The following is a 288358-nucleotide window of genomic DNA, read 5'->3' on the forward strand; positions in this document are numbered from 1 at the left end:
AATACGCTGCATCAGTACACTTATACAAGATTCATTGGAAACATTCCAACCAATGTTTACCATAGAAACACTCACCATACTCCACTTAAATCCTTTAGCTTCTTCACTACTACTCTCCACTTATTTTCCATGTGATTGTGAGTAGAGGATCAGGGGGCATAGGGGCACGAATTTCGCTGACATTAGCATCAACATTCCTTAAATTGCTGAAATCAGCATCAGCTTCTTCCTAGACTTGCTGATTCCAGCATCCAGACCTCGGGCAATGACATTATTCCCAGAATTCCCCCTTCCCCTCTCGCCCTACAAACCAATAATGCTATGCATTTTTGTGAAAACATAGGATGGCCAATGGCATGCAAGTTCGGACCATCACCCTTTGAGCGACTGTCACTGAATCCTTTGTGCCTTGCTACATACATTGGAATACCATTTGTGAACTTAAGCCCTATGGACTTGATGGGTTCCGCACTTTGTGTACACTTTGGTAATGGGGGGAGGGGGATACAGGTACTGATGCATTGCTCCAGTTGGACCATATTTACGTTGTTGTTCTGCAAATACTCAACAAAGTCATAGTGCTCCAAACTCACGTATGACTGAAAATGGCACAATCTAACCATTGCAGTTGACAATGAACAACACAGGTCTTTAAGTTTAACAAAAGTTGAATTTTTTAGTTATATCTCATGTCCAATGAATTTAATTCCAGCATTGCCTCACCATACACTTCTTTTGTAGACACCTTACAATCAAGCATGTGAATGTCAATCAGAGTAAGAGATGCATTGTACTTGTCGCCATATTCCTCTCTGTGTATTCCATTGTACCACAAATATAGTTACACTTGTACCATGAATACTGAACTACAGCATGCAACTGCACAATTTAATGGTTCAAGTGATTCATTAGTGTGGGGGACACCTGTATGTGGCGACAGAATTATATAATGAAACTTTATTTTGTTATTGTTCAGTTAAACAGTGATGTAACTTGTATCATATAAATTTATTTTATCATTGTTGAATTGAACTAAGATTAAATTGTGATATTGCTCATAGGTGTGTACCTTGCTAACATGAAGACTTCTTGACTCGTGTACAAAGTTCGCTGTGTGCCTGCCCGTGTTATAAAAATCAGTGCATCTGCTCAAGATATAGTGGAATCTGTGCCCCTAATAACGTTACTTAACATTAGGGGACTAGCTACTCTGACATATGGGTCTTTGCAGTTACTATGGCTGGCAAAAAGTACTACCAGTTCAGTAGTTTTCTTTGCTCAAATTACAAAGTATATCATTTTGCCTTGCAAACTACCTCTTTTATGGCTTTAATAATTAGTTCCATTTCTTCTTGCAAATCTGGTCGAGAGCATTCGAAGAGTTTAATTTTACCTCTTATTTCCAAGCATAATACTTGTTGTAACACTCCACATCTGTCTGGGAGTATGCTGCCAGCCCTTCTGCTGCAAATTCTTGTGGAATTTCCATAAAAAATACCGATGATTAATCGTCATGCTAGATCCAATCTATAATGATAGAGGACATGCATTCGCATGTAGACTGCTTGTTTTGTGTGCTTAGCAGTGGGTGATGTGTGTGTGCACTTACAGAAATCATGAGTTCTTTATTTGATAGTAATTCAATTTCGTATTCCACTTGCAAAGGGAGCTGAGGAAAATACAGCTGTCTGTGCACTCAGTGATACGAACATGTCCGTGCTAGATGCTGAGTAGTATGGAATATCACTGCAAATCGACTTGGCTGCATGCTGAATTTGTATTAGGCAACACAGTTCCCTCCCCCCCCCCCCCCTGTCTCTCTCTCTCTTACCTTACAAACAAATTACGATCACGTAGAGTTAGTATCACAACATACACACATATAGGAGTAGCTATAGCAGAATAGAATATGCTAATTCAGGTGAGATAGCCTCGAAGTGTTTACTGAATCCCTCCCACTTGAAATAGCTACTTAAAGGGACCTTTTTCCTATCTAAATCTTTCATTTGGTTTATCATTATCTTCTTAAGAATACAGTAATATTTTTTCGCAATTGTACTTTATAACTTTTGTTTTTTGTTTTGTTTTTCTTTTTTAATTAACGATTTAACTATACAAAAACCAGGAAAAGTACTGTAATTCTGAAAATTGCCTAGTCTGTAGCAGCTAAGCCCCACTATAGTAACCATGGTCGTGGATCAGTCTTTAATGTTAATAGATAAATAACGTCGACTATTTTTAAGCAGTCGCACACAATTCGCCTAGAGGAGTGGGCGAACTAACTGTGGTAAATTATACTTGCAGGGGTGTGAGGTTAGGAGCGTAATGGCGCCGGTATACACGCTGCAGTAGACGGAATGCTCGACCTGACAAGCTGGGACTTGAATTGAAATACAAGCTGCCTGCCTAATCCTAACCCATATTCTCAGCATCCGAATACTTAATGTAAATGCATTACATGGTCTCGATATTTGTGAAGTGCTTACAGAAAATCTCCAGTGCTTTGCTGCTTGACACAAAAGGCGTTATTTGTGCTAATATTAGCTACATTTTTAGTTTCAGTCACACACACAATTCGCCTAGAGGATTAACGTGTCTTGTAGAATTCACGCACACTATAATGTTAATGTATCTTACGTTAATATTTGCCATCATTTTGCGGAATATGCTATGACGTCAAAAACACAACAGCGTCAAAGCATCTCACCACACAATTTTTTTAAACTCTTTAAGCATCGACTCTTTGGTGGGTTGTAAACATTCGTCTTTCTTTCTAGTGGAGTCAGTGCCCCTAATCGCTTTACCTTTATATCAGGCACCTAATTCTAACAATTTACTTCTATTCCGTCCCTTTTTTACTGCTGGTTACATTTAACAAGAATGGCTTGTGGTCATGCTAACGTCATTTTATTATTAACTATATTCTTTCTGCATACAGCCTTAGAAACTACACAGACTCCAACAAATACGGCACAGAAGTGCTATATTAACCCTTAACTCACGATGTGTGGTCTCTCAGACCGCGCCAGAATTTTCCAAGTCGCACGCGTAGGTCAATTATGGCGGCACGTTTTTATACACCACCTACCCTCTTCTAATCACCAACCCTACAAATTATTACTGTCAGTTGCGTTATCGCCTTATCTGATTTTTGTTGTCATACGTTGTTCACATGTGATGGGGTCTCCTAGACCGCACCTCGTTAACTACGCACCTGCTTTCGTCAGTTCATTACAAAATGTGTTAGCAGGAATATGACAATTTTACACACTATAAGTTCGATGAAATTTAGTCAGTGGATGGAGAATGATGTCAATGATATAGAACAAGAAGTAGACGAAGTAGATAATGATTTTTCAATAGCCAGTGGTCACAATTCTGCTAGCGAGCAAGATGACCATTCATAGGAGGTACTTCAGGACAATGGTGATAAGAACCTTTCTGTTTCTCCAACAAAATACTTAGTGTTAGTTAAAGTTAAATGTGTTCTGAGTGGTGGAAAGAAAGATGGAGATCTCAGTATGGAATATTACTTTTGCAGCCTTTCTTGTTCTGGCTATCAAGTTCAGTTTTTATATGCAAGTATAAACCCCGGAAATTAGTTTTATGAGAAAATTTGCTTTCTACAGAGATACTATAATTTTTCAGAACGTAAAATTCAGTTGTGTAACAGTTCGTTTTGTGTAGTATTGAAAAAGCTTCACCAAAGTATGTGATCTTGGTTTCATTTAGTGCAATAAAATCAACAAAGAATATTTAAACAACACTTATATAGCTGTAACCATAAATGTTGTATAACATAGATTAAATTTTCAAATGATGTACAGCTTAAATCTTGGTTTAAAGATAGGGGTCCCGGAGACCACACCCCTTAATATACGTTACAGAAAAGTCACCTCGTGAGTTAAGGGTTGAAGCAGGAGTAACATATTCTTTTTACCACAATCATCTCGACACAACACTTTTTTAGCAATCACCGACTCAGTAGAAAAATTTATGTATTTAAGTACAGGCTGAGACCTGTAGAAACACGAGTTAAGTCGAATATTTAATGTGCACAGAGGGCACTGCAAGACGTGTTCCCTCGATACCTACACTCTAATCCTCTTACCACAGAACACAGACGTAGAATGAAGCGCAAATTGCTATAGAGCAATGGAGCAACAGCACGTGATTGACAATTCAGATATTTTTGAGTACATGCTATTTTATGACACTGTGATTACCTCTTGATCGAGTGTTGTTTTGGGTGAAGACCTAACACTTAACGTCAAGCAGCTAATTATTTACATTGTACACTTCTTTTTCTATATTTACACAGTAGGTAGATCGGTACAGCTGCATTTAGGCGAATCACGCCAATTTCGGGATTTGCACCACTTGACTATCATTTTGCAGACTATGCTAGGACGTCATTATTATTTTATATTGTAAAGTAGGTATCGCTTTATTGAGGTGTATGTGCCAGCATTGTATGTGGACTGTTAATGGTTGATAGGGTTGAAAAAATAAAAAGAAATTGTAGGGAATTTTTACGTACGAGAAGTCAAATAAAAACCTTGAAGTATAATTAAAAATCGATATTTCGCGTCATTCTTCTGTAAGTTGGCAATTCTTTTACCAGTGAACTAGTGAATACCCTACAGGCAGCAGCATATTACACACAAGGGAAACGCGGCCACAGTATCAGCTCAAAATGGCTGCCCCACTTGCGGCACACACTAATGAAGAACAGCGTTCTGTCGTACATTTTTTGAGCATTGAAGGTTCGAAACCTGCTGAAATCCATCGGCGAATGAAGTTCCAGAATGATGATGCATCTCTATCACTGCAGGAAGTGTATGAACTGCGTAGAAAGTAAGGAAATTGCGTGTCCTCTGTGACAGACGCTCAGCATCCGGGTCAGGCACACTGCATTGTGACACCAGAGTCTACTGGTCTTGAAGGAGAGTGACGAAATTCTTTTCAAGAGGCATTGGTTATCGAAGGAGTATTGATTTTTGACTAGAAAATTTTTCATTGTGTATGTAGAGAGAGATACACTCGAACACAGAAAAGTCGAAATGACTAGAGGAAAGATATTCAGAGAGTGAAGAATAACAGAACAAGGGAGAGTCTTTTTTTTAAATGTTTTAGTAGGAGTTATGTGCGCAGATCCAGTAGAATTAGTTGGTGTTCGGTGGCAAGAGATAGAGAAGGATCCTTTGATTGATCTTTAGGAACTACCGACACTGAGAAGTTGTGCACTTGAGAATACTTGATGAGTAGTTTAAAGAGAAGTCTGTTGAACTGTTGAAGGAATTTATGATTTAACTGCGCCATTGGAGCACAGTGATGTTTTACATGGTTTTCTTCACTTACAGTTATACCCATGGAAGAATGATGTCCATAGAGATCGTTTTGTTGTGCAGTGGGAGCGTTGGATGGAGAATGAGTCGGTTCAAGAGAACCATGAGAGCAGAGGATGCTTTAGCGTGTTATGTTTCGGAAATGGTAGTGTGTATCACAGCCATTGTTGACAAAAGGAATGAATGATAACGAAATGTAGAAAAGATGACGATTAAACAGCGTTTTAGTGAAGCTAGAAAGTAGTGTGAAGACCAAACAGTGAATGGAAGGAAACATAAATATGTGACGTCACCTGAAGTATGATAGTTACTAAGGACGTCCTAAGGTTGCATTTAATTTTAGATCTGGAGATAGTGAATATTTTATCTTGTTGTGGTGAAAGGACGTGCTGCAATTAATGATGTGTGTGTCTGTTCTCAGTCGGCAGTCCAATTCAGGTGCTACGTATGAGATATTAAGTTGGAATAAATGTTACACAGCTGCACATGCGAGGTGTGAGCCACTAGTAAATTTTTAAAAAGGAGGATGTATAAATTGAGAGCTCCAATGCTCACCCTTGCCGGCCTTGGTGGCCGAGCGGTTCTAGGCACTTCAGTCCGGAACCGCGTGACTGCTAAGTCGCAGGTTCGAATCCTGCCTCGGGCATGGGTGTGTGTGATATCCTAAGGTTAGTTAGGTTTAAGTAGTTCTAAGTTCTAGGGGACTGATGACCTTAGATGTTAAGTCCCATAGTGCTCAGAGCCATTTGAACCATTTTTTGCTCACCCTTAAGCACACAATGGCCATAATCGCTGACAGCATCGGTATTCCTGGGATTGCTGTCGTCAGCTTCAGCTTTTCCTGGCATCACTGACACCAGCATCCGGTTTTTGGGCAAAGAAATTATTTCTGGAAACGCCCCTCAACCTCTCCCCCTGTAGCCAACGGCGTTATGCGTTCTTGCAAAAACCTGGGGTGGCCAATGGCACACAAGCTCAGTCCTCCATCCTTTGAGCAAATTTAATTTTTATAGTTCAACTGCGTGAGCACTGTCATTTACCATCGGTACATTCACCCAGCATAAAGCACCGCCAGCAGCAGCAGCGGTAAGCTGGGGAGAAGAATACAATCAGTAAGTATTTGTGAATTTTCTTTCTTGCTCTAATAATGTGGTTACTTTGTGTGCGCTCATGACAGCACTTCAACATTATATTGCTTCCATGCACAGACGTCTTGACCTATTGTAATAAATTAATAACGTTATGGTTTTTGTTGTTATTATTAAAAATGAAGACACACAGAAGATCCTGTCTAATCCAAAAGTACTTGAACTATCTGATCGAACCACGGTGACGTCATGTTGACTTAACGATGGTGTCACACTGGCGTTGCATCGGCGTCTGGCGTCTCGTTGGCGTCGTGATGGCGTCGCAAAGGATCACGCCAGTGTCACACTGACACTGTATCGGAGTCTGGTGTTATGTGGACGTTGCAGTCGCATCACCTTGGCGTTACACTGATGCAACATTGCATCAATGCCCATAATTAATTTAGTGCTCAGAAGGACATGGATTATTTATCAGTCACGCACTGTTCCTCGCCATTCGAGACCTGTGCTCTGTGTTGAGGGGATCGGGTGCTGAGAAATGTGCTTACAGCTTTCTGCATCAAGAATGGGAAAGGCATGATAATGGAGGAGCATATGGCTGTAGGCAAGAGGAATATTGTTCCCACAGCCAGTCTTCTGTGGTGGTGGTAAGTGTCAACATGGATTCCTCCAAAGTGCTAAACATCCCTCAGCTATTAGAGAGGAAGATGAGGCCAACCAAAAGTTTTAGATAGGTATTTTTGCAAGTCCCCAGCTTGTCAGAATAAACATTCTGTCTGCTTGTCGAATTGGATGTCGTGTATGAAACATCTACGTATATGTCGATGTTCCGCCACTGTATACACCGCATTCACACTACATACTGCTATACTTCACGATGTCGGGTCATTGCTCCCTACTTTGTCTTTGAGACGTCCTGCTAAGTGACGAACTTCTCCACTGCTGTGCTTCTTACAGATAAGAGCATGGATGTCTCTGTCTTCACCTGCTGTCGTTCGACTGTGCCATAGCACAGCCACAGCCGCAACCGCCTGCAACCTAAAGAGCTGGACCGGCACTTAGAGGTGTTCCACGGGCCACAGTAGCAGCCTCCTACATCGAGTTTGTTTGGACTGACAAGTAACCGGGAGGAATATATCATAACAATGAGTGACTGTGACTGTCAGTTGTAAATTGATAATGTATGAGAGGGAGCCAAATGAAATCCTTAAACATTATTTAAACTTTTTTAAATTAAACAAAAGTGAAACACAAGTGTATCATTTTTTGACACAGTTCCCCTATAGATCGACACACTACCTGCAGCGCAAAGCAATGCACAAAAAAAAAAGTTCTGGTCGTGTGCACAACCACTCGTGCACCCCCCTGCTTCACCTCTTCATTGGAACGAAATTTCTTTCCTCCCACTGCCTCTTTGAGTCATCCAAACATGTAGTAATCAATCACTCGGTGCGACATCTGGTGAGTATGACAGATGTGGCGCAGTATTAAAGTGCATGTCATCGATGGTTGCAAGTGTTGCACAGGCAATACGAGTATGACATCGGGCAGCGTCATGTTGCAAAATGACACATGTGGTCTTATTGCAGGTCGAAGCATACCTTTCCTGCAGTCAGCTGTGTCCGGAACTTCTAGGGTTTTGGTGATGAGGAATGCTTTCTCTCTTTGTTTGCGGTTGGTGACCAGGTTTCGTCTTCTGTAACGATTCTCATGAAAAAGCCATCACCTTCTGCATCAAAGAGCCGCAAAAGTTCTTCACAAACGGCAATGCGTCGCTCCTTCAGTTCTGGAGTGAACTGCCGTGGCACCCACCTTGCAGACACTTTGCGAAACTTAGGCATTTCATAAACGATGTAAGGTGCTGGGTCATGATTAATGTTCATATTTACTGCTATTTTATCCAGCATCACATGGCGGTTTTCCTTCAAAATGGGTTCAGCTGCGGCAGTAGACTCTGGAGTCACAATGCGGTGTGCGTGACCCGGATGCTGAGCGTCTGTCACAGTGGACACGCAATTTCCTTACTTTCTACGCAATTCATACACTTCCTGCAGTGATAGAGATGCATCATCATTCTGGAACTTCATTAAGTAACGTTATTAGGGGCACAGATTCCACTATATCTTGAGCAGAATGCACTGATTTTTATAACACGGGCAGGCACACAGCGAACTTTGTACACGAGTCAAGAAGTCTTCATGTTAGCAAGGTACACACCTATGAGCAATATCACAATTTAATCTTAGTTTAATTCAACAATGATAAAATAAATTTATATGACACAAGTTACATCACTGTTTAACTGAACAATAACAAAATAATGTTTCATTATATAATTCTGTCGCCACATACAGGTGTCCCCCACACTAATGAATCACTTGAACCATTAAATTGTGCAGTTGCATGCTGAAGTACAGTATTCATGGTACAAGTGTAACTATATTTGTGGTACAATGGAATACACAGAGAGGAATATGGCGACAAGTACGATGCATCTCTTACTCTGATTGACATTCATGTGCTTGATTGTAAGGTGTCTACAAAAGAAGTGTATGGTGAGGCAATGCTGGAATTAAATTCATTGGACATGAGATATAACTAAAAAATTCAACTTTTGTTAAACTTAAAGACCTGTGTTGTTCATTGTCAACTGCAATGGTTAGATTGTGCCATTTGCAGTCATACGTGAGTTGGGAGCACTATGAATTTGTTGAGTATTTGCACAACAACAACGTAAATATGGTCCAACTGGAGCAATGCATCAGTACCTGTATCCCCCTCCCCCTGGTACCAAAGTGTACACAAAGTGCGGAACCCATCAAGTCCATAGGGCTTAAGTTCACAAATGGTATTCCAATGTATGTAGCAAGGCACAAAGGATTCAGTGACATTCGCTCAAAGGGTGATGGTCCGAACTTGCATGCCATTGGCCATCCTATGTTTTCACAAAAATGCATAGCATTATTGGCTGTAGGGCGAGAAGGGAAGGGGGAATTCTGGGAATAATGTCATTGCCCGAGGTCTGGATGCTGGAATCAACAAGTCTAGGAAGAAGCTGATGCTGATTTCAGCAGTTTAAGGAATGCTGATGCTAATGTCAGCGAAATTCGTGCCCCTATGCCCCCTGATCCTCTACTCACAATCACATGGAAAATAAGTGGAGAGTAGTAGTGAAGAAGCTAAAGGATTTAAGTGGAGTATGGTGAGTGTTTCTATGGTAAACATTGGTTGGAATGTTTCCAATGAATCTTGTATAAGTGTACTGATGCAGCGTATTTTGTCTTGCTGATCTGTCAATGGCCCTCATGTGGAATCCAAAGTGGATATACCCACATGGGTCAGTCGGCCTAGTTCATTCACACTTGTGGATTATTTTTTCATTTGTTTGGTTCAAATGGCTCTGGGCACTATGCGACTTAACTTCTGAGGTCATCAGTTGCCTAGAACTTAGAATTAATTAAACATAACTAACCTAAGGACATCACACACATCCATGCCCGAGGCAGGATTCGAACCTGCGAACGTAGTGGTCTCTCGGTTCCAGACCGTAGCGCCTAGAACGGCACAGCCACTCCAGCCGGCCTTTCATTTGTTTATTAGGCTTCATGGCACTTGTGGTGATGATTTGGTAACTTGTCATAGTGAGAACTGTTTGCAAGTTGTCTGCCTGATTTTTGCATGCTATTCCGATGCAAAAGAAAAGTAAAAGATAATTGCTAATGTTTGAGCCATACTAACTAAGGGATAAGTAGGTTGATTGGAAGAGGAGATTTGGTAGAAGGAAAACAGTAACTCCAACATAAACCATTACTAGCGAGTTAGTGTTGGGTAATCCCTTTGATAGTGACTGAGTAGTCATAGTTCTTATATCCAAAGAAAAAAGAAATGGTGACCTGTAGTTGTCTGCCTGATTTTTGCATGCTATTCCGATGCAAAAGAAAAGTAAAAGATAATTGCTAATGTTTGAGCCATACTAACTAAGGGATAAGTAGGTTGATTGGAAGAGGAGGTTTGGTAGAAGGAAAACAGTAACTCCAACATAAGCCATTACTAGCGAGTTAGTGTTGGGTAATCCTTTTGATAGTGACTGAGTATTCCCAATTCTTATATCCAAAGAAAAAAGAAATGGTGACCTGTAGTGATTCAGTCCTTTTTATCTACTGCACATAATCAAGCTGAAATATGTGTCATAATCATGATACGTTTGTAAATAAGTCTATTTCAAACAAGACAGGCAGTGCATACTTGCTGCAGGTGTCACTCTCAGGCTTAAGCAGATTATGAGCGGTTGAGCAATGGACCTACTTTTGCAAATGTTTTGATTTTTGGATGATGTATATGTTTGTGCCAATATGGTGCTTTTAGGATACTCATTATGCTCACTGTATGTAATTAAAGGGACCCCCATTTGTAAAGTTAACTATGAGGGAGACTTAATAGATATTTTGCGCTAAGTTTAATGTCATTTTATTTGTTGAAATGAGGAACACCAAGTGTAAATAAATATGGATAAGAGATTGTTAGTTATTGCCATTAAAGATTTCACTTTACATGTTGTTGAAGTCTTTTAACACTGATCCAACTTGTCTGAAATGATGTATGACTAAATAACAATTTGTAAATCATTGTCCACAATGTAGGACATATTAGAAGCATTAAAGACAGAGAGTGTAACATTAAATTCCCTGTATATGGATGCTGCAAGTATATTTGAAAAAGTAATGTATTCATGAGTAGCCTACACTTAAGTGAAAACAATTTAAATTTGGATTACAGAAAGGTTGCTCAACTGTGAACGTTATTTATACATTCACTTCACATAGTAAAAACCTTAAATAATAATATATCGCCAGTTGGTAAGTTTTGTGATCTCTTCAACGCCTACTGTCTTAGAAAAACTCATGTTTTATGTAATTGATAGGTTTACATATAGCTGATTTGGATCATATTTAACAAACAGAATACAAAAGGTTGTGCTGAATAATTCAGACAATGGCAGAAAGGTAGAAAATTTTAGTGACTATGGTACAATCACCAAGGGAGTCCAACAGTGGTCAATTTTGGGTCCATTTCTATTCCTTACATGTGTGGATGTGTGGGGCAGCAGGAAACAATCAAATGGTTGTTACTTTGTTATGTAGTTATGAAAAGACTCTTAAATGGTCTATGTGTGCTTTTCACCTGTCTTCACCATCTACAAGAACGTGAAAACTATATTTGTGGGTAGCCAGAAAGCGATGGAGAACATACTGACCTTAATTTCCAGTCTGCAGCTCCACATAACTCTTTGTGCTCACTGACAGAAAATGTTCCTACTTGTTGTTTACTCAGTTGGATAGGAACTATGACTGTAAATAAAAGTTTTGAGTTTTAAGTAAGTGATGTATTCTGTAAAAGTTCACACACACAAAATATATGTCTTAGTATTATAATTAATATCCCTATCGGAAACAGCACTATCACTAGTTTAGAGGTGGCCTCTATGGTGAGTTCCAAGTAAAATGGTCTATCGCCCTTAATTCTAATCACCAAAACTTGATTAGTCGCCTTAAAAGTGGAAAATAATCCCGCTACTTGACACATGGCTTTGTCGTCATTACAGGTAGCACATAAACAGTTACTTCCATGAAATATAAGGAGCATTCAAAAAGAAACGAGCTGGAGGCATAATTACAGAAACAAGTACCTGTATGTTAGAGGTATTGACTCTGGCTGTTGAGACATTTGTCCCACTGTGACACAAGGCAGTGAATGGCTGTATCATAAAATTCCCAGGGCTGTGATGTTAACCAGCACCGCATGTACAGCTGGACGTCATCATCCGAGATGAATCATTTACCCCTCAGACTCTTTTTAAGGGGACCGAAAATGGGGTAATCACATGGAGAAAGGTCTTTACTGTATGGAGGGTGGCCAAGAACCTCCCATTTGAATTTCTGCAGGAGTGCCATGACTGTGTTGGCTGTATGAGGCTTTGCCTTGTCATGGAGCAGAATGCCCCCCCTGGTGAGATTGCCTGGTCGTTTTGATTTGATCGCTTGGTGAATGGTGGTCAAGGTTTGCGATTAATGCTGGGCATCCACTGTTGTCCCGTACTGCAGGAAGTGAATCAGAAGGGGACCATCTTGGCCAAAGAAGAACGTCAGCATAACCTTTCCTGCACTCGTGTGGATGATTGATGCATGCTGTGAACTTCCATGCTCTGGTCGGAACCACACCTCGTTACACACACCACAATATTACCCCCCCTGTCACCGGTTTGTGCATTCCAGACTCTAGCTTGTTTCTTTTTGAACACGCCTTATATAAGCGATCCAAGATGGTGTACAGTCATCTTGAGTTTACTTCCTACCTTTACCGAAAACACATTCAAGTCTGCCCAGATCTGGCGTGAATTGAGGCACAACACATGAGTGAGTTTTACTGATGTGGACCGTTTGACATTTCAGTGAGGAGTGTGTGCTCCCTGTTTTTTTTTCTTTATTGTAATTTCATTCCCCTGCCCCTAAGGGACAGGGGAGGGCTGGCAGCGGCACAGTCCACTGCTCTTCAGCCTTAAGGCTTTAACAAAACTACAAGAGAAACTCTTACATAAAAGTGGGGATAAAAAGTGGGGGGGGGGGGGGGGGCATAAAAATACAGTAAATGGAGATGATGGGAGTTAAAATATACACTAAAACGGGGATATGGAGGGACAATTAAAAAGTCAACATAAAGTTAAAAGAACACAGCTGGCAATTCATTGCGTACTTAAAATCACTGGAGTCAAACCCAAGTTAAAAGTCGACCACAGTATAAAGATCACACAGAGCGATACACTTACAAAACAAAACCACTGGAAATGATAGAACACTCACAAAGAATAAAAACCGTTGATAGGGACCTGCTGAAGGACTGTAGGTCGAAGAGGAGGAAAAAAGAGGGGAGGAGGAATGGGGGGCGGGAGGAAGAGGAAAAGGGGAGACAGGGGGCGCACCAAGAGGTAGGAGATGGCAGGGCAGGAGATGAAGAGGGAAGACAAGGCAGGAGGGAGTGCAGAGACACTGAAGGGCAGCACAAGAGAGGGAGGGGCCGTAGGAGGGGGAAAGCTGCTCAGGAGGAGGGAGGGGGAGGAGAGGGAGGCCTGAGGAGGAGGCAGGAGGAAGGTGAGGTTAGAGTTGGTAGGAAGGGTAGACGTCAGGGCGAAGCTCATCGTCCGGGAGAGGTAGGTGCTGGAAGTTGCGTTGGGAAAGGAGGTGGAGGGTGTGGAGATGGAGAGAGGGTGGGACACAATGGTAAAGGCACAGCAACTGGCTGGGGTGCTCCCTGCCTCTCTGGCTGTATTTATATAGGGGCGCAACGGACTGCCAAACAGAACGTCTGCTATCAGCCGCCCTAGGCACAAGTAGCAGTATGTAAATGGCCCCTTTCTCGCACACATATTAATTAATACCTTTGTCGTTTAACAGTTTAAAATCTTCTTAATTTTTATTTAAATAGACGTAAGTTTGCTTTAGTTACTGAAAAAGTTTTTGCTCGATTGCATTTACATTTTGTCAACTAGAATTTTTAGAACGGAACTGACAGAAGAACATGACCTCTGAACTGCCTCTTTAAGATTCCTTGTAACCATTGTAATTTAAAACATAGTCTTGAAATCTGGTGTAGTCGTATTATTTTATGACCGTAATCGAGTACTGCAATTAAGACTTTCTATTACAAATACTACTTGATCTACCATGAAGAAGGTCGTTTTCATTCCAAATTTGGTTTTTAGTAAATAACATGAAAACTAATAGAGGTAGCATACCGGTGTCACATATTTAATGTTTTTACATGAAACAAGGCTACATATGAATTTTCAGCCTTCTTAGTCTGATATTTAGCGGCTTCAACTTTTCGTAAAAACGTCGATTTTAACCAGAATATTGCTCTTATGAAACTGACACTTGTATCTTCTAATTGAGACTGTTCTTTGCATATGCTGACCACTTTTCAGCTTTCTAATTTTATTATTCAGCACCAGTTATTTTTTTCTTACTATCGTATATTTTGCCTAACAAATTCATTTGATTATACTGAGATTTAACAGTGTTAACATTAATATACTTAAGCTTACACTAATGAAGTTTGGAAAAGTTATTTTAATTTTTAATTTCAGTCTTAAATTACGGTGCAATCCTTTGCATGTTACGCACAGGGGCGTTATGATGATGTAGCGCGGTAAGCTCCGCCACACTCGATCGTCTCAGTACCTCGTACAGTGATACAGCATTTGTTTCGTCCGTGGTCTATGGTCTAGCATTTATTTCGTCTCACAACCCACTCCTTATTTTCTCGAAAAAATTTATTTTTGAACAAAATTAAATATTACAAACAAGTGATGTTACTATAGCTGATCTCCTTTAAATGTAATTGATTTTAGCTAAATACCTACAAAATTAACCATATGTAGCAAAACATTATAAAGGGCGTGTCACGTAAGACGTAACACCCCTTTTATTTCGTGAGCAGTTACACATATCGAAACGCGGTTTCCGGAAAATGTTAAAGCGTCGAGGGGCAGGTATTTTCATGTTTGGTTAATGTTTTTAGCGCTGGTATCAACGGAGATACTGAAGCAAGTACATACTTTTTTTAATTGCATTCGACAGCTCTTGAAAAGACAATTACAGTTAAACAGCGTTTGTTAATGTTGACGTTGAGACCCTTAAACAGAAAAAATTTGAGAAATGTCCTACAGTGTACAGTCCTCTCGAGTTCACTTCCTACTTTTACCGAAAACGTGAGCACGGTGGCCAGAATCGGCATTAGCGGTGCAAACACCGCCAAGCAAAGCTCTCCTGTCATGCTGTACCAGAATGTCAACATATTTGCCTGTTTACTTGTCCGCAATGCAGGCCGCTCATTTTTACTTCAACACTCGTTGCGTGCACACATGTAAACCAATGAGGAGAAGTTGGATACACTACTTTTATATGATGAATATAAAAGAAACGCCGTAGAAACAGTGCATCGGATCGCCAGTGCCCGATGCGCCAGGCAATTGCACGAATTATTAAGACGCTAGTTCGGACAGGCAGCCTGAACGTAAAAAAGAGAACAAGAAGCAAGACTACAACTAACAGAGAACACGAGGAAGCTGTTCTGGTTACGACGCTAATGAATCCACACAGTGGAACGAGACACATGGTTAAGAATGTGGAATCAGCTAAACGAGTGTTATTCGCATCCTGCAGCGACAGAATTTCCATCCCTATCATCTGTCACTACTGCAGGCACTCGATGACCGTGATTTCTAACGTCGTACAGAATTTTGTAGGTTTGCCCTTCAGCAACTGAGAGACGACCCTACGTTTTTCCAAAGTGTGCTGTTCACCGATGAGGCAACGTTTACTAAACACGCTAATGCAAATTTGCATAACTTTCACTGCTGGGCAGCCGAAAATCCACACTGGCTTCGTCAGGTGCGACATCAACGACCGTGGAGCGTAAACGTATGGTGCGGCATAATAGGAAATTACATTGTGGGATCTTACTTCATCTCATGCGCTCTAAATGGACATTCGTACTTAACACTTTCTGGCGAAGATTCCGCCGGTTCTTCTAGAAGAGGTATTCCACGTGCAAACAAAGTTGACACTCGGCGCGGCGGCTGATGGGAGCGACCGTAAAGGCATTTCCCATTTACAGTCGCTCCCATCAGCCACCGCGCTGAATGTCAACTGTGTTTGTGCGAGTAATACCTCTTTGATATTCCACATTGGATGTGGCTGCAACACGACGATTGTCCAGCTCACTCGTTCCGTGTTGCAACGAAAATGCTGAATAATAACTTTCCTGGACGATGAACAGTACGAAATTCTGTTGTCAAATGGCCTGCAAGATCCCCCAGTTTGACTCCTCTTGATTTTTTTTTTCGTTGGGGAACACTCAAAGATGCAGTCTATAACGAAGCCCCAACTACGCCAGACGATATGTGTCGTCGAATCGCTCTACCATATCATCCCCTGTACTTACATATATTCATCTTTCTTTCGAATGCGATTGCGACTACAATTTGAACACTTGCTTAGATAAAGGAAGAGGTTAGTTTTTTTGGAAGACGAAATTTATGTTATGTGATTTTGGTGGTTACCAGATCATTGTAATAAATTGTTTATTTCAGTTACGTGTGCACAAGATTGCATTTCTGTGTCAAATAACTCGACAGCGTGTATTGCACGTAGTTGGTAACACTGTTATTACTCACTTACGTTCAGCATGAAATCTTCAAATGTGAGTGAATTCCTTAGGGACCAAACTGCTGAGTTCATCGATCCCTAGTAGACATATACATAAATTTGATGTAGGTATAATTGCAATAAATCTGTCTGACATATCACTTAAAGTGTAATGGTGAACGGGAAGTGCTGGGGAGCATGGTGAATTTATAGTAACGGTTCGAAACACCTTGAAAGACAAAATTTTTTTCTGTTGTATACCTATTATCCACAATGATTCCCTTTGTGTGCATGGAAATTATCAGGATGGGTATATTACCCATACTAACGGAATGTGGGAATCCCAGTAGAATATCCGTAGTTTCTGCAGTTTGTTCCCACCTCCAGTTCCGTTCGTGGTGGTTCTTCTGTCTTCAGCTATGGCTGTCCTCAGCCAATTGAAAAGTATGAAAGTCACACGACACGAAAGCAGTGCATTTGCTGCAGGAAATACGAAACTGCCGATACGCCCAAGTGATAGTTTCATACTTTCTGCGATATGATTAGCGCTCTCGCACCTCATTTGTGTTTATATGGACATACTTATACAGTAGACGTTCAAGATGATAAAATGTGTAGGTTTATTAGATTACAAAACACAAACTGTTTCACTGTTTCGAAACAGCGTATCGAAACATTTCATTGTACTGTTTCATTTGTTTCGAAACGGTTAAGTGTTTCAGTTTGCCCATCTCTACCGTGCATGGCGCCTCTAATCGCGCGGCCACTCCGCGCGGCTTCAGCATGAAACGACGATTCGTTACGAAGAATGTTTATTTTGCGGTGTATGGATGGTCACCAAAGTATTTTTAATAAAATTTTTAGTCCAACGAATGTACTCCATATGATATAATTTAGAGCAGTGTAGGTAGAGACGGTTGTCCAACAGCATGTATTTTACCTCAAAGAATCACACAGCCACGTACAGGAAAAGAAAGGTCAAATTTTGCGTCTAACATTTAGATATTTAATACAGTAGTTGCTTTTAGCAGCGTATAAGACCTTTTTATTTTTGAAGAATGAACAGTTGCTTTCTCTGTTTCTGCTCACGTAAATCTGGGAGGACACACACATGCAGAATAGTCCTTTTTGATACGCTATATTCTAACCTATGTCGTACTTCCGTATGCAAGATTCGTAGATGAGCCTGCATCTAAATCATAAGTTGGTTAAAGGGAATTGCACCGCAAATGTCATTTCCGGCCGTCATGCTCTCACATTCTAGGACATTTCTCGAACTTTTTACGACAGTTTCAACGCGAATATTAATAAACGCTATATCACAGTAATTGTCTTCTCAAGAGCTATCGAATGCAGTTACAAAAGGTGTAAGATTCCATTTAAAAAACGTACTTCCTTCAATATCTCAGTACATGCTAGTCCCAAAAACATTAACCGAACAAAAACATATGTGCCTCTTGACGCTCTAACATTTGCAGAAACCGGCGTTTCGATATATGTAACCGTTCAGAAAATAAAAAGAGTGTTACGACTTACGTGACTCATCTTGTATAGTGGATTCTTACAAAACATGTACATAAAAAACATAGAAACAAGAAATAAAATTTTCGATTATAAGAAAATCAATCACAAAAAACATTTCACTCATTTATAGTTTTTTAGTACTCACACATTTAATCACAACTGTAGGCACTGTGGTGTGTGCCCTTAAAACACTTTCACTAAAACATTTAGGTTAGGGGTGGGAAGTCATTATGGTTGGTGTCCTTCTCAACACTAGTACAAAAATGGAAAGGTGTGGTGGCCCTGTGGTTGCTGTCCTTCTCACTTCATTGTCTGTGCGGCTTGTAGGCTGCCTTTCATAAAGCCTCCATATCCCTGAGGAACAGGTAACATAACCTAAGCTTCTGCTCTCAACTTAAATTTAAGGGACGACAAAACACATTCTTTAATTTTCCTTTATAATTTAAGTACTTAATTGAGAAGTTATCAGAAAGAATTTTTCTTTTTAAAATGTACTATTTAGAAAACTGTTATTAACCTTCTCAAAGTGATTACTGGAAATACCCCACTTTATAAAATCGTGATGTTACTCTAGCTAACTTTTACCACTTACTTCGTTATTAAGCCTGAATCACGAATTTTGCAGTTCATTTTATAAACCATAGCTATTATGTTCTGAGAGTTAACATAGGTTTTTAAAATAGCCACATTTTGGGCTAGTCTGCAATTTACTTCATTACCTTAGATGTTGCTTTACGTAGAAAATCGCCTCAACTTTGTAAGTTCTATCTTCATATGGCTCAAATGTCATGTGGATTAGTATACTAAGGAAGTTATTTGTCTGACACCAGTTACTTTGCTTTGTTACACACATAATTAAAACGCTGTTTTTATTATGACATATCAGTACTCTGCTATCTGCAGTTCTTGACATATTCGTTTATCTGTATTGTTGTCTGCATGTGTCAATATCTATCTGTTAACTGACCATCTGCCGTAAGGAAGATTACGCGTTTCTCAACCCTTTTTACTAGACATGAGGGAATTACACACCAATTGTCCACCATTTTACCTTATATGTCAGTCTACTGAATTTCTTCTTCTTCTTCTTCGTTTCACCCAACTTTGGGGTACGTTGAATCAATCACTTCTGTGTGTTCTGTGCCTTTCTTTTCGCCCAGTACTGTTTCATTCTTTCTGATCTTGCTTTTCTTTCCTCATCAGAGATGACAATCGTTCTTTTCTTTCTATTTTGGAGCTGGAATCCCTCTTTTCTGTCTTTGCTTATCATTTTTGCGGTCCTGTCTGTGAGCATTTTTTCTGTGATGTGTAGTTCTCTTAAGTCTTTCTCTGTTTGGATAAACCAATTTGGTTTGGATTTTTTATTCCTGAAGTAGTCAAACATTCTTTTTGTAAGTCTATTTGGGTTCATTCTGAGAATGTGCCCATAAAACTCAATTCTTCTTTTCCTCATTGTATCCGAAAGTTTTTCTGTGGTTTTGTAGAGTGTTTCATTTTTGGTATGAATTAGTTTGTCGTTATGAAATTTGGGGCCTAAAATTTTTCTCAATATTTTTCTTTCTTTGATCTCTAGCCTTTCAATTGGGCCATGGTTAGTGATAGATAATGTCTCAGCTGCATATAGTGCTTCTGGTTTAATGACAGTGTTGTAATGTTTTATTTTTGAATTCCATGAGAGGGACTTTTTATTATAAGTATTTTTAGTAAGCTGAAAGGCTAGTTCAACTTTGTTTCTTCTTAATTCTATTGCTTTTTTCTCAAGGGCGTTCCAGCTAATCCATTCACCAAGATATTTGAATTCTTTAACAATTTCGATCTTTTGGTCTCTTACTTTAAGATATTTCATTGGTTTTTTTATATTTGTGATTATTTTGGTTTTTTCAAAAGAAATTTTAAGGCCTATTTTCTCTGCTTGTTTCTGTAATTCGAGGATCTGTTCTTTGGCTTCTTCCCATGTTTCAGCTAGTAGGGCCATATCATCTGCAAATGCTAGGCAATTAACCTTGATGCCTTTGTTTTTTGTTCCTAGTCGGATTCCACTATTGATTTTCTTGTTCCATTCTCTTACTATTTTTTCTAGGGCACAGTTAAATAACAATGGAGAGAGTCCATCACCTTGTCGTACTCCAGTTTTTATCTCAAATAGGTCTGAGAGTTCTCCCATAAATTTAATTTTGGAGTATGTGTTGGTGATGGTTTCTCTAATTAGGTTTGTAGTTTTATTGTCTAGGTTCAATTCTTTTAATATGGAGATTAGAGATTCCCTGTCTGTGGAGTCGTACGCCTTTTGAAAGTCAATGAATGTGATGACATACGCTTTTGCTCTCGATTTTTGGTAGGCCATAAGATTTTTGAGGTTTAGAATTTGTTCTGGGCAGGATCTTCCCTTTCTGAAGCCTGCCTAGTATTCTCCAAGTTGACAGTCTAGCTGGGGTTCTGCTCTGTTCAAAAGGACTTTAGACAGTATTTTGTATGTTACGTCAAGGAGCGAAATCCCTCTGTAATTGTTGGGGTCTGTTCTGGATCCCCTCTTATGAATTGGGTGAATGAGGGCCATCTTCCATTCATCCGGAATTCTTTCTGTTTTCCATATTTCTTCAAATATGTTTTGTAGAGATTCTATGGCATTTCTATTGACATTTTTCCACAGTTCAGTTGTAATTTGGTTCTCTCCCAAAGCCTTATAGTTTTTGAGATTCAAAATGATTGATTGTAGTTCCTCGACGGTGGGTGGTTCTGAGTTAGGACTTGTTGAAGTTGAGTTGCTGAAATCCATTTTTTCAATTGGTTCTTTACAGTTGAGAAGGTTTCTGAAATATTCCCTCAAAATTTTGCAATTATCCCTGTTGTTGTGTGCAATATTACCATTTTTATCTTGTAATTGGAGTGTCGGTGGGCTGTACTTGGTTATTTTTTGTTTAAAAGTTCTGTAAAAGCTCCTAGTCTTGTTTTTGTTGAAGTCTTCGTTGATCTGCAAAAGGAGTTGATCTTCTTGTGCTTTTTTAATTCTTTTGAGGTTTTTACTCACTAGTTTTCTTACACTCAGGAAATTTTGCCTATTATATTCATTTTTCTGAGATTGCATCTGTTGCCATGCTTTCTTTCTTTGCTCAATAAGTTTGTCACATTCCTCTGTCCACCATGCGTGTTTTTTGATTTTGGTTATAGGTGCTATTTGTTCAGCTTTGGTTAGTAGGCTTTCCTTCATTTGATCCCAATTTTGGTTCCTTATATCTTGAGTCACGAGGGGAAACTCCTTCGAATTCATTATCTTTTCTGGATCGTATCTTCTGCTTTTGGGTTTACTGTTTCTATCTTTCCTTTTGGGGATAATTTTGAGTTTTATTTTAGAAAGATAGTGATCAGAATCCAAGTTTGCTCCTCTGAGTACTTTGACATTTTGTATTTCTGTATGGTGTTTCCATTTTATCGCCACATGATCAAGTTGAAATTCACCCAAGTGTGGGTTTGGTGAGGTCCATGTCTTCTGTTTTCTGGGTAGTCTCTTAAAGGCTGTGGATTTCAGGATCAAGCCATGCGCTTGGCAGAGTTCTACTAATCTGACTCCATTTTGGTTAGTTCTATTGTGCGCTGGGTAGTTTCCAACAATATTTTTGTATTTCTTCTCTTTTCCTACTTGAGCATTGAAGTCCCCCGTAAGTATGATGTTGTGTTTGTCTGGGATCTTTTGCACCGCGTCATCTAGTTGTTCCCAAAAACGTTCCACCTTTTCCTTATTTTTCCTATTGTCTTCATTTATGGGGGCATGTGCATTCACAATTGTGTATACTCTATTAGCAGATTTAAAAGTGAGTGTGGAGAGTCTTTCCGATTGTGATTGAAAGCTGATAATGGAGTCTAAAATACTTTTATCTATTATAAAGCCCGTTCCGAGGTGGGGTGTGTTTTTCATTATTCTTTTGCCTACCTTTCCTTTGTATATTCTGAAACCTCCGGAATCGAAATTGTTTTCATCTATGTATCGAGTTTCTTGTAGTGATGTTATGAGTATTCTATGATGTTTGAGGGTATCTGTAAGATGTTTTAATTTTCCTGTTTTTAAAAGAGAGTTTACATTGAAAGTAGCTATGTAACTTGTTTTCTTACATTTCAATTTGCTTGATGTCTTATCATGTCCCGATTCATCTCTGTGCAATGCTGCAGACTCCCCAGAATCCGATAGTCTGCTTGCGCACCTTGGTGCGGTGGATTGTTTTTCCCAGCCGCCCCTAACCTGGGGAACAGACGCTGACCAAAGACCGCCCAATGTGAGACAGTCACCTTTGGATTTCTGGTCCTGTGTTGGTCCACGGGTGGTATTTTATTTCCCCCCTACCCTACATATCTGTAGAGCTTTCCCCTATCCGCCACCTGGGGACGCGCCCGGTAGGGGAACAGGGGGAACTGACTTTATTACTCCAATTTCTCCCCATTTTCATTTAGCCACATATTTCAGTTTTGTACTTATTTCGATGCTTCTTTCTACGTTTATCTTCGTCAGGCTACTGACCTCATTATTTACACATATTTTTGGTGTGATCCTCACACTACTTTCACACATCTCCCTTAATTAAAAGCAAAACGCTTTGGCTTTTCTCTATTAGCATCATATTATTACTCTCTCTTATCTACAGACAAACTTACTTCCAACAAGAAAATTATTAATCTATGCAGAGTTTATTTTTCAAAATTTCAGGAATTTTCAGCTTCAGATACTTCTCCTAACGCAAAGTATCTGTATTTTGTTGTTACTAATCGTTTTTCTGGATGTTATTTATTATTTGTTTACTTTAGCCATTAATTTTTTTAATCATTGGTGCTCCTGAGTCAGCCATTGTGATTTTAAATATTTGGAATTTACTACTGTAAACTACCTCTCATATTCTCTTGTAAGTGACCATTTGGGTATAGTCATTTTCAGGAATCATTCTTAGTTGCTAAGGAGAGATAACAAACTAACAGCATATGTACAACATGAAGGCTCACTATAGAGAGAACAGAAGAAGAGAATGAAACTTCTAAAAAAAAAATGGAGACAAAGTTACATGTAGCTGTAACTGCACAGTGCGTCAAACTGAGTAGGCACAAAATAGTGGCAGACTCCCTACATAATACGATTACTGTCAATTTTGAAAGGCTTCAGATCTACCATATTTTGTAGACCAAGTTCTCTTTTACTTTTGGGGTATTCCAATAGGCACGTGTTTTCGTAAGGCTTACTTATTATCCTGAATGGTAATTGATAAACATGCATAAACTTCTGCGTTTTCACTGAAGTTTTCTTGGATTTTTCTTTTAACTAACACTAGAACACCAATGTTAAAACTAGTGCGGGCAGATTTTGCATCATGCCGCCTTTTTCTGTCCAAGGCTTATTTACGTATGTTTCTCCTAGCCTGTACTTCCTTTTCACCTATTGCGCTCTGCGATAGGACTAGAAAATCCACCATGTTTTTAACGGATGTTGTGGAGTTCCTCGTTGAACGTTATCTCACCAAGAGCAAAACTTCTTGTACCATGTTTAAGGTTGTTGATGATCTCTCAAAGTTTTCAATATGATCGGTCAAAGTTGAATGCTTCCTGGCACGATAAGTTCTACACGATCTATTTAACTCACGCAAAACCCTCTCGTTCATATTTGCCTGAGGAAAATACCCCGAGATCCTTATATGGCTACTTCCGATATCCGATAAAAGACTCTTAGATTGCCAATATTAACAAGATAGTCCTCTTCCAGCTTGTCTACCAGCATTTTGGCATTAGCTCTATTGGATATAGTTTGACATACTTGCTAAAACCGTCAGTCACCACAAAACATGGATACATCCTCCTCTAGATGTCGGGAGGGGGGTGAAAAGATCGGTTGCACATAATTCCAGGGATTCACTTGATTCTATATTGTGCACATTTCCCTTCACTATACTATTTACTGCATGTACCTTCTGACATACAGCAGAGGATGCTAATCTGTAACTTCACCAGGCACATTTGAGAATATATTGTGATTGGTGCAAAGTTGTTTTAATCCCACTAAAATGTGATTACTATTTTTCACGTTATATTCAAAGATTCCACATTTAGAAGGCAGAGTGCGGATTGCATGCAACTAAATAGGTGCAAATATGGATGAGATATCCAAAGAAGTACGCCACAAGGCGCATTTATTAAAATATTTTTGTACTTAAATTTACTTTGTAATTTTAGGAAACAAAGACCCAGATTCAAATCAAACATTTACTTGTTTTTGCATAGCCATTCACATATGAAAGTTACAGGAGAATAAGGTGCTCCTCACCGTTTTGTCGCTTCCACTTGTAACTGCTTGGGCCGTATTGCCTTGTGAGCTAAGGGCGAGCACTATTTTCTGCTGAGCTCCATCCATTACTGACCGTTGCCGCACTGCCGGATTTAAATTCAGCCTCTCTCGTTGTTCATTTTTTCCTTCGTTTTTTTCTGCTTTCATTTAAAATAAAATTCATTCATCCGTTATGAAACGTACTTCATAAATTTTTTAATGTATCTAAGACAATGTTAAAATATATGTGAATTGTTAAGGTCCTGTAGTTTTGCTGTTTTCGTTTCTTTCGTTAACTCTTCATCTGAAGTATCTACTTCGAATCTTGAAGTCCAAATGCTAGCTTTATCCATTGTATAATTGATACTCAGAACCTGTTACTATTTTTATTAACAATTAAATAGCTTGTAGGGCATCTTTTCCAATTTTTCGGACAACAGAAGAGCTCTTAACGTTACAAGAGTTATCTCACTGACACGACCTGAGTTCGAATCCCCACCACAAAAGTTCGTTAATGTTACAAGTACATCTAGGGAGAAGCGCTCAACGGAAACGCCAAGCTCGGGGGCGCACCTCCCAACGGACTGCTCTGCCGCCACCTGTGCTTTGTCATGTCAGTCGCGCACTGTGTTTTGGTGCGCATTGGCGTTCTTCAGTTGCAAGTGTATTTTTACTCGCACGTGGTGTGATTATCTTTATTGGAATTAATAATGTCTGGTGTGCGATCAAAGATAATGACTAAGAGGTAGATAAGTGAAGAGAACAGAAATTACTGATAAATATGGGGAGGTGAATGTAAATGGACGAAAAGAAAGTGCTGCTATTCGCGTAATATGCCGGGAAATCGGTTGAGGAATGAAGAGATACATTTTATTTCACCTAGTCTAGGTGCTAAGTACAAACAGCAGCTATGTGGTCACTGTTAAAAAACAATAAATAATAAAAATAAATATGTAAGTGGCACATTGGAACCATTAGATGTTAATTAAATCATAAACACCCTTTGACACAGGCGTTTCCCTTAATAGTACAGAGACCGCTTACACTATGCTTGTCCGCTCTCTTCTCAAGTAATACTATGTGAAATGGGATTCACATCAGATAGAACTGGTGGAGGACATCGAAAAAGTTCAAAGAAGGGCAGCTCGTTTTATGTTATCGCGAAGTAGGGGAGAGTGTGCTACGTATATGATACGCGAATTGAGGTGGCAGCCATTAAAACGAAGGCGTTTTTCGTAGTGGCAGGATCCTCTCATGAAATTTCAGTCACCACCTTCCTCCTCATTGTGTGAAAATATCATATTGGTGCCTACCTACATACAACGGTTTCTAATTTGTGAAGAATGAAACCACTTTTAACAACTTCCTACATACCTTGTGTCTGTGTGCTTACCATGTCAAATTGAGATCTAGGTAATGACTAGCCATCTGACTGAGCATATTTACTAACCCCGTGACTGCGTTTTCAATGTAAAGCGTAAATAGCATAAACTTCAATGTTATTTAAAATATGGATTTCACGTGAAAAAACAATTAAGAGTGCCTGTTATGGCTACGTTCTCACTCACCTTAAATATGGGGTCATATTCTGCGGTAATTTGGCAACAGCGAAGCGAGTCTTTAGATTACAAAAAAGGAAATTAGAATCATAAAATCATCATAAATTAGAATCATAAAACCTAGAAACTCCTGTAAGGCCCAGTTTAAGAGTTAGGTATTCTACCTTTACCATATATTTCGTTACGGAGACTCTCATTTCTTAAAAGTAATGTAATGGACAATGAGTAGCAGACTATTCAAACAGTGACAATCATCACCATAACAACGTTGTTGTTGTGATCTTCAGTCCAAAGACTGGTCTGATGCAGCTCTCCACGCTACTCTATCCTGTGAAAGCCTCATCATCTCCGAATAGTTACTGCAAGCTAAATCCTTTTGAATGTGGTTATTGTTTTCATCTTTTAACAGCATAAACTATACAAGAAATAAGAAAATTCCAGCAACAAATACGAAACAACAGGAACAAAAACAAAAATAACAAAGAAAGCAAGTGAAATGAGAATAAGCAACTGAAGCACACATCTTAACGGTTAGCCAGTCACCTTCAGAATGATAGAACATACAGAATCATGTATTCTGCGAAGCCAGATGTGTATGGTCACGTGATGTCAATTTCTGGTCCGAAATATCTGTGCAGCCGGGCATTTTACTGGCACGAGACACTACCCTACCCCAGTCTATTAATGTATGTCTGTGTATCAGACACATGGTTCAAAATGGCTCTGAGCACTATGGGACTTAACATCTGAGGTCATCAGTCCCCTAGAACTAAGAACTACTTAAACCTGACTAACCTAAGGACTCACAACATCCATGTCCGAGGCAGGATTTGAACCTGCTACCGTAGCAGTCCCGCGGTTCCGGACTGAAGCGGCTAGAACCGCTCGGCCACCGCGGCCGGCACTCCATCAGACACATGACTGCAGCGCTTTCGATGAGACAAGTGGAAACAAACGTGATTGCAAGAGAGAGGCATCTACAAACAAGGACAGATAGATTTTGCCCTGCAGTACGAAATATTCTCCACCTTTGGTGAACAACACTGGCGACCCGTCTGCAGTACGTCGGCAACTACGTGCATAACCTGCAACATCAGCAATACTGTCCATCCATACCGCAAAATTACCACCTATTGCAGTCACAGTGCAGCAATGTTGATGGAAATGCTATTGTGGTTAAACATCGGCATAAGATATGGCCCATCTAAACGCACCTTTATTGTTTACTCCGAGGAAGCAGATACTGAAATTCCGTTGAATTAAGCGATTGTGTGATAACATTACAGACGATTTTGTGCCTCGTACTTTTAAAGGCCGGTTCACAGTAGATGTCAATGGAACATCACGTCACGTGACCATCCCCTCAGCGGTGGGGCGTCATGTCACGTCACATCTATTTGCTTAAGCCCAGTACCAAACTGTGTATCTGCGATTAAAAAAGTCGGAGTGTGGTACTGGAATTAAGAAACTAACAGCGATAGACTTTATTAATGGTCAAATCAGACTTCATAGCGTATGTTCTCGGTCGGTTTGGTGTGGTAAAGTGCTGAAAAGGGAACCAACATTTCAAAACCCCATCATTTATTTGCTAGTGAAAATATATACACATCAAATAATATTTATGAAGGAATAAATATCACGCAAAACATTCCACAAAGCATTTCAAATGATGGCATCCACACAGGCCGTCAATGTCGCATCATTTCACGTCAGTTCAAGGTTTCTGGAGAAGAAAGATACTAAAATTAGTATCGCTTATCGAAGGTTATAATTCCCAGACAGTACTGCGAACAGGAAGTTGGTTGAAACCAGAAGTGAATAACAACGAAATCTTAGTTCAGATTGGAATATTTATCGTAAAGGTAGGTTAGCCCCGAATAGTGGTGACATATTTATTGCAGTAAGAAACTCGTCAGTACCAAGCCAGGTTATCACTGATTAATCTGGGTAAAGTTAAGCACGAAAGCTCGGTGAAAAATGATAATCGGATGTTTTTATAGACCTCCAGGGTTAGAAACTGTTTTGGCAGACCGCTTCAGAGATAACTCTCAGAATATCATTACTAATTTTCCTCCTAACCATGTTGTTGTAATGGGGGATGACTTCAACTTATTAGCTATATATATTGGGAGAGTTATGCTATCAAAACTGGTTCCATAGACAGGAATTCGTGTGACCTTGTTCTGAATGTATTGTCTGAAAATTACTTCGAGCAGTGGCCCTTAATGGAACATAATTAACAGATGTAAAGGTCTTTCCGGAGTACCCCAAGGAAATTTGATGGGACCATTACTGTTTATGATGTATATAAATGATCTAGTAGAAAGCGTCAGAAGCCCTTTAAGACTGTTCACAGACGATGCGGTTTTCTATAGAAAAGTAGCAACGCCAGAAGACAGTATCGATTTGCAGAGTGACCTGCAAAAGATTGATGAGTAATGCAAGCCCCGGCAGTTGACGCTGAACGTGAAGAAGTGTAAAACCGCGACGCAGAGACCGCCGCGCCGTGCCGCTGACGCCGTTTCCATGGCAGCCACGCCGCTGACGCGCGGTTTCGACGCGCGGCAGCCCTAGTGGGAACCGGCCTTAACATATTGCGCGTACATACGAAAAGAAATCCACTACTGTACAACTACGCTATTCATGAAAGACTACTGCAAACAGTATCTACCATAAAACATCTAGGAGTAACTATCCAGAGCGACCTTAAGCGGAATGACCACATAAACAATATTATGAGAAGCAGATGCCAGACTGAGATTCATAGGATGAAGCTTAAGGAATGTAGCTCATTCTCGAAGGAAGTGGCTTATATGACACTTATTCGACCATTCTTGAATACTGTTCATCAGTCCTAGATTCTTACCACTTAGGTCTGATAGAAGAGATAGAGAAAACACAATGAAGAGTGGCCCATTTTGTCACCGATTTGTTCAGTTGGCACTAGAGATGCTCAACAAATTTTAATGGCAGACGTTACAAGAGCGGCAGTGTGTGTCACAAAGAGGTTTACTATTGAAATTTCAAGACAACACTTTCCGGTAAGAGTCGGAAAACATATTACTTTGCCCCACATACATTTCGCAAAATGATTACGAAGAGAAAATTTTAGAAATTAGAGCTGATACAAGGGCTTGCTGGCAATAATTCTTCCGACACACTACTTGCGAGTGGAACAGGGAAGGGGAGATCAGTTAGTGGTTCTGGAAGCACCCTCCACAACACATCATTATGTGGCTTGCGGAGTATGATGCAGATGCAGATTAAATTTTGACACTATCGTCCTCTGCGAACACTGGAAGTTAACCTATTTTCGCCACATTCGATTAATTGTGGTGGATTTCTTTCTTTGGTGTTTCCTTAATCTTTATTTTATTAGTATACTTTGCTTTCGTGGAAAATTGCAAATGTTCCATGATGACTTGGATATTTTTCCCATTAAGTGTTCTTTCACAAGTGATGTCAGGTATCTGAAAGGGAAAAATTATTTAGTTTTTGCACTAACACAACATAACTAACACACTGTGTATAAATGAGAACATAAGTTGATGAAGAAATGTTCATTAAATAACATTTTGTCGTCGGCGTCTCACTGTTGGCAACAGCAACGCACCTTTCCGTGGCAGTCCCCAGATTTTTTTTTTTTTTTCCTTTATTGTATTTCAATGCCCCATATGGGGCGGACTGGCAGCTGCATAGGCGCCGCTCTAAAGTTTTGTTGACTTCTTACTTTATTGTCGTCTTTTTGGTTGCTTTTATAGGTTGTGGGCACGTATTGTACGTACGATATGTTTGATTTGCTTGTGCTGTTTATTTTCTTGGTTCTGAGGTTGCTACTTTCGCATCCCCTTTCTTTCTGTGCTTTTGTGTGTTGCTGTTGGTGTGTTTGTGCATTGCTTAGTTCAAACTGACAGTTCACAAACAGCGCGCCCGGGCGGCAACAGCCACAACACTCCACAAACACGTGTCGCGTCCGGCACAAGGTGTGAGGTCATGCCCGAACTGTAATACGGCACATGCTGCGCCACCTGTCGTTGATCTAACTCAGGATATTCAGTTTCAGAGTCAAAAAATGGCGCAACTGCTTGCAAGTGATGAATCGCTTCATGACGGCGCAGATGATTTCGAAAACGACGCCGGAACCATTGGCCGTGCCAACGCCAACACGCGAGTATGACGAGGCGAAGGAAGACGAATGAATACCTCGTATAGTTCAACGCGGACATCGCAGCGCATCATATATGTGGTACTGCCAAACATTTTTGTCCCTCTCCCCTCCTTCCATACTGTTTTTTCTCCACCTACCCACTCCTTGACTCCATTCTCTCTCCCCCCCCCCCCCCCGAGTCCTTTTTTCTGTCGCCTCCACTGTCTTCCCCAATCCTTTCTCGCGTCCGCCCTGCTCTCCCCCCCCCCCCCCCTTTCTGTGCTCTCTCCATCCATCGGTTCCCACCCTTTTTCCCCCACCCTTATCTGTCCGGGTCCTCCCCCCCCCCCCCCGCCCCCGGCCATACTCATATGCCTTCGTACTCTATGGTGCAGTTTTTTCCGTGTGTATTCAGTGTTGTGCGTCCCCTTTTTAAAGTGCTGCGAACAGAAACCAGACTGTCGCCGTGTTTTTCTTAATTGTGCCTGTCTATTTTTTTATGTTTTCTTCACAACTTTTTTGCCATGTCCCAGTTTTAAATAGTCACCGTTTTATCACTTCTTTTTATTGTTATGATTCCTCATTATGTTTTTTTTTATCTGTAGGCTGCAGAGCGACATATTACACTGCTGCCAGCCCGCCGCCCCCGAAATACAATAAAGAAAAAAAACTTATTTTTGTTTCTTGGCCAGGCAGGTATGACTGTTTATAGATTGTGCGCCAAACTTCTTCACTTTTCTCGCCCAGAACATTTGATACATGAGGAAGTGTTACAGGCACTTACAAAGTATTATGATGATGACTGCTGTTTACAAATCCTTAGGTTTGCGTAAGCAACAAAGCCAGACATACTGTCAGTACATTACTGATTTGCAAGGCCTTACTAGACTGTAGATTCAAATGTGACTGTAAGAGATACTAGAGTGATGAAATGATTCGTGATGCCATCATGCACAGTGTCGCTGATTCTCGAATTCGGAAACAGATTCTTAAATACCCAGGCCTTTACTTGCAACAGGTTCTGCATATCCTTAACTACTGAGATTTTTGTGAACGTGCAAAAGACAGTTTTTGGGTAATGCCTGCTTATGCTCTAGATAGCCGTGACAAACAGGCCCCACAGCCGGCTCACAAACAGCGCGCCCGGGCGGCAATAGCCACAACGCTCCACAAACACGTGTCGCGTCCGGCACAAGGTGTGAGGTCATGCCCGAACTGTAATACGGCACATGCTAGCCGATCTTGCTCCTCGAGTGAAGCGACATGCTTTTTTGCAGCAAACGGGGACATGTACAATCTGCGGGCTCGCGGAAGTCAGGACTAAAAACTTTTTATGTATCTTTGACACTGCCCCTGCAATGACTGCTCAACCATAGCCCATACAAATCGCTTGGCAAACCTAAGTTGTGCACTGCGCGCCATATGCTGACGGTGTATAGCGGCCAAGACATTCCTGTCATAGGCACTTGTAGCCTTCCTGGAACTTTCCACAATTTGACAAAGACAGTGATATTTACCGTGCCTACCTTCCGTGACAGTGATAACACTTTTGGTCTAGACTCTTTTGATTTGTTTGGGTGAAGCTTTCAGGAGAATGCACTTTCTGTTCCTTCCTTTGATTCTAGGGACAGTGTTACTATATTATGAGCAGAATTTCGGGATTTGTTTTCTGAGCCAATAATTTTGTTGCCTGACTACCAAATCCACCGTTAGGGGTAAAACTCAATGGGACTCGGGGCAAGTAAGACTAGCAACCTGCTTCCCTGGTACTATAAATATGATGCAGGCAACAATCAGAGCAAAATGCCTTGGACTTTTGGAGGTGACGGAGTCCCACCTCTAACTGACAAACCAGGGACTCCTAAGATATGACTCAGCAAAAGAATGGTAACGAGAGGGGGGGGGCAATTAATATCAATGGGGGCTACTCTGGGGAGAAGGTAGAGCTGGCAGAGGTTGCAAGTAAGATGGGGCTGGACGTTTTAGCTGTTAGTGACATTCCGGTAAGGGGTGAGAAAGAAAAGGAAGTGTGAGAATACAACGTCTACCTGTCAGGAGTCAAAGCAGGAATAGCACAATGGGGTGTAGGGCTTTTCATCAGGAAAGAAATGGAACCCAGCGTAGTTGCAATAAGGTATGTAAACGAACGACTGATGTGGATAGATTTGACAGTGTCTAGCAAGAAAATTAGGATTGTGTCAGTATATTCGCATTGTGAACGGACAGATCAAGATAAGATGGATAGTTTTTATCATGCACTCAGTGATGTAGTTGTTAGAGTAAAGGACAAGGACAGTGTTCTGCTCATGGGTGATTTTAATGCCAGGATTGGAAATCGAACAGAAGGGTATGAAAAGGTTATGGGTAAATTTGAAGAGGATATGGAGGCCAACAGGAACGGGAAACAACTCTTGGATTTCTGTGCCAGTATGGGCTTAGTAATCACAAACTCCTTTTTTAAACATAAGAACATTCACCGGTATACTTGGGATGGCAGGGGAACCAGATCTGTCATTGATTATATAATAACAGATCAGGAATTCAGGAAGGCTGTGAGGGACACGCGCGTATTCAGGGGATTCTTTGATGACACTGATCACTATTTAATCTGCAGTGAAATTGGTATTGTGAGGCGGAAAGTGCAGGAGGTCAGGTCCATGTGTAGGAGGATAAGAGTGGAGAAACTTCAGGATAAGGAAATCAGACACAAGTACATAACAGTGATCAATAAAGGTACCAGTTAGTTGAATGTAGTCAACTGCAGTCACTGGAAAAGGAATGGACAAGGTACAGGGACACAGTACTAGAAGTGGCCAAAGAATGTCTTGGAACAGTAGTGTGTAAAGGTAGGATAAAGCAAACAGCTTGGTGGAATGACACAGTCAAGGCAGCCTGTAAAAGGAAAAAGAAGGCATACCAAAAATGGCTACATACTAGAACTCAGGCAGACAGAAAAAGTTATGTTGAAGAAAGAAACAAAGCCAAACAGATAATTATAGCATCCAAGAAGAAATCTTGGGAAGACTTTGGAAACAGGTTGTAGACCTTGGGTCAAGCTGCTGGAAAACCATTCTGGAGTGTAATTAGCAGTCTTCGAAAGGGAGGTAAGAAGGAAATGACAAGTATTTTGGACAGGTCAGGAAAACTGCTGGTGAATCCTGTTGATGCCTTGGGCAGATGGAGGGAATATTTTGAAGAGTTGCTCAATGTAGGTGAAAATACAATCAGTAATGTTTCAGATTTCGATGTACAATGGGACAGGAATGATGTTGGAAATAGGATCACATTTGAGGAAATGGAGAATATGGTCAATAGATTGCAGTGCAATAAAGTGGCTGGGGTGGATGAAATTAAGTCGGAACTCATCAAATACAGTGGAATGTCAGATCTTAAATGGCTATACAGGATAATTGAAATGGCGTGGGAGTCGGGACAGGTTCCATCAGACTCGACGAAAGTAGTAATCACACCAATCTTTAAACATGGAAACAGAAAAGATTGTAACAACTACAGAGGTATCTCTTTGATCAGCGTTGTGGGTAAAATCTTCTCAGGTATTGTTGAAAGGAAAGCGCGAGTATTAGTTGAGGACAAATTGGATGAAAATCAGTGTGGGTTTAGGCCTCTTAGAGGTTGTCAGGGCCAGATCTTTAGCTTACGGCAAATAATGGAGAAGTGTTACGAGTGGAATAGAGAATTGTATCTATGTTTTATAGATCTAGAAAAGGCATATGACCGGGTTCCTAGGAGGAAGTTATTGTCTGTTCTACGTGATTATGGAATAGGAGGCAAACGTTTGCAAGCAATTAAAGGTCTTTACATGGATAGTCAGGCAGCAGTTAGAATTGACAGTAAATTGAGTCCATGGTTCAGAGTAGTTTCAGGGGTAAGACAAGGCTGCAACCTGTCTCCACTGTTGTTCATATTATTTATGGATCATGTGTTGAAAACAATAGACTGGTTGGGTGAGATTAAGATAGGTGAACACAAAATAAGCAGTCTCGCATATGCGGATGACTTAATTGTGATGGCAGATTCTATTGAAAGTTTGCAAAGTAATATTTCAGAGCTAGATCAGAAATGTAAGGACTATGGTATGAAGATTAGCATCTCCAAAACAAAAGTAATGTCAGTGGGAAAGAGATATAAACGTATTGAGTGCCAAATAGGAGGAACAAAGTTAGAACAGGTGGACGGTTTCAAGTACTTAGGATGCATATTCTCACAGGATGGCAACATAGTGAAAGAACTGGAAGCGAGGTGTAGCAAAGCTAATGCAGTGAGCGCTCAGCTACGATCTACTCTCTTCTGCAAGAAGGAAGTCAGTACCAAGACTAAGTTATCTGTGCACCGTTCAATCTTTCGACCAACTTTGTTGTATGGGAGCGAAAGCTGGGTGGATTCAGGTTACCTTATCAACAAGGTTGAGGTTACGGATATGAAAGTAGCTAGGATGATTGCAGGTACTAGTAGATGGGAACAATGGCAGGAGGGTGTGCACAATGTGGAAATCAAAGAAAAACTGGGAATGAACTCTATAAATGTAGCAGTCAGGGCGAACAGACTTACATGGTGGGGTCATGTTACACGCATGGGAGAAGCAAGGTTACCCAAGAGACTCATGGGTTCAGTAGTAGAGGGTAGGAGGAGTCGGGGTAGACCAAGGAGAAGGTACCTGGATTCGGTTAAGAATGATTTTGAAGGAGGAGGAGGAGGAGGATATTAGTGTTTAACGTCCCGTCGACAACGAGGTCATTAGAGACGGAGCGCAAGCTCGGGTGCGGGAAGGAAATCGGCCGTGCCCTTTCAAAGGAACCATCCCGGCATTTGCCTGAAGCGATTTAGGGAAATCACGGAAAACCTAAATCAGGATGGCCGGAGACGGGATTGAACCGTCGTCCTCCCGAATGCGAGTCCAGTGTGATGATTTTGAAGTAATAGGCTTAACATCAGAAGAGGCACCAATGTTAGCACTGAATAGGGGAACATGGAGGAATTTTATAAGGGGCACTATGCTCCAGACTGAACGCTGAAAGGCATAATCAGTCTTAAATGATGATGATGATGATGTCACAATGAAGGACAATGCACAGCCACTTTTTGTTAGAACTCGTCCTGTTCCTCGCGCTCTTCGAGAACAAGTTGCTCAGGAAATTACTGCTATGTGGGACACTGAGCCATAGCACGCGTTACAGCCAGTCATTGGGCGTCCCCTCTTACTATTCTAAAAAACCGTCCGGCACACTCTGGTTGTGCGCTGATTTTAAGAAAACTGTGAATCCTCAAATGGGCAAATGCCGCGCCCGGAAGAATTGATGGACAAATCGGATGCCAGGCGTTAGTTTTCTGAAATTGACTTGAGCGGCGCTTGCTAGATAATACCTCTGGATAAGCAGTCTCAATAGGTCTTTGCCATTAATGCTCATCTGGGACTCTTTAGATTTTTGAGACTGCCGTTTGGCAGTGCCCCTGCACCAGCCATATTGCAGCGCTTTCTGGAGCAGGTGACTGCAAAAGTTCCTTTTTGCTCGAATTATTTAAATGACATTGTCGTCTCAGGTCATCTTCGCAAAATTTGACAAACATTTCCAAATTACACATATTTAAAAAGGCAGCTAAAAATTATCTGTTATGCAATACATTTTATACATTGAAGGATTCCTTAGCTAAAACAGGGTAAGGGGTTTGATAAAAAATGTTATACAAATAAATAATAATAATAATGATTATAAAATATCCAACATTCCGCATAACACCCTCACTTTATGTTTTTTCTTTCTTTCTTTCCTTTCTAGAAATACTTACCCCCAAGCTATGCATAGCACAATACTAACACCCTAACACCTCTTCCTCTTTCTGAGCTCAACATCTCACTCATTATGGAGGGATGCTGACTCAGTTTTTCAGGATAGCAAATGGGAAGTTGCGGTATAGAAAATGGCCCAGAGATCACCAGTGTGTGTGTGTGTGTGTGTGTGTGTGTGTGTGTGTGTGTGTGCAGTGAGTGGTTATGAAACAATGTGTGTATAGTGTGTACAGTGACTGATAGTGAGATATGAGTGAACACTGTGGCATTATATTATTTAATAAGTTATTTGTAAAAAAAGTTTTGTATACCAGGAGTAAATCTAATGATTGTCTCTTACTAGAAGTCTGTAAATATATGTGTATACGAATTAGCTTATTTTAATTTGATCTAAATTTGTAAGTGCTTTGACATGTCCTATATCCTTGTAAAAAGAGATCTACAGATGAATAAACCTAGCTACTACTACTACTAGTACTACTACTACTACTACTACTACTCTGTTCCATGTGTTATTTGCATGTGTTCTCAACCGTAACGGAGACAAATGTGTGTTTTTCCAAACCGAACTTGAGTACTTAGAACATGTCATTTATAGCCAGGGTGTTCACACATTGCACTTTCATTTGCTTGCTATCTGTGATCTTCCACCCCCATGTAATGTGCGGGAATTGCATTCTGTGTTAGGGAAGCTCAGGTACTGCATGAGAGTTTATTCCGAACACCACACAGATCGCGGATCCCTTGCACAGCTTACACAGGAATAGTGTGCATTTTGTTTGGTTGCAAGAGTGCCAATTTTTTTACAGAAGTTAAAAGATGTTTAGCTGAGTGGTCGGTGACTTGTTCATTTTGATCCACCCAAATCTGTGGTGTTCGCTGTGAATGTTTCCTCTTACAGCATTGGTGCAGTATCGTTACGTAAACTTGGTTTTGCTGACAGGTCGATTATCTTTGCTTCGAAGTTGTTGAACGAAGCTCAATGTAATTATTCGCAAATTGAAAAGGAAGCTCTCGCCATTGTCTATGGAGTCACTAAATTTTCACCAGTACCTTTCCAGCAGAAAATTTTACTTGGTGACTGACCATAAACCTCTGCAATTTTTGTTTAGCCCTTCAGTCCCAACTCCCACAGCACAGAAGCTGCAACGGTGGTCCCTTCTTTTGTCAGCTTACCACTATGAGATTCTGTATCGGCCCATTTCAAAGTGTGTGAAGGCAGATGCTCTTCTTCACCTCCCTGTTCGTCCAGGTCCTGCATTCGACGAGTCCTCTGCTTCTTGTACCTACAATGATGCACCAGACATTATATGATTTGTGCAGCTTTCCTCTTAATCACCGGAAAGTTGCCAAGGCCACAGCAGTGGATCCTGATTTGCAGATTCCGTTGCACTACATCCGCACCTGCTGGCTATGTTCAGCGAAACGGATTCATAGCTCTATGGTTCGCTGATATTTTGTCCATTGGCGCGCCCTTGTAGTTCACTAAGGTGGAGGCACTGATAATGACTAGTCACATGTAGTGGTTACCCAGGCCCTTTAGGCTGGGGTGCTTTGTGCTCTACACAAAGGTCACTGGGACATCATTTGCACCAAGCAGTTGCCGTGAAGTCATTGCACTTGGGACGGTGTGGATGTGCAAATTGCACAGTTGACTTCTTAGTGCCCAGCCTATTCTGAACATCAGTCAGCCAAACCTCGGCAGTTCTTTGAATGGCCCAAACCTCAAGCAACTTGGCTATGTTTACACTTGGATTTTGCGATCCTTACTGGAGTACATGTTGGCTCAACATCATTGACGCTTTCAGCAAATTCCCCGTCATGGTTCCTGGGCACTCTACTACGGCCTGTTCCACAATCCATGTACTGTCGTAGATCTTTTTCCTCGAGTGTTTGCCTGAAGTGATTGTCAATGACAACAGATCTCAGTTTGTGGCCGTCGAGTTTGAAGTTTTGCACTGTCTCCAGCATCAAGCACACCGTGAGTGCACCATTCCACCTGCAATCCAATGGCGAAGCTGAACACTTAGTATGAACATTTAAGCAGCAGATGGACAAAGTTCCTGCACACGGGATCGAGCTCTGTTGCTCTTCTTGTATTCCTACCACTGCTAGCGACACAACGGACCATCGCCGGCGGAGTTGTTACATGGATGGCACCATTGGACGTTGCTTCAGTTGCTGCACCTGCCACAGTGGGCAGCGCCCAGTCCAGCCACACAGGCAAAATGTCGCACTAACGTTTCTGTCTTTTACAGACTATTTGGCGGACAGGGGCACTGGGAGCAAGGCGCCATTGTACGTTGTGTTGGATTTTCTACGTTTCTCCTACAGGGACCAAAAGGGTTGCTGAGATGCCACCAGTTTCAAAATTGTCCATACGAATTGCGTGATCCTGCTACAGGCTCTGTGCTTTCAGATTCTATGCGTCTCTGACAGCAGGAGCCCTCACTGCATCTGGCTCCCACAGGCCCCGCGCCATCGCTTCTGGTCCCGCAGCCGATGGTACTTCATGCACTATCATGGTCGTCGCTGTCTCGACAGCCACTGTCATCTGGGGTTGGACCCCACCTCCTGGCAGCTGTCCCACATCCCGCCACAGGTACATTGTCGTATGCTGCTCCATCTCTGGATGTGGGAGTGCGCCCACAGCCCCAGTTTTTCGGCTAGTGGAGCCATGCGGCCTCATGGTGTATGCTGAGGCGTGGGCGGGAACTTGGCACTGATCTCAGTTCCAGCTTCTGTCTCCTCTTTACCACCTGCATCTAGCCTTCCTCCCTTTCATCTTTTGCTCGTCTACACTCCATGAATCTGGTGAGAAGGTTTGAGGGGGAGGAATGTGGTATAACATACCGATACTGCCCCACTGGCATGTCACATTTCGTAATAAAATGGCAAGTTCCCTTTTGACACCGATAGCAGTCGGGGATGATAATGGCGTACCCAATGGTGCGTGCCTGCTGAGCTACGCCCCCCAGTGGCTCTGTGCTACGAGCGCCCTCTGCTGCTGCAATATAGGATGGCCAGTGGCAGCCTCTCAATCAACCTGTGCTCAGAGCCACTTCACCACATGACGCTACGTAGATGCCATCTAGCTGTGGCTACAACACTATAGTTCGTGCTTAGTACAACAAGACCCTTCCCTGTTGACTCTGATGAGCAGCCCTGTAATTCTTGCTGCATTTTGTAATGTGTCTTCTTTTGCTTGGAGAAATACAACTTAAGTGAATCTTCTCTGTGTCAACCTGTTCGCTGATCATTCCTGCTCCTGTCCAGTTTTACTACGACGACAGTTGCTGCACCACTTTGTAGCTAATGTTTCCTTTATCACTGTGTACGAAGCCTTACACAACAATTTCAGTTCGAGACAGGTAAGGGACGACGATCTACCACGGATTGTACTGGTCTAGCGCGACGGTCATCTGGCGCCAGGGCAGGTGGCACTAGAGAATTAACGCATTATCCTCCTATATCTACATTTATACTCCGCAAGTCACCCAACGGTGTGTGGCGGAGGGCACTTTACGTGCCACTGGTACGCAGCTCGTGGTCGTGCGGTAGCGTTCTCACTTCCCGCACCCGGGTTCCCGGGTTCGATTCCCGGCGGGGTCAGGGATTTTCTCTGCCTCGTGATGACTGGGTGTTGTGTGCTGTCCTTAGGTTAGTTAGGTTTAAGTAGTTCTAAGTTCTAGGGGACTGATGACCATAGATGTTAAGTCCCATAGTGCTCAGAGCCATTTGAACCATGTTTTGAACGTGCCACTGTCATTACCTCCCTTTCCTGTTCCAGTCGCGTCTGGTTCGCATTTCCTAGCGCGGAAATACACCAATTCTAAACTCCTGTGCATCCATGCATGCGCACTAGATGTCAATAATGCACGCAGGTGCAGAAGGGATATTCTGCGTATGCTTTCTGTTTGTTATTGTTTATGGTGTACTGTTAAGACTCCCATAAATGAGCAAACTTTTTTATCAAATGCACCCTTGTCTAGCAGCGGATTTGTCAGTCAAGCCTCTACACGTACAAAGTTTGTCTGTTTAACCTCACTTCTTCTAAGCAGACGCTGTTCGTGTTTGGTTTGGTTTGGTTGTTTGGGGAAGGAGACCAGACAGCAAGGTCATCGGTCTCATAGGATTAGGGAAGGACGGGGAAGGAAGTTGGCCGTGCCCTTTGAAAGGAACCATCCCGGCATTTGCCTGGAGCGATTTAGGGAAATCACGGAAAACCTAAATCAGGATGGCCGCACGCGGGATTGAACCGTCGTCCTCCCGAATGCGAGTCCAGTGTTTAACCACTGCGCCACCTTGCTCGGTTGTTCGTGTTCGTGAGTGTTTTGACTGTAGTGGGAATGACCACAAATTCAGACAAAGCAGCCCTGGCATTGATTTTGGCGATGTGTTTAAAGAAGAAGAAGAAGAAAACAAGGCACTAGTGCAAGCAAGGATTAAAATGAGAGCTTTACCCATGAAAATCTTCTAAAGGAAATATTACTCTCAGAATCCGATGATTAAATCAATTTTCTGCGGATGGACAGTGAAGTGTTTAATAATTTGTTTAGAGTTATTCCTCCTCACATTGAGAAAGAAGACAAGTATACGAAAATTTACTACCTTCTACTTGGCCATTTAACGACAGTTCATTAAAATATAGCGCACATCGTCCATGGAAGAACCGGGGAACTTCGATTTCTGAGAAATGTCATACCGCCACCATTTTGGTATTGATCAGTGCTGTTTTGTTTCTGTTTTTCTCCTTGATTGTAATTTCCATAGTTAAGGAAACTCACGATAAAGTGAGATAAATTGTGTAAAAATGATTTTCGCGAAACATTTGTGGCGAAACGTCGATAGAAACAAGGTCCGCCATCTTGTCAAATTTTCGGTGAATCAAAATTTTTCGCAAACACGATCTATGCTTGACAAACACGTCAAACAGCACCGTACACAGTCAAATGCTTGGTCAGCATAGTACACTTTGATCGTTTAGTGGTGCCTTTATAGCTGACATCTGTGACTAGCTGCGAACTTCAGCTTTTTCAGTGAGCGAATTTTAATAAATACATTAATTAAACAAAACCAATATTTTTGTCAGCAGACTTTCTTATTAATACAAGTTAATTGCGCAAAGCGTTCATTGTCCTGACTGGAATGGACCAAGCAATCATTAAGAGCCCTAATTCAGGTGTGTAGTGAGTAAAGCTGTCCTGTATGATCCTCTCGAACCACTGTATCATATTAAGGTATCTTAGCAATCGTTTATTTCTCACTAAATATGCATATAGTTTCGCGTGTGTGATTTTCGATTTGTATACGTAACTCCCTAATTGGCGATAGTTCCCATTTGATTTTATTGCATTCTTGGCTATATTTCAGCACGCTAGGAAGGAGAAACTGTTGATAGTCGGCGAAATTCCGCTTATGCAGGATGACAATTATTGAAATATATGAAATAAAATCGTAATAACTTCTGAACGGTTTGCGTTAGGACGTTCAAAATGCACGGTTGACCGCGGAGCATCATAGGAATTAGTAGGCGCATTATGGTTTGGTTTAGCAACGAAGCCCACTTTCATTTGGATGGGTTCGTCAATAAGCAAAATTGGCGCATTTGGGGGAGTGAGAATTCGCATTTCGTGATCGAGAAGTCTCTCCATCCTCGACAGATGACTGACTGTGTGGTGTGCAATGTCCAGTCACGAAATAATCGGTGCGATATTCCTTGATGGCACATTGACTACCGAACGATCTTGAAGGTTTTGGAAGATGACCACATCCCCATTGTCCAAAGTGACACTGATTTCGACCAGATGTGGTTCATGCAAGACGAAGGTCGACCCTGTCGAAGCAGAAGAGTGTCTGATGACCTGGAGGAGCACTTGAGGATCGCATTTTGACTCTTGGGTACCCAGAGACCACTGGCATGGGCCTCGATTGGCCGCCATATTCTCCGGATCTGAACACATGCGACTCCTTTTTGTGGTGCATTATTAAAGACAAGGCATACGGCAATAACCCCAAACCATTGCTTAGCTCAAAACAGCCATTCAGGAGGTCATCGACAGCGTCGATGTTCCGACACTTCAGCGGGTCAAGCAGAATTTCGCTATTCGTCTGCGCCACATCGTCCAAACAACGATGGAATATTTATGGATGACCCTGCGTCATGTCACTGGGCCACAGCTGTTTGCAATTGGTTTAAAGAACAATGCGGACAATTCGAGCGAATGGTTTGGCCACCCAGATCGCCCAACATGAATCCCATCGAACATTTATAGGACATTATCCAGAGGTCAGTTCCTACACAAATCCTGCACCAGCAACACTTCCGCAGTTGTGAACAGCTAGACATGCAGCATGGCTCAATATCTCTGCAGGGGACTTCCATCGACTTGATGAGTCCATGCCATGTCGAGTTGCTGCACTACGCTGGGCAAAAGGAGGTCTGACACAATAGAGGTATCCGGTGACTTTTGTTCAAATGGTTCAAATGGTTCTAAGCACTATGAGACTTAACATCTGAGGACATCAGTCCCCTAGAACTTGGAACTACTTAAACCTAACTAACCTAAGGACTTCACACACATTCATGCCCGAGGCAGGATTCAAACCTGCGACTGTAGCAGCAGCGCGGTTCCGGACTGAAGCGCTTAGAACTGCTAGACCACAGCGGCCGGCTGATGACTTTTGTCACCTCAGTGTACATCTCCCTGCCACTGTCGCTTCTTCCTAGCCAGGATCGGAACCAACAATGTCTGGCTTTTCGTTGTCATCGGTCTGTCAATTGTTGGTTGGTTTGGGGAAGGAGACCAGACAGCGTGGTCATCGGTCTCATCGGATTAGGGAAGGATTGGGAAGGAAGTCGGCCATGCCCTTTCAGAGGAACCATCCCGGCATTTGCCTGGAGCGATTTAGGGAAATCACGGAAAACCTAAATCAGGATGGCCGGACGCGGGATTGAACCGTCGTCCTCCCGAATGCGAGTCCAGTGTCTAACCACTGCGCCACCCCGCTCGGTTCGGTCTGTCAAAATCTCAGGGATTACAGATACTGCCAGACCAATAGCTCCAAAGACAACTGCTTTCTCCATATGCAAAACGATGAACAAAACCCAAATTTAGATAAAATTTCCATGCTGAAACAAATGTCATAATACAAAACGAACAGTTGAGCCTGTAATTCAGACCAGTAATAATATAATTCTATGATAACTACGTAAGACAATAATTACTTGATAAATAGGAACCTAGAGCTCTCAAAAGGTTTAATTCTAATGAAGGGGTTTACAAGAAATCAAATTTTCTGCTTCCAGTTGCTCGCATTATTGCCGTCTATTGCGCAAGCGCGGATCCAGGCAGTGAAACCAGTTTGAAAACGGTTCCATCGGTTGTGATACCTTTGTTCGAACGAACCTAATAACCCGTGTGTATCGCGTAATCGGTCGACCTGAATGTTGCAGTTCCAACGTGTACATTTGGGCACTGCTGCAGAGGTGTACAACTCAGGTGCATCGTGTATTTTTTTATTGATAGAAACTTACTTATAGGGCAGGAAATTCTACTGTGGTCTGTGTTCGGAACTATATAGTGTTAAAAAATATTAACACAGCTCTAATAAAATAAATGTCGTGTGACTAGGGCCCCACATCGGGTAGACTGTTCGCCGGGTGCAAGTCTTTCGATTTGACGCCACTTCGGCGACTTGCGCGTCGATGAGGAGGAGATGATGATGATTAGGGCAACACAACACGCAGTCCCTGAGCGGAGAAAATCTCCGACCCCGGGCCCTTAGGAATTACATTCTGTCGCGCTGACCACTCAGCTACTGGGGGCGGACACAGAGCTAAGGGTGGTAGGAACGCTCCAAATGGCTTAAGGCCTGGCCAGACAGAATGCGGCCTGGCCGTCCGGCCTGTGGCCTTGAACCGCAGCCAGCAGGCTGCACTGTTGAATCACTCGTTACTGTATGGCGGCGGTCACACAGAGTGCGGCTCTGACGCACCGGCACGCGGCCTGCCGCACTGGCCGCCGTCGGGTTGTCACAGATTACAGATTCGCCGCAAGCCGTAGTGGCGCTTGCCTCCGTTGGCGCACTCAACTGCTCTGCTGTCACACTAGACGCAGCGGCGTGAGGCGGTTTTTGTCTTGCAGCTCGTAGTGAATGCATCATGGACACAGAAAGACTTATAGAGGAGCTGAGAGAATACAACTTTTTGTATGATACACGCGATCCTGATTTGGAGGTAGAATACTTTTGTCCTCGACATACTCTTGATAGAAAGCTGAATAGTGTTGTCACTGTGACGTCCATAACTTCCAATATCAACTACTGTAAGCTCGGTAGTATGGATCAACGATTGCCAGGAGAACTAGCGAAAAGAACTGGGATTCACTATCCTTCGCGCATTTTAACCTGATAGCCTTTCCGTCTACGCTTCCAAGGCAGTTCGGAAACCCCCAGTTCTATAAACACTTCTTCAGATTTCTTCCACATCTCTGTTGTAGGAGTAGGTAAATACTTTGGCTGTAGAACAGTACATATTGCCTGGCACACTTGTTTCACAATATCTGAGACTGTTGAACGTCCTAACCGAAATGAAAAGGCTATGGTCTGGTGACTGTTGCCTGTAGTCAAGTATCTGGAAAAGAGTAAAATCAATTATGCCGATAGAACGAATAGATAAGTTAACGACCAAAGATATGTTTGTTTAAATTCAATGACAATGTTATGAATACAATGAAACAAAGCAATATATTAAGTAGAAAGTTCTCTCTAGCGGGACATACGGAACTAGATGTTACTATCGTTAACTGTATTCGTAAACACTGCAGATAAATTTATCACTCCACTCGTAACTACGTCGTGGGATACCACTTTCTCCCGCCGAACCTTTCATATGATACAGCAAAACTGAAATGGAATAATTTATATGACTTCTATTTCAAGCACAAAGAGGCCACAAACGGTAAAACTTATCTCAAACAAACGGCTTGTCTGTGCCTTGTATCAACTGGCTTTCTCCGGTTCGTTGTGCACTTCTCGGTGCTACCTTTTTATCAGCCGATGCATTTCCTCGAAACATTCTCGTGACATACGAAAAGATTTGAAGAACCTATCTTCGTCAGACTTTAGATCAATACACAGACGATGGTATTCTCCTAAGCTTTCTTTCATGCTATCAATGTCGTGCACCCAACATCTTTTCTTGGTGCCATTTCGTATCGCTAGTGCAAGCTTCTCAATTCTGCAATTCAAAAGAGAGAGAGAGAGAGAGAGGGAGAACTCGCACAAAGATAACGTGTCCCGCGTGAAGATTCCAAATCGTCTAACGCAAGACAATCGCGCTATGCAAGCAAGCTTAATAATGTATTTCGGCCCCTTCCACAGTGTAACAGCTGACGCATCAAGAGGCGCTGTGGCCGGCCGCAGCGACTCTTGATGCGTCAACTGTGTTACACTGTGGAAGGGGCCGAACCCCATTATTAAGCTTGCATGCGTAGCGCGATTGTCTTGGCGTTAGACGATTTGGAATCCTCACACGGGACGCGTTATCTTTGTGCGAGTTTATTTTATTTATTTTATTATTGCAGAAATGAGTAGCTCGCACTAGTGATACGAAATGGCACTAAGAAGAGGAGATGTTGGGTGCACGACGTTAATAGCAAGAGAGAAAGCTTAGGAAAATACCATCGTCTGTGTATTGATCTTAGAGTCTGACGAAGATAGGTTCTTCAAATATTTTCGTTTGTCGCGAGAATGTTTCGAGGAAAGGCATCGCCTGATAAAAAGGTAGCACCGAGAAGTGCACAACGAACTGGAGAATGCCAATTGATACAAGGCACAGGCTAACCATTTGTTTGAGGTAAGGTTTACCGTTTGTGGTCTCTTTGTGCTTCAAACAGAAGTCACATAAATTATTCCATTTCAGTTTTGCTGTATCATATGAAAGGTTCGGCGGAAGAAAGTGCTATCCCACAACGTAGTTACGTGTGGAGTGATAAATTTATTTGCAGTGTTTACGAATACAGCAAATGATAGTAACATCTAGCTCCGTATGTCCCGCTAGAGAGAACTTTCTACTTAATAGATTGTTTTGTTTCATTGTATTCATACCATTCTCATTGAATTTAAACAAACATATCTTTGGTCGTTAACTTATCCATTCGTTCTATCGGCATAACAGATTTTAATCTTTTCCAGATACTTGACTACAGGTGACAGTCACCAGACCATAGCTTTCTCTTTTCGGTTAGGACGTTCAACAGTCTCAGATATTGTGAAATAAGTGTGCCAGGCAATATGGACTGTTCTACAGCCCAAGTATTTACATACTCCTACAACAGAGATGTGGAAGAAATTTGAAGGAGGATTTCTAGAGTTTTGGGGGTTTCTGGAGTGCCTTGGAAGCATAGGCGGTAGGCCTATCAGGTTAAAATGCCCGAAGGATAGTGGATCCCAGTTCTTCTGTTACAAACAGTTCTTTTAGCTATTTCTCCTGGCGATCGTTGATCCATACTACGGTGTTTGCAGTAGTTGATATTGGAAGTTATGGACGTCACAGTGACAACACTATTTCTGAGAATTCAGCTTTCTATCAAGAGTATATCGAGGGCAAAAGTATTCTACCTCCAAATCGGGATCGCATGTATCAGACAAAAAGTTGTATTCTCTCACCTCCTCTGTAAGTCTTTCTGTGTCCATGATGCATGCACTACGAGCTGCAAGACAAAAACCGCCTCAAGCCGCTGCTTCCAGTGTGACAGCAGAGCGGTTGAGTGCCCCAACAGAGGCAAGCAGCCGCTCCGGCCTGCGGCGAATCTGTAATCTGTGACAACCCGGCGGTGGTCGGTGCGGCAGGCCGTATGCCGGTGCGTCAAAGCCGCACTCTGTGTGACCGCCGCCATACAATAACAAGCGATTCAACAGTGCGGCCTGCCGGCTGCAGCTCAAGGCCACAGGCCGGACGGCCAGGACACATTCTGTCTGGCCAGGCCTTAAGGCAATGGCCGGCCGGCCGGACGCAGTGACTCTTGATGCGTCAGCTGTGTTACACTGTGGAAGGGGCCGAACCCCATTGTTAAGCTTGCATGCGTAGCGCGATTGTCTTGGCGTTAGACGATTTGGAATCCTCACACGGGACGTGTTATCTTTGTGCGAGTTTATTATTATTATTTTTTTTTAATTGCAGAAATGAGTAGCTCGCACTAGCGATACGAAATGGCACCAAGAAGAGGAGATGTTGGGTGCACGACATTAATAGCAAGAGAGAAAACTTAGGAGAATACCATCGTCTGTGTACTGATCTAAGAGTCTGACGAAGATAGGTTCTTCAAATATTTTCGTATGTCGCGAGAATGTTTCGAGGAAATGTATCGCCTGATAAAAAGGTAGCACCGAGAAGTGCACAACGAACTGGAGAAAGCCAATTGATACAAGGCGTAGGCTAAACATTTGTTTGTGGTAAGTTTTACCGTTTGTGGCCTCTTTGTGCTTCAAACAGAAGTCATATAAATTATTCCATTTCAGTTTCGCTATATCATATGAAACGTTCGGCGGAAGAAAGTGCTATCCCACAATGTAGTTACGTGTGGAGTGATAAATTTATTTGCAGTGTTTACGAATACAGCAAATGATAGTAACATCTAGCTCCATATGTCCCGCTAGAGAGAACTTTCTACTTAATATATTGCTTTGTTTCATTGTATTCATACCATTCTCATTGAATATAAACAAACATATCTTTGGTCGTTAACTTATCCATTCGTTCTATCGGCATAACAGATTTTAATCTTTTCCAGATACTTGACTACAGGCGACAGTCACCAGACCATAGCTTTCTCTTTTCGGTTAGGACGTTCAACAGTCTCAGATATTGTGAAATAAGTGTGCCAGGCAATGTGGACTGTTCTACAGCCCAAGTATTTACATACTTCTACAACAGAGATGTGGAAGAAATCCGGAGGAGGATTTCTAGAAATTTGGGGGTTTCCGAACTGCCTTGGAAGCATAGACGGAAAGCGTATCAGGTTAAAATGCCCGAAGGATAGTGGATCCCAGTTCTTCTGTTACGAACAGTTCTTTTAGCTTGTTCTCCTGGCGATCGTTGATCCATACAGTTTTGCTGTATTATATGAAAGGTTAGGCAGAAGAAAGTGCTATCCCACAATGTAATTACGAGTGTTGTGATAAATTTATCTGCAGTGTTTACGAAAACAGCAAACGATAGTAACATCTAGTTCCGTATGTCCCACTAGAGAGAACTTTGTACTAAAGAGATTGTTTTGTTTCATTGTATTCATAACATCGTCATTGAATTTAAACAAACATATCTTTGGTCATTAACTTATCTATTCGTTCTGTCGGCATAATTTATTATAATCTTTTCCAGATACTTGGCTACAGGCAACAGTCACCAAACCATAGCTTTTTCTTTTCGCTTAGGACGTTCAACTCTCTCAGAAATTGTGAAAGAAGTGTGCCAGGCAATATGGACTGTTCTACAGCTCAAGTATTTACCTACTACTACAACAGAGATGTGGAAAAAATCTGAAGAAGGATTTCTAGAACTTTGGGGGTTTCCGAACTGCCTTGGAAGCATAGACGGAAAGCATATCAGGTTAAAGTGCCCGAAGGATAGTGGATTCCAGTTCTTCTTTCATAAACAATTTTTTTTGCTAGTTCTCCTGGCGGTCGTTGATCCTCACTACAAGTTTACAGTAGTTGATATTGGAAGTGACAACACTACTTTTGAGAATTCAGCTTTCTATCAAGAGTATATCGAGGGCAAAAGTATTCTAACTCCAAATCAGGATCGCGTGCATCATACAAAAAGTTGTATTGTCTCACCTCCTCTATAATTCTTCCTGTGTCCATGATGCATGCACTACGAGCTGCAAGACAAAAACCGCCTCACGCAGAGCAGTTGAGTGCGCCAACAGAGGGAAGCAGCCGCTCCGGTCTGCGGCGAATCTGTAATCTGTGACAACCCGGCGGCAGCCGGTGCGGCAGGCTGGCTGCCGGTGCGTCAAAGCCGCACTGTGTGTGACCGCCGCCATACAGTAACGAGCGATTCAACAGTGCGGCCTGCTGGCTGCGGTTCAAGGCCACAGGCCGGACGGCCAGGCCGCATTCTGTCTGGCCAGGCCTTATTAGACTGCAGCTCCTTAAGCGACGGCAGTTTCCTCATATTAACTTCACACGTTACACGACAAATCTGACGACTGACGAAATTATTTCGGAATTCACATGGAGACGTAAAAATATCCATATACGCTCGCAGCTCCTTATGTAACACTGCAAAATAATGGCACGAGAAGGGTAAGTTCACCACAAGAACGACTGACAGCGACATTGCGATTCCTGGTAACAGGTAGAAATTAAAAAGACATGGTTTTCTACAGGAATGTCCAAACAAGCATTGAGCGAAATAACACCTGACGCATGCGAAGTTATACATGCTGTTATGAAGAAGAATTTAATGACAATAAGTGAAGTAGCTCAGTTATTTAAACCCCCCTCCCTGCCGCCGTTGGATAAGCAGCTGCAGTAGCAAGTCGTATACTCCTAGCTCATTCATTTGTTACATAGTTTAATTCTTAATTTCTTTGCGTGTTTTTGATACTTGCATTGTTTAATTCATAAATTTCGGGCGTATTATAGTATTTGAGAGTTGTAGCATCGCGTTTTAGTACCTGAATAGTGTAAATTCGCGTAGTCGTCTGTCATCTGTTTTTGTTTTGAACGGCCAGTGTCGGTTGGTCACAGTCAGTGTGCTCCCTGCCGCCGTTGGATAAGCAGCTGCAGCAGCAAGTCGTATACTCCTAGCTCACTCATTTGTTACATAGTTTAATTTTTAATTTCTTTGCGTGTTTTTGGTACTTGCGTTGTTTAATTCATAAATTTCGGGCGTATTATAGTATTTGAGAGTTGTAGCATCGCGTTTTAGTACCTAAATAGTGTAAATTCGCGTAGTCGTCTGTCATCTGTTTTTGTTTTGAACGGCCAGTGTCAGTTGGTCAGTCAGTGTGCTCCCTGCCGCCGTTGGATAAGCAGCTGCAGTAGCAAGTCGTATACTCCTAGCTCATTCATTTGTTACATAGTTTAATTCTTAATTTCTTTGCGTGTTTTTGATACTTGCATTGTTTAATTCATAAATTTCGGGCGTATTATAGTATTTGAGAGTTGTAGCGTCGCGTTTTAGTACCTGAATAGTGTAAATTCGCGTAGTCGTCTGTCATCTGTTTTTGTTTTGAACGGCCAGTGTCGGTTGGTCACAGTCAGTGTGCTCCCTGCCGCCGTTGGATAAGCAGCTGCAGCAGCAAGTCGTATACTCCTAGCTCACTCATTTGTTACATAGTTTAATTCTTAATTTCTTTGCGTGTTTTTGGTACTTGCATTGTTTAATTCATAAATTTCGGGCGTATTATAGTATTTGAGAGTTGTAGCATCGCGTTTTAGTACTCGAATAGTGTTAAATCGCGTAGTCTCCTTCCGCCGCCGAGCAGTGTGTCGGCAGTGCACAAGTGGCAGCATTACTGCATTTACTAGGCAATCTTGTATTTTAATAACCGTTTCAATTTTGTGTCGTTTTGTTTGCACTCTCTGTAGATTAATTCAGACGTTCTTTGCACAACAGTTTTTAGCATGGATAGGGACTACAACTGCTGTGCTCGGATGCAGGCTGAGTTGGCATCCCTTCGCTCCCAGCTTCAGGCAGTGTTGGCTTCGGTCACACAGCTTGATGCTGTTGCCAATGGGCATCACTGTGGGGGTCCGGATGGGGGTTTGTCGGGGACGGCCAGCTTGTCCCACGCATCCCCCGATTGGACTACGACTGTGGTTGCCCAGGATACTGCCCGCATTGAGGCTGATCCCTCACCTGTGGTAGAGTGGGAGGTCGTCTCAAGGTGTGGCAGGGGGCGAAAGACATTCCGGAGGGCTGAACGGAAGGCCTCTCCAGTTTGTCTGACGAACCGGTTTCAGGCTCTGTCTCAGGCTGATACTGATCTTTGGCCTGACATGGCTGCTTGTCCTGTTCCAGAGGTTGCCCCTCAGTCTGCAAGATCCGGGCAGTCGCAGGGGGTGGGCTTACTGGTAGTTGGGAGCTCCAACGTCAGGCGCGTAATGGGGCCCCTTAGGGATATGGCAGCAAGGGAGGGGAAGAAAACCAAAGTGCACTCCGTGTGCATACCGGGGGGAGTCATTCCAGATGTGGAAAGGGTCCTTCCGGATGCCATGAAGGGTACAGGGTGCACCCATCTGCAGGTGGTCGCTCATGTCGGCACCAATGATGTGTGTCGCTATGGATCGGAGGAAATCCTCTCTGGCTTCCGGCGGCTATCTGATTTGGTGAAGACTGCCAGTCTCGCTAGCGGGATGAAAGCAGAGCTCACCATCTGCAGCATCGTCGACAGGACTGACTGCGGACCTTTGGTACAGAGCCGAGTGGAGGGTCTGAATCAGAGGCTGAGACGGTTCTGCGACCGTGTGGGCTGCAGATTCCTCGACTTGCGCCATAGGGTGGTGGGGTTTCGGGTTCCGCTGGATAGGTCAGGAGTCCACTACACGCAACAAGCGGCTACACGGGTAGCAGGGGTTGTGTGGCGTGGGCTGGGCGGTTTTTTAGGTTAGATGGCCTCGGGCAAGTGCAGAAAGGGCAACAGCCTCAACGGGTGCGGGGCAAAGTCAGGACATGCGGGGACCAAGCAGCAATCGGTATTGTAATTGTAAACTGTCGAAGCTGCGTTGGTAAAGTACCGGAACTTCAAGCGCTGATAGAAAGCACCGAAGCTGAAATCGTTATAGGTACAGAAAGCTGGCTGAAGCCAGAGATAAATTCTGCCGAAATTTTTACAAAGGCACAGACGGTGTTTAGAAAGGATAGATTGCATGCAACCGGTGGTGGAGTGTTCGTCGCTGTTAGTAGTAGTTTATCCTGTAGTGAAGTAGAAGTGGATAGTTCCTGTGAATTATTATGGGTGGAGGTTACACTCAACAACCGAGCTAGGTTAATAATTGGCTCCTTTTACCGACCCCCCGACTCAGCAGCATTAGTGGCAGAACAACTGAGAGAAAATTTGGAATACATTTCACATAAATTTTCTCAGCATGTTATGGTCTTAGGTGGAGATTTCAATTTACCAGATATAGACTGGGACACTCAGATGTTTAGGACGGGTGGTAGGGACAGAGCGTCGAGTGACATTATACTGAGTGCACTATCCGAAAATTACCTCGAGCAATTAAACAGAGAACCGACTCGTGGAGATAACATCTTGGACCTACTGATAACAAACAGACCCGAACTTTTCGACTCTGTAAGTGCAGAACAGGGAATCAGTGATCATAAGGGCGTTGCAGCATCCCTGAATATGGAAGTTAATAGGAATATAAAAAAAGGGAGGAAGGTTTATCTGTTTAGCAAGAGTAATAGAAGGCAGATTTCAGACTACCTAACAGATCAAAACGAAAATTTCTGTTCCGACACTGAGAATGTTGAGTGTTTATGGAAAAAGTTCAAGGCAATCGTAAAATGCGTTTTAGACAGGTACGTGCCGAGTAAAACTGTGAGGGACGGGAAAAACCCACCGTGGTACAACAACAAAGTTAGGAAACTACTGCGAAAGCAAAGAGAGCTTCACTCCAAGTTTAAACTCAGCCAAAACCTCTCAGACAAACAGAAGCTAAACGATGTCAAAGTTAGCGTAAGGAGGGCTATGCGTGAAGCGTTCAGTGAATTCGAAAGTAAAATACTAGGTACCGACTTGACAGAAAATCCTAGGAAGTTCTGGTCTTACGTTAAATCAGTAAGTGGCTCGAAACATCATGTCCAGACACTCCGGGATGATGATGGCATTGAAACAGAGGATGACAAGCGTAAAGCTGAAATACTAAACACCTTTTTCCAAAGCTGTTTCACAGAGGAAGACCGCACTGCAGTTCCTTCTCTAAATCCTCGCACCAACGAAAAAATGGCTGACATCGAAATAAGTGTCCAAGGAATAGAAAAGCAACTGGAATCACTCAACAGAGGAAAGTCCACTGGACCTGACGGGATACCAATTCGATTCTACACAGAGTACGCGAAAGAACTTGCCCCCCTTCTAACAGCCGTGTACCGCAAGTCTCTAGAGGAACAGAAGGTTCCAAATGATTGGAAAAGAGCACAGGTAGTCCCAGTCTTCAAGAAGGGTCGTCGAGCAGATGCGCAAAACTGTAGACCTATATCTCTGACGTCGATCTGTTGTAGAATTTTAGAACATGTGTTTTGCTCGAGTATCATGTCGTTTTTGGAAACTCAGAATCTACTATGTAGGAATCAACATGGATTCCGGAAACAGCGATCGTGTGAAACCCAACTCGCTTTATTTGTTCATGAGACCCAGAAAATATTAGATACAGGCTCCCAGGTAGATGCTATTTTTCTTGACTTCCGGAAGGCGTTCGATACAGTTCCGCACTGTCGCCTGATAAACAAAGTAAGAGCCTACGGAATATCAGACCAGCTGTGTGACTGGATTGAAGAGTTTTTAGCAAACAGAACACAGCATGTTGTTATCAACGGAGAGACGTCTACAGACATTAAAGTAACCTCTGGCGTGCCACAGGGGAGTGTTATGGGACCATTGCTTTTCACAATATATATAAATGACCTAGTAGATAGTGTCGGAAGTTCCATGCGGCTTTTCGCGGATGATGCTGTAGTATACAGAGAAGTTGCAGCATTAGAAAATTGTAGCGAAATGCAGGAAGATCTGCAGCGGATAGGCACTTGGTGCAGGGAGTGGCAACTGACCCTTAACATAGACAAATGTAATGTATTGCGAATACATAGAAAGAAGGATCCTTTATTGTATGATTATATGATAGCGGAACAATCACTGGTAGCAGTTACTTCTGTAAAATATCTGGGAGTATGCGTGCGGAACGATTTGAAGTGGAGTGATCATATAAAATTAATTGTTGGTAAGGCGGGTACCAGGTTGAGATTCATTGGGAGAGTCCTTAGAAAATGTAGTCCATCAACAAAGGAGGTGGCTTACAAAACACTCGTTCGACCTATACTTGAGTATTGCTCATCAGTGTGGGATCCGTACCAGATCGGGTTGACGGAGGAGATAGAGAAGATCCAAAGGAGAGCGGCGCGTTTCGTCACAGGGTTATTTGGTAACCGTGATAGCGTTACGGAGATGTTTAACAAACTCAAGTGGCAGACTCTGCAAGAGAGGCGCTCTGCATCGCGGTGTAGCTTGCTCGCCAGGTTTCGAGAGGGTGCGTTTCTGGATGAGGTATCGAATATATTGCTTCCCCCTACTTATACCTCCCGAGGAGATCACGAATGTAAAATTAGAGAGATTAGAGCGCGCACAGAGGCTTTCAGACAGTCGTTCTTCCCGCGAACCATACGCGACTGGAACAGGAAAGGGAGATAATGACAGTGGCACGTAAAGTGCCCTCCGCCACACACCGTTGGGTGGCTTGCGGAGTATAAATGTAGATGTAGATGTAGATGTAGATCAATTGCGATAAGTTACAGCTATTTTCTAAATTTTTATACGTCCATACAGGATGTTAGGAAATTCCCGTTAAAAACTTCTAGGCCTTGTAGGCGGCAGTGAGTACATAATATTTTGAATAACAACCTATGTCCGGAAAAGTACCATTTAGTTCTACGACAGTTTCAATTCAGATATTTAACCCATCCAATTCTGCTTGAAGAATTGAATTAGACGTGGTGCAGTACAATTATTAGGTAACAATTCGAAAACAAACATAACAAAACATCCATTTATCACTTAAGCACACTTTGTTGTATTAACACTTAAACATTACGTGTTTACATAATTCCAAAAAAAAAAGAACCCATCATACAGTACGTACATAACGTATAATGTTTAAGTGTTACTACAAACAAATATGCTTAAGTGATAAATGGATTTCACGTTGTATTTCCTTTCGAATTGTTACCTAATAACTGTACGGCGTCGCGCCCAATTCACTTCCTCACGCAGAAGTGGATGAGTTAAACATCTGAATCGAAACCGTCGTAGAAATGAAGCGGTACGTCTCCGGACATGTTATTCAAAAATATTGTGTCTGCGCTCCCCTCTACAAGTCCTAAAACTTTGTAACGGGAATTTCCGAACATCCTGTATATTCTAATAAATCATAGGATTGACCAATGAAGTATCTTTACTTTGTTTTGGAGTATATAGGATTTTCAGTTCCCTACAAGAAGTCTACAAGCAACCTGTTATGGGTTTTGCACCAAAATATAAAATTCCATTCTGAATTCGTAGTCTACCGTACTGAAATGTTTGACTTACGATATTGTGGTAGTGAACTGTACAATATATCTTTAATTCATAGTTGTTATCAACCACATAGTCCATTAGGGACTAAATGTATGACACACGAGTATAAGAACCCCGATGTCTCTGAAGAGACAGCTGCAAGATGTTCCTTTATAAACTTAACACAATATTCTGATTTCACACCTCTGCAAATTTCTTTTTTTTAAATTATGTTATCTACGCTGCACGATAGATTATGGACCAGGCAGGTTTGAATGAATAATAATTTTGGTTGTGTTTCCAACGACTTAAAAAAAAATACCAATTTTAGGTTTGCGAAAGGGTTAATTGCTCTTTTCTCTGTTAAAGAACAATAAGCAGCTGCTTTCTTGATCGATGTAATCCGTGATCTTACCTATCTACAGACTTGTGTGACTCTAATGTATTCCAATAAATGCACCAATGAACTCCCTAGGACTGATCCATAGCAACGAATTTAGTTTTTACTGTGTATGCAAAGAAGAGAAACACTAGACTGAACAAACAGATGCCTGAAACATGTTTCGCACCCCTATACACACGCTACGATTTGTCTGGACTGATGTGATTTGGGCGCACAAATATGAGCAGTTCTGCTCAAACCTTCATCGTCCAGGCTTGCGCACATATCATACCTGTAAAAATCTCCTGTCGACCCCCTACGATCTGTCTGCGCAGATAGAGCGTTGTGTGTAGGTCCACCGACTTTTATGCCAGCAGGTCAGTTGACTGGCGGTGTGTTGGTTTGCGACTGCATGCGCAAGTTTTCGTTGCCTGTGAAAACACGGCGTTCTGAAGAAGCTTGATGCATGTTTCCTATGGTAATGGTTGGTGATGATGTAGGCAGCAGTAAAGGTTAAGTAACGGGTGCACAGTGTTTACTGTATTTGATGTGCCACGGCTGTCCTTTTTTATAACAGTACTTAGTGTGAAATTAAGTATGGATCGAATAGAAGACACAATTTCGGCTATATTAAACGGCCTCGCGGCGGATGAAACGCAAGATTATTGCGATTTTACATTGGAGGAACAAAACGAAGCAAGTGGTAGGTGTGCCTGTCATGTTTTGTGATTTTACAGATTTCATGAGTTAGCGTAATAAAATGCCAGGAAATGTTAAGAATGGGAGACAACCGAATAGTCATTACTTCCTTGATGTGAAACAGGTGTAGGATTATTATGTTTAGATGGCTGTGTTTATTAGCCGAATGTTTTTGTGGTTCAAGTGAGGTGAATGGTGACGATATTAATATTGTCTGGGAAAAAAGTCACATTCACTGTGCAGTTGTGGTCTGATTTTCGAGCAATAGTGTAATGCCTCTAAGCTTCGGAGAACTTAGTTCGTATGGCTTTGCAGTACGAAATATGTAGCATCACTCAGTCTGAACCAGGAAAGCCAATTCTAGACACCCCCCTCCACACACACACACACACACACACACACACACACACACACACACACACACACACACTCTCTCTCTCTCTCTTTCTCTTTCTCTTTCTCTAAAGTAGAGCCCTTGTTTAGCTTAATCTTGTTTGTGGATGGAGACCATGGTTTCCATTAGGCTACATTGTTTCAAGCAACACCCTGTCAACCATTTTCAATGTTTTCACTGTTATCTGCCGTTTTTTTAAGACTATGAAAAAGAATCTTTTTAAGAATAAGAATCTTTATTAGCCGTTCTTTATTTTCTTATACAATGGGCTTCGTCAGTAAGTTCAATTACAGTATAAAGATGGTTATATTCTCATAACAATGTATATATAAATCATAAGAAATTTAGTGTAGTACAATAGCACACACTTGGAATTTTATATATTATTAATTTTACAATAAAAAGGAAGACATTATACAGATTTATATTAAGCAGGGAGTATTCATGTTGATGACACTATGTCATTATCATATACATGTTGATAACACTATGTCATTATCCTAAGCTATTGATACAAATTTAGGTCCTACTACAGGCAGAGGTACCTTTCTCTATGTTAAAACAGCAAATCTGCCATATTACAATCTTTAAATTCATCAACTGAGTAAAATGTTTTCCCTTTGAGCCATTGACCGAATGTTGTCTTAAATTTACTTTTAGATACTGTTTGTACAATTTTAGGGAGCATATTAAACAGTTCGAGGCCTACATATTTATAACTGTTATGTATCTTAGTCTAGAGTATGGCAGATCAATTGTGTGTTTTCGTCTTGTATTGTGGGTGTGGACAGATGACCTAAGGGGATATTGAGCTATGTTTTCTTTTACGTGTAGTAAGCAATAATAGATGTACAAACAAGGAACTGTCATGATGTTAAGTTTTTTGAAATGTTCCCTGCATGTATCCCTAGGAGATAAACCCACTATACATCGAAGAGCTTTTTTTTTGCCATCTGAAAATTGATATTGAATTGGGAGAATTTCCCCAGAGCATTTGGTATTTATATTTAGGCTTAGTTAGTAAGACTAACAGTGTTTTTAAATTTACCATAAATTCATATTCACTAGAAGAAGGTGTGCGATATACAGATGCAACAATAATATTATGTTTAGGTATATGTACAACTGTAGCCTCAAAGATGGTGTCTATACACAGGTCTGTGACATCAGTAATAAAGTATTGTAGATTTTGTCCATTCTTAATATATATTGCAACACCCCCATGTCCAATTGTTGATCTGCAGTAACTACTAGCTAAGGAGTAACCAAATGGAATATTGAGGTCAATTTCTGATGAATATAGCCAGTGCTCATTTACACTAAGTATACCACAGTTGGAAGTTTCTAACCAGTACTGCAATTCTTCCAACTTCTTTCTTAAAGACTGTATATTAATATGTAAGAACAGAAGACTATTTTTGCTAACCCTGGGCATTAAAGATGAGGGTTCAGATTGTCTTCTTAAGGGCACTTCTAAACAGCTGATATCTCATTTACAACTTTTCTCCACAATACCGCAATGAATAGTGTAGGAGTGATATATCACAAATTTTAAAATGCGCAGAACCATAGACACTAAGTTCTTTGTATGTTACCGAGCGGGGTGGCGCAGTGGTTAGCACACTGGACTCGCATTCGGGAGGATGACGGTTCAATCCCGTCTCCGGCCATCCTGATTTAGGTTTTCCGTGATTTCCCTAAATCCTTTCAGGCAAATGCCGGGATGGTTCCTTTGAAAGGGCACGGCCGATTTCCTTCCCCGTCCTTCCCTAACCCGAGCTTCCGCTCCGTCTCTAATGACCTCGTTGTCGACGGGACGTTAAACACTAAGCTCCTCCTCCTTTGTATGTTCATCATTGTATCTGTCGCTGTTACAATATTATCTGGTCATTAGAGGACAATATGAAAGCAAATCTGGTGTTAGAACTACATGCTAAAGCATTTAATACTATTTCTTTTTATTTTATTTAAAACCTAGCCTCTTAGATGTTTAAGCTGTGTAGATTACGACTACTCGGAGATCTACTGTGAAAATGTAGTGTGTTGTCTTACCTCCCCCCCCCCCCCCCCCCCCCCCACATGTCTATATGGAATCATATTCTGGGATAACCCATCAGTGAAGAAGACAGTGTTTGTTGTACAGAAGCGTGTAATAATCAGAATAAATGGTGTCACCTTTAGAATCACTGGGTAAATGACTCTGTAAATAATTGGAAACACTGAAAATAAGTCTTGAAGTGTATTTATGGTATTGCAAAGTTTATTTTCAATCAGTCACAGTTGCAAAATGACAGCAACAAGAAATACCTTGCCCTTCACTCAGCATTAGTATCTGACACAAAGGAGTAAGGTGTTGAGCCATGCATATCTCCACCTAGTGATGATAAAAAATAATGGAAACACAAACTGAAATCGTCTGATTGACAGTTCCTAGCCCATAGAGGAATTGCTGAATGTATAATAATAATGGTGGTGGTGGTGGTGGTGTGTGTGTGTGTTTGTGTGTGTGTGTGTGTGTGTGTGTGTGTGTGTGTGTGTGTGTGTTTGTTTGTTTGAGAGAGAGAGAGAGAGAGAGAGAGAGAGAGAGAGATTGGGGGGGGGGGGGGGCACATGTGTTTGTAGATGATCTGGACCTCTTAATGTTTTGTCTCAGATCAGTGCCAACCTTGTCATTCATATAGTTAAGCAGTAGTACTTTAGTAGACTAGCTGTTGACCAATTCTGTTTTGTTATGCTGTGCTGTATTTGGATTGCTTCTGCTAAAGTATGCAAAATAGTTCCTGGTTCATTGTGGATTCTACCTACAACAATTAGAAAATAAAGCTCATTGCTCACATAGAGGTTCATTGCCCAATATGGAGCACAAAGCATAGGTATGATGACTGCGTTGTTTCAGAAAGTTGCACAATATCCCCCTACAACAGTCTACACAGAGCAGGAATTGTTCCTCTGCTGCCCCCATGCATTGCAAAAATTTGAAAAAAAAAAAAAAATAAAGTTCATACATAGTTTGCAACTCAGAAGTGTCTCACCCAATTGAAACAAAAGAGAAAATTTGCATTTTGAGTTAAGAATTGGAAAAGAGATACAAGGTACAGAAAGGCAGATTTATCACATATTGTTGTTGCTGTTGTCATCATTGTTGGTTGTGGGAGGGGGAGGGATTTGACATTTAGTATCTCGATCAGAAGCTGGCAGTAACTTATGTTGTTTGTTGCTTATTGTAGCTCCATCAGTATTATGAATTTTTAGTCTTCCAGCTTTTTTTCCATTTCAGAGGTCAAACAGTTATTGGAATTATTATACAATTATCCTCTGTTTATAATTTTACATGCACACTAAAAATTAAACACCACTTCCTATGAATATATTGTAAACTGATCTGTGTATTTAGTATAAAAATTTCATTTAATGTTACGGTACATGGAATTATATTTAGACAGTTACAATGTGAAAGTTGAGATTTTCATTGCAGTAAGCTCATTTACTTCTATAGTGTTCCAATTTCAACATCCAAAGTTCTCTTTAAACTTAAACATATTAGAGCGTTACCTGCACTACTACACTTTTCGTATTCAAATTAAGAGAATTTTGTATCAAACAAAAATATAAAACATTATATCTTAGTAGCAACAAAAGAGAGGAGAGACGTAACATAGATTGGCAAATGACAGTAACTGATGATGTGTAGGACACAATTGTGGGCTTTTTAATTCTCAGTCTTGAATTGTACCATTACTCTCCAGGCGGCAAATGATGTCTAACACAGTGACAACAAAGTTTGCCTTATAACTAATGTATAGTAGAAATGATTATGTTGGAGTTAAGTAACGATTGTCCTATGTTGCAGTACTACCTATTGGTTTTGACCTGTGACGCCATCAAGATGGTTGACACTTGTGTTTAAAGTTCTTGATTTACTTGTTGTGGCAAATTCTGATATAATACCAAGCTTCAATGGTTGCCTCCATTGTCAGCTGTGACTAAGTCTGACTATTGAGTAACTGGCGAGGCTCTCTCTGTTATACCCAGAGGATGGCATCTGATTTGCTGGGTTACATCATGATGACCTCATAAGTGGCATGTACTGAGGTGGCACCATCTATGTCCGTAATTTGTGTTGCACTCCTATCCAGCTGCTCTTGCTGCACCATCACTCGTATTGGGCAGTAAAGTGTGAGACGTCTTCTTTTGACTCTTTCTTTATCAAGAGCAAGCTTCCATACATTGCTAAGCAGATAGCTGGTGTGTCTATTAAAATTGTTTTCACATAGTCTAATTTCGACTGCTTCCCTGCTCGCAGAATGCAAATAGTGTGATGGGTGAGCAAGCATCCTCATTTAACAGGCTGGGCTCAACCACTGCTGATTTTTTGAAGTTTATGTGTTTAAGATGATGCTGATTTTCAGCACAGTGATTTTCAATAGTCTGTACAGGCTGGTCTACACAACTTTTGCCACACTCACAAGGAATATTGTAAATTCTAGATACGCTTGGGTCAAGCTCATCTGTAATGGGTCACAACATTTCTTTAATTTTTGTAAATGACCAGAAGACTGATGATTCCATGCTTGTTTAGGGCTCTTACCTCGTTAGTTGTTGCACCACAGAATGGAATCCCTGCTATGTGTTGGTCCTCCTCACTTCCTTGAAGTTAATATAAATTTGAGATAATCTTGGCCTGAGAGTACAAGGAATTTATGATATTTCTTTTGAATCTGGCAAAAGTTATGTGGAGCAGTCTATACGGACTGTTGCTGATCACTGTGCTGAGCATCAAAGTCACTTTAAATACAGGAATTTAAAAAAAAAATTAAAAAACAGCCATGGCTGAGCACAACCCATTGGAAAAGCACAAGATTTAGTTTGATCAAATGAGAAAACTTACTCGTGCATCATACTATTAGACTAGCAGTTGAAATTAGGCTATGTGAAAACAGCTTTAATGGAGACATCAGCTATGCACTTAGCAGTGCATGGAAGTGTGCACTTGATAAAGAAGGAGCACAGAGGAAGATTTCGTGCAATTTACCATCCGATGTGAGTAATGGCACTGCAAGTGAGCCTCGATTGGGAGCACTGAAATAATCTGTGGTCGTAGAGTGCTGTTTCCATGGGGTCACCAGGGCATAGTCCGACCAAACAGATGCCATCCTCTAGGTATAAAAGTGAGAGCCTTGCCAGTTTCACGAGTCAGATGTAGCCTCCGAAAGTTTTGGAGGCAATCATTGAGAGCTTGAAATTTTATCTGACTTTGATGCTGCAAGTGAGCTGAGCTTTTTATGCAAGGACTCCATTGTGAAAGGTTTCGTAGCCATACCCCTATTGCAAGCTTATGCAGTAAAGCAACCATGACATCACTCATTAACTACATATGTGAACAGACACAAATAATGTGAAAAACATTTAATTGTAGAAATAATGTGATACTAATGGGGCAACATAGGAATTCGGGGCTTTAGGCGGGGATAAACTAAATGTCCGGCAGTCTATAATGAAGACATACCAAAACAAAGACAAATAGGTAAATCAAAGCAAAGCAAGTCCTCCGTAAGTAGCAAAATCACAATGAAAAAGCCCAAAAAAACTGATATCAGAAATTTCAGTCAACCTGAATAACTCAAATGAAGTCCACGATGCCACAAACACTCGCACATAACTCCATAACCCGGTACTGGAAATTTCACTCATTTATATAGCTAAAATGAAATCTGCAGTACCATAAAACACAACTGACCCGTATAACTAATATCAAAAACATAACCTCACTATTGTTGGTAAAACAACCTCCTTAATACGTATTGGTCACAATCCAGTATAACTACCAACAGCTGTCAACACAGCACAAAAAAGAAAAACAATCGTAAAAATTGCATTAACACCCACTTGCGCACACAAACTCACTTGCCATACATACTGCAACAAAAAAAAACATACTTACCAACAAAAGTCAGCTGACACACAAATCTGGCAATTGAGTGATAGCAAAAATAATGTCATCAGTGTGGTGTCTGGCGGTGACACCACAATCTGCACCTTCTCTCAACTGGCCAAACCTAGATTTCTCAATCCAGGAACCCATCCAGGTAGAAAGAGGTACATTTTCCCACTGACAGTGCCACATACTCTACATCTACATGCATACTTTACAAACCTCCACACGATGCATGGCACAGGGTACTTTGTATCACTACTAAACATTTTTCTCTCCTGTTCCACATGCAAATAGAAAAATATGTCTCTATGGGCCCTAATTTCTTGCATCTTGTCTTCATGGTCCTTACATAAAATGGATGTTGGCAGCAATAGAAACATTCTGCAGTCGGCATCAAATGCTTGTTCTCAAAATTTGCATGGTAGTGTTTTGCAGAAAGAGCATAGTCTTCCCTCCAGTGATTCCTATATTCACAAAACATCTCCATAGTACTTGTGTGCTGATTGAACCTACTTTCTTTAATCTGACCTGGTGGGGATCCCAAACACTTGAACAGTGCTCGAGAATGGGGTGCACTAACATTCTGTATGCTGACTCCTTTCTAGATGAGTTACACTTTCCCAAAATTCTCCCAATAAACTGAAGTTAAACATTTGCATTCCTTACTACCAACCTGACATACTCATTCCATTTCATACTGCTTTGCAACGTTACATCTAGATATTTAATCAAAGTAACTGTGGCAAGCTGCACTCTACTATTACTGTATTTGAGTGTTACAGGGCTCTTTCTCCTACTTGTCTGTATTAACTTACATTTTTCCACATTTATAGAAACCTCTCATTCATCAGACCAAGTAGAAATTTTCTTTAAGTCATCTTGTTTATTCCTGCAGTCACTCAATGACAACACCTTCTTGTGTCTAGTCTGGGATGTAGCAACTTTGTTCAGTCTCATACCTTTTCAAAAAACATAACACTTCACACACTTGACAGTGAAACCAAACAACTGTCGAAATTTACTTGTGGACAACATGTTGTCCCCTATTGTGTTATGCGGAGACCTACTCGTGAACTACATTGTCACATATGTAACTAACAAAAAATGAAACAAAATTAAATCTTCAACCATAAACAACACATTGCACTAATAATTCCAAACCCTAAAATGAATCTATTGCCCATAACTGCCAACTTCACAATAACCCACTAATGAACCACCACAAACTCTTGCAGTGTTGTTCTCACAAACAGAACCCAGGAAGTCCAGTGAATCACTAGCAGCACTCACAAACAATTTAGAAACATAGACATCTCAAACTAGAGTGTGCCATCTGCAAATGCAATCCATTTCAAATATACCGTGCTACCATGAAATCATACACCACAATACAGTTGCATCATGGTTCAAAGCAGATGTCTGGTATCGTTACCTGCAAGCAGAACAGGCTTTTGTATATTTCAGTACAGAACGGACCCAAGTAGTTTCTAATATATTGTCGTATGCGAGCTGTAAATCATCGGAAGTTGTAGGAGGACCACTACTCCATTTGAAGTAGAATTTGATGTTCACCTAAGTTATGGGAGGAATTAATAACAATTCCTGTTCGTATACTTGTGAAGGATTTCATAAGCCTGTGGCTGTCTAAGTGTAATCCATATTAAAAGTGCAGGAAAAATGTTTCTTGAAGTGTAAACTGAAGTAAGGAAGACATTTATTCCCCCCAGGGGACTCGCATTTCTTTTGCGAGTACCCACTTGGCTACCACGAGGCCCCAGCCTATGCAGCATTGCTTCCTTTCTGTGTTGCAACTATATACTTCCATTATCCCTTTCCCTCTCTGCCTCTCCATTAGATGGTTTTTTTGGTGCAGACCCTGCTTGATTTGGAAATTGAGTTTACGCTTCTGACATTGTCTAAAACTTTTCATTAAATAAATACATGGGCCCCATTGTTGGGTTTGACCTGCCACCAATTTTCATAACTCTCCACAAGTGTAGAGCGTGAAGGGAAGGTCGCACAGTGCAGTATATGCATTTCCATCGTTGCACCCTTCCCTTTAATAAGGCAGTACACCCAAAACATAGCGTGGTAGCCATCCCATTGTGGGGAGGGTCAAGTACCTGCATGGTGGTAGCCCCCTGACCATGCAGGGATTGTACTGTTGGTGCCTCAGGTGAAAACTCCCATGTCTTCCAAGCAGTGTGTGTCCATCGTGACTGGGGCACGGGGACTCCAAACAACAGACTACTGGCCAGGTAGCCGTTGTTGAAGCTGGGTGGCATCCATTAGGAGAGCCCCCATGGCTGACAGCATGGTGGATGAGCTGCAAATGAAGTGGATGAAATTATCTTGTGCTGATGGACATATGGTCCCAGAAGTATCTGTGGATGGAAAGTACTCATTTAGTGCAGAGAGAGATGTCCTAAAATGTTCCCTTCCCTGTGTATGCAGTGTGTGGAATATAGGGCTAAGCAGCAAGCGGAGAAATACTACCCCAATAAGCAGTTTGCACAAGGACTGATGGGAATCCCTTCTTGGCCAAAAAGCCCTTATTCTTTGTGGAGAACGTAGAAGACAAGTTTGGGGGAGTGGCAACCATCTCCATAAAGAAAAGTGGGTCTAGTCCTGATCGAAACAGCATCTTCTGCCAAGTCACTGGCACTGCTAGCTTTTAACAAGCTAGGGGAGTGTACACTTCATCTCTTGTGTCCATAGGGGGCCAAAGGACAATGCAAGCGAACGCTCCTTGTACCTCTCTCCCCACCTGTGTCAGATGTGGAAAGTGCCATTCTCCCTGCTTGCCAGATTGCACCATTTTCCAGGGAGAGGAGGAAATAGAAGAATATAAGACTCTGGGCAAACTAACTACAAAAGGCCAAGAAAAAGTATGAGCAGTTGCACCCAGCACATATAACAGTGTCATATGCTACAGCTACAACGACACTGTCCCCTTCGGCGACAGTACTCCTGCCCATTACACTTCCTACAGTTAGCCCTCAGGGCCTCTTGACCATGCCTGGCCCTCTGATGATTGGAGACTCTACTGTTACTGTTCCCCGCACACCTGATTTGGGATCGTCGGCTTCCCACCCACTGGACACATGTGTCTCTACCTCCCAGCTGGAGACAAATCACCTTTGTCTTGCTTCTCTCACCAGAAAGGGGTTTTTCAAGACACTTCCTTCCAAAGTTTCTGCTGGTCGACAGCTGGACACCAACCAATGACTGAATGTGCCACTGGCTGCTGGTTGCAGGGCTTTGCGATCATCATCATTACCTTAAACTGATTCAGTGAAGGCCTTGCAATCATCCAAATCCTCTAAGGAGAGGCAAGATAAGAAGTAGTTCTTCAAGGAGGAGGAGAGTCCGGTGGTCCCCATGCCACCAAATCCTCTCTGCTCCATTCCTGTGGTTTAGGTGGAGATTCCAGTGGCCCCAGGTCACACCACACAATGGAACTTGGAAGCTGCGTGTGTTTATGCTATAACCCATCAACCAGTGGCAGCAGATGACCCTGGGTTATAAAATGCCTCCTTGGTCCCTTCATGGCCTCACAGTAAATTGACATTACTCTCCACTCGAATTGTAGCAGTTTTCTCCACCACTTGGCTGAGCTATGACATCTTTAAACACTTCCCCTGCCTTCTGCATTGCCATTCAGGAGACATGGTTTCTAGCAACTTGTACCCCAGTACTTTGTTAATACCAGGGATGTTATAAGAATCGCACTAACTATGACAGGGTACCAGGTGGAGTTTTTTCTGGCCACACAATATAGTGAACTTGTGCTTCTTAATACCCCTTCGGGGACTGTGGCTAATCGTGTGAATACATTTCAGGATATTACCATCTGCAATGTATACCTCCCTCCTGATGATTAAGTGTCTCAAGACATATTATTTGCGTTGGTTTCTCAGCTCCCTGCCACCCCCCCCCCTCCCCCCAATCTTCCCTAATTTTGGGTGGCTTCAATGCCCATAACCCTTTGTGGGGTGGAACAATGATCACTGGCCACGGTAAAGACCTCGAAAACTTACTGGCACAACTTGACCTTTGTCTCTTGCATACAGGTGCCCCCGCACACTTCAGTGTGGCGCACAGAACTTTCTCGGCCATTGACATTTCTATCTGCAGCCCATGTGTTCTCCCAACCATCTGCTGGAGAGTGGAGAGTCCAAAATGACCTGTGTGGTAGTGTCCACTTCCCAATCTTCCTATTGCTCCTTCAGCATCACTGCCCTGGACGCCTGCCCAGATGGGCTCTCAGCAGTGTGGACTGGAGTGCTTTCACCTCTACTGTCACCCTTGGCTTCCTGCTGCGTGGAGATATTGGTGAGGCAGTCTAGAATATTATTCTTTTGGAAGCTGATTTAGTGATCCTCTGTTCCTCAGGACCACCCCAGTGGAAGACAGTGCCTTGGTGGTCATCAGAAATAGCAGAGGCCATTAGACATCGTAGGCAGGCTGTCCAATGTAATAAGCAGAACCCATCGATGGGGCACCTTATTGCCTTTTAGTGGCTCTGTGCCCGGCTCTGCCACCTAATAGAATGACGGAAGTGAGAATGCTGGGAATGGTACATTCCAGACATTGGACCATGTGCCTCTCCTTCACAGGTTTGGCCAAAGGTCACACATAGCTACAGATATCAGACACCTGCAGGTGTACCTCGTATTACATTGGATGGCACTGTCTACACTGATACAGACACCACTGCTGAATATTTTGCTCTGCATTATGCTCAAGTCTCTGCATCTGAGAATTATTAACATGCCTTTCGTGTCCTAAAACAGTGTGTGGAGCAAAAGCAATTATATTTTACTGCATGCCACTGGGGCTACATAATGCTCCATTCAGCGAGTGGGAATTTGTCTGTGTCCTAGCCCACTGCCCTGATACAGCCTCAAGACTGTACCGCATCCACAACCAAATCGGTGGACTGTCAGTGTCATATCCTTACTATCTTTAACTGCACCTGTAGTGAGAGCGAATTCCCATCACGGTGGTGAGAGAACATCACTGTCTCAGTACTGAAACAGGGTAAGCACCCTGTATAGAGATGGACAGTTATTGCCCAATTAGTCTCACAGTGTTCTCTATAAGTTGCTTGAACACATGGAGAGCCAACAGCTGTGGTGGCTCTTGAGTCTTGGGGTTTTCTGACACAAGGCCGTTCCCCTACTGGTAATCTGGTTTACCTAAAGTCTGCCATCCACACCTTATAGCTGTCTTCTTCAACCTGAAAAAGGCATATGACATCATGTGGTGACACACATCCTCACTACCTTACACAAGTGGGGTCTCCGAGGTCCGCTCCCAATTTTTATCCAGAACCTCTTGTCTCATCATATTTTCTGAGTTCAACTTGGTGCCTCCCACAGTTCTCTCCATATCCAAGAGAATGGTGTCCCACAGGGCTCTGTAGTGAGTGCCCTCTTTTTCTGGTAGCCATCAATGATATAGCAGCAGTTGTGGAGTCCTCGGTATCACTCTCTTTGTATGCTGTTGACTTGCCTCTACTATTGTTCCTTTAGTGTGGGTGTTGCTGAATGTCTAGTGCAAAGTGCCATACGAAAGACACAGGCATGGCTTTGTTTTCAGCCACCAAGACTTGCATCATGCACTTCTGTCAATGTCGTTCTGTTCACCCGCAACCAGAAAATCACCTCGACAACCAACTACTCAGTGTGGTCAAGACTTATCACGTTTTATGACTGGTCTTCAGGGCTCATTTGACGTGGATGCCCCATCTTCGTCAGCTGCAGCAAAAGTGTTGGCTGCACGATAGTACGCTTTGCTGTTTGAGTAACACCAGCTGGGGTGCAGATTGCACTACTGTACTGCTGCTTTACAAAGCCTTGATAGAATCCTGCCTTGATATGGGGGGTGTGGCATACGGTTCGGCATCACGCCCAGCAGGATCCAGTACACCTCGGGGAGGGGGGGGGGGGGTTCAACTAGGGAAGAGAGCCTTTCAAACTGGCCCTGTGAACAGCCTATTCGCGGAGGCTGGGGTCCCTCCATTACAGGTCAGGCGCCAACAATAGCTTTTCAGTTATGCTACACATGTTGGCAGCTACCCTAAGAATCTGAACCACCATATCTTGTTTCTAAACACGGAAATCCATCGCCAATAATGGCAACACAGATCAGGGATTACGATTGTAATCTTTGTCCATTCCCTCCTCTCTTGAACTCCAGTTGTTGCTTCTACCACCTCTCCTGGCCCACTCACATACACACATCCATGGTGCATCTGTTGGCCACAATTTTGTCTTAACCCATCTCAACATCCAAAAGACTCGGTTCACCAATTTTTCTCCATCCTTGGCACATCTTGGGGTTCAGAAGTAGTATATACTGATGGCTCAGTGGTTGCTGGTCATGTAGGCTTTGCTTATACTGATGTGGGACATACCGAACTGTGCTTCATGCCAAATGGCTGTAGTGTTATCTTTGTGGAGTTCATGGATTTCTCATGCTCTTGAGCATATAAATTTCTCCATGGGTGAGCCCTTTCTCATCTTCAGTGACTCCTTGAGCAGTTTGCAAGCTCTCACTCAGATTTACCCTTGCCATCCTTTGATCATGGCTTTCCCGGATTCCTTGTATGCCCTTGAACAAAGTGGACACTCAGTGACCTTCATCTGGACCCAGGGCCATGTTGGGATCCCAGGGAATGAACTCACTGATATCCTGGCCAAACTGGCTACCAGTAAGCCGACTCTTGAGATTGGTATTCAGGAAAGAGACCTCCAATAAGTATTAAATCGTCAGGTTTTAGCCATCTGGAATACGGAGTGACTCACCCCGACTTCACCAAACTAACTACAGGTGATAAAGAAGACTAGAAATTTGTGGACGTCTTCCATGCAGGCCTCTTACAGGGACTCTACCGTCCTTTGCCATTTCCTCATGGGCCATACTTGGCTGACTCATGGTCATCTCCTCCATTGTGAGGACCCACCCAACTATCATGAGGTTCCACATTTTGGTGAACTGTCACAATCTAGCCACCAAGCGGTGGACTGTTAATCTCCCTGACTTGCTACCTCTGTTGTTAGGAGATAATGCCTCAGTCACTGACTTAGTTTTACATTTTATTTGTAAAGTGAGCTTTTACCACTATACTTAACGGAGGGCCACTTAACCTTATTGGCTCATTGAGGGATTGGCAGAACACTTTGTTGCCTCCTCTGCTCAGACCTGGCTGTGGCTGTCTGAGCTTGGTGGTCCACCCCAGCCATCACTGTACCTCCTCTTTTACTCATCTTCCTCCCTCTCGCGTGGTCTGTTACACTTGTTCGTCTTTTGCCTTTCTGTGACCCACTCGACAGGCAGTTTCTGAGTGGGGTACCTCTGGTAAGTGGCAGGAGCTGGGGGGGGGGGGGGGGGGGAGGGGTGGTGGTATGTCCTGTCATTGCACTCTGCTTTCAGGGCGCTTTCGGTTGCTCCCCAAATGGGGCACCTTGCCTGCCTTTCTTACTACGTCTCCTGTTTCCTTCTTTTTTTTTTTTCTTTCTTATGTAGCCTACATTGACCTTTTGATCGCAGGGTTTTCTTATCCTAGGTTTTGCATGGTAGGCCACCTCTGATGTACAGTAATGTAGACTACTGTTGGACGAAAGAGTGTCTGAGAAGGTAGTAGTTTGGTCCCTTTAAGCTTCCAACCAACCAAGACATTTATTTGTGATTGGCCGGAGAATGTTGATGTGCACAATAAGGTAATACAGTGTTTTGTGATGATCATTGAAATAACTGTTTCTGCCTTTAAAATGATACCAAATTTGTGACATTCTCTTAAACAGTGAGGTCAGATATGTAAAAAATGTATAGTTCATTGGCTTAGTGGTCAGACTACAAAACTGAAGGCTAGGGTTTCAATGTCTAGTCAGTTCAGATACTCTTTCTGTCATTTATAGCCTCTTTTACCTCTAGCAATGATTTGTAAATGCAAAAATTCCATGTCACATTATGGTTTTTAGTTTACATTAAACTGTAGGTTCCTCTATAATTTGGGGTTTGTTAGCTCATTGGTCAGAGGATAATGTCTGGTGAAGCAGCACTGTTGTGGTAAAGCCAAGCTAGGCATTGAGGACAACTTTACGTGCTTATCTTAACAACCAAACTAAATGTGTCCATGTAATGTAATTTGACCGTTTCTTTTCTAAAGCTTTGTAAGTAAAAGATAAGAGCACACGATTTCCTGTAGCTACGGTATGACTGTTGCATTGTGAAACAGGAGCATTCACAGGAAGCAGAAGTAATGTGCAGTGAGCAAAAGTAGGAAAAATATGCAGAAGAATAGAACTATGTTTCTTGACCTAGCCAAACTTCCAATTTCTCCCTAAGTCTTCTGCGCCCAAAATGCTACCAATGCTTTTACAAGAAACCTCCAAATTGTGAGTAGTAAGGCCTGAGCTGAAAGCTGTGAAGCCACAATAAGACTGATATTTAAATCTTGCTTGGGATGTTTGCTTACTGTATTTATGGGTCTTAGTGTTGAACAATCATCATCCTGCACAACATAATGTTTTCTTATGCCTGAATGGTAAGGGTATGTCACTCAACAGTGCCACCTGAAGGTTATTTTTTCTTTATAATGACAGAACACCAAATTCTATTAAAATGATAAAGAACTTTTCACCTCAGGACAGTTGCGACCACCTTCATTACAGTAAATAGCAGAATGTTACTATACTCTTGCAATTACGTCAGTGTTACCTGAGATCTTTTACAAAACTGCCTGTGTAATACTTGAAACAACATTAGGAATCCAATATCCTTGTTTATAAAACTAAATTTTCTATCCTTGTTTATAAAACTAAGTTTTCTGCAATTTACTATTATTTGAATTCTTGGTTCTTCAGAAGTGTTAGTATTGCAGGTGTGTGGTCACTTAAACAGCCAGTACATCCATTCACAGTGAATGAATTTAATTTTTAAAGTGTTATTTCATCAACACTCAACTTACCTATATATGGGTATATTGTCTGTGACTGATAATGGTTATAAAACAGTTTCAGATTTGTTGCAATTTCAGCCTGTTAAACTATTGCAAGCCTTTGGCACTGTGATTTTCTGCCATTGTAAAGTATACAGTTACATTGTAAAGTATACAGTTCCCTGCCATATGTAGCTATTGTGAACATGTCTCTAATCTATCTCTCACATTACATTTATCAACAATTATTTATGTAAAGCCTTTGTAAAATATTGGATGTTAGTACATTAGTCGAAACAAACAATTAGGAAATGGAATGTTGAAAAAATTAGCTCATGAATTCACTTTGATGCCATGTATGGGAATGTGTTAAAAGTACACTGCATTCTTTGTGTAATAGCAACAAAATAGGAAAGGGCAATTTTTGTACAAATTGAAAAGCTCAGAAGTAGGCCAAACAACTATAATTACAAGCCATAAGTAGGTTAATACTGACTTTTGTGACTTAGCAAAAGCCTTATTAAGACTAAATGCATTTAGATTTGTTTTAAAGCATCTCCAGTGGTCAAATGTTTTTGTTACTTATATCATTCTTCATAGTCTTCTACATATATGTGGTAGATTTTAGGACACAGCACCATCAGTAATGCTAAACGTATTCGTGTTTTTATGTTGTGAAGGTCCACTGCCATCTTGCCATTTCATGTACTTCAATAAGGCATTTAGCATTCGTAGAAGATGGTATTAAAGTATGTAACTCATACAACTACAGCTGGGGAAAAATGGGGCCATAAAACAAAGAAGACAACTTCTATAATTACTGTTTTCCCACTGTGAATGGCGTAGGCTTGATAAGGGTGATAATTTGTACCTGAGAGAATTTTTGGCACATTATAAAAACAATCATTTTTGATGCAAATACAAGAGATATTCAGGAGGATTCAAGTGTGATAAGTTTAATCTTTATACTTGTTAGTTGTTTATTTCATAAAATCAGGTACATATTTTGGGAATGAAGCCCGTGTTACTGTCATCAGCGATATGCTGGTTAAGATGTTTTGCCACTGCCTTTTCCTGGCCTTACGAGGTCAGGTGTGTGTGTGTGTGTGTGTGTGTGTGTGTGTGTGTGTGTAAAAGGACAACACGGAGGAGAGAGGTTGAAACCCATTATGAGCACATAGCTTAGTCTTATCAAATAGTACCAAGGTGGACTGAACTTCATATCTCAGTCCCATGGTCAGATCACCATCAAGAGTATTACATGGTCTCATTTATTTCATGACTTGTCAGTGGTGCATTAATCCTGATATTCCTACTTTCTTTCACTCGATGAGACATTGTGTGGATGTTCAGAATTTTCCTGTTGTTGTGGTCTTCAGTCCTGAGACTGGTTTGATGCAGATCTCCATGCTACTCTATCCTATGCAAGCTTCTTCATCTCCCAGTACCTACTGCAACCTACATCCTTTTGAATCCGTTTAGTGTATTCATCTCTTGATCTCCCTCTACGATTTTTACCCTCCACACTGCCCTCCAATACTAAATTGGTGATCCATTGATGCCTCAGAACATGTCCTACCAACCGATTCCTTCTTGTAGTCAAGTTGTGCCACAAACTCTTCTTCTCCCCAAATCTGTTCAATACCTCCTCATTAGTTATGTGATATAACCATCTAATCTTCAGCATTCTTCTGTAGGACCACATTTCGAAAGCTTCTATTCTCTTCTTCTCCAAACTATTTATCGTCCATGTTTCACTTCCATACATGGCTACACTCCATACAAATACTTCCAGAAACGACTTCCTGACATTTAAATCTATACTCGATGTTAACAAATTTCTCTTTTTCAGAAACTCTTTCCTTGCCATTGCCAGTCTACATTTTATATCCTCCCTACTTTGACCATCATCAGTTATTTTGCTCCCCAAATAGCAAAACTCCTTTACTACGTTAAGTGTCTCATTTCCTAATCTAATTCCCACAGCATCATCCGACTTAATTCAACTACATTCCATTATCCTCGTTTTGCTTTTGTTGTTGATCATTTTATAACCTCCTTTGAAGACACTGTCCATTCCGTTCAACTGCTCTTCCAAGTCCTTTGCAGTCTCTGACAGAATTACAGTGTCATCGGGCGAATGTCAAAGTTTTTATTTCTTCTCGATGGATTTTAATACCTACTTCGAATTTTTCTTTTGTTTCCTTTACTGCTTGCTCAATATTCAGATTGACATCAGGGAGAGGCTACAACCCTGTCTCACTCCCTTCCCAACCACTGCTTCCCTTTCATGTCCCTCGACTCTTATAAGTGCCATCTGGTTTCTGTACAAATTGTAAATGGCCTTTCGCTCGCTGTATTTTACCCCTGCCACCTTCAGAATTTGAAAGAGAGTATTCCAGTCAACATTGTCAAAAGCTTTCTCTAAGTCTACAAATGCTAGAAACGTAGGTTTGCCTTTCCTTAATCTATTTTGTAAGATAAGTCGTATGGTAAGTATTGCCTCACGTGTTCCAACATTTCTACGGAATCCAAACTGATCTTCCCCGAGGTCGGCTTCTACCAGTTTTTCCATTTGTCTGTAAAGAATTCGTGTTAGTATTTTGCAGCTGTGACTTATTAAACTGATAGTTCTGTAATTTTCACATCTGTCAACACCTGCTTTCTTTAGGATTGGAATTATTATATTCTTCTTGAAGTCGTAGGGTATTTCCCCTGTCTCAAACATCTTGCTCACCATATGGCAGAGTGTCAGGACTGGCTCTCCCAAGGCCATCAGTAGTTCTAATGGAATGTTGTCTGCTCCCGGGGCCTTGTTTCGACTCAGGTCTTTCAGAGCTCTGTCAAACTCTTCACGCAGTATCATATCTCCCATTTCATCTTCATCTACATCCTCTTCCATTTCCATAATATTGTCCTCAAGTACATCACCCTTGTATAGATCCTCTATATACTCCTTTCACGTTTCTGCTTTCCATTCTTTGCTTAGAACTGGGTTTCCATCTGAGCTCTTGATATTCATACAAGTGGTTCTCTTTTCTTCAAAGGCCTCTTTAATTTTCCTGTAGGCAGTATCTATCGTACCCATAGTGAGATTAGTCTCTACATCCTTATATTTGTCCTCTAGCCATCCCTGCTTAGCCATTTTGCGCTTCATGTCGATCTCATTTTTGAGATGTTTGTATTCCGTTTTGCCTGCTTCATTTACTGCATTTTGTGTCATAGTTAGTGTGCAGCCATCACCCCTTCACAGACCTGGTGTAGCAACTGGAAGGTGCTGGAATGTAGGGCGTGGGGAATGACAACCTGGTTTCCGTCTCGTTCTGTACTCAGTGATATTATCCTTTTCTTAAGGGGGTTAATGAAGAGTTTTGTGATTTGGCACTTTTGCTGCCACTTCTCCCTTGTTGGCCAGATACTAGTAATTCTTTCTTGTTGGCCAGATACTAGTAATGACAATTTCTTTCACAACCTGCTGTTTCAGAGTGGAAGCCACTACATAAATGTGCTAGAAACTTCAGCTACAAAAATGGGTATTCTGGGTATTCCATAGACAACTGGTACAAATACAACACGTGAAATAGTGTGAGCACATGGCCTTGACAGAACAGTTATCTGCTAGTTTAACAGTGGTGCACACAAGAATCTGTATAATGAAGCTTATCCAAATAGAGAATTGGGTGAACACTTACAACCAACAGTGTTCACTAATAGGGTCTTTTGAAGTCAATGTAGTTGGGGTCCCAAGGCTATGTTGTAATGGGCCTTGGGTAAAGAACTATTGAGATGTGCTCTGATGTACCTCAACTGTTTGCATTCCTGTACTATCTACTCCGTGTCATAGTTAGTGTGCAGCCATCATCCCTTCACAGACTTGGTGTAGCAGCTGGAAGGTGCTGGAATGTAGGGCATGGGGAATGACAACCTGGCATCTGTCTCATTCTGTACTCAGTGATATTATGCCTTTATTTAAGAAGATGCAGTGACATAAAAAGCTCTGTTATTGACTGGCAGTTTGATGTTAGTAGGCCAACAATTTAGTAGGTATAGTAGCATTGCCCATAGTGGAGCATCCTGCCTCATGTCTTATGCCTCTTTGGAATGCATTAATTGCAAAATTTTCCATCTAATTTAAGACTGCTGCACTGGTTTGGAAGCAAAGCTCATTTGCTTGACCAAATTTGGTGCTTAAACTTAGTGGTGTTAGAGACAGGGCATCTGAATTGGCATGCTATCTAGCAATATGAAAATGAAAATGAAGTATTGTAATTATGAAATCAAGAGCTGTCAATCGCTGAACTGGTATGCTATTTTGTGCAGCTTATTGAAGATCAGTATCAGGTCTTAATACAGGGTGATTCAAAAAGAATACCACAACTTCAAAAATGTGTATTTAATGAAAGAAACATAATATAGCCTTCTGTTATACATCATTACAAAGAGTATTTAAAAAGGTTTTTTTTTCTCTCAAAAACAAGTTCAGAGATGTTAAATATGGCCCCCTCCAGACACTCGAGCAATATCAACCTGATACTCAAACTCGTTCCACACTCTCTGTAGCATATCAGGCATAACAGTTTGGATAGCTGCTGTTATTTCTCGTTTCAAATCATCAATGGTGGCTGGGAGAGGTGGCCGAAACACCATATCCTTAACATACCCCCATAAGCAAAAATCACAGGGGGTAAGATCAGGGCTTCTTGGAGGCCAGTGATGAAGTGCTCTGTCACGGGCTGCCTGGCGGCCGATCCATCGCCTCGGGTAGTTGACGTTCAGGTAGTTATGGACAGATAAGTGCCAATGTGGTGGCGCTCCATCCTGCTGAAATATGAATTATTGTGCTTCTTGTTCAAGCTGAGGGAACAGCCAATTCTCTAACATCTCCAGATACTGTAGTCCAGCACAAACACCCATTCTCTGTAAACTGTTTATACCAACGTTTAATACACCACCTATCAGGAGGTTTAACACCATACTTCGTTCGAAATGCACGCTGAACAACTGTCGTCGATTCACTCCTGCCGTACTCAATAACACAAAAAGCTTTCTGTTGAGCGGTCGCCATCTTAGCATCAACTGACGCTGACGCCTAGTCAACAGCACCTCAAGCGAACAAATGTACAACTAAATGAAACTTTATAGCTCCCTTAATTCGCCGACAGATAGTGCTTAGCTCTGCCTTGTGTCGTTGCAGAGTTTTAAATTCCTAAAGTTGTGGTATTCTTTTTGAATCACCCTGTATATCTCCATGCAGAATGACTTTCTTTGAAATAGGTGTAGAAATTTGAATAGGATATAAAATAGCCATGCCTGTTTTCCAATTTAGCATTAGTTTCTTTGACATATGGAATGAATATTTTATGTGAAAGTTACAGAGGCTTCACTGTTATAGGAGTTTCAGTGTTCTAAAGTGCCAAAACTGTGAAGTGTTGGCTTCTAGGACCAATGGTTTCCCAGTCGGAGTTTAGCTCAGAAGTGGACCCAACATTGCTGTTCTTTAGTGCAGCATAATTTTGTTTGTAGGCAGGCAACTATTTAAAAGGAACTCTTTTTATGCTAAACTGCAAAAGTTGGTTGCACGATTGTGGCTGACCTTGGAATGAACTTTGCATAATAGTTTAGCACTCACTGAAATTGTTAACTCTGTAAGTGTTTGATAGAAAAGGAAAAAGGAAGGAACATTGGGATTTAGTGTTCCGTTTACTTAGATGTGGAAAGTTGAATAAATATAGAAGATTGTACAATTACCGATTACTATGATGCTGTGTTTATATTGCTGCTGAGAATATAGGCCAAGTTTTTGATTCCTTCTCTGAATGATTTACATTTTTGCAAATTGGAGTGCAAGCCACAGTATTGTAAAATCTGGCAGAAGAGAGACATTATTTAAGTGGTGACATTTTGTATACGAGTTTATCTAAAAACTTGGCACATGCCAGAATACCTTTATAGTTGCTCAAGGTAGTGCTTAAACAGGCATGATCGTAACTTAGATAAAAATTTTCCTCCATAATGGCTGAATGGACTGAATTTGTTAGTCTGCTGGTTGAGTAGTTTCAAATTAGTGGACTGTAGCTAACCATTAAAGCCGCACCCCCAAGTCTTTAAGGAATGTAACTCACGTCTGTAAGATGCCGCATCACCTGAATTGTGTGTCATACAATGATATGCCTTTGTGGGTACATTCAATGGTATATGTGGATACTGTCTGAAAAATATTGTGAATAGGGTTAGCTGTAAAGAAGTAATAAATTAAAGTGTCTTGCATGGTGCTGCAGTTGTATTGCATGAACAGGTAAAATATAATAATCATTATGTGAAAGGTGCCAGTGATAAAAATTTTGCTAATTGTAATACTTTCAACCTATTGAGTTAACAGTCAGTAACTATATAAAATGTTGAAAATCAAATTGTTCTTGCCCCTGGAAGCCGTTAGATGGACAACCAAAAACTGGGACTGTGCCCTTGATTAGCCATTTAGTAATACAGATAAGTCTTCCGAACTGGGTCTGAAAGATTTAAAGTTCCCATACAGACTTGATCATCTGTGGCAAATGTAACCACAAAGGCATGAATGAGAGAAATGTTTACACATGAGACTTGGGAGAAGTCACACTTGACACAAAGCCAAAGTATTGGTGTATCACAGAAAATATGATTGTCCTTGCTTTTTGCAGTGGTGACTTGTAGCGTTTTTCTCATAAGTGACCAAATTTACAGAGTTGATAAACGGTGGCAGCTTAAGCCTTGGAGTATTATAGGGCCCATCCAGGAAAAAAAAATGCCTAATGGAGTTAGGGGTCTGTTATTTTACTAGCTGTGCAGCAGATAAAAATCCAGTGTCTTACCACTGTTCTACTTCACATGAGGAAGAATCAGAAGACTTGGAGGCACTGGCATGGAAAACTTTCTTCAAATCGTAATGGAAAGGGATAGATGGTGAATTAGTAAAAATGGCTTAATTTATTTTGACATTTAATGGAAAAGGTATCCTAGGGAACACATGGCTTATGTTTTGACTGCATCACTTTGGCTTGTAAAGGAGAAGCAACATGGAGCATATGTGGTTAGGCTGCACAGTGTGGAATTGTTTGTTCTCTTCTCTAGCATGTGATAATTGCTCTCACACGATGTAGAGATTACACTGGGTACCCTGAAGAAAGAAAAATACAGGAGCTGAGATAGTGAAGCTGATTGCTACTATTTTTCTTTTGGTCATCAGTCTGCTGGCTGGTTTGATGTGGCCCACCAAAGCTTCCTCTCTTTGCCATCGTCTTCATCTCAAAGTAGAATTTGCATCCTATGTTGGGGATGTATTCCAGTCTGTCTTCCCCTGCAATTTTTACCTTCGACAGCTCCCTGTAGTACCATGGCTGTTATTACCCAATATCTGAAGATATGTGCTATTATCCTGTTCCGATTTTTTGTCATTGTTTTCTATATGTTTCTTTGTTTGCCGATACTGCATAGAACCTCCTCATTTCTTACTTTATAAGCCCATCTGACTTTCAACATCCTTCTGTAGCACCACATCAGAAATGCTTTCTCTTCTTTTCCAGTGTTTCCACAGTATATGATTCTCTATCCTACAATGCTGTGCTCCAGTGTATGTCCTCAGAAATTTGTTCCTCAGATTACTTCCTGAAATTACTTTAGATGAAAAAAAAAGTCTACAGAGCTATGTAAGCCTATATTCACTACCGCATTGACCTCAGCTCTTTAAATGCCAATCTGAAAGTCAACACTTCAACATAAGTGCCAGCTCAAGCATCTGCCTTTGTAAATAGAAACACAAGAGTGCATCAGCTCAAAACCTGCTGCTCCTTCCACACATGAAGAAAAGTATGTATATACCAGCACAGTAAATCTTCTAGTGCCCAACAGACAGACTCAAGAAAAAAGACAAGCAGTGCCACTTTCAGGAAAGTACCACAGTCTCCACTGAAAGAAAAAAAAAAAAGCATGAAGGGGATATTCAGGTGCAGGGAAATACAGTTTGCAAACTGTTGGGCCATGCGAATCTCTTTGTGTCTGATGGATCTATTAATTTCAGTACAGAGACGTGATAAAGTGGCATCCATACACTAGCGGAACATTGGTGGGTACAGAATCCATGTGGAGGAACTGAAACTTGCAGCACAGCAAAGGCAATTGTGCTAATTTTTACGGCACAATTTTTATGGATTTTGACTTTTCTATGCAAAGTGGATATAGCATCCACAGTAAGGGTGACCTCAGTGCAGAGAGAACTAATAGTGAGCGACTATCATTGCAGCTGATGCATATCGCATCTTGTCTTTCCACCTACTTACAAGCAAAAAACCAACTTAACAAATCATTTAAATGAACAGCATGTTGCCATATTTTCCACTGAGGTGATGTACCACAGTTTTAAATCTGAATCATTCTGTATCATAGCAAGATGTTGCAATTGTGATACAGAGCATGCAAATAACTAACTGTAAATGTGAATCATAAGGTCACTAGAATTTACTCTGTATCTACCCCCTCAGAAACCAGTATATCAGAAGATACTCAATAACCACATGACACAGTTACCTTCCCCATTCCTCTTATCTGCAGATCCCCCCAGGGGGTCCACAACTCTTTTGTGGATACGTGCGTGGCGAGCACGGAGCCCCGAACCATTGCAGCCTTCTTTCTCTCCAGGGCTGCATTTCCTTTCCCTTCCCCTCCTTTCCCCTCCTTGCTCCTTTCCCCTCGCCCTCTCCTCTCCCTCTCTTGGTGTCCTTGCTTATGTTGGCCCCCCTATCCTCCTGGTTCTGTTGGTTTTCTAATTCGGCTTTGTTGCATAATCATCTCCTCCTTTTGGCATTTCTTGGTCCCCCTCTGGGGTTTGACCTCCATTACAAAATTTCTCCTCCGTAGTGTGAGCCATTTGGGGAAGAGCACCTTCCCTAGTGTCTCCGACGTGCGCCCTCCTAGTACATTCCATCTTTTCTTTCACATCGTTGTCTGATGCTAGGGTTCATAGCCAGTACGGTAGCCAGCCCGTGTGGTGAGGTCACTATGTACCCTTTTGGTTGAGGCCCCTGAACACACAGGGATCACACTTCTGATACCTGAGCTGTGACCTCCTCATGCATGCCTTGGAGTGGTTGCTCGTCCTCCTGGGGCATCGGAACGCCCGGCAATGGCCGCCGTGCCAGACGGCCCTTGCTGTGGCTGGGTGGCGCCCGTGAGGAGAGCCCCTGATCGGAGTGGGTGGTATCAGGGCGGACGCTATGCAAATGAAACGCATACGGGTCCAGAACTCTGACCGTTCTTCTGCGGCCGTCTCTCTGCGTGGAACTGATTCCTCAAGTGCTGCTTCTCTTGCCCCTTCGGTCTTCCCTTCCATGGCTACCCCCTGGGAAGAGAGTCAGGCCCGTCGGCTAGGGGCAAAACCTTTGCCCCGTTACCTAGTTTGCACCAGGACTGATGGAGATACTTTCACCAATACCAAACCTTTATTCTTTGTGGAACACATTGAAGACAAGTTTGGCGAAGTGGACTCCCTGAGCAAGATGCGGTCGGGTTCGTTGCTGATAAAAACTGCTTCAGCTGCCCAATCTGTGGCCCTTCGTGCCTGTACCCATCTTGGCACAATACCTGTGTCCATTACCCCCCACCAGTCTCTAAATATGATACAAGGTGTGATTTTTCACAGGGACCTCATCCTTCAAACTGATGAGGAACTTCGGGACAATCTCGGACGGCGGGGTGTTCACTTTGTTCGGCGTGTTCAGAAGGGTCCTAAAGACAATCGTATTGATACTGGTGCCTTTATCCTGGCCTTTGAAGGGGATACCCTCCCTGAGAAAGTTAAGATTATGGTCTATCGTTGTGATGTGAAGCCGTACATCCCACCTCCTATGAGGTGTTTCAAGTGCTTACATTTTGGACACATGTCTTCCCGCTGTTCTCTGTGGTGACTGTGGACGTCCACTCCATGAGGGGAGTCCCTGTGTTCCCCCTCCTGTCTGTGTAAATTGTCATGGTAGTCATTCTCCACGTTCACCAGATTGCCCAGTATATAAGAAGGAAAAAAAGATACAGGATTATAAGTCCCTCGATCGTTTAACCTACACAGAGGCCCGTAAGAAATATGCAAGACTCCACCCTGTGTCCATGACATCTAGTTACGTCTTGGTTACATCTTCACCCCTTCCTCCCCCTTCCTTACCCCCATCCCGGACCCCTCTCCTCCCCCCCACCCCTGCGGCTCCCACACCGTCTCCTATGGGCACTGCTCCCCCTCCCCAGCCGGAGAAGTGTCCTACTCCTTCGGCGTCTGCCGGTCAAGGGCGCCTCTCCCGGGATGCCCCTTCCCGGCACCTTCCAGGCCAAAGGTCTGCTGCCGCGCGACGACCGCGAGAGCCGCGGTCTGTCGGCCCCCAGGTCGCCCGGTCTCTTTCTGTTCCTGATCTTGCTGCAGCTGGCTCCTTCATGCCACACAACCCTTCTCGATCGCAGCCTGAACAGAAGAAGAAACATAAGTCCCTGGACAAAGAGCCTCTGGTGTCACCAGAGGTCCCTTCCCTGACTTCACAACCGGATTCTGACCTGTCGTTCATGGATGTCGCCCCCTCCTTGTCAGTGATGGGTGGGGACCCGGCGGTATGACTGGATTTAAAGTGTTCAGCCCCCATTTAAACCATCATTCTGTGGTTCTCCAATGGAATTGTAATGGATACTATCGCCACCTTCCGGAATTGAAATCCCTTTTTTCGTCCTACTCTGCAGCTTGTGTGGTTCTCCAGGAATCTCATTTTACTGATGCTCACTCACCGACTCTCCGTGGTTTCCGTGTTTTCTGTCGAAATCGGGTCGGACCCCTGCGGGCTTCTGGTGGCGTTTGTACATTGGTCTGTACAGACATTGCTAGCACGTGCATTCCTCTTCAAAGTACATTGGAAGCGGTTGCTGTTAGGGTCCACTTTGACTCTGCAATCACAGTTTGCAGTCTTTATCTCCCTCCTGACAGGACTCATACACCTGCTACCTTAACCGCCCTTCTTCAGCAACTCCCTCCTCCCTTCCTCCTCCTCGGGGATTTTAATGCTCATCATCCTTTGTGGGGCAGTGCCTTTCCATCTAGACGAGGTCTTCTTATAGACCAATTTATTGCAGACCACGACCTGTGCCTTCTTAATGATGGCTCCCCTACTCATTTCAGTGCCGGTCATGGTACCTTTTCTGCCATTGATCTTTCTCTTTCTTCTCCCTCTCTCCTCCCTTCATTACACTGGTCGCCACACGATGACCTTTGTGATAGTGACCATTTCCCGTTGATTATCACACTCCCTTCCCGCTCCCCGATGGACAGGTTGCCTCGTTGGTCTTTCCAACGCGCTGATTGGCCTCTATACACTGCACAGGTCGTGTTTTCTCCCTCTTTGTTGGGTTGTATTGATGACGTCCTACGTGAAGTGTCTGACGCGATTGTTCGCGCTGCTAGCCTTGCTGTCCCGCGCTCATCTGGACTATTTCGTCGCCGGCAAGTCCCGTGGTGGAGTACGGCTATTGCCATTGCCATCCGTGAACGCCGTCGAGCTTTGCAACACTTTAAGAGGCACCCATCCGTAGCCAGCCTTACTACCTTTAAACGCCTTCGCGCTAAAGCCCGTTATTTAATCAAACAGAGCAAACGGATATGTTGGGAACGATTCATTTCTTCCCTTGGTTCTACTGTCCCTCTGTCACGGGTATGGGCTACACTTCGCTCTCTCCAAGGTTGCCATCGGCAGTCCACCCTCGCAGGCCTTCACCTCCCGGATGGCATTTGTACGGACCCATTAGTTCTTGCAGAACATCTAGCGACCCATTTTGCAGTGGCATCAGCGTCAGCCTCCTATCCAGCTGCTTTCCTTCATCAAAAACAGCGGGCTGAAGCTTCCACCTTATGTTTCACCCCTTGTGAGTCAGAATCTTACAACGAACCTTTTACTGAATGGGAATTTCTTTCTGCTCTATCTTCTTCTCATGATACGGCCCCTGGCCCAGATTCCATTCATAACCAACTGCTTCAACATCTCAGTGCTCCACAACGGCAACATCTTCTTCGGGTGTTTAACCGTATCTGGCTCCAGGGTGACTTCCCTTCTCAGTGGAGGGATAGCATTGTGGTTCCTGTCCTTAAGCCTGGTAAGAACCCCCTATCTGTTGACAGCTATCGGCCAATTAGTTTGACCAATGTTATTTGTAAGTTACTTGAACGGATGGTAGCCCGTCGGCTCAATTGGGTCCTCGAATCTCGGGATCTATTGTCCCCTTACCAGTGTGGCTTTAGAGAGGGACGGTCTCCAATCGATCATTTACTCCGCTTGGAATCCGCAGTCCGGCAGGCTTTTTCCCAGCGCCGCCATTTGGTTGCAGTGTTTTTTGACCTTCGCAAGGCCTATGACACGGCCTGGCGCCATCACATCTTACTTACCCTTCATCAGTGGGGTCTTCGGGGCCCACTCCCGATTTTTATCCGCCAGTTCCTGATCCATCGGTCATTCAGAGTCGGAGTTGGTACTGCTTTTAGTTCTCCACGGACCCAGGAGACGGGCATCCCACAGGGTTCTGTCTTGAGTGTCCTTCTTTTCCTCATTGCTATCGATGGACTTGTGGCCTCTGTCGGTCTCTTGGTCACCCCTGCCCTGTATGTGGATGATTTCTGCATTTGGGTTAGTTCCTCCTCGATGGCATCCGCAGAACGGCAGCTCCAGGTAGCTATACGGCGTGCCTCTGCATGGACCCTCTCACACGGGTTTCAATTCTCTCCTTTAAAATCGCGAGTGGTCCACTTCTGTCGCCGTACTACGATCCACCCTGATCCAGAGCTCTATCTCGCTGCACAAAGATTGCCTGTGGTTCCACAGTTTCATTTCTTGGGTCTTCTTTTCGACAACAAGCTCACTTGGCTGCCCCATATCAGACTCCTGAAGGTAGGAATTTTCCGTAAACTCAATGTCCTTTGCTTCCTTGCCCACTCCTCTTGGGGTGCGGACCATTCCCTCCTCCTCCTCCGTCTTTATCGTGCTCTAGTTCTGTCTCGCTTGGACTATGGTTGTCAAGTTTATGGTTCAGCTGCTCCTTCCACACTGCATGTGCTGGATCCAGTCCACCATCGTGGTATCCGTTTGGCCACCGGTGCCTTCCGTACTAGCCCTGTTGATAGTCTCCTGGTTGAAGCTGGGATCCCCCCCCTTTCTGTTCGGCAGTCCCAGCTTCTGGTGTCTAATGCACTCAGTATCTGTTCCTCCCACTCATCCTTCCTATTCTATCCTGTTCCCAGACCATGGACGTCGCCCACCCGACTCCCGCCCTCGGGCGGGTTTACCAGTTGGGCTGCGCCTTGCGTCTCTTTGCCATGATTTTCAGCTTCCTTCTTTGTCCTGTCTTCCTCGCTCCCTCCCCTCTACCCCTCCTTGGTTAGTTCCTCAGCCTCGAATTCGGATGGATCTCCGGCGAGGTCCGAAAGATTCCATCCCCCCGGTGGTGTTTCGTTCCTTTTTCCGCCAAATTTTATGGGAGTTTCGGGATGCTGTTGTTTTCTACACTGATGGCTCTAAATCTGCTGATCATGTGGGGTATGCCTTCATGTCCTCTGTCGGAACAGAAAATCATCTGCTGCCACCTACATGTGGGGTGTTTACTGCGGAATTGATGGCAATTTCCCAGGCCCTTACCTTTATTAAACAGTCCCAACACAACCGCCTTTTGTTATGTACGGACTCTATGAGTGGCCTTCTTGCTATTGACTGGTGTATTTCGCGCCATCCCTTGGTCTCTGCCATCCATGACCATCTCGCTGATATTCACCGTGCTGCTTGTTCCATTGACTTCCTTTGGGTCCCTGGCCATGTGGGTATCCCGGGTAATGAGCTCACTGATCGTTTGGCTGGGGGAGCAGTCACTTACCCCCCGTTTTCTGTAACCCCTCCTGCAGCGGATTTACGGCTTCACATCAAATCCCACTTCGCACAGTCATGGGCCACTTCTTGGGAGGCTACTCCCCTGTCTAATAAACTTTGTGCAATTAAGGTGACACCAGGCCCGTGGCGTTCTTCCTTTCGCCTCTCCCGAAAGGACTCGACCACACTGTGTCGTCTCCGCATTGGCTATACCAGGCTGACCTATGGTTTTCTTTTTGCGTGATGAGCCACCCCCACTATGTGGTTGTGGAGCTTCCACTCAGTAGCCCACATTTTGGTTGAATGCCCCCTTCTTTTGGCTCTGCGTGCTAAGTATAGGCTCCCCAACACTTTACCTTTGATGTTGGCTGACGATTCCCGGATGGTCTCTCTGGTTCTCAGTTTCCTCCGGGAAAGTGGTTTTTATTCTCAGTTTTAAGGTTTTTAATCTCTCTCTGGTGTTGGGGCAGGGCGGTGAGTGTTTGGGTGTCTCCCACTGTAAGCAGTGTTCGGAGATTCCCGATTCCCCTCCATGACCGAAATCCTCTTTTCTTCCCCTTTTACTCTGTTTTTACCCCTTTTTTTTAAGGCTTGGTTAGTCTTTCTATTCCCATACGTACTTTCTACATTCTAGCAGTTGTACCTTTTACGTCACAGGTGTTCTTGCCTATGCTGCTTCAGCATAGTGTTGGGTTCGTTCTCTTGCTGACTTCCCTCATTTTGTTTTTTACCAATGACAACATGACTGCCCTTTTACGTTTTTACCTTTTTCCGTTTTATTTTTCTGACTTTACTGCGAAGTCCCATTAGCGGAATGGAGCCTATTTGAAACAAGGGACTGATGACCTTGCTGTTTGGTCCCTTAAACCTCAACCAACCAACCAACCAACCAACCAACCAACCAACCAACCAACCAACCAACTATCTGCAGATAATATGGGACATAGAGTGCGGGACATCACCACCATCTGGCCCTGTGGTAGAGCTGGTGAGACCCCTTTGTTGACAGGACATGAGGCAGAGACCCCATTTCATCATTCCTGTGGGATCGTTCTCCTCAGCCAATTTATTTTTCAATAAGATTTACTATCCTCTTACATGTTGCCCAGTGGGAGATTGCAGACAGTCTACGCTCCAGTGACCACGTGCTCATATGGAAACTCCTGTCATGCAGAGCAGCAAATGGGTGCTAAACAGGGTAAAGTGGATACTTAACAGCCACTTTGTTGTGCTTGAATGTTGAGTGGGTCTAGAAACAGTGTCAGCTGCACCACTGAAGCATCCATCGTACATTCTTCTGGTTAATTGTGTGTGTTGGCACATATGATTAGCTACTGAGGATTTATCAAAGTGGCTGTGGCTTCATTGCATGACGGGAAGTTCTTCCTATTTTACCTATGAAGAAGGCAGGACAACTGTTAAACTCTAATTTATATATTCTACTGTGAGGTTTTTATGTTTACTACATGAGGCAAATGGTGTCATAAGTTTGTTGTTTGTGAAAAAAGATATTTTATCTCAGTATTTCTAAATAAGTAGCAATTTTTTGTGATGTGCCTCAGTAGGAAATGCTTGTGTAGATTTGTTGTCAGTCTTTTTTTTTCCCTGCAGTGCTTCTGTTACTAACATTTGCCTTTATTTTATTGTATAGTTTGCCAACTGATTTTACTGAGTGCCAGTTATTCAGTGAAAGCCACCAATCTCTTGAAAACTGGACTCATTTCGTATGATAACAATGATAAGATGTCTTGTGACTTGCCTCATGACTGGTGCTGCATTCTGTTGTCAATTTCTAGAATTATTTTGAAAGAAACATTAGCAAACGTAACAGCTACTGTCATTAATGACTGTGCCTGTATGATCACATTGACATCATTTCATGCATGTACTTTATGTGTTTCACAGTTTGCTGTAACTCTACTACAAATATGTCACATTTGTTGAGTGAACAAGAAATTTTGGAAGCTTAGGAGGAAAAAATTGCTTAATAATTCACCTTACACTTTTTCCTTGGGCGAATAGTTACACTTTCTGTCACCATGATTCTAAAATTTGTAATTTGTCAAAGAACTAAAGTAAACATAAACATAAATATAAATATTGTGAAGCTTGGTACTTTTTTGATATGTATTACTGTAGAAGGTTCATCAATTACTTATGTGCTAGTAACACTTTCAATAACAGCACATATGGCCTGTTTCAGAGGCCCAGTAGTCTCTTAAGTGTTGTTTCCATAGTGTCAACATTTGAATGTGCACATTAGAATTTTTGCAGAAAGTATTTCATTTTTTGGAATAAGGTTTTTAAATTTTTGTGATATTTTTGTTTTACATGCTCATCATAATTTAGTGGTGGCTGTAAAGACCTCTGTGTCCTGTACCTCACAGTCCAATCACTACTGAATTCAGATCAAGCCATCACAAACTGGGATCCCCAAGGCCTAAGCAGTGCTAGATGGCAGTCTTTCAGATACAGTTGACTGTATCATGATTGCATTAATAAGAGAGTGGTTTAATATTATCTCAAGATAATTGCAGGGACTTGAGCTGTAATCTTTGTTCATGAGTATTTCTGTGGGCCATGCCATGTCATTGGATTTTTCTGATCACTGAGTTATTTTGTTCATCTTTATGCAGTTGCTTATGTTAAATTGGAACAGTGTCTCTATGTACTCAAAGACAAGCAGGTATTTTTTGAAAATTTTGGCTTTACAGAAGCACTAAAAGTTTTTGTTTTGCTTAATTTATACCATGGCTGTGGCAAATGGTTGCACATTTTGTGCAAAATATTTTTAACATGAGACAAGTACCATATTTCCTGTCCTTTTGCTATATCACATTGTTCAGTGATGCTGTCTACAAATTTGTTCATGTGACTAGAAAACCACATCTAATGCAAAAGCTGCCATTTTTTAATTTGGGAGTCATTGTATTATTTTTTAGTATTGTGATTATCTTCTAGTGTGTAATAAATAATCATGAACTTTTTCTTCCTGCTCCTTTCCCTCCTGAAGGAATTTTGTTATTTCTTACAGCTGCCAAGGGAATAACACCATGTGTATCATCGGACTATGTACCTCTAGTGAAATCTACAGTAACGTACATTGTTATTGGAGTGCTCATGAATGAAGAGGGAGAGATCCTGATGATGCAGGAAGCCAAGAGTTCATGTTATGGCCAGTGGTACCTACCTGCAGGACGGGTTGAACCTGGGGAAGAAATAGAGGTATGTTAAGTGGAATTTGTATGTAATTTTGTGTAAGTGTTATTCAGAGTAGAATTTTCACTTAAAGTACACTGATTATGGGAAACTGTTCTAGCAGTTAACTTCTGTAGTTACAGGAAATGTAGAACCCCTTCAAACCGCATGTCTGGAGGAAAGGGTAGATGGGGGGTGGGAGGGGGGGTGCAGAGAGAGAGAGAGAGAGAGAGAGAGAGAGAGAGAGAGAGAGAGAGAGAGAGGAGGAGGAGGAGAAGAAATTACCAATTGCAGATGATCATCTATGACAGTAAATTTTACTACTGTTTTTGTAGTACACATTTAGAATTTTTGAAAGTTTTTTTATTACTACTTATCGAAATTACTCAAACATTTTTGGACAACACTCGTGTTTGTATACCACAGATATACCAGTAACAGGTTTATTACAAGAGTGGCTTCTTAGGACAATTTCATTGTGTTCAGTCACAAGCCCAGTTCATGCAGCGATCTCAAGGGTGATTAGGAGTACCATAACGTATGAAATCCAACTCGGAGCCAATAACTGAAGCTAGAGCAGTCATAAACAAATGTAAACACTCCAGTCAGTAGGCAAGTGAAATTCGAAGTCCAGAACAAAATGGTTGTAGGCAAACTGCCTGTGGCGCATAACAAATGGCTCCTTATAACAGAGCAGTGGCGTGCACTGTATCCATTTAGCCCTTCAACACAGTTATAATTTCAATGTAGTGCTTTTTGATGTATTGAGCCATTGGGGCAAAATTGTCTCCATTTTCATTGCTGGTAGGCAGGGACTGACTTTACCTCCCCCTTTAACTAGCATGTAGGGCCATAAATAGCCTGGACAGTTGGAATCCAGACATAGGAGTCTGTGTGATGTTGTGTTGAGGGCCATGGGCCCTGTGCTCACTTGGCAGAGCCCAGTAGGTCCAAAAGCAAACAGTGCCTGTGCCTGTCCGACGGCTGTGCCTTGCCAGGATCATTGATGGCGCAGATAGTTAACTTGCAGTGTGCTTGTTGTACTGTCATCTGATGATGTAGGGAGTGTTTCTGTCATACGAGTTTTGAATGTCCTAAATTGCTGCTCAGCATTTGCATTGGATGTAGGCTTAGGATGGAATGGAGTGGAGGTCAGGTGTTGCATGCTATTATATTGACAAAATATCATAAATGCTTTAATAAGAGAGTGGTTTAATGATCAGGAACTTGAGCTAAAATTTTCTAACTTAGGTGACACAAACTATGGGGCATTGTGTGCTACTATGGAGTAGATTGCCCCCTCTATGGCAAATGTGTTTGCTAGGGTCTGGATTGTTGCCTGGGTATCTGTCCAAGTTAAGGCCATATAGGGAGAGCATCCACCACCAACAGCCACATTGTACCTCTGAATGGTCCAGCATAATCTGTGAGAACCAGAGCCCAGTAGTGCTCTGGTTTTGGCCACAATGAAAAACTTGTGGTGTGACGTGGGACTTCCTAATTTTGGGTGCGTGCAACAAAGGTGCAGACTGTTCTTTTGATCTCTCCCTCTCTCTAACCAGTATATGTAGCAAAACACTTCCTTCATGCAGGCCATCCCCCACTTCAGCTGGTGTAAAAACTGGAGAATTTATGTCCAGAGTGTGGGTGGTATTATGATCTGATAAGCTACTTCTATTGCCAGCATGAAAACACCATTCCTGAAGATTGTGATGGAGATAGTAGTAGTTCTGGTTGGCCACATCTGCCCCTTTCAGTAAATTTTCTACCCGTGCATGTTGAACTGAAACTACCATCCTGTGAAGCAATGTGTGGGTTCAAGCTACTTTGCATGATGAATTAGTCCAGCAGTAGTCACATTTTATCTTAGTGTTGAACTCACAGTGCCTTTTGGGTGTCGAATTCTTTGTCTGACCCTGTGGCTGTGGGCGACAGTGCGTACACGATAGCATGCAGGAAATTGTCCTAAATGGTTAATTATATCATTTTATACTCATAACATGCTTTCTTTTCTCATGGATTACAGTATTTTAAAAAAATGGAAATGAAATTCTAATAATTCGAACGCCCATTAAAATGCTCCATTTGAGTCATATGATGCCTGTGATGTCACTGGTTAAGATGCTGTTCTTGCTTTCATAAAGCTCATTCACAGTGATTTCTTGTTTTGGAATTTACATTTTGGAAAGTGAATTACAAATGGCACTTAGTTCCATATTGTCCAAATATATCTATAAAAACCCCTGAAAATTATTTTTTAGTGTTCCAAAGAATGGGAAGATGCATAAAATGTGGTAGCAACTCGCTCGTAGAGATCCAAATGACATAGTGGTCACTAAATGTGTGTGTGTGTGTGTGTGTGTGTGTGTGTGTGTGTGTGTGAGGATAGTTTTGATGTAAGTAAATACTCCATATGAACACTTTGTTGCTTGTAGCATAATCAGTGGCATGCTGGACTTCTGTGCCAATGTTCTCAAGATCGGTCCTCATTCAGACAGAGTTTTTTCCTTTTGTTTCTTTTTCCTTCTTGTTCTCTTTGTTTAATACTACTGACTTCTTAAGCGCACTTCAAAGTTCTTGCAGACCTTTATTACAAATAAAGTATGGACCACAGCAATCAGCTGTCCTTTCATTTCAGGTTTTATTAATCAAATCTAGATTTTGCTTAGTGCATAGCCATTATTGATGCACGATTTCATAGTATCAATGCATGTCAGTCCCCTGTTGTTTATGACGAGGTATGTAGTTCTTCTTATTTACTGAATAGTTCATAGATGGCGCCAAATGTCAGCAAGATGGATAGTTGGTGTGGCTTGCCATTCCATTACAGATGTAGAGAGTATTAATCTCTGTGCCATTTCAAACAGACTTTAATTATAAGTACAATAAAACCAATATACTGAATTGCTGTTATTAACACTGTACATGCATCTAAACAAATGTACCATAGAAAAAGTTATGTAGGTTCAGTGTTATAACCATTGTACTCATACAGTGTTAGGTTAATGGCTGCTACTTATTGGCAAGACGGCAGGAGCTAGTTTGTACCTCCTGGGTCAAACCCCTCACTGCTTCCTAGCAAGCGATTCTCAAATAATTCCCAAAACTGCGCATTTTTCACAGTGCGTAGTTCATATAGAGGGTGCCATACAGCCAGCCGATGTGTTCACTGCAAAGCCTACCTTCATTATACAGTAATCTTGAATGAACTGTTACAGAAGCCTGAACAACAGGGGACCGGCATACTAGGACATGCATTGATACTATCAAATAGTGTATTGGTAATGGCTATGCACTAACCGAAATCTAGATTTGATTAATAAAACCTGAAATGAAAGGATAACTGATTGCTGTGCTCTATCATTTTGAAAGTCATATCACAGTCGTTGAGTGCGTCCACATTCCTAATGGGAGGTAACTTGACTTTAAATTCTGTGTCACATTACATTTCAATATCTATTTTCCTTTGTTAGCTTCATTTTGCACCATATCAATTTTAGATGAATTTCAAGGATGATTTTTATAGCAATAACAAACATGATTTATGGAACATACTACTTATAGAGCAACATGTAAGATACAGGTTGTGCATAGCACTGAATGCATTGACTGGATGACAGTAATACAGGTAAAGAATAGGCTGAGCACTCGTTTGCGATTGCTTAAATAATACCGTTTCCTTGACGGTTTAATAGAATGCGCCACAAGGCCGATGTATTTGGCCCCCATAAGTGGACCTGTGAACTGTATGTATGCATGCCCTCTGAAATTGCGCATGTCACTAGTGAAGGTACATCACTCTTCCAGTCTAGAAGGTGGGAAAGCCACATATATATGACTAGGCTCATAAAAAATGCAGGGTACGAAAAAAAAGCACTGGTACAGAAAAAAAGAACTGCTCTCAGAAGGCACTGAGATTACGAGTCACGAAAAACTCCAGTGACAATGCTGGCATCCATTTCATCGCCTTACGATGGTGGCTGCACAGCATGTGGCATGTCGGCACTGGCGGGTAGGGGTGGAAGTGATGAGGAGCAGTTTGGCACACTATGACCACTCTCGTGGGAGGCTGCAGGGCAGGACCAAGGACATCATCTCCATGACACTCCTCATAGAGGCCAGTGGTTGGTGCCACAGGTATCGGCGGGAGCAGGAAGTGTCGGAGATGACGGCCACACGGAACCAGCCACGAAGCTCCGACATGTGCACCCAGCTGGAACTAACGCAGAGCTGGCGATATTAAATGTCTGAATCATGCGTTTGGCATCACCATTATATTGAGGATGAGATGGATCAACTGTGAGATGGTGAACACCACTAGCCTGAAAAAATGATGCAAATTCTCAAGAAAGATACTGGGGCTGTTATTGGAAACCACAGTATATGGAGCTACCTCAATTGCAAAAATCTTTGACATGGCCAAAATAGTGGTCGTTGCGGATGTGGACAGACAACGTGCCATGTAGAGAAACTTGGAATAGGCATCCAGTGAGCCAATACTGATTTAGGAAGGGCCCAGCAAAATCAACATTTAGATGGTCCCATGAGTGCTGCGACATCAGCCAGGGAGAAAACGATGCCCATGGGGCCACCTGTTGCTGAATGCAGTGAGTTTAAGTGGCAATAAGCCATGTAATGTCGTCATCTATGTCTGGCCAATACACATGCTGGTGCATCAAAGTTTTGGTGCGAGAGGCTCGCCAATGACCGACATGTAGAAGCCACAGTATGTTATGGTGTAAGGAAGTGACGTCAGACAGCATCACGCAATGTGACAGGCACCTGCTGCACCCAGAAAAAACCAAGGGCGGTCGGACTCTTTCGTGGTGATGTGGGCCTGAAAACCGGTAGCACAACCAAGCCCAGGGGAAAACGGAGATGAAAACTCAGAGCAGGGGGACTCTAGTTGCTGCTAAAGAACTTGATCAGACACTAAATTTATGTCATACGTGATGGAGAAATTGAAATAGTTACACAGATCTAACCCGAACAGGTCTGCAATATGGGAATGAACCACAACAGGTAGGTGAAAGGGCGAACAACAGATTTGTAAGAGACAGGTGCAGAGAACTGATTTAGGATCAGAATCTGCTGTTTATTGTAGCTAACCAACTTCTGTGAAACCTGTGTGAGTAGGGGGGAGCCCAAGTCACTGCAGTTCCTGTGTCCACTTGTAATTTTAGCAATTTATTAGCCACACACAAGTCAATAAACAATTTCTTTGGAGAGACAGTCATTGTAGAGTCACAGTAGTCACTATAGAGTTACAGTTTATGTCCATTGTTACTATTGTATGTGCCTTGCTTTCTTTCAACACTTATTGCAAACAGCCCAATGCTTAGGGCACGCAGCATGCTCGTGTAAAGGCGGAAGGGGGACATGCAGCTACTGTTGTGATGCGGCCTGTTAGTGCTGTGGCTGTAACCAACGCTGCCACGTGCAACACGGAGTCGAATGTTGTACTTATGAAATGGCTTACCCGTCATTCTGAACACTTGCAGCATGCCTAACAGGGGTTTGTTTAGGAACTTCCGATACATCCTGCCACGCAGCAATCTGATTGCCTATGGCCTGTGACACTTCAAAGAACTGTGCTATATTGAGCACATCAATAAGCACTGGATTCTCACACTGAAGTGCTTTTTCATGGACTTCCCTATCCAGGGCCAGACGAATAATAATATCACACACCATGTGAGTGGCATAGGATTCGTGATGGGTGCTAGTGACAAATTTGTAGACATCTCAACCCGTGTAATTCTGCAACCCTGGCTTTGTAAAATTGGTTTGGGCATTTCCGACAATGATAGAATTTGACATGCATTGCAGTGACGTGTTTTGTCACAATAACAGTGTGAGAGGAACTTGCACATTTCATCGGATGATAAGCTGACCAGTTCTTGTAAAGGTTCAAGTTGGTACAACAACTGATAAATGCATGGCGAAAGCTAGGAAATAAAGAAAGCCCTACAAAGTTTTGCATCGCCCACGTGAAAAACCTGAAAATGTCAGCATAACGATGTCTTGTAAGTGTCTCAATCTTCAGCAGATTCATCATATGCCAGAAAGGGCGATGGTTGCACTGACAGGAGAGTAACCTGCCGCAATCACACAGAGGGCACCTGACTGAGAGTGGTGGCGAGAGTCGGGTGGTGTTCTGTGAAAGTTTGCTGCTGGACAGTGATACGTTGGAGTATTTCTTCCATTGGGAAGTTCATCAGGTGACTTAGTATGAGCACTAACATGCAGAGAAAATGTAACTCTCACATCTCTAAGTTTGCTATAGCAAGAACAAACATGATTTGTGGAACATAGTACTTTATATAGCAACATGCAAAATACAGTTTGTGCATAGCACTGAATACATTGACTGGACAACAGATATACAGGGTTAAAAATAGGCAGAGCACTTGTTTGAGATAGTTTAAATAATACTATTTCATTGGCAGCTCACCAGAGCGCACCACTAGCCCGACCCAGGTGGGCTCTTTAGGTGGGCCTGTGAATGGTCCCTGAAATCCCTGAAATCGCGTGCGTCATGTGTGAAGGTACATCAATGATGTCAAGGAAAGGTATTTTGTGCCTGATTTACCTGTTATTCTGAAGAATCTTAGAAACCATTTAACAATTTTTGACCACACCACATTATTCTTTCCAGGCAAATTATTGAAAGAAATAATTTGACAAAGAAAAAATTATAGATTGCTATGAGGAAATGTAATAAGACCAGGGCATTATGATATAATGAGAGTTGGTCCTGCTTTTAAATGATAGTATTTCAGCAGCAGTTAAAGCATGCACTAAAACAACAGATATCTTAAGGTTCTGCTGCATCAACTGCATATTTTATAGACATAATTTTCCAGTCGCTGAAATTAATGACCTGGAGGAACAGAAAAAATACACTGTGTAAAGCTGCTGAAAACTCACGATGATGATCTGCAGTTTCACACAAGTGTTGTTACACTGTCTGATAATTTGAAAATTGAGAAGAGGTTCCTGGAAAACAGTAGTAATTCTGGCTACAACGACAGCAACAATCAGAATTATCTTCTGAATGAAAAAAGTTTCCGCTGTGTTTTATTGTACAGGCTTTGGCTAGTAACCCTGGAAAACCGTTTCATCATGGTCCAAGCAAATAACCCAGTTCCAGATTCCCTTAGACAATTCTGCAGCTTATTACTGTGTCACATTAATTCTGTTCCTGGCGCTATGCAATTCATTTTTCTTATTTCCGCAACAAAAATCTTGGTTGCTTTTGAAGAACAAAGAGACCATAAAGGCATCAGTTTTTGCAAAGTTTCCACTATCAGCCTTCACCAAATTCGTTTCCATTGTTACTTAAAAGTTGTAAAGGTCTTTGCCATCTCTAAATAACTGTTTTTGAAAAAGCACAGAAAAAACACTTGTAACTTTGACTAACACTCCTATAACACACAGCTTCATCTTAATCCTAGCATGTGATGTCACTAGAGCTTCAGACAGTAACAGTGTGTTTTCAGTCACTTGGCCAAATCTTGAAAATAATGATTTTTAAGCTTTAATTACATAAAAATAAGTTATTTCGTGAGAATATTGATTGAAAATACTATTTGAGTGTTACAATAATTCAGATAACAACAATCTGTACCATATTTTAACATAGGAAAGTAGCCTATGGTAATTGCTAAAGAAAAGGGCCACTGTTATAATCACGATACCATTTTCCCTGGGTGCTTTGATCGAGGGCTGAACAGTGTAATGTAATTCTTGTGGTTGGTGATATGATGGAATTTGACACCATGTCAAATAGCCAGTTCCTCTATTTCCATTTGTGAGTAGTTTGACTGCCACTAATAATTTTTTGGAGACAGACACAAATGGCCCCTCAGTTTCATCTACATTTTTGTGCAAGAATATTGCCCTATACCATATTGCAATGCATCAGTGGATAATGTACTGGGTTCCGTGGCTGTGTGGACCCTAAACATTTAACTACATGAAATCTTGACATTAAACAGACCACTGTAATGCACACACCTTTTTGCACGGCTGATTAAGTGGATAAGTGTTGAACCACGTTAAGTATGGATTTTCCAAAATATATTAATTTTTCCAGAAGTTATTACTATTCTTGAACGATTTTGGGGGATAGTAGCTTATCTACATTTCTTATGACACTGATTGAATTAAAGGTGAGCAGCCACTTCCTAAGTTTGGCACCATCATGTTCATAACAGCTAACTGCAAATATCAGAAAATGACAAGCTACTAGGGTCTACTAGGGGCTTTTGCTTTTGCACTGCTGCTGCTGCTGCTGTTGCTGTTGTGGTATGTACATGATTTTGTCACAGCTTCAAGAATTCACCATCTGTGATGTCTTGGCTTACACACATGGCTTTGAGTCTTTGTCACCAATTTAAAATACTGCATGATTTACTACAAACAGGTTCGTTATGAGAGTGACTGCCGAGACTAGTTTCACTACTGTTAGTCACAAGTCAATTTCCAGTGCATTTGTCAAGAGTGAGGAAAAGTACTATACTACTTTCCATCACACTAACAGTCACTAATTTAAACCAAAGTTATCATAAACAAATTTAAAAAGCTCAGTCAGTAGCCATGTAAAAGCTCCAGTGCATAGACTGCAGATTGGCAGAGGTACAGTGCCAAAGGAACTAACTTTGCCTTCCTCCTGCAGAGCAGTGACTATGCCTTAGCTTTATACCAAGTATTGGTTTTCCTGCATCATCAGAATTGAAAACTCATTAATGATATGTTTGTTCTTGATACTTGCTGCTACAAATTGTGTATAACTTTTCAAAAACAGTATGAAATTCCAAAGCTATAGGTGTACAATTTATGTAACAAGTAGAATATTAATGACTTAAGTATATACTGATGTTTTATTAACATATTTTTGCCCTATCACGTTAAATTACAACTAGTATTAAAATTATCTTCTTTGTGTGGTGTTACAACCTTGTGCTCCATTCTACCCTGCCACTGACAATTATTCTCCACCCTCTATCTTGATAAATTTTTTATATTCTCCTCCTCATCATCTGTTTATCCTGTTGGAGTTGTGCTTTATTCCAGATCCTGCTTTCCTGCATCCTTTTTGTTCTTCTGCCATCCATGCTTAGGCTATGTCCCGTCCTGCTTTTTTTTATTAACTTCATAGTGTCAATTTCTTGTGTTAGATGGTTGAATTCAGATTTGTTCCAATTCTCCACATGATGCCTTTCTGCGTGGTCCTGTAGATTTCTTGTGGGATTCAACTCTAATTTAGTCTAAGCTGTTGTTCATCAGCATTTCTTTGTGCCCATGCCTCACATCCATAAGTTGGTTGGTTGGTTGGTTGGTTGGTTTGGGGAAGGAGACCAGACAGCGTGGTCATCGGTCTCATCGGATTAGGGAAGGATTGGGAAGGAAGTCAGCAGTGCCCTTTCAGAGGAACCATCCCGGCATTTGCCTGGAGCGATTTAGGGAAATCACGGAAAAGCTAAATCACGATGGCCGGACGCGGGATTGAACCGTCGTCCTCCAGTGTCTAACCACTGCGCCACCCCGCTCGGTCATCCATAAGTGACAGGAAGCCTAATCAAAAGTAAAAATTGGTACATGGACTGTGTGCACTTCGCTGCAAACTGAAGGAATGTACAACATTGCTGAGGTGGTTTTGAAATGTGGAATGGGTGTTTTTGCTCATCTGAAGATTGGATGGAAGGTAAGGGGAGAAATTCAGTGATAAAAAATTTCACTACTCTACTCTGGGGAAGATGATGTTTACAGAGAAAAGACCTATGAAGTTGGATTTGTAGTGTTGCAAAGTATGTAAAAGTCTGTCCAGGAATATAAACCAGTTAGAGACTGTAAACTTTGAGCCAAAGGAAAGTTTCATAATGTTGTGTATGTGCCTGTACTAAAGTATCAGATGATCAGCTGAAAACTGTGAATGAACACCCAGGTATGACTCCACGTTATTTCTGGCTGATTATAACCCAAAACTTGGAAAAGAAGATGCTTTATGTAGCATATTCGGTAAATGCACGTTGCATGAAGAGAGAAGCAATAATGGTGTGAATGTAGCATGGTTGGCAGCTGCAAGTAAATCAGACACTAAGCTTCTACATGACACAGTGAAAATACAGTTTGATAAATCTACACTTCATGAATCACAAAGAACCAGCAGATTTATGAAAAACTACAAAGTATATTGAAGTGATGGGATTACAGCTGAGCTCCTGAAGAAGGGAGGAATTACACTCTATGAAAGTGTACACTGCCTTATGGATTTAATTTGTAGTCAAGGGGATAAAATCACAAATACATGGACCTTGGAGTTATCCAGCCTATGCTCAAGAAGAGGTGGAAAACGTGGTGCTCTAATTACAGGAGGAGTACTCTGCTAAATGTTCTCAGAAGAGATGTAGGCACAGCACCACAATAGGAATGAGCATAGGCAGGTTTATGAAAAAGCATATAAACATAATACTGGCACCCAGTGTCTCTAGGAAGACCAAAATACTCTTAATATGGAGAGAATGTTAAATGACATACCGTTTACAGGGCATAGCAGCCAAATATGTTGGATTCCATAAAGAAAACTTGATATTTGGCTGGCTCCAAGGCAGTAATGAAGAAGAAGAAGAAGAAGAAGAAGAAGAAGAATCATCCCAACTCACTCATTGGTGAATTCCAAATTGACTATGTAGCAATTTCCTATCCAAACCACAGAGAAACCATGAGTATCCAAGTAAGAAAGGGTGCAAATGTAGACTCAGACCATTACCTAGTGAGAATCAAACTACAGTTAAAACTTCAGAGGTTCACAAAAAGGAAGCCACTGATCCCAAAATTTGACACTAGCCAGATCCAATCATCTTTCACAAAAGAATTAAAAAAAAAAAAAAATCCCTCCAACAATTGGAAGCAACTCAGAAGCAAACTAATCAAAACCACACAAAAACTGATACCTCTGCAAAAAAGAAAAAGAAAAAGCACCCTTGGTGGAACGAAGAATGTGAACAAGCAATCCAATCTCGACAGAAAGCATACAGTAATTGGAACAGCAGAAATACTGAGAACAACTACAAAACATTCTTGGCAATGAGGAAAGAGACAGCCCAATTAATCAGAAAGACCAAAAGGAAATTCGAAAAGGACCAGGTACGTGAAATCGAGAAAGACTTTGAAAGAAACAACACGCGAAATTTCTACAAGAATTTCAAAACAAAACTCACAGGATATCAGCTGCAGAATTTTTGCTTCAAGACAGGAAATAGGCAATTTGCACTGAACAATCAAGACAATTGTGAAGAACTTGCAAGGTATTTTGAAAAACTGTTGAACTGCCCAAAACCAACACAAAGAATTCCACCTCAGGAACCTGAATCCGCAACCAAAACTCAGTATCACTGGATGTAGAGGAAATCACCAAACAGGTGAAGGTGGAATCATAGCGGAAATCTTCAAATCAGCAGGCCCAAGTACTGTAAAAGAAATCACCGAAATAATAAGACATTTGGCAAACAGTACGAATTCCAGATGACTGGAAAAATGCATTAATTCATCCTCTACACAAGAAAGGAGATAGATCATATGTAAACAATTATAGGGGAATCTCATTGATATCAGTAGCTTACAAAATTCTATCCCAGTGCCTTCTCGATAGAGCACGACAACAACTAGAACCAAAAATTGGAGAATATCAGGCAGGATTCAGACCAGGCCGTTCATGTCCAGAGCAAATTCTGAACTTAAAACTAATCTTAAGACATCAGAGAATAAGTGGCAAAGATGTAGTTTGCACATTTGTTGACTTGAAAAAGGCCTACGATTCAGTTGATCATCAATCATTATTCCAAATATTAAAAGAACATGGTTTAAAACTGAAAACACTTGCAGTCATACAACAGACATTGATAGACACAAAATCTAAAGTCAAAATTATGAGGGAAATCTCTGAACCTTCTCTGATGAAAACGGGAGTAAGACAAGGAGATGAACTCTCTCCACTAATGTTCAACCATGTCCTTGAAAAGGTGATACAAGAATGGCGCAAATTGAAATCGGTCCTCAAAATTGATCAACCAATTACTCTCAGCAGAGGAAAATTAACAGTAGATAGCTTAGCATTTGCAGACGATCTAGCCATCATAACTCGTGATGTTTCAACAGCCAAAAAAATATTGAACTCCTGAAAGAAACTGCAGAAAAAGTCGGCATGCAAATATCTTTTGAAAAGACAGACTATATGACTTGCAACAAACAAGCAACAAAATTTGTGGAGACAAAATATGGCAAAATTAAACAAGTACCACAATTTAATTATCTCAGTGAAACGATTCAGGAAAATGGTATAGAAACGAAAGCCAACGAAGTCAGATGCCAAAAGATGGACACTGCTTTTTGACTCACTCAAAATATTTACAGTAAAAAATGTCTCTCCAAGCACATAAAACCACGACATTACAATACCGTCATAAAACCAGAATGCCTATATGGATCAGAGACACTAATTTTAAACAGGAAAACAGACATAGAAAACATTCATAAAAAGGATCGGAAGATCATAAGAAAAATTTTAGGCTCAAAACTTGTAGATGAACAGTATCAGCTCAGAGGCAAACAGGAAATCAAACAACACTCTAATAGTCACAGTGATACTAGAAAACACAGATTAAGATTCTATGGACACCTCAAAAGGATGAATCTGGACAGACTTACAAACCAAATAGTTGAATTCTATGAAAACAGGAGTAAATCTAAAACAGACCCAATGAAATGAATTGGCGAAATCAAAACAGATCTGAAACTAGCAGGAATTACACCAGAGGATATCCAAAACAGGGAAATCTTCAGATCCAAAATTCACAAGTGGCAAGTTAACCAAGAGGACAAACCAAAGAAGAAGACTGGAACAACATGGTCTCAAGAAAGAAAAGAAGCCCACAGCAAAAGAATGAAAGAAGTTTGGGCACAAAGGAAGGCAAATGCACACTACTAAGTACTTTGCGTAGTCCTAATGGGCTATGAACTATCCTCATATTTTAATACTAGACAAAAAGAGGATACCTTCTCCACACTGCTTTCACTCAAACTTCAGAACAAGCAATCTAAGCCTCAGAATATGTGGGTGTATAGATGTAAAGTCAACACATACCTCTGCATGCTGATGTTACCATTTGTCATAAGAAGGAACTTGAAAGTTCGTGGCGCCCTCCATCGGTAATGGTGGAATTCAGTATTGTGTTGGCCCACCGTTAGCCTTGATGACAGTTTCCAGTCTTGCAGGCATACATTCAGTCAGGTGCTGGAAGGTTTCTGGGGGAATGGCAGCCCATTCTTCACGGAGTGCTGCACTGAGGAGAGGTACCAATGTCAGTCGGTGAGGCCTGGCGTTCCAAAACATCCCAAAGGTGTTGTATAGGATTTAGGTCTGGACTTTGTGTAGACCAGTCCATTACAGGGATGTTATTGTCATGTGACCACTCCGCCACAGGCCGTGCATTATGAGCAGAAGCTCGATCGTGTTAAAAATTGCAATCACCATCCCCAAATTGCTCTTCAACAGTGGAAGGCAAGAAGGTGCTTAAAACATCAGTGTAGGCCTGTGCTCTGATACTGCCACGCAAAACAACAAGGGGTGCAAGCCTCCTCCATGAAATATGCAACCATACCATAACACCACCGCCTCTGAATTTTACTGTTGGCACTACACATGCTGGCAGATGACATTCACTGGGCATTCGCCATACCCACACCCTGCCATCGGATTGCCAAATTGTGTACCGTGAATAGTCACTCCACACGACATTTTTCCAGTGTTCAATTGTCCAATGTTTACTCTCCTTACACCAAGCGAGGTGTTGTTTGGCATTTACCAGCGTGATGTGTGGCTTATGAGCAGCCGCTCAACCATGAAATCCATGTTTTCTCACCTCCCACCTAACTGTCATAGTACTTGCAGTGGATCCTGATGCAGTTTGGAATTCCTGTGTTACGGTCTGGATAGATGTCTGCCTATTACACACTATGATCCCTTCAACTGTCGGCGGTTTCTGTCAGTCAACAAACTAAGTCGTCCTGTACACTTTTTTGCTGTACGTGTCCCTTCACGTTCCCACTTCACTATCACATCGGAAACAGTGGACCTAGGGATGTTTAGGAGTGTGGAAATTTCGTGTACAGACATATGAAACAAGTGACACCCAATCACCTGATCATATTTGAAGTCCGTGAGTTCTGTGGAGCGCCCCATTCTGCTCTCTCACGATGTGTAATGACTACTGAAGTCGTTGATGTGAAGTACCTGGCAGTACGTGGCAGTACAATGCACTTAATATGAAGAACATATGTTTTTGGGGGTGTCCGGATACTTTTGGTCACACAGTGTACATTCAGCCTCACAGTGGCAGTTGAGGAAATAATTGACCAATTAGTAGTGGCACCAGGCCTGATAACCCATCAGTGGCTAGGAGTACAGCATGCTGTCCCCTGCCCTCTGTACTGCTTCTCAGCGACTCCATTGACTGAGGACGAGAAGGCAGTTGGTCAGGCCTGACTGGCCCATTTGTGGCTAGAATGGTGGTGCTTATCATCTTATTGTTTACATCACAAAACCTGACATACTGGGTATCACAGCCTTCCCCCAAGCAATTAACATATCTGCAGCAGGAGCTAAAGAGCTCAGTGAAAATAAGCCAAGCCAAGAAAAGCAAGTATGAAAACAACAAGCTGGAGAATACCAGCATTACTAGAAAAGGACAATTTTTGTCACTGGACTTAATAACCATGTAGGTGAACTGGCAAGCACATCTATATCGACATACACTATCTAAAATACACCATTGAAGAAGGGGCCCTTCTGGTTATTTTTCTATTTCATTGTAATATTTCCTGTTGGAGACATTTCTGAATTGAGATGGTAATGTATTTTTTGATCAGTACTCCAAAGTTATTGTTATCCCTCATAATATATGAAGTGTTGCTATTGTTTGTCGTAGAAATTGCGCCTAAATTGCATAGTGAGCACTCTTATCCAATTTTGTTTATTGTTTATTCATGTATAACTTAAGTTTTCTGTTGTTGCTGCAGCTTCTTCGTGTTGCTCTTCAGCTGCAAATTGTATTGATGGAGGTTGATTAGAAGACTGATTAGAAACAACTCGTTTCAAGTTTTCTCCAGAGAAATGTTTGTGTTTAGTTTCTGGCAGTGCATCTTCTTAAGCTTGTTGTTATTAGGGGGTAGTTAATTAGGAACCCCAATCATACTTGAGTCTCTGATTTAATGAGAAACATACATGAATGACTCATCTCTCAAGGATCGAAACATTTTAAAGTACATAAATGAGATTGCTTGGAATACAAACAGGTATTCCTTCATTCTGTTGTATGAAGTCCATGTTCAGTCCTAGTTGTGGTAAAGCTGTACAATATATGAATTAAGGTTATCACCATATTTAAGGATGTTAGCCAGCGATGATGATGATTGTGGTTATAATTGTTTGGCTGTATAGAGTTGTCTTCAGAAAAAGCCGCATACCTAATACATGCAACAAAATTGGTAAGCCACCTCTCACAAAGTGGCAAAATTTCACATTGTGTGATAAGTTTTCACAGTCAAGTCAGTTCCCTAATTTTGATCTTTAACATTTTTGCACGACAGTCAAATTACTGTTCATTGTTAAATCAGAGAAGATCAGTTAAACAAAATGGGATTTGAGCAATGGAGTCCAGTAGATTTCAATATATGAAAATAGGGTTGGAATAAGTATTGGCCCTGGTCACTAATGACTCAGTTTGAATTTAAGTTGAGCACAAGAAATTCAGTAACCTGGATCATGTTTTTGTAAATAATTCAGTACATTTTTTACTTGAAGACTTTATACTATTAAGGTAAGCTGTTCTTGTGTTTCCTGTCACTGTTTCAGGAAATTTCTTAAAATTGACTCAAATCTCTATGAGTGTGAAATAGATTTGTTAAGGAAGTGTCAATCAAACTATCCCCCAGTGAACAGAGCAATGAACATCTAAGATATACTTTCCTTGTACAGAACAAAGGAAGAAAATGTTCAACAGGGAATTACCTCATAATGTTATATTTTCTGATCAAATTAGTGAGAATTGTAAATGTAATTGAATTTTCTCACTATATAATCAAGTGAAAATTTCTTGGGTAGCCAGCCATACACTTCACAATTGTGAAATTTTGGAAAGTAAGTGACTTTCCGTATATCAGAAATGTTCTATTATGACAAGTTTCGTTGCATCTGTAATGCTGCTGCCATTCCTGATTGACAGTTTAAACTCGTGTGCTCTTTTAAGCAGCAGCTATCAAAACATCAAACTGATCAACACAACCACCACTCATGCTAAATGCTGCCATTGTCTGCTATCTTCATTGGGTATTGTATTCTGCTTCACTTTATCTGGCACCTAGTGAAAGCCACTTGGATTAAACCAGTTGCATGAGGTAATGCCACTTCTGATTGATCATTTAAATTGGTTATGGTAGTGGAAACAAACTACAGTTGATACAAGTGGTGACATGGTTATTCAGTTGGTTTTCATTGTTGCCACCAACTAGAAATTCCACTGCCTCTGATGAAATTTGTATATTATGAAGCAGAATTTCACTAGAAGATTGAAAATGAGCTACTTCACAAAATTTCATGTTACTAAATGTATATATGTAACTTCAAATCATAGACGGTATTTTTTAAAATGCTATGTTGTCTGATTTTTGAATAGTTCTATTTTCAGTTTTCTGTTCACCTGTGAATATTGTTGAAGTAAAAAAGTATGACTGTTTTGATTGTACAAGACACCTCACTCTTGAGTTAGTCATTCAGTTGAGTGCATATTGAAATGGTTGAAGGAGAGAGCAACTATATCCCACAATAAAATTTTTGAGTGTGTGCACTGTTTTGAAGAGTGACATGTATTGCAACAGTCTGGTTACTTAATAAGGTGCTGTGCAAGTACTTAGACACTATGGAATTGTTGACAGTTGCATTAGTTATTCTTGATAAATATGAGGATGAGTAAATACCAAATTTTGTTTTTCACTATAGAATCAAAGATGAAATACAGGGCATGCAAAGAACAGATGCTTAATGTTTTGGAATTTGGGTTGCTTGCATTATTGGGAATAGTGTTATGCCAAACAATTAGAGATTTTAAATCACAGTGGAGACACCCTGAACATTTTCATACAAGTGTTTAGCAGAGGCATATACACTGTCATAAATATTTTATACCATATTTTTTTCTAAAATTAATGTTTCAGAAATGTACGTGTTACATCTGTGTGATAATCTTGAGAATTGTGTGGTACTTTGCAAATCTAACAATTTAGACTAGTTTAAGGCATGTCTTACTACACTGGATATTCATTGAAGTATTTATGACATTATTGCCATAGCTAGAAGACTAAACTGTGTACCGTGTGTAAATGACTTATAAAGCGTAATTGCTCAGTTATGTGTCATTGGGACAGATGCTGTTTGTAAGAATTTAGAGCTTATCCTTTGCTTGCTGCTTTTGCTGTACTTCAGTGCATTTTAATGAGTAATTTTGAAACTATTTTCTGGTATGCCTAACAAAGGTAAGTGCATAACCATTGCTATACAAGGTCTGCCTAAAAAATAATTTTGCTGAATTTTGAGAGGATGAATGGGTGTGTACCATTGATAATCATCTCACTTTAGCCGGTGTTAGTTGTAAACTTGGTATGATTCCTGGAGTGGGGTAAAGGGGGAGGATCTGTTCTGGAACAGTGTCCAGAACCCTTGTTAAAACATTCTTAATATTACTGTCAAGTTCCAAACTGATACCTTTTCAGTATTCATTGATTTATGGGAACAAAGAGAATCTGACAAAGACAGGTCAGTGGGTTACAGGGGTTGTGGCTTCATTGCAGTATTGTATTTGGTAAAATGCTCATGAAGTAGCAGGCGTGTGGCTGGATATGCTGTCATCTTTACTGATGTGTGACTAATTGCTTCAATTTTTTGTATATTTACACCTGGAAAGCACCATTAAGAGGCGCCCTCAAGTAAAAACTTCAGGTGGACCACTCTTTTGCTGACAAAGAACACATTGAGTATGACATTTTTTTTTTCAACTTTCTCATGCACGCCTTTTTGCTACATGGAGAAGCCAAAGTACATGAGCTTTAACTTGAATGATTTGTCTCTGGAACTTCTTGAAAAATTTGGGTCCCATTCCCCGAATCACACTGCCCAAAAAATCCATGTAACTTTGCATGTACTTCAGAATTTCATGAGACAGAAACCCATGATTTTCCTTATACTGGCTTGGAACAAGCTTTCCTCATCTGCAGATCTTGGGTAACAATTTTATGCATAGAAGTTTTGTCCATCAGAACACTTAATAGATGATTGGTATTCAGAAGTTCACAATGTGAGTCATGTTGACTTGGGGTTTTCTCATTGACAAGCATTCGAAATAACTTCAGTTCTCCACATTCTTCTAAACCTCCTTTAATATTAATTTAATTTAGTATTTGAAAACTTGCATTTTCAAGGAGAATATTTCCCCAAAGTCTTGCTTCAACATTGGGAATGTGTCAGTGCCAGATAAGTTGAACCACACAGAAAATTAGGTGATGTATCATTGCTCAACAGAATGCTAAATCCTTTGCTTATGCAAACACCATAAAAGGTTTCCAGTAAGTTTGCGATTTTTGACTGAGTGAGTAGTGTGTGGAGGCAACTTACTGTGGACACATTTTGAAACTTACAACACTTAACCATTAACTCTAAGCGAGCACACTGTGGGTAATAAGTGTGCAATTAAAAATTGTGGTATTATTTTTTGAACTGGTAAATGTTAATTTTACTGCCTGATTTGGGGAATAAATTCCTTATATGTTGTACAGTAATTTAAGAGATGACGTCTTGCCTGATAAAGACAGTTTTGAGCAAAGTTGAAAGACTTATCAGCATTCTTGTAGACATTTACAATTAACCCATCGACAGATTTAGCTTCAAATTTTGAACGAGATGTACTTTCTTTACAATAAAAATAAATGTTGGTCATACGTTTCTAAGGTTTCTGAGATGGCACCTTAATTTTTGGCAGTTATAGCTTCTTTTAATGTTGTTATGTGTAAGCAATTGGAACCTATTTTTGTTATCTGCAGATTTTGTCTTTGATTTTCTGGTTATATTGTGGTTTAATTGACAAACACTTTTGTGTTGTTAAATGTATGTGTAAATATCTAATGTTAATACCAGTAAATTGAAAGCAGTACCTTGCTGATAATTAAATTGAATGTTGGGATCATTTTTGAATCTATGGGGACTGTTGTTTGGAAGAGGAATTGTCATGTAACTTGAGCAGCAGAGCAGTTTCAGCTCATCAGATAAATAGACTACATTGTCACAAGTTACTGAAAGGCACAAATTATTGAAGTGTCATTTTGCAATAAGACATGATGTTTCGGCACATTGAGATGAAGGCAGTCATGGGTTGTGAAAAGAGTGCCTTCATAATAAGGGACAAGACATACTGCAGTGGCACCATCTTCCTTCAGGTAAGACAATTGAATTTTGCATGACAGCAATGTGAAGTTTGGTGCTGGCTGCATGAATAAACATAAACCTGGGTTCATGAAAAATAGTTTTTCAATGTGTGTGTCATAGAGGGACTACTGTAATGATTGAAATCTCTGCTCACGTTCAGTTAATGAAAAAGAGCATGTGATCTTAACAACTTAAAACTGAAAGACCATACATTCAAATTTTCTTTCTTCCCTGCACCTTCCAACTAGAAAGACTAATAATGAGATCCTCAATGCCAGACGGATTGTGAATTCATCCTCACAGATTGCATTTTAGTCACATTCAGTAGTTTGTATGTTGTACTCTCTTTAAATGACTTTTACGCCTTCCTGAAACAGCTGTTATTTAGATACAGTGGTTGAAACAGTCAGAAAATCAGTTAAGATATAAAACATCATGGGAAGGGGATTTATCTGAGATAACCAATAGTGCAACTGGTTATTATTACTAGGGAAAAATAATAAATGCTATTTGCTCACCTAAACAAGTCAACTCGACATGATTTCATAAGTGAGATATTGCTCAGACAGTAGAATTCCAGAGGCAATTGTTCCTGGGTACTGGTGTTCTTTTGAGTATCAACATTGTTAAATAATATGAGGGTGAGGCTTGGGGGGGGGGGGGGGGGGACACGATGACACAACTGCTCTATATTTGTGTATGAAACATGCCAATATTGTGATGGCTGACTGCATGGGCATTGGCGTACAGACACACCTCAGTGTCATCTGTTTGGGTTTCTTGGTGGCTCAGACATGTGAGGACTGTATCCTTTGACATTTTTATTCTTCAGAATGCATGGTGCTGTTGGCATTTCCTTTTTACTGGTGATAATGCCTATCTCCCTGGAGCTCAATGGCATGCTGCAAATATACTTCCTACAACTGAATTGTACTGACCATGACTGGGATTTTTGTGAAAAACATATTGCATTTAGACCCTTACTTCATATGTATATTACATAATTGCAAAATATTCTTCCATAATTTTGGCTAGTATTACTGGACAGTAAATCCTGTTACTTCACTTTGTATGTGTTAGTGAGTGGCGTATTCCACATGCACAAAAATAGTCATCCCGTGAGTGGTATAGATGGACTGCAGAGCATATGCAACAGTGTATTGTACTATATTACAAGTTCACACGTACACACATTCATAGGTGAGTGGGATAAGCGGTTGTGTTGGGTGGAGGGGGTGAGAGGAGCAAGGAGACAGGGAGTTAAGGTGAGGGCTGGAGTGAATGGAGTGGGGTTTGACTGCTGTGAGGGACAGGCAGCAAGGGACTGGGCTATGAATGTTTCACAGGTGAATGTGAGAGTGTAGATCAATGGAGTGAAGTGGGCGGAATGGCATCAGATCTCCAATGCTATAATCAAACGTACACCTCTCTCTCTCTCTCTCTCTCTCTCCTATCACCACCCTGAACCAGCTGCCAAGGAGCAACACAGTTATTACCATAAATCTCCCAGAACTGGAATCATTTAACTACATCCTCTGCCAGGGCTTCATTTACATTTTCTTGTGCCTTGAAAAATAATGTTCATCCTGCCACACCTTGCAAAATAGTACACCACTGCCTTCACAAAGTACAGAATATCCTCGTCTACTCTTTGCCACACCTGGCCCAACCTCTTGTCACATGGTTTGCATCCCTGTGGAATACCTGGGCGCAAGGTTGGTTCTATAAACCCGTCCTGCCCATCTCATTCCATTACTGCCATAGATGTATCCTATCCCATCATAAGCTGAGGTGACAAAAGTCGTGGGATACCTCTTAATATCATGTTAGACCACCTTTTGCCTGGCATAGTGCAGCAACTCGACATTGCATGGACTCAACAAGTGGTTAGAAGTCCCTTACAGAAATATTGAGCCATGCTGCCTCTCTAGCCGTCCATAATTGTGAAAGTGTTGCTGGTGCAGGATTTTGTGCATGAAATGACCTCTTGATTATGTCCCATAAATGTTGGATGGGATTCATGTTGGGCAATGTGGGTGGTCAGATTATTTGCTCGAATTGTGCGGAATGTTTTTCAAACCAGTCACGAACAGTTGTGGCATGGTGACATGTTTGGGGAACATGAAGTCCATGAATGGTTGCAAATGGTTTCCAAGTAGCCGAACATAACCATTTCCGGTCAATGATTGGTTCCGTTGGACCAGAGTACACAGTCCATTCCATGTAAACACAGCCCACACTATTAGGGACCACTACCTGCCTAAACAGTGCCTTGTTGACAACTTGGGTCCATGGTTTTGTGAGGTCTGTGCCACACTTGAACCATACCATCAGCACTTACCAACTGAAATTGGGACTCCTCTGACCAGGCCATGGTTTTTCAGTTGTCTAGGATCCAACTGATACGGTCACGAGCCCAGGAGTGATGCTGCAGGCGACGTTGTGCTGTTAGCAGAGGCACTCACATCAGTCTTCTGCTGCTGGAGCATATTAATGCTGGATTTCAATGCATTGTCCTAATGGATAAATTCGTCATATGCCCCACATTAATTTCTGCAGCTATTTCAGACAGTTTTGATTGTCTGTTAGCACTAACAACTCTGTGCACCTGATGCTGCTCTCATTTGGTAAGTGAAGGCTGTTGCCCAATGTGTTGTCCACAGTGAAAGGTAATGCCAGAAATTTGGTGTTCTTATCACACTCTTGACACTGTGGATGTTGGAATATTTAATTTCCTAATGATTTCTCAAACACTGTGCAAAACTGCAATGGCTGCTCCACAATCCATCACATCATCTGTGTCCTTCTCTGCACCTCCCCTCCCCCTCCGCCCCCCTTGCTCCCCCCTCCATCCCCAGTACTATCTTCTCTGAATTATGTACATGAAAATCAACACTGTAGTCCTCCTGGTTTCAGTCTCCACTAAACCCCTTTTCCACGCCTATCTCCACTCCATTTCCCATGCCTCCATGTTACTTCAGTAATTTACACTCATACTTTTCTCACCACAGGCTTCCCTTCCTCTGCTCTGCCATCTCCCACCCTCCTACTAGCCTTCTCTCACTTTTTCATAAGGCCCACACAACTTCTCTGGTCTGCACCAGGGTGGGCTCCCTGCTGCCATGTTCCCAGTCGTCAGCCTCCTTTCCTCCACCCATACCTTTTTCTCTTCTCCCCCTTGCTTTTCTCACTCCATCTAACACAATTCCTAATCCCAAACCTGCTGCAGCAGTTGGGCAATGTAGTCAGCCAGGACAAGATTGCTGTGCATGCACATTACTGGTGTAATAAGGTTTAGACAACCAAGACAATCCTATGGCATCACTAAGGACAGTGGGTATCCAGGCACTAGAAAAAAGAGGAAAAATTAGGGGAAAATCAAAACGAAAAAAAAATCGAAAATTTGATGTGAATTGATGTATGTTCCCAAATGCCCATTGTGTTGTGGTCAGGGAGGAGGGGGAGGGGGAGGGGGAGGGTGGCAGAGCAGAGGAAGGGAAGCCTGTGATTTAGATTTTAGATGAACTACATTACAACCAAGAAAGAGTGCCTTGCAGCTATTTGGGCCATTAGCAAGTTCAGGCTATAATTATTTGGCACACCATTTACTGTTACGATGGATCACCATTCCTCTGTGCTGGCTGACTAGCCTGAAGGAATCCGTCTACATAGCTGTGGGATCAGTGTGGCAGATTGCTAACCGAAAGGGCCTAGGTTTGGTTCTTGGCCAGGTCCAAGATTTTCTCCACTCAGGGACTTTGTGTTGTGTTGTCATCAGTTCGTCATCTCTCAAACACAAGTAACCTAATTGGCACTGCATAACAAGACTTGCACCTGGTGCTGGGGGTGCCGAGAGAGAGAGAGAGAGAGAGAGAGAGAGAGAGAGAGGGGGGGGGGGAGGGGGGCAGTACTGCCCATCAGAATATTTGCATACAGTGCAGCAAAGCAGAACACTACAGGCTTCACATTGTTCTTTTTGTTCCTTGGTCACAAGCTGAAGCTGCAATGGATACACTGCACCTGTTCAACTGACTTGTGCTCAGGATGACTGTGTGAAACACCTAATCCCCAGAACCAAAGAAGCAAGGCAGCTGGCTCGCATATGGACACCCAGGAGAAAGACTGAGTTTGCTATAACACCAAGAATAGGCCTGTGGGAACAGTCTGGGAGACTTGGTATGGATTGTTATAACTGTGTGGAATGTGGGACTACTGGAAAAGTTATTAAAGCATTACTTGATCGTCCTACAGCACGTATGTAGTCTTCATCAAGAAGACAAAAGTGCAGGGATGTCATCTGTGTCCTCAATGTGAAACTCTATTACAGTTGGGAGGTGCATATCAATGATGGGAAGTTCAAGGAAACTGGAGACCCATCCCATTCAGCAATATTGAAACTTCAAAGGGAAGATGCTAATCATTGTGAAGGGGATGTAGCAACACAACCAGAATGTGAGGCTCCACCAGTGCCACCATACAGAGGATCATTGATAAGATTTAGATCCATGGTGTTTTAGTTGGCTCCGGTGAGAACTTCTGAAACTGCAGGTCACTGTTTTCCGGGAGAGGGCGCTGTGGTGCTAGCTGTGTGGCATAATGGTTATCGTTGCTGGCTGGCATGCTGTGGGTCACCCTTTCAGACCTGACTTGCTAATTATGTGTTGTGTAGAATAGTCGATGTTCGTATAAATAACAGCATTGTAGATAATTTGATGTTTGTATAAATAGGTGCACCCTCTGTCCAAGAGGTCAGTTCAGTTGGCTGTGTGTTGTTGTCATGTGTTTTCAGTGCTAGGTGTTGAACTTCATTGACAACTCTGTCATAGGATTTGGACTTGAGTGTTGTTTCAGTGTAACAATGCATCCATGAGCTGTTCACAGAGTGCTCCTCAGTTGTGGTAACAATGCCATATGCATGTTGCCATCATCCTTACACACTGTGGTGACAAGCCATGGAATACCTCCTTTTGCTTAGCATGGTGCAGCAACTCCACATGACATCGACTCAATTCAGTGGAAGTCTCGTGCAGAAACATAAAGCCATGCTGCCTCTATAGTCATCCATAATTGCAGAAGTATTGCTGGTGCAGGATTTTGTGCACTTACTGATCTCTTGATTAAGTCCCATAAATGTTCAATGGGTGACCAAATCATTCACGCGAACAGTCCGGAATGTCCTTCAAACAAGTTGCAAACAATTGTGGCCTGGTGACATGGCACATTGTCAGCCATTAACATTCTGCCATTGCTTGGGAACATGAAGTCCATGAATGGATGTATATGGTCTCCAAATAGTCAAAAATAACCATTTCCTGTCAATGACCAGTTCAGTTGGAGCCATTCCATGTAAACACAGGCACACCATTATGGAACCAGCACCAGCTTCCACAGTGCCTTATTGACAACTTGGGTCCAAGGCTTTGTGGGGTCAGTGCCACACTTGAAAATTACTGTCAGCTCTTACGAACTGAAGTGGGGACTCAACTTTTCCAGTCATCTAGGGTCCATCCGATATGGTTGTGAGCCGAGGAGAGGCACTGCAGATGATGTCACGCTGTTAACAAAGGCACTCATATGTGTCTGCTGCTATAGCCCATTAACGCCAAATTTCACCACTCTTGGCCTAACAAATATGTTCATTGTATGTCCCACATTGATTTCTGCAGTAATTTCATGCAGTGTTGGTTTTCTGCTAGCACTGACAACTCTGTGCAAACACTGTTGCTCTCTGTCATTAAGTGAAGGCTGTTGGCCACTGTGTTGCCCATGGTGAGAGGTAATGCCTGAAATATCGTATTCTCGGCACACTCTTGACTCTGTGGATGTCGGAATATTGAATTCCGTAACAAATTCTGAAGTGTAATGTCTCGCTCATCTAGCTCCAACTACCATTCCGCAGTCAGTTAATTCCCGTTGTGCATCCGCAGTCATGTTGGAAACCTTTTCATATGAATCACCAGAGTACAAATGACAGCTCTGCCTCTGCACTGCCCTTTTATACTTTGTGTATGTGATACTGCTGTCATATGTACATTTGCATTGGCTGTGACATAACGAGTGCTCAATTCATCACAATATAAATCAGTGTTAATATCCTGCATTGACCAGGCCGTCTTTAAGGTCAGTGACTGGGTTCCATACTGTGTCTAGCTATATGCCCCCATCTATTTTGATGGTATTATGAGATATTTTGATCTCTATAGCTTTTTCAATTGCACTATCACTCTCGTACCACGCGCCGCGGAATTTGAATCCGTGCCAGATGTCATGGACGTCGAAGACCCATAGAGGTCTCTGCACCATTTCGCCATAAGCTGTGGTGGTGCGTGCCTCCTGGCCCGCTTTTAGTGTGAGGGCGCCACAGTGGAACACGTGGTTCCAGCAGCCAATAGCAGCGTACTTAAGTGGCGTACTTAAGCGCCTGCCTCTCGCTCAGCCAGCCAGTCTAATCTCGCGTACGCCTGTTGACACATCACATCGCGTGTGGAGCAGTTTGTGGAATTTTACAAAGAAATCTAAAAAGACACAACATAAAATAATCCCATTCATGGAAAAATCGGCAATATCACATACTGGAACAAGAATAATTTTCCTTTCACCGTTAAATTATTTGAAATTATGATTCAGTACTGTAAAGATTACATAAGAAACCACATAGCTCTGTTCAGTAGCATAGTCATTTAAATTAGAACAAAATTATTTCGTTTGTAGCAAGAGAAGTAAAACATGCAAAAAATCAAAAACACTTATAGTGCACAGAGTTCCTTCCTGTCATATATAATACTGTGCAAGTTATTTGTAAAATTAATATATTAATGGGAGTGTTTGACTGTGGCAAAATAACCAGAGGTATTTCTGAAAATTCTTCAGTGAAAAATTGGCAAATCGTGTAAATCATTTACCCAGGTTAAAAATTAACCATCATTAGACTCCATTACTTGATGATTGAGTCCTGAAGAATTAAGAAAGCCATTTAATCCATAGCACATGTAACAGTCTAAATTTGTTGACGATCAAGGACCAGGCTTTTTTTAAACATCATGGTACAGTGGCAGGATTTAAAAAAAGCTCTGTGTGTACATCCAAGGCTTAGCCCAAGTCATTAAACCTAGTGTGTTAGGCTGTGAAGCATGATAGCATCTTGCACTTAAGAAAAAAAGGTTTGTTAACATTTTTAAGGCTGTGCAGTACTTTAAGTGTAGGAAATGTTGTTGTTGTGGTCTTCAGTCCAAAGACTGGTTTGACGCAACTCACCATGCTACTTGTTCCTGTGCAAGCCTCTTCATCTCCGAATAACTACTGCAACTTAGATCCTTCTGAATCCTGAATCTGCTTACTGTATTCATCTCTTGTTCTCCCTTTACAATTTTTACCCCCCCCCCCCCCCCCACACACACACATATACACACCTACAACTCCTTTCCAGTACTAAATTGATAATCACTTGATGCCTCAGAATTTGTTCTCTCAACCAATCCCTCCTCTTCCTCCTCCTCCTCCTCCTCCTCCTCCTCAGATTGTGCCACAGATTTTTTCTCTGTTTCATTGTATTCAGTACCTCCTCACTGGTTATGTGATCTACCCATGTAATCTTCAGCATTCCTCTGTTGCAACATATTTTAAAAGCTTCTATATTCTTCCTTTCTAAACTATTCATCATCCACATTTCACTTCCTTACAAATACTTTCAGAAAAGACTTCCTTACACTTAAATCTATATTCAATGTAAGCAAATGTCTCTTCTTCAGAAACACATTCAGCTGCTCTTCGTAGTCCTTTGCTGTCTCTGACAGAATTGCGATATCATTGACGAACCTCAAAGTTTTTATTTCTTCTCCCTGGACTATAATTCATATCCCAAATTTTTCTTTGGTTTCCTTTGCTGCTTATTCTATGTACAGATTGAATAGTGTTGAAGATAGGCTACAACCTTATCTCACTCCATTCTCGACCACTGCTTCCCTTTCATGCCCCTCAACTCTTATAACTGCTGTCTGTTTTCTTTACAAGTTGTAAATAGCCTTTCACTCCCTGTATTCTACCTCTGCTATCGTGAGAATTTAAAAGAGAGTTTTCCAATCAACATTATCAAAATCCTTCTCTAAGTCTACAAATGCTATATTTATAAGTTTGCCTTTCCTGAACCTATCTTATAAGATAAGTTGTAGGGTCAATATTGGCCTGCATGTTATTACATTTCTTCAGAATCCAAACTGATCTTCCCCGAGGTTGGCTTCTATCAGTTTTCTGACTCTTTTTCTATAAAGAATTAATTTAGTATTTGGCAACCATGACTTATTAAACTGATAGTGCAGTAATATTCATACCTGTCAGCACCTGCTTTCTTTGAAGTCTGAGTGTATTTCGCGTGTTTCATACATTGTGTACATGAGGTGGAAGAATTTTGTCATGGCTGGCTCTTCCAAGGCTATCACTAGTTCTAACAGAATGTCATCTACTCATGGAGCCTCGTTTCAACTTCGGTCTTTCAGTGCTCTATCAAGTTCTTCTCGCATATCATATCCTCCTTTTTCATCTTCACCTACATCCTCTTTCGTTTCCATAATATTGCCTTCAAGTTCATCTCCCTTATATAGACCCTCTATATACTCCTTCCACCTTTCAGCTTTCTCTTCTTTGGAATAAGAAATATAAATGAAAAATTGCAGACATAGGCCTTAAAAACAAAATCGAATCTACAGCTTTGTTACTTACTTAGTGATTAAGTGCAAAACACTGAAAAAAATCAGTATTTTAGGTAAGACTTTGCAGTCTGAGAATATGGACCTGTACGTGATCTCGTAGGAATAACACTCTCAGAAATAAAATCATTAACAAACTGTTTCATGAAGGTATCAACATCAGTGAACAATGAGTTATTAAGTGAAAATTCAGTAACAGACCAATAAAGACAATAAAGAAGCATTTAAATGGAGTTTATGAGGGTGAGAGACAGTCATAACTGGTAACTAGATTTGGAGTGACACTTTTCTTATGATCTTATTGGCACCATTTATTTGGAACTAAATATGTGGTTTCAAAGAATGAAGAAAGTTACAGATGCATACAAATCTCTGTGGTTAAATGGCAAACTAAACTTCCAAAGGTCGAGGGACAAATCCCCAGTTGATCACATTTGTGTGTGCGAAAAACATTGATTAGCGCAATGGTTTGGAGCTCACGTTAAATCGGTTAGGTAAGACAGTTTGAGCATTAGAGGGAGGCAAGGGCATAGTATTTGCAGCAGGACTATACCAAGTAAAGCAGTGCAATGTTCAAACCAAATTCTGGATTGTAGATGGCTTAACCTTTTTTAAAGAGCAATACATCTACCACTTGTGATGAAGGTCTCAAAAATCAAACATTTAATTTTACAATGAAGTATAGTCATTGGTACCAAGTCATCCTAACATATGAACAATAGGCCTCATGTACATAACAGTACTTGTGTTTGTTGCAAAATCTGAGTGTTCTTCTTCAAAGCTGAAAATGATAGCAAAAAGCTTCTTACTTTCAACAATGCTTCATTAACAGTTAGTATAAAATTTTTATTTTTCTAAGCTAATATATTTTTTAATTTTCCTCATTTTATTTTGTGTATCTACAAAAATATGTTAGTTTAGAAAAATCAAAATTTTATGCTACCTGTTAATGAAGCAGTGTTGAAAGTCCATTGTACTACTTACATGCTCAGATAGCCATGCACATTAAAGCACCACTTCTGGGATGGGAGGAGTTCCGGCTCCTGGTCGAATCTTCCCAGCAGTTTAGCAATGAGGGTCGTTGTCAGTCATCTTGAATGTGTTTTGTAGGCAGATTCCGACACCCCACTGGGTGAAAACAGGGCCGATATCCAATTCCCACCTTAGTTACATGATTTGCAAACATTAAGAAAACTTTTGCTCACACCCACATGAATAACACTATGTGCAGACAATTGGGGTATGCACATTCTGTACTGGGGGGGTAAAGTGATTATGACAAGTAGGACAATTGGCCATACCTCAAGCTAACAGTCCAGCTCACCAAACCTGTTGCTAACCATGCTGACCCTTTGCTGATGCAGGACAAAGACTCAAGAAACAGGAGAGGAAGAATCTCTTACTACTTGTATGCAGAGTTTCACTAAAAATTCAACTTGGATATTGTGCAGTATTCATTTTTTTACGACAACTAGAATCACAAATATAGTATATCAAATATAGTGTATCAGAGCTAAAGGTGTCATAGATTATACTTTCTTTTACATCAAACTATAAAAGATAAAATAAATATTATTTGAAAAAGTTTTACTTATTAGTTTTACTTTTTAATCTGTGTGGGAGGAGAGCAGCAAGGGTGACAGCAAAGACTGATATTTGCAATTTCTTCCATGTGTATTTTACAGATAAGGTGTACTATAAGGCCCACCTTAATTTTTAAGCATTTTTTTAAAAACAACATTTTTATGATTTTTTATTATTAGATTGCAAAGCCAGACTAAATAAAAAGTTCTTAGTTTCTAAAACTTAACTGACCTGTAAAATCTCTGAAAATAATCGTCTGAACTTTCGTTGTCTTTTTCTTCTCCTCTCTCTCCTCCTCCTCCTCCTCCTCTTCTTCTTCTTCTTCTTCTTCTTCTTCATCTTCATCTTCATCACTGTCCTCTTCATGTATAAGATAGTCTTCACTACCATCAAGAGTGTTACTTATGCCACACATTTTGAAAGATTTAACAATAATGTCTTCTCTCACTCTAGACATCGTCTATTTACCCTCTTACACACTTGCTTGATATTAGGTCGGTTTAAAGATCCCTTTGGTGTGAAGTCATGTTGAGCTTCATCCATCATCCATTTGTTCCCTTCCTCTATCGTATACACTTTAAATGGTTTATTTATCGAGACATCAGGAGGTTGCGATTATAAAGTAGGTCCTCCCTGAATAACAGCAAGCTGTGTGTTTCCCTGTCTCAGTTCCTTTTTCACATAATTTTTCAAATGACTACTAAACCGATCCGGCACAAGAAGAGAACTCTGCAATTAAGCTCCTTTCCATCTCTTCCACACTCGTTAATCTATAATTTCATACCAGCCTTGTCCAGCCAACCCTTGTCATGTACGTGAACGCCACCACCTGATGGTACTTCACGAGGTTTTGGCTTTGTTTTGCACTTGGAAATGATCATTGGATTAAGTTTAGTACCGAAAGCACAACATGAAAGGACAGCAGTGTAGTCCATTTTCTCATGTCCTCTTGTTTTTACAGTTACAGTTTTAGCACCTTTCATGGCAACAGTTCTGTTACTTAAAACATCAAATGTCAGAGAAGTTTTGTCCGTATTTGCTATTTGGCTTAGTACCACATTGGTTTTCTTTCGATGTTGAATGATAATGTGATGGAAAGATAATATTTTCTCTTCATACTTTTGTGGCATTTTCTGAGATATTTTAGTTTTGGATCGAATGCTAAGTCCATGATGATTCATAAACCTGTAGCACCAACCAGCTCCACCCTTAAAGTCTGTTAAGTTCCACTATAGCGTTATGTTACAAGTGTGTATTTCAGTCATTTTTATATTAATACCATTGCCATTTTGACAGTGTTCTTTAATCCATTTCAATACATCATCTTGTAATTTTGGCCATTTTGCATTCAGTTCTCTATTTGCACATTTAGTTTCCCTCATTTTTCATTTCTTCTTTACTAGCCTGCCAATCACAAATGGGTTTTTTCTGTTGGTGTAGAGCCAAAATGGTGCTCAGCTGCTCTGTTTCCATATTCTTCTGCAAATGCTACTACTTTCAATTTATAGCCCGCATTGTGTGAATACCTTCCCCCCCCCCCCCCCCCCCCCCATTACAAAACTAACTACTTACAAAAATATTACACTTTTATCTATAACGGAAATAATTTTCAATTAAGTTCACGGGCACCATAGACTGCAATGACACATCATAGGCTAGACAGTGTTCTGGTTTCATGATGGCAGGACGACTGGAAGACATTGTTATCAAGCTTGTGGGCCCCTGCAACTCGTGTTTGTTGCATCACTGCATGGGTGCTGCCAGTTGAATCCAGTGTTGCCAGATATGACAGTTTCCCACTAGATTGAATATGTGGCCATTTTTATGACTGGTGAGAATTTTAGATCAAAACACTGGACGTTTTTTTTGTTAGTTTTGAGTATAAGAAGCATCTGTATTTCGGAGCCAATTTTTAAAAGAAAAAAGTGCATGTTATAGTCCGTAAAATATGGTATATAATGTTATAAATTGAAGTCCCTCACCAAGTTTTTCTGTCTGTATGTGAAGTGTAATCTCTGGATCTACTGTAGGGATTTTGATATGATTTTCACTAATAAACTGATTCACAGGGAGAGCTTATGTATATCACTACATATTGCAAACAAGTCACCTGACAGTAGATACAGGGATGGACCAAAGTATGGGGAAAAAAACACATTACCATGCCTAATACGATGTAGGAAAACTGTTGGAATTCAAAACAGCTTTCAGGTGTCTCAGAATGGTTAAATACAGGTCCTGTATGGTCCTCAAGGAATCTTGTACCATTCTGCCTGCAAAATGGTGGCAAGTTCAGGTAAGGATGATGGAAATGGATAGTAATCACACTCCCTTTCCTCCAAAGAAGACCACAAAGGCTTAATAATGTTGAGATCTGATGACTGGTGGCCAGGGGAAATGTGACAACGCGTCTTGATGCTTACAAAAGCAGTACTGGACAATGAAAGCTGGATGACCAATGGTTCTGCTGTCATGGAACATAGCATCACCATTTGGCAACAAACTTTATACCATGGGGTGGACTTGGTCAGTCAAAATGGTCACACAGCTGTTGGCAGTAATGCAACCCTGCAGAGCAACCGCAGGGCCAGTGGAATACTTTGATATGGTCAGCTGTATCACCACCAATTGCTCACCATGTTTCAGTCGTGGTATGTTCACTCGGCCAGAAGTTGGAAACAGTTTGAAACAAGAGTCATGTGACCAAATTACTTTCTTCCATTGCTCCATAGACCAGGTTTTATGGCTTCGGCACCATGTTTTCCTGTTATGGGCATTAGCATCACTGATGTGTAGTTTTGAAATTCCAGCTCACCATACACTTTCCACTTTATGGAGCTCCCTTAATGTTGTTTTGGTGCCAACATGGTTCACTAGTGTGATATTTAGTTCTGAGGTGACTTTTGTAGCTGTTGTCTTCCTTATTTTTCATCACAATCGTCTTCAATGACACTCCATCACGATCGCTCAACACACGCTTTCGTCCACGTTGTGACTTTGCGGTTAATGTTTTTCTACTTTCCCTGTGTATTGTCAGTATGGTGCCTCCTGAAGCACCAAACACATGGGCTACCTTGGTTATGGAAGCACCCACCATATGAGCACCAACAATTTACCCACATTCAAATTCACTTGGCTCTGGCATAATGCACTCACAACTAAATTAAAAACTTTTCTGACCCTGCCTTACACCTGCAATATATTGAGGATATTGCACAGGTGCTGTGTGAAATACAAAAGCACAACCTGCAGGCTTGGCTAGCATCTAAATGTATGTTCAAACATACATTTCTTGCTGTGTTTCCATATTTTTGTCCAATCCCTGTACTTAGTGCTACTTATGCAAAGCCAATGCAGGTGAATAGTTATTTATGAAACGATGTGCAGTTTAAAGTTATGAGATGAGATAAGCATTTAGAAATCCTCCCTAACTGATGTCATCATAGAATGTTTTCTGGACATACTTTTCCATTATTTCCTCACCACTTACCTTTGTTTCTTGCGTGGGGGCGGGTTGCAGCAAGTCCACTGCAATTTCAGGATAGCTGTATTCTCCTACATGTACTGACCTTTGGAAGAAGATGTGTGTTACTTGTCTTGTGTCTGTCTTTTCATATAAAGCCTAGCATGGGCCTTCCACTGCTCACTGCCATTTTCTTTAGTGAATTCATTCTCTGCACTAATCTTACCTTCATTAAATGTGTTACATTTTGTTTGTTTTGTAATAATTTTATTTAATTTTCCTTCACAACAAACCATTAATATTATCTTGGGAATAACTAAGTGTTTATAAGAGAAAGTGAAGTCTAATTTCAGATAAATAGGTCTTAAGAGGAAAAGAAAGATCTTTTGTATGTTCACAACATTTTTTTAAACAGAAATATTACCTTTAATCTGGATTTTTTAAATACATTTGTCAGCATTCATTTCAGAAATAATATTTTGATGTTTATTACTAGATACTTTATATTAAGATTCTACTTCCTTCATTTCTTTTAATCAGCTTAAATGTTCTGAAACTAATGTAGGTTACCTTCTTACGAAACACAAGTGCTTCCAAACATATCAGTATTTCTGTCTGTAATGAGTGCATTAATATATTGAAACATTAGAATGGCCAAAATTAATGCTGCCAGCAGGAATGATCATTACCTGTGGAAGACAGATAAAAAGTAAATATTTTACAGGTAATTATGAACTGGAAATTTGTGAATTTGCTCTCTTAATACTGAATGACAATCAGCATGTGGATGATGATACATAAGTAGCAAATTCTGTATCACTTCTGGGCTTAAAGAAAGAAAGGGTGTGACCATACTATTTGTTTTATTGAAAGATATAGTTAAGAAATGTGTAGAGGACTAGTATAGCACTCTCCTATTCGGGAAATGTGACAGTGCTGTTATGCTTTAGAGGCTGTGCTATCACTGTAGGTGATAGATTTGTTTCCTGTGTGAAAGCAGTCAGAACATATTTTCTCAGGAGAAAACTTCCTTTCTTTGTTTGCGTTGCTTAAATTTTTTTTGTACACAATAACTGTCTGGTTTCAGTAGTAACTTTGTGTCGTGCTATGCCCATATTCAATTATGTATGAACAAGCTTTGCATTTAAATTGTTGCATAATCTGCTAATAATTGTAAATTAATGTCAGGAAGTATGACAGTTCTGTAATTACTAGTTTCTCCATGTTCAGAGACTGCTGTTTATGCAAATAATGAACAGCTGCTCCAGTTGCTGATGTAAACTGTAAGTCCACAACTGTTTCAGCCTTCACATTCCGACCATTTTCTAGTGTATCTGAAAACTTTACTACTGTGAAGCAACATCAGATGGAAAAATTTTTCATGTGACATTGCTTCCCAACAGCAGAATTTGCAGACCCTCTTTAAAATGGCCTTGATGTGAAGACAAAAATTGGTTGTGGACGTAAATAAAGTATGTAACTGCAGCTGGAGTGGCCTTCCATTAATAATTGTGTAACTGTTTGGAATAAAACAAAGATCACATATGAAGTCACAGTAAGGATTGGCTTGTTGACAGTTACGTATGGTCAATCTCGTGTTTCTTTTAAAATTGCGTCAGTGCTGTTCTAGTGTTCAAAAGTTTAATTGACATCACATTTCCTGAATTTGATGTCTGGTTGATGCAGAAGGGAAGGTTAAACACCTGACATTGACATACAACAGCATCCAAAACATGTAAGTAGACCAGTTTTGGAACTTCAGAGAAAACTTGGGAAGTTTCTGCCATAAAAACAAAATAGTTGTGGTGCAAAATGGTTACCCCCTAGCTGCCAAAAATGATTGGTGACAATTTTTTAAAGCTCTCTCTTGGGAATCACTTCCATTACTGAAAAAGAATTGTGTGGAAAAGCCCTAAGTGACACCTGATAATGATACATTGCAGTTCATCTCCCAGATGGATCCCATGTTTGACCTGTAGGGTTCAGAGCTGGAGACTTCACTGAACACTCAGTGCAGGGGATATTTTTCACCTCGGAGAAGTTCATCCACCATAGCAGCTCAGTATGAATGACCATTATTGTCCATGAAGGTGAATTCTCTATCAGTTTCCCCAGTCCCACATGGTTTTCAGTATCTCATTTCTTTACATTGATTCAGTCTAAATGTTGCTACCTTCACAGTAAGTGGACCCATCTCTGCCCCTTTGTTTGTGGGACGCCCATTATCAGATGGCTGGATTACTTAGTAACTGCTCTGAGTCTCAAATTTGTGAGTCTATTGGGAAACTGAAACACTTCAGGTAATTGTAAACTCAGCAAATGTCATTGCCAGGGCCAGGTCTTGTAGTGTGGTTATTCTCAGTTGATCATTTTACTGTTACACCATGACCATCTGGCATCCGGTTTCTTGGAAGTTCAATGCCCAATGGAGGCACTTGACCTAGATGGACGTTAGAGGGCATATTATCACTACAACACTGTGCTCATGTAGTGAGTGCACCACCCATTTTGCCATGTGAATATGCCGGCCAATAGTGTTCCTTGCAGCTGGTATAAATATGGCTGCCAAGCAGTCAGTCAGTTCTGTACTTGGCCTGATATTGTTGGTTACCATCACTGTTGTACTGTGGACTATTAGATAACAACATTGCATCTCTCTCTCTCTCTCTCTCTCTCTCTCTCTCTCTCTCTCTCTCTCTCTCTCTCTCCCCTCCCCCCCCCCCCCTCTCTCCCTCTTTCTTTGCTTTTGGCCTGTTGACATCGTTGTGGTGAAGGTTTCCACTTTGCACCTCATTATTGCATAGGTTGCTTTTGACTTGTCCTACTCTGTCTCTTGTCCACTGTCTGTCAACTGTGTTTAGCTCAACTACCACTTGGGGTCATGTTCTCCTTTGCAGGTGGACCTTCCACCTTGTGGTTTAACTTTTTTTCTCTCCTGGGTTCTGACGTGTGCGCTGATATTGGGCTACCTGCAGACATAGCATTGGCAACAACGGACAAGGAAGTTGTTCAGTTGTATGGATGCAACATTGGTTTGTCTGCTGAAGCCACAGCAACATCTAATGCAACAGCAGCAGCTTTAGGTAGACTTGTTACAAAAGTCACCTCAGCTTCAGGCAGACAAACTCTGAGTGCACAAGGCCACTTTTCTCCAACCCTCAGCATTCCCCACAGTTGAGGGCTCCCATTTGTCTTCCATTGTTTCCACCTTTCTGTTATGTTACAATGGACTGGGACATACATTTGCATCAAATGAAGCAACATTTCAAAGTGTTTCATTGCAGCAATTATTATTTCTCTCTTGGGCATTGCCAGACACATTTTTTTATGCTTAGCAAATTAACGCCTCTGTCTATTCAGGAAATACACACTCTTATTATTCCCAAAAATATGTGGTAGTGTACAGACTCAAGTTTCACTAGTACTGTAAACAACCTGAACAATCGTAGTGCTCCTGGGTCACTGAGGTGCAAGATCTCAGCTGCAAATGTGGTACCACTTGTGCCAATCAAGGCTGTGAGGCTTTGTACATGGACTCCTGGATTGGTGATGTTGTGGTTCCACTGGCAGCTAATCCTAAGGTCCACACAGTGGAATTGAAACTGGATAACCCATCATTGGAGGACATCTTGTGCATTGCACACTCATTCAAAATTGTGCGGGCTGCTAACAAACGACTCGGGCGAGGCCACAAGTTGCAGCGGCTAATGTGCCACCATGCATTTCATCCCTATGTCACAGGCGTAGAGTAATCCTCCAGGCTGGGTGTCATCGGCCGTCTCTATGGTGTCCATGCCTTCAGTTGCCCCTTGTCGATGGCTGTAGGGGCCACTCCCTTCATGCCTGCAGTGTTTATCTGCTCACTCCTAAGCACACCATCCAGGTCGCTGGGAGTTCTACACACACTGTAGCAAAGAGAGGCATCTCTGCTCAGCACTCGAAAGCCATGCAACCCGCTCCCATCCTGCCCCATGAGTGCATGGGACACTGTACATGTACTGCAATCAGTAGCCCCTCTGGGTGACCCCTTCATTCAGAAATTGTTTTTCATGCTTTGAATTCCTCACCAGGACATCTCTTTCTAGGTGGACTCAGTGGCCACCATTTCTTAAACAAGTCAGGTGATGTATGCACAACTGAGATCACCTGAGTTTCCCGTACCTTTTGACATTTGGTGGCCTATAGATATGGTTCTTTTCCTCTTTGTGGACGGTTCACGATCTATGCTGCCTACAAGAGAGTTACGTGACTCATTACATTATTTGTCATCGACCCCCCTCCCCCCCCAGACCCTACCAACATTTTTTGCCTTGACTCCTTTATGTTGTTTGTTTTCTCTATTTCTGATAAAGTCAGTGTCATATCAACTGCAGTCCTTTTCCAGTCATTTGCAGCTATATTTCTATGGGCAACTCCCCTAGTCATCATCAGAAAGCCTAATCATTGTCCTGATTGTATGGAGATTTCAAGGCTACAATAAGTGCTCAATCGCAGGTGGAAATTTATCCCATCCCCTGGCCGGAAGAGGTCTTCATCAAACTTGCTAGAGGTGAATACTACTTCTAGATCAATCTCACTGATGACTACCTCCATTTAACCTTATATGAGGGATCACAAAATATTGTTTCATTAATACACCTTTTGGATTATTATTATTATTATTATTATTATTATTAGCGAATGTCCCCATGGGAGAACGATAAGCAGGTGATTAACATTTCTTAATGTTCTTCTTATTTTCCCAGTATTTCTTCATTGCCTCCCCAAAGGCCTTCTTCCTTTCTTCGGTCCACTTTGGTCGGAAAGGTTTAGATTCCGTCTCTGGAGTAAACTTCCACTTGTCGATTTTTCTTCTGAATGTATCCCGGTCTGATGTGTTTGTTATGTCAATTTTTGCCTTTTTCAAATCCTTCTTAACTTCAGTTACCCAGGGTATTGTTGCCTTAAGTGATGTCATATAGTCCAATAGACGTTTAGTTAACCTGTTTCCAGGTAATCTGTCTATATGTCCATAAAACTTCATCCGCCTCTTCCTGATATCTGCCTCGATGTTTGATATTTTTTCGGTTGTCTCGGTAGTCTGCAGCCTGTATCCATCTTGTGTGTATCGTGGTCCTAGGATTTTTCTAATAATTTTTCTCTCTACTTTCTTAATTTCGTGTAAATCTAATTTTCTATTCAGGGAGAGTGTTTCACTTGCATATGTGACTGTTGGTTTGATGACTGTGTTGTAGTGTCTGATTTTAGTGCCTTTTGATAGACATTTCTTGTTATATATATTTTGAATAAGTCCGAATGCTTTCTTGATTTTCTGTAATCGGTTTTTTTGTGCTATTTTCTCAAGTCCTGTTGGTTCAATAACTTCACCGAGATACTTAAAGTGCTTGACTCTAGTTATTTCACCATACTTTGTTTTTAGTTTCGAAATGTCTAATTTTGAGCAGATGAATTCTGTCTTCTCAAAGGAGATTTGCAGGCCAACCTTCTCAGCACATTCTTTAAGTGTCTCAATTTGTTTTACTGCTGTTTCTTCACTGTCAGTTATAATTGCCAAGTCATCTGCAAACGCTAAATAAGGGATGTTCAATTTTCCTTTACCTCTTCCTAGTTCAATTGGCTTCCACAAGCTTTGTTTCCTTAGTGTTACTTCCCACTCTTTCATAACTTTGTCCAAAACTATATTGAATAATAGTGGTGAGATCCCATCTCCTTGTCTTACTCCTGTTTTAATTGAGAATGGTTCCGAAATTTCCCCTCTGAATTTAATTTTTGATTTGGTTTCTGTTAGTGTTTGTTCAATTAGTTTTCGGGTTTTAGTGTCTAGGCCTCGTTCTTCGAGAATGTGACATAGAGACTGTCTGTCTATGGAATCGTATGCCTTTTTGAAATCAACGAATGTGCAGATTATTGGTTTTGACCTGATTGCTTTAATCTTTAAAATAGTTTTAAGGTTGAATATCTGTTCCGGGCATGATCTATTAGGACGAAAGCCTGCTTGGTAGTCTGAAATTGTATGTTCTAGTTGTTCTTGTGCCCTCTTTAGGAGACATGCAGATAGAATTTTGTAGGTAACTGGTAAAAGTGAAATGCCTCTGTAGTTGTTTACGTCTGATCTCTCTCCCTTTTTGTGCAATGGGTGAATTAGTGCACACTTCCACTCCTCTGGGATATTTTCTGTCTGCCAAATTTCTTGGATGATGCTAGTGATCTCTTTTAACGAATTTGGACCAAGGTTTTTCAGTAGTTCAGCTACAATTCCATCTTCTCCCGATGATTTATTGTTTTTGAGTTTTCTAATGTGACTATAAATTTCTTCTTGAGATGGTGGTGGTGAAGTCTCATTCGTGTGTTCTGGTTGTACTCTGGGGAATCTTGTACTTGGTTGTGGGCAATTTAGGAGTTGTGAGAAATATTTAGCTAGTTCTTGGCAATTTTCTTTGTTAGTTAGTGCCAATTTTCCATTCTGTTTCCGGAAGCAGAGATTTTGTGGAGTGTATCCTTTGATTTGATTTGCGAATATTTTATAAAAATCTTGAGTGTTGTGGTTCTTAAAGTTTTCTTCAATTGTGTTTAGTTGTTCATTAAGGTATTTTCTTTTAGTTTGTCTAAGTATTTTAGCTGTTTGTTTTCTCACTTTGAAAAATGTTTGTTGTGTGGTTTCTGATTTGTCACAATTGTAATTTAAAAAGGCTTGTTGTCTCTCTTCTAATGCGTTATCACAATTCGAATTCCACCATGGATGCTTGGATATTTTCTTTAACGGAATCAAATCTCTTGCTTTCTGTATAATTTTCGTTCGGAAATCTTTCCAGTTGTTTGTTGGTTGTTTATCCCATGCTTCTGTAATTTCTGATTCCTTGATATTTTTCAAGTCAAATTTGGGAATTAGTGGTGATTTCCTTTGGCGTTTCCTTTTTGGAGTGAATTTAATTTTAACTCTGGTAAGGTAGTGGTCAGAATCTATATTTGCCCCTCTGCGGACTTGAACGTCGTGTATTTCTTTCTGGAAGTCATAGGAGATCGCAACATGGTCTATTTGAAATTCACCAAGCTGAAGGTTTGGTGATCTCCATGTTTTTTGTTTATTGGGGTCTTTTCGAAGTGATGTTGTCACGATTTTTAGGTTGTTTTGCTGACATAACTCGATGAGTCTCATGCCGTTCTTGTTTGTGAATTTGTGTGCAGGGTAATTACCAACTGTTTTTTTATATTTCCTCTCTTTGCCAATTTGCGCGTTGAAATCCCCTAGAAGAATTTTTACATCCTCCTCTGGAATTTTGGACATTTCAGTTTCGAGTTTTTCCCAAAATTTTTCTGTCTTCTCCGGTTCTTTTTTGTTGGCAATGTTGGTAGGTGCATGAACATTAATAAATGTATATATTTTGTTGGTGTGCTTGATTCGCATGGTCATTAGTCTGTTACTGATTTGATTTATGTCTATAACAGAGTCAAGGGTGTCCTTATTTACAATAAAAGCCATGCCAAATATTGCAGCTCCTTTGCCAATTTTCTTGTCTGTTTTACTTTTAAAGATACGGTAATTGTTGTAGTCTATTGTTTCTGAATCAGTGAATCTGGTCTCTTGGAGAGCAAGGATTTGAATTTTCTGTTTGTTGAGTTCTGTTGTAAGATTATGAAGTTTGCCTGTCTGAATTAGTGTCTGAATGTTAAAAGTGCCAATAAATGTATGGGACTTTCGTGGACGTTTACTAGAGAACTCCGACTTTCTCTGTCGTACGAGCCCAAGCTCCCCAGAATCCGATAGCTTGGTTGTCGCCACAGGGCGAGTGGATTGGCCACCTGGGGTAATATTAATTTTACTTGTACGAATCATACTGCTTGTAATTAAGTTCCAGCTAATGCTGGGTAGTTAGAACCAGGGATTGTTAGTTCCTGGAGCTTGGTGTTCAGCCGCACCTCACATGGTGAACAGACGCTGGCCAGAGTACCGGTGGTTGCCACACAGACGTGTCTGGGCTTTTCAATATGCTTTATCTTGTTGATAATGCTTGCCTCTTCCGCCAGTTCCGCCGTACCGATGATCTTCATCTCCGTCTTCCCTACCGTTGAGGTCTTCGCCGTATCCCTGGCAAGGGACCCTCACAAGGTACTATCACCCGGGCCAGGTGAACCAAGGTTTTTTTACGAGGTGTTACTCCTCCCCCTCCTCCTTTTACAACCGGGCTTGGGACTGGCTTAGGCGGAGTTCCTTTTGGATTATATATGTACGAGCAGCTCCCATTTAGCATTGCCTCAGTCCCCACAGTTTCCAAATGTTTATGGAAAAGCTGATGCAGCATATTACGGTTTGTGAATTACTTGTGTGATGTCATTGTTATGGGACCCTCCCTCCTTTGCACTCTTCATACGACCCTGTGCGACATGGGCATGCATTGTCATTTGGAGGAGTGCAGTTTTGTTTTTTCAGCTGGCAAGTATTTGGGGGATTACCTCACAAAAGAGGGAATGGGCCCACTGATTGAAATGTCACCGCAATAGACTCCTTACCCCACCAAGCAAACTTACCGGTATTGGAGATTCTTTTTGGGCTCAATCAAATATTATTGAAAATGTTTATCCCATGTAGCCCACATTGTGCAACCCCTCAATCAGTTGCATAAAAAGGATGTGCTTTACAACTGGACCCCTGCCTATGATCGGGCTTTTACCAAATTGAAAATCAAGCAGAAATCCACCACTTGCCCCATGACATTCTCTCCCAGTTACCAATTGGTTGTGGCAGCCAATGCTTCTGTTCATGGTATGAGGGCAATCTTCGTGCAGAGGAATGGAGATGACTCTGAACAGCCTGTATCATATGCATCCAGGACATTGATTCCTGCCCAGTGACACTATTCCCAGATGGAAAATGAGTCATGGGTGATTGTGTTTGCTGTTAAAAAATTTCGTGGCTACCCTTTTGGAGTGTAATCCTTTCTAATTACAGAACACAAATTTTTGATGGAATTATTTGGACTGCACTGCACCATTCTGGAGTAGACAGGCCAATGCCTTCGGTGCTGGTTATTGTTCCTGAGTGCATACATTTATACCCTCTGCATAACCGCTGCCATATGCTGGGACCCCTTGTGGTATGTCCTCCGATATGTGACCCATGGCTCGTCAACCTACCTCACCCAGTAATTGGCAAATGCATTTAACTCCTGGAAACATATTTCTCACAGGCTCTCAGTTGTCGATGATGTCATTCTTTTGGGCACAGAGATGGATGGGCATTGGGTGGTCATCCCAGCAGAACTGCACCAACGGGTGTTGAAGATTGCTGCACTGTGGACATGGCAGGATTTCCCCCACATGAAGGCTCGCCGACATGTGTACTGGCCGGGGATCATCATCAACAACACAGAAAGAGTGGTCTGTGGCTGCATGGCATGCACCCAACACCAGGCAACACCCCCACACTCTTTCGTCCCCAGCCATACCCCATGCCTCTCCTGGGATTGCATCCCTTTTGATTTTGCAGGCCCGTTTTTGGGAGCACTGTGGTTGCTTACTTGGAGTATTCATATGTTATACACATGGCGTCCATCACAGCTGATGACACCCTCACAGCCTTGGCACTGGTTTTGGCCATCAGAGGGACTTTCAGAGCCCCACTCCCAGCCCTCTCTGCTTTATGCTGCTGTGTCGGCCCACTCCTACAGGAGTATTGATGCTTGGACACTGGTGACTGTGGTGGAGACCGATGGGTGGTGGGCTACATAGGTCCAAATGCAAAAGGGGCTCTAGTGCCACCACCACAACTGGCTCTGGCCTCAAGCACAGGTGTTGCATCCACTGCCACCTCCTCTACCACCTTCTGGGGACACCATGACGCCATGGCCAGTGCCCATGGTGGGTGCCTACAAACACCCCATTCTTGTATTGGCGATTCCCTCCACATCCATGTGAATCAGTGGAACCCTCTGGTGAGCCCATTGCCAGCTCTTTGAATGTAACATTGAAAGTGACCTGGAGGAAATAGGAGCAGCAACAGCACACACTAGTGTGGGGTTTGAGCTGAGTGAATTTACTTTGAAACAGTCTCATATCTGTACCGTGTCTGTTGCTGCGATTGGCAGATGGGGATACACTGCTCATGACCTGCACCTGCTATGAGGGGGAAGGAAAGATTAGCTGAGCACCTTGCAGAAAGTGTAAGGAGGGCCACTAGAACACAAGACAAAGTCTCTTTGATTAGTGGAATGATAGGGGCACATTTTTTAGGTTAGAGGTGCGTTACAGTCAGAGTATTGGAAGAAGCTAGAGCAGTACAGGACCCTAATATGTGTAACAGTTCCCAGAAAAATAAAATTAATTTGTTTCGTCAGAACATTAGTGCGTTGAAAAACAAGATAGATTTGCTTATGGTATGCCTAGATGCTGCTTAAAATTCTGAAGTGATAGATGTTTCTCTCTGAAAACTGTGTAACCACAGGGATGGAGAAGTTAAATATCAGGGATTGTAGACTTGGTCATTTTCATGTAGAGTTAACATGGGAAAAGGAGGAGCATCTGGTATTGGGCTCCACAAAAGTTAAATGCCCTCTGGAGGAAATGGAGCTAGATGGCTGTTAGAGGTCATAATGTTACCGCAGCAATGCACTTGCACAACGAGTGCACTACCCATCTCTCCACGTGAATGAACTAACCAGTAGTGTTCCTCGCGGCTGGTATAAATATGGCTGTCCAGCGAATGGTCAGTTAGTTTTGTACTCGCATCTGATATTGTCAGGTGCTATTGTCATTGTACATGGACTAGTTGATGATAACCTTCCTTGACACTTCCTCTCTGGTTGTGATTTGGATTCTCTCTCTCTCTCTTTGCTCTTGGCCTGCTGACATCGTTGTGGCGAAGTTTTCCTATATGCTCTTTATTGTTGCATAGGTTACTTTGGGTGTGTCCTAGTAAACATCTCATCAGCCATTAGTCATCAGTCTTTCGCGTGACAACTTGGTGTCATGTTCTCTTCCAGATGCAGCCCTTCCACCTTGCATCTTCACTCATTTCTCTCCCGGGTTCCAACGCGCGCGCTGATATCCAGCTACTTTTGGATATAGCTATTTCATATACATTACAAGTGTAACTAAATTTTGGCTGGGTGCTTTGCAGCACATTCAGCATTGTTGAACTGGAGTTCGTTTGATCTGCTTCATAGAATAAGAGAATTCTTTTCTGAAAATCAGTTCTCAAATAACTTTCAATGAATTTGGCTGTAAACTTCACTAACAATAAACACTCTCCTGGCAACAAAAGCACAAAGATGACTGATATGTTATCTGTGTAATTGATTGTTTTTGTTACCTTCAAATCACATCTTTATCAAGAGCAAGGAGTAGACATACAACTAATTTCAATTCATGGTGAAATCCTTTTCTATTTTGATTATGTGTAATTTATGGAAACTCGTGTTGCTTGAGATTTCCTTTTGCCATAATAAATAGTACATGTGTGTTTGCTAGATCCTTCCAGGCTTAGTGTAAGAGCAGAATAAGTTTCCCTTCTACCCCCTTAAAACACCTGGCCATATCGTTTCTTCCCCCATGTTTTCTAACGGAAACTTAGACCCCAAAGATTTATTGTATATGAACACTTTGTATGTTTTATTATTGATTTTTTTAGATGAGACACTTCTTAATTCACTGTAATAATGCATAAAGCTCTGTACTTTTTATCAAGTCTTGTTCACCCTAAATACTGTTCAGCTTTAGCTTGTAAATATTTTGAGACAATGATGGTTAGTGTTTCGTTGTTGCAGTAGTCTCAACTTGGATCAGTTTTATAATTTTTATATAGATGCAGAAGTGAAGAAATTTGTCGATTAATTTATCAGTATCTACAGGTGTTGTTCCTCGTTCCCTAGAAAATGTAAACTGATATTGGAAAAACCTAGATAAATTGAAGGTTGCAATTAAAAACATTGACTGCAATGCATTTTCAGTGTGAAGTCAGAGATAATTAACAAATGTAAGAGATAATGGACAGTCACTTCAGCATTTTCACTAATTCATTATAAAAAGCTGAGATAGTGACTTCACTATTGTACTGTTGTGGTGGTATTGCAGAGCAGTTTGTAGGAACATGTGTGTGAATGTGTGGTGTACATTTTTCTCTGTTTCTAAAAGCAAATTGTTTGTCAAAAGATTCAATAACTGCCCAAATCATTCTGTATTCTGCATACCACTACAGCAACTCATAATAATATACTTTATGACTAAACATCATCAAAAAAAAGTTACATTTAATACTATGCTAGTGGGTTGAGCTGCAGTACTTTGAATCTTCATTTAAAAATCCAAAGTATCTACATCTACGTCAATACTCCGAAATCTGTTTTATGGCACGTGGCAGAGGGTACCCCATACCACTACTAGTCATTTCCTTTCCTGTTCCACTCACAAATAGAACAAGGAAAAAAAAACTGTCTATATGCCTCTGTATGAGCCCTAATTTCTCATATCTTATCTTTGTGATATGCACATTGTATGTTCAAGGTACCAGAACAGTTCTGCAGTTAGTTTCAAATGCCAGTTCTCTAAATTTTCTCAATAATGTTCCTCAGATAAAATGTTACCTTCCCTCCAGGGATTCCCATTTGAGTTCCTAAAGCATCTCCATAACACTTGCGTGTCATTCGAACAACTCTGTAATTACAAATGTGTTTAAAAAAAGTTGTTTCCTGGTGAATCTATCCAGACTCACATAAGAATTTAGAGAAACAACTCACAATAAGGGAAATTCAGAATTTTTATTTGTGTGTATTTGCATGATTTGAGTGTTACAGCCATTGCCAATTAACTCTTTTTACAAAGGAAGTGTAAAATATTGTAATAATAATAATAATAATAATAATAATAATAATAATAATAATACAGTCACTTGCTACTTTGTTAATTTATGGTGTGGCTTCTTACTTAACATAACTAATGAAGAATTTATTTCTGTTAATGTGTATAAAGCTTGCCTAAATGAAACTAAGGAAAAAAAATCTGCATGCAATCTTTGTCAATTAGTTGTTTATTCCTTCTTTGAATTAAACATTTTGTTGTGACTCACTAGTTGCTGTTTACATTAAGTTCAAATTTTGAGAGCATACCAAAGATTAATTCTAACTGGAAAAATACTTAAAATTTCTCTCTTTTGTATAGGATGGCTGATGTATACCTATTGGAGACCTTTTCCTGTTAAATTCTGGCCAAGTTAGTGAATGGAATTTTACCAACACAACACCAAGCAGTTTATGAAGAAAAGAAGGCTGAATGAAATCTCTGCTCAGAATATTACACTCATCTTATTAGTAGATCTCCTGATATTACAACATCTGTCCAGGATTTGTGTATCATTAAGATATATTGGAGATCAGGAATGTGAAGTACCTGAAAGTGTTTGAAAAGCATGTTGGAACTTCCCTCCTCCTCCTCCTCCTCCCCCTCCCCCTCCTCCTCCCCTGCATCATGAGACTGCTTGTTAGAAAAACTGTTTTGGCAGTAATGATACTGTTGTATGTGACTGTACCTCCTTGTGAATAAAATAGCCTGTATCATTATTTACACATTTTGGAATGTTACTTGTTTGTTTATAATGAAATATTTTCATAGGTAAAAATCTTACAAAACACAAATATTTCCAGAATAACACTTCAGTAGATGTGTTTGTTGTAAAAACAGCTATTGTAGTTTTTATTGAGACTGTTATTCCCAATACAGTCATTGCCACTTGTTACCATTATATATTTCTACATCTAATTTGATAAAAAGTCACTGGCTGACAGAGATAAAGCTTCACTTCTATTATATATTTAAAGAAAGAGTAGTTAAATAGCGTGACTTGGCAATTGAGCACTTGAAATGCCAGATACATATCTCAAGCTTGTCATCCTGATTCTCCTCTTCCACCTCTGCTCCAATCTCCCCGTCCCCATTTTGTTTTAATAACTGTACTTCCGGTGATTGTCAGAACATATCCTTCAACTCAGGCTTGATGAATTTCCCCAGTCGTTACACATGTATAGTAATATTAATCAATAACATGACCTAAAATGCAGAAATACTTTAGAGAAGTCAACTATGCTAAAGAGATAGAAAAGAATGGAAAAATAAATTGCTTTTCTTAAATGCTGAATGTGAAGGACATCTGCATCAGACTGGAATTTCTCTGGTGAAATTCAAAAATTGCAGATAAACCCTGATGGTGGTTTACTTGTGCACTGGAGGAGTCCTAAAAGTGTTAAAGATGCTATTGGTAGCCTAAGAAAAAAAGCCTGAATAAATTTGGGAGCTAAGTTATATAAGATAAGAAAAAATTTAGATTTGTGTATGAGAAAAAACTCATAATAACCTTTCTGATGCATGATGAGCCAGTCGTGAAACTTAACTTAAATGTAGCTTTGTCACTTTCATGAACTAAAAAGTTTTGGAAAACTGAACAACATATTGTAATATGCTAATTGTTTTGCTTGATTGCAGTTTTATTACCTAATAGTCTAACAAGTATTAATTGGTTGTAAAATACAAATGTTGATGTTAGAACTGGAATAAAAATAAATGACTTTCAGTACTGAAAATTTGTAACTTTCTTGACAGTGCTTCACTTGTTGTATTATTTAAATGAACCTTCATGAGAAATAATTACTACCAGTCTGGGACTTGGGAATGCAAATATTTGGCTTGCACATTGTTGGCGGGATATTGCCCTAGGCAGAAAAAAATGCCAACTCAAATTATGGACCAGCACACAGTGTTATTCTGTCATGGAGGTTCTTGTAAGTGCTATTGAAAGTAAGCTCCGTTCTGGTTCATCTGTGAATTATGGTGGTTGCTTCATAGGCTCGATGTGAGAATATGGTTATCATGGAGTACCCATTCCGTTTCATTGTACATAATGGTGAATGTTTAATATTACCAGCATTTTTCCTTTCCATATCTTTCCTTTTCTGTCATATCATTGCAATTATAGTTATTTTTTGCTGAACTTTATATGGGTGTGTGTGTGTGGGGGGGGGGTGGTTTGTGGTTATTTGGCACCTTAATGACAGCATATTATTATTGTTATTGTTGTTGTTGTTGTTGTTGTTGTTGTTGTTGCAGTCTTCAGTCCAAAGACTGGTTTGATGCACCTCTCCATGCTTCTCTATCCAGTGCAAGCATCTTCATCTCTGAATAGCTACTGCAGCTTATATCCTCCAGAATCTGCTTACTGTATTCATCTCTTGGTGTCGCTCTACAATTTTTATTCTGTACACCTCCCTCCAGTACAAAATTGATGGTCCCTTTATGTCTCAGAATGTTTCCTATCAACCGATCCCTTCTTCTAGTGGGGTTGTGCCACAAATTTATTTTCTCTCTAATTCTATTCAGTACCTCCTCATTAGTCATGTGATCTACCCACATAATCATCAGCATTCTTCTGTAGCACCACATTCCAAAAGCTTCTGTTATCTTTGTGTGTAAACTGTTTATCACCCAATGTTTCACTTCCATTCGTGGCTACACTTCATACAAATACTTTCAGAAAAGACTTCCTAATGCTTAAATCTAAGTCTGATGTTAACAAATTTCTCTTCTCTAGAAACACTTTCCTTGCCATTGCCAGTCTACATTTTACACTCCTGGAAATGGAAAAAAGAACACATTGACACCGGTGTGTCAGACCCACCATACTTGCTCCGGACACTGCGAGAGGGCTGTACAAGCAATGATCACACGCACGGCACAGCGGACACACCAGGAACCGCGGTGTTGGCCGTAGAATGGCACTAGCTGCGCAGCATTTGTGCACCGCCGCCGTCAGTGTCAGCCAGTTTGCCGTGGCAAACGGAGCTCCATCGCAGTCTTTAACACTGGTAGCATGCCGCGACAGCGTGGACGTGAACCGTATGTGCAGTGACGGACTTTGAGCGAGGGCGTATAGTGGGTATGCGGGAGGCCGGGTGGATGTACCGCCGAATTGCTCAACACGTGGGGCGTCAGGTCTCCACAGTACATCGATGTTGTCGCCAGTGGTCGGCGGAAGGTGCACGTGCCCGTCGACCTGGGACCGGACCGCAACGACGCACGGATGCACGCCAAGACCGTAGGATCCTACGCAGTGCCGTAGGGGACCGCACCGCCACTTCCCAGCAAATTAGGGACACTGTTGCTCCTGGGGTATCGGCGAGGACCATTCGCAACCGTCTCCATGAAGCTGGGCTACGGTCCCGCACACCGTTAGACCGTCTTCCGCTCACGCCCCAACATCGTGCAGCCCGCCTCCAGTGGTGTCGCGACAGGCGTGAATGGAGGGACGAATGGAGACGTGTCGTCTTCAGCGATGAGAGTCGCTTCTGCCTTGGTGCCAATGATGGTCGTATGCGTGTTTGGCGCCGTGCAGGTGAGTGCCACAATCAGGACTGCATACGACCGAGGCACACAGGGCCAACACCCGGCATCATGGTGGGGGAGCGATCTCCTACACTGGCCGTACACCACTGGTGATCGTCGAGGGGACACTGAATAGTGCACGGTACATCCAAACCGTCATCGAACCCATCGTTCTACCATTCCTAGACCGGCAAGGGAACTTGCTGTTCCAACAGGACAATGCACGTCCGCATGTATCCCGTGCCACCCAACGTGCTCTAGAAGGTGTGAGTCAACTACCGTGGCCAGCAAGATCTCCGAATCTGTCCCCCATTGAGCATGTTTGGGACTAGATGAAGCGTCGTCTCACGCGGTCTGCACGTCCAGCACGAACGCTGGTCCAACTGAGGCGCCAGGTGGAAATGGCATGGCAAGCCGTTCCACAGGACTACATCCAGCATCTCTACGATCGTCTCCATGGGAGAATAGCAGCCTGCATTGCTGCGAAAGGTGGATATACACTGTACTAGTGCCGACATTGTGCATGCTCTGTTGCCTGTGTCTATGTGCCTGTGGTTCTGTCAGTGTGATCATGTGATGTATCTGACCCCAGGAATGTGTCAATAAAGTTTCCCCTTCCTGGGACAATGAATTCACGGTGTTCTTATTTCAATTTCCAGGAGTGTATATCCTATCTGCTTCAGCCGTCATAAGTTATTTTACTGCCCAAGTAACGAAACTCGTCTACTGGTTTAAGTGCGTCATTTCCTAATCTAATTACCTCAGCATCACCTGATTTAATTTAACAACATTCCATTATCCTTGTTTTGTATTTGTTGATGTTCATCTTATATCTGTTACTGTTATTATTATTGTTATTATTCTTTCATTACAGGCCACTAAGGGCCGTGTTGAGATAACTATTTATTTCTCTTTTCCTTCATCTCCTCCAAAATGTTTTCATTTTGTTAGAATGAGCGCTTTTCCTCTTGTCTGACCATTTGACACCCTGCGTTTATCTGATTGTTTTATCTTCACGAGAACCCTGAATTTCTTGAGTTCCAAACTGAATGTGTCTGTGTTGAGTAGGGTCTCCCATTCAATCCCTGTATCTTGTAAGTCCTTTCTTTGTTCCCAACCCATTTTGTTTGTCTTTTTTCCAAAATTAATCTGTCTTCATTCCCTCCAGATGTCCTTAGATTGTAACACGTGTTTCCCTGAGCAGGTATGTTATTTAAGACAGAATGATTAGATTTCATTATTTGGTCCTAAAATGCAATTGCCATATTTTTTATTGATTGGATCTAATATTTCTTTTGAAACAATATTTGTAGACCCATCTTCTCAGCCATTGTTTTGAGTAGTTCTAGTCTTTTCTTTGCATTCCCTGAGGTTCAGTCTATTATTTCAAGATGATCTGCAAAGGCCAGACAGTTTTATTGCCTCTTTTGATTTACCCAACTTCATGTGGTTATTAACTTCTTTTTTCTTCCTCTGTTTTTTCATTCTCTTATAACTTTTGCCATCACACAGTTGATAAAAATGGTGACAGGCTGTATCCTTGTCGGTCTCCTGATAAGATTTGGAAGGGTCTGGAAGTTGTTCAAAGAAATTTAACTTTAGATACTGTATTTGTAAGAACTTTTTAGTTATTTATGGAGTTTTCATATCTATAGAAAATTCAGGGTTTTGAGGAGGGAATCTGTACATTGAATCATATGCTCTTTTAAAATCAACAGATATTAGCACTATTTGTTTAAGATTTAGAATTTATTGTGATTTTTATTGTTTTTTGTGGACACACAATACCATTTAACACAGAGATAATGAAAGTGAATGATAAGCTTTCTGTAAATTATAAATGCAAATGCTCTGAAAGCATGTTTATAAGCATTAACTACAAACTTACTTGACGTACAGATATGCCACTACAGAAGTTTAAAACTATAATTTAAATTATGTGATTTGTTGAGAGTAATTTTCCATACTGATCCATGCTTAAGTTTTTGTTGTAGTTGTTGGGCTTATCTTACAGTATAGAATTTGAAACATATGAGTTAGTGGCTAGTTGTATATAAAGATTGTTAAAATGCATGTTAATGTCTTTTGCAGCACATTTATTGTGACATTTGCTTCACGAGCTTTGGTACGCCTATATGAGCACTTGTAGTACTGTTTAATGTAGAGCTTGTTCTAATTATAGATTACTTACATAATCAGTGTCTAAGTTAATAAAGTGTAATAAATATGTTTCTGAGATAGCAAGTATTAGGAACTGTACTTTCATTTCCATGTGAGTCGAAAGAGTAAAAAGGAAAGGTTCATACATGATTTCAAGGAAATTTGTCTTTTGGTGATAAATGAGGAAACTCAATTCAGCATTTAAATATTTATAGGAAAGATAAGCAAGTTCTGACTCCAGTGGTACGAACTCTGTTAAAAGTACGGGAACTTCCCCTTGTTTGAATGAATAGGTGATACATGGAGCTCTCCAGTATGGCAAATGATAGAGGAAATACAGTTCACAATTAGGATCTAAGTGTGTTATGTGGCTGATAGACTCAAGATTGAAGCATTGAATTTTAGCTTTTTGAACCAGACTTTTTTATTGTCTTGAAGCTAAAAACACATCAAAATTGTGGACGAGGTGAGCAGGAGAGGAATTAGTCAGCCAACACTCCAGCTCAAATGACTTAATGAATGCAAGTGCAAACATATAAAATGGTAGAGGATATGAGTCAAATAGTGGGTAAATTACCTAATGCGAGAACAGTGAACTCTAGCAAAGGTGTAGGAGATGGAATGGTTTTCAGGAAACTTGATGTCACTACATCAGAGAATGAAAACATGATTTTGAAATTTTAATTTATAACTTATAACAATAAAAACTTATGATGAAAATAATTTGTCAAGCACAATTACACTGATTTCAAATGAAATTTTATGGTTTGAGGATGGCCAATGACAGCCAGAATGGTTATTTCATTTTAAATTAGTGTGGTTGTTTTGAAAATAATTTATTATCCAGCACAATTACGACTGTAGTCTTCACAGAAACATTGTCCTTTCCAAAACTTATCATGTTAGACGTGTGAGTGGAGGAGTAAGGAATGAACAAGACCAACAGACTAGACATACTGTGTAATGGAAACACAGTAATTATCTTGCAAACAAGTTGTTTTATTGTACTTTTCAAGCTTGGATTACATGAATAGTTCCATTATCGGTTTCAGCTAATTATGAAGTCGTCATTGGGTGATTTTAATACATTATATAGTAACTTGTCAATTGAAGTGAGCTTATCACCTAGCCTCCTATGTTGGCAAGGAATGTTTTAAATTCATTTAATAATGACTTGAAAAGAACTTTAAACTGGTAATGAAACTATTCCTGTGATCCAAGAATGAAAAATGCTCTTTGGGCCATTAAAATCGGAACACCAGAAATGATAGGCAATAATGAAATTTTACTTATTACACATTTAAAGAATAGTAGGAAAGATGATTAAATTTATAGGTGATATGCAGTATACAAGCAGCAAGATTTAATTAACAGAACTTTCACCTCTGGCAGCAACAGTTGCCCTAACTCAGCTGGCCATGGAATCAAACCGAGCTTTAATGACAGCTATGGTAATATGATTTATGCTGCTTCAGCTGTGTCAGAGGTTGTCAGTTATGTTGGCTACCGTGTGCTGGTCTCTCGGATATGTGTCCAGATCTTTTCAGTGGGTGAAGTTTGAAGACAGATGAGACTGGAGAGTTGTTTACTTAATGAAAATGCAGGTCAAGGATGTTAGATTGCTGCAGAAGCAAGTTCAGAACAGGTAGCAAAGATAAGAGAGCAGTAGCAATTGTGATGGGCCATTGGAGTGAAAAAGATAAGGTCTGTAACATGAATAAGTCATGGAGATGTAGGTGGGAGAGAAGTGTGAAATAACCAAAATTTCCATCAGTTATGTAAAGTAATGCTGGTGATTTATTTCGTACTATAAACAACAGTGCTGATATGTATTGTTGGTGTTCTGTGACATATTACTAGAAACTGCCATTATAAAACAGTGATTTAAGTATTTTTAGGAAACTGTGCCCCTTTTAATTTTATGGGACACATTTAGATATATACGTAGATGAAAATTTAAACTGGAAGACAACAATGTAGAGCTTTTAAAAACATCCAAGCCTGGTACTTTTTAAAATTTTATCTCATTGACAGTCATTGAGGGAAACAATTTGTAAATGCATTTTGCTTACTTTTATCCACTGAAGTTTTGTTTGTTGTTGTTGTTGTTTACAGTCCAGAGGCTGATTTGCAGCAGCTCTACCTGTTAGTTTATTCTGTGAAAGCCTCTGGATTGATCCCTTATTTTAATCAAGTTGTGCTATAAATTTCTTTTTTTTCACAATGTCTTCATTAGTTATTTGACCTGCCCATCAGATTTACAGCATGCTTCTGTAGCTCAACATTTCAAAGACTTCTATTCTCCTCTTGTCTGAAGTGTTTATCATCCTCATTTCACTTCTGTATAAGACTACAATACAAACAAATACCTTCAGAAAACACTTCTCCATATTTAAATTTATATTTGATGCTCAAAAATTTCTCTTTTTCCAGAAACACTTTTCCTGCTGTTGCCAGTCCGCATTTTATATTGTCTCAGTTCAACCATCATCAGATATTTTGCTGCCCAAATAGCTAACTCATCTACTACTTTTAGTGTCTCATTTCTAATCCAATTCTTGGTATCACCTGATTTAATTTGACTACATTCCATGACCTTTGTGTTGCTTTTGTTGTTCATTTTGTAACTTCTATTCAAGACACTACCCATTCCATTCAACTGCTTTTCATTTTTCCTCTAGCCATTCTTTCTTAATGGTTTTGCACTTTCTGTCATTACCATTTTTTGTATGTGTATATCTTTTTGCGTGCTTAATTTACTGGATTTTTATATTGTCTTCTTTTGTCAGTTAAATTAAGTATCTCCTGTGTTATCCAAAGGTTCCTTTCGGGACTTGTATACACCTGTTTGATACTGTGCTGCGTTCAGTATTTCATCTCATGATTCTTAAACCAAATGTTTGCAATGATTAAATTATGGCCTGTGCAGAATTCCATGAGGTGCATTCCTTATTCATTTTTTTCCCCATAGTTCACATTATCATAATATTTTTCCTTCTCTTTTTTTTTCTACTATTGAATTGCAGTCTCCCGTGACAATTCGACTGTTTGCCTCCCTTAACTATAATATTTACTTCCATCTCATTGTACATCAATTAAATGTGTTCACTTTGCCGTTCCTAGGAGCTTACCTCCATTCCTGTTTTCTTATTCATTATTAGACCTACTACTGCATTGGCTGTATTTGATTTTGTATTTATAATTTGGTAATCATCTGACCAAGGGTCCTTTTCTCCCTGTTACCACTCTTAACTAATTTCCGCTATATTTAACTACAACTTATCCATCTCCCTTTTCCAGTTCTCTTACATACATACCTGGTTTAGGGGTCTAACTCCCCATACACGGACTCATAGAATGAAAGTTTTGTTTATTGTGATGATGAGGATATCCTACTGAGTAGTCACTGATTGGAGATATGAATGGGGGATTATTTAACTTCAAAATATTTCCTCGGGGAAATATAGTAGATATAATTTCCCTTTCCTTTCAGCCATTTGCAGTACCAACCAAACATGTTACTGTTGGCTAATGTTAAAAGGACAGTTCTGTCAATCATCCAGAATTTTGCTTCTGCAGCTGCTGAAAAGGTGCTGTTTCTTTTCAGGAACGATATGTTAGCCTGGCATCCCCACAGAAACCCCCAAATGTGGTTTGTTCCTATAGTATGGGTATTCGTATTATTGAGACTTGCAAGCCACACCTCAGCAAGATCCATGTTTCATAGAGGTTCACTAAAGTATTATGGTATAATGACACAGGGCATTTCCATTTTCAGAAAGCAACTGTTCAATGGTCAAAATCTTGCTTTGAGAATAATATGTGATGCTCATCTGCAGTCGTCTTTTGTTCACTGCTTAAAAGTAATAGGCATTCTAATTAAAGCTCCATGGCACACACATTGTTTGATGACTGTTGTGAAACATCTGTTTCGGTTTACAAAAAACGATAATTACCTCTATTGAAGTTCAAAAAGGAAGAAATTTAACTGTTTTTCATTGTGTACCCAGTGATGTAAAATGCCTCACAGAAACCAAAGTTACTTTTAAAAGCAAACTGGAATTGTGTAATCTAGACAGCTTCTTTTGTTCAATAAATAAATTTTAATTAAGAAACTTGTAGAATATATAGAGGGGCTTATTTGCCTATTTCATCGTAGTTTTATGCAATCTGCTGTTCATGTACATAACACAAACATCATCACCTCTTCACACAGCAAGGTATAAAACAGGATGAGTGAGTTTGTGCGCTGCAAGACAGCAGTTGTTAGAGTCATTCTTAATTCAAAATGGAATAGAGAATGAACTCGCGAAATGACAACGATGACAAAGATTCAGTACAACAGATATTGTATGCACAGAATTAACTAGGAAAAAATTGTATTATTGGGATCTGTCCACTGGAAGCCAATATCTGTAGTAAGTCCTGTGGCAGGGACTCAGTTAAAGATAGTGTAGCGAATAGGACTTGAGCATAAGGAAGTTAGTCCCATGTTGGAGCCTTATTATTATTATTATTATTATTATTATTATTATTACTATTATTATTATTTTGTCTCGATCATCCCCACCTACTATCTTGAATGCAACAAATTACCTACTCATTTCCAAAGGCTATTTTTATTTGGTGCAGAAAATGACCAATCATGTTGTGTAATAGGCTGGACTAAAAAACAGTAAATAGCGTTGCATTTGATCCATTGGTTCAAGTGGAACACCAGCTCAAAATCATACCTTCCATGGTTCCTACAGACTGCATATGGCACTGGGAGGACAACCCGCCACATACACTGATTTTCATAGAAAGAGCTGCACCCAGAATGACAAGGCATATTGTGACCATTGTTGGCAAGCAGGTAGACGGTACCACACATCCAAAATGATTACACTTTCAACTTCGAAGGACCGACATTTATTACACTACACAGCCATGAAATGGACATGCTAGCATGGCATCAGACCCCTATGGTTGTGAATTCAAGCATTAGAGACATCACGGCATGGACCTGTATGGGTCTCAGATGTAATTCTGTGATACTCTATCCCATGCCACTTGCACATGAGTGTGCAGTTACCACAGACCGGTGGACAGAGGTGGAGTCCTGATGACATGCTCCATGGCACCACACACATTTTTGATCGAGGAGAGATTGGGTGATGTGGCTGGCCGTGTAAGAGTATCCACAGCACCAAGGCACACTTGTGATGTGGCAATTTATGAGCACAGCGATTGTCCTGTTGAAATAAAGTATGAACGTAGGCATTCACTAATGGCAGAGCCACTGGTTGCAAGACCATCCCCACGTACTGTACAGCTGGTTTGGAGCCCATTAGGAATTCCAATGATGACAGCCACCATAGGGTATCTCTCCCCACACCACTGTGCCCAGCTGGTGAGACATCTGATGGGAGATAACAAACTGCTTTCTCTCTCTCTCCCCTCTCCCCGCCCTCCCTCTCACCCCCCCCCCCCCCCCACTCCCCCCATACAGGTGCGAAACACCTTGCTGTTGTGTGCCCTTCAAACTTATTTATAATAATAATAATAATAATAATAATAATAATAATAATAATAATAATAATAATAATAATAATAATAATAATAATAATAATAATAATCATCATCATCATCATGGCACTCTTCTCTGTGCATCCAGACATTGACCGATAATATATGTTGTGCATGTGAGCTTTCCTGTACACATTGTTGTTGACAATGGGCAATGGTGGTGTCCATGCGACTGGTGTGGCATGGAATACAATAGGACCAGCAGCCTTTTGCAACCCCATGATGCGGCCCCACTTCTACTCGTCTATCTGGGTGATGGTGATGAGGTTGGATTGGTGGGGCGCTAAACTACTCGGTCATCGGTGCCCGTACAAAGTCCCAATTTTTACACAGTCCAATCTAGCCATTGCCACAGATGATGATGATGATGATGATGATGATGATGACACAAAAATCCAGTCCCCGGACAGAGAAACTCCCTAACCCGGCCAGGAATCAAACCCGGGGCCCCATAATTCAGAGGCAGCAACACTAGCCACTAGACCATGAGCTGCGGACTTGTGTATTTGGGCAGCCACTATCGAATGTGTAGTCTGGGCAAAATACACATTCAGGTGACTCTCTCGTGACACTACTCACTGTCATAGTGCCAGTGCGACCATTTGGGACCATCTTACATCAATTAATGTGTGTGATGCTACAGTGCACAGCCAATGGTGCAAAAAATCATTGGCAAAGCTGATGGTACTCAAAATATCCATCACATTTGCAGTAGATTGGTTGGGTACTTCTGAATGCAACTCTTTTTATGATGATGAGTGAATATTTCCTATTAATATACTGACAGACCTCGGTGATCAACTGTCAAAAGTGGTCGAGGTTTGCTGGTTCCTCCACACACCCAGTTCGTTATACAAAACAAATAAGTAAGTCTGGGCAGTCTGCTGGATGAGGGGACCTTTTTATCCTTCCTTTCTATTTATCAGCATAAGTAACAGAAGTGATGCTGTGAACAGTCGTTGATGAGTGTGGTGGAGGCCCTTTGTGTTGAAACCATGTTCTGCAGTGGTCCAGCGGTGGCACATGTTCCAGCAACAGTAGAGTTCATCGTGGAGAAACTGCTAGTAGTATGTCACAGTTACATGGCTGTGAAAGAAATGTGGGACCAGTGAGATGTCCACAAGTGATTCCACACCATATGCTTACACCCCGCTATCTCTGAAAAGCCATCTTGACTTAACAAATTAGGATTGTTCCCACTCCAGTAGTCCACATTGTAGCTTTAAGTTTCTCCATTGTTGGGGAAGGGTGGTAAGAGTGAAACTGTTGGGGTGTGTAAAATGTGCATAACAGATGCTATGTGATCTACATCTACATCCATACTCTGCAAGCCACCTGAAGGTGTGTTGGTATCTTGTGGAAGTGCTAGTGTAGGGCCAACAAAACCTGTTGATCATGATCAAACTTCACTGAATGATCTCTAGCGATCCATGTTCTTTCTAGTGACCCACTTTCTTTTATCACTATTCAATATTACTAAACATAATAGCTGTTACTTGTCATCTATCTGGATAACATATGCAGTGCGAACGAGCCTCTGAGGCGTTCTGTGTAGCCTTGCAGATCCATTTACTTGTTGCTGGAATGCATCAAAAGGGGATGAGTAAGCACGAGTTTTGTGACTTAATGAAGGGAAGAAACTCGCACATTGATGTATGTGCACACAGTCGTAATACAGGGTGCAGCAGCGTTCATAGTGGGATATTAAAAACACACCGTCAGGCAGTAACTGTAATTTATTTATTACCTCTTATGTCAATTATTAGTTAAAGGTATGCCATTTACTAATGTGTAAGTCATTGACCATTGCGTGGATTACTCCTGTCCTCTGCACAACACATTCATCTGGGCAGCATTGGAAGCTTTCCATAACTCGGCATAACATATCCCTTGGGACATTGCCGATGACAGTTCTGATGCAATCCTTCAACTCAGGAATGGTGGCACAACGTTTTCAGAACACTTCTTGCTTTAGGTAGCCCCAAAGGGAAAATTCTGCACTTGAAAGATCAGGTGATCAAGGCAGCCAGGAAATGTCACCAAAATCGGAAATTACTCTGCCGGGAAATGTATATTGCAAGAAATCCATGCAAATTCCAGCCGCCATTCCTGAGTTGAAGAATCACATCAGAACTGCCGTCAGCAATGTCCCAGGGAATACGTTACGCCAAGTTATCGAAAGTTTCCAACGCTGCCTAGATGAATGTGTTGTGCAGAGGGGGCATCATTTGACAGGAGTCATATTCGGAAAGTAATCCACACAATGGACAATGACTTACACATTAGTAAATGGCATACCTTTAACTATTAATTGACATAAGAAGTAATAAATAAATTACAGTTCCTGCCTGATAGTGTGTTTTTAATATCCTACTGTGAACTCTGCCACACCCTGTAGTTGACATTCCAATGAAGTCTATTTTAACTCTCTGTTGTGATGATATAAAAACAAAATGGTATGAAAACATGATAACCTTGCTTACAAATATCTTGCCCAGTCTCTTCACACCGCATACCCTCAATCCAACAGAGGAACTGAGTCAATAGAGGCTTTACACACGACTGAATGCTTGTAGCATATGCTCATTGGGCCTCATCTTTGTATTCACCATCTACTGTAATGTTTGATATCTGTGATTGTGTTATGGGGTCAAATAAGTTTCCATTATATATGTTTTACACAGGTCACATTTTCAGTGTTCTACAGAAGTTAAAACTGACTGGAACTAAAAAAATTGTGTCTGTTGTACTTGACTGGTTGAATGAGTGGAATTTTTCTATCTACCTCAGTGATGTTTCAATCAACACCACCTGTCATTTCTCTTGGTAAAATGCTAGAACTAACAAATGAGTATAAGTAGCTGACTTTGTATAAAACTGTGATGGAAACTAGGTCAAGAAAATAAATAAATGTACTGTTCAAGTGAAAACACAGTGTCAGCAAAAGATAATGGACTTTTCTAATTTGTCTCTGAAAAAATCTTTAGAGCATTTGTGTGTGTTCAAGGGTTGACAAAAGAGTGAAACATGTTGAACTATGTGTGACTAATTGGAAAATCTTTACTTTAATTACAAAGTGATACATTTGTAAAACATTAGGAAATATTACCTCTGACAATATTGTCTGACTGACAGAGGCACCAGAGCAGGAAACTGGCAGCTTTGTGATTGTGATATTAGCTTGAATCCAGATCTGATGGTGATGTCTGTGTCTCTTAAGATAAAGGAAAGAAAGCTTGCTTCAACAAGGTCTCCCTTTCCAATTGACTTGTTTAGAACTTTATATGAGGATATCTTTCATTGTTTTCTGACAATGTAGTTTAAAATTTTTGTTTTTTCTCTATCAGACATTGGAAACTCCAGGTTGGAATATCAACGATGTAAGGAAAAAAAGTAGATTGCTACTCACTGTAAAGAAGACACCAGTTACAGACAGGCACAATGAAAAGACCTTATCATTGTGTCTGCAACTCAACATGTCTTCTGTACAGTGAGTAGCCATCTGTCTTTTTCCATGTATTGTTGTTTTTCTCTCTATGCATTTCCTGTGTGAATAATGTGAAATACGTATTGTGCTCTCCATACAAAGTGAAAGTTGTTATGTGGCTTATATTTTGGTTCAGGAATGAATAGTATGTAAAACTTGACCTTTCAGGAGCCATACAATATTTTAATGTCTAAGAGGAAGTGTTCACACAATTCAGTTTTATTATCAGATCTATACACCTATTTACTTTCAGTTTTCTCTCTAAGGGCATTGCAGAATTAAGGTAGAATTATTTTTCATAGCATTTTTGAAATTTTTTTTTTGTTTTTCTGTCAATGACCTGCACTGGAATTGCAATTGACAAATGACTTAATTTTGTCCATAGCTAGATGGACATAAGGTCACAATTGTAACTTAACAATCCAAGAGAACATCTCAGTTAAACCACAAGTACAATGGTAATCACTTAAAACTTATACAGTTTGGAAGAGTGTATTGGATAAGCAATCAATAAATGTGTTGTTAAAGTAACAGAATCCCATCGTTCATCTGTGGATATATTTAGAAATCTATAGAAATCCTAAGAGGAATTGACCTTACCAGGACTTGAAACTTAATTTCCCTGTGGATTACAGACTTCTCTTCAGTATGTTTGGTGTGCTTAATTGAAGCTGAGATTGTGTCCAACCTGTGGAACATTGTTCAGAGAAACTTAAGTTGCTGTTGTTGTAGTATTTTTTGGTATAAAAGTAAAAGTTTTCCAGTGTTTCATTAAGGGTGTCAAAATGTGGACTTCAATCCCAAATGCAATTACTTGTCAAACTTGTGGACTAGGGTGCTGGCATTCTCTCCTCTCTCTCTCTCTCTCTCTCTCTCTCTCTCTCTCTCTCTCTCACACACACTCTTTCCCCCCCTTCCACCTCTCCCTTCCCCTTCTCCCTCCCTCTCCGTCTCCCCTCAGCTGTTGTAGCTGCCATGCCGTGTTGAGAAATTTGACACAGTCTTAGTGCTGGATCCTATACTACACTGATGTTGTTTCTGTTATCCCAAGTCCTGAGAGTGTGGGAAAGAGACATTTCTACTGCTTCATGAACTATACTGCCACATGGATTATTTGATAGCGTGTTTATTCATGAGTGTCACAGAGTTACACAACAGCTGATTCCTTGGTTTGGCATACAAAATAATCTTCCCTTCCCTCCAGCATCATTTGTATCATTTGTCTGTTGTACTGCTCATTTCTGAATTCATGCAGAAAGCTATTTATCCTGGCTTTCAGAGCTTTGATTAATCTTCAACAATAACAATAAAATATTTTTGTATATATTCAGAATACAAATTTGATGCTATGTTTATGTAAAATACAACAATTTTCAGACAGTAGTAATGACACAGAAGAGGGTAGAACAACATTTGCCATTCTAAAATTCTTCTACACAACAAATTAGCTGCTGTGGAACACTACCCACGTTTTGGGACAGCATAATTGTGTAGGCAGCAGTAGCAGTGTAGCTGTCCACAATCTTATCAACTAAAAAAAATGTCGTGTGACTAGGGCCTCCTGTCAGGTAGCCTGTTCGCTGGGTGCAAGTCTTTCAATTTGATGCCACTTCGGCGACTTGCGCATTGATGGGGAGGAAATGATGATGATTAGGACAACACAACATCCAGTCCCTGAGCGGAGAAAATCTCCAGCCCAGCCGGGAATCGAACCCGGGCCCTTAGGACTGACATTCTGTCGCGCTGACCACTCAGCTACCGGGGGCCGGACATCTTACCAACTGTGACAAATGATGTATCATCAGCTATGTGTAGAACCCAGCATAAACATTTCTAAAACTTTCTTTTAGCACCATCAATAGAAAGAACTTACATTCTTCATGGTAAGTATAGTCTTTAAATGCTACCCCAAAAATATAACCCTAGAAGCTGACCCAGTCTTCTGTAGACATGACTGTGGTCAGAACACTTACAAAAAAGAGAGGAAAAAAGTACAATTGTAGCACACAACATGACAACAGTTGTCTACTATGGTGTTTCTGTATTTCAAGTTTTCTCTTTCCAGTATATTGGAATTTTGTGGAGACATTTGGAATAAAGGAGACCACTTGTCAAAAAGCAGAAATATTGAACCGTTAACAGCCACAAACAAAAAGAAAGAAAACTTGCTAACTTTTGGAGTAATACTTTTTTGAGCTAGAGCACAAGGTCACACCCCACTCCCTCCCCCTTCCAACACACACACACACACACACACACACACACACACACACACACACACCTATGCTCCTACACGGCATGACTGGATGCACAATGCTGCATTCTGGCACGTGGACTAGATTGCAGTGGAGGTTGTGTCAGGTAGAGTGGGTAGAGGGACAGAGAGGCGGAAAGCAGAGAGAGGGGTTGGGGTAGGTGGCTAGCAACTTGGAGGGAGGCAGCTGGTTTGCCAGCTATAATTGTGGGGGAGAGAGGTGGCAGCTGCATGGGCTAGGCATGTGATGCAGGGTGGTTGGAGCTGGTGCAGAGTGGGGAACACTGAAGTTGGAGATGTCGGGGTGGTGAATTTGGAAGGGTGTGACAGGACAGAGGAAGGGGAAACTGTTGGGTGGAGGGTGTGGAGACAGTGGGTTATCTGATACTGAGGCCAAGACGATTACAGGAGCAAAGGCTGTGTTGCAAGGATAATTGTCATCTGGATAGTTCAGAGAAGCTGGTGGTAGAGGGAAGGATCAAAATGATTCAGGCTGTGAAGCACCCACTGAACTTGAGCATGTTATACTCAACTGCATATCATGCCATCCAGTTGTGAACTTTGTTTTAGGCAACAGTTTGGCCATGGCCATTCATACTGTTGGACAGCTGGTTGGTAATCATACCGACATAAAAAGCTTTGCAGTTTTTGCAGCTGAACCGGTATATAACATGGCTGATTTCAAAGGTGGCCCTGATTCTGATCTGGTAGGAGAAGCCTGTAAAAAGACTTGTGTAGGAAATGCAGGGTGGGTGGGGTTGATTGGGTATGTGTTGTATCTTGGTCTACTACAGTGATATGGTTGTTGTAGCAAGGGGTTGGGAGTGAGAGTGGCATAGAGATGCACTTGTAGGATGTTGTGTAGACTGGGTGAGCAACAAAACTTATGTTTTTGAGGTGGTGGGAAGGATATTGGGTACCATGTCCCTCATTTCAGGGTATGATGAGAGATAATTAAAGCAGTGATAAAGGGTATGGCTCAGTTGGTCTAGTCCAGGCTGATATTGGGTGGTGACGGTTGCTCCTTTGTTGTGATTCTTGGGGGCAGTGGAAGAATGGGGAATGTGAGGATATGGCACAGGAAATCTGTTTGCAGACTAGGTTTGATGGCTAGTGCCTGTCTGTGATGGCCTTCATGAGACCCTTACCATACTGGGCATGGGAGTTCTTGCCACTGCAGCTATGTCGTCCATGAGTGGCTAGGTTGTTTGGAAGGGATAGCAGCTGTTGAAATGCTGCCAGTGTTGGGGGTTGTTGGCTGTAAAGTGGGCGGAGGTGTGGATGGAGCCATCAGAGAGGTAGAGGTAAATGACCGTGGAGGTGGCACATTGGTTTGAAGAGGACCGGCTGAAGTGGGTGGCAGAGAAGGTGTTGAGCTTGTGAAGGAATGAGGATAGGGTGTCTTGCTCCGAGTCCAGATCATGAAGGAAAAGTAGTTGAGAGTCAGGATACAGATGGTGAGTTTGAAGTCTGAAGCACATTGGGAGAGGTAGTGTTAGATAGTGGCAAGGGCAATGGACATGAGGGATGTTAGTGTTTAGTCAGGTGACATCGACAGTGACGAGTAAGGACCCAGGAGGTAAAGGGATGGGGATGGTGGAGAGTAGGTGATGTGGGAGGCTAGGTTTCTGGCAATTGGTTGGAGGTGTTGTTAACACGAGTGGAAATCCCTTCAGTAGGAGCACAGTAGCCAGCTAGAATGGAACATCCAGTGTTGTTGAGTTTGTGGATTTGGGGAGCATGTATAAGGTGCTGTATGGGATGTTGTTTGGGGTGAAGAAAGAGATGGACTTGGGGGAGATGCTCTGGGAAGGGCCTATGGATTTCAGTAGGGATTGGAGGTTATGTTGGACTTCTAGGATGGGATCTCTGTGGTAGAGCTTGTAGGTGGAGGAGTTGGACAGTTGGCGGAGGTCTCTGTCAGGTAGTCATTGCTACTCATCACAACAATGGCAAAGTCTTTGTTGCAGGATGGATGATAAGTTCTGGATTTGTTTTCAGGTTGTCTATGGCTGTCCTTTCTTATACTGAAAGGTTGGTGTTCATAGGAAGTGACCTGGAGAAGGATGGTGAGGCCAAGCTGGGGCTAAGGAATTCCTGGAAGGTGACCAGGAGGTGGTTAGGTAGGATGGGGTGTGGCCAGATCATGTTTGACTGGTGGTGTGAACTGGGAGAGGCAAGATTCACTGTTGGGATTAGGTTGGCTTTTGTTGGAGGGATTGGTGGCAAAGAAGTGTTTCCAACGTAGGGATCGGGAAAAGGAGAGTAGAACGTTGAAAAGTCCAACCTCATTAAACATCAAACCCACCACCTCATTCCATATTCACCTTACCAACTATATTCTGACTTGCAACTACTTTTTCTCTGAAGGGAAAGTATACAAACAAGTCTGTGGCACAGTTACGGGCACCCTTATAGCACCTTCATATTCCAACCTGTTTATGGGCCTTCCTAGCCTCCCAAAACCTCCAACACCTAGTCTGGTTCATATTCATTGATAATATCTTCTTGATCTGGACACTGGTCAAAGCACTTTATCCTCATTCCTCACATCCTCAATACGTTCTCTCCCATCCACTTTACCTGTCCTCCTCAACCCAACGTGCCACCGTCCTGGGCATTGACGTCCACCTCTCTTATGCTTCCATTCACTCATCTGTCCACATTAAGCCCAAGAATCACCACGCTGCCTGCATTTTGACAGCTGCTATCCCTTCTACACCAAAAAATTCCCCCCATACAACCTAGCCACCCATGCACAACATATCTGTGACAAGAACTCTTTTGCTTGGTATGTTGGAGTCTCACAAGGCCTTCACAGACAAGCACTAGCCCCCAAACCTAGTCCGCAAACAGATTTCCTGTGCCATATCCTAACATACCCCCAGTCCTCCCACCACACCCAAGAATCAGCTACAGAGGAGCACCCCTTCGTCACCCAGTGTCACCTTCGACTAGAACAATAGAACCATACTCTTCATCATTGCTTTGATTATCTCTCACCATACCCTGAAATGAGGGACATCCTACCCAATATCCTTCCCACCACTACAAAAATATAGTTTTGTTGCCCATCCAATCTACACAACATGCTCTAGTCCATCTCTATGCCTCTCCCACTCTCAGCCCCTTGCTACAACAATTCTATCCTTGTGGTAGACCAAGATGTAGCACATACCCAGTACACTCACCCACCCACCCAGCACTTCCTACCTGAGTCTTTATACAGACTTATCCTACGCCATCAGAGTCCAGACCACCTTTGAAATCAGCCGTGTTGTATACCAATTCAGCTGCAAACACTGCACAGCTGTTTATGTAAGTATGACTATCAATCGGCTGCTGTTAACCAGCGTGAATGGCCATTGCCAAAATTTTGCCAACAACAAAGTTGACCACTGGATGGTACAATATGCCAGTTGAGTATAACATGATGGATTTCAATGGCTGCCTCACAACCGGAACCATGTGGTCCCTTCCATCCATCACCAGCTTCTCTGATCTATAAAGATGGGAGTTATCCTTGCAACACATCCTTTACCCATGTAATCGTCATGGTCTCAATCTCTGATAATCCATTGCCTCCCCAGTTTCCCCTTCCTGTGTCCTATCATGCCCTCCCAAATTCAAAGTCCTGACATCTTGACTTCAGTGTGCCCTACTCTGCACCAGCTCCACGGGCCGTGCACCACATGCCTAGCCCATACAGCTGCCTGACCTCCCTATCACCAGCAAACCGGCTGCCTCCCCTCCCTATCACCAGCAAACCGGCTGCCTCCCTCTGAGCCACTAGACACCCACTGTCAACCTCTCTTCCTGCCTCCTACCTCTCTGTTCCTCTACCCAAGCCACCCAACACAACCTGCATCACAACCTAGTTCATCTGCCAAAATGCAGCCAGCACCATGTGGGACCATAGGTGTATGTGTGATTTGCGGGGGGTGGGGGTGCGTGTGTCTAGCTCAAAAAAGGATTACTCCATAAGCTAGCAAATTTTCTTTCCTTTTGTGTGTGACTTTCGATGATTCAGCAGTTCTAGTCTTTGGTGAGTGGTCTTCTTTTAATTGAAAATTTTTTATTGTATATTGGACTCTCTCAGAATGAGAGCAGAAGAATTCTGAAATTTTAAACAAACTTTCACATAGACATATATACTTTAAAGTGTTGTTTCTCTTTATATTTGGATGATGATTTTGTTTCAGTAGAAAAATGGAATATCATTAAACAATTTTTTGAACTCATTATAGCCATGCTACTTCTGACTTTCATTGCTTTGTAGTAAGGTGTCGTCAGTGAAGATTTTTATTACCACAGTTGCTTATGTTTTAAATGTCAGTGCATGTGCTCTTATTATTTACAATGTGTGTTTATTTTAGGAAGCAGTGAAACGTGAAGTTTTAGAGGAAACTGGAATTATAATGGAGCCTAAATCATTGCTGCTTGTTGAAACTGCAAGTGGATCGTGGTTTCGATTTGTTATTGTGGGTGACAGCATTGGTAAGTACTGTTCAGTTTCATTATATAATTTCCTAATTAACTGAATCCTCCCCCCATGAACCATAGACCTTGCCATTGGTGGGGAGGCTTGCATGCCTCAGCGATACAGATAGCCGTACCATATGTGCAACCAAAATGGAGGGGTATCTTTTTAGAGGCCAGACAAACGTATGGTTCCTGAAGAGGGGCAGCAGCCTTTTCAGTAGTTGCAGGGGCAACAGTCGGGATGATTGACTGATCTGGCCTTGTAACACTAACCAAAACGGCCTTACTGTGCTGGTACTGCGAACAGCTGAAAGCAAGGGCAAACTACGACCGTAATATTTCCTGAGGGCATGCAGCTTTACTGTATGGATAAATGATGATGGCGTCCTCTTGGGTAAAATATTTCGGAGGTAAAATAGTCCCCCATTCGGATCTCCGGGCAGGGACTACTCAGGAGGACGTCGTTATCAGGAGAAAGAAAACTGGCGTTCTACGGATCGGAGCATGGAATGTCAGGTCCCTTAATCGGGCAGGTAGATCAGAAAATTTAAAAAGGGAAATGGATAGGTTAAAGTTAGATATAGTGGGAATTAGCGAAGTTTGGTGGCAGGAGGAACAAGACTTTTGGTTAGGTGAATACAGGGTTATAAATACAAAATCAAATTGGGGTAATGCAGGAGTAGGTTTAATAATGAATAAAAAAATAGGAGTTCGGGTAAGCTACTACAAACAACATAGTGAATGCATTATTGTGGCCAAGATAGACACGAAGCCCACGCCTACGACAGTAGTACAAGTCTATATGCCAACTAGCTCTGCAGATGATGAAGAAATTGAAGAAATGTATGATGAGATAAAAGAAATTATTCAGATAGTGAAGGGAGATGAAAATTTAATAGTCATGGGTGACTGGAATTCGACTGTAGGAAAAGGAAGAGAATGAAACGTAGTAGGTGAATATGGATTGGGGGTAAGAAATGAAAGAGGAAGCCGCCTGGTAGAATTTTGCATAGAGCACAACTTAATCATAGCTAACAGTTGGTTCAAGAATCACAAAAGAAGGTTGTATACATGGAAGCAGCCTGGAGATACTGACAGGTTTCAGATAAAATTACATAGTGGTAAGACAGAGATTTAGGAACCAGGTTTTAAATTGTAAGACATTTCCAGGGGCAGATGTGGACTCTGACCACAATCTATTGGTTATGAACTGTAGATTAAAACTGAAGAAACTGCAGAAAGGTGAGAATTTAAGGAGATGGGACCTGGATAAACTGAAAGAACCAGAGGTTGTACAGAGTTTCAGAGAAAGCATAAGGGAACAATTGACAAGAATGGGGGAAATAAATACAGTAGAAGAAGAATGGGTAGCTTTGAGGGATGAAGTAGTGAAGGCAGCAGAGGATCAAGTAGGTAAAAATACAAGGGCTAGTAGAAATCCTTGGGTGATAGAAGAAATATTGAATTTAATTGATGAAAGGAGAAAATAGAAAAATGCAGTTACTGAAGCAGGCAGAAACGAATACAAACATCTCAAAAATGAGATCGACAGGAAGTGCAAAATAGCTAAGAAGGCATGGTTAGAGGACAAATGTAAGGATGTAGAGTCTTATCTCACTAGGGGCAAGATAAATACTGCCTACAGGAAAATTAAAGATACCTTTGGAGAAAAGAGAACCACTTGTATGAATATCAAAAGCTCAGATGGAAACCCAGTTCTAAGCAATGAAGGGAAAGCAGGAATGTGGAAGGAGTATATAGAGGGTCTATACAAGGGCAATGTACCTGAGGGCAATGTTATAGAAAGGGAAGAGGGTGTAGATGAAGATGAAATGGGAGAGATGATACTGCGTGACGAGTTTGACAGAGCACTGGAAGACCTAAGTCGAAACAAGGCCCCGGGAGTTGACAACATTCTGTTAGAACTACTGACAGGCTTGGGAGAGCCAGTCCTGACAAAACTCTACCATCTGGTGAGCAAAATGTATGAGACAGGTGAAATACCCTCAGACTTCAAGAAGAATATAATAATTCCAATCCCAAAGAAAGCAGGCATTGACAGATGTGAAAATTACTGAACTATCAGTTTAATAAGTCACGGCTGCAAAATACTGACCCTATGACTTATCTTAGAAGGTAGATTAAGAAAAGGCAAACCTTCATTTCTAGCATTTGTAGACTTGGAGAAAGCTTTTGACAATCTTGACTGGAATACTCTCTTTCGAATTCTGAAGGTGGCAGGGGTAAAATACAGGGAGCGAAAGGCTATTTACAATTTGTACAGAAACCAGATGGCACTTATAAGAGTCGAGGGACATGAAAGGGAAGCAGTGGTTTGGAAGGGAGTGAGACAGGGTTGTAGCCTCTCCCTGGTGTTATTCAATCTGTATATTGAGCATGCAGTAAAGGAAACAAAAGAAAAATTCGGAGTAGGTATTAAAATCCATGGAGAAGAAATAAAAACCTTAAGGTTCGCCGATGACGTTGTAATTCTGTCAGAGACAGCAAAGGACTTGGAAGAGCAGTTGAACGGAATGGACAGTGTCTTGAAAGGAGGATATAAGATGAACATCAACAGAAGCAAAATGAGGATAATGGAATGTAGTCGAATTAAGTTGGGTGATGCTGAGGGAATTAGATTAGGAAATGAGACACTTAAAGTAGTAAAGGAGTTTTGCTATTTGGGGAGCAAAATAACTGACGATGGTCGAAGTAGAGAGAACATAAAATGTAGACTGGCAATGGCAAGGAAAGCGTTTCTGAAGAAGTAAAATTTGTTAACATCGAGTATAGATTTAAGTGTCAGGAAGTCGTGTCTGGAAGTATTTGTATGGAGTGTAGCCATGTATGGAAGTGAAACATGGACAATAAATAGTTTGGACAAGAAGAGAATAGAAGCTTTCGAAATGTGGTGCTACAGAAGAATGCTGAAGATTAGATGGGTAGATCACATAACTAATGAGGAGGTATTGAATAGGATTGGGGAGAAGAGGAGTTTGTGGCACAACTTGACTAGAAAATGGGATCGGTTGGTAGGACATGTTCTGAGGCATCAATGGACCACCAATTTAGAATTGGAGGGCAGCATGGAGGGTAAAAATTGTAGAGGGAGATCAAGAGATGAATACACTAAACAGATTCAGAAGGATGTAGGTTGCTTTAGGTACTGGGAGATGAAGAAGCTTGCACAGGATAGAGTAGCATGGAGAGCTGCATCAAACCAGTCTCAGGACTGAAGACCACAACAACAACGATTAACTAAATATTAACTGTATGGATTTTCTGTGACTGGTTTGTATGATTTGTGACTCTTTCAGCATAGGTTCTTTCAGAAAAATTAGAGAGAGAGAGAGAGAGAGAGAGAGAGAGAGAGAGAGAGAGAAGAAAACCTCTCCTTCTGTACATGAAAGTGAGGTAGCTCTGATGCCAAGTTGCTTACTTTAAAAGCTTTGTAGTCATATCACACTTTTCAGATAAAACTTTTTCGTGATGTAATCTAGCTTGGAAATGGGTAACTTTTTTTTACATTCATTAGAAAATGTGTACAGAATTTTTCTCTTTAGAAAGTTGAAAGGATAGCATAAATCCTGATGTACTTGGACCTAAATCTCATATGTTAAGTATTTGGAAGTACATTATATACACTCCTAATCATATTAAAACACCAGAAGATATCACTATTTACGCAAAGTGTTTTAAGATGGTAAGATGTATTGTTTTGTTGATTGTGCTTCTCTGATGATAAATCAAAGTGAGAGAGAAATTGAAGGTTTCAATATTTCATTTGATGATAGTGGATAGTACTGTAGTGTACCTCTTCATGGGAAGATTTGACATCGAGAACTTCTCAGAGCAATCATTTTGGAACAATTGCTGTTTACAGTTTGGATTGCCAGCCATATGTGCGGGAGATGAAATTCAAGGAACTTTCGATAGACACATTTAAGAGTAGAAGAAACTATTTAAAGCTTATGGAACTTGTATATTCCTTTTATGGATCTCCATCATACTGGATTAATTACAGGACAGGAACTAGTGTTAATTAGTTTAGTACAGAAACAGTCAGAGTTGCATGATCAACTTTTTATGTAGCTGATGACTAGTTTCAGGTTGCCAGATCCCACTTTCAAATCATCCAGGCAGACAAAACAGTATTTTCTCAAATAGCATATAAACCATGTCAAGGTTATACGTATTCATGTAACAAGGTCAATTTTAACCATGAACAGTGACAGAACAGACGCATAACTCATATATGTTTGTTTTGTCACCCTTCATGGTTGCACTTGACTATGTGATACACATATGTATAATCTTGACTTGGTTTATATGCTGTTTTGGAAAATACTGTTTAGTCGGTCTGGTTAATTTGAAAGTGGGTTCTGGTAACACAAAACTAGTCAGTAACAAAATAAAAAGTGACTCTTGCAACTTTGGCTGATTCTATATCAAATTGTGCATTCCTTACTCAAGGAGGAAAGGTGGATTTGTTGGAGAAGGTCACTAAGCACCCAGGTTGACAATTCCGTAAGCTAGAAATCTTCCTTTTCATTCATTTACTCTTTACAAGGGAGTAAATAACAAAATTTGTTTTCAGGTTGTAGGTACTATTTAAAAATAATTTATGGACTCTTGTAATGAAAGGCTTAGAAATGTTACTTCTGTATATTTTTGTGCGATTATTTTGATTCATATTTTTCTCTTTGTGTATCATTGTAAAATTATGAGAAAAACATTTGATTATTGTCACTTAGTATCCAGTATAATCAAGTGTTTTCTGCTCCTATCAAATATGTATCTGTCAGTAGCTGTGATAACTAATATGTTTAACACGTATTGATAATATAGTGCTTGTAAATATAACATCTTAAATTATGGAAATGAGAAAAGAAAATATGAAGAAAGCCAGATAATTTCAGCAGTAAGCTTCATTGTTGGAGTAAAGCTACTTACTTTCGATATTGGAAAACAAATTAACTGCTGACTTAATGCTGATACCATAAATGTGTTTGCTCATCTCATCTCTTTTCATAAACGAATTACAGATTCAAAGCAAGATAAATTTCCCATATCTTTAGAGATGCAAATACACTCCTGGAAATGGAAAAAAGAACACATTGACACCGGTGTGTCAGACCCACCATACTTGCTCCGGACACTGCGAGAGGGCTGTACAAGCAATGATCACACGCACGGCACAGCGGACACACCAGGAACCGCGGTGTTGGCTGTCGAATGGCGCTAGCTGCACAGCATTTGTGCACCGCCGCGGTCAGTGTCAGCCAGTTTGCCGTGGCATATGGAGCTCCATCGCAGTCTTTAACACTGGTAGCATGCCGCGACAGCGTGGACGTGAACCGTATGTGCAGTTGACGGACTTTGAGCGAGGGCGTATAGTGGGCATGCAGGAGGCCGGGTGGACGTACCGCCGAATTGCTCAACACGTGGGGCGTGAGGTCTCCACAGTACATCGATGTTGTCGCCAGTGGTCAGCGGAAGGTGCACGTGCCCGTCGACCTGGGACCGGACCGCAGCGACGCACGGATGCACGCCAAGACCGTAGGATCCTACGCAGTGCCGTAGGGGACCGCACCGCCACTTCCCAGCAAATTAGGGACACTGTTGCTCCTGGGGTATCGGCGAGGACCATTCGCAACCGTCTCCATGAAGCTGGGCTACGGTCCCGCACACCGTTAGGCCGTCTTCCGCTCACGCCCCAACATCGTGCAGCCCGCCTCCAGTGGTGTCGCGACAGGCGTGAATGGAGGGACGAATAGAGACATGTCGTCTTCAGCGATGAGAGTCGCTTCTGCCTTGGTGCCAATGATGGTCGTATGCGTGTTTGGCGCCGTGCAGGTGAACGCCACAATCAGGACTGCATACGACCGAGGCACACAGGGCCAACACCCGGCATCATGGTGTGGGGAGCGATCTCCTACACTGGCCGTACACCACTGGTGATCGTCGAGGGGACACTGAATAGTGCACGGTACATCCAAACCGTCATCGAACCCATCGTTCTACCATTCCTAGACCGGCAAGGGAACTTGCTGTTCCAACAGGACAATGCACGTCCGCATGTATCCCGTGCCACCCAACGTGCTCCAGAAAGTGTAAGTCAACTACCCTGGCCAGCAAGATCTCCGGATCTGTCCCCCATTGAGCATGTTTGGGACTGGATGAAGCGTCGTCTCACGCGGTCTGCACGTCCAGCACGAACGCTGGTCCAACTGAGGCGCCAGGTGGAAATGGCATGGCAAGCCGTTCCACAGGACTACATCCAGCATCTCTACGATCGTCTCCATGGGAGAATAGCAGCCTGCATTGCTGCGAAAGGTGGATATACACTGTACTAGTGCCGACGTTGTGCATGCTCTGTTGCCTGTGTCTATGTGCCTGTGGTTCTGTCAGTGTGATCATGTGATGTATCTGACCCCAGGAATGTGTCAATAAAGTTTCCCCTTCCTGGGACAATGAATTCACGGTGTTCTTATTTCAATTTCCAGGAGTGTAGATAGAAGATCTGTTCAGGCTAATGTGAAAACCTGTGTTTGTGTGCCAAAATATTATGTCAATTTGATTTTAGGATGTGGCTGCAAACCAACAAACATGCCACAAATTATGAGAAATCTTGCCAAATCAGCTGACTTTACTGTTTGAATATCAAAAAGTTACTGATATTAGTAGTTACAGTTCAATTGTTGAAGATAATGCCTACCCCTTGACAAACAGTTTTTAATACACTAACTTCCTTAGTTTTAATTGTGTAAGAAATTAGAAAAATATGAAATGTTCTCTACATTTCTAAATTTAAATAATTAGAATGTGACTGAAGAATACCCATAAAACCTGGAAGAGTTTTTTATGTTGACCAGTAATGCTTTCACTTGTCAGCGAATGTCTCAATGGAGTACATCTTAGCCATTCTCTTCATTCCACTCCCACACACAACTAACTCCCCCCCCCCCCCCCCCCCCCCCCTCAGTTTCTACAGTAACCTGGGTAGTAACTTTGCCCAGGCATGTCATTATGATGTAACATTTTTTCTTCTGTAAAATATAATTTGCTGTATTTTCAGGTGGTGAACTGAAGACACCAGATAAGTCTGATGATGAATCATTACAGGCCCAGTGGGTGAAAGATGTAGAGAAGCTCTGTCTTCGATCTAGTGACATTGTGCCTATAATTGAGCGAGCAAGAGCATACAACAAAAGTCCACCTGAGCCATGGCATGGTAAAATATTACCAGTCATAAAAGGTCATCAGAAATTGTTATTACGTCTCCTGGTCTGCATTAAAAAAAGGAGCAAGTATGCAGTATTTAAGAATTTTTCTTATGAATTTAGCTTATAAAACCTGAATGGAAATGAGTAGCTTATTCAACCAGTAGTGTCATTGTTACTTATTATTCTTTAATTAAATGATTTCTTTATCTGGTATTTGACTGTCTAATATTTTTTTGGTATCACGGTCCTTTGTGTGTGCCTTCCGATAACTTATTCCCAACTAGGGAAACTATATCACCACTTGACAGTAGACTGTGTGAAGATATCATGATTATGATGTTTTGAAAGGTGTCTATTTTCACATGAAATTAAAACAGTGCACCCAAAATCTGTATTGTCATTAACTTTGCTCATGTGCCACCCCAGGCGTATGGAGACACACACAAAGCAGCAGCAAAATTGTCTTTGTGGCAAATACTTTTGCTTTCATTGGCTTTAACTGTAGGTGTCACAATAAACATGTCATATGGGGATCTCGATTGACCCATTACTGGAAATAAATATTTGGCCTAATGGCTGAAGTGGCAGTTGATATCTTGTTGGAGCCTCTATACACTGATCCTCAAACAGGGCCACCCGTAGATTTCGTGGGCCCCTAGACAAACTTTTGTGAGTATCCTCAAGCCTTCTCAGCCCATGAGAATTCATTATCACAAATACTGATTCTTCTGTACTATGTGAGGAGTAAATAAATACTACCTGCACAGTGCACTGTCAACAGTTCATTTAATAATTGAATCTGTACAAACATTAGTACACACAATAATAATGTGCAGTGTACTTTGTTAGCTTGATTTAAAATGTCTGGTTGATAGTATCAGGGTCGGCTAATCAGTTTCGGGTAAGTGTAGATGGAACATTGAATCTTCTGTTCTTGCAGCTGATAAAGTTATCCACTACATCACTGAAGCTCACGTTAGACGAAGTTCGTGCCTTATTGATATCATAGCCAGACGATTAAATTTCTCTTGGCCTAAAGTGGATCTCAAATGACTGTTTATTAATTCTAATGTACTAAATCCTCTCTCACCTGAAGCAACAGTCACTTTTGGCATAATGAAAATTCTGAGTGCAGTCCTCAACTTACAGATTACATCTAGCAGAGGAAATAAAAGCCGTTTGTGTTCTGTTGTTTCTGTCAAATCTGGAGAAGCAGCTGCACTCACTTATTTGAACATTTGTATTTCTTTAATAAGATTATCACTCATATCATCAGGAGAAGTTCTAATTAATTTTTTAAGTGTGTTCATCCTGAGAATGGCTTCAAAAGTTGCACAAATATTTCTCATTTCTTCATACTGAGAATCAATCTGAGAAACAATCTTGTATGTGATTACGTCAGAATCCTCTTTTTGAAATTGTTCTTCAGTTTCATCTTGGAGTGTGTCAGGCACTCCATTACTACCCAAGCAGATTCATAAAAGAAAACCTTCCTTCTCCTGTCTCTCATTTTTTTTTAAAAAAAACTGCCTTGGTCCCAGTTTTAGTAGCCATTTGTTTTAGCTCTGCTTAAGAATTCAGGCCAGAGAGCTCTTACATCCTTATCTGTGGAAACCATAAGACATTTAAGATTTTTCATTTCAGTAGCAAGGAATATATCTTTTAACTGTGGAATCAAACTTCTTACATTCAATGGTCTAAAGTCTCCCCCCAAACATTCAAGAAAATCAGTGTTCCTGATAAATAATTGATCAGTCTGTATGCTTCTGCTGTCCCATCATGAGACAAACTGCACTGTCTCTCTGTGTATTTAAAGCTTCCATTAATTTTGGTAATTTTTCTGCTGTAGGTTTCACTGCCTTAATTCTTGAGCTCCATCTTGTTTCAGACAGCTGATGAAGAGATTGACAGCCAGTGTTTTTTAATTACCTGAAGAAATTATACAACTGGTTCAGACACATGAAGAATTTGCCTACTATTAAATTACTTCTCCTTGCATGTAATCCTGCCAAGTTCAGATTATGAGTCACACAAGGAGAAAGTGTTGCCAGTGGATAAATGTCTTCAATCTTTGCTTGCACATCTTTTATTTGCCCATCCATACATGATCCATTATCAAAGCACTGACCATGACTGCATGAATGTCACCAACTCTAAATTATTTGGGTGGGCAAATCAGTAGATAGGGTTTTGATCACAAGGGGTCTAAACAGGAGATCCCTTGAAAAGAGTTGCGAAAATATGGCGTTAGGAACATAAGGCGAAATAATCTTGCAAAGTTCACCTTCTTGTAATCCACTACATTTCTCCTGTAGCCAAAAGTGGATATGAATATTTTAGCAACATTCTTAAGTCTATTTGATCCAACAGCAGCTTGTGCACACTGCAAACTGCTACATGGTTGAGCCTCTGCTGCATCATTATCGAAGACAGATGTTGTAGAGCAGTAAAACTGCAAGTGGTTGTCATGTGGGGTTCGATTGTAAGCCATCTGCCTCTGGCCGCTACTTCTACATACCTACAGCAAAACCAAGCATATTCATGCTTATCTACCCCCATTCCTTCATCACTTGTAGTCACATGAATACAACTCACTAGACTTGGAATACTATCTTTTTAGTGAATAATATAAGGAGATTTGGTTTACTGACACATTAGCAAATCCTACAAACCATTAATTCCTTCTACACAAGAGCTTTTAATATGTGTAATTGTTTAGCTTGGATATGTTCATTCAATTGTATCACTTTTTGTTAACTAAGACTCAAAAACTTGAAATAACTTTTCAAAAAATAGTGGGTGCGTGGGGGGGGGGGGGGGGGGGGGGAGTTGAGGGGAGGGGAGGGGAGGGGAGGGGAGGATACCTTCCCCATCCCTCCCTGGCGATGATGGTCATGGATAACAGTACTGTAAATCAACTCAATGCTTGTGAGATACATCTATGATAGTGTTACTATCTGCATCACCTGACTTTTTCTGCAAATCAGAATATTCCAGAAACCTCTCACGAATTTCCCATTTATTTTCCTCTTTGTTAAAAAGGTGTCTTACAATCAGAATATTCTGTTTGGTCTGAGAGACATCTGGAAGAACAACACAAATAAATGAAAAATACAGAGCCTCCTGCCTTAAAGATTTTCTTTAATATATTATACCTTTACAATGATAAAAGTGCGTTCTGTGCTCTCTGAGGTAGTGTTTCTTTGTACAGCTTTTAACATAAATGGTATATTCTCTTCAAAAGTGGGTCGTATTTAGCTAATAACTCAATTAACCCAAGAAGTTACCATTATCTGGCTCGGAATTGGTGGCAACTTCCCCTAAAAGGCAAATTTTGTGAGGCCAAAAATATAGTAACATGTAAAATTCTTTCAGCAATAGTTTCTGGAAAATGCAATGCACACTGCTATGTACTGCACTTTGTTCATAACATCTCTATGCTAAATAATTATTTTTATGCAACAAACTATTCTCATGGTCAGGAATAATAGTGTATAGCTTTTTCCAAGTTATTTTTGTGTAGTCAAATCCTTCATGTAGGTCAGCTAACCTAGATGTAACAGGCTTTTTGGGATCATTCTGAAATAATGAGCATGGTCAACATTAGAGTTTTTTTATGGTAGTGACTCCTCACAAGCCAATCTTTGTTTTACTGCAAATTCATTGATAGAGCATTGGGAATACAAGTGATGTTTGGTAAGTTTTCTACTCTGTATGACAAAAAACAGTTGAACTGTTCAAAGGTCAGTGCTTGAAATGCCCTTTCTAACAATTCTGTATTCATCCCAGTTATTAAATTGGTATGGCCACTGCCAAGGATCACTTGGATTCCAGTCACAGTCACTACATCCATCAGACTCTGACTTCTGTTTGCTTACATCTCCTGCATCAGGGGGCAAAATGCCTACACCAGATGCAGTTAACTTAGGTTTTTACTTTTTAACGTGTTTCTGTTTCTGCTTCTGCTTCTGCTGATGTTTAATGGTTACTTATATTCAACACTGGATATCTTCTGGCAAAAAGTAGCTACTGATTTTTTTTCTGTAGCCTTTTCATAAATTTTTCATTTAGTTCACATTTTTCTGACCACTTGTGCGCACCAGATTTGTGTGCATAACATAACATAATGTGACATTATCTTGGAAAGAAATACCTACTAAAATATGTTTACACAGATAAGGAAAGCTTTAAATAACAGTGAAAGCAGTAGTACTAAATGATTTTTAAAGTATTATATCTTGCCTCGGCTTTAAAATAATTTTGAAAGAATTGCCTGATAGATTCACGGATACCTGTAGTACCTACACAAGCAAAGAAGTACACAGAGGCCAAGCAGACACACCTCTGCATGAAGTTATGATAGCTGTTGGGAACCTGGGAAGCATATTTGACACTAGTAAAACATTATTAAGAGTTCAATCATTTATTCACAATGTTTACAAGTCATCATTCTTCTGCACCAGCCTCAGCTGATGCTTCATTCAGCTGTGTGTAGGATTCTAGCTGATGTCTGTCGAGTCAGATGAGCATGTGCATGCACAGGTGAGGTATTACCAACCTCGGCACCACGTTGAGTTGCTGGCGTTCAGGCATGGCCGTTGCCCAGGACAAAGTGGTCTCATGCTGGCTGCTGAAGTGTTCTCAGTCCCACTCAGAGTTCTGTGATGACCCTTGACTCATCAGCAGTGTACCTGTTGTTGGTAGTTGTGTGGTTGGTTGACCTCCTCCCTACTGATCTGATAGGTTTCAGTACCCAGAGGTGCCTGGACGTAGAACAGGAATATGGGCCCCAAGATGTCCTGTTGGTGGCCTCCACGTTGAAGTTCAGTACTGGCAGCACTCTGTGATGTGGTGTTGACAGTAGACAGCTAGTTTCTCTGCCAGTAGATGGTAGGTGGCGAGCAGCAGGAAGTTCATCAGGTGAAGTCCATCATCTTGAGTACATCTGTGGCTAGTTAATAGACTGTGCTGGAGCTATTGAATGTGCATATCTCACTTCCTTTGGTTTTCTGTCACAGTCTTCTTTGTGTTGAGGGCGTATAATCACTAGGCACATGGTGTTGTAATGTGTCAAGGACTTCACCCACTTGTGACATACTGGCTCACCTCCTGCTTCCACCTCGGTCTCTGGGATGACTTGATTTTGCCTGTGGCAGTGTTAGAGTTTGAATAAAAATTTCTAATTTCATAACCTTTACTATTCTGTGCCATAACAGAAGCATAATTTTCATGAAAACAACAACTTGCATGCTGCTGTCACTTCTAACATTTAATGAATAAATTAAAGTAAACACAACACTTAAATTTGAAACACACCATATGTAAAACGTTAGGATACTGAAAATAGAGTCATATGTGAAAATTATGGTCTTCAGTATTGCCGCCAACACCATTTTTATGAAAATGGGAAATTAGCAATGCTAGAGTCCCCAAATTCCTATATAAATCTACATCTACATCTACATTTATACTCCGCAAGCCACCCAACGGTGTGTGGCGGAGGGCACTTTATGTGCCACTGTCATTACCTCCCTTTCCTGTTCCAGTCGCGTATGGTTCGCGGGAAGAACGACTGTCTGAAAGCCTCCGTGCATGCTCTAATCTCTCTAATTTTACATTCATGATCTCCTCGGGAGGTATAAGTAGGGGGAAGCAATATATTCGATACCTCATCTAGAAACGCACCCTCTCGAAACCTGACGAGCAAGCTACACCGCGATGCAGAGCGCCTCTCTTGCAGAGTCTGCCACTTGAGTTTGTTAAACATCTCCGTAACGCTATCACGGATACCAAATAACCCTGTGATGAAACGCGCCGCTCTTCTTTGGATCTTCTCTATCTCCTCCGTCAACCCGATCTGGTATGGATCCCACACTGATGAGCAATACTCAAGTATAGGTCGAACGAGTGTTTTGTAAGCCACCTCCTTTGTTGATGGACTACATTTTCTAAGGACTCTCCCAATGAATCTCAACCTGGTACCCGCCTTACCAACAATTAATTTTATATGATCATTCCACTTCAAATCGTTCCGCACGCATACTCCCAGATATTTTACAGAAGTAACTGCTACCAGTGTTTGTTCCGCTATCATATAATCATACAATAAAGGATCCTTCTTTCTATGTATTCACAATACATTACATTTGTCTATGTTAAGGGTCAGTTGCCACTCCCTGCACCAAGTGCCTATCCGCTGCAGATCTTCCTGCATTTCGCTACAATTTTCTAATGCTGCAGCTTCTCTGTATGCTACAGCATCATCCGCGAAAAGCTGCATGAAACTTCCGACACTATCTACTAGGTCATTTATATATATTGTGAAAAGCAATGGTCCCATAACACTCCCCTGTGGCACGCCAGAGGTTACTTTAACGTCTGTAGACGTCTCTCCATTGATAACAACATGCTGTGTTCTGTTTGCTAAAAACTCTTCAATCCAGCCACACAGCTGGTCTGATATTCCGTAGGCTCTTACTTTGTTTATCAGGCGACAGTGCGGAACTGTATCGAACGCCTTCCGGAAGTCAAGAAAAATAGCATCTACCTGGGAGCCTGTATCTAATATTTTCTGGGTCTCATGAACAAATAAAGCGAGTTGGGTCTCACACGATCGCTGTTTCCGGAATCCATGTTGATTCCTGCATAGTAGATTCTGGGTTTCCAAAAACGACATGATACTCGAGCAAAAAACATGTTCTAAAATTCTACAACAGATCGACGTCAGAGATATAGGTCTATAGTTTTGCGCATCTGCTCGACGACCCTTCTTGAAGACTGGGACTACCTGTGCTCTTTTCCAATCATTTGGAACCTTCCGTTCCTCTAGAGACTTGCGGTACACGGCTGTTAGAAGGGGGGCAAGTTCTTTCGCGTACTCTGTGTAGAATCGAATTGGTATCCCGTCAGGTCCAGTGGACTTTCCTCTGTTGAGTGATTCCAGTTGCTTTTCTATTCCTTGGACACATATTTCGATGTCGGCCATTTTTTCGTTTGTGTGAGGATTTAGAGAAGGAACTGCAGTGCGGTCTTCCTCTGTGAAACAGCTTTGGAAAAAGGTGTTTAGTATTTCAGCTTTACGCGTGTCATCCTCTGTTTCAATGCCTTCATCATCCCGGAGTGTCTGGATATGCTGTTTCGAGCCACTTACTGATTTAACGTAAGACCAGAACTTCCTAGGATTTTCTGTCAAGTCGGTACATAGAGTTTTACTTTCGAATTCACTGAACTCTTCACGCATAGCCCTCCTTACGCTAACTTTGACATCATTTAGCTTCTGTTTGTCTGAGAGATTTTGGCTGCGTTTAAACTTGGAGTGAAGCTCTCTTTGCTTTCGCAGTAGTTTCCTAACTTTGTTGTTGTACCACGGTGGGTTTTTCCCGTCCCTCACAGTTTTACTCAGCACGTACCTGTCTAAAACGCATTTTACGATTGCCTTGAACTTTTTCCATAAACACTCAACATTGTCAGTGTCGGAACAGAAATTTTCGCTTTGATCTGTTAGGTAGTCTGAAATCTGCCTTTTATTATTCTTGCTAAACAGATAAACCTTCCTCCCTTTTTTTATATTCCTATTAACTTCCATATTCAGGGATGCTGCAACGCCCTTATGATCACTGATTCCCTGTTCTGCACATACAGAGTCGAAAAGTTCGGGTCTGTTTGTTATCAGTAGGTCCAAGATGTTATCTCCACGAGTCGGTTCTCTGTTTAATTGCTCGAGGTAATTTTCGGATAGTGCACTCAGTATAATGTCACTCGATGCTCTGTCCCTACCACCCGTCCTAAACATCTGAGTGTCCCAGTCTATATCTGGTAAATTGAAATCTCCACCTAAGACTATAACATGCTGAGAAAATTTATGTGAAATGTATTCCAAATTTTCTCTCAGTTGTTCTGCCACTACTCTTCTCACAAAAGGGATTTTAGAAATTTGCTCAGTCTGTATTTAAACATATTTAATCTCTAGGAAAGTTATGAGTTTGTCACGAACAAATGTGCCAAACACTGGATGTGTAAGATGTCATAGTGTTATCATGTGATTTGGCGATAGTGGTGTTCAGTCATTGCTGCAGTCGATTATCAATGTGTGTTGTAAAATTGAATTTGATAGTTACAAGGCTATATAGCTTGTCCAACTTTTCTTGAGTCATGTTGGAAGCTAGTTCAGGGAATAAAAGGATATGCACTATGGTGGCTGAAGCATGAGGAATGTTGTGGTGAGAACGTCTCTGGCAGTGCTGACAATATTTGCAGCTTGCACTACATTCTGAACACTCGCCGTAAAAGAAATGACTTGTGGAAGTAACAAGCTTTTATGAAAGCACATTTCATGTTCACATGTGGTGCCTATTTGTAGCAATGAAAGTGATTTGAAATTAAATTAAGGTCATAGCTGAAGGCCAAACAATAAGCAGAGTATTCCATAATAGCTACTGCAGTGCTACTCAGTGTCAGTTTGCATAGATTGGCAGCACTGAAAAGCACAGTGGGAAATGTTACAAAAACTTGCGGATTTTGTTGATGAGTGCCAAGCAGTACCAGGTGGCATTGCCTAAAGAAAAGTTTGACAAACTAGAAAATCTTCTTGTGGCATCAATTTACTTTGTAATTTGTTAACTAACAAAAGCATCACTAGCAACATTGACCACATGTGCTTGTGCAATCACCTAGCACAGACAGTTCAGCAAAAATTTCCATCCTGAAAAAATTCACAATTAAATAAAGAACAGAAATATGCATAGAGACATGATTTCTTGCCATGGGCCCTTGAAAAGCCCAGGCCCCCAACATTTTTCAGGGTTGCCCCCTTATGGACTGCCGTGCCTCAAATACAATAATTACCTCATGTTCTGCATCTGGACTTCGAACTGGAACTCTGATTGTGTGTCTTGTGTTAATATAATTTTGGCTTTGTTTGTGGTGCTGATTTGTTCTTGCATCTGTAACCCTTCAACATTTTTGGCCAATGACTTTGCACACATCTTGGTTTCCACATCCTACGTGGTTCATGGCTGTGGTGTGCCTAGTTTGTGTCAAGCTGTGAAACTGTATTATCTGTGTCAACTGTATTCTGTGTGTTTAATGCATTGTCCATTGTTAGAGAAAGTGAAGTAATTGCTTCTGAGAGGAAAAAAGGAGTTACCATTTTTCACCATAATGCAGTAAAAATGAAATAAACGTACAGTCTTTGTGAATTACCATGAAGGTGTAGTCTATACCTGTGTAGTATCTTGCATTGAGCAGTAAGCAAGTAATAAATCAGTGACATCTTTCAACAGAAAACATAGGGAAAGAGGAGGTATTCATGTCTTCGTTTCAAACTATGTCACATGCAATGCAGTTGATGTACAGAATTTTGTTCAATGCAGTTGTACAGAGTTTTGTTTGGAGCAACATTCTGAAACATGTCATTGAATTGTCCATAATTAATTATATTTACATGGGAGGCATCTTCAGGGAATCTACATCTCTTGTAAAGCAGTTTGACCTTCGTTAACTGCACCTGTTTAAATATAAGTAAGATGTCATAGTGTTTGGGAATCCAGTGCAAATCCAAACCCCCTCCCCCTTCCAACCCTCGACCGCCCCCCCCCCCTCTCTCTCTCTCTCTCTCTCTCTCTCTCTCTCTAACCCACCCCCTCTCTCTATCCTCCCCCCTCTCTCCCTCTTCTCTCTTTCTGCTTCCCACACATTTCCAATGTGTTAGCAGATGCTTACTGCTAAAAGTCAGAATTATTAAATTTCTTTTAAAATCTGCATATTATCTTCTTACTGTAGTCAATTTTGTCAAAATCTGCATATTATCTTCTTACTGTAGTCAATTTTGTCACTATGTTGAGTTCACTGTCAAGCTCACTAATTGGTGAAACTTTTGTAAGCCAAGTGGAAGTAAAATATATCCCTATTAGTAAAGTTCTGAACGATCCCTCTGGTTGTGATTGGCAGAGCCCTACTGCTTCATAGAAGTCCTTTAAAACTCTGTCTTTCATCAACTCGTAGTCCTCATATATGGGACATTAATTACGTTTGTCCTGCAAAATTCAAGTTCATTGTTTTTTTTTTTTATGATACTAGTATTGTGATAATAGCAGCTGCTCTACTGGCACACATTGAAGGAATAGGGAGCAACAAGTTGCAGATTGTTGCCCATGTTGGAACAAACTATGCCTGTCGCCTGGGCTCTGAGGTCATTCTTAGAATATTTTGGTTACTGGCAGAAAAGACTGAGAAAATCAGTCTGACTCACAGAGTTTCAGCTAATCTGACAATTGGCAGCATTGTCTTCTGAACTGATAGTGGCCCCCTGTTTCTGAGTCGAGTGGAAGGCTTAAATTAGAGACTTTGAAGGTTCTGTCACAAGCTAGGCTGTGACTTCCTACAATTACCCAAAGGGTTGAGAACTGTACAGTCCCCCCAATGGGTCAGGTGTGCTTTACGCATCAAAGGCTGCTGTCCTACATTAGGTGTCCAGACATTTATAGCTGTAGGAGACCTGGACATATTAGTGTAAGGTCCAAGGAAATGCCCGTTATTGGTGAGAGTGTTAAAATCCTAGTGATTAAGTGTCAAAGCATCACAACAAAGTGCCAGAGTTTAAAATACTCCTAAAAAGCAGTGGAGCTCACATAACAGTGCACTGTCCAGTCACATTAATGTCACTACCTGTCAAAAGCCTGAATAACTACTTACTGCAGTGTGTAATACCATGAGATGTGGAGGTTACCGACACGGGTGTGGAGCCATACCGACTACAGTACTGTGGCGAGCTGAGCTAGTTTTCTCAATTGAGGATTCATGGGGCAAACTGCCTGATTGAAGTGGTCCCAGAAATTCTCAATTGGTTTTAAATCCAGGGGGTTTGGTGGTCAGAGGAGTATGGCAAACTCATCCTGGTGCTTTTTACGCCATGCATGTATCCTGCAGGCTGTGTGGTATGTTGCATTCTGCTTCTGGCAGATGCTGTCATGCGAGAAAAAACAAACTGGATGTAGGGGCGGACATGGTCCCCAAGGATAGATGCATACTTATTTTGAGCCAATGTGCCTTCCAGAATGACGAGATCACCCAGGGAATGCCACAAAAATATTCACCAGACCATACTGTTTCCTCCTTGTCTGCTTTCAGACATTTCATGCCAATGGCCATGGAGCATAAAATGTGATTCATCTGTAAAGGTCACCTGTTGCCACTCAGAGGATGTCCAATTGTGGTATTGTTGTGCAAGTTCCAGCCTTCATTACTGATGAACTGCAGTCAGCTTAGGTGCATGAACCAGGCGCCTGCTGCTTAGGCACATACACAGCAACATTCACTGAACTGTCATTGAGGAGACACTGTTGGTAGCCCCTTGGTTCATCTGGGTGATCAGTTGCACGGCAGTTGCATGTGTATTGCCCGTACATGCCTACATATCTGTCATTCATCCCAGTCATCTATGGCCCGTGGTGTACCACAGTTCCCTCAGCACCGGTTTTGGATTGTGCCTTTTGCCATGCGTGGTACACTTTAACCATAGCAGAATGCAAACAGTGTTTACAAACTTAGCTGTTTTGAAAATGTTTTGACCCTTGGCCCAAAAGCCAATTACCATGCCCTTTTGGACATAAGATAAATCACTCAGTTTCCACATTATGACAGTGATTGCACTGTTTTGTGCATCACCCCAACATGCTTTATAAACCCTCCACTGCTAGTGCAGCCACCTACAGTCTATGGATGGTTATTGCACACTGATTTCAAACATAAGTGTTGGTCACATTAATGTGACTGGACCATGTATGCGCATAATGCTGGTTCAAATCCGAAAATAATAGTAATGAAATTTAAGTGTCTGTTGAAATGATATTCTAATGGAAAATGGAAGTAGTTTATTTGTCACAATAGACAAGAAATTTGAATCTAATGAGATGGAAATTGAAATAGTATTTGGATTGTTTTGGCAGGACTTAGTATCAAAGGTGGGCATGAACTTATAATTGGGTCCTTCTTTCGACCAAAGAATTCATCTCCAGATGTAACCAAGAATTTTAGAGAAAAACCTCGGGTAACTAGTATGTGAATTCCTCAATCCTACTGTAATCATCAGAGGAGACTTCAGTCATCCAACAATCAGTTGGGAAAATTACACTTTTGTTAAGTGTTGGGAATGACAGGACATCCTGTGAAACATTACTAAATGCCTTTTCAGAAAACTCCCTAGAACAGGTAGTTCAGAAATGCACTCATGATGGAAATGTGTTAGATTTAAGGGCAACAAAGAGACCTGACCCTCTGTGAGGATGTCCACATTGAAACTGATGTCAGTGATCATGAGGCAGTTGTAGCTACAAAGACTGTAAAAGTATAAAAGACAACTAAAACAAATAGAAGGAATTAGACTTTCAGCAAACTAGATATGTAGGCATAATCTTGTCTCGTAATAAGGAACTTGAAACATTTAGCTACGGTGAGGAGTGGACAAAAGAACTGTGACTCAAGTTCAAAAGATTAGTTGACTGTGCACTTGACTGATACATACCTAGTAGAACAGGTCATGATGGGAGGGACAGCTACTCCATAGAGGTGTGAAACAAAAGAAACAGTATTTAAGGTTATAGGTAGAAAGATGCTGAATGACACATATTTGGCTGTCAAGAGGGCAGTGCATGAAGCCCTCAATCACTACTGCAGTAGAAGATTATTGAAAGATCTGTCACGAAACCCAAAAAAATTCTGGTCATGTATGAAGGCTGCCAATGTTAGTGTTCATATACTCGTAGATGACACAGGTACAGAAATCAAGGGTAGCAAAGAAGAAGTGCTTAACTCCATTTTCAAATGTTCTCTTATAAAATAACATCCATAGATATTGCCCCTATTCAATGCCTGCACCATTGGAAAGATGAGTGATCTTGATATTAGTGTCAGTGTTGTTGAAAAACAGTTGAAATTGCTAAAATTGAATGAAGCTTTAGGGCCCATGGGATCACTATTAGATTTCACACAGAATTAGCAGCTGAGTTAGCCCCTCTATTAACCATAATATACCATGGATCCCTCAAATATGAAATTGTGCCCACTAGTTGGAGGAAAGCACAGGTCTCACCAGTGTACAAGAAAGATATAGAGGTGATCCTCGAACTACTTCCAATATCCTTAACATCCATCTGTCCTAGACATTTTGGAAGTATTCTAAGCTCAAGTGTAATGAGATGTCTTGAACAGAATGACACCCTACATGCTAATCACCATGGGTTCTGAAAATATCAATCGTGCAAAACCCAGCTTGCACTTTCCTCATGTAACATCCTGAAAGTCATGGCTCAAGACATTCAGGAATTCTCTGATTTCTGAAAAATATATCACTCAATACCACGCCTACACTTACTGTCGAAAGTATAACTGTATGGGGATATCAAGCGAAATTCGTGACTGAATTCAGCATTTCTCACTGTGGAGGGCACAATATGTTACCTTACATAGCGAGTCATCAGCAGACGCACAGGAGCAACTTCAGAAGTACTCCAGGGAAGTTTGTTTGGTCCCTTGCTGTTCATTTAGTATATTAATAACCTTGCAGACGTTACTAATTGTAACTTCACACTTCTTGCAGATGACACAGTTCTCTGTAATGAGGTACTATCTAAAGAAGGCTGCACAAATATTCATTTGGACCTGGATGAGATTTCAAAATTGTGCACACATCAGCATCTTGCTTTAAATGTTCAGGAATGTAAAACTGTGCACTTCAGAAAATTGAAAGAATGTCTTATCCCTGACTAAAATATCAGAGAGTCACAGTTGGAATTGTTCAACTCTTACAAATACCTGGGTGTAAGAATTTGTAGGGATATGAAATGAATTGATCACATTGGCTCAATCATAGATAAAGCAATGGGCAAACTTCAGTTCAATGGCAGAATAATTGGAAATGCAATCAGTCCACAGAAGAGATTACTTAGAAAACACTTGTGTGACCAACCCTGGAATATTGCGTAAGTGCGTGGGACCCATACCGTATACGACTTACGGGGGATATTAAACATATACATAGAAGGACAGCACAAATGGTCACAGATGTGTTCAACTCATGGCAGTGTGTCATGGAGATGCTGAAGAACCTGAACTGGCACACACTTGAAGATGGCTGCAAACTATCATGAGAAAGCCTACTTACCAAGTTTCAGGAACCAACTTTAAATGACTAATAACGAAATATACTACAGCCCTATATGTATGGTTCCAATAGGGAACATGAGGATGGAATTAGTCTAATTGCTGTGTATACAGAGGTGTTTAAACAATCATTCTTCCCACACTCCGTATGTAAATGTGACGGGAAGAAGCTCTAATAACGGATACAATGGAAAGTACCCTCTGCCAGGCACTTTATAGCGTATGTGGATGTAGAGGCTGATGCCAGAAGATTCCTGGCAGATCTCTTGACCTTAAAAATAAATCCACTGTCAATAAATCTAAAAATAACTAACTAATTCTAGTTCCACTCCGATCATTGAATGCAGATACTTGCTGTACAAGAAATTCAACAGATACAAATGGCATACTGTTTTAGTCTCGTATATCAATATATATTGCAGGCTTATCTTTGAACACTGTGCCCTCTTGAGCCTGAAGAGGTTATTTTGCTACATTTACCTTTGGGAATGTTTCAAATGTTGGGGACACTTTTGCAGGGAATTCAGAAAGTAAGTTACACATGTCATTTCATGCTGAGACTATTGCTCAACAAGAGTGGCGCATTGTCAGAAGAGAATACATTTTCAGGTTTCCCGGAGAGACAGTTCTACTGTGGTACAGATAACAGATGCATCATAGTGTGCAAGTGGAATAGTGCAACAGCTGGAAATGTGCTCTAAAGTTTAAGTATGCGGTGGGAGAGTATGATTCCTGTGGGCGAAATATCTAAATTGGATACAGATTCACTGTGGAAGTCTGGTGGTACATGGACTAAATGCAGTAGCAAATCTGACTGTTGTGAAATGGTGCCAACAAGCTGACCAAGGCTGCACAGATGTGGGTGATGCTGATTGGCAAGAAAGACTATTGATCTGGATCACAGATGACAATGTCGAGGCAACCGAGGAACTGATTCGCAGCAATTGCAGAGTGACTATTTCAGATGTTGCTCAGCAGATGTTCATTTCTATAGGTAATACTCATTCATAATCTGAGATCCCTGGCAGTATCATAAATTGTGCTCGTGCTGGATTCTGTGATCACTGCTCCTCCCACAAAGATGCAAGGTTTAGGGCATCTCTGGACTTCCTTGAGCATTACCCCATGGAATCTAATGACTTTCTGAGGTGTGTCATTACGGGAGATGAGACATGGGCCCATCGTTTCACACCTGCAACAGAGAGAGTGACTGTGGAATGGAATCGCACTCCCTTTCCTTCGTGTCATGCACAGGGAAGGTCATGTCCACCATTTTCTGGAACTATGGAGGGGCTCTGTACACAAGAGTTTATGGCAAAATAAGAACCCTTAATGCTGATTCATACTGTGAAGCACTGACATTGCTGTACAAGGTCATAAAAAACATGAGGTGTGGAAAATTTAGTAAAGATATTATTCTCCAGCATGACAATGCAAAATCGTACAAGAAGTGCCCACAACATTTTTGGGAGTTTGGATCCAAGATGACCTAAGATGGCAGAAACACACACAACACCTATGTAGTAAATTAAATACCATCTGTGATAGTATAAAAATTCTTGCTGGATGCACATCAATGCAAGCCATAAAAAATGTGAACTATGCCCAAGCAGAATCACTACTGAGATATGGTTTAATTTGCTGGGGAAATTCACCACCCAGCAAAAGCTGTTTTATTGCACAAAAAAGAATTATAAGAGCTATGGAAGGCTCAGCTCATCGATCTTCATGCAAACCCTCATTTAAAAAGCTTCATATTCTTCCATTACCATGCCTATATATCCTAGAAACAATAATATTTATAAGGAAAATCGTAGATGAAACTAGCAAGATTGCTCCAAAAAACCAAAATATCCATTCATACAATACAAGGAATAATCAACACTAAAACAAAAAGGACCGTTGCAAGCAGGAAAAAACTGTATAACAAACTACCTAAAAAAATTAAGGCAATAACTGGCATGCATAAATTCAAAACTGCAATGAGTGACTACTTGCTACAGAATTGTTACTATAGTGTTGATGAATTTTTATCTACAATGTAAATATGTGAAAAATTTAAATAGTTTATACAATTAAGGCCAAAATAAGAAATGTGTACATGTAGATTTATCTGTGTATTATATGTGGTCTATTACGTGTGTGTGTGTGTGTGTGTGTGTGTGTGTGTGTGTAATCAAGGCCGAAAGTATGAAATGTGTGTGTGTAAAATTTATTTGTGTATTTGTGAAATGTTATTCCCAAATGTTAGAGTTATATTGCTATATACTAAAAACCATACAACAGTTTTTCTGTTAAACTTTATTGCAAATTATTTGACTTGTCCTATATCATTATGTACCCCTGTACAGTGTATGATTCACAGGACCAATAAATATACAATACAATACAATTTACTTCATTGTTTTTGATGGGAGGTTTCGAAGCATCCACCATACTGCTGAGATCTTGCACCATGCAATTTTCAGTTTTCTGCAAGTCAGAAGAATGTCTGAGGGCTTTCCCAATGACGAGAACATGCACACAGTGGGTTTTGAATGGCTCTGTGATCAAGAAGTTGGTTTCTATTGTTAAGGAATTGAACGATTGGTAGAACTTTCCAACGTTGTTTACAGAGTCTTAGTGACTATGTTGGAAAATGGTTTTATGTATTTATGTCACTTTTAAGTGTAGTGCAGTGTTCAGTAAAAGTTACTCAGTCTGTGATAATAATGTGTAACTTACTTTTCGAAGTTCCTTCCTCTATCAGGTACTTCTACTATTTATATGGTAAATTTTTGAATCCATTTGCCCATATCAAAGAAAATCCCCTTCGTGAAAAATATTATTTGAATTATGTGCACTGTATCCTCAACATATTTTTCTCTTTTTATGAAAGACAATATACTTACCACCACTTCCCAATATATTTACTCCACTGTCAGATAATAGATTTTCAGTCCAGTGCACTGCAAAACTAACCCATTCCAGTTCACTGTGAAACTAATGAGACCTTCCATGATTCCATCATAAAGAGGATGAATGACCTACATGAAGACCTGTAGAATTTAACCAATGTTCAGAAAGCTGTTCTATAGCCTCACTACTGATCAACATTAAACTCTTATTTTAAAATAAAGATGATTTTTCTTAGTCCTTACATGTACACTGCTAACATTGAAAACTGCAACATGAGGAAAGATATCAAATAGCAAATGTTTACATTTTGTGCATGTACAGTAGAGTAGGAAGAATATATGGTTTAAATTTGTAAGTGACTTAGAGGTATACTTTGTGTAGAATTTAGTACACAGAGTTTCCACCTTTGGCAGCAGCAACAGCTCTGCCCTGTCTGGACACTGAGTTGAAATTAGCTTGGATGAGAGAGACGGGTATGTTGTTCCATGCTACTTCAACTCTGTGTCAGAGTGGTTGGCTAATAGCGGTGAGCCACACTTTAGGCAATCCATCACCAGATGTTACCAATGGGTGAGGAATCTAGATTATGTGCTGGCCAGGACAACAACAGGAGCAACATGCATTTTTGCGTTAGCTTGTTGAAATATATCATCACAGTACCCACAAAGATAAGCCAGAGCCACTGATGATAAACTGCAGTGTCAACAGACTACAACCCTACTGCTGTCAAACACTGACATGTCTTGATATTTCTCATTATGAACCACCTGAAGGTGGCAATGGGTCTCTTTATTGAAATTTCATAGAGTAATTACGACCTGAGTGGGATTAACACCCAAGAATTCTACATTTATTCCTCTTGCAGGAGGCATAAATAATCTTCTCACAACCAACCAACATTCTTCTTCTTCTGTTTTCTTTTTCTTGCACCTTTGTCCCACATCAGCACAAGATTCCCATGTTTGTTTATGGATTTGGATGGTTAGTTTTAATGGGTGGCTAGACGTTCTTCCTGTCTACCCTGTTACCTCTTGGGATGGAATATGTGTACCACAGGTGTCTGCATGTAGTGTTATTCATGGAAGGATGGGAACAAATTTTCAAAATATTTGTGAATTATGTAACTGAGGTGGGACTTGGATGCCAGCCTGTAATGACCTAGTGGGATGTGGAAAACCATCTACAAACGTATTGTGTGTGTGTGTGTGTGTGTGTGTGTGTGTGTAAGTGCTCTTGCTTGAAAAAATATTAATCTGAAAACTAGCAGATTTTTAGGCTTGTTTATGTGCCTTTCGATGACTTAGCACCTCAACATTTGAATATGATTTGTGAATGAGAAACCTATTGTATAATCTTTCCATACATGTAGACAATAAATGGTATTATTCCTATTTAATCTGTGCAGCTGTGTTGAAATGGTAATCATTTGCATAGTCAAGCTTGTAGTACTCTTCGTGCCAATTTGATGTTTGTTGCACGCCTGCTTTGTGGCACTGCAGTTTTAATGCCCAGCAGAGTATTTTTTAAGAGATTATTGTTATTCACTTTTATGGCTTCATTGGACCACTTCAGTCAATCATTTGCTGGTCATCTTCATTCCTAAGTGCATATTTTATTCCTTCCAAATTGCCCAATATCTCTTCATTCGCTGTGATCTATTCTATCTTTCCTCATCTGTAAATTTCCTTTTCACTGTGTGTTGTTTGTCTGTTTTCGGTTTAAATCTTATATTCCTGTTTTTCAGTTTCTTGAGATTTTTGTTTTGTTTTGCAGATCATCTGGACTTACTTCTAGTTGTTCCATACCTTCTCTGATTTTGTTAATACACCCTACTTGTTGTTTCAGATTCCAGAGTTTCTATATAATTCTTTTTGTTAATCTTGATTCTGGTGTCCTCGTGATGTGACCAAAGAAAGAAACCCTGTTCTTATGTGTAGCATCTGTAATAGGCCTCAGTTCCCTGTACACCAATTCATGTGGCACTACATGTTCTTCTCCCTACAGTTGGGATTTTTTTTTATTCTGTTTCTCTGAGTGACTTCAAAAAGAGTTTCACTTGCATATGTGATCCCTGCTGAACCACCATCTTGTAGTGTTTTCGCTTTGTTTTTATTGATAGATGTTTTTTATTGTATGTAGACCATGTTAGTTTTTGAACCTTTATGGTTTTATTAGTTCTTTGTTGTGCCGCAGGTTTTCCATTCAAGTTGTATGTCATAATTTCTCCGAGGTATTTAAATTGTTTCAATATTTTTATTTTTCTGTCATTTACTGTTATGTGGTTTATTACCAATTAGTCTGTTACCTTCATATCAGTCTTTTTGAATGATACCTGAGGTCCTATTTTTTATGCTATGTTTTGCAGGCTTATTAATTCATTTCTGGCTTCTTGTATTTTTATAGCTAGTAACACTAAGTTGTTTGTGGATTATAAGCAATTTAAATTTATTTGTCCCTTCTTGGGTCCAGTTTCGTATTTTCTTAGGATTTTCCTTGTACTATTTATTTGAAGAGTAGTGACGATAGACCATAACCCTTTCTTAGCCCTGTTGTAATTATTAACAGCTCAGATAGTTATCCTCTGAATATTATCTTGAATTTGGTGCTCGTTGAGAGTTAATTTTATCATTTTTGTTAATTTGGGATGAAGTTCAGAGTACCTTAATATGTCCAACATTGCAGATCTGTGGATACAATCATAAGCTTTTTTTAAGTTTACAAAGGTTATGATTTGCTATTTATTTTGTATTTTTTAGACATCCATTACCAATTTTAAAGTGATTATCTGTTCCAAACAGCTTCTCCAGGATCTAAATCTCCCTTGGTAATCTCCTAGGTGCTGTCCACGTGGACACTTTGCAAAAATTGAAGTGTACCATCAAGTCTAAACGCCCAGAGATGTTGATGGTCAGCATCATTCTGTTGGAGGATAATGCCTGCCCACATATTGCCAAGGCTGTTTTTATTATGCTGGTGAAGTTTTGCTGGGAAGCTCTTACACATCCTCCATACAATCCTGATCTCTCCCCATGTACTTTCCATATTTTTGGAGCCCTTAAGAATGACATTTGTGGCCATCGATATGCTTTGGACAAAAAGGTACATGCCTGGGTACAGTCATGCTTCAGTAGTCAACTGCAAACATTTTTCAATGAAGGCACTGATCATCCTTTCACGCAGTGGGATAATGTATTAACAGTTATGATGATTCCTTTTGAAATAACAAAAGGTTTATGTACTTTTTTCTGTCTGTCTAATTTTCATTTGACTGCCCCTTATAAATTATTACATGACAGTCAAAGTTTCATATCTTTAAATTTAACACATATTTCGGACAACAACACATATAAGTCACTGAGTAAGTTGACCTGTGTACAAGTTGGCATTCGATTAAACACTGAGTCTCAGTCTAGCGGCCGCTGCTCGGCTGGCCGCTTAGGTGGCGCAGCTGCTGCGTGGCTGGCAGACAGCGCCGCACGTAGAGGACGTGCGTAATTGTGCGGCGGCATTTTGAATAATCGGCGAGTCACAACACTTTTCCCCCCTTTGAAATTGTTGCACTGGTCTTGATGGAGGTGTCCTGGAGATGGCTAACGTCCATAGGCGTTGTTTGACTCGCCGTAAAGTCTCGAGGAGGAGGCTTCCCGTACGGACGGAAGTGTCCCCGATGATAACGGGTTGAGATGACAGGAGACGTAGGGGTTGAATCTGCTGGGGCCCCCTGCACCAATCTGCCCGTTGCGGCAAGTCCAGTTGATATGACAGGAGACATGGGCGATGTGTCGGCGTCTGTTGGAGGAGGAGGCGAGTAGATGTACTCTGACAGAGGACGGTCCTCCGGTTCCTGCATGGGCACGTCTCCTGGTGGCGTCCGTTCTGGTGCTGGCATCGCGGTGACGGTGAGAGGGCTGCGTTGTGAGTATTGAGAGATGCCAAGATCCCGAGCATCAGGTAGAGCCAAAGGTGGTGTGGCGGCATTCGGAACAGCCGTTGCTGGCACCCGAGGCCGAAGCTGATCCGAATGACACACTGCAACGTCCGTGTCCGTCTGGATTTCATACAGGCGTCTGCCACGGTGTCGTAAGATGCGGCCCGGGCTCCATTTTGGCCGCCTGCCATATCCCCGCACCCAGACGAGGTCGTCGGCGGTGAACTGGCCAAGTGAAGGCACCCGCGGCCGTGAGGTGGGAGGCCGCAGAAGATGAAGTAGCGTGCGGGGCTGTCGGCCATGTAAGAGCTCAGCCGGGCTGTGATCGCCCATGGGGGTGAAACGGTAAGACGCCAGGAACTGGAGAAGCGCATCATCAGCAGCAGAAGAAGTCAGAAGTTTCCGCATCTGAGCCTTAAATGTGCGGACCAGTCGTTCAGCCTCACCGTTGGATTGTGGATGGAACGGTGGGGCCGTGACATGCGTAACGCCGTGACGAGCACAAAAATCTGCAAAGTTGGAAGAGGCAAATTGCGGACCATTGTCAGTAACAAGAGTAGACGGGAGGCCTTCCAAAGAAAAAATTCGGGCCAGAGCACTGGTGGTTGCCGCGGTGGTAGGCGACGTGCAACGGACAATGAAAGGAAAGTTAGAATAGGCGTCAATTACGAGGAGCCAATAAGTACCTATAAAGGGTCCCGCAAAGTCAGCATGAATGCTCTCCCAGGGCTTCTCAGGCGAAGGCCACGGTGACAAAGATGACTTCGGGGCAGCGGCCTGTGACGCACAAGGCCCGCAGGCAGCGACCATGTGTGCGATGTCAGAGTCGATGCCAGGCCAGTACACATGACGGCGTGCCAGAGATTTTGTGCGAGACACACCCCAGTGCCCCTGGTGAAGGAGGCGCAAGACCGAAGCACGCAAAGACTCAGGTACCACAACACGCGGCGAAGCATTGTCAGTGGAGAGGAGGATAACACCATCCCTAGCCGTGAGGCGGTAGCGCAAAGTGTAGTAGTTCCGCAACGGATCAGAAGTCTTAGCGGACGGGCGATCTGGCCAACCCTTCTGAATACAGCGTAAAACCCGGGAGAGGGTAGGGTCAGAACCCGTAGCAGCCGCCAGCCTGTCCCCAGTGATGGGGAACCCGTCCACAACCCGCTGCTCGGCAACATCCAGGTGGAAACACAAAAGTTCGTCCCTATCGAATGCCTGATCAAGACCCATGGGAAGGCGAGACAAAGCATCAGCATTCGCATGTTGATCCGTTGGCCGGAAGTGAATCTCATAATTGAAACGGGAAAAATCCCATCCTCGTCGCCAATTTTTATATCTTCAAATTTAACACATATTTCGGACAACAGCACATATAAGTCACTGAGTAAGTTGACCTGTGTACAAGTCGGCATTCTATTAAACACTGAGTCTCAGTCTAGCGGCCGCTGCTCGGCTGGCTGCTTAGGTGGCGCAGGTGCTGCGTGGCTGGCAGACAGCGCCGCACGTAGAGGACGTGCGTAATTGCGCGGCGGCATTTTGAATAATCGGCGAGTCACAACACAAAGTCTTCCACATCATTTCAGTGATACTAACCTCCCAGACTCTTTCTTAAATTCTCCACTAACTGTAATGTTTATTTGCCTGTCAGGACTTTTTACTTCTTTGCTTTGAGACAGTACTCATCACAGAAAGTAACATGACATTTGATCATCATAAATTCATTATCCTACATGCTTGTAATAATTATTAAGTGGATAATTTAAACCAAGCATTGCTACTCATGAGCATCACCAAAGCAACCAATGCACAGACATCATATTACATTTCATCTTGTCAATGACCAAACTTGTGATTATTCTCATACATTACTTCCACCTTTTGAAACCTTTCATGTGACTCAGTATTTTCATGATAAGTAATCTCTAATCATAATTTCATAATCATATTCCTTACAATACTTCAGTAATACAGATAATACTTCATAATCTTCCATAATACAACATAATAATAATAATAATAATAATAATAAATTATTCAGGAAGAACTGTAACACATCATCACAATCATATCCCATAATAAATCCTCAATACTTTGTAATAGTCTTAAACACATCAGCTCAAAGATATCTCTCACTGATTGCCACATCATGAAATTAGTACACTACAATACAGACAAAACATTCTCAGTGTCATCAACAGTGCTTATTCAACATTATTTTATCCTAATCATAACAAGATTCTTCATTACTTTACACAGTCTCACTTTGCCCAAAACTTTTGTTCTTTTCCAATACATCATAAACACATCAGTGTATGAGTGCAGTAGTTAGTGGAAGCTGTACACCATAATAAATACTCCCATTGAGACTGAGATCACATCTGCTCTACCATAGGAGTGACTTCATAACTGTATCATTACTGTAGAAAAAAAAGACAGACTGACAGGTCTTCCAATTAAGTGGCTTTATCATAACTGTAATTTTATAAGATGTAGCATAATAATTATTTAAATGAAAATCAAATAAGTAGCAAATTATGCTGACAGACCACACAAAATATGATCACAGTGAAAAAGTATTTATCGCCTCAATTGGTACCTTTTCCATCATGATCTCATAACTATACACAATCCCACTTTTACATATTACAGCTTCTCTCCATTAAATCAGCCAACAAACCACAACTGTGTGCCTTTTGAACAGAAACAAAAATATAACTACTTTCACATACTCAGTTACTCAATTACTTATTACCTTAAAGTAATTGACAAGTCAAAATTATGAATTTTCCCACCAGAAAATTTTGTAGAAATTTACATCATCTACTAAATTGCACAAAGTACTTTCAGATTACTTTTAAACTGTATACAAAGTTTGTTCTGATACTTCTCCCACAAGTCAAGTTGCAATTGTCTACATGCAATAGATTTTGAGTATTTTTCTGCAGTTAATGCTGAAAATTCATGTGCTTTTAATAACTCGAACAGAACACTTTCACTTTCCTTTGACAAAAACTCATCTTTTAAAATGAGAAAACATTTTATTTCTTCATCTGCTTCACTCAAATCATTATGTGACTTCACACCATCAATCCTAACTACATCAAGTACATCAGTGTTTTCAGCAATACCGCCACCCGGAGTGGCCGAGCGGTTCTAGGCGCTACAGTCTGAAACCGCGCGACCACTACGGTCGCAGGTTCGAATCCTGCCTCGGGCATGGATGTGTGTGATGTCCTTACGTTAGTTAGGTTTAAGTAGTTCTAAGTTCTAGGGGACTGATGACCTCAGAAGTTAAGTCTCATAGTGCTCAGAGCCATTTGAACCATTTTTCAGCATTACCTACAGTAATTTTCTCAAGTTCCAAACCAAATACAACATGAGCATTTGACTGTTTCTGCCCTGATTCGATAGTAAGTTTTAATTCTAGTATTTCTGGTTTCATTTTTGCAAGCTGAATGTTACTGTTCTGAAGTTCAAATTTTAGTTTGTTTCTTGGTTCTACAATATTGACACATATTTCATGTTTTAATTCATAAATTAATGGTAAAATTTTGTCATTTGTTTCCATTGATTGACAACCAAGTTCACATTCATTTCTTTTGTGTTGTTATACCTTTCTTTAATTTGACTACCCGGTCCATTACACATTTCTTCTAAGTTATTATCCAAATTTTTAACTATCTGAATGATTATAATATTTGTCTACAAAAGTCATCTTTTAATTTCCTCAGTTCTCAAATCATCTTTTAATTTCCTCAGTTCTCAAATCATCTTTTAATTTTCTCAGTTCTCTCTCAAGTATTTCCACTTCTTACTGAAATGATCCCTCACCACTGCTTTCAGTACAAGTTCAGTACTTGTTTTCATCACATCTCAGTGCATTAACAGGTCAAAGTTAAGAAAGAAAAAATACATCACATGCAATGTTTCCCCAAAAGTATCTGCTTCACTGAATACAAAATGATGATAAAAATTAAGTTTGAATGCTTTTCTTTTTAATTTTTCCATAAGACAGCAAACAGTGCAGTCTACAACACTAAGTCCAATTTTCACATCACTGATATTTTTTGGCTTTATTTCCAATATGTAAGTGAACATACTTCTGCAGTGAATTCATTTAAGTATTTTGCATTACTTGAAAAACTCAAAAATCCCATATAAGAATATGAGATCTGAGAGATAATTTCAGCTTAACTGTACCACTTATGACACACTTGCTCACATTGTAGGTGAAAAATCTAGTAAAAATTTTAGTTAAAAATATTAATCATTTGTAGTATTCACATTATGATATCATGGTTCTTGCAAAATAGTAAATAATAGTTTTGGAGCAGGAAAACATTACATAAAAAATTAGTTATTTACAATACTGACTTGGAAGTGAGTACACTCGTGGATCATATATCAATATTATTCATTTTTGCTGCAGAAGTCCCAAGGAGATTTTTTTGGATAATTTCATATTCTTATGTGATTGCAAGGATTTTGCTAAATAAAAGTCTGGTGAAAACTCAGTTACTTTTTTTTTAATATTTGTTTATTCATAACAACTCTTTGTAACAAACAAACCAAACTTACACTCCGTGACTCTCACTGAAAGACAAACTGAATTGAACTTAACTCCTTGACAGAAAGTCCCACATCTATGGCTGCAGTTGCAATCCCCTGTATAATATCTTACCAATCCAGAAAGTTTACTTCTTTGTTATGACTTACAATACAGAGTGTTTGGAAATTCCCATTACAAACTTCTAGGAGTTGTTGAGGGGAGTGAGTACATAATACACTCCTGGAAATGGAAAAAAGAACACATTGACACCGGTGTGTCAGACCCACCATACTTGCTCCGGACACTGCGAGAGGGCTGTACAAGCAATGATCACACGCACGGCACAGAGGACACACCAAGAACCGCGGTGTTGGCCGTCGAATGGCGCTAGCTGCGCAGCATTTGTGCACCGCCGCCGTCAGTGTCAGCCAGTTTGCCGTGGCACACGGAGCTCCATCGCAGTCTTTAACACTGGTAGCATGCCGCGACAGCGTGCACGTGAACCGTATGTGCAGTTGACGGACTTCGAGCGAGGGCGTATAGTGGGCATGCGGGAGGCCGGGTGGACGTACCGCCGAATTGCTCAACACGTGGGGCGTGAGGTCTCCACAGTACATCGATGTTGTCGCCAGTGGTCGGCGGAAGGTGCACCTGCCCGTCGACCTGGGACCGGACCGCAGCGACGCACGGATGCACGCCAAGACCGTAGGATCCTATGCAGTGCCGTAGGGGACCGCACCGCCACTTACCAGCAAATTAGGGACACTGTTGCTCCTGGGGTATCGGCGAGGACCATTCGCAACCGTCTCCATGAAGCTGGGCTACGGTCCCGCACACCGTTAGGCCGTCTTCCGCTCACGCCCCAACATCGTGCAGCCCGCCGCCAGTGGTGTCGCGACAGGCGTGAATGGAGGGACGAATGGAGACGTGTCGTCTTCAGCGATGAGAGTCGCTTCTGCCTTGGTGCCAATGATGGTCGTATGCGTGTTTGGCGCCGTGCAGGTGAGCGCCACAATCAGGACTGCATACGACCGAGGCACACAGGGCCAACACCCGGCATCATGCTGTGGGGAGCGATCTCCTACACTGGCCGTACACCACTGGTGATCGTCGAGGGGACACTGAATAGTGCACGGTACATCCAAACCGTCATCGAACCCATCGTTCTACCATTCCTAGACCGGCAAGGGAACTTGCTGTTCCAACAGGACAATGCACGTCCGCATGTATCCCGTGCCACCCAACGTGCTCTAGAAGGTGTAAGTCAACTACCCTGGCCAGCAAGATCTCCGGATCTGTCCCCCATTGAGCATGTTTGGGACTGGATGAAGCGTCGTCTCACGCGGTCTGCACGTCCAGCACGAACGCTGGTCCAACTGAGGCGCCAGGTGGAAATGGCATGGCAAGCCGTTCCACAGGACTACATCCAGCATCTCTATGATCGTCTCCATGGGAGAATAGCAGCCTGCATTGCTGCGAAAGGTGGATATACACTGTACTAGTGCCGACATTGTGCATGCTCTGTTGCCTGTGTCTATGTGCCTGTGGTTCTGTCAGTGTGATCATGTGATGTATCTGACCCCAGGAATGTGTCAATAAAGTTTCCCCTTCCTGCGACAATGAATTCACGGTGTTCTTATTTCAATTTCCAGGAGTGTATTTTGAATAGGAACCCATGTCCAGAAATGCACCATTTCCATTCTACGATGGTTTCAATTCAGGTGTGTAATGCATCCGCACCTGCTGAGGGAAAGAGAAAAGTCTCAGAGTTGCTTCTCCTGATATGCAATAGGGTAGACAGGACGACGTGTACTATGTCAGACGGTCATTTGATGCCACTTAACATCTGGCTTGCTGCGGGACCTATTTAATGCCTGTAGAGACAGAGGAAGATCTGCTGGCATGAGTTCTAGCCACTGCATTAGAAACTGAGGAGACACCAGTTGGGATGGAGAGTGCGTACCAGCACATGCCTTGTAGGTACAATGTCTGTAACGACATTGGTGGTAGCCACATCGAGCCGCTGTTGTAATGCATCAGTACAATTCTGTACTGGTGGTATACTGGGTTGTTTTTTGTTTTGGAATAATTTAAACATGTAATGCTTAAGTGTTAATACAAACAAATGTACTTAAATGGAAGTGGATGAGTTAAACATTTGAGCTGAAACTGTCATAGAATGGAACAGTAAGTTTCTGAACATGGGTTCTTATTCAAAATGTTATGTAATCACTCTCCCCTACAAGTCCTAGAAGTTGCTAATGGGAATTTCTGAACACACTGTGTAATTACAATTTCATAAGCCAAAAGATTTTCCTACACAGTTAATGTTAAATTTACTTGACATTTAAAAAATATGATTACAAGGGAGATTCCTATCAACACTTTCTCTTTTTTATGGAATTACCAGGCTTTTCACCTATAAGGTATTTTAATATTTTTTTCTTATTTACTTTGGGTTTTGACATTTGCCCACAAGAATTAGAATAATAATTAGTGTTAGCATTCTCCAATAATTGTAAGTTTTTCAAAATGAATGTATTTTAAAGAAAATTTCATGTATTATGAAACATTAAAAATTCTATAACACTCCCTGGTGCAGGGTGTGGTGGCTGTGAGCCAGGATGGTGCGAACAGATAGTTGAGGTGAGGTGGGAGCTCAGGCAGCTGCAGATTCTGTTATTCATGCACCTGTGCTGCTTGATACACCCAGTCAGTGGCTGGCTGGTAGCTGAATTCTGTCGGGCTGGTTGCCTACACACCCCATGATGCCAATGTGGCTACATCACTGTGCCAGCAGCCTCATTATGTAAGCCAGTCATATGACTTTTACACCAAAAACATGTTCTCAACGATTATGTATTTGCTATGGCTCCTGGTGACATCCGGCAGTGTAACAGCAAGGGATGTCCACTGCATTGAGATATGCATCCCATAATGGCAGTAGATAGCTTGTGTGCACAGGGGGCAGCCCACTTCCCCCTGGGCAGGAGTCAGCAATGCTGCTGGAGATGACTAGGTGTGGCCCACTGCACCATGGCACTAAATCCAGGGAGGGACTTCATGTGTAAAGCTGTTGCCCTGCTGTGGTTTTGAACCAGTGCCTTCTGCTGGCAGGTCCATGTGGTGTCTTCATCTAGCACAGCCTCGCCGTCCTTGTAGGGCTGCAAGAATGATCCTATTACAAAAGTGACCAGTACTTATAGTTGGCAGTGCCGCACTTGTTGTGCTCGTGTGCCATTACCAGTCTTGTAAAGGCTGCTGCCACTGTCATTGTGGAAATTTGTCTTGCCCCTTGCTGCTTTAGTTGGTGGAGTACTGCTGAGTTTGCTGTTTCGGCAAGCTAATCTGCCTTGCAACACTGTGTTGGCCTTGTTAAATTACTACAGTGACTACATCTTGCATTTGCCTGCATTCAGCGCTGCAATACACCACCCAGGATCACACTATTATGCCCATATATGGTCATTACGCTGCATTACCTCCTCTGTGAACAAGACCCAGTTCTTAAAGTTGACCTTAAAAACTAGTTTCACCTCATGCTGTATGTTTGTACAAAATAAGGAGAAATTTTATAACTAACACAATTGATGACTTGCTCACATGTCTTAGATATTGCATCCAATCTTTCTTATTGTGCTGTTTTCTTATGAGTGTAGTAATCACACTTGCTTTCACTTCTGGCAATTGAAACCTTCACTGCCTGCCCCATTGCTTCTTTTCTATTAAACATAAATTTACATCTATCCTGCATTTACACTACAAGGTTATACTCTCAGTCTCTCGTATTCTCTAGGTATTCAGTCTACTGGGATCTGTTCTGTTAGTGGTTTATGCTGACAATTGGCTCTCCACCTCAAATAATAAAAGTTATTCAGAGCAGAGCTAGAGCCACTGTGGTGCTTAGTATTGCAGCATTCAAAATCACCATCACAAGTTATTGTCGTTCTCAGAACTACTTTATGTATTGCATTAACTGCTCAGTTGAAATGCATCCATTGGCACAGCAACGAATTGATCCACAGAATAAATTAGTTCAGGTTCTAAAATTTGATTCAAAAATGTTATCGTCAATGCTAGTAACAACTCCATTGGTACAACTGGCCAATACAACTGTGGTTGTGAGATGCTTAACTCAGGCAGTAGCTTGCTCCTTGCTTTCTGTAAACTGGACAAGTACTGTTCAGGCGGCAAAAGACTAGCACTCGGTTGTCCATGCAAGTTTGTCACTACCCCTTGTGTGTCTCATACACTATTTGCTAATGCTTGTAACAACCTTGCCACTACAGTTCATGATAACATTTAAAATACGTGACACCATCAATGAGGCTCAACATCTCCTCCTCTGTTGTTCTTCTCTGGTGCATTTTGCTCTCTTGACATGCAGACTACAAGATGCTCTTCACCGTTAAAATCTCCTGGCTCAAAACGCATCCTAAATCATGATTAGGTGTGTCACCTGAAAGGATAAACTCCATCTGAAAATCTGGAAATATTAGAACTGAGTAGTATGTCAAAACACTCTTGATTTCTTCAAACATGTCCTGACATGCTTGTGTCCATATGAATCACACACCTCTTCTTAACAACTGGATGTGTGATAATGCCATTTCACGAATTTGCTGTAGTAATTTGAGATCCGCAAAGAAGATTGCTGTTCCTTAATTGCCTTAGGCACTGAGATCTCTTGTTACTGCTTGCACTTGCCTCAGATATATCCTTACACCATCTTTACTTATCACATGCCCAAAACCTCTTCTAATGCAGAATGGCACTTCTCTGCTCAATGTCAAACATGCAACCCTCAATCTCTTAAACGCTTCCTTCAGAAGCTGTCTATGCTGCTCCATTTCTTTTGAAACTACAGCGATAATATTGTCTACATAAGCAATAAACTGATGCCATTTCAAATGACATAACATGTTGTCCAATAACCTCTGAAATATTTCAGGCACATTTTTCAATCCAAACTGCATTTTCTTGAACTGATAGTGCACCCATAGTACCAAAAATGCTATCTGTGGTCAGTCTTCATGAAAAACCTCCAGTTGATGGTAACCACTCCTCAAACCCATGGTCAAAAAGTACTGACATAGTCTCAAGTTATCGACAGTCTCAGTAATGTTGGGTATGGGATATGCATCTGTTATAGTCTTTCTGTTCATGTGACGGTAATCACAGCAGAACCTGTGTTGTCTAGAACCACCCATTGACTTTTTTTGCATGACCATTTCACTAACTGCTGGTTAATAAAATCATCCACAATCAGGTGTAAATACCTAGGAATGAGATCTGGTTTCTGGTGTACCGGTGCTTTGTTGCTTATTGGTATTTGGTGCTGAGACATTGGTGTTGCTGGCGACAGACCCCGTCAAAAATTAAATCTTCAAACTCAAACAGCAGTTCTTCTATCTACTCTTTCTTTATTCCCTTTAGATGCTCCACTTTTGTATATAACACTGTCTAAACAGCAGCTCATGGCTGCTTTTGGTTCACACTCCTAGTGCACCACTCCTCCTACGGAATGTCTAAACTCATTATTAACACCCCCTCCATAATTTTACTTCCTTGGTGCCAAAATTATCTATATTTATGAATACCACTCTCCCACCATACTGCTCATGTACATGGGCAATTTTCCTCTTGATAAAACAATAAACTGGATCCAGTATATCATTCTCCTCCAAAGGCTCTACAATACATTACAAACTCAAAGGTAGATCTGGCTCGACCTTCACCCAAAGCGACTTCCCCATACCACTTGGAACACAGTCATGTGAATCAAGCCTTAGTGCAGTTTTACGCATTTCAACTGGTTTGTGCAATATGCTAGATGTCCCTTGCGACAGTTCTACACTGGTAACAGATTCCCTAACTAGAATTTCATCGCACTAAGAACGAAATGGTCCAGTCCGACATGTTGAAACCTACTGTGAAATTTTTCACACAGGAAGAATACATCAAAATAAATGCACTGTCAGGTTTGTAGCTGCTAAGATGTATTATAAGTATTTTATTTTTTAATGTTAAAATTACTTATTTTTGTCACACAAAGAGCCGCTTATAACAGTGGTTTGTACTTCCCATGTAGCACGTGCATTGGCGAATAAGCAGTTGCAGTTAGGATGAGAGAAGGTAGTGCTGCATAGCATGAAGTCCAGAATGCACACATGCAAATTTTAAGCACTTAAACAATACCAAAAATCCCCCAAATAATTGACTTTTTGAGTAACTTAAAGTTCATATTGGCAGCTAAACTTTTGCAGATGTAATTGTTACACAAGTGAGTAATAGAGGAAAGAAAATCAAGGCAGTGTATGATGTTACATTACAGACAACTTCCTCCCAATCAGCACTTTAATTTGTTGACATGAAATATAACAATTCCTCATAGCACAATTATTATGATATTTTTCAGTTATGTGTATTTCAGTAACAACGAAACAGTCCCTTGTTTATTCCCTGTCATCACAAAAGTGAAACATGTCTATTGAATGACAAAAACAAACATTATCCTTACATCAGGCACACCTGAGTAAAGAAAAGTTAATGCATTTTGGCACTTCTCAGTAACTTGTAGTTTTATTTAGACAGAATAGGGATGGAGGAAGATTCATAAAACATGGTGATGCAAACTGGCACTGCTCAGTTGTCTGAAGTTTAACAATACTGTTGCACTGATAAACCTGAAATTACATAGAGTGCAGTTGTACTGATTGACAATTTTCTGAAAAATGCTTCACACTGTTGAAAAATTTCTTTATCGGGAGACTGAATCATGGTATTAGTTCCAGGTGGAATATGAATTATATTAAGTCTTTTCATTGCCCTCCTGAAGACAAAGGTGTTGTTATGTCTAGGTGAAGAGTCCAACAAGAACAATGAATTATTTTCTGTGACTAGTATGAAGATGTTTTGGATGTAATATTGAAACTTTCTCTCACCCATTCTTCCAGTTTTTGCCATGTTGATTACAAGATTTTTTGCAACTAATGGTTATTTTTTAAAAATTTTGGTCCTAATTTGCCTCAAGGTCCCTAAAGAAAGATATAAAGTTGTGGAAACAGTAATCCACTGATACTTATCAGCAGATTACTGATTATTGTGTACAAATGTGTCACAGCATTCACTGAGTGCAAAGCGACTCATTTTTTTGCTCAGATTATATATTGTGATTTGAACCCTGGTCTTGCACAAAACCTGACTGACTGGCTGGCTTTATACACAGCATTTTAGGGGATAACAAAAAGCTTCAGTTTACATCAGCTATGAATTTCCCTGTAGTAGGACTTACTAATGACATCTCCTCTACATGTTTACTTGAAGTAAAAGTCATAATTTTGTGACTTCCTTATCCATATAATTTCCTGAATCTGTGTAACTAGGTCAAAGAAGCCAGGAAATGATAATGTTCATCCCATGTGCAATTAAGTATTGTATTGTTGCAGTATTGTAGATCTCCCTCACTAACATTCCACTATCACAAGCAGTTCTATATCTTTGGAATAGTTTTTCTTTGAAACTTTTGTGATTTTAATTTGGGCGCATACATCATAATTTCTATAAATCTTTCTTCCTTTTATACAGTTCATGTTCAGCTTTTACAAAATGAGACCGGTTTTGCACACTGCTTAACTATAAGATTTTCTCCCTCCTTCATTTAACCAAAAAATTTGCAGACTTTTTCTTTTGTCACTGAAAGCTATGCATATGTTTTATTTGGGTTTGGAAGGTAGTTTGTTTTTGTTCTGGACTTAACTATCATTCAAACTATGTTTCACAGAATTGTCCAAGTTATTTCCTGTTTCTTCTAATACTCGCATTTCCACAATTTCTAATGAATGTCCCAGAAATAAACTAATAAATAATACATACGTAGGTCTTCAGGAAAAGTAGGTGATTGTGACTGTAAACCAGGTCCTTCAATTTTCATGTTTGCAAGATTGAAAACATTAATTTGATTTCATATTATGACAGATGCTATTAGCAAGCATACATGAAGAAAACACAAAGAATATTAATTCAGTTTTATTTCCATTGTTAACACTTAAGTGATATTGAAAAGGCAACTGCTAATTGCACTACTGGCCATTAAAATTGCTACACCACGAAGATGACGTGCTACAGACACAAAATTTAACCGACAGGAAGAAGATGCTGTGATTTGCAAATGATTAGCTTTTCAAAGCATTCACACAAGGTTGGTGCCAGTGGCGACACCTACAATGTACTGACATGAGGAAAGTTTCCAACTGATTTCTCATACACAAACAGCAGTTGACCGGTGTTGCCTGGTGAAATGTTGTTGTGATGCCTCGTGTAAGGAGGAGAAATGTGTACCATCACGTTTCTGACTTTGATAAAGTTCGAATTGTAGCCTATCACGATTTCGGTTTATCGTATCACGACATTGCTGCTCGCGTTGGTCAAGATCCAATGACTGTTAGCAGAATATGGAATCTGTGGGTTCAGTAGGGTAATACGGAATGCCGTGCTGGATCCCAACGGCCTCGTATCACTAGCAGTCGAGATGACAGGCATCTTATCCGCATAGCTCTAACGGATCGTGCAGCCACGTCTCGATCCCTGAGTCAACAGATGGGGATGTTTGCAAGACAACAACCATCTGCACGAACAGTTCGACGACGTTTGCGGCAGCATGGACTATCAGCTCGGAGACCATGGCTGCGGTTACTATTAACGCTGCATCACAGACAGGAGCACCTGTGATGATGTACTCAATGATGAACCTGGGTGCACTAATGGCAAAATGTCATTTTTTCGGATGAATCCAGGTTCTGTTTACAGCATCATGATGGTTGCATCCGTGTTTGGCGACATCTCGGTGAATGCATATTGGAAGTGTGTATTCGCCATCGCCATACTGGCGTATCACCCAGCGTGATGGTATGGGGTGCCATTGGTTACACGTCTCAGTCACCTCTTGTTTGCATTGACGGCACTTTGAACAGTGGACGTTACATTTCAGATGTGTTAAGACCCTTGGCTCTATCCTTCATTCAATCCCTGCGAAAGCCTACATTTCAGCAGGATAATGCACGACCGCATGTTGCAGGTCCTGTATGGGCCTTTCTGGATACAGAAAGTGTTTGACTGCTGCCCTGACCAGCACATTCTCCAGATCTCTCACCAATTGAAATTGTCTGGTCAATGGTGGCCGAGCAACTGGCTCGTCACAATACGCCAGTCACTACTCTTGATGAACTGTGGTATCGTGTTGAAGCTGCATGGACAGCTGTACCTGTACACACCATCCGAGCTCTGTTTGACTCAATGCCCAGGCGTATCAAGGCCATTATTACGGCCAGAGGTGGTTGTTCTGGATACTGAGTTCTCAGGATCTATGCACCCAAATTGCGTGAAAATGTAATCACATGTCAGTTCTAGTATAATATATTTGTCCAATGAATACCCGTTTATCATCTGCATTTCTTCTTGGTGTAGCAATTTTAATGGCCAGTAGTGTATTATGGATATTAACTGAGTTGCAAATTTGAGTGAATAGTAACTGTGAACAATTGTGTGAGAGAAATTATCAATGGAAACTCAAATTTGCTTTACAAATAATGATTGCATTGTGCTATGTTATCTGTTTACCATTGAGCCATCAACCAAGGCTATGCACCTGCTGTGCTGCACGCACTCACTGTATACTACAGCTGTGGTAGGGGTGTGCATTTTTCCAGCCATGTTGCGAGCTACAAATTTGGCAGTTTTTTACATTTTTTTAAAGAACACTTGCTAGTGTTTTAGCAGCTAAAATGTTGACATAGTGATGTTGCTTTTTTTTGTGTATTCTTCATGTATAAAAAATTTCAGGGCATGTTTCGAGAAGTCATATTGGACTATTTCCTTGTAAGTTCTATTGTACATTTCTGAAGATAGTTTCAGCACAATGTTGATGCAAAAAGTCTAACCCCAGGATTATGCTGTAGGTCTCACTTAGATGCTGTACTACCTATACCCACTGTTCAAATCGAACAGTCCCTATATATAAATCTATGTCTGCCAACAGTCTCACATAATTATCACTGACCCTACATAACCTATAACATGGCAGGTTCCACTGTCTTTGAACCACTAAGTCTCTACTGGCAACTGATACTTGCGCTGCCGTGTCCAGGGGGAAAAAAAAAAAACCACACACACACACACACACACACACACACACACACACACACACACACACACACTTGTCCTCTTTGCCTCTTACAGCACCTATTACTGCACACTCCACCTCTGTGTACATATTTGTTTCATCTATCTTAATGGGACTGCCTGTAAGTGGGCCTCCAGTTCCCTCTTGCATTTAACAGCTGCTTACCACCTCCCCGTCCATCCTTAAATCCATTACCATAATTCTGTTGATGACACGTTCAATTTCCTCTGTTTCCCTTAGGCTGGTGATACTGCCTATGTGAATGTAAATTCTGTCCAAACCTATAACACAGAAAATACCCCACATCTATCTCATACCCCTCATTATATGTCAGTTTCTTCACATTCCCTCGCTAACCTAATAGCAGACTGCAGATGCACTGCTGCACCTGTATGCACCTTTATTGATATGTATCACAGCAACTCCCTCAGAAAAGCTTTGATTGTCCTCTGATCAGCTTCTTGCAACAAAACTGTGTTTACTGCATCACTCTGCCATGACTCATACCCATGTTCATTACATTTCCTTATCCTGTTCATGGAATCTGCCGCAGTTTCTCCATGCCTCTTCACAGTAGTGCTCAACTGCTCCCGAAAATACCTCCATGGTAATGTTTCTTTATACCTTTTCAAAGGCCCCTTCTCCAACTGTTCAAAGGTTGCTGTGTTCTTGCTGCATTCTATAGCAATTCTATACACCTCATGTATGTTATTGCTTCTCCCATTGCTCACAATTTTGCTACCCACAGTAATTGTCTGCTGGCCAGAATGGCTGAGTGGTTCTAGGCGCTACAATCTGGAACCGCACGACCAGCATGGATGTGTATGATGTCCTTAGGTTAGTAAGGTTTAAGTAGTTCTAAGTTCTAGAGGACTGATGACCTCAGAAGTTAAGTCCCATAGTGCTCAGAGCCATTTGAACCATTGTTTTGAGTAATTGACTGTCATTCTAGCCACCCATCTCCACTGACATATTAAGGTCCTCTAAGAATGACTGTACATCCTGAGATGATTTTCCATAAAGGGAAAACAGTTAATCCTGAAGTAGCTGGATAATTTTCATACTGAGGTACCTGAAGCACTGCTAACTATTCATCCTTAACTGTCAACTGCCCATGTAACTGCATATTATGTGCTGTTAGCTGTGCTGTCTTTTCTAACAATATCCATACTGCTTCCGGCTTCAGCAAACTTTTCATCTATGACTCTGCCGTTAGAACACTTACTCTCCATTACATACAGTAATACAAAAATTAATTACAATGCCAAAAGATCGCTAGAAGTTAGTCTTTACATTTTGTCATCAGTCACCTAGACACTCTACACTGCCTAGCATTATGACCATACTGATGACATGTATAAAAGGTTAGAGGCACTGCCTCCATGCATGGCACAATACGCCCAGCTAAGTTACATTGCATACACCCTACAGACACCAAATACTGCTCTCTACCATTACCCTTGAACTCAGATAAGTCAGTCTGCTCTGCCGGCCTAAAGATGGTAACCTTTCAGTTATGATGACAATCATGCCTTCTTTCCATGTCTGTACACCCTCCGTAACATAACCAAATGATTCATCACTCACTGCACGATATTGACACCAGTCGTGGTCCAGACACTGTCCTGATTGAAGACGATGCTGCAAATTCTGACACCAAACTATAGTGCCCCTGAGGCAATGTGGAGCAGCTATGAGCCAGGATGGTGCAAACAGGTGGTGGAGTGAGGTGGGGATGCAGGAGGCTCCAGAGAAAGGCAGCTGCAAATGTAACGAGTGCTTTTATTCATGCATCTGTGCTGCTCGATATACTGGGTCAGTTGCTGGCAAGCTGCTGAATTCTGCTGGACTGGCTGCCTGCACACCCTGTGATGCTGACTTGGCTACTTCACCACACCAGCGGCCACATTAAATAAGCCAGCCTTGTGGTTTACATACCAGTGGCGTGTTCACGATGATGGCGTATCTGCTACGGTCCCTGGCTACACCTGGCCACATTGTGGTAGGGGATAACCCGTGCTGAGACGCGCATCCTCTTATGGCAGTAGATGGCTTGTGTGCACGGGGAGCAACCTGCTGCCCCCCCCCCCCCCCCCCCCCCACCGAGCAAGAGTCAGCTGTACTGCTAAATATGACCTTGTGTGGCCTGCTGTGCCATGGTACTAAGTCTGGTGTGGGCTTAGCGCATAGAATGATCGCCCTGCTGTGGTCTCGAACTGCCGACTCCTAGTGGCAGGCCCATGCCAATTCCTCGTCTGGCAGAGTCCTATCATCCTGGCAGGGCTGTGAGACTTGGAAAAATTCTATTACAAAAATGACCAGTGCTTATAATTAGCAGCAGTGTGCTTGCTGTGCATGTTTGCTACAACCAGTCACGTATATTAAAATAGTACTGCTACTGTCAGTGTGGAAATCTGCTTTGCCCCATGCTGCACTAGACTATGCAATACCATTGAGTTGAATGTTTCAGCAAGGTAGCCTGGCTCACAACATTACTTTGGCCTTGTTGAATTATTACAGTGACAACATCCTGAACTCACCAGCCATCAGTGTTTCTGCAATACACTGCTCATGCTCACACTAATATGCCCATATATGGTCATTAAGGTACAATTCAGTGTCTTGCATATCCCTGTTTTTGATTCATTTGGTCAATTATTTCATTTATAGAATAAGAACTGTAAATAAAAGAAAATAATATGGAGAAGTGAACACAGTTAAATAACACTAATGTAGTACTTTGAAGAAATAGAATAATTAAAAGATCAGCAATGAAAAATGAAATTTACAATTGTATTGTGTATTGAACATGTGTATTGTACTGCTCATTAGGCAAATCTTGATGTGTTACATTAACCACACACTCCCCATATCACATTACAACTGTCTCAGATTGGCCCTGGGCCAGCTTATATGCCAGATTCTGGTGTGGTCTTGTCAGAGGGTGCTCCTGACAACAGCTGCCCTGTGGATATTTGCACCACAGTGGTCAACAGCTGTTTGGTTTCCATAGTGACATAGGGTGACTTCACTATATATCCCTCTCTCCCCCCAAATCCCTCCTGGATGATGCCACTACCACCTGTCCGCCTAAGCAGTGATTGCCAAGGGAAAAGACACAGGGAGTGTGGTTCAAAGCAGGTGGGTGTTTGGCATGGTTGTGTCTAAACACATTTTCTAGACTGCATCTAACCAGTTTGCATTTCCATAGATCAGTCACTCACTCGGATCACTTCCACAGCCTGGGGTGTATTTGCAGGAGAATAGCTTAAACATACATCTTGTAAGTGTTTTTTGCCCACTGCTGCAGACACATCTTGGTGACAGTGTTGCTGCTGACGTGACATGTCCTTGCTAGTATAGTTGTTTATGGAGGTATTCAAATCGTGAAGCAGGTGCGAGTCCTGCTGGAGATAATGTCCTGATCTTCAGCCCTCCAGCTGAAACACGTGCACTGCTTGGTAGTGTCAAAGACGATCTCAGACTGAGAAAATTTAGGCTGTGACTAACTTTTTTGCATCAGATGTTTACTGTGTTAAAATTACTATTAATGCTCTTGCATGTGACAAACTTAAGCTCAGTTATCAATGAATTTGACAAAACATTAGCAAATTTCTATCAAGGAGCTTGCAAAATTTGCAATGTCTATTGTACTGAAAAGACAGTTAGGAAGTTATATTTAATGGATTGCATATGTACGTATGTTTCATAAAACTAACTTTGCAAATTTAAACAGATGAAAAATCATGATAAGCATGTTCTTGCAAGCTGATTGACCAGAACTTCATAAGTATATGTTAAATAGTGTTTTAGAAATGTAAAGTAATATAAAAAATATGGACTTACATAATTATTTTATAATTTCCAGTAATCGTGTTCACATATTGCTGTCAGAGAAAAATGATATACATTTACCACTCTGTGAAATAAATCCAAGGAAGAGCTTACACTCAATACTGAAGACATTTATGACAGTAAGTATAAGGTTTTACCTTGTATAGAAATAACAGCTGAAAGTTACAAATACAGGTACAGTTAAAGCTATATAAAGCCTTTAATCAGTAGTGGTCAAAATAACTTTGCAAAGTCATTGTACTTTGCAAAGTCATTGTACTTTGCAAAGTCATTGTACTTTCTGGAGCAAAGGCCATTTTTGAGATGATGCTGATAAAAATGAGGTTCTGAGACAGTGATGAAGAAGGGAAAAAACCACACTCTCAATAACTAAACAGAAGGCAGATGAGGAAGTGAGAACAATTCCCAAAAGGTTTTAAGTAGGCATCCTTGCAAAGTGCTTCAAGAATTTACAGACACATATATAGAAATGCAGGGAAAGAGTAAATAAAAATGTTCAGATATGACAAATAGATGATGTTAAAGAAAAGAGTAAAAAATTGCAAAAGACATGGGTAGGGAAAAAAGAAAGGAATAGTGGACACATGAAGAACAAAAACATTTGCATACATACCAAATAAAGCAGAAAGTGAACTGGATCAAGCCAGTGACAGGCCTACAGGAGAGAGAGTGCAAGTTGGTTGAAGAAGTATAGTCACATCTCATTGTTAGAAGTTCATGTGAACTGTGTGCAGAATTCAAATGTGATCGAGTAAGAGCTCATGCAAGTAAATGAGACTGCAAGTAAATGAGACTTCAAGGTATTTTTAGAGCATTTCTTGTAATTGAGTTACTTCGAATTGATGGTGTAGGTTAATTATGTCTTTTAATTGTGGTGCTAGGTTTAAGTGGACTGAATTATGCAAGATTCATATAATACTAATGATAATAAGTATAGCAAGTACTATTGCCATATTGTTACATATAATCTTATTTCAATAACAGCTGCAGTTGAATGCCTAAATCATGTTTCATACCATAATCAGTTGCCTATTTCTGGTAAGATGTTTAAGGATATTAAATAAGTAAAATGGGAAATGTGTGAATTTTCTGGCTAGCATATGTGTAGATTTGGCTCAACATAATAATTTCCCCCTATTTAAATGTATTAAATTCAGTAACAGAAGTAAATATTTCAGGATTTCATGACACAACCAAACTTTGATAAATTCTGATTTGACAGCCCTTCTGTGTCTTGTAACGAGATTCTGTGCCAAAACTATGTTGGTTATATCTTCTGCAGAAATATTTTATGTGTAATGGTAACAAATAGACATGACCTTTTAAGGATGTCCACGTGTTTAAGGATGTCCACATTGAAACTGGTATTAGTGACAATCAATCAGTTTTAGCAACAATGATTACAAAAGTACAAAGAACAACCAAAAGAAGTACAAAAATTTATGTGCTTAATAAAATAGGTAAACAAGACAGTTAGTTCATGGTGGGAGGGACCTCAGTGGTGTTGGTATCTGTAGTCAAACTTCTAAAGAAACAGTGACTACTGCACAATAAAAGTAAAACAAAGCACAGGGCTTTAGATGTAGAAATGCTAAATCAAACATGTTTGGCTGTCAGAAGAACAATGACTGAAACCTTCAGCAATCTACCTTAACAGAAAGAGTTTTTGCAAAACTCAGATAAATTGTCATATTTGAAGGCTGTCAGTGGCACCATAGTTAATGTAAAGACACTCATTGATGGCAGCAAAAGAAAAGTAGAAATGCTGAACTTAATTTTGAAATGTTCCTTAGTGGGGAAAGATGTGGGAGTACTGCCCCTGTTTAATTCTTGCACCATTCCATAAACGAGTGATAAAGATGTTAATGTCAGCCATATTGAGAAACTTAAGATATACCAGGGAAATGTGTTGAGAGCTTTGCTGTGCATGTTGCATATTAATGACCTGGCAGACAGTATTAATGGTAATCTCAGACATTTTGCAAATGCTGCACTATCTGAAAAAATCTGGCAGATATTCAGTTGGATCTTGATAAGAGTTCAAGATGGTGCAAGTATTGACTACTTGTTCTTAATTTTAAAAAATCTAAAATTGTGCCCTTAACAGAATGCAAATGATTAGTTTTCTTAGGGCAGCTGTTGTGAGGCAAAAAATTGAATCAGTCAACTCATACAAATACCTGGATGTAATAATTTGCGGGGATAAGAAATGGAATGATCACACAGGTTCAATTGTAGGTAAAGCAAATGACAGACTTGAATTTTATAAGAACCATGTCTGCTACATGTCTCAGAATACTGTCAGTATTGAATGTATATGCCAAAGGGTGGGCAGTAAAAATGGTCACAGGTTTGTTTGACTTCATATCTTTTTCAATATATTTCTTTATTAACTGTCTGAGGGTTCTCTTAGAAGAATTTACATTCTAAGTTACTACTGGAAATAATAATCTTATTTAATATAACAATAGAAGAATCCGAAGCCCTTGGAAAACATATGAATAAAATGCATTAGAATATTATGTTCACTGTTGAACACCAGACAGTCAAACATTTAAATTTCCTGGATATCATTTTAAACAGCTGTTAACTGCAAACATAAATTTCAAGTATACATGAGACCAACACAACCAGATGTCACAATGAAATAAACCTCGTGCCACCTAGGTAAGTTCAAAATGGCATAACATAGAGCAATGCTCAACAGAATATACAAAATCATCTTAAGAGTCCAAAATTAATACCTGAGTTAAACAGTAAAATATATTCCCACATACCCAATGACGACAAGCCAACACCAAGTAAGACTACATCACAACTAACAGATAAGTCAGATAAGTATGTGAGCATGCCATAGGCAGGGAAAATTACATGTAAAGTAGCAAACCTTTTCTGAGGTGGTTCAAATAACAGAATTAGCTTCTGCACAAATAACAAAGTAAAGGGTAAAGTCACCCATAGTATTAAAAACAATGGCAAGCCATAAATTGGTTTTGGATTACAAGCTTAGCTGCATTTTATGCCTAAAGATGACATAGGCCAAACAGAAAGAAACTTCACTATATGATTCCACAAACATAAGGATGCTCTTCATTTAAAAATAATCCAAGAAATCCACCCTACATTACATGTTGCTGGAGATGGCTGTCAAGTGACAGACATAATACATAATCCACAAATGCTGCACCTGGCCACCAAAGGCAAAAAAATGGACCTACTTGAAGAAACATAAATTTATTCATACAAGTACATATCCCCAAATGACATAAATGATCAAACAGTGTTACTAAACATTTTTTTCTGAGAAATTTCCATAAATTATGTGTACAGCTTAAACATAAAGTTCAGTCATGGCAGCAACATATTAAATAAATAAAGACTATAATTATCTGTCCTCTGTCCCAAAGTGAAAGTTTAATAACAGTATATTATGGAAGTTATTTACTTATTGCTTTATTCATTGTAAAATATTAGTCCAGTGTGCGAAGCTATTAGCTATCCGTATAATATGTGATATAGCCTAGTTATGGGGATAAAATCATCCTATATCACTTTACTAATATTCAGTATAATTTAGCTATCATTCGGCAATACTAAGTTGATAGCCTTTCATGTTAATTGCTAAAAGTCATTTTACATCATAAAAGAATGTGTGATTCTTTACAGTACATACATTGTATACTGAACAGTTCTTTAACCATACTGAGGTGTTTATTTAGTTTTAAAGGCAGCAATATTAGGTCTATGAACATAGCTGACCACTCGCTCAAATTGCTCGGTGCATGTAGTTCCACAAAAGTTTGGCAGATGTCAGTGGAAGTATTTTGGATCTGGGGAGCAACTGCACTTGAATCCCTTCATGCTTGTTTGAACATACTATGTTTAAATGACCTGACTGTCTAGCTGATCAATCGTTGATCAGTTTCCAGCTGCAAGAACATGGTGTGTGAATGTGAGGCATAGAAAACTGTGAAAATTCAACTAGATTTTAAAAAAAAGTCCTGAGTATAAAAGATGGTGGTCATAGCAGTGTTGGAAGTGATTTTTATTAGTGGCTGGTACGGCTACATGTACTCGTACTGTGGCAGGTGCTCTGCTTCTCTGCCTTACAGATCTACCACCACACATCTGAAGACACATGTTTGAAGAATGCAACAAAGTGTAAGTTCTGAATCATTACCACTTTAAGCCAAAGGCACGGCAACTAAAAAATGTCTGCAGAATTATGTGTCAGAGCTCTTCATCCATTTATATTAGAATCAGACGGAGGATTTCATGCCTTATGTTGGGAGGTTGTAAATGTCGATTCAGAATCAGGACGTGTGGACTCTCCAACATTTTATCTTATCGTAAGACAGAAGAAACTGATGAAAAACAATTGAGTATGATGTCCAGGATTGTCCAAGTTGTCCAGGCTGTAGGTGTGCATGCATGGGCGTGTACAGCAAATATGTGGAAAGATACGTATTGGGAAAAGTGATACCTTTCTATATCAGTATTGGGTACTGCTCAGTATGTTATTGGTGAAAACTTACTTTTCTAAGGAAAAAAAATCTGGTGAATTAATGGAAAACTAAGTTATGGAAATATCATTTAACTTAGGGGTAAATCCATGGCATCTTAATAAGATTTCCAGTGTCGTAGACTGAGGCACAAATAGATGCAAGATATTCCAATCCATTCAGCATTATACATGTTTTGAACACAGACCTGAAATACATTTTCATTCATGAGTATTTAAAAAATGAAGTTGCAGTAGTTTATTCCATGACATATGGTGCCAGATACGCTGTTTCATGAAGAAAACTGGTGACACATAAATTCAGTACAGACAAGCTAGAAATAAGAAATGGAGACTAGGTGGAACAGCTTGTTTAAAATGGTGCTGTTTGCAAGTAGGCAGCACTATGAAATTGCGAAAGTACTTGCCAAGGAGGGTATCTTTGTAAAATGTACAAAATGTACTGGTTATATCAATGACATTGAAAAAGAACTCATGACTTTTTTGGAAATATTCTAAGATTCCACAGAAGTGCTCAAAGGTGAGAAATATCCGACAATTCAGTTTGTTTTGGAGTGGATGTGTACATTGAAAAGTTGTTGTAACACAGGGCTTGAAGATACAGAGATATATGTTTACATTACTGTAGATCTAGTTTTCTTGTTTAGTATATGCTTTGTGTCTAGCAAATGAAAATTATACTTCTTAACTGCAAAACGCCAGTGTCAGTGTCACTAGTAGTTTGATAGTATACTAGAACTGCAATATTATCATGTATTAACTGTACATTCTAAGAGTGCTGAAAGTCCGCTGTCTCTGTCTCACAGAGAAGGAAGTTGAATTTCAGACATTGTACACTACAGTAACATCTTGGTGGCTGATTGCCTAATTATTAAAAACTTACTCCGTTTTTGTGATATCTGTAACTGTTTATTTAGGGCCACTGAGAGAATGTCAGCCACACTCAACAGCAAAAAAATAAAGTCTATGTTTTTGCAGTGAGTAGACTGTGGGCCACATCATACTCAGTCTTATGCAACAGTTATCCACTTGGGAGTTGGAAGCATAGCAGTTCTCAAGCTATCTAATGTAGCAAGAAGAATGTTTTGTGTTCCAACCTCAAATGTGACTAGCAAGAGAAATTTCAGTGAGCATGGAAGAATATCTTGGACAGACAAAGCAGACATGATCCAAAAGGGAAGATGAAATTCTGACAGTTCACTGTAATCACAACACTAGCAGATAATAATTTGGAGACAGTTTTATTACTGTTACATTTCTAATTTGTTATGTGATAAAACTGATAAACATAAATTTGAATTGATAAAGCAGATATGGTTAGAAAAAACAGCAATGTAATTTTTCATTCAGATACCTACCATCATTACAAAATTTGATAGTTACATAGTTTTCTTGTGAAACTCTAAACTGTTTCCAAATTGTCATAATTGTGAAAAGCTAATTGTTTTCTCTAATGGATCATAATGATGTCATGATTAGATTCTACCATGCCAGGAATACACATCTATTAGGATAACTAAATCGATATGAGTGTAGTTCCATCAGCTGTGGTAATATAACAGAAGCAACACCAGCCTGTACACACACACTCTCTCTCTCTCTCTCTCTCTCTTGTGCACTCGAGTGAGTACGAATGAACAGAATGCCCAGCTCGCAGGTCTCTGGCTGCGACATTCAAAATACAGTTGATAAAAAGCCTGTGCTGAAGAAAGTATACATAATGTAATGTGTAACGTAACAGTTGGCAATGGGTGAAAACTTGAAAGCCATCCTGACATAAAGCTTTACAAAAATGTGGCAGATCACTGTATTTCTTCAAGTAATGTTAGTATACATATGATGTAGCAGTTTCTGAGAAACCTTTTCATATTTACACATAGAAGTTAGCAGAAAATTATATAAATTTTAGTCTGTGCAATTGATTCACAGTATTTTGCTGTAAAAAAAACTCAAAATCATTGAAGAATAGCAAGATAAAACTCTTGATATCACATCTAACAGAAGGAACTCCTTGAAGTACATAAATTCATTTTTCATTGTTACTCTCTTGGCAGCTGTAAGTATGATATTTAAGTAGATGGAACTCTGCTACAAAATAATGTTAAATATGGGGGCAATCTCAAAAGTAAGACTTCCTGTTATTTTAGATATACAAACAACTGTTTATTTTCCATAATAGTTACATCATTTTATAAGTTGAAGAATCCAAACTTGCCATTTTGGTCAATGCATTTTTGTAGATGCTGTGACATTTTTGCAATTTCCAGTTCATATCAGCTCACTGCCAAGCCCTTCAGCAAGAGTTGAATCATCTTCCAAACCATCATCAGAGCAGAACCAGATTAGATTAGATTGGATTAGTACTTGTTCCATAGATCATGAATACGACACTTCGTAATGATGTGGAACTTGTCAGATTAATAAAAGGTGTCTATACAAGATATTACATTACACAAAATATTACATGACACTTAATATTTATATTCTTTTTTAATTTTATTTTATTTTTTTGTGGGGGTTGGGGAAATTACCCTTTTACTATATCCAAAAAGAAAACTTGTGTTCTGCGGATCGGAGCATGGAATATCAGATCCCTTAATCGGGCAGGTAGGTCAGCAAATTTAAAAAGGGAAATGGATAGGTTAAAGTTAGATATAGTGGGAATTAGTGAAGTTCGGTGGCAGGAGGAACAAGACTTTTGGTCAGGTGATTACAGGGTTATAAATACAAAATCAAATAGGGGTAATGCAGGAGTAGGTTTAATAATGAATAAAAAAATAGGAGTTCGGGTAAGCTACTACAAACAACATAGTGAACACATTATTGTGTCCAAGATAGACACGAAGCCCATGCCTACGACAGTAGTACAAGTCTATATGCCAACTAGCTCTGCAGATGATGAAGAAATTGATGAAATATATGACAAGATAATAGAAATTATTCAGGTAGTGCAGGGAGACCAAAATTTAATGGTCATGGGTGACTGGAATTCAAGAGTAGGAAAAGGGAGAGAAGGAAACATAGTAGGTGAATATGGACTGGGGTAAGAAATGAAAGAGGAAGCTGTCTGGTAGAATTTTGCACAGAGCATAACTTAATCATAGTCAACTCTTGGTTCAAGAATCATAAAAGAAGGTTGTATACATGGAAGAATCCTGGAGATACTAGAAGGTATCAGATAGATTATATAATAGTAAGACAGAGATTTAGGAATAAGGTTTTAAATTGTAAGACATTTCCAGGGGCAGATGTTGACTCTGACCACAATCTATTGGTTATGAACTGTAGATTAAAACTGAAGAAACTGCAAAAAGGTGGGAATTTAAGGAGATGGGACCTGGATAAACTGACTAAACCAGAGTTTGTACAGAGTTTCAAGGAGAGCATAAGGGAAAAATTGACAGGTATGAGGGAAAGAAATACAGTAGAAGAAGAATGGGTAGCTCTGAGGGATGAAATAGTGAAGGCAGCAGAGGATCAAGTAGGTAAAAAGATGAGTACTAGTAGAAATCCTTGGGTAACAGAAGAAATATTGAATTTAATTGATGAAAGGAGAAAATATAAAAATGCAGTAAATGAAGCAGGCAAAACGGAATGCAAACGTCTCCAAAATGAGATCGACAGGAAGTGCAAAATGGCTAAGCAGGGATGGCTAGAAGACAAATGTAAGGATGTAGAGGCTTATCTCACTAGGTGTAAGATAGATACTGCCTACAGGGAAATTAAAGAGGCCTTTGAAGAAAAGAGAACCCCTTGTATGAATATCAAGAGCTCAGATGGAAACCCAGTTCTAATCAAAGAAGGGAAAGCAGAAGGGTGGAAGGAGTATATAGAGGGTCTATACAAGGGCGATGTACTTGAGGACAATATTATGGAAATGGAAGAGGATGTAGATGAAGATGAAATGGGAGATACGATACTGCGTGAAGAGTTTGACAGAGCTGAGGTGAAACAAGGCCCCGGGAGTAGACAACATTCCATTAGAACTACTGACGGCCTTGGGAGAGCAAGTCCTGACAAAACTCTACCATCTGGTGAGCAAGATGTAGGAGACAGGTGAAATACCCTCAGACTTCAAGAAGAATGTAATAATTCCAATCCTAAAGAAAGCAGGCGTTGACAGATGTGAAAATTACCGAACTATCAGTTTAATAAGTCACGGCTGCAAAATATTACCATGAATTCTTTATAGACGAATGGAAAAACTGGTAGAAGCCGACCTCAGGGAAGATCAGTTTGGAGTCTGTAGAAATATGGGAACACGTGAGGCAATACTGACCCTACGACTTATCTTAGAAGCTAGATTAAGAAAAGGCAAACCTGCGTTTCTAGCATTTGTAGACTTAGAGAAAGCTTTGGACAATGGTGACTGGAATACTCTCTTTCGAATTCTGAAGGTGGTAGGGGTAAAATACATGGAGCGAAAGGCTATTTACAATTTGTACAGAAACCAGATGGCACTTATAAGAGTCGAGGGACATGAAAGGGAAGCAGTGGTTGGGAAGGGAGTGAGACAGGGTTGTAGCCTCTCCCTGATGTTATTCAATCTGTATATTGAGCATGCAGTAAAGGAAACAAAAGAAAAATTTGGAGTAGGTATTAAAATCCATGGAGAAGAAATAAAAACTTTAAGGTTCGCCGATGACATTGTAATTCTGTCAGAGACAGCAAAGTACTTGGAAGAGCAGTTGAACGGAATGGACAGTGTCTTGAAAGGAGGCTATAAGATGAACATCAACAGAAGCAAAATGAGGATAATGGAATGTAGTCGAATTAAGTTGGGTGATGCTGAGGGAATTAGATTAGGAAATGAGAGACTTAAAGTAGTAAAGGAGTTTTGCTATTTGGGGAGCAAAATAACTGATGATGGTCGAAGTAGAGAGGACATAAAATGCAGACTGGCAATGGCAAGGAAAGTGTTTCTGAAGAAGCGAAATTTGTTAACATCGAGTATAGATTTGAGTGTCAGGAAGTCGTTTCTGAAAGTATTTGTATGGAGTGTAGCCATGTATGGAAGTGGAACATGGACGATAAATAGTTTGACAAGAAGAAAATAGAAGCTTTTGAAATGTGCTACAGAAGAATGCTGCAGATTAGATGGGTAGATCACATAACTAATGAGGAGGTATTGAATAGAATTGGGGAGAAGAGAAGTTTGTGGCACGACTTGACAAGAAAAAGGGACCAGGTAGTAGGATATGTTCTAAGGCATCAAGGGCTCACAAATTTAGCATTTGAGGGTAGCGTGGAGGGTAAAAAAGTAGAGGGAGACCAAGAGATGAATACACTAAGCATATACAGAAGGATGTAGGTTCCAGTAAGTACTTGGAGATGAAGAAGTTTGCACAGGATACAGTAGCATGGAGAGCTGCATCAAACCAGTTGCAGGACTTAAGACCACAACAACAACAGTGAAGATCATCCTTTCTCCTAGTATTGTTGCCATGTACACTGCTATTACTTTTGAATTTGTTCGGATTGTTAATAACAAATTTCATAAGTGAATGTATATATTGTGATGCTACAGTGAAGATCTCTAGCTCTTTAAATAAGTGTCGGCAGGATGATCTTGGATGAGCTCCAGTAATTATTCTGATTACATGCTTTTGTGCAATGAACACTCATTTACTCAATGATGAGTTACCCCAGAAAATGATGCCATATGAAAGCAGAGAATGAAAATAGGTGTGGTAAGCTAATTTACTGAGATGTATAGCACCAAAATTTGCAATGACCCTAATAGCATAAGTCGCTGAACTCAAACGTTTCAGCAGATCTTCAGTGTCCTTTTTCCAGTTCAACCCCTCATCAATGCATACACCTAGAAATTTTGAATATTCTACCTTAGCTACTGATTTCTGATTGAAGTCTATATTTATTAATGGTGTCATTCCATTTACTGTGTGGAACTGTATGTACTGTGTTTTGTCAAAGTTTAATGAGAGCCTATTTGCAGAGAACCACTTAATGATTTTCTGAAAAACATCATTTACAATTTCACCAGTTAATTCTTGTCTGTTGAATGTGATAGCTGTACTTGTATCATCGGCAAAAAGTACCAGCTTTGCACTGTCCAGACAAACGTTCTTTCAATTAAGAGAATAGGTGGTGTCAAGTCTGGACTGTATGGTGGGTGGGTGATAACATTCAAACCAATCTTTTACAGGAGATTGACAGTTTGATGGGTGACATGTTGGCAGGTGTTGTCATGAGGAATGCTTTCATCTTTGCTCAACATTCCTCTTCTCCAGTTCTGAATTGTTGTTTTAAGTTTGTTCATTTTTTCACAATACCTGTCAGCATTTATCGTTGTCCCAGCAAGCAGAAAGTTGAACAACAGTGCATCCTCCTCTGGTCCCAAAACACAGTTGCTGTAACTTTACTGGCAGACTCTGTTTGCTTGAATTTCTACTGCTTTGGTGAGGAGGGATGCTGCCCCTGTTTTGACTTGTTTTGTCACAGGTGTAAAGCTGATTGTCCTGGTTTTGTCACCTTTAACAATCGAGTCCACGAAGTTGTCCTTTTCATCTGCATAGTGGTGAAGAAATTCAAGAGAAGAATCATCTTGCACACACCATCTGATATCACAACTTTTCCATTAAAACCCTGTGGATGATGCTTCAGGAAACCTAAGGTACCAAAATACAGAGAGCATTCAGAGTGATCCTCCCATCTTTATGCATGGTTTCCTCAATCTTTTCAACTGTCACATTGGAAGTTGATGGCCTAATGTTCATTTGTTTGAATTTCAGTACAACCAGCAGTAAACTATCTACACCAATCGCAAACATTTTTGACATGCATTCACAACTATCCATACACTTCTGTCAGTTGGTGATGTATTTCAAGCAGTTTAAAACATTTTACATTCATAAATCAAATAACTGTATGAACTAGGCAGTTGTTGGTAGCATTCAACAAAAGCTCCAATCTGAATGACTGCTAAGCCAAGACGGTGCATCCAGCCAACATGCATGTGTGCATGCTAATTTGGGCGAGGGATAGCACCAATCACAACAGTGTAGCCAACAGCCACACACTTTCTGTGCATCCCCAATGTTTTGGAAACCTTTCTTTTGAGATTGCCCTCATAGTACAACCAGAAATTAATTGTCCTAGACAAGGATTTTAATTTCCTTGCAAGTCTCTTGCTGTTGATTTCAAGATGCAGGGAAACATAAGATGAAATTAATAGCCACCAAATGAGATAACAGGGAAGACTAGACTTAATACCTTTCAAGGAGAGTCAGTTTCATATCCAAGTACAAGAACAACTGTTTAGGATTCCCATGGTGATGTTTCAGATGAGTGCTGGGAGAATGATGTTACAAGTGTAAAACAGCTTTCTGCTATCCATATTTTTCCCTACATAAATTTGTAATTAGCTGTAGAGGTGTCAATCCCCTCCCACCATCCAACAAATTTCCCCTTTCCCAAACTAGCCCAAGTAATGCCCATTGAATGTTTGTTATCTTCATCACACAGGAATATAACAAGATTATGTGATCAGGTAATTTCAAAGTGAAAAGGTTGTTCAGTGTAAGTAGTTTAGTATATGTGATTATGGTGATATCAGTAATAATAATGAGTTTAATAAAAATTATGTTGCTTTCAGGAAATATTTGGTGCAGATGTGGCACCACACAAGCCACATGGAGTGTTAAGTGTTGAATTTTCGGGCAGACCTGAAGGTATAAATGACGGAGTTTGCCTTACCATTCTTGTTTCATTTCGCAAACCTCTTGAAGAAGTTGGTATAATAGACAAATACACATGGCTTGAAGTTTCAGAAACATTGGGCAATGAAATCCTTAATAAGCTTCCTAAGAATATGGTTACTCCATTAAATGTAATTCGATGAACTTGTGTTAAAATAATTATACAAGACCTATTTATCATGTATGTGTGTCTTTTCATTAATAATCATTACTGTTTCATTAACAATTTTATCAGGTTACATTGGTAAAATATGACATGTATTGTTCAGTTTCTTTAAATTTTGAACATGCAGACACAATTTAACATGAATGTTAGTGCCTGCATAAAATGAAGAAAAGCATCCAGAGGAGATTTTACGGGTGAAAAGAAAAGAAAGATAGAAGTTCCATTAAAAGAAAGATGGAAATTGAAATAATTGGATAAGTGCATCGAGGTTTATTGGACAAAAATGAAATGTGACAAATGGTGAGAGAAGAAGATAAGTCATGACAGGATTTGCTGTAGATGAAAATAATGTATACAGCTATGATGATTCAAGTTCCTAGAATAGGTGCTGTAAGGCAGAGAATTATATGTAATGAAAATCACCATGGTCTGTGGAAAATAACCACATGAAATGTATTTATTGTGTGTGTGTGTGTGTGTGTGTGTGTGTGTGTGTGTGTGTGTGTGTGTGTGTGTTTTCAGCATTTCACATAATGTGTAACTCATTCTATGACTCTAATCGATCCCACTGTGAAGTTTTCATTTTGGCATCAGGATCTCTGTTTTGGTGGATACCGCTGCTTCTATTTCATTGAAGCTTGCTAGTATTGCAGACACTATGATTCCAAAAGCTGGTTAATTCTGTATGTGGTCTCTCACATTGATGTTCATAACTCACAAAACTGGGTAATATTTTACGTGGTAGCCTTGTATTTCAATGTTTCACATAGTCTTATATATGCTACATTCTTTTATAGAAAACTTTCCCATAATGGACATACAGTATTCACATTATAATTGAGCATTTGTAAGTCACCCTTCCACCTTTTACTCGTTCTTCCCCATCTCCAGCCATCTGCAGTTAGGTTTCATAAAAAGCAGTTTGTTATATTTGCAGTTCAAAGTTCCCCGTATACACAGCATTTTACTATTAGCATCACTGTTTAACTAAATCAATCACTGCTGTGCACACTTTCATGTAATGGAATTCTTATTAAGTTGATTTTCTATATTTTTATATTTATTGTGTAGTTTGTGAGGTGAGCATATTTCCTGCAAAACACAGTGCCACTGCACATTGTCTTTCACTTTGTGGAGTCCCTATACAAGACAAACCCCATCATGACACATTCCAAGTATTAAGTTATATTTATTTGAAAGCATATTAACTATTTTATTAGTTTGTATTTTAAGTAATGAGATTAATGTGTTGTCTATTGAAAATTTGTATATTTGTTAAGTTTTTTGAGAATGTTTGATTTTTTATTCATTGTTAATTGTTTGATTGTGATTGTGATTTTTATGTCATCACCATTTTGTAATTACAACATAACATGAAAAACTAAGCTGTTGCTGTACTCACTGTACATACTGTGTAAATCTTCTTTGGCTTATAACTTATTGGTAACATGCCAATTAATTGTGGTTGTCGGGACATTAATAAACTTTATATGCTGTTCACAGAGTGTGACTACTGGGTTCTTAAATCAGTAAATGTGATTGTTTTGTAATAATTATAAAGTCTGATATTCAAATAATACTGTGAATCTCTATTAAATAAAATTGCATGTAGAACACAATGTTGTGAAGCATTGGTGTGAATATAGTGAATAAAGAAAACCATATGTTTAAGAAAGAACTGAACATTGTTGTTTTCTTTATTTTTTATTTTATTTTTTTATTTATTTTATTTATTTATTTATTGTTCCGTGGGACCAAATTAAGGAGAAGTCCCCATGGTCATGGAACGAGTCAATACATGAAATTATAACACGATATTAGAAACAGATAAAATGAAATATAAAAAAAACATATTCAGGTGACAAGTCGTAAATTTGAATAAAGAAAATCAACAATTTAACACTGGAGTTAGCTTAATTTTTTAGCTCTTCCAGGAGCTCCTTGACAGAATAGGAGTGAGCCATGAGGAAACTCTTCAGTTTAGACTTAAAAGAGTTTGGGCTACTGCTAAGATTTTTGAGTTCTTGTGGTAGCTTATTGAAAATGGATGCAGCAGAATACTGCACTCCTTTCTACACAAGAGTCAAGGAAGCACATTCTACATGCAGATTTGATTTCTGCCTAGTATTAACTGAGTGAAAGCTGCTAACTCTTGGGAATAGGCTAATATTGCTAACAACAAATGACATTAAAGAAAATATATACTGTGAGGGCAATGTCAGAATTCCCAGATTTTTGAATAGGGGTCGACAAGAGGTTCTCGAACTTACACCACATATAGCTTGAACAGCCCGATTTTGAGCCAAAAATACCCTTTTTGAATCAGAAGAATTACCCCAAAAAATAATACCATATGACATAAGCGTATGAAAATATGCGAAGTAGACTACTTTTCGTGTTGAAATGTCACTTATTTCAGATACTGTTCTAATGGTAAATAAAGCAGCATTTAGCTTCTGAACAAGATCCTGGACGTGGGCTTTCCACAACAGCTTACTATCTATCTGAACGCCTAGGAATTTGAACTGTTCCGTCTCGCTTATAATACGCCCATTCTGTCTAATGAAAATATTGGTTCTTGTTGAATTGTGAGTTAGAAACTGTAAAAACTGAGTCTTACTGTGATTTAGCATCAAATTATTTTCCACAAGCCACGAACTTATTTCATGAACTACATTATTTGTTACTGTTTCAATATTACACACAAGATCCTTCACGATCAAGCTGGTGTCATCAGCAAACAGAAATATTTTTGAATCACCTGTAATACTAGAAGGCATATCATTTATATAAATAAGAAACAGCAGTGGCCCCCGCACCGACCCTTGGGGAACACCCCACTTAACAGTGCCCCATTGGGACTGAACATCACTACCACTCTCAATATTGTGGAGAATTACCCTCTGCTTTCTGTTCTTAAAGTAAGAGGCGAACCAGTTGTAAGCTACTCCCCTTACTCCATAATGGTCCAACTTCTGCAGTAATATTTTGTGGTCAACACAGTCAAAAGCCTTCATTGAATCAAAGAAAACACCTAGCGTTCACAACCATTTATTTAATCCGTCCAAAACCTCACAGAGAAAAGAGAATATAGCATTTTCAGTTGTTAAACCATTTCTAAAAACAAACTGAACATTTGACAGCAAATTATGTGAATTTAAATGCTCCAGTAACCTTGTATATACAACCTTCTCGACAACTTTAGCAAACACCGATGGCATAGAAATAGGTCTAAAATTGTCAACATTATCAATGTCTCCCTTTTTATAAAGTGGCTTCACTACCGAGGACTTTAATTGGTCAGGAAACCGACCACTCTTAAAGAAAAAGTTACAGATATGGCTGAGAACTGGGCTAACATACATAGAACAATACTTCAGTATTCTGCTAGATACCCCGTCATATCCATGAGAGTTCTTGGTCTTTAGTGATTTAATTATTAACTCAATCTCTCTCTTGTCAGTACCATGGTGGAGCATTTCAGGTAACAGTCTCGGAACACTTTTTTCTAAAAGCGCTATATGATTCCCTGTTGGGACTAGGTTTCTATTTAGTTCACCTGCTATATTCAGAAAGTGATTATTAAATACTGTACATATATGCGACTTAGTAACACGGTCATTCCCACTACGCACTGATTCTATATCCTCGACGTGTCTCTGCAGACCAGCAACTTCCTTTACGACTGACCATATGGTTTTAATTTTATCCTGAGACTTAGCTATTATATCTGCATACCACATACTTTTTGCCTTCCTAATAACATTTTTAAGCACCTTACAATACTGTTTGTAATGGGCTGCTGCATTTAGATTTTGACTGTTTCTAACGTTTTGATATAATTGCCACTTTGTTCTACAAGATATTCTTATCCCTCTAGTCAGCCACCCAGGCTGCCTGTTTGTGCTAGTACCCTGTTTTAAACGTTCTAACGGAAAGCAACTTTCAAAGAACATGAGAAAAGTCTTGAGAAAGGCATTATATTTATCGTCTACTGTATCAGCGCTATAAACATCTTGCCACTCTTGTTCCTTTATAAGGTTTACAAAGGTCTCTACAGCAACTGGATCAGCTTTCCTGAACAGCTGATGACTATATTTAACATGTGTTGCAGCATAAAAATCTTTTAAAGTTAAAATTTGCGCATCATGATCTGAAAGGCCATTCACTTTTTTGCTAACAGAATGCCCTTCTAGTAATGAGGAATGAACAAAAATGTTGTCTATGGTTGTTCTACTGTTCCCTTGCACTCTTGTTGGAAAGAATACGGTTTGCATAAGATTATATGGATTAAAGAGGTCTACCAGCATCCTCTTCCTTGCCCAATCACTTATACAATTAATATTGAAGTCACCACATATAACTAACTTTTTGTATTTCCTATAAAGTGAACCAAGAACCTCCTCTAGCTTTAGCAAAAATGTTGTGAAATCAGAGTCTGGGGATCTATAAATAACAACAGTTACAAGTTTAGCTCCGTTAAATTTAACCACACCTGCACAACATTCAAACACCTTTTCAGTGCAGTACTTTGAAACATCAATTGACTCAAATGGGATGCCATTTTTCACATACATGGCTACTCCCGCACACCGCAAAGAGCTCCTCGAAAAGCAGCCAGCCAACCTGTATCCTGGTAAAGGAAGCCTCTGAATTATCTCCTTATTTAAGAAGTGTTCAGATATACCAATCATTTCAGAGTCAACATCTATAAGCACTTCACTAACTTTATCTCTAATACCTTGTATATTTTGATGAAATATACTAATTCCCTCATTACTCGGATACCTAAGCTTTGTCAAAAGTGATTCCCTTGTTAGAGAGACTTCTCTTAAGCAGGAATACCTATCAGCTGACTTCAATCTAAAAAAGGTGCAGCTCTAAAACCCACTACTGCAGGAATTTTCCCATGAGTGATCCCACCACTCCCACCTATGCTGTCACCTATAAGCTTTGCCAACCTCCCCTTCCCATGCCTGTTGAGGTGCAGGCCATGTCTAGTGAAACCCGTCCTGCTGATAGACTCCACTGACACCACTGAAATGTGACTCATGCCTTCTGTCATCAGTGCACCCCCAAGTCTCATGTTATTATGCCTGACGGCTGTATTAAGATGAGGCCGATCGTGACGCTGAAACAGTTCCACGAAATGCACATTCGTGTTGCCAGTCTGAGTGGCTATCTTTTCCAGGTCACCATCTATGTTATACTCCCCATCCCTATCAATACTATTACCAGCCCCACCCACAATCACTACCTGATCCTCTTTAGTAAAATCCGTACATAACCCCCCTATGTTAACAGTCACCTGAGCCAACCCTGCATTAGGCTTCACAATGCTGGTGACCTGGTACTCACGCCCCAGCACTTCCTGCAACTGCTGGCCTACACCTCTGCCATGAGAACTACCTAACAGCAGAACCTTCTTCTTCATCTTTGACTTTGCAACTGTTCTAGGCACAGTAACTACTGACGTCTGCTGCATACTTCCTACATCTACAGCTACTAGAGATTCCTCTCCACTAGACTCTGACAGTTGGTCATATCTATTGTAAACACCAATAGTAAAACTATCTGAAAATCTTCTTCTCCTAGCAGATCTCTTGCCAACCCCCTTCTCCCTCCTCATCCTATCTAGCTCCTCCTGTGCGTTTTTCAACTGCACCTGAAGAGCACAGATCTTACGCTCCTGCTCCTCTATCAACTTACTCTTGCTACATAACCTGCAGTTCCAGGAGAGGATCTCACCAGAATGCCCACTGGCTTCCCCACCGCATTCCCCCCAGTGAAAATACTTCGAACAAGTCTCACACCGCAATCCACTACTCACGAACCTACGGACCTCGAGACACGCTTCACATAAAACTGTAACAGTTGTGACTGTGGAATTTTCTGACTGAGCTAACAGCAAAGGTTAAGAAGGTGCATAGATATGCTGAAAAGTGGTGGTGTTGGGGTGTGGCTAACAAAACAGATATTAAAAAAAAAGAAAAAAACACCAGATGTATAAGAGGGCTTGAGTTCTTTTACCATCTACTTCTACTTTCCTTCTCAGCACTGGTTCCAGAAGGAAAGATTTGCAGACCCTGTTTTCAGTTACTTGACACTCATCGTTTGAAATGTGGTAATCAATGTCCAGTGTCTTGGTTGTTACTTGCAGATGTTGCCAGTTATGTGAATGGCAGTTTTATTGGTATAAGTGGTGAGAGTTACTTATTTTTCTTCAGTAATGTCTTGCTTGTAGTGATGGACATTTATTTATTTTCTTCTTCATAGTGAGCAAAACATCCATAATTTGTTGAATGATGGCGACATTATTCCACTTAGCCTGAATATTTGTAAGGCCTCTTCATATTTAGACACCTGAGCTAGTTTTTTAACTAAGAAGTGGTCTCAATAAATGTACAGCCTAAGTGGGAAAATCTCACATTCATCTGATGAATTAATTTATTCACTCTTAATGAAAAATGATTAACAGAATGTCTGATTATATGGCTTTCCCTATTTCATACTGGGTGACACTCCTACGAGTTTCCAGGTGTGTGTTCTCTAATGTTTCAGCAGATATTTACAATTTCATTTTTGGAATATGTAGTCAGAATCAACCCAAACAAATACTGCTGATCACATCCTTCCTGCAATGGCCACTTTCGTTGGAAAGCATTGGTTTGTTTTCCATTGGAAGCAAAATTATTTTTACAGTGGAATTTTACATGTCCATTGGATAGAGTGGTCCCAGATAAGTGCAATTCAATTTTTTTGTTATTGATATGTATTCAGAGAGACATTAAAACATGAATATCCAGTACTCTGACAGCAACTGAGCAACACGGCTGCATGGCGGTAGCAGGCAGTCCAAGCCAAAGCATTCCTGTTGCTGCTGAGTGCTAGTTATGCTTCACAGTTTGCTGTCACTGTTAATACATGTTGATAAAATGAATATTGCACTAGACTAATTTGGAACCACTCTATTGAATGGCCATGTAAAATTCTGCCTTAAAAATCATTTCCTTCATAAAGGGAACAAACTGATGCATTCTCTCATCATTGTGCATCACATGAAAGGTGTGATGAGGAGTATTTGTTCAGGCAGACTCCAGCTACACATAGCAAAAAGAAAATTACAGATATCTGCAGAAACACCAGAAAAAATGTACTGGTGATGCTCAGACACAAACAATAGAGTGGTTTTTCTAAATGGTGACAAACTGCAGGAAAAGGAGAAAGGAGGTCATTTGTATGTATGTTTAGAAGTAAGTTCCATGGAAGGTACACCCACTTGAAGCTGGAGATAAAAGGTCTGCAACATTGTAGGTTTCAATGATTCAAATTCACATGAGAACACACCAGGCAAGTCTGAATGTTCTGTCTGTTCTTGTGTTTTTAGCTCCACAAGACAACAGACTCAAACATCAGTTGTAGCAGACATCCACTTCACCACTGTTGCCTAATCAGTTTGGTGTGGACGTGTGTTGTGCAGAGAAACAATGGCCTGGTATACAAATGAGGAACAGGATGACATGGCCTTTACACATGGACAGGCAAGTGGCAAAGTTTGGGTGAAAGCGTTACTATTGGAAAAAGTGTCCCTACTTGACAGCATGTGCACCATAAACTGTTTGCAACACTTTTTCATCACTTGTGTGAGACAGTCTCTTACCAGACTGGGTAATCCTGAAAGCAGGTGCATCTGGTATGTACACGGGCCATAGAGGAAGAGATGTGGAACGCTATGGAATATTATCCCAGTATTGGCACTAGGCATGTGGCCCACCAGCATGGGATAAACCAGACGACAGTGTTGCCTCTGCAGTGTCTGTGTTGTCACCGTTTTGTTGTACAGGCCACTGTGGTGCTGAGTGTCTGTTATCTATCCTTTTCACAGATAAAGCTACCTTTACGAGGGATGGTATCGTCAGCCTTCGCAGCACCCATCTTTGGACTATGGAGAATTCCCGTTGTATGGTGGCAGTGAACTATCGGCAATGGTTCATCCTCAATAGGTGGGCAGAAATGATTGGTGACCGCCTCATGGGACCAGTCATTCTTCCACAGTGCCTCACAGGCGACACAATATCTACACTTCCTGCAGGTGGCCCTGCCTCTTATGCAAGAAGACATGTCTTTCATAGTGAAGGGTAATGTGGCCACTACATGATCGTGCTTCTGCTCACTTCCACATTTCTGTGCAGAGGCATTTCAACATAATCTACCCTACAAACAAATCAGACAAGGGGGTCCAATAGCATGGCCTGGCCTGTGCAGTCCTCATACCTCAACCCTTTAGATTTTTACCTGTTGGGGCACTTGAAAGAAGTCATATATTTGGAGCCCATCCTGAACATGCAGACACTGAAACAACATGTTCATGCTGTGTGTGATGCCATTCAGTTGCAGGATGACACATTTGAATGTGTATGTTGATCGCTGCAGCACAGTGTTCGCATATGCTTAGAGGCCCGAGTGGGCCACTTCGAACACTTTGTCTAATGGGGTCTCATCACAGATCTCATCAATAGAATTGTACTGTACTGGCACAATGAATTAATAAATACTGTGTTGCATAGAACCCATGCATTTCTGACCATGTGACCTTTCTTGCTCCTTATCCTTATCAGAGATCATTTCCTGCAGTTCTCCTTTTAGCAAAAACTCACTCTCTCTCTGTCTCTGTCTTTCTAGGTGCCCATTAGATAGATAGAGCAATCCAACATTAGTCTAGTATGGTACTCATTTCATCAATACATATTAACAGGGACATGAAAACCTGAAGAATAACCAGTACTTCAGCAATGACTGAGCAGCACCCTGCCCTGGGCTGACTGCTGCCAACATGCAACAGCACTGCTCAGTTGCTGCTAGAGTGCTACTTATTCTTCATGTTTTAATGTCTCTGTTAACACAGATGGATAAAAAGTATATTGCACTAGAGTGATTTGCGACCACACTTTTAAATGAGCATATAAAATTTCCCTTTAAAAATAATTTTGTTTGCAATGGAAAACAAACCAATGCTTTCTGTTAACACTGGCCATTGCATGAAAGACTTGATGAGCAGTATTTGGTTGGGATGACTACACACTGCAAAAACATAATTGCAAGTATCTGCTGAAACACCACAGAAAAGCCGCCTGACAACCATTAGGAGGGACACCTAGAATAAAATAAGTTAAATACTTGACTCCTTGAAGAGGTACTACAAGATGACTGCAGGTGAACACCACTTATTACACAGCACTACAAAATAAAATTTTTTTTTCGTTGCCAGGGAAGTTTGAACGAAAATGGGATATTGTTATGATACTCATTCCGAGTATATTTGTACTTTTTCCAAATTGGCTCTGGTTTTTGAGATATAGGTTATTTGTGGAAATGAGAGTTTCATGTGGATAATATCGACTGCAGGGTCCATATATGGTGTAATGTATTTGCTACCTGTTTTTTAATTAGTGATATTGTACTATCTTTATTAAACAATTGTGCTCAGGGAGTGCATCTGTGTGGTTGAGGATTACATCATGCAAACATCACACTGTCAGCATGTGTTCAGTCCTGTTGTGCGGTGCGTGTGTTGAAGATATTGAGGGTTGTGCAGATTTGAATTCGGCGGTACTCGACATTCATTTGTTGGCCGAGGTAATCCCCGCAACAGCCGATAGGTAGCGTTCAGTGTAAACAAGAAAAATGGCAATGGTCGAAAGTCACACACATGTGCAGTGCAGCTTCAAGGAGATAGAACCTTTTCATCGTGACGTAGCAAATAAGAGGTGAGTATTCATTTTACACAAAACAATTAATGATGTTTGTTGGATGTGATTGACATGCAAATACAAGAAAGTTCTGCATAATATGTAGTATTTGTGCAATTTTGTTTTAGGAAAACATGAGTTCTTCACGCCGTCTTTGCTTGAACCATCCAGATGAGTTCTGCTACATTTGTGGTGAATACGTTCTTCAAAAGAACAGGAAGAATATCACTCCTTCTGTGAAGGAAGCATATCTGGCATATTTCGGAATTAAACTTGGAGATCAAGACAAGGCGTGGGCACCCCATAAAGTTTGTAAATGCTGTGTGGAGTGCTTACGGCAGTGGACAAAACGAAAAAGGAAAAGCTTAAACTTCGGAGTGCCTATGGTATGGCGAGAGCAGAAGAACCATACAGATGATTGCTATTTTTGCATTGTTAATGTGAAAGGTTTTAATAGGTTCAAAAAACGAAAGTGGGAATATCCCGATTTGGAGTCAGCAAGAAGACCGGTGGTGCACAGCAACGATGTTCCTGTACCAACCTTCACAACATTACCCACGCTAACATCATCAGATGACGAGGTGCACGGCGAGGAATGTACAAGTAGTGGTTCAGAATACGAAGGACGTGAGACACAACCCCAGCAGTTTGACCAGAAGGAGCTCAGTGACTTGATACGAGAACTCAATCTTCCAAGCAAGCATCAGAACTCTTAGCATCCAGGCTTAAGGAAAAGAACTGTCTTCATCCAAGTGTTAAAATAACAGCTTACCGGACGAGAGAAGAAAACCTTCTTCCATACTTCAACCAAGAAGAGGTTATAGTGTATTGCAGCAATATACCTGGACTTTTACTTGAATTGGGGCTGCCGGAATATAGACCAGAGGACTGGCGTCTCTTCATAGACAGTTCCACTAGAAGTTTAAAATGTGTTCTCCTACACAATGGCAATCGTTACGCATCTATTCCAATTGCCCACTCAACAAAACTTTGTGAAGCATATGCTAACATCAAGATGGTTCTGCAGAAAATTCAGTATATGCAGCACCAGTGGTTGATTTGTGTTGATTTGAAAATGGTGAACTTCTTGCTTGGACAACAAAGTGGATACACAAAGCACCCATGTTTTATCTGCATGTGGGATAGTAGGGCAAAGCACGAACATTGGAAGCAGAAAACATGGCCTCCAAGGGAACATATGGCTGTTGGTGAAGCAAACATCATTAATGAACCTCTGGTTAGTAGGGACAAGATTGTTCTTCCACCATTACATATTAAGTTAGGACTAATGAAGCAATTCACCAAAGCTTTAGACAGAAATGGTAATTGCTTCACATACATCTGCAATACGTTCCCTGGACTCAGTAGTGAAAAACTTAAGGCAGGAATATTTGATGGTCCTCAAATTCACAGGCTCATCAACGATACCAATTTTACAAGTGTCATGACTGTCACTGAAGCATCGGCCTGGAACAGTTTTGTCGCTGTTGTAAAATGTTTTTGGGCAATCATAAAGCTCCCAATTACGAGGAACTGGTCAAAAACATGCTCACTAACTTTCAAAACTTAGGAGCTAACATGAGCATAAAATTGCACTTCCTTCACAGCCACTTGGATCGATTTCCTCGTAATCTAGGTGATTTCAGTGAGGAACAAGGAGAGCGGTTCCATCAAGATATGAAAGGAATAGAGGAAAGATATAAAGGAAGATGGGACAGGCATATGATGGGAGATTATTGCTGGAATCTGCAATGTGACTGTTCTGAAGAGACCTTTAAAAGGAAAGCGTGCAAGAAGCGGTTCGTCATGGACGGAAAATGATATACTTATAGAGAAACTTTTCAATTATGTTTTATACGTGGACAAATGCCTATCAGGTTTTCATAGAAGCTATTTATAAAGATTATTTTCTTTTTTCATTGTAGTTTGTAGCGCTCGAGTTCAGTATTAGCAATTTTTTCTAATTTTTTGAATAAATCATGCATTATCTCAAAAACTAGAGCCAAACTGCATAAATGGTTGCTATATTCGTCCTCAGCACCACTAACCCATCCTAAAGCCACTCAAATATCCTTGGCAAGAAAATGAGTGTTGACCAGTGTTATTCTTACAGCACGCTTTTGTGCAATTGCCATTTTCTTTCTAAGTGATGAGTTACCACAGAAAATTATTCCATGAGACATTATTGAGTGGAGATATGCAGTATATGTTAGGAGGTCAGTTCATTTGTTTCCAAGACTAGCAGTTATATTAAGAGGGAAAGGAATTTAATTTAACTGCTTGAGCAGCTCAGTAACATTTTTCTTCCAGGTCAAGTTAAAGAGAACACACCTGGAAAATTCTACTCTGCTTACTGACTTCTACCTCAATCATTGATATGACTCAGTTTGTTGTGTTGATGACTGAATATAGTCTGTTTTCTCATAATTAAGGGATATATGATTTATAGAGAACCATTTAATAATTCTTTGGATATCATCATTAACAGTATCTTCTATTGTTTTTCTCTGTAATGGGATTTATTTTTACAACAGTGTAGTCTGTAAAAGTACCAATTCTGGTCGATAAGTGTTAAGTGGAAGGTGTTTTACATTTATACAGTGAGGTTACAAAAGTCATGGGAGAACAATATGCAAATATACAGATGACAGAGGTATCATGTAAACAAGGTACTGGCAGAGCTGTCATTTGTATTCAGATGATTCATGTGAAAAGGTTTCAGACATGATTATGGCCGCACGTAACAGACTTTGAATGCAGAATGGTGGTTGGAGCTATATATGCAGGACATTTCAGTTTGGAAATTGTTAGGGACATCAAAATTCTGAGATGCATAGTATCAAGAGTGTGACAGGAATACCCAGTTTCAGGTATTACCTCTCACCACAGACAATGCAGTGGTTGAAGGCCTTCACTTAACGACTGAGATCAGCAACGTTTGTGTAGAATTGTCGTTGCTAACAGACAAGCCACACTGCATGAAATAACCACATAAATCAATGTCAGATGTACAACAAATGTATCCATTAGGACAATGCAGTGAAATTTGGCATTAATGGGCTATGGCAGAAGATAACCGATGTGAGTGCCTTTACTAGCAGTACAATATCGTCTGCAATGCCTCTCCTGGGTCCATGACCACATTAGTTGGACCCTATGTGACTCGAAAACTGTGGCCTGGTCAGATGAGTCCCATTTTCAGTCAGTAAGAGCTGATAGGATTCAAATGTGACACAGCCCCTACAAAGCCATGGACACTGGTTGTCAAGAAGAAACAGGGAAAGATGGTGGTGGCTCCATAATGTTGTGGATTGTGTTTACATGAAATGGATTGGGTCCTCTGGTCCAACTGAACTGATCATTGACTGGAAGCAGTTATGTTTACTTGGAGATCATTTGCAACCATTCAGGGATTTCATGTTCCCAAAAAATGGTGGAATTGTCACAGGGCGACAGTTGTTTGCGACTGGTGTGAAGAACATTCTGAGCAATTCAAGGGAATAACTTGGTCACCCACATTGCCCAACATGAAGCACATTGAACATTTGTGGGACATAACTGAGAGGTCAGTTTGTGCACGAAATCTTGCATTGGCAACACTCGTAATTATAATGGCTATGAAGGCAGCTTGGCTCAATATTTCTGCAGGGGCCTTCCAACAACTTGTTGAGTCCATGTCAGATAAAGTTCCTGCACTACATTGGACGAAAGGTGGTCTGACATGATACTGGGAGGTATCCCATGACTTTTATCACCCCAGTGTGTAACAGTTAGAGTGGACCCAAAAATGAACCTTCTAGCACTCCTTTTGTGTGATTTCTCTCCAATCACTACTATTTTCTCTGACTCTGATATAGTTTGAATTACTCAGGACAACTCTTTGCATTCTGTTTGAAAAGTATGTTTCAAGCTAATTGTTTTTAAAGTCATCAGTGCCATCAAAATTAATTTTTTTCTAAATGGCTAACAAGATCTACACAGTGAAACATCTTGGACAGATCACAAAATATAAAAACTGACAATGTTTTACTATGTTTCTGAAAACCATACTGCAAAGCACAAAACAAATTGTTTTTAGTAGACTGTGAGACTCTTCTTGTGTATATTACTTTTTTGAATATTTTGGGAAAATATACAAGGAAAAATTGGATGATAATTTTTTTTTTACTTCTTTGCTGGGATCTTTCTTATGTTGAGGTTAACAATAGCATTTTTAATGCATCTGGAAAAATTCTTTACCAGTGAGGCATTACATATATCACTAAGGACAGTATTTATCAAGTTAGAACAACTCTTCAGATTTCTGTTTCAAATTCTATCAACACCTTATGAGCTTTTGTTTCACACAGAAAAACACACTACAGCAATAAATAATTATATGTCTACCAGTTAGAGTGCAGAAACGTGCAACAGAGATCACCCAAATGCAAGGAGCGATGCATCACAGTCACCTCAGTGGATGCTGACTAGCATCAAATGGTCAGTGGTTGGTTGTTGTTGCCCACTGCACCAAAAGACCCTTGAGCAGAAGTTGTTCTGATATTTACAGACAGCCAAAAGTTCTTCAGAATTTTTTTGTAAGGTTTTGCTATTACTGATGGGTTAGAAAGTGAAGTAAATTAACTCTAAGCTCCCATCATAGCTTAGGGCAGACAGATTAAATGTGCTTTAAAACATAAAGGAAGGAGTATGCTCAAGCCCTCAACTTTGCATTTACATAGTGCAACATGTACCACTGGATCCTGAGCAGATACAGCAGAACAATCACTCAAGCAGAAGACAACATCTCTTCCAGGAACTTCAGCAGACAGTGTTACCAGTAAATACATTCTGAAGAGCAGCCAGTTTTTCCGGTCCCTGAAGTTAATGGCTCAGACTTTGTCCTGGCAGCCATCTGGTGGTGAAGTTTTATGTCAAACACTGTACATGCTACAAGGATAGAGGTCTTTGTGGATGCAAACATCCATGGATATCTGCAGTAATTGTTACTTTGCCAATAAAAATGTAAGCTGTTGAGGACATCTGTAGGTTATCTGTGGATATCTGAAATAATGACTGCTTTTTAGTCGACGATGTACCTCTTATCATATGCTTTTCATGAAATTGTGGTCAGTGAAGGAGATTGCATGAATCAGTACCGTACATCTGTTGTAATGTTAGCTGTATATTTGAAATTTCTGTAGCCATGTTAAAGTGGAAGTCTGTTTCCATGCTTACCTTTTGGCTATGACCACTTTAGCTGTTTCAAAGTGGCCCGCACCTAGAGACTATGTGGTGCTGCTACTTTATCTTTCATGTAGTCTGTAAAGCACATTCTGGAAGATAAAAATGAGAAGTGCAAGTTGCCAATTATCTGCTGCCTTCAATTAATGCTTTGTTGTGACTGAGCGACTGTGTAACAAATGCATGATAGTAAACATTATGGAGAGTGCTTTAATAAAATCCACACCACGGGCATAATTTCATGTAAGGTGAAACAATGTGATTTCACATCACTGCAAAAAGTCATGTTGAAATCATCGATTTGGTAGAAATTTGATTTATGCATTTTATGGCAATGATAAAATCACAGGCTTAGTGGCTTGTTGATAGGTAAATATGTGTGGTCTTACACTGGACAGAAATCTGGGTCTTCAGATTTGTTAAAATGTGGATGTGAGGCTGGACAAAATAGTACAATTCCTTTTTTAAATGCTATTGCAGACATAAAAGCTCCTCAAGTCCCACCAAATTTGCTGATGTTTGTGTTATGAGCATAAGTCCTTGGTCCAAGGCATAGCTCTCTGCCAAACGTTTCGTCTTCCAGTGCTGGAAATATCATCAGAGGCTTTAACAACTCAGAAAGCAGTTACAGTCTTAAACGAGCTCAGCAAGCTGAACTGTTTATCCACTGATGAGCCCAAACATTATGACAACCTGCTTGATAGCTTGTTTGTCCGTCTCTGGAACGAAACAGATCACTGATTCTGTGTATCGAGGATCTGACAGTTTCTTGATAGGTATGTGGCATTAGATGTCTATGCACATGTCATGCAATTCGCGTAAATAACAGGCCACTGATTTGTGTATGTGATGATGGCGCCCGATAGCGGCCCAGATGGGTTCTACAGGATTTACGTCAGGTGAATTTGGTCTCGAGACATCAATGTGAGTTCGCTATAATGCACCTCAAATTACCGTAGCAAGGTTCTGTCACCGTGACACGGACAGTTATACTGCTGAAGGATGACATCGATTTCGGAGAAGACATCAAGTGTGAAGGGATGCAAGTGGTATGCAGCTGTCAGTGTGTCTTTGATTACTATCACAGGTCCTATGCAAGTGCAGGAGATTGTCTCCCATGGCATAATACTGTTCCCACCAGTCTGCATCTGCAGCACACTACACATTTCTAGCCACTTTGATGATGGTGTGTGTCACGACAACCATCGATCTAGTGTAACAAAAATGTGAATCATCCTAAGAGCCAACCCATTTCCATTGATCAACGTCGAATCCCAATGCTCCAGTGCCAACTGCAGTTGTAATTGAAGATGTTGTTGGGTCAACATATAAACATGTAGGGGCGGTCTGCAGTGGAGTTCCATGTTTAACAGCGTATGATGAATGATGTGCTCTGAAACATTTGTGCATGCACCAGCATTGTGCTCTTTTGGCACAGATGCAGCAGACCACCATCCATCCTACTCTACAGAGCAGGAAAACATCCAAACCTCACCTCCCCCCCCCACCCCCGTTCCATGGATAGTACCTCTTTCTGTAGATCCTCATGACAGTAGCATATGAACATTCGAACAGCTTCGCCGTTTCCAAGATACTCGTTCACAGGTTCTGCATAATAATAATCTTCCCTTTGTCAAAGTCGCTTATCTCAATGAATTTCCCCATTTGCAGCCCATATCTTCACTAGACTCATCCCCCATCCATGTCTGCTCCACTTGCATACTTTTGTTACCACGACAAATGCCCACAACCCCACCAGGCAGCATCCAAAGTCGCAGTGGACAGTGGCCAAAATGTTTTGGCTTATCAGTGTGTGTATCCATGCAATAGTTGGTTCATGATATTGTCAGAACACTGCCTAAGATCGCAGTCACACAGACGTATGTTATTGAGCTTGTAGTGGGGAAGAGTTGGCGCACTTTATTTTATTTAGCACAGAGACCCACAACTTATCTACACTGACGGAAAAAAAAGTCACAACACCAAAAAATAATTAAGGTAGGGTAATGAAATTTCGGGGATGCATTTGTCTAGGTAACATATTTAAGTGATTAACATTGCGAGGTCACAGGTTAATGTAAGCACGAGATAAGCAATTACAAACGTGAAATGCTGGAACATTAATAACCGGTGTACCTGTCAGAATGCTGAATGCAAGCGTGGAAACTTCATGCATAGTGTTTTATAGGTGCCAGATGTCAGTTTGTGTGATGGTTCAAATGGCTCTGAGCTCTATGGGACTTAGCATCTGAGGTCATCAGTCCCCTTGACTTAGAACTGCTTAAACCTAACTAACCTAAGGACATCACACACATCCATGCCCGAGGCAGGATTCGAACCTGCGACCGTAGGAACCACGCGGTTCCGGACTGAAGCGCCTAGAACCGCTCGGCCACCGCGGCCGGCGTTTGTGGGATGGCTTTCCATGCCTGCTGCACTTGGTCAGAGACGGTTAATGCTGTTTGTGGATGATGTTGGAGCTGTCATCTGATTATGTCCCATATGTGCTCGATTGGAGACAGATCTGGTGATTGAGCAGGCCAAAGTAACAAATGGTTCAAATGGCTCTGAGCACTATGGGACTTAACTTCTGAGGTCATCAGTCCCCTACAACATAGAACTACTTAAACCTAACTAACCTAAGGACATCACACACATCCATGCCTGAAGCAGGATTCGAACCTGCGACCATAGCGGTCGCACGGTTCCAGACTGTAGCGCCCAGAACCGCTCGGGCACCCCGGCCGGCTGCTAAGGTAACATGCTGACACACTGTACAGAATGTTGGGTTACAACAGCGGTATGTCGACGAGCATTATCTGTTGGAAAACACCCCCTGGAATGTTGTTGAATGGCAGCACAACAGGTCGAATCAACAGATTGACGTGCAATTTTGCAATCAGGGTGTGTGTGATAACCACGAGAGTGCTCCTGCTGTCAATGGAATGCACGCTACAGGTCATCCAGCTCGGAGCTGTCCTTGAAGTAACCAATTTGTAACAGTTTGTTGTGTTACTGTGGTGCCAACTGCTGCTTAAATTGCTGCTGCAGATGCAGTATGGCGTGCCAGAGCCATACACCGAACATGATGGTCTTTCCTCTCTGTGTTGTCACTTGACCACCTGGAGCCCAGTCTTCTTGCTACATCTACATGGTTACTCTGCAATTCACACTTATGTGCCTGACCTTTTCTTTCGAGCTGTGATTTCTCTTATTTTATTATGATGATTATTTCTCCCTACGTAGATGGGTGTCAACAAAATATTTTCGCATTTGGAAGAGAAAGTTGGTGATTGAACTTTCGTAAATAGATCACGCAGCAAAGAAAACCTTCTTTGCTTCAGTGACTGCCACCCCAACTCGCGTATCATGTCAGTGACACTCTCACCCCTATTACGCGATAACATGAAACGAGCTGCCCTTCTTTGCACTTTTTCGATGTGCTGTACATTCTCGTGACAACTGCCAGCAGTTGCGTACAATAGCTACATTCCTGCCAAGTTTTTCTGCAATGTCGCAGAAGAAACATTCAGATTCTCGTAGCCCTATTATATGACCTCGTTCAGACTCAGTGAGGTGTTGATAATGGCGTCTTTTTTGCCTTACAGGCAGTCTTGACTGGAATCAGTTCACCACGTACGGTGTAACCGAACCTGATTTGCATCTTCATAGTGGCGCTACTAGCGCCACTCTTATGAGACTGCCGCCAAATTTGAACAGACACAATCTTTCAGAGGCAGAAAAACACGTACCAAATTTCGTTTACGTCACACAACTTCTTCTTCGTTTTGTAATTTTTTTTCCATCAGTGTAATTTCAGTCCTCCTCTCTTCTGTTAAAGATATGTTAGTGCTTTTGAATTTCTATAGTCCCCCTGTACATCCTAGCAAAGTAATGATTAGATCTTGCTAAATAAAACAAACAGCTCCAACTCTTACCCCCTACAAGTTCTGCACTACTCTAGTGTCGTAGGCAGTGGTCTGATGATGCTACGAACTGACTGTTGCATGGATACATATATATACCTTGGCTTCCTGAGCTTAATTGAAACTGTAACTGCTTTCTAAGTTATCACAGCCTCTGATGATGTCTCCAGCATTGGAAGATGCAATGTTAGGCAGAGAATTATGCCGTGGACAACAGTTTTATACCCATAAAACGAATATCACCAATAATCTTCGTCCACCCAGACATAGGGCTTTATGACATTTTGATGTTCACTGATAGACTAAATCCTGTAAAAACAGTGTCAATAGCAAACAAAATATAATTTATTAATTTATTTCAGGGAAAGGTTTACCTCTCTCAATTAAAACGGAATTTGTGGTTATGTTCATTGTTCCATGGTACGTGGTGAAAGGTTGAACCTCAGCCCCCTCCTCCCTCCCCTCACCTAATCACACAATGATCGGCTATATGCAGTGTAATTAATAGGTTTCTATGTACATATTCTTTTACAATTTTATTTTAATTTCAGATACTAAAAACTGCAGTGGACGATTCACAAATTTTTTGGCTGCCTTGGAAGTGCAGTTTCAATGACAACCAGCTACAACATAATGACTCAAAAAACTGGAAATTGTGGCTTTGACCAATAGAAAGCAATAAGTTTAAAGCAATGTGTATTTTCTGCAAATGTGACTTTGACATTTGTGCCAGTTAGTTGGTCCGTTAGTTAGTTTCTATAGATCATTTGTATGATAAATCATAATGATGAATTATGTACACATAATGTGTGGTACAGGAATTATGTACTCCATTATGAATTGTGGTACAGGAGGAGGTAACTATAATTTACCTGCAATCATTACTGGTACCAGCAGAATTAAGTTGTCAATGCTGTACTGGCCAGACAAACCTGTGAGTATCATACCTACCCAGAATCTAACCTCTTTTAACGACACCTTGTATCCAGAATTTCTATACTCGATCGATAAGCTGATCACAGAAGAATAGGGACCCCCCCCTTCCATCCTGTGTTTTCTCCCCGCCTATCATCTCCTTCCCCCCCCCCCCCCCCAAGTCCTTTTGTACTCCCCTCCTCTGCCTTCCCCAATCCCTGGCCCGTCTGCTCAGCACCCCCCACCCCTCTTATGGATCCTCCTCTTCCATTGGCTCCTTTCCCCCCTCCCCCTTCACTTTTCCTCTCCTTCCCCCCCCCCCCTTTTTCCCGTCATCTGACCGGATTCCCCCCACCTGCTCTTGGGTGTGGTATGTCGTATTTGTGCCAACTTTTAGCGCAGTGTTTAAGTGAGTGTTCGGTGTTGTGCATCCTTCCACAGTGTTGCGAACAGAAATCATGCTGTCACTGGGTGTGCTTTTTATATCTCTTGCGAACAGAACCCAGTCTGTCGACGTGTTTTTTTAATTGTCTGTCTATTGTTTTTCTGCTTCCTGTGTGTTTTATTAGCTTCATCGACCCTGTGTTTTATGTTTTACGCTCCAAAATTTTCTGCCATTTTTACCTTCAAGTCACCGATTTTATCGCCAACTGTTATTATTTTTTATTATCTTCATCTTTTTAAAACAAACTCTGTAGGCTGAAGAGCGGCGTAATAAGCTGCTGCCAGCCCGCCCCCTTTAGGGGGAATCGAAACCCAATAAAGGAAAAAAAAAAAAAAAAGAACAGGGACGTAATGTTACAGAACACATGTTCAGGATCAGAATGTTATTACTATAAGTGTTTCTACTACAAGCATAATCGTTATCCTTGTAGAAACGTGTATGCACTACTTACACCTGAGGCGAAAGTTACCAGTCCTCCAGATCTATCATCGCCTCAGACCCCTGTAGAATGAGTTGATGCTGTGTGTAAACAACAAGAACTAAATTTATACTTGTCGTAATACTTGATACCAGATTATAGTAATTAAAGATTAAAACTAGATTTTAAGGAATGGAATGGTAATGAGCAGTAAAAACCACTCTCTTGAGTTGTTAAACAATAAATGCTAAATTAAAACCTTATTACCTACGTATATGGAGTTGTCCTAGGGTAACACCAACCCAAAATTCAGGGTGAATGTTTTTGAAAAGAGAGGAGTGTTGCACAGCAACCCTGTTCGATGTTGCACTAATACATTTTCAAAGCTGTTTCTCGATACAGACAGTAGAAGAACCAAGTCCGGCTCAGACCACGTGTCGCAATCGTAATCTAGAGCGCGCAGAGGGTGCCAATATTGTAAAAGCAGAGCAACGCCCGTAATTCAATGCCACACGGCGCGGACAGACATAGAAAGAAGTGCAAACAGTGCAGTATGACAGCTCTCAAATCATCATTCAGTGAACTCTACAACAACATGGAACATCCGAGCTCCACCGATCCAAGATGTTTTAGTAATAATGACAAATGCAGAGGCAGAGAAAATGGTTCAAATGGCTCTGAGCACTATGCGACTTAACTTCTGAGGTCATCAGTTGCCTAGAACTTAGAACTAATTAAACCTAACTAACCTAAGGACATCGCACACATCTATGCCCGAGGCAGGATTCGAACCTGCGACCAGAGTGGTCGCTCGGCTCCAGACTGTAGCGCCTAGAACCGCACGGCCACTCCGGCCGGCGCAGAGGCAGAGAAAACCGCCTATAATTGAGACACCACTGCGGAGACAATACCGCTGACACCTCTGGTTAAACGAGGACAAATGGCAGTCTAACTTGCTCCAGTGACGTGATGTCTGGCATTAAATACTCCTGTTTCAGACATCTTGTCCTCAGTCTCTGCATCACCGATCATGACGAAATGACAGTATCACTAGTTACAAGTTAACCATGCTGGCGAACCATGATGTAGTGCTTGCTGCCTGACTGGAGACTTAGACTACGACACTGTAGCCTGTGATTAGACTTCACCATTCCTCGTCGCCGCTACCAGCCGTGACATAGAAGATGCGGATCTACAGGCCTGCCTCTTGTGAAAGGCCGAACTGACTGACTCCAAGCTGCCATCTTCCATTAGCTGGGTGGACACCTGCGTGCTGCCTCCCAGGCTGTACGTTTACTTCCTGGTTGTATGCTGCATGTGCTGAGGAGCCCCCGTGGGTTTCCACCTTAACGACAATTGCCATCCAGAAGATGTTGTAGGAACAGGTCTAGCTGCACGTCCATCTTCGAGAACACAGGTCCGTTATTCCACAGAGGCACGTCCGTGGACTACCTTGCTACCACCTGCTACCGCACCCTACGCCACCTTACTGTCAGGCAGTGCGCCTGACTTGCGACACGCTATGTGAGCTGCTAGAGTCTGTGTCTAGCATTCATCGCCGATGCCTAAGCGAGCAGCCCAGACCATTTCGTGCTTGCCATGGAAGACAATTTCATTATAGAAATCATGTTGATAAAATGTTATTACAGATACCATTGTTTCACTAATGCCTTTGGGTGTAAGACTGCAACACACACCAGTTCTCAGAGCTCAGCCTCCAACATTTGTGTTATCACCACCTCACCTGTTCAACCTCGATATCCAGTGAAATCCTGGCCCGAGGGGTGACCGATACAGTTGACATGCTTTGCGTATTTTGATTCTGTAATATCATAAGGATATAATGTTCATGGGTAAATCGACTATAAGAAAGAAAATGTTTATTGCTCAAAAATGTGCTCCATGAATTGTGGAGTACATAATGGAGTAATTGATCAGGACTGTCTTGTAATTCCATCTAGCGGTCTGCATCTGACGTTAATACTTGCTCGAATTGCTCCGCGAATGTAATTCCGCGTATCTCTGGCAGATGTCGATACAGCCGCTTTGGACTCGGGGAAGCAACTGCATATGACTTCATTGAAGCTCGTTCAAGTGTCCCACGCTCGAACTGCCCGGCTGTTAATGAGAAAGAATAAGTTACAAATACTGGAGAAATATCTAGTTGCAGCAGCGTGAGAGGGTTGCAAATAGCGGTTTCATACCACTTTCCTTAGCTGAATCGCTTTCAAAATTCAGCGATTTTATGACGAGGTTGTATCATGGGCTACGTGTGACCAGACTGCTTGTGTTATAATATACACTCCTACGATCACCTTTTTGGTATTTGCCTGGAAAAACCATGTGATTCGTAGGTGATGCCGTATGTGGATTTAAAAAGCCAGTATAGCTTTTAACATGGGTGCTTGTGTGCACATGTAGAACCAAGACCGCTTGTGACAGTACCATACAATAGTTGTTGAGATCGGGTTTTTTAATATCTGGCGGTGTGTAAGATGATTAAACCTCTCTTTCTAAGACATGGTGGTAGTACTCGCAAGAAAAACTTATGAGACATGTCCACCCTCCCATCGTCGATTTTCAGTTGGTAGTGTTTGTGTTCCAACATATGCAAAGGAAATGAGTATGTCAAGTTGTAAGGAAGGAATGGATTTGATGTCGAGTACTGTGATAGCAAAGGGAAGAGTATGTCAAGTCATAAGAATGGTACTGATATTTCTATTTCCAGAGCCACAGCCATCAACAGGGTGTATTTCCCAATGCGTTGCTCATTTTCGAATGTCGTTCAGCTGGGACCTCGATCGTAACATTTAGTTGTAAGTACAGGGATAAAATATATATGTGACCGATTTCTTAGGATGATGATTCTACCTGTGAGTGCTTGGCCTGCAGCACTGGTGACCTGTGCGGGGGTAATTCACATTCCCATTAATGGTAGGAGCTGTCAGAATGGAGAGGCATGTTGGAGTGTAGGAATGTAGATGAATTAACCGTGTTGTCCTCTAGACGACCGAATAGCGAACTAATACTTAGTATGTGTTGGCTAGCTTTCGTGATTGCATGGAAATGTGAGAAGACTGAATATAGACATGTGTTTGCGCTGGAGCGTTATTCCCTCCCATGTGTATTGTTCGATTGACTGCTTCTGCACATTTTGCGCCTTTATTTAGTTGAAAGAAGATCGATTGTGGGGTATGCATCTAGCAGGTGGAAGACACTTTTGCTGATTCTCTAGACATGAGAAACACCTTAGTTGACCTTGTAAATTATAGGGATGATTGGGAATCTGTTACATCACCGACATCACTAATTGCAAGTGGAAATATCAGTTTTCTTTAATTTTCTTTTAGAGTTTCTGAGTAAATGTCTTCGCAGACGTGACGTTTCTAATCAGTCAGTGGTTTACAGCACGCCCCACCTAGCTGAAGTTTCGGGTTTCTAGGGATGAATAATTTCCAGTCTATATCTTCGGAATTATATTGCACGAGCGATCAGTAGGATACTACTGTGTGTTTGATATCGAGAAGTACCACGAAAATGGTATAATATTATGGCAAACCATGTGAAAATTCATGTGTTCTTGTAATCCCAGATTCTGGAGATGGGTGTAGAAAAGCAAGCAAGCACACAGGTCTGGACCAGAAACAGTAACATGTTTGTGCCAAGGGGGAACAAGCCTGAATTTTAGAACAGCTCTGAGAGTTACTTCGGTCCACTGAGGGCGTTCTGGTAACACATTGGATGTGGATGCCCGCCCGACCTCACAGTAAATATCTAGGGCCGCGAGTATACATACTGTCCTGTCTGTCTTCGCCACATATGTACAAATGATGTAAAAGGGCTGACTTTGTTTGGCTCAGGATACGAATTGTAGGTTTATTACATCGACACAGTACATGGTGATATATTGCTGGATTGGAGATTGGTTTCACGTTCTAATATTCAAGTTCCCATCCTCGGTGGGAGAGCAGTGTAATTGAGTAGGATTCTTTCCGTATTTTACGATGTGTAGGGTATGCGGTTATATATTGATGGGTTGCAGGTTGGTTTCACATTCTAATATTCAAGCTTCTGTCCTCGGTGGGACAGCAGTGTATTTGAGTAAGAGTCTTTCCGTATTTGACGATATGTAGGGAGTTTTTTTTTTTTTTTTTTTTTTTTTTTTTTGCCACTGAAAGTCTCGTCTGCAGAAAGACAGAAAAGGTGGATGGTGCTTCCACACGAGATCCTTTGTGCTGGGATATAGGAGTCTCTACATAGTGGTGAGAACGTTTTAGTTTATTGAAAGCAGTAAGGATAAAACGTGATGGACGGGGTGCCAAGTTAGGACCATGAGGAAGCATGCATTCAGCGTTATTCTGTGCTATTTTCGTAAACAGGTTTTGTTCGACAAGAATTTCCGTGCATACAAGCTGAGACATCAAGAAAGCGAGTGTTAACTGTTTCTGGGACACTATACAGTTTCCGAGGTGTCAACATGGCTCTTGTTTTACATAGCCATGTGACATCAGAAAAACACTAAGAACCTTTTAAATGGTGAGTGTCCACGCAGACGTTTCACGGCAAGGTGTCAGTCATGCTGGGGCAAGTAAGCATGGCTGGACACAGCTCGTATGTTCCAGTAGGATCACTAGGGAGAAAGCAGCCTGTGCTATTCTAGAACAGATTTCTATAGCGCGATCTGTGACATCAGTATCCATAGGTATAGCATCAGTAATGGTAAACACACATGCTACCTAGAGGCGTTTTGCATATGGGATCGGTGTGAGTGTGCCTTGGAGTTGTGTGGCGAGGTGGACAGGGCTTTGTGCTGTACCTCACATGATCGGTGAGGATGTGACCGTGGAGGACGAGACACTGCGGAATCAGGCCACTGCGAGCAGCCTGTTTGCTGCAGCCCTAACCCATTAGCCTGAGGGAGGGCAGCCCATGGACACCAGAGCAATGCTGTGGGAGCTGCAGCCGGGGTGCAGTCGGGGCCAAGGGCAGTGGCGGCGTTGGTATCAGGTGTTAAGTGGCGGGGATGTGTTTTTTATTAACTATCTTTTGTTCAACTGTATACTATCGATTTCACCGACCAACAGGATGCTGTGCATTAAAAAAAAACTATCCCATACATATGAAAAATATCGATTTAATTAATTTGCATAAATTTTGTATATCAACATGGTGGTAGTGGTACAGTAGTTAAGGGGAGGGTGTGCATGAGTGGGTGATATGGAGCAGAACAGCAGGTTAAGTGCAGAACTGGTTAATTTGCATAATTTTCATGCAAAATGCAGTACAATAGTTTAAGGGGGTGGGTGACAAAGCAGAATGCGCCAGAAATGACGTTCAAAAGCATGTGAAATTCGAAAAGTGCACCAGGAAATGGTGAGAGGACATAACTGATTACTTAATTTGGTATCAAAGGTTATAGAATAGTTTAAGGAAATGGGGCTGACATGGAAAACCACTTAACAGAACCATAGGTTAAGTGCCAACAATGGGCCAATCATTAGGTTAAGACACCCAGAGTACAATGCCGAACATTGGGTTATGCATGTTTGCTCCATTAATTACTTCTTACAAGACCTACATGTTTCCAAACAGCAGTGAATGATGAGCAAGAGAAATTCAACCACCCAAAACTAATTTTTTTAATAAATAAACAGTATACCTTTAAATTTCCTGTTATGAGGCCCTTCCCCTCTCCAGCAGATCAGCGCAGGCTGAGTCATTTTCCCCTCCAGACAGTCATCTTGGGATATGTCATGGAACAGACGACAGCACCCTCTGGTGACAGTACTGTGTACTAGGTCCAGACCTCGTGGCGACTATACTGTTTCCAGCGATTTCCTCCCCACCATCTTGGGTTATGTAATGGAACAGACAACAGTGCCCTCTGGTGGCAGTAGCGTGTACTAGGTCAGTTGGACACATGTGCGACTTCCTTCCCTGTTTTCGCTTTCACGGGTAATGCCCGTGCATATTTAGTATAAGTATCAATGACCATTGAAATATTTGAATCCATAATCCACACGTGAATATTCCCTCATGTCTACACAATCCACCTGCCACAAGTCGTCCTAACCTTTAATCATAACGTATCTTCGAGGGTATGTTTCGCATGCTGGTTTGTGCAGTTCTCAAATTACAGTCTCCATACTTACTTGATGATGCCTCTCTCTCTAAGCTCAGAAATTATTGAAACAACTGGTGGCACAGTGGCTATCACACTGGACTTGCATTCGGGAGAACGACGGTTCAATCACACATCTGGCCAACCTGATTTATGTTTTCTGTGATTTCTCTAAATCTCTCCAGGCAAATGCCGGGATGGTTCCTTTGAAAGTGCATGGCCGACTTCCTTCCCTAATCCAATGAGACCGATGACCTTGCTGTCTGGTCTCCTCCCCCAAACAACACAACTCCTATTATCTCATTCGGGTCATCATAATATATATACTGTGGGAGTCGATTGCTCACTCTTTGATGCTGAATGTCGATACCATCACTACTGCTATTTTTTTCACCATCCAAAATAGGTCTTATAATGGATTTGTATTTCACATTGCTTCGACTTTTTGCATTCTTATACAGATCAATTAAAAGCGGTATTTCACGATACATTTACAGATCTTTAGGCGAATAATTTCACAGTTTTTGTGGGTTTTAGGAAAATCAGGTTCATTAGATGGGCGTTCTTTGAATTTTTTTATCGCTGTTCTGTATCGTTTTTTTTATTTAAAGTTATAGGCTGTGTGCCCAACATATATGGTTTCTCACCACTAACAGTGAATGTTTTGTCTATCCTAGTGTCGCTGAGACAGTTAATGAAATCGGCAATAGTGTCATCGTCATAGTTGTGGAATTTCGCTGGGAGTTCATCGAGAGATTCAATAACTGGTTTAAAGGTTTCTTGCAGTGTCTGTTCCTGCTTCAAATGTACTAACCTCAGCAGCCCTAACTTTTCGCGAACGGCCTTCTGTGCCTCAATTACTTTATGCTTAGTTGACATCTCAGTGTATACTAATCGGACTTCTTTGCAGCATGAGGTTTTATGTATCTGCTCTTCTTCTTCTTATGCTGCTCCCCCTTCTCGATAACAGCAATTTCCCTTTCAGTTAAGTCGCCTATTTTCTTTTCAGTTGCATTAACCTGTTCATACAATGTCCCGTTCTCAATGACAGCTATTCCCCCTTCAGTTAAGCCGTTTACTTTCTTCTCAGTTGCGTTAACCTTATCATTCAGTGTATTGATCACTATCAGAAGGCGTCCACGTCCCTAGTTCCTTGCATACACCTCCAACTTTATGTTCCTGGCAATCGTGCAAATTTATCCATAGTGATGCGTATACTAATGTACTCACCTCTTTGCATGGCTATATATATAGGAACTCCTGGAAGTTGCGTCTGTACCTGCCATCATTCAGTTTTCTTGTTTTATCAATATCGAGAAACCCATACTGTGATTGATTCCAGCAATCTGCACATATCTTTACGAAATCATTGAACGACATGTCGGTTCCTTCATGAGCCTGGTAAATGTGTTTTAAATTCAGATTTTCCTGTTTGAATGCTATAATTGGGTCTGCATTATCCCTCACCAGCTGTTTTGGGATTCTGGAATATGTCTGACTCAGATAAAATACATCAACAGCCATATGGCGACCGAAACAGAAATATCCCCTAATTTGATCTTGGTTTTCCACAGTAACATCATCAAATATGAACACCGTGCTTGGCTTTACTTTCTCCGGTGGAGGGATATCACTGCTCTCACTGAATTTCGTGTATGTCACACCATCTACATCCTGCATAATCTCCTGTAACAGTTGATATTTGGGCTGTAACAGTGTTTTTGAACATATACGTACATGCTCTTAGCGGACTCTATCCAGATCTGTTAGCAGTGACATCTGTCTTGCCGCAGTTGAATTATTGCACTTATGTTGTTGGAAAGGAGGGCGCTATTCTTCTTCTTCCAGTCTTCTTGCGCACAGTCACAACTCCAGTCGCTTACAACAAAGCCTTGATGCTTCACCCAGCCTGCCATGATACCTACTAGGTCAGGTACTGGCATGCATTGGGCTTTGTAGAAAATAATGAACACTATGCCCTTTCCATGATACCGACCATCTCAGATACTGGTGTGCAATGGGCTTTTACGGAGAATTTAGTTAAATGAAATAATTTTCTGCTGTTGCATGTTTCCAGTGAAAATACTTGGCAATAGATTTAGTACTTGCAGTATAATAAGAGATAAAAAATAAAAAAACACATACATGGTTATATACATTTTTTTATTGAGTAATCATTTGCAGGATGCACTACATCAACTGGTTATTTCTTTATCTTAACGCCAGTACAGAATATAGAAAATAAAACGTTCTTGTAACTTTGTTCATACTTTTTTAGATACTCTGCAATGTATCTATATACAGCTTTAACACAAGGCAGCCATCTGTTAAGTCTTTCCAACGCAATGGATAATGCCATCTGTAGATAGAAAAAGTTTTGAACAGTGGAGTGCTGTAGATAAATTGATGTGTTACCTGATTTCACACGGACTGCAGAGTCATTGTACACTGTTGTAATGGATAGAATTAGAGCAGCATAGTAAATGTCTGGAGGAGGACAGCTCAGATGATACTCGGTGGTTAACTGCTGCATGATATACGCTTTTGCACGTCAGAGTCGATCCTATTCCACCTCCGTAAATCGCACTTTAGTACTTTTAGCTGCATTCTCGAGCTCTATCACAATACGCCATTCTGTGGTTGCTTCTATACCACTATGTAAACGTTTCAGACCACTAGTGGTTAAATTATACGCTGAACAGAATATTAATGGTGCACAATGCTTAATTGGTATCTTCTCATCCGCTACATCCTCACATTGTCTATGCAGTATCAGTAGAATATTCTATGATGACGCATATGATGGTGGCCAGTACCGACCTGCGTCATGCTGATTAGGACCCCCGGTGCACTTCAGCGAGTCAGGCGCTGGCTGGGTGTCTTCAACCGACATTGACAGCTGATTGCTCTGCTCCATCAAGTTGACGAGGAGCGCGACGTGATCGCAGGATGCTGCCACTGTTGCAGGTTCCGACAGTCTGGAACACGTTGCTGTTGCAGACCCCGACAGGCTGGAGGACGTCGCATCTGCTGATGAGTAAAAAAGAAAAACCATTACAAGCGATGATAGAAGCACTAAGACTCCCACACGGCAGTAAACACAGACATTAAGGAGTGGGTACTTACTCTTCCGGGGCTGCTTCGTATTCTGTTGCTGTGACTGAACGGCACTGGACGATCCCGACTGGCGCTTCATTCTGGGTGACTGACTGCAACTGAGGCTGCAGAGCCGCTCGGCCCACCTTATATCCTTGTGATCGGATGCTGCGTTCCTGTTGGCTACCACCAATTTCAAGCGCCTCTGGTGATGTATGAATATCAGGTCCAAACAAAGTGCTTGCAATTTTCAGGGTGTTCTCGAGGTTTTCATTTGAGGGTTTGGTTCTATTATCATTCTTTGTGTACTCTACTCTTGAAAATAACTGTTGACAAACGTACGTGCCTCCAGACAAAGATGACTTACAGTATATAGCATATGACTGCTCAGCAAGGGATATTTGTCACTGGACAGGTATGATTTGGAAAAGTCCAACAAAGATACATGATCAAATTTTACTTTTAGTTGAGTGTCACATTGCAGCTCTATGCTTTCCATCTGAAAACCTTCTGGCAAAGAATCTACATTGTTTGTAATCGGTGTCGCATAGATACAAAAATTTTGATTATTGTTTCGAAAATCCTGAAATCAATTTTCAAATTCTTGCATCAGATCGGAAAGTATGGCTGCATATTTTAACCTGAATTTAGGATTACGTTAGGCCAAAGTGTTGAAATGAAAAAAAATTGTGTGTGTTATTCGTGCTTACCATAATTTCAGTTTCATTAGGAACTGGTTTATTGTTTGAAACATTGAACTGGTACCTTGGAGATACCTGTTTAAGTCATCTAAATGAGCAGCCACACCTATCAAAAATATTAAATCTACCACCTGGTTGTCATCGTTAAACTGTAGCACAGATTTTACTTTTGATACCACGAACGATTTGATTTCATTAATCATGCTATACAATCTTCGTAACATCTGGCATCGACTGAGCCACCTTACTTCTGTAAAATATACGATATCAGCATACCACGCATTCACACGGGATTCAAGAATAGCAGGGGCGGCAATGTTAAGATTGGAACGGGATGGGCAAGTGAGAGAATAGCATTGTATAGCAGAAGTTTGAAATTGAAAATATTCAGTTTATCACAACTTAAATGGACGAATTTATTATTTTTTATTTATATTTTTATTTATTTTTGTCCACTGTGTGATAGAGATGCTCACTTCTTGGGCAACATTGATACTTGTTTTAGACTGCAAGCTGCCAGCAGGTTGGACACCCATGACGTAAGACTAGTTGCCTACCGACCTCGCCCCCCCCCCCCCCCCCCCCGCCCCCATCGCAACACTACTGCGACGCCCGCCAAGCAGACACGCGAATCCAAATCGCATGGACACCTGGCACACAGTCAACAAAAACGTATTATTTTGTAGCAAAAACGCATTACAATAATATCATGAGGTGTGAAGAGTTCGAATTTAAGATTTTGCATCGAAGCAAACTTTCCCATGGTTCACATATATCGTTAGAGCTCCAACAACATTCCATCTACGACATAGTCATTGATGATGAAGTGCAAATAAGCTAATACCGGAGTCAAGTTCAGAGCCTGATGCTTCTGAGAGGAGAAGTCCATAGGAAAGATATTACTCAATCTTTTTATCGTTCTCTTCTAAGGTGGTAAATGCAACAACACGTTTTTAAAAAAATGCCCTTAAGCCTTGCACGTGATACTTTTTCTTATTGGACTCTTCTGCGCGATAATTATATTCCACATCTATTAACCCAACTGGATATGGGTCTCAGACAGACAAGTCAATACCATAATGTGGTTCTCTAGCGGGATTGCTCGTAATTCCGCTTATGATTATTTGTGCGATGAGCCAACCCTATAGTCGCGCTACACACACTACTCAGAGGAGGCCAAGGTGACTGAATACAAATGAAACGCCAGCGTGAGGCAAACACATTTATTACAGTGACTGAGCCGAATACAGTCGAGCTTGATATAGTCCATCGCAGACTGCGTGACCGCGGTTGACGGGCAACACTCAATTTTCACACGGCATTTGCAGTCTCCCCTCCACAACGGCCACAGGCCAGTCACGTGATTCCACCTCCACACGGACAGGAGGGCGGGGTGTGACTGCCAGCGCTCCTGTTTTTACTTGAGTGTACTATGTTGCCTTTCCCTCCAGAAAACAAACACACTCTCGCCTGCTTTATGTCTGTAAGCAAAACCAGCAAAGTGCACCACAGCCAGATTGCACAGATTCTTTTCGGGTTCTTACTACGAGTTGTTTAAAAACGTACAGCCCAAAAAGAGCCTAGAAGATTAAGTGACTTAACAAAAGTTTGCACTCTTTTTCCGTTTTGTTTCTCAAAATAAATATTTTTCTTATTAACTTTCATGTGTAGCGAACATGAGTTTCTACTGTGATGTTTTTATTGCTCAAAATAAAATGTCTGGACAAAACTGCCGAAGGAGTCGGCTTTAATTTCGTGTACGGCAATTAAAAAGGCTCAAGTTCGTGAAATTTCCACTTTAATGTGATGTAACGAGTTGGCTATTTCTTTGTACATAAACATTTAGCAGATGTAAGCAGTTCATTGTTTGTTTCGTTTCTTTAATAAAGTTGCTGTCTGCTGGTGTTCTTGTGAGATTTTTTTCCACATACTTCAAGCATTATGTTCATAATATATCCGTGTCTTAGGCTGATATAACATTTAATGCATAGTTTGGCAATACATGAGATATGACTTTTCAGAGTTTTACAGTCGGCTGAAGAATGAGTTTCCAACATTTTGTCCATTTGCTGCTCAAATAGGATACAATAATTATTGAACCGTCAATATTTTCCATACAGTTGTCCTCAGCAAACTGCTGATTGGTTTTAAACCTTTGTACAATAACCAAATATATTTGCTGCCATGACAAACCCTGTTGCCATTATTATGAATTACCTTATGTATCTACTGCATATCCAAAATATGTGTGTGTTATTAGCTTCGGAAACTTGTTCTTTGAATAACAGTACACTCAAGTAAAACCAGGAGCGCTGGCAGTCACGCCCCGCCTCCTGTCCGTGTGGAGGTGGAATCACGTGACCGGCCTGTGGCCGTTGTGGAGGGAAGACTGCAAATTCCGTGTGAAACTTGAGTCTTGCGGTTGACGGCTTACGTGCAAACGCGGTTTCGCTCTTCCAAAGCAGGAATCACATGCTATACGAGGAGGTGTTGATAACGTGCAGATGTCATGGTACAGTTGACAGGCCCTCTGCCTGTTTTCTCTTCCAAGAAGAACGGATCGAGGAAAAAAGTGCTTGTGAATCTACACCATACAGTCACATACGGCGAGTGCAATGGCTCTACGTGCACGGCACACGGTTTAATAGTACCCCAAATTCGGCAGTTCTGTGTATTTACTGCACCCTGTAGTGTAAAATGTGCATCATCGCTCAACAGAATATTGCCCTGGCACATGTCACCAACTCTGACCTGTGCTAGAAACCAAAGAGCAAATTCATAACATTGCTGCGGATCATGAGGTTTCAGTTGCTGCACTGTCTCGATCTTGTTCGGGTACCAGTGTAGAACAGACCACAAAACTTTCTGTAGTGGTGACCATGGGATGGTTAATTATCATGACACTGCACGAGCACTAGCTCCAACCGATGCACATGCTGCATAGTCAGTTACAGCAACAGCAACCTCGTCAGTAACTTCCAGTGGGATAGGACACCTTCCTCTTCCAGCTGCCACACCAAGCTCACTCATGTTTTCGAATTTCATTATCATCTTCTTTAAACAATATAATGACATTGGGCCTCTCCTCACACCTTTCAGTCGGCAATACTCTGTCAATGCAGCACTGTAATTGCTGCTGTTCACATAAAACAGTTTCACTAATAGTGCACGATCTCTCTTCTCGACAGCCATACTGATCACTCACGTTATGCCTTGTCAAATAATAGCATGGATTTTATACTATCATACAAACAGTGTACAGAGTCGGATTTTCTCCTGTTGACCAACATTGGAACTATTTTTTTTTTCCAGTGGAAACTGGTTCCGCATTAAGGTATTAGCATATCTACCAAGTTTCGCTGTCATACGATAATTACAGACCGCTCTGGACCTGTGTGAGGAGCTACACTTTATTTATTTATTCGAATAACCATTTTGGAGGGTACGATAAATCAACTTTGGTTTTGCTTGTTTGTGTTTAATTTTCGTTGCTCACAGACTTCCTTAATGCTACAAGAGTGTTATCCCATTTCTTCCTGGGTCCATTTTCTTCCTTTCGCAGACCTCGTTCTTTCCGGAAATACTATTTTTGAGTTGCTTCTCTGAAAAGTATTCTTTTATCTATTATGTCCATTCTAATTCTAGTGTTTTTCATATCTTTGTCAATTTCGGTGAATCATGCGACTTTGGATTTGTAGCTGTTTAGTTAGTTAAAGATCTGCTTCATTTATTTGTTACTATCCATTTGGTAAGTGTTTCTATAAAACTGCAGTCTTCTTTCCTTCATTATTTCAGCCATATTCTCCATTTTTCAAATAGAGCTCTCTGTTTGACCTTAATTTGTATTCACTGCTATTAGTACTACTAGGTCCCAGTATTTACGCTGGAATTCTTCTTCCAACTTTTTCCTGTTTTTAAAGATCCCAAATCTGGTTAGTTTACGTGTTTCTTGCTGCACAAAGTGTTTCGGGCCTTACCGTTGTTTGATAGTGTCTTAGTTTTGTGTTCCAGGACAAAGTTCTTTGTTATATATATGTTTTGTCATCTGGAATGTCTTTTACATTTTATGTACTCTATTTTTTACAACTATCATTTCTTTTGTGTTGTTTGTCATCAATTCTCCTAGGTATTTAAAAGAGTTTGTGTTTTTTTTAGATATTGTATTGTTATTAATTGGAAGATCTGGAGGGGCATCAGTGATATTTGTCACGATGTGTGTTTTTTTAAATGATATTTTTAGTCCTGTTTTGTCTGCTTGTTTCTGTAGTTCACTTAGTTATTCTTTGGCAGTATCCAGAGGGCCAGTAATTAATGTCATGTCATCTGCAAAAGCTAGAAAATCTATAATGCTTTTATATGAGCTTCTTCCTAGTTGAACTCCCTTAGTATTGATGGATTTTCTCCTATCTCTTGCTATCTTCTCTAACGCACAGTCAAAGAGTAGGAGTGATAAACCATCTCCCTGTCTTACTCCTGATTCTAGTTCAAGACGTTTTGACACTTCCCCCATAAATTTTACTTTCGATATTGTGCTTGTTAAAGTTCATTTAATTATTTCTGTTTCTTTATTGTCGAGTCCGAATTCCTTTATAATGTTGATTCGAAAATTTCTATCACCAGAGTCATACGCCTTTTTAAAGTATAAAAAAGTAAACCTGTATTTTAAGTTTCTGAAGGTCCTCTTTTTTTTATGCTTTAGATTTAGTGTTTGCCCTACACAAGACTTTTACTTCCTAGCTCCTGCTTAATAGTCTCCCATTTGTGTCTCGAGTTCCGATTTCTTTTTGAGAGGAGGACTTTCTTCTGTAGTCTGAATAATGTCTTTTTGAAGTTCTTCCCAACATTTAGATGTTCTTTTTTCCAACTGCATTTGGAATCATTTTTTCTAGATACCAGTAACTTATGTACATCGAACTTTTTGGGCTGATATTAGTTCTTATTTATAATATTCGTCTAACTTTGAATTTAATAGTACAAAGATAGTGGTATGAATCTAAACCAGCGCTCTTGGAAACTTTCGCTGTGAGTATCTCCATTGCCGAGTATCTGTCTACTTATACCAACGTGATCGAGTTATTTTTTTTTTACCACAAATCAGGTTTGGTGATACCCATGTAGTTTATCTTCCAGGAAGTATTTTGGAGAATGAAGATCTTTGTACTGTATTATGCTGTCTACACAGGCTTCAGAGTCTTTCTCCGTTTGCGTTGGTTCTTTTATGTGCACCAAATTTTCTTATTGATCTGTGCTAACGTTCTTCGCCCATTTGTGCATTAAAGTCTCCAACTAGCAATGCTGCGTTTTTCGGTGGAATCTTGAAAGATCCAAGCTATCTGACTTTCCTCCGTCCATTTATATGCTAAATTCATCTGCTCCTTGTCACGACTGGCTATAAGCAGGGCACTTTAGCTTCATCCTGCTAAAAGTCTCATGACGTTATTTACTGCTGGGGAATGTATTTCACAAAAGTGCAACGGCTGTCGGTGGAGTGTTGTAGTTCTGTTCTAAGAATGCGTGAGAACCTCTCAGTTCGCACAGAACTTTGAAAGTGACAGGGGAGACCACACGGCATTCAGAGTCTTTGTTCTGCCTTAAGTGTGTCAAGGAGCCAGCTGATAGAGCTCACCGAACTCACTTGTCAATCAAGCTAAGACGGGGTTCACGGTATTCGGCACGGTTCGACTCTGTAGAAGGCTTCGGCTCTGTAGAAGGCTGGGGACGGCAGTCTCAATTGCTGGCTGGCACCTAATAATTTATGATGAGAAATCACAAGTTTTGGAACGTCTGGCCTACCCAGAGGGCGGAGGAGCCTCACGGAGCTCCCGTCACATTGGTTAAGCTTCTGGAAATTCGGAAGTGTATAAACAATGCTCTGATTCGCCCATCGCCTACTGACGTCAGACGGGAATTTCTAGAGCAAACTGGCGAAGAAGTGCTCTGACTTGCCTACGACTGAAGACATTCTGTGGTGAGAATTTATTAAACGTGCCACTTTTCACGCTACTGGCAGAAAACAGCAACATTTTTCCTGATTGTCAGTTGCGGCCGGCACGGAGCAAGCAGCGGAGTCGGGAGCAACGACACGTGAATATAGATACACTTGATTTGGATGTGGAAGATGGAAGGTCACCGGTTGGAGACATTGAGGATGCCGAGCTGAGACGGTGGATGAGATTTCACGGTGTCCGAAGCCTGACGAGCGAGGTACTGGTTCTTTTCGTGCTACTACATACGGCCGACTAACCGCCACAGCAGACCGATGAGAATATGCATCAGCACCGGTGATAGGTGAACGTCGATATCTGCAAATGCGACGTACCGTTGCACAATACCGTTAATCCCGGTTCCAGTGATAATATGGTTTTCATTTATTATTCAGTCATCGACTGGAGTAACCAAAACATTTGGTGGGTCGCATTCCTATTATTGACTGAATGTGGAGCTAGGATACGGTAATTCTCCACTCAGTCGTTTCATACCTTTGTATAATCACTTTTTCTAATAGTTACGTCACTGAGTCTTACGCTATGTCATTGCTTTTAAACCTTTCGGTCATGGTGTCCTCATATAAGAACATACTAAATAAATTATTAATATATTAAAATTCGTTAAATTTTACGATTTCTGATTTTTGTCCACATATTGTCACAAGCAGAGAGTTTATTTAAGAACAGTGTCGACATCTTCTGTCAATCTGTGATAGCACAAAACTAAACTGAATGTGCACAGTCACATGGACGGTTCCCAATCATCTTTGTACCTCCCATCAGCCGGTTAATATCTTCTGAGTTAAGGTAAAAAAAATGTATTTGTGCGTAAAAAGGTGCATTCTGGAAGGGGAAAACTAAAGGTGTCTTTCAGAACGAAAGGTAAGTTACATATTTATAACTTTCTGCACGTCTCCAAATGAGAACATTGTGATTGAAAGGTTGTAATAACATAGAAATTTAGGACATTATTTCGCTGTCTTTTTAGTCATCTTACGGTGATTTCACATTGCCTCAAGTCCAAGACAGACGACGGCTACTTACAGAAGAAAAAGTTATAGAGCTCCTCAATTCATCTGAAATTGACGATCTGTCCGATGATCCTGGCGATAATTTTGAATAAGAGGATAATGATGGAGGTAATTTTAGATGTTTTATGACATACGGTATATTGAAAGCTGAATATCCCAGACGCAAAGCCTGATAACTGCATGATACGTGACACTGAGATAATCATCACGAAACACTCGTCCCATCCAAACGACAATGCATTGGCAGCGAATTTGTTACAGCGCAGCCAACCGAAAGCTCAGTAAGAAAAATATCTTTTTTATTAGTAACAGACTGAAAGATAGCTTTGAATGTCCATATTGGTAAGTCTGATGACTGTTCACGTGCTTTACATAAGGACATGGCAGAGTGACAGCCACGCCTATTGGGCATTTAGCGGACTTTGCACCCGAAGAAAACATGCAGTTAGCTGCAGTGAAACCGAACACGATTTTCGATAGCCATTTTCGACGGTTTGTAGCCGGTTTTGCAACATGAAACATATTCCGTCACGTAGGCGCTGAAAAAATCTATACGGCCCTGTGCCCATCTCAAAATCGACATAAAATGAATTTTTCAATGTCAATAAACTGCACCAACAGCCGTATACATTAAAATATTTTATTTTATTCTGAACGCAACCACTTTCGGCAATTCATTTTGCCGTCTTCAGGCACCATACAGAGGTTCAATGGCACAAAATAGTGTCGGTACGGAAACTTTTCCAAATATGACCTCTCGAAAACGACTCGCACTACGATCCTACAACAAACACCACTGATATTCTAATTTACCGTACTTTTAGTTTGTTAATGTCAATAGGCACTGTTCCATTTAAAAAAGTGTATGTCTGCACAAAGAATACTCTTTATAAGTATCATTACAGTCTCTTTATTGTCTAGAAATACCAGACCCTGACTACCAATCATTCTATGAAAACCTCAAGTCAATAGCACTTTCCATTTCCAATATATTTGCGGTGCAAGTTTTAGGTGATTCACCCTGTATAATAATTGTGATTTATTATGACTAAACTATTTCCTTTATGTGCTGTAGCTGCTACTGCACGGTTTATGATGAGTTTTTGGTTTCTACTCTTGAGTGAAGAGTAATCTAATTTTGCCTGTTGGTTGTATCTATGATTCTGAGATAATGTTTTTTCTGTAATGCATGATGATCGTACTGTTATTTTATTTCGTTACGTGACTGTAAATTATACTGTGTCGATTGCGAGTTTGGTTGTAGCTATGAGATGTTTCAAAGATTTCAAGTTCGGTTTCGGTTAAAATAATACTTTATGGCCTTGTCAAATATTTTTGTTAATCAATCATGTAATTGACATCTGTTAGATTTGCGGCTCTTGTGTGGAACTGGAAAGGTGTGCGCTGTAAGCGTTGCGGCTTGTTTTTATGGGTTAGTCGTACATTTTTGTTGATATAATACACATTTTTATATATAAATTTGGATAACTGGTCATGAATTGATGGACTGCTGCTATTACAAAAACACAAGTGTATTACATCCATATTTTGACTCAAAAGATTTTTCTGTGCCAATTTTTTCTTGATTTCCTGTTCCATCTAAAATTTTGCTCCAAGTTCTTGATACTCGCCACGAATTTTGGTGCTGTTGTGATCTTGATTGATACATAGGCTGTGACCACTTTATTTTGTATCTACAATTTGTTGAACGTGACACTTTCGATTAACTTAGTCATCTTCAGTCTTAGGTGTACATATTGCAGAAAGTTCCCCATAATATGATATGACATAAGTGTCAACACTTTGGAGCTCTTCTGGACCTGCAGCGTTGCAGACATGTTTTAAGGACATTATGTGAATACTAAGCTAAAAAGCTGCTATATTGAAGGACTTTTTCTTAGGATGTTATTTCCTGGTGCGATCAGCTCCCTGTGACCCTGTGTAGTTGTTTGAAACATTGTTTTTTTTCCTGCTGTAACACGCTTTGTACACTGCCATACATTTTGTTTTTCCGCTACGACTTCAAGGTCTATGTCAGGCTCTAAACTGACATCCATTGCCCCTCGCAGAAAACTAGACATCGCACGGTGTAAATTATCTTGTTACTCTGGCTACCATAACACGCCACACATACTGGATGGTTTTAAATAAAAGACAGCTACAACATAAGGAAATTGGTAGAGTTTGTCGGCGTTGTGGAGAGTTTCCAAGCTGCTGTCCGAAAGTGATTCATGTGCTCTACATTTAAACTATCTGTCATAGTCACAGAATAACTGATGACTCTGCGTTCCATTTCGACTGATTCATCATATCTCAGTCATGTACGTGATCACTGTTTCGGTGCTATCCACCCTAGAATGTGCTATGACGCTACAGGCCTAGAAGAATTCAGAAGTCATCATGTGGTGCTGATGGAATTTAACGCAGAATTCTGAAAAGTTTTTCCACGTTAATAAGCTATATTCTTACAAAAATGTTCCACGTTAATAAGCTATATTCTTACAAAGAACCCATTGCGCGCAAGGTCGCAAGTTCATTCTTAAGTAAGGCTCATTTGAAAGTGTTGTGTTAACAATTATGACAGGAAAAATGTTGGCTGCTAATCACTCATCATGTAGATCAGGAGGGCGACAGGTAATGAGTGTCCAGGAAGTGAAGAGATCAACCTTCTGTGGGATGTATGTATTACACTTCACAAAATGGACATGGTCGGCATTCAAGAAATGTTCAAAACAAACCATTAACTTCCACCATCAACATCGGATGAAAAAAGGCACCCCACAGTGATCACAAAGGTTCGCACCGTCAAGATTGAAGGTGAACCCCTTGGGAGTTACAAATCGTGCAGGACGTTCAGCTAGGTATGCAACTAAAGAAATGCATATGGAACCATATTCGTGTACTGGGTGATGAGAACTGATGGGCTGTGATACATGCAATAGATTGCGAAAGAGTTTGTCAAGGAGTTTATCGTGAAACTGCCTCTTCTTGAAGGCATAGCAGCAGATAGTAACATAATATGTTTTATAGGCATGGAAAAAGCCAACGTCCCGTGCCTGAATTTGTGCAGTGGTTCCAGGTGGTATGATCTGCAATGCCACGTTGTTTTCATGAGGGATAGTTTGCTCTAAAGAGGTATGACTCTTTTTTGCAGACCAGGAATCAAGCAAAAGCAACTTATTTCTTCCAGCTATTGGCAAAAAGCACTGCTCGTACCATAGTTGTAGTTATCTTACGCCCATTTTGCCACTCTTGTTTGCTATGACCCAAACATTCGCTACTGCCCTTGCAAAATCATGCACATGAGAAAGAATCGTGGGGGACAGAGCACCTCCAACTTCTTGCAGCACAATAAATAACTTTCCAGCCAATTTACCATCCAATTTGACAGCCATCAAAACTGTATACGAATGATTTAAGGCATTGATGTTAATTGGTCTTAATACAACTCTGTTTATACCTTTAATTTCCAGGGCTGCTTTCAATTACATTTCCTCTTCAAATCCTGACTGGTCGGAGTTGAAGACAAATTCCTTACTGAACGATGGGGTAAGTTCGTTTATCTCATCTATAGATTTTTGGGCCGATTCCGCAGTCATCCTTAAGTTGACTCTTTGTTTGAAAATTCTTTTACCTTAGTCTTCTAATTCCGTAGCACCGTTTGAAGTTATGCAGCTGTCCACTGCTTCCCTTGAAATCACTGTAATCTATGTCGTGCACAATCTGACGTGCATAACGTAGGAGGTCACTATCATGAACATCCTGTTAATTGTACTGAGTATCCTTGAAACAAATGCCAGTTTTTGTAACAAGTACGCCTTGTGCTCCCTGGAATATCTGTAGTTTTTATTATGCATTACACAGTCACATTGCTACAGATTTATTCGAAATCTGGTCATAACCGTTTTTTTTTACTGTGCTGTGAATAATCTTCCACGCACGTAATGTCTAATACCCGCTCCTTGGACAACGGTTGTCATTTGCTACGTTTACTTGGACAACAATTGTCCTTTAGTACGTTTCACTGGAGACGGAATTTGTGGCTCCTTGCCCGATAAGGATGATAAACTACTTGGCTCGACACCTGTTTCAAAATCACTTTTACTTCTTAAGAATATATCGTCACACTGTACTCCTCATGTACATTTTCCACACAGCCGAGCGTATACAACACTATACGATACTTTCCACTGACTAATCTTGCAGAAACGCTAATATTTAATGTGCCATTTCTTCCTCACTCTGAAACTCCTTGGGTTCCTTAGTGACGAAATGTCAACTTTGGCGACTGTTGTTGTAAATATAATGTAATATTTTCTTTGCTTATCGTTGCCATTGCCCTACCTCGTATCAACACCACTAGCACTATAACAGTGTTGTAAGTTACTCGTTGACTAAGCAGTCAGTTGTTCTCTGTAGCCTCACCATTGGATAACTCCAGTCCCGCTCCCTGTTGTCATTAGCAGCCAATATTATGGTTGCATGGTAAACAATATGTGGGGGGGATTTCTAATGCCATAAACACCATTGGCCTTAAGCGATCTCGCATTCAAGAGATTCCTTGTTAGCGATATATGATGCAAGGCATCACCAGCACAGCGAATTTTTCCAAACCAGTTAAAATATGGAGTTGTTAAACATATTCATAAGGAAGGTGACAGGACAGACTTAAACAACTATCATCCAGTTTCCCTACTGACATCTTTTACCAAAATCTTCGAAAAAGTAATGTACTCAAGAGTAGTTTCACACCTAAGTGGAAACAATTTACGTAACAGATCATAGTTTGGAATCCAGAAGGGTTGCTTGACTGAGAATGCTGTTTATACAACCACTCCTCAAACAGTATGCATCTTCAATAACAAAATTTCGCCTGTTGGTTTTTTTTGCGATCTTCCCAAGGCATTTGACTGTGTAGAAAGTTTTGTAGAGTTAATAGCTGCATGGTCAGCTGGTTTGTATCATACTTGACAAACAGAATGCAAATGGTTGTTGTGAATAATTCAAACAATGTTGAACGGTTGAAAATTTTAGTGACTAGGGAGAAATCACAAATGGAATCCCATAGGGCTCAATTTTGGGTCCACTCCTATTACTTATATATGTGAATCACCTTCTGCTTAAGATTTAAGAAGCAGAATTGGTGCTTTTTGAAGAAGATACCAGTGTTATAATAAAACCTTTTAAGGGAGAAAGCAATGAAAGACATGGTAAGTGATATTTTCCAAAGATTTGTAAAGTAGTTCTCAGGAAATGCGCTATCCCTAAATATTGAAAAAACACACTGCGTTCGATTCGAATACAACATAATTAGTCATACCTACAAGTGATGTAGCACATGAGGAAGAGTCAGTAAATAGTGTAGAATGCTCCAAAGTTTTGGATGTACATACTGATGAAAACTTGAACTGGAAGAAGCATATTACTGAACTTCTCAAACTGTTGCATTTAGCTATTTCTGTTCTTTGAATAACTGATAATCTTAGAAACAAGGAACTGACTTCCTGACACACTTTACATATGTCCATTCAGTAATGCCTTATGGAATAATTTTCTGGAGTAACTCATTACTTAGGAAGAAAGTACTGATTTCAAGAATGCGACCAATAAGAATAATATGGGGTGTCCAGACACAGTCATCATGTAGGTACATTTTCGAGAAGCTAGGTATTTTGACAGTGCTATCACAATACATATATTCGCTAATGAAATTCGTCATAAATAAGCCATCACAATTTGAGGAGAAATGTGATGTTCATACCTACAACACTACAGGGACGCATTATTTTTATTACCCATTAATAAGTGTCAGTGGCTCAGAAAGAAGTTCAATACGCAGCAAGAAACATTTTTGATCAATTGACAAAGAACATAAAATGTGTGACAGGTAGCAAAACAAGTTTTAAATCTTAAAATCATTTCTCCTCGACAACTCCTTCTCTTCCAGTGACAAATTTCTATTTGAAATCTGGTAGCCAGTGATAGAAAAAACAAAAGAGGCTTGTTCATAACTGTAGTTGCACGAGTAGGCCTAACAAAAATAATGTGTACATTAATGTTAGCTCTAATCATGTATACATATACTGTAAACTATTTGTTCCACATCATTTAGATAAAAGAATCGTTCAAATAATCTATGGAACATGTAACGAAATAACTAAGTAACTTGTGTTCTTGTAATCGGTAAGAAAAGATCGTCTATGAAAGAGTGGTATCATGTACTTTCTGGAAGTGACATGTTCTCCCTGCAGTCTATTGCAGAGGTTGATTGAGTTAATAGAACACTTTTTTTTCTGTTGGTGAATTAATGCATATGTACATATAAGTTGGGGTATTGATGAGCACAATGGCGTTGATGAATACAGACACAGTTCCATTCCACCCAACCTGGAAGCAAGCAACATGCTGACAGTATTACTGGGCTACCATCAGGTGTGTGTCTACTTTGAGTGATAGAACGATCACTCCAGTAGACGATGACAATGCAACTGCCAGCTTGTGCCTATCACCAATGTATGTGCGAACAGGTGTCTGCAAAACTTTTCGAACTCCATAGAATATTACCGTAATTGGCTTAAGACTTTATGCCTGACTTCCAAGTACAGCCAAAAGATCACATTCCAGAGGTGTGGATAACATGTTTGTGGACTTGAAATAGTAATGAGGTGAGTGAGTTAGATACCAAAAAACAGCTGGTGGAGTGTGCATCTGTTTTAGGCATATCCATCCTGGCTACCACTTACAGGGTAATGGTACAGCGTAGGATGTAACATACTTCGTCTCAGTAGTTTACTGTGTTGGAATGTTACATGTGCATAACATTCTAGAAACTTCTTATGCGTGGCATAGGGTAGCACCACATTCGGTTATGCACTAGGCAAGGCTAGTGGCGTAGGTGTTATGGAACATCTTCGGATTGTCTCCTCTGGCAGATGTTTTGCATCCTACACTAGGCACAGGTTGATTAGAGCTACTGACAAATGAACCCATATTATAGCAAGATCATATGACACGATCATATAGACTGAATATAATTGCAGCGACACATGTTCCAATCTACCTTAGGCATGTACAACTTTGTTGAACTAATGCTTGTGCATGCCTAAGTTATACTGGAATATATGTCGCTATAACTTCGTTCAATCTACATGACTATGATTGCTGCATTGTCAATTGAAATCTAGATCTGAATGTTATTTAGAGAACGATCGCGTCATCTGCACACCGTGAGAAGCGAATACATCCCACATGTCTTAAGACCCGTGGTAAATCACGAATGAACAAATGAATGACAGTGTAGACAGCGTGCAAACTGGCGAATAGACATGTGAAGTTTTAAATCGATCTACACGCTTACTGAGCAATTTGCTCACCACACAAAATTGCGTCATGCAATCTATTCTACAGTCTAGTTCGTTCGATGTGTAAAATATGAGTTTTTTGTCGTCAGAAAGGAAAAAGCGCAGTACTTACGGCAGCAACTCTTCAAACGACGTTCTGACTGTGTCGCCTTCTACGATGTGTAAGGGGCATTCAAATGAAACCCGATCACTAGTGTAAAGTAACGGTAACGATTATATTAACTCAAAAATGTAATTATACACAGTACACACACTCAAAAATAGTCGCCAAAACTGTTGACTCATTTATCCCATTGCGACACTAGCCGGTCAGTTCCACCCTTGAAGAAGTTAGTAGGCTGCTGTAGGATCCAGGCCTGGACCCAGTCACACACTTCGTTGTCCGTTGCGAATCAATGTCCGCGAATAGCTTACTTTCGAGGTCCAAACACATGAAAGTTAGACGGTGAAAGGTCGGGATGTACGGTGGATGTTCCAGAGTTTCCCATCGAAACTGCTGCAATGTCGTCTTTATCGCATTGGCTGTGTTTGGGCGAGCATTAACATGCAGGAGGATAACGCCATTGGACAACATGCCTCGGCGTTTCGACTTGATGGTTCGTCTAAAGTTCTGTAAAGTGACTTGATAACACTGGGCATGAAATCGAATCACTCCTCGTTGTTCCTCCTTAATCGCTTGCATGTTCGGTAGTAGACGATAACTTGTGACCACCTTCACTTCGGCGTGAAACCACACTGGCGCTATATGCAACATCAAACGGTGCACACACGTCAGTCTCTCTACCAATAGTGACGCCACCATACCCGCAGTTACGTGTAAGGCAAAGGTAGACGCACTGACCAGGTTTCATTTGAATGAACCTTATATTTGATAATGTTCGAGCACAGTACATGTTCAAAAATCTTACTGCAGATTTGATGTCAGTGATACTTTCTTGTCTACTGGATTACTCTCCAGTCTTTAGCTATAGATCTCCCGATGAGCGAGTGGCAGTATATGATTATTAAATGTACACGTATTTCGTCAGTGTACCTTGAAAGAATCGTACGTGGCATGCAATCTAGACCGGATGACTTGCTGCAACCGCTGTCACTTTGCTTTTTACACGGACATATCGCTGAAAAACGCCCACTGTTTACTGACTACTAACCATGCCTAAGGCTCCGCGATAAATTCATGCTAGCCAACCCTGCTGTTTGCAGGCTGTGCAATGTCCTCAAGTGTTCTGTGAGTGAATTATTCTGGCGATGTATTTCAAGAGGCTTTCTGATTCATATTAATGTCCAGATACGTATAATTTATGCGATTTGAATATCGCTAAACTGGAATGGGAGCGCACTAAGTAAGGAGAGAAGTCGATGCGTGCCAGGGATGCATGATATCTGACACGTATCGTTAAGCGGACGGTGCGATGACATCTCTCTGTGCACGTGGTGCAGCGGCTAGCTGAAGAAGCAGTGCCTCGCGAAATGCACTCACAAGGGAATGGTCCTGTCCAACATGTCAAAACATATCGCAGGAACAACGCACCGAAAGAAATTCACTGTCAAACTTTTAGCTACTAAGACGCACTGCAAATATTTTCTAAAAAAAGGTTTACTGATGACATAGCTTCTTCTACCTGGTTAAACAGGTCCAGGAAATTATACGGAAAAGAAAGGCGTAACGAAACGAAGTTTCCCTCAAGTAAACATGTAGAGATGTCATTAATAGATAATATTATAAAGAAATTCATAGCTGATTGTGAACACGAATCTTCTTTTTGCCCCATGTTAAGTTGTATATAAAGCCAATCAGTCAGGTTTCGTGCAAATCGCAGTTTATCATTGCAAGCGAAAAAAAGACAAAATCGCTTGTGGAGTCGATGAGTGCTATAAATAAGCATTAACTCTTATCAGCAGTTCTAAATATTTCGAATAGTTTTCCTCCCATACTTTTCTGAGTTTCTTTTGGCGCATATTTTGGTGCTGGAAAAGGACTCTGCCTGAGCTGGACAGGGGTCTTTATTTTGCAGGCAGTCTCTCCACCACGAGATAGTCCAACTGACCTAGTACACAGTACTGCCACCAGAGAGTGCTGTCATCCCTCCTGCGATGTAATCCAAGATGGTGGTCTGGAGGGGTAAAATGGCGCGAAAATAAATCAGCCTGCGCTGGGCTACTGGGGAGAATAAGGAAGCAGCGTACTCTATTTATTTTGGAACAATTTATTTAGGGTTGGAGTATATTTATCACACTGATACAGAACACACACTCTGACATGCTTGAGGTCACCCCACACAGCCCACAGACCTGTAAACTACTCCTAAATAACGCTCTGCAGACACGAAAACAGCTCCTAAATTACTGAAATTATTTCAGTACAGACATGCAAACTCCTCCTACATAATGCATAATATACATAATGCATATATACATAATGCAGTACACAGATCAACTCATAAACTATCCAAATAACACATAGCACAGCCCACAGACCCGCTCACAAAATAATGCAACAGACACCCAAACAACGTACACAGACACTGCCCACCATTCCCCATCCACTAGACCGCACAGGAGGATAACGACAGCCCCACAAAGTGATGCGACCATCAGCTGTCAAACCACACACAGGTGCCCGTTTGAGTCCCACACACGAGGTGGCGATATCCCTTTCATAACCTCCCTCTACCTGTGGTCTGGCAAAGACGCTGCAGAAATCCATTCCAGAATGGCACAAGCTGTTTTCTCCCTAGTAATTCTAACGGACCATGCATGACGTGTGGCTGATGCATCTCCGCAATTAGCTACATACCATCGCAAGCGCATCTAGCAAGTTTCTCAAAGTTATACTGAAGCCACATGACTGTCTAAAATAATAACCAAGTCGAACTCTAGTAAATTGCATAGCGTCCCAGAAATACTTAACGTGCGCTTGCTTAGGAGTTTTCGTGATGTCTCAGCTTGTATGCACGGAAATTGTTGCCCTAACAGAACGTGTTTACACAGGTTCAAAGATGACTCTGAGCACTATCGGACTTGACTTCTCAGGTCATCAGTCCCCTAGAACTTAGAAATATTTAAACCTAACTAGCTGTAGTGGTCCGCGGTTCCAGACTGAAGCGCCTAGAACTGCCTGGCCACACCAGCCGGCTTGCTTTGACAGTTAAACCCACAAAGTTCTCTACAGATCATCAAATACATACAAAACTCACAAGAAACTGGAAGCCAGGAACATATTTACCAGTGTAACTACACTTAAATATTACGATTGCTGCTACAGTCTGATACCGATCGACGTACAGGAAATGTCTCCTCATGACGGCTCGCTTGTGGAACGAATCTCAGTATTTGTAGTGCACATGATTTTCCATGTACAAAATCTCTCTCATACCCTTGCGGTTATCGATGTGCTGAATCTGTAAGTCCCTCACCACAGCACACACAGTCATCGTCTCTTGGCATGCCACAACATAAACCACACTAACTTTACAATGCAATATATACACATTTTAAGCAACATAAGCCACAGTAACTTTACAATGCAGTATATACACATTTTAAACAGTGAAGTTATTTTTATAGCTGTACAGCACCCGAAAAAATTATGGTATGCCTACACTCGCACTGGCTATATGTCACGATTCTCCTCAGTCCTAGGGAAGCACCATCCGCCTTTTCTTTCTTTCTACAGACGTGACTTTCAGCAGCAATAAAGCTGTTTTACACTGATCGCCATATTGCACCAACAACTGCACATCGCAAAGTGCCATACGTATCGTCAAATATGGAAAGACTCTTTCTCAATTACACTGCTCTCCAACTGAGGACAGGAATGTGAAACCGATCTCCAACGCAGCAATATATTACCATGTACCATGTCGATGTAGTAAACATACAATTCATATCCTCCACCATACAAAATCACCCCTTGTACATCAGAAAGCCGTCAGTGGATCGAAGTTACTCTCAGAACTGTGGTGAAAAGACTGGCTCGTTTCCCCCTAGACACAAACGCGTTACTGTTTCTGGTACGGACCTGCTTCCCTGCTTGCTTTTTTCTACACCCATCTCCAGACTCTGGGATTACAAGAATAAATATATTTTCGCATGGTTTGCACACAGCAGTATCCTACCGATCGCTCACGCAACATAATTCCAAAGATGCAGACTGGGAATTTTTCTCAACAAACCCCAAAAATTAGCTATGTGGAGCATCCTATAGACCACTGAGCAACTAGCAACTTATCCCATCTGCGAAGACCTTTATGTGAGAACTCGAAACAAATAGAGGAAATAGATATTTCCACTCTCGAATACAGATGTCAGTGATGTAGTAGATTCCAGATCATCCCTGTAATTTACAGAGTCAACTAAGCTGTTTCTCATGTCTAGAGAACCTGCAAACGTGGCTTCTGCCTGCTAGACACGCACACGGCAATCGACCTTCTCTCAAATAAATAAAGACAGGAAATGTGAAGAAACAGTAAACCAAACAATTTACGTGGGAGGGAATAATGGCCTAGCACAAACACATGTCCATATTGAATCTCCTCAAATTTCTACGTGATCGCGAAAGCTATCCAACACATACTAAGTATTAGTTCGCTATTCGGTCGTCTAGAGGACAACACGGTTAATTCATATTCATTCCTACACTCATCTTCAGTCTGACAGCTCCTACCGTTAATGGGAAACGTGAATCAACCCGTCAGGCCGAGCACGCACAGGTACAATGTGTATCCTAAGAAATCGGTCACATATACACTCCTGGAAATTGAAATAAGAACACCGTGAATTCATTGTCCCAGGAAGGGGAAACTTTATTGACACATTCCTGGGGTCAGATACATCACATGATCACACTGACAGAACCACAGGCACATAGACACAGGCAACAGAGCATGCACAATGTCGGCCCTAGTACAGTGTATATACACCTTTCGCAGCAATGCAGGCTGCTATTCTCCCATGGAGACGATCGTAGAGATGCTGGATGTAGTCCTGTGGAATGGCTTGCCACGCCGTTTCCACCTGGCGCCTCAGTTGGACCAGCGTTCGTGCTGGACGTGCAGACCGCGTGAGACGACGCTTCATCCAGTCCCAAACATGCTCAATGGGGGACAGATCCGGAGATCTTGCTGGCCAGGGTAGTTGACTTACACCTTCTAGAGCACGTTGGGTGGCACGGGATACATGCGGACGTGCATTGTCCTGTTGGAATAGCAAGTTCCCTTGCCGGTCTAGGAATGGTAGAACGATGGGTTTGATGACGGTTTGGATGTACCGTGCACTATTCAGTGTCCCCTCGACGATCACCAGTGGTGTACGGCCAGTGTAGGAGATCGCTCCCCACACCATGATGCCGGGTGTTGGCCCTGTGTGCCTCGGTCGTATGCAGTCCTGATTGTGGTGCTCACCTGCACGGCGCCAAACACGCATACGACCATCATTGGCACCAAGGCAGAAGCGACTCTCATCGCTGAAGACGACACGTCTCCATTCGTCCCTCCATTCACGCCTGTCGCGACACCACTGGAGGCGGGCTGCACGATGTTGGGGCGTGAGCGGAAGACGGCCTAACGGTGTGCGGGACCGTAGCCCAGCTTCATGGAGACGGTTGCGAATGGTCCTCGCCGATACCCCAGGAGCAACAGTGTCCCTAATTTGCTGGGAAGTGGCGGTGCGGTCCCCTACGGCACTGTGTAGGATCCTACGGTCTTGGCGTGCATCCGTGCGTCGCTGCGGTCCGGTCCCAGGTCGACGGGCACGTGCACCTTCTGCCGACCACTGGCGACAACATCGATGTACTGTGGAGACCTCACGCCCCACGTGTTGAGCAATTCGGCGGTACGTCCACCCGGCCTCCCGCATGCCCACTATACGCCCTCGCTCAAAGTCCGTCAACTGCACATACGGTTCACGTCCACGCTGTCGCGGCATGCTACCAGTGTTAAAGACTGCGATGGAGCTCCGTATGCCACGGCAAACTGGCTGACACTGACGGCGGCGGTGCACAAATGCTGCGCAGCTAGCGCCATTCGACGGCCAACACCGCGGTTCCTGGTGTGTCCGCTGTGCCGTGCGTGTGATCATTGCTTGTACAGCCCTCTCGCAGTGTCCGGAGCAAGTATGGTGGGTCTGACACACCGGTGTCAATGTGTTCTTTTTTCCATTTCCAGGAGTGTATGTTTTATCCCTGTACTTACAACTAAATGTTACGATCGCGGTCTCAGTTGAACGCCGTTCGGCAATGAGCGAAGTATCGGAAATACACTCTGCTGATGGCTGTGGCTCTCGAAATAGAAATATCAGTACCTTTCTTATGACTTTACATACTGTTCCCACGCTATCACAGTACTCCACGTCAAATCCATACCCTCCTTACGACTGGACATAGTCATTTCCTTTGCATATGTCGGAACACAAACACATACTTTATAAGCCTGATGCTCAAATGCAAACATATCACGCAGCCCCTACTACTAACAAGGGAACCTCCCCATCGCACTCCCCTCAGATTTAGTTATAAGTTGGCACAGTGGATAGACCTTGAAAAACTGAACACAGATCAATCGAGAAAACAGGAAGAAGTTGTGTGGAACTATGAGAAAAATAAGCAAAATATGCAAACTGAGTAGTCCATGAGCAAAATAGGCAACATCAAGGCTAATAAGACCGCACCGCTAAACCGTGCGATTAGTAGACGAAAGGACGTGCCTCTCCAATGGGAACCGAAAACATTCGATCGCAAGGTAATAGGTCAACCGATTCCTCCACAGGAAAACACGGCTGATACATTCTATACGACACTGGTGACGGCATGTGCGTCACATAACAGGAATATCTTGTCGACCCACCTAACTTGTACACTTGGCGAATGGGTTAAAAGATTCTTCTATCTTGCCCTATTTAGGTTTACTTGTGGATGTGATAATCACTCCCAAAAAAGTGATGAAAACGTAAGTGTTTGTCACATAAACTGCAACAAATGAAAGCAACAGTTTCATAGTCGCGCAGTTTTCCCTGAGCTCTGTCAAAACATATGTTTTTAACGTTTTCAAATTTTTCCGCGTGTAGACGTCAAATCCTGCATATGTCCAAGCAAATCTGAACATGTCCCGGAATTTTGGAGAGCGAAGTTGATTATATAAAAAATTAAACTTTGCATTCGAGGGAAGACTTTAACCAAGGACCTCTCGTTCCGCAACTGCTCTCGCTAATCACGGGACCATGGCGTTCCTGAGCTCACACTATCCTTGATGTTGCCTATCTTCCTGTTTTCTCGATTGATCTGTGTTCAGTTTTTCAAGGCCTATCTACTGCACCAACTTATAACTAAATCTGAGGGGGGTGCGATGGGGAGGTTCCCTTGTAAGTATAATACTTCATCAATAACTGATCGCTGGCAATACGGAACAATACGGAGAGGAAATCAACCATGGGTGGACATGTCTCATAAGTTTTCCTTGTGAGTGCTACCACTGTGTCCTAGAAAGAGAGACGTAAATGGCCAGATGTTTAAAAAACTCGATCCCAATAACTACTGTATGTTACTGTCACAAGCGGTCATGGTTCTACAGGTGCACACAAGTATCTACGTTAAATGCCATACTGGCTTTATAAATCGAGGTACGACATTACCTCTGAATGAGGTGGTTTTTCTATCCGGACAAATACTGAGACGGTGATCTCTGGAGTGTATATTATCAGACCAGCACTCCAGTTACACGAAGCCAACGATGCAACCTCGTTATAAAATCGCTGAATTTTGAAAGTGATTCGGCTGAGGGACGTGGTATGTAAGCGGTATTTGCAACTCCCTCACACCGCCCCAGCAAGATATTTATATAGTTCCTGTAACGTATTCTGACTCGATACCATATCAGAGGTTCTGCAATATATCCACTGAGTTATAGGCAATGACTGATTGAGAAGGAACACAAACAGTAGTAGTAGTCGAAGATGATGTGCTGATTGAGGTCGTAAGAAAATGTACACTAGCTTTTCAGACTGGTGTTACACTATCTGCTAGAAATGATGATCATTATTTGGAATCAAGTCTTTCCATTCAACCACATACCTGCGTTGGATCACACCCGTAAGTGAATCATATTTCTGGCACTCTCATCTCTCGAAACGAGATACCTTTCTCAAATATGTCCGCTACAGTAAAATTCCAACACGGTTTTAGTCAGCCCCTACGCTTCTTGCAACTAATCCCATTTCTGCAGTTTAGCGCAAATGATGGTTCCAATTTAAGTCGAAACTGAGCAGAAGTCAGAGAAAGACATATCTTCCACCTTCTGCAACCTGTGGAGAAACAGAACGACCCGAATTAGTGCAACAGGAGCATGTTTTGACCATTCAGTGGAAATGCAGGCATTGTGGTGTGCCTCCAAACTTGATACAGATACTACAATCCGAAGCAGATCCACATCCATTCACTTCTATCTTCCCAACATGCTATCAATCCGAAGCAGATCCACATCCATTCACATCTATCTTCCCAACATGCTATCATCGTTATTCTGTATCATCCAACAGAGAAAAATTACGAACTATAAAAGCTTCACTAACCCTCCGATATAGAACTCATCTAGGCGTCGTTGCTAGTGCGATGACACATAGCTGCAATATGGGTCCGGCGCAGAGAAAGAGTTGTTGCGATGCTTCCCAGAATACCATTCCTAACGTGACACCCCATCCGTCATCGAATTTGTATATCAAACTGCTACTGTTGCCGATGCAGGACGATCCTATTAAATATACAGCTTTTGATTCATTGCAGAGGGCAGTTTAAGGTTTCATCACCCATACTGTCCGCCCTCGGCAGCTGAGTGGTCAGCACGACAGACTGTCAATCCTAAGGGCCCAGGTTCGATTCCCAGCTGGGTCAGAGATTGTGTTGTTCCAATCATCAGCATTTCATCCCCATCGATGCGCAAGTCACTGAAGTGGCATTAAATCGAAAGACTTGCATCTGGCGAACTGTCTACTCTATGGGAAGCCCTAGTCACACAACATTTACATATCACCCATACTATAGGAGGATGGGCATATCCCACAGACTATACTGTAAGTCGCAAGAGACGCTCCATGTGACTCTGTGTCGTTGTTTGAAACATTGTTTTCTAACATGCTTTGTACACTGTCATACATTTTGTTTTTCTGACTTTGATGTCTATATCAGGTCCTAAACTGACATTAAGATGCTCTGACCCACGAACTCTCACAGAAAACTAGACATCACACAATGTAAATCATATTGTTACTGTGGCTACCATAACACGCCACAAACACTGGATGATTTTAAATAAAAGAGATTTACAACATAAGAAAACTGGAAAAGTTTTACGGCCTTGGCGTAGGTTTCCAAACTACATTTAAACTCATCTGTCATAGTCATGGAATACCTGATGACTCTACGTTCCATGTCGACTGATTCATCATATTTCAGTCATGTAATTGATGAGTGTTTTGGTGCTATCCACCCCAGAAGGTGCTGTCCATCCACCAAAACTCTTTCCTCAACTCAAACAAGCGATATCAGTCAGTCATTATGTGGTAAACAACAGCGAGCCAGTTCACAGATGGGGTGGAAAAGACACCACCGATATACTCTAATAATAAGTATCACAGTTGATAGCACGAACAATTTTACAGTAATTTCAACACCGACCAATGATGTGACAGCATGTTTCCCAGTTTCAGTATCATAGCTAAACCGCCCCTTCTCCACTTTGTGAGTATCATTGCGAACGTATATAGATGACTGTGCAGTACGTCCATTCATTGTTAATTCTCAAACACCTAAATCATCAAAGTATACCAGACAGTGCTCCACATACACTCCTGGAAATTGAAATAAGAACACCGTGAATTCATTGTCCCAGGTAGGGGAAACTTTATTGACACATTCCTGGGGTCAGATACATCACATGATCACACTGACAGAACCACAGGCACATAGACACAGGCAACAGAGCATGCACAATGTCGGCACTAGTACAGTGTATATCCACCTTTCGCAGCAATGCAGGCTGCTATTCTCCCATGGAGACGATCGTAGTGATGCTGGATGTAGTCCTGTGGAACGGCTTGCCATGCCATTTCCACCTGGCGCCTCAGTTGGACCAGCGTTCGTGCTGGATGTGCAGACCGCGTGAGACGACGCTTCATCCAGTCCCAAACATGCTCAATGGGGGACAGATCCGGAGATCTTGCTGGCCAGGGTAGTTGACTTACACCTTCTAGAGCACGTTGGGTGGCACGGGATACATGCAGACGTGCATTGTCCTGTTGGAACAGCAAGTTCCCTTGCCGGTCTAGGAATGGTAGAACGATGGGTTCGATGACGGTTTGGATGTACCGTGCACTATTCAGTGTCCCCTCGACGATCACCAGTGGTGTACGGCCAGTGTAGGAGATCGCTCCCCACACCATGATGCCGGGTGTTGGCCCTGTGTGCCTCGGTCGTATGCAGTCCTGATTGTGGCGCTCACCTGCACGGCGCCAAACACGCATACGACCATCATTGGCACCAAGGCAGAAGCGACTCTCATCGCTGAAGACGACACGTCTCCATTCGTCCCTCCATTCACGCCTGTCGCGACACCACTGGATGCGGGCTGCACGATGTTGGGGCGTGAGCGGAAAACGGCCTAACGGTGTGCAGGACCGTAGCCCAGCTTCATGGAGACGGTTGCGAATGGTTCTCGCCGATACCCCAGGAGCAACAGTGTCCCTAATTTGCTGGGAAGTGGCGGTGCGGTCCCCTACGGCACTGCGTAGGATCCTACGGTCTTGGCGTGCATCCGTGCGTCGCTGCGGTCCGGTCCCAGGTCGACGGGCACGTGCACCTTCCGCCGACCACTGGCGACAACATCGATGTACTGTGGAGACCTCACGCCCCTCGTGTTGAGCAATTCGGCGGTACGTCCACCCGGCCTCCCGCATGCCCACTATACGCCCTCGCTCAAAGTCCGTCAACTGCACATACGGTTCACGTCCACGCTGTCGCGGCATGCTACCAGTGTTAAAGACTGCGATGGAGCTCCGTATGCCACGGGAAACTGGCTGACACTGACGGCGGCGGTGCACAAATGCTGCGCAGCTAGCGCCATTCGACGGCCAACACCGCGGTTCCTGGTGTGTCTGCCGTGCCGTGCGTGTGATCATTGCTTGTACAGCCCTCTCGCAGTGTCCGGAGCAAGTATGGTGGGTCTGACACACCGGTGTCAATGTGTTCTTTTTTCCATTTCCAGAAGTGTATTTCTAACACCTCGTGCATAATGCTTAATTTATGATCTATCTCTCTGCGTGTGGGAGTCACAGAGTATTCTCACTGTCGTAGGGTAAAATTAGAGAGTGAAAGATCCTCATCACACTGTCATTGACCAACCCGCCCTGCAGCACCGTTACCGAATTAATCTGCAACCGACCAGAGGAAGACCGCTACACTCCACATCTGGTGAATAAATGGAGCTTTCCGAGTCCCCACCCACCCAAATGCAGGGGATTTCTCGAGATGCGCCCATGTCGAGGAGCTTAGCAGTCCTTATCGATGTAAAGTAACAGATTTCAAAGTGTTATGATGTAATACCCCCCCCCCCCATGAACCATGGACCTTGCCGTTGGTGGGGAGGCTTGCGTGTCTCAGCGATACAGATAGCCGTACCGTAGGTACAACCACAATGGAGGGGTATCTGTTGAGAGGCCAGACAAACGTGTGGTTCCTGAAGAGGGGCAGCAGCCTTTTCAGTAGTTGCAAGGGCAACAGTCTGGATGATTGACTGATCTGGCCTTGTAACAATAATCAAAACGGCCTTGCTGTGCTGGTACTGCGAACGGCTGAAAGCAAGGGGAAACTACGGTCGTAATTTTTCCCGAGGGCATGCAGCTTTACTGTATGATTAAATGATGATGGCGTCCTCTTGGGTAAAATATTCCGGAGGTAAAATAGTTCCCCATTCGGATCTCCGGGCGGGGACTACTCAAGAGGATGTCGTTATCAGGAGAAAGAAAACTGGCGTTCTACGGATCGGAGCGTGGAATGTCAGATCACTTAATCGGGCAGGTAGGCTAGAAAATTTAAAAAGGGAAATGGATAGATTAAAGTTAGATATAGTGGGAATTAGTGAAGTTCGGTGGCAGGAGGAACAAGACTTCTGGTCAGGTGACTACAGGGTTATAAACACAAAGTCAAATAGGGGTAATGCAGGAGTAGGTTTAATAATGAATAGGAAAATAGGAATGTGGGTAAGCTACTACAAACAGCATAGTGAACGCATTATTGTGGCCAAGATAGATACGAAACCCACACCTACTACAGTAGTACAAGTTTATATGCCAACTAGCTCTGCAGATGACGAAGAAATTGAAGAAAAGTATGATGAAATAAAAGAAATTATTCAGATTGTGAAGGTAGACGAAAATTTAATAGTCATGGGTGACTGGAATTCGAGTGTAGGAAAAGGGAGAGAAGGAAACGTAGTAGGTGAATATGGATTGGGGCTAAGAAATGAAAGAGGAAGCCGCCTGGTAGAATTTTGCACAGAGCACAACTTAATCATAGCTAACACTTGGTTTAAGAATCATTAAAGAAGGTTGTATACATGGAAGAACCCTGGAGATACTAAAAGGTATCAGATAGATTATATAATGGTAAGACAGAGATTTAGGAACCAGATTTTAAATTGTAAGACATTTCCAGGGGCAGATGTGGACTCTGACCACAATCTATTGGTTATGACCTGTAGATTAAAATTGAAGAAACTGCAAAAAGGTGGGAATTTAAGGAGATGGGACCTGGATAAACTGAAAGAACCAGAGGTTGTACAGAGTTTCAGGGAGAGCATAAGGGAACAATTGACAGGAATGGGGGAAAGAAATACAGTAGAAGAGGAATGGGTAGCTTTGAGGGATGAAGTAGTGAAGGCAGCAGAGGATCAAGTAGGTAAAAAGACGAGAGCTAGTAGAAATCCTTGGGTAACAGAAGAAATATTGAATTTAATTGATGAAAGGAGAAAATATAAAAATGCAGTAAATGAAGCAGGCAAAAAGGAATACAAACGTCTCAAAAATGAGATCGACAGGAAGTGCAAAATGGCTAAGCAGGGATGGCTAGAGGACAAATGTAAGGATGTAGAGGCTTATCTCACTAGGGGTAAGACAGATACTGCCTACAGGAAAATTAAAGAGACCTTTGGAGATATGAGAACCACTTGTATGAACATCAAGAGCTCAGATGGAAACCCAGTTCTAAGCAAAGAAGGGAAAGCAGAAAGGTGGAAGGAGTATATAGAGGGTCTATATACAAGGGCGATGTACTTGAGGACAATATTATGGAAATGGAAGAGGATGTAGATGAAGATGAAATGGGAGATACGATACTGCGTGAAGAGTTTGACAGAGCACTGAAAGACCTGAGTCAAAACAAGGCCCCCAGAGTAGACAACATTCCATCGGAACTACTGACGGCTTTGGGAGAGCCAGTCCTGACAAAACCCTACCATCTGGTGAGCAAGATGTATGAGACAGGTGAAATACCCTCAGACTTGAAGAAGAATATAATAATTCCAATCCCAAAGAAAGCAGGTGTTGACAGATGTGAAAATTACCGAACAATCAGTTTAATAAGCCACAGCTGCAAAATACTAACACGAATTCTTTACAGACGAATGGAAAAACTAGTAGAAGCCAACCTCGGGGAAGATAAGTTTGGATTCCGTAGAAATACTGGAACACGTGAGGCAATACTGACCTTACGACTTATCTTAGAAGAAAGATTAAGGAAAGGCAAACCTACGTTTCTAGCATTTGTAGACTTAGAGAAAGCTTTTGACAATGTTGACTGGAATACTCTCTTTCAAATTCTAAAGGTGGCAGCGGTAAAATACAGGGAGCGAAAGGCTATTTACAATTTGTACAGAAACCAGATGGCAGTTATAAGAGTCGAGGGACATGAAAGGGAAGCAGCGGTGGGGAAGGGAGTAAGACAGGGTTGTAGCCTCTCCCCGATGTTATTCAATCTGTATATTGAGCAAGCAGTAAAGGAAACAAAAGAAAATTTCGGAGTAGGTATTAAAATCCATGGAGAAGAAATAAAAACTTTGAGGTTTGCCGATGACATTGTAATTCTGTCAGAGACAGCAAAGGACTTGGAAGAGCAGTTGAACAGAATGGATGGTATCTTGAAGGGAGGATATAAGATGAACATAAACAAAAGCAAAACGAGGATAATGGAATGTAGTGGAATTAAGTCGGGTGGTGCTGAGGGAATTAGATTAGGAAATGAGACACTTAAAGTAGTAAAGGAGTTTTGCTATTTGGGGAGCAAAATAACTCATGATGGTCGAAGTAGAGAGGATATAACTGTAGACTGGCAATGGCAAGGAAAGCGATTCTGAAGAAGAGAAATTTGTTAACATCAAGTATAGATTTAAGTGTCAGGAAGTCATTTCTGAAAGTATTTGTATGGAGTGTAGCCATGTATGGAAGTGAAACATGGACGGTAAATAGTTTGGACAAGAAGAGAATATAAGCTTTCGAAATGTGGTGCTACAGAAGAATGCTGAAGATTAGATGGGTAGATCACATAACTAATGAGGAAGTATTGAATAGGATTGGGGAGAAGAGAAGTTTGTGGCACAACTTGACCAGAAGAAGGGATCGGTTGGTAGGACATGTTCTGAGGCATCAAGGGATCACTAATTTAGTACTGGAGGGCAGCGTGGAGGGTAAAAATCGTAGGGGGAGACCAAGAGATGAATTCACTAAGCAGATTCTGAAGGATGTAGGTTGCAGTAGGTACTGGGAGATGAAGAAGCTTGCACAGGATAGAGTAGCATGGCGAGCTGCATCAAACCAGTCTCAGGACTGAAGACCACAACAACAACAACAACATGATGTAATAGCAGATGGTTAAGAAGAACAAGAAACGAATGATTTTCATGAGCAATGGAGCTCCAGACAGATGGAGTTCGACACATTTTTATGTAAATCAACCAAGCTATCAGCTCTAAGTATTGTTCTAGAGTCTAGGATCGGTATCTAGAAGGTATTGGTAAGCAAGAACATGAACACACACACTTCTAAGGCTACAACGTTCTGCACTTAAAATAGGGTATAATGTTAGATCGCCTGCGTTTCCGACCTATCAGTTGTATGGAATGTAGCGCTTTTAATATTCCTATGTAAGAAATATATTTCGAGCACATGGTTTCCCTATGATAAACTATATTATCGAACCATAAAACGAAAAAACTACTTCAGTAAAACATTTGCTCTGCTTGATATGAGCACAATATAGCTTTCCGGAAACATATAGTGTCCACTGTTCACATCCAATCACGGTTCAGAAATTATACGATGCATCAGGCCTATATAAAATGATCGTTAGTAGCGGGTGATACCTACAACAAGGAAACAGATCAATGCATAGCAGTAGCGTATGACATGAGGAAATTGCAAGTCATTCCATCACTAACTCTGTAAACAGCGCATCTGTCAGGCAAATGTGTACACAGGGATTGCAGTGCCTCACAAGCACCTATCGTTAACTTAGTTATGACGCTGAAGTCTCGATTTTACACCCAAGATGCGACAGGGGGGATGGAGTACACCACATAAATCAAAGTTGATTTAGAGGAATGTGTCAAGCTTCATCACACACGAGATGGAAGTCCTCTAATGACCGACAGGTATTACTGTTAACAATCACAAGTAGACAGTGCTTTAAGCTACATACAGAACATGTGGCTGTATACGAGTACAACGCAGGCTATGTCACACGACTGATGCATCCGCACAGAACAGTGGAAAAATTGACCTGCAGTAACTTCTCCTTCTCTAGAATGCATCAGTCAATCATTAATCGTTCCTTGTTACAGCTCCATCTCAATCGATCACCCCATCCACTCTCCGTTATCCTTTAATGCAGATGCATGGAAGTATAGAGGTGAATGTAATCCCAGAGTCTGGATATTGGTTTAGAAAAAAATCAAGCAGGCAAGCAGGTCTGGACCAGAAACAGTGACGCATTTGTGTCTAGGGGGAATTGAGCCAGTCTTTGCACAACAGTTCTGAGAGTGCCTTCGATCCACTGACAGCTTTCTAATGTAAAAGGAATGATTTTGTATGGTGGAGGATATGAATTGTATGTTTACTACATCGATATGGTACATGGTGACATATTGCTGGGTTGGAGATCGGTTTCACTCTTTAATATTCAAGCTCCTGTCCTCAGTGGGAGAGCAGTGTAATTGAGTAAGAGTCTTTCCATATTTGACAATATGTATGGCACTTTGCGAGGTTTAGTTGTTGGTGCAATATGGCGATCAGTGTAATACAGCTTTTTTGCCACTGAAAGTCATGTCTGTAGAAAGAAAGAAAAGGCGGATAATGCTTCCCTAGGACTGAGGAGAATTGTGACATATCGCCATTGTGAGTGTAGGCATACCATAATTTCTTCGGGTGCTGTACAGATATAAAAGATAACTTCACTGTTTAAAATGTGTATATACTGCATTGTAAAGTTAATGTGGCTTATGTTGTTTAAAATGTGTATATATTGCATTGTAAAGTTAGTGTGGTTTATGTTGTGGCATGACAAGAGAAGATGACTGCATGTGCTATCGTGAGGGACATATAGATTCAGCACATCGATAACCGCAAGGGTATGAGATAGATTTTTACGTGTATAAGAGGGTAGTTTGTGTTGTTGCCTGGGATGATAATTACACGAATATTTTGTCAGGATTTGTAAGCGGTGGGTCCTTGAGGTACGGCAATATAAAGAGCACGAGAAGTAAGTTTAAACAAACTTATTAACAAAGGCGCATTATAAAACACGCGCACTATGCGCACCCATCATTACTGTGTCTGACATCCTAGCACCAGATAACTACGGTCGTATCGAAAGGCTCCATGGTGAGCTAAGAAAAGAGACATATTCGCGCCCAAGGCCGCTCTAGTTAATGCTGCGCACCACAGACAGCGGCCAGTCATGTACTCTCCGACGCAGTGTGGCTGGACGTGCGTCTACTGACCAAGCAGATTGTCAGAATTCCAGACAGGTCGGCTGGCGAGCGCGTGTTAACGTACCATACAGCTGCACGCAATCCACAGACCCTTACATCTCTCTCGCTAGAGAAAAAGAGCAACCATAGATGGCTCAAAACGACCTCCTGGGTGATATGAATCTATTTCGCCATTTGTGGCATCAGAGGGCATTGCAACATGTATTTCATTTGCAGACACAGTAACGTTCAGTACAGAGAAGCATGCCTTCCAGATGACAATTTCATACATGACAAATGCTGCTGACGAAAGACAAATTAATAAAAGCTATAAAAACACAATACTGACAATCAAGTATGCATTAACATTACTGGAGGAATCGAAGGACTTAATTCTATTTTCTGCTTCAAAGAAATTTAACTCATTATTGGAAGAGATTACATTTTCATGGATGTCCTTAATTAAATTATTGTCTTCAGAAAAACTTGATAAGGAATGCTTCCCATGTGTTAATATGCATGAATCACTGCAATAAACAGATAACATTCTAGTTAATGGCAAATGTCCAGTTGCATGAAATGTAGTTGGCAACACACTAGGCATATCAAATAGTTCACCTGATAAATCACAATGTGTGGCATTCAAAATTAATCTACTATTATTCAATTTTAGTGTAAGGGTAGCTTAGGTTTATCATAGTTTTTATATGTAAATGTGACATCAAGAGTGGAGTTAAATGAGAAAATTATACTTTCAGAACGTCGTTTAAGAAATGGATGATAATGTTGCGTTAAAATTCTAGGGCAATCATCTCTTGGGGGAAGATTCATAAACAAATCTTTCCCACAACTGTACACTCTACTGTCTTAGAATACTGCCGATTCAGGGCAAATTAACTTATGACTACATTTACACATATGCAAATCATTTTCATTTAGGTACACAAAATATCTTCGATCCTTGCTGATCAGTAGATAATCATTCAATACATACTTCACATGAATACCTGCCTCTCTCCATTTCACAGGGTAAGTATAAATCTTATACATTTCAAAATTATGCTTTGATCTAGTGATCTAGCTATGGGAATAGAAACAATAACAGTTAATTCATCTCCAATCATTAAGGAGTGTGTGGTAGTTAACTTATAGTAAGCATATAAATTGTAAGAGTTAACAGGGTAAATCATAGTATATGTTACATCTAGCTTTCGTTCAGTTGATAGTAGGATCTGTAAAAATTGTTCTTGATGTAGTAGTACACTGCTCAAGCAATCATTTGAACTACTTTCTAAGACTGTTCTTAAGTTAAGGGCATCAGTTCTAGCATTTGATAAACTATCAATAATCCTTAACAAAAGAGTGTTTAAATCTAAGTGTGCACTCACAGCATGTAATCCTTGGAATAATTCTTGGATATTTGCGTTCGTTTCATTACGAATTACATGGAAATGTGAGATAAATTGCTTTACAATCTGTTCAATGAGAACTGTGTGGTTCGTAATAGTTCTTTGCATATTCCTTAATACGATAATTTCATTAGAGAGGTTAGTTGAGTCTGTACAAGACTGTTGTTCAAGAGCTAATATTTTGCCTTTAACTTCCAGTAGATCTCGACTAGTTAAAGTAGCAAATACAGTACGAAGGATACTCCCTCCAAAATCTCACCAGGCACGTTTATGCCTAATTATAGTTTTGTGTGGCAAGCGCTTTAAAATAGTATATCTCTTGTTCATAATTAGCAAATGTAGACTCTACCTGCAATTTGGCTGTGATCCAGTTATTATACCAAGATGTACTCATTTCCAAAATTGTATCATTACCCTTAACAGAACGAATTAGTTCAATTTGCTTCATTGCAGAATTGAACTGTTGCTGGATTTCACTCAGATTGTATTTGAGGACAAGTTTTGTATTACTTGTTGAAACTACCATGTCTGATCGTGGTTCAAACACACACCTGTACTCTGTGGTACTACTACTACAGCATTAGTAGAATACGCTATCATAGCAAGCATTAGAATAAAAATGGACATGGTTAATTAGTTACAAATACTAGAATTAACAATGAACATGAAATAAATGAGTTTCTTGTGGTAACCTGTGGAATTTAAGGTTTAGTTTCATTTGTGCACTCGTGAAATAGCTTCAATACTAAGTTTTTACAACACATTCACTTAAGCACATGGCTGAAATAAACTCACGCATTGCACTCTCACACACTACACACGTTTACGCAGATTGTAGGGGTGTCTCGAACAGGATCGCTCAGTACATGGCGATGCCTCAGCCTCGATGTCTGGACTACGACCTCGCGATTCTTGCTTCCTGGGTTTGAGAACAGCAGGTCTGCCTCTCAGTTTTGCGATACTACAGGAAATCTACCCAGAAATAGCTTTACACGATTGACATGAACGACAGTCGAATGAAAGGCAGTTGGAGCTTAAGAGTAACTGGCGACAACACCTCTAAGATTGGAGATGGTCCTTTCCAAAACTTCTTAAACTTTTTGACTTGACTCTTCTTTAACACCACGTTACTCAGATACACAAGATCTCCAACTGGATACTGTGGCACTGCTGCTTAGCGGTCGTATTGATGATTCCGCTGTTTCACTCCCCTCCATGCTTCCTCTAGCTTGCGTGCTAGATCCCTTACGCGTTCATTGCTGATTCCAGCAGTCGATCGTGCAAAATGCATTCTTCTTCCATAGACGATCTCATATGGACTTAGGCCAGTTGAGCTGTGCATTCTGGCATTGTAACAACTTACCAAGTATGGTAAACAGGCATCCCAATTGCCGTGTTTGCTGCTCACATAATGGCTAACCATTTTAATAATTGTTCTGTGGACTTGCTCAACTGTTCCATTTCCTTCAGGGTGTACTGGTGTAGTCCTTAACTGAGTTATTTGCATGAGCTTACAAGTCTGTTTAAGTAATTCACGCATAAAATTCGTTTCTTGATCACTAATTATACTTAATGGTGATCCAACTTAAGAATCCACCCTTTTACAAAAACTGTAGCTATAGTCTCAGCGCCGGCCGCGGTGGCCGTGCGGTTCTAGGCGCTGCAGTCCGGAACCGCGGGACTGCTACGGTCGCAGGTTCGAATCCTGCCTGGGGCATGGATGTGTGTGATGTCCTTAGGTTAGTTAGGTTTAAGTAGTTCTAAGTTCTAGGGGACTGATGACCTAAGATGTTAAGTCCCATAGTGCTCAGAGCAATTTGAACCATTTTTTTTATAGTCTCAGCGCTCTGATCAGGTATTGGTATCATGAGAAGGTATGTAGAAAAATGATCTAACATTGTCAATATGTATTTGCTTCCATCTTTAGTCTTTGGCAACGGTCCTACGACATCTAGTCCTACTCGTTCAAATGGTCCACTTGTTACTCGCAGTTCTTGCAATGGTGCTGTACTTTTTCCTACATTATTCCGTGTGGTACTGATGGAAATAATGAAAAATTCTTTATTGTAGTTGTACCTGTACTGCATGAACTATCATTTGACAAGTCTCTCGGAATGTTACACTCACTTCTTTCTGCTTTTAACTGCTGAATCTCTTCTTGCAGTTCATTAATAACAGTTTGTGGATCGACAACGTTACTCCGACTAGATTGCGACATTTCGTCTAATTTAATGCCAATGAGTCACTCAAATGTAAAATAAAAATCCATCATTCCCTTTCGTATTCTAGCCAAACTGGAGTACATGAACCTGAATTCCAGCATTGGATGTCCCCACGTAGTCGGAAAATGTTCACGCTGCTGCTGCTCGAAGTTCACGTTGTACTGCACCTCTTCAGGACTGTAGATTTTCCATAATTATTCCCATGGTGACACCACTTATTTTGTCAGGATTTGTAAGCGGTGGGTCCTTGAGGTACGGCAATATGCCAACACGAGAAGTAAGATTAAATAAATTTATTAACAAAGGCAGATTATAAAACACACATGCTATGCGCACACATCATCGCTGTGTCTGACATCCTAACACAGACTAATTACAGTCATATCGAAAGGCTCCATGGTGAGCTAAGAAAACAGACATATTTGCACCCGAGGCCACGCTAGTTAATACTGCGCACTGCGGACAGCAGCCAGTTGCGTACTCCCCATCACAGTGGCCGGACGTGCGCCTACTGACGAAGCAGATTGTCTGCATTCCAGACAGGTCAGCTGGTGAGTGCGTGTTAATGTACCGTATGGCTGCGCGCTATCCGTAGAGCCTTACAGGTGGAAAATTATGAGCACTATAGATACTGAGTTCCTTCCACAAGCACTGCCGTCACGAGGAGACATTACCTGTATGTCGATCAGTGTCAGACTGTATCAGCAATACTTAATTGTAGTTACAGTGGTAAATATGTTCCCGGCTTCCAATATTCTTGTGAGTTTTGTATGTATTTGATGATCTGTAGACAAGTTTGTGGGTTCAGCTCTCAATGCAATTTAGCGATCTGTGCAAAATAATTTTACCGCTGAAAGTCTCACCTGCAGAAAGAAGGAAAAGGTGGATAGTGCTTCAATACTGGTGGCATCAGTAATTTGGTGGGTAAATTCGATAAGAGCCAATCATAATGCGCAATTCATTCCAAGACATCTTTTGTGCTGGGATGTAGGAGTCTCTACATAGGGGTGGGAAAATTTGTGTGTGTTGAAAGGAGAAGGGTAACACGTGATGGACGGGGCGTCACGTTAGGACCGCTGTGAAGAGTGTATTCGGTGTTATTTGCGCTATTTTCGTAAACAGATTCTGTTAAGGCAACAATTTCCGTGCATACAAGCTGAGATATCACGAAAACTCCTACAAAACCGCATGTTAAATATTTCTGGGACGCTATGCAGTTTACTAGAGTTCGACTTGGTTATTATTATAGATATCCATGTGGCTTCAGTATAACTTTGAGAAACTTGCTAGATGCGTTTGCGATTGTATGTAGCTAAGTGCAGCAATACGTCGGCCACACGTCGTGCATGGTCGTTAGAATCGCTAGGGAGAAAACAGCTTGTGCCATTCTGGAATGGATTTCTGCAGCGTCTTTGCCAGACCACAGGTAGAGGGAGGGTATGAAAGGGATATCGTCACCTCGTGTGTGGGACTCAAACGGGCACCTGTGTGTGGTTTTGCAGCGTCTTTGCCAGACCACAGGTAGAGGGAGGGTATGAAAGGGATATCATCACCTCGTGTGTGGGACTCAAATGGGCACCTGTGTGTGGTTTCACAGCTGATGGCCGCATCACTTTGTGGGGCTGTCGTTATCCTCCTGTGCGGTCTAGTGGATGGGGAATGGCGGGCAGTGTCTGTGTACGTTGTTTGGGTGTCTGTTGCATTATTTTGTGAGCGGGTCTGTGGGCTGTGCTATGTGTTATTTGGATAGTTTATGAGTTGATCTGTGTACTGTATTATGTATATATGCATTATGTATATTATGCATTATGTAGGAGGAGTTTGCATGTCTGTACTGAAATAATTTCAGTAATTTAGGAGCTGTTTTCGTGTCTGCAGAGCGTTATTTAGGAGTAGTTTACAGGTCTGTGGGCTGTGTGGGGTGACCTCAAGCATGTCAGAGTGTGTGTTCTGTATCAGTGTGATAAATATACTCCAACCCTAAATAAATTGTTCCAAAATAAATAGAGTACGCTGCTTCCTTATTCTCCCCAGCAGCCCAGCGCAGGCTGATTTATTTTCGCGCCATTTTACCCCTCCAGACCACCATCTTGGATTACATCGCAGGAGGGATGACAGCACTCTCTGGTGGCAGTACTGTGTACTAGGTCAATTGGACTATCTCATGGTGGAGAGACTGCCTGCAAAATAAAGACCCATGTCCAGCTCAGGCAGAGTCCTTTTCCTGCCATTTTCCCCTACCCCAGACCGCCATCTAGCATTATGTCACAGAACAGACGACAACGCCCTCTAGTGGCAGTACTGTGTACTAGGTCCAGACCTCATGGTATGCACACTGTTTGTCGCCATCTTGGATAACACTACTTGGATCATCAGCTGACGTCATGTCTGTCATCTTGGACGACAGTGCCCTCTGCTGTTGACAGTGTGTACTAGGTCAGTTGGAGTCTGGATATCATGGTGTACACACTGGATGGTTGTACTGCATGAAATTGTTTAAATAACGACTGGTGCATGCAAAATAAAGACTTATGTCCAGCACTGGTCGAGTCCTTTTCCCACTAATCCCTATGAGGATGTGGCGGTCAGGTGACTTAGGCTAGTGGAGGTAGCCCAAGTGTCCTTTCTGTCGCACCATTTTCTTAGCTTAATAGAGATACGCGAATTGACCTTTATTTACCACCAAAATTCAAATTTGGCGGCAGTTCCTAGGAAGAGTTGGCGGTCAGATGACTTAGGTCAGTGGAGGTAGCCCAAGTGACCTATCTTTCCGCGATTTATCTTGGGTTAGCAGAGATAACTGTGGTGTGGTGCAGTATCCTGTTGGAATTTGAACTTCCTGCCATTTTTCTGGGGGTGGGGAGGGGATGGGGGTTGGGGGGGTTAGGTGAGTGGAGGTAGCTCTGTTGTTCTATCTTCCTGCCAAAATTCTAACTTCCCACCCAAATCGTACATCTTGGATGACGTCACGGCCGCCATCTTGGATGACGTGATCACCGCCTTCTTGGATAACAGTACTTTGGCGTGCTGCCCCCCTTGCCCCAGTACTGCTGACGAGCTCCGGCTTTCCAAATGGCCACGTCAACTCCGAACTTATAATATTTTCGGGGCGCCACAACTCCCTCGTTACCTTACATAGTCTTTCTTATTCGAATTTGAAATGAGTTTCTTAAACTTACAGGTTATCATATGTGCTACACATATAACTAAATTACTAACGTTTACGCGAACGTCTTTTGTTTTATGTATTTTGCTTGACCATGATGTATTTCCTTAGTCAACTATAAAACACGTTCCAGGTTTCATAAGTCATTTTAGTTATCAATTTTGGAGATACAACAGCACTGAGTATGAGGTCATCTTAACTTCTACCAGTGGCTTGATATCGAAATGTAGGTAACAGCCTCTCCTCGCAGCTTAGAGCCTCTCTCATGAATGTATTCTTTTTCATTAAGAATGGTTTGATGATGTTCAGCAGCTTGGAAATTCATGATTCTTCTATTCATAGACAGTTAAGAAAATCATCAGCTCCCAACCGATCAAACAACAGAATGTGGGTGAGTTTATTTCCAGTAGCCAGTTCTTTGCCAAAAGATTCCGCTCGTCTTTTTTGGCTTTGTTACCTATAAAACAGCCAAGGCAAACCCCTGTTTTTGTTTCTATGTAAAACCAAGTGGGATCTCGTAGAACATAAACTCAATGAACTTCAGATGAACAAATCACAACAGGGCGGCGTTAATCGCTGAGTGAAGTCGGTCGGGACGTGTGTAGGCTGCCACGAAATTGGTCGGTCGCTGATCGGTCTATAAATTGGTACGTGTATAGGACTTACGTAAGTTTCCCTTAGACAGTCTCCAGAGGAATAAAGAAGGTGTCTGAGAACTTCCTTTTTTCGCACCACACAAGGCTAAATATTCATGGTTTTGCTTTATTAGAAACACTGTATTTTGGTTTATTACTTTTATGTATTTTAAGCTATAATTAAACATGACCCCGACTGAGGCTTCCAATCTGTGCCCTTCGAAGCACAGTTATTCACCTTCGAATGAGTTAAAAAGGCAAAAAAAGAAAGTAATTTTATTACAGACCATAACTAAGCGACACAAATGTGTGGGATCTTTAGTCCTATGACATAGTAGTTCGTCTGATAGGGAATATCAGTTATCTGTAGGCAGAGGTCGCTGGGATACGTCACAGAGGAAAATGAACCATGCGGTAACTCGCTTTCTAACATCTGTGTTGAGACTTGTTTGATGGGCCTGCGAAATAAGTTGCCATAGACTTTCGAGGTACGTCGTTAGCAGCATTCGTAACTTTAAGGTAAGGACTGCTAGTCAGTAATGAATCTTGAAACTCTAGTCAAAACGTTAGTTTTCAGTAGCGAAGTGCGGGGATTTCTCAAACTATGACTTGTATGTAATTTTAATATAGTTGTACATCTAAGACGTATTGATCCCGAAGTCATCAAGCTTTGGACTGATCCTACTGCTTCAACGCCAGTTACACGTAGATTGCCTCTGTCAAATAGTGTGATTGCTTGGGAACTGATATCCGATCTTGCACTGCCTGTTATGATCTTTCAGCTACGTTGTGTGAAGTGTTATTTTGGGTTACTTTAATTTTACACTTTCTTATTTCAAATACATTGCAGCGTTCAGTAAGAATGCTTCCTAGGTAAGAGTAAAAAATTCCTAAATCCTGTTGCACTTACTGCTCATGTATGGTTATTTCTGTATCCCTTTTATAAAAATGGGGAGCGTAATTTGACGAAGATAATGCGAACACCCTAGTTTCATGGTAATTCTAGGACAGAGCGTCTAAGCTCGATGTTGCCACCTACATCCATCGTTGGTGCCTCAATTTTGTCCTTCATACTACGGGTCGGAAGTGAGACCTCGAAACTTTTCTATAAATTTCTTGTAAAAAAAAAAAAAGCAATGTAAAATATAAAGGTGTTCGTTCCTTTAAATGTTATGTGCAGAGTATCCATGTAGATGTATAAAAGATTCCGTGGCCTTCGTCAGAAACAGGCTTGGTTCTTGTTGAATGAACAACCTGTTCCATGTGGTAGTAATTTTGAGCTTTTATTTGTTCGGCCCCAGTTAGGTTTAAATGCAGTACTTTTAGTATATATCGATGAAATGAAATCGTGGGCTTAAGACTATTTAGTATCTTATAGAATGAAATACAATATCGTGTTTGTTCCCTGTATATTATTGAAAGCAGAAATAAAACGGCAATAATTCGCTATTTGAACCACAAAATATTTCAAATCGGGTGACTAGTTCCATTTCTTTGTAGGTTATAAAGTGCAGCTGTGACTGAGGGTTTGTCTGAGGTTGAATATTTTTGTACGTTAGGGATAAAACCTTTTGTCAAAGTTAGTACGGTATGTGATCTTGATTAACTGAATTCTTGTGAAATAGAACTAGCTGAAGATACGGCTTTAATTTCTCAGCTCGTCTTTGAACTGTGACGTAGCTGTGTTGGTGCTGATAAATCGTAAGTGTGGGTTAGTTTTGTTTACGGTGATAGTAGTGTTTATGCTGTTTGTAGTTAATATTGGCTTTGTAGAGGGCGGTGAGTTTGTGCTGGAATGGGCACGTGACGTTTGGTCCTATTACTAGTTTTGTCATCGGTTCTATTGTCCGCCCCCGGTAGCTGAGTGTCAGCGTGACACTGTCAATCCAAAGGGCCCGGGTTCGATTCCGGGCTGGGTCGGAGATTTTCTCCGCTCAGGGACTCGGTGTTGTTGTCCTAATCATCATTTCATCCCCATCGACGCGCAGGTCTTCGAAGTGGCGTCAAATCGAAAGACCTGCACCAGGCGAACAGTCTACCCGACGGGAGGCCCTAGCCACACGACATTTATGTTCTATTTGGCTATTGCAGCTCAGTTATTTCTAAATAGCCACGTCGGTGATATTCTTTGTAGTTTGTGGCGGGAGATGTGGGGTGGGCACTTGATTTGAGGTAGAGATTATACTGTCTTTTGCGAGTTAAGTTGAATTCGAAACTTATGTCGGTGACCGCACAGTTATTAACTGGTCTTAGATTTGTAGGGAATTGTGTGCGGAATTCTTTAAATATATGGGATCTGTACGGGTAGGTCATTGAAATTGTATTTTTGGTAAGAGGAAGTAGGAATTAGGCATGTAGTTGTGAGACTGAGTTTGGCGGCATGTTTTAGGTTTGTGTTTTAGGGCGCAGGGGTTGTTTAAGACATATTTCGGGTGGTGGAAAATGGGAATTAACTGAATTGGCGTTTGACATCGCTTCGCAGAATTTCACCTTCAAACCTAACAATCTAACCTAGACCTCAGGTCACGCTAGATTAGCATGTTACTAAAACGTACATTCCAATAGCTTATAGACGCAAAAGAAGTGGGTTCTGTTTGCACACATGACGTGGCACCTCCCATCACGCAATGGGACAGAAATCCCGTATTAGTAAGTTCAGTCCCTCTGTAGTTTTGGATTCAGATTAGTTGGTTTACCCAGTTTCAATGTCTCCGTATTTTTCTTGTTTTGTTTGGCACCTTTTAGGATTTTCGTAAGTTTTGTGGTTATTTTAATCTTTTGTTTCCGCCCAAAGACCAAAGCTTTCCGCGGTTTCCTCATTCAATATATGTTTAGAGTTTCTATATTTCTATAATTTTCACACCATTAGTGTTTCTGATGTCATTGTCATAATCTCGAAATCAGGTTTTTAAATTTGGGACTTTTAGTGGCACTGGTCAGTCGACAGATGGTGTCGAAGGATCTGGTTTAGCCAGTAAATTTACGTATGAAAATAAGTGCACAAAATAGTTTTGGGTAACTATTTTAGCAACGAATCAGCAAATAAAATGGTACGTAAATTGAAAAGCAAATTAAAAATATCGCATAATATGGAGATCAAATATTAAGTATGTAAGAGGTGGAGGCCACTCGGACACAGTTATCGTCGCTGTCATGTTAAGACAGTGCTACGAAATTACACTGCGCATCGCTAAGTCACTAGCAAATTGAAGGTTTTTTCGAAATACTGGAAGCTGTTATACCTTAGCGATTTTTGTGAATAACTTAACTCTAAAACAGCACAAATAAAGATTGACAAATTATTTTGGAGGAAAAAAATCCACAAAAATTTTAAAATTAAATGGTAGGAATTTTCTTTCTACCTTGCCAAACATTTTTCTGGAATGCGTAAGATTTCCTTGTTCGAAAATATTTGTAGCTCTAAGGTGATTAGCATAGCAATAA

At 41.1% G+C, this 288358-nt stretch overlaps 1 protein-coding gene across 1 annotated transcript; it reads left to right on the forward strand.

The window, feature by feature from the left end:
• Positions 1–56016: 56016 nt before the first annotated feature.
• On the forward strand, positions 56017–217184 carry LOC126183332 (8-oxo-dGDP phosphatase NUDT18). Its single transcript, XM_049925197.1, has 6 exons — positions 56017–56343; positions 88554–88744; positions 156205–156325; positions 163389–163620; positions 203114–203219; positions 215238–217184. The coding sequence occupies exons 1-6, from the start codon at positions 56238–56240 to the stop codon at positions 215481–215483; spliced, it is 1002 nt and encodes a 333-aa protein (XP_049781154.1). The 5' UTR covers positions 56017–56237; the 3' UTR covers positions 215484–217184.
• Positions 217185–288358: the final 71174 nt, after the last annotated feature.

Source organism: Schistocerca cancellata, chromosome 4, assembly GCF_023864275.1.
Source record: "Schistocerca cancellata isolate TAMUIC-IGC-003103 chromosome 4, iqSchCanc2.1, whole genome shotgun sequence".
NCBI classification, from domain to species: Eukaryota; Metazoa; Arthropoda; class Insecta; order Orthoptera; family Acrididae; genus Schistocerca; species Schistocerca cancellata.

Bases quoted from the DNA above. Each gene is read 5' to 3' on its own strand.
- LOC126183332 (XM_049925197.1), top strand. From the start codon at position 56,238: ATGGATCGAATAGAAGACACAATTTCGGCTATATTAAACGGCCTCGCG. The intron at 88,745-156,204 runs GTATGTTAAGTG...TGTTTATTTTAG, and splicing joins AACCTGGGGAAGAAATAGAG to GAAGCAGTGAAACGTGAAGT. The intron at 156,326-163,388 runs GTAAGTACTGTT...CTGTATTTTCAG, and splicing joins TATTGTGGGTGACAGCATTG to GTGGTGAACTGAAGACACCA.